The sequence below is a fragment of the Chanodichthys erythropterus genome, chromosome 19 (assembly GCF_024489055.1).
Source record: "Chanodichthys erythropterus isolate Z2021 chromosome 19, ASM2448905v1, whole genome shotgun sequence".
Taxonomy (NCBI): domain Eukaryota; kingdom Metazoa; phylum Chordata; class Actinopteri; order Cypriniformes; family Xenocyprididae; genus Chanodichthys; species Chanodichthys erythropterus.
The window spans coordinates 10,025,697-10,289,656 of record NC_090239.1 but is presented as its reverse complement, the minus strand read 5'-3'; the positions used below and the strand labels follow the sequence as shown (position 1 = coordinate 10,289,656).

General features: G+C 36.8%; 13 protein-coding genes across 21 annotated transcripts in view; 4 read left to right on the top strand and 9 right to left on the bottom strand.

Annotated features, from left to right (window-relative positions):
• Positions 1-15,925, top strand: part of fasn (fatty acid synthase) — a 26,382-nt gene extending 10,457 nt beyond the window's left edge. The window contains exons 11-42 of the mRNA XM_067370325.1: positions 297-486; positions 650-744; positions 1,524-1,658; positions 1,763-1,966; positions 2,282-2,397; positions 2,495-2,670; positions 2,756-2,947; positions 3,541-3,621; positions 3,763-3,948; positions 4,076-4,255; positions 4,337-4,540; positions 4,649-4,962; positions 5,047-5,433; positions 5,646-5,816; positions 6,222-6,337; positions 6,553-6,707; positions 7,096-7,299; positions 7,387-7,537; positions 7,623-7,801; positions 8,620-8,739; positions 8,824-8,946; positions 9,043-9,266; positions 9,354-9,555; positions 9,882-10,033; positions 10,122-10,213; positions 10,313-10,710; positions 10,801-10,989; positions 11,232-11,459; positions 12,073-12,284; positions 12,374-12,472; positions 12,640-12,891; positions 14,056-15,925. Coding sequence (XP_067226426.1) covers positions 297-486; positions 650-744; positions 1,524-1,658; positions 1,763-1,966; positions 2,282-2,397; positions 2,495-2,670; positions 2,756-2,947; positions 3,541-3,621; positions 3,763-3,948; positions 4,076-4,255; positions 4,337-4,540; positions 4,649-4,962; positions 5,047-5,433; positions 5,646-5,816; positions 6,222-6,337; positions 6,553-6,707; positions 7,096-7,299; positions 7,387-7,537; positions 7,623-7,801; positions 8,620-8,739; positions 8,824-8,946; positions 9,043-9,266; positions 9,354-9,555; positions 9,882-10,033; positions 10,122-10,213; positions 10,313-10,710; positions 10,801-10,989; positions 11,232-11,459; positions 12,073-12,284; positions 12,374-12,472; positions 12,640-12,891; positions 14,056-14,193 — 5,865 coding nt within the window. The 3' untranslated portion in view covers positions 14,194-15,925. The remainder of the gene's footprint in view (positions 1-296; positions 487-649; positions 745-1,523; positions 1,659-1,762; positions 1,967-2,281; positions 2,398-2,494; positions 2,671-2,755; positions 2,948-3,540; positions 3,622-3,762; positions 3,949-4,075; positions 4,256-4,336; positions 4,541-4,648; positions 4,963-5,046; positions 5,434-5,645; positions 5,817-6,221; positions 6,338-6,552; positions 6,708-7,095; positions 7,300-7,386; positions 7,538-7,622; positions 7,802-8,619; positions 8,740-8,823; positions 8,947-9,042; positions 9,267-9,353; positions 9,556-9,881; positions 10,034-10,121; positions 10,214-10,312; positions 10,711-10,800; positions 10,990-11,231; positions 11,460-12,072; positions 12,285-12,373; positions 12,473-12,639; positions 12,892-14,055) is intronic.
• A 49-nt stretch (positions 15,926-15,974) lies between these two features.
• Positions 15,975-19,146, bottom strand: cybc1 (cytochrome b-245 chaperone 1). Of its 2 annotated transcripts, none has more exons than XM_067370327.1 (7): positions 18,998-19,146; positions 18,556-18,643; positions 18,425-18,466; positions 18,251-18,320; positions 18,065-18,161; positions 17,830-17,974; positions 15,975-16,581 (listed from the first exon to the last, which is right to left on the bottom strand). In XM_067370327.1, exons 2-7 carry the CDS (start codon positions 18,570-18,572, stop codon positions 16,428-16,430), a joined length of 525 nt encoding a protein of 174 aa, XP_067226428.1. In that variant the 5' UTR covers positions 18,573-18,643; positions 18,998-19,146; the 3' UTR covers positions 15,975-16,427. The 2 variants fall into 2 exon arrangements, with proteins under 2 accessions (XP_067226428.1, XP_067226427.1); XM_067370326.1 differs by having other exon boundaries at positions 15,982-16,581; positions 18,251-18,324.
• Positions 19,147-21,521: 2,375 nt separating this feature from the next.
• On the top strand, positions 21,522-31,931 carry narf (nuclear prelamin A recognition factor). Its single transcript, XM_067368870.1, has 12 exons — positions 21,522-21,795; positions 22,276-22,374; positions 22,532-22,597; positions 22,771-22,908; positions 22,993-23,125; positions 23,686-23,820; positions 25,745-25,863; positions 26,246-26,375; positions 26,601-26,673; positions 26,812-26,949; positions 27,062-27,219; positions 29,696-31,931. The coding sequence occupies exons 2-12, from the start codon at positions 22,285-22,287 to the stop codon at positions 29,944-29,946; spliced, it is 1,431 nt and encodes a 476-aa protein (XP_067224971.1). The 5' UTR covers positions 21,522-21,795; positions 22,276-22,284; the 3' UTR covers positions 29,947-31,931.
• Positions 31,932-32,165: 234 nt separating this feature from the next.
• On the top strand, positions 32,166-60,702 carry nherf1a (NHERF family PDZ scaffold protein 1a). The gene is made up of 6 exons (XM_067368871.1): positions 32,166-32,832; positions 46,487-46,657; positions 53,408-53,561; positions 55,436-55,479; positions 59,254-59,373; positions 59,452-60,702. The coding sequence occupies exons 1-6, from the start codon at positions 32,377-32,379 to the stop codon at positions 59,605-59,607; spliced, it is 1,101 nt and encodes a 366-aa protein (XP_067224972.1). The 5' UTR covers positions 32,166-32,376; the 3' UTR covers positions 59,608-60,702.
• A 420-nt stretch (positions 60,703-61,122) lies between these two features.
• mbtd1 (mbt domain containing 1) lies at positions 61,123-73,282 on the bottom strand. 2 transcript variants are annotated; one of them, XM_067369046.1, is made up of 17 exons: positions 73,113-73,282; positions 71,856-72,057; positions 71,452-71,585; positions 71,223-71,337; positions 71,027-71,109; positions 70,804-70,921; positions 70,580-70,714; positions 70,364-70,452; positions 69,213-69,447; positions 69,069-69,124; positions 68,884-68,988; positions 67,797-67,944; positions 67,639-67,721; positions 67,264-67,498; positions 66,430-66,501; positions 65,774-65,941; positions 61,123-64,377 (listed from the first exon to the last, which is right to left on the bottom strand). In XM_067369046.1, exons 1-17 carry the CDS (start codon positions 73,131-73,133, stop codon positions 64,259-64,261), a joined length of 2,118 nt encoding a protein of 705 aa, XP_067225147.1. In that variant the 5' UTR covers positions 73,134-73,282; the 3' UTR covers positions 61,123-64,258. The 2 variants fall into 2 exon arrangements, with proteins under 2 accessions (XP_067225147.1, XP_067225148.1); XM_067369047.1 differs by lacking the exon at positions 65,774-65,941.
• A 1,409-nt stretch (positions 73,283-74,691) lies between these two features.
• On the bottom strand, positions 74,692-88,972 carry tdrkh (tudor and KH domain containing). 2 transcript variants are annotated; one of them, XM_067369320.1, is made up of 14 exons: positions 88,846-88,972; positions 84,595-84,752; positions 84,341-84,432; positions 82,471-82,663; positions 82,253-82,392; positions 81,832-82,138; positions 80,619-80,785; positions 80,321-80,496; positions 80,115-80,179; positions 79,871-80,022; positions 79,040-79,153; positions 78,906-78,960; positions 75,383-75,471; positions 74,692-75,264 (listed from the first exon to the last, which is right to left on the bottom strand). In XM_067369320.1, exons 2-13 carry the CDS (start codon positions 84,719-84,721, stop codon positions 75,416-75,418), a joined length of 1,644 nt encoding a protein of 547 aa, XP_067225421.1. In that variant the 5' UTR covers positions 84,722-84,752; positions 88,846-88,972; the 3' UTR covers positions 74,692-75,264; positions 75,383-75,415. The 2 variants fall into 2 exon arrangements, with proteins under 2 accessions (XP_067225421.1, XP_067225420.1); XM_067369319.1 differs by lacking the exons at positions 74,692-75,264; positions 75,383-75,471 and adding an exon at positions 76,760-78,063.
• A 2,370-nt stretch (positions 88,973-91,342) lies between these two features.
• On the bottom strand, positions 91,343-123,150 carry tmem94 (transmembrane protein 94). Of its 2 annotated transcripts, XM_067369214.1 has the most exons (32): positions 123,012-123,150; positions 121,036-121,297; positions 115,012-115,131; positions 114,788-114,915; positions 114,530-114,666; positions 114,043-114,251; positions 112,644-112,795; positions 112,421-112,523; positions 111,978-112,064; positions 110,164-110,280; positions 109,762-109,818; positions 107,738-107,842; positions 105,718-105,891; positions 105,322-105,534; positions 104,928-105,240; positions 103,491-103,664; positions 103,301-103,403; positions 102,987-103,195; positions 102,629-102,810; positions 102,403-102,538; positions 102,195-102,304; positions 101,751-101,850; positions 101,168-101,276; positions 100,038-100,227; positions 97,192-97,269; positions 96,997-97,082; positions 96,806-96,887; positions 96,540-96,703; positions 96,367-96,458; positions 96,150-96,243; positions 95,831-96,001; positions 91,343-94,253 (listed from the first exon to the last, which is right to left on the bottom strand). In XM_067369214.1, the coding sequence occupies exons 2-32, from the start codon at positions 121,057-121,059 to the stop codon at positions 94,181-94,183; spliced, it is 4,092 nt and encodes a 1,363-aa protein (XP_067225315.1). In that variant the 5' UTR covers positions 121,060-121,297; positions 123,012-123,150; the 3' UTR covers positions 91,343-94,180. The 2 variants fall into 2 exon arrangements, with proteins under 2 accessions (XP_067225315.1, XP_067225316.1); XM_067369215.1 differs by lacking the exon at positions 109,762-109,818.
• A 1,158-nt stretch (positions 123,151-124,308) lies between these two features.
• myo15b (myosin XVB) lies at positions 124,309-163,958 on the bottom strand. The gene is made up of 66 exons (XM_067370291.1): positions 161,532-163,958; positions 161,228-161,292; positions 161,014-161,077; positions 160,822-160,931; positions 160,604-160,678; positions 159,136-159,229; positions 158,948-159,051; positions 158,807-158,870; positions 158,616-158,729; positions 158,368-158,529; positions 158,142-158,255; positions 156,579-156,637; positions 156,376-156,499; positions 156,088-156,183; positions 155,711-155,842; positions 155,309-155,434; positions 155,133-155,210; positions 154,724-154,869; positions 154,531-154,576; positions 154,301-154,425; positions 151,759-151,873; positions 151,472-151,647; positions 151,275-151,365; positions 150,535-150,587; positions 147,904-147,913; positions 147,713-147,775; positions 147,495-147,552; positions 146,589-146,713; positions 146,346-146,441; positions 145,311-145,546; positions 143,526-143,695; positions 143,277-143,349; positions 142,596-142,769; positions 142,376-142,497; positions 142,105-142,175; positions 141,530-141,608; positions 140,214-140,309; positions 140,009-140,124; positions 139,387-139,647; positions 139,205-139,289; positions 139,000-139,107; positions 137,273-137,429; positions 136,842-136,932; positions 136,506-136,719; positions 135,468-135,583; positions 135,300-135,359; positions 135,097-135,172; positions 134,869-134,984; positions 133,380-133,495; positions 132,665-132,806; positions 132,350-132,461; positions 130,686-131,079; positions 130,541-130,589; positions 130,375-130,447; positions 129,907-129,983; positions 129,743-129,819; positions 129,183-129,313; positions 128,895-128,989; positions 128,730-128,807; positions 128,551-128,647; positions 128,299-128,447; positions 126,680-126,804; positions 126,406-126,539; positions 126,187-126,320; positions 125,946-126,083; positions 124,309-125,837 (listed from the first exon to the last, which is right to left on the bottom strand). The coding sequence occupies exons 1-66, from the start codon at positions 163,956-163,958 to the stop codon at positions 125,742-125,744; spliced, it is 9,750 nt and encodes a 3,249-aa protein (XP_067226392.1). The 3' UTR covers positions 124,309-125,741.
• A 2,969-nt stretch (positions 163,959-166,927) lies between these two features.
• llgl2 (LLGL scribble cell polarity complex component 2) lies at positions 166,928-198,127 on the bottom strand. 3 transcript variants are annotated; one of them, XM_067369216.1, is made up of 26 exons: positions 197,940-198,127; positions 185,806-185,938; positions 184,348-184,445; positions 182,871-182,952; positions 182,217-182,332; positions 181,601-181,759; positions 180,955-181,117; positions 180,710-180,842; positions 180,255-180,309; positions 179,733-179,887; positions 179,377-179,588; positions 179,070-179,137; positions 178,151-178,304; positions 177,927-178,031; positions 176,343-176,635; positions 175,162-175,309; positions 174,842-174,992; positions 174,591-174,707; positions 173,008-173,174; positions 172,665-172,926; positions 172,412-172,574; positions 172,279-172,307; positions 171,055-171,102; positions 170,602-170,644; positions 170,446-170,507; positions 166,928-167,934 (listed from the first exon to the last, which is right to left on the bottom strand). In XM_067369216.1, the coding sequence occupies exons 2-26, from the start codon at positions 185,878-185,880 to the stop codon at positions 167,930-167,932; spliced, it is 3,063 nt and encodes a 1,020-aa protein (XP_067225317.1). In that variant the 5' UTR covers positions 185,881-185,938; positions 197,940-198,127; the 3' UTR covers positions 166,928-167,929. The 3 variants fall into 3 exon arrangements, with proteins under 3 accessions (XP_067225317.1, XP_067225318.1, XP_067225319.1); XM_067369217.1 differs by lacking the exon at positions 171,055-171,102; XM_067369218.1 differs by lacking the exons at positions 166,928-167,934; positions 170,446-170,507; positions 170,602-170,644; ... (3 more) ...; positions 172,665-172,926; positions 173,008-173,174 and adding an exon at positions 173,196-174,061.
• A 420-nt stretch (positions 198,128-198,547) lies between these two features.
• On the bottom strand, positions 198,548-202,576 carry galk1 (galactokinase 1). Its single transcript, XM_067369434.1, has 8 exons — positions 202,208-202,576; positions 201,605-201,794; positions 201,043-201,162; positions 200,733-200,868; positions 200,436-200,617; positions 200,180-200,330; positions 199,813-199,975; positions 198,548-199,689 (listed from the first exon to the last, which is right to left on the bottom strand). Exons 1-8 carry the CDS (start codon positions 202,376-202,378, stop codon positions 199,618-199,620), a joined length of 1,185 nt encoding a protein of 394 aa, XP_067225535.1. The 5' UTR covers positions 202,379-202,576; the 3' UTR covers positions 198,548-199,617.
• Positions 202,577-203,055: 479 nt separating this feature from the next.
• On the bottom strand, positions 203,056-209,039 carry twnk (twinkle mtDNA helicase). Its single transcript, XM_067369199.1, has 6 exons — positions 208,812-209,039; positions 206,696-208,059; positions 206,215-206,455; positions 205,930-206,037; positions 204,423-204,564; positions 203,056-204,026 (listed from the first exon to the last, which is right to left on the bottom strand). Exons 2-6 carry the CDS (start codon positions 208,032-208,034, stop codon positions 203,697-203,699), a joined length of 2,160 nt encoding a protein of 719 aa, XP_067225300.1. The 5' UTR covers positions 208,035-208,059; positions 208,812-209,039; the 3' UTR covers positions 203,056-203,696.
• Positions 209,040-209,101: 62 nt separating this feature from the next.
• On the top strand, positions 209,102-210,562 carry mrpl43 (mitochondrial ribosomal protein L43). Its single transcript, XM_067369200.1, has 3 exons — positions 209,102-209,368; positions 209,771-209,877; positions 210,047-210,562. Exons 1-3 carry the CDS (start codon positions 209,238-209,240, stop codon positions 210,253-210,255), a joined length of 447 nt encoding a protein of 148 aa, XP_067225301.1. The 5' UTR covers positions 209,102-209,237; the 3' UTR covers positions 210,256-210,562.
• Positions 210,563-219,400: 8,838 nt separating this feature from the next.
• Positions 219,401-260,941, bottom strand: sema4gb (sema domain, immunoglobulin domain (Ig), transmembrane domain (TM) and short cytoplasmic domain, (semaphorin) 4Gb). Of its 3 annotated transcripts, XR_010892761.1 has the most exons (16): positions 260,847-260,941; positions 257,570-257,867; positions 239,301-239,452; positions 239,153-239,215; positions 236,502-236,600; positions 236,310-236,400; positions 236,114-236,227; positions 235,500-235,654; positions 231,676-231,851; positions 229,200-229,338; positions 228,813-229,035; positions 228,355-228,470; positions 228,089-228,243; positions 226,060-226,121; positions 221,871-225,437; positions 219,401-219,503 (listed from the first exon to the last, which is right to left on the bottom strand). XR_010892761.1 is itself a non-coding variant. In XM_067370002.1 (15 exons), the coding sequence occupies exons 2-15, from the start codon at positions 257,826-257,828 to the stop codon at positions 224,458-224,460; spliced, it is 2,784 nt and encodes a 927-aa protein (XP_067226103.1). In that variant the 5' UTR covers positions 257,829-257,867; positions 260,847-260,941; the 3' UTR covers positions 221,377-224,457. The 3 variants fall into 3 exon arrangements, 2 of the variants coding, with proteins under 2 accessions (XP_067226103.1, XP_067226104.1); XM_067370002.1 differs by lacking the exon at positions 219,401-219,503 and having other exon boundaries at positions 221,377-225,437; XM_067370003.1 differs by lacking the exon at positions 219,401-219,503 and having other exon boundaries at positions 221,377-225,437; positions 257,570-257,757; positions 260,847-260,932.
• Positions 260,942-263,960: the final 3,019 nt, after the last annotated feature.

Below are 263,960 nucleotides of genomic sequence, written 5' to 3'. Positions count from 1 at the left end.
AAATATTGCAATACAGTGGCACAATCAGTCATGATTTCAAAAGTCACTGCAAGAGATAGTTCATCCAAACGTCATAATTTTCTCAGCCTGCATGTCCAAACCTGTATAGCTCAAACAAACTGCTTTTCCTGTTGAACTGGCACACTTGCATATATATTCATACTTGTCACTTAGTTACAAGACAAAAAAAAAAAAGTCATTTTTGATATCAAACCTAGTAGACTTGCTAGTTGTAGTCTCAGTTTTATGGCTGAATATTTTCCTCTTACCTGAATGCATTCCTTTCAATTTTCCAGGTCGCCCAGATTGACATGTTGCAGAAGATGGGTCTACAGCCTGATGGGATTGTGGGCCATTCTGTGGGAGAGCTGGCATGTGGTTACGCCGACGGCTCCCTGAGCCACAGCGAGGCAGTTCTAGCCGCTTACTGGAGAGGACGCTGTATTAAAGAGGCCAACCTGCCCCCGGGGGGCATGGCTGCAGTGGGTTAGTGTGACAACAGATTCTTCCACAGGCTTTGCTTCATTAATCGGACGTACAGCCCAAAGCGTCCCTCCATGGGGGATTTGCCTAGTCTTTTGTTCAGCAATGTATGCTGTAGATTTTTTTTTTTTTAGCAAGCTAAATGCTTATCATATCCCCCCTTTAGGCCTAACGTGGGAAGAATGCAAAGCTCAATGTCCACAGGGTGTCGTTCCTGCATGTCACAATGCTGAGGACACTGTCACCATCTCAGGCCCTCAGGTACATGCACTCAAGGAAATAAAAAATATTATGTAAATGTATCTTAAGATCATCAAGGCTGCATTTATTTGCTCAAAAATACAATAAAAACTGTAATATTGTAAAATATTATTAGAATTCAAAAGATGTGCATAAAAGATTTTATATATATATATATATATATATATAACAATTATAGAGTTTTTCATTCAAGTTTTTCGATGTATCAATGTTATTTTTCAGCAATTGAGCATGACGGTTCATTTTTTTAGAAGTCTCTCTCCAAATTATTTCTGAAACCACTCATCTATCGTCATGCAGCCTAATAGATTAAAATTTAATTTAATTTGACTTTAAACTAGTGTTGCCAAATTGGTACTGAAATTTTAAAAATGTGATGATACCAGCATTTCCCTGTAGCATTTTGAGCACTGTTGTGTGGATTATTAAACATTTCTGATTGGCCATTGTGTTCACATGCTCAACAGATATGTCTGTGATTGGCTACAATGATCAACACTTCAAAAACATGTTGTAAATAGCTGTAAAAGATTTATATAATATATATAATATTTTCAATCTATCTTAAAATATAAATAAAGTTGTATTTATTTATATATATATATATATATATATATATATATATATATAATATATATATATATAATATATATATAATATATATATATATAATATATATATATATATATATAATATATATAACAATTTATATAGTGTTTAGAATATATATAATGACAGTATACATGCTAGTACCTAATAGTATGTGTTTGGTTATTTAGGACTCTGTCAGCAAGTTTGTTGCCCAGCTGAAAGAGAATGGTGTGTTTGCCAAAGAAGTGCGCAGTGCCGGTGTGGCTTTTCACTCGTATTATATGGCCTCTATTGCTCCAGCCCTCCTGTCTGCACTGCAGAAGGTGAGTTGGTGAAGCATTGCAGTGTCCCAGTGCCCTCTGGTGGCCATTTAAACCTCACAACCTCAGCTCAGATAAACACTGACCACCTGTGTGTGTTTTTATAGGTAATAAAGAACCCAAGACCTCGCTCGGCACGCTGGATCAGTACGTCCATCCCGCAGCCGGACTGGGAGAGCCCACTGGCACTCTACTCTTCTGCAGAATACCACGTCAATAACTTGGTCAGCCCTGTGCTCTTCCAGGAGGGACTCAACCATATGCCAGATAATGCTGTGGTAGTAGAAATTGCCCCACATGCTTTGCTGCAGGTAACAGTTGAATTTAATTAGAGTTTATTTGTATATACACCTAAGATAATAAAAGTCACATGGTTAGTAAACATCATGTATTCAGTTAAGCAAACACATGAACATGTTAGGCGATGATTATAGCTTATGAATCATAATGATTTTAATAAGAAATAATATTTGACTGTTTTGTAGGGAATTATTATTTTATTAGTATCTATTTTAATTATTTTGCACCACATAAATCAGTGTGTCAGTGTATAAACCCAATTCATATGCATTGAAGATTCAAATGTAGATCCATTATTATTAACATACCTAATGATTCACCTTCAGGCCATCCTGAAGCGAAGCCTAAAACCAACCTGCTCCATCCTCCCCCTAATGAAAAGGGGACATGTCAACAATCTGGAGTTCTTCCTCTCTCATGTGGGCAAGATCTACATGAATGGGTTGGTTTCTATACTCTTCTCTCCCAAACTGTCTTGACGTGACATTGTCTGCGATTCAAATGTTAAATGACTGATGCTGACTCTTTTGTATTTGTAGGATTAACGTGGACAGTAATAATTTATATCCAGCTGTGGAATACCCTGTTCCAACAGGGACTCCCCTCATCTCCCCTCACATTCAGTGGGATCACTCCCAGATCTGGGATGTGCCCAAGGTGGAGGACTTCCCTGCTGGCTCAGGGGGATCCACCTCTGCCACCGTGTACAATATCGGTGGGTAGATGTGAAGTTGAAATCGGTCATTTTCTCATTTTTGATGTGGTACTTATTTTTGAATGCCTGGCTCTGTTTTGTGCAGACATGAACCCAGAGTCTCCTGATTACTACATGATTGGTCATTGTATTGATGGCCGGGTGCTGTACCCAGCCACAGGATATCTGGTTCTGGCCTGGAGGACTCTGATGAGATCACTAGGCACAGTCATGGATCACACGCCTGTTACATTTGAAGACGTCACCATCCATAGAGCCACCATCCTACCCAAGACAGGTAAAAGATTTGCTTTCATTATACTGTAAGTCTGGAATTCTTTGGTATTGAAGCCTGTTTCCACTGCAAAATAAAAAATAAAAAGGTAATTGCAATTGTTTCACACAGTTGTCACTCTTTAACTCACAATGATGACTTTCTTGTAATTGCAACTTTATAATTGTGCACTTTTATCTCACTAATGCACCTTTTATAGTTCACAATGTGAATTATTTTTTATTCTAAGGTGGAAAAATATATTTTATTACTAAATGTTCATTATCATCCAAAAGTATTTCTTTTTTTAAAGAAATTAATACTTTTATTCAGCAAGGTATTAAAGTATTAAATTGATCAAAAGTGACAGTTTTGTAAAAGTCACAGAGAATCTTGAGTTCCATCTTAGTGATTTGTTTAAAATGAATGCTGCAAATCTTTTAATCACAACAGTCATTTCGCTGCCCATTGGGTTTGCTGCACTGTATTTTTTCATTCATTCAAGTTTTCTCGATGTGTCAATGTTATTTTTCAGCAAAATTTAAACCGTAGTCTACTACTACTAGTCTATGTGGCTTAGAGGTAACTGGATTGTTTTTGTGTACACTGCATTACAGGGTCTGTCCAGCTGGAGGTGCGACTCATGCCCGCCACTAACCGTTTTGAGGTGTCCGAGAATGGAAATCTGGCTGTCAGTGGTGAGTTTCCAGACTGTTTTCAAAATCAAAATGAGATTCACAACTGCTTTTAATGTATGCCTTTAAAACAGGATGTTGTGAATTGACAAGACACTGTATTTAAGACTCATGGTCACACTCTTATACCCTTTCTGGTTCAAGGTAAAGTGAGTGTCTTGGAAGACGCTGGACTTGATACTTTCCATGCTGAGCTGAATAAACCAATGCCTGCAGACAAGGAAGATCCCAAACTGCTTTTAAAAGCCGGGGACATCTACAAAGAGCTGCGTCTGCGTGGATATGACTATGGCAAGACCTTCCAGGGGATACTGGAATCTAACAACGCAGGTAATTCCCCTCAAATGCACCTCAAACTTACATTGTGGAGATAATATTGGCTAAAACGTAGATTGTGAAGATCAAAAAACCAAATTTGGCCAATCCTAAACTCTTTATATTCTGGTTCTTCTCACAGGTGACTGTGGAAAACTTCACTGGACGGGGAACTGGGTGACATTTTTAGACACCATGCTGCAGATGATTGTTGTGGGGCTGCCTGGTCGCAGCTTGAGACTGCCCACTCGCATCCGCTCTGTGTGTGTCGACCCTAAACTTCATGAAGAGAGGGTGAACGAGTATGCAGAAGACCAGAAAGGTATCAGACACACCAACTAGCGGAAGTCTAACTTAACCTGACCTAACTGAAACTTATCTGACCAAAATATCTCATCCTCAGCTGTGGACGTTCATGTTAATCGTTGTCTGGACAACATAACAGCGGGAGGAGTTCAGATCTGTGGGCTTCATGCTACTGTAGCACCCCGTCGCCAACAGCAGCAGACTCCGCCCACATTGGAGGAATTTGTCTTTGTTCCCTATGTGGACTCAGATTGCCTCAGAACCAGTGAGAAACTTGGAGACCAACTAAGACATTGCAAAGGTATGTTCTGATTTTTACTTCACTGAGAAATGCAACATGGCAATTTTACATGAAGCTTCTTATGCTCACAAAGGAAGCATGTATTTGATTTTTGTTTTTTATGCACAGGTCTAGTACAGCGTCTGCAGAGGAAGCTGGCCAATCAGGGAGTGAAGATCTCCATCCCTGGGTTAGAAGATGCGACCGAAGGCCAGCTGATTGGAGCAGAGGCGGAAAAAGGTCTTTTGCGGCTGCTCTCTGTGTTGTGCGGACTGGAGCTGAACGGGAACCTGCGCTCTGAGCTGGAACAGACTGTGGAGAAGGAGAGAGACTGTCTGGTGCAGGACCCTCTGCTCAACGGCCTGCTGGACTCCCAGGCGTTACGCCACTGCTTGGACACAGCCCTCGAGAACAGCACTCCTGGAAAACTCAAAGTCCTGGAGGTATGGTGAATCTTTTATTTAGGATTAAGAAGGGCATATTATGACATGGTGTTGAAGTTCTCAATATATATTCTTCTCCTTCAGGCTCTAGCTGCCAACGGCCGTGTGTTTTCTCGAGCTGTTGGTCTCCTCAATATCCAGCCGATGTTGCGTCTCGACTACACCGCTTCAGATGTCTCCACTGACCAGCTTTCTGCTCACCAGGGCTCCCTGGAGGAGCAGGGCATCTCATCCGCTCAGTGGGACCCTCTTCAGGGCCCAGCAACAGGTGGTCTGAATGGGGCTGACCTGGTTGTGTGTAACTGTGCAGTAGGACCAACAACCAATCCTGCACTTCTGATTGAAAACCTGACTTCAGCTGTGAAAGAAGATGGTTTTGTTTTGCTCCACACCCTACTCAGAGGAGACACTATAGGGGAGACGGTAGCTTTCCTCACATCTCAAAACAACCAGGAGGGTTTCTTGACTCAGGTGTGTACTTAAAAAAAACAAAAAAAACACTTTATCTTGTTATATCAGTCAGATCCACAATATAAATGAAAGTGATGTATTTGAATAACAATGCTTTACTTAAATAATAACATTTAAAGAAAAAATTAAACCATGGCAAGTGTCATTTTGTTTTGTCTTGCTTATTGTACTGTTCTCAGATTCTAAACTGCATTTTTTGTTTTTGTTTTCAGACTGAATGGGAGGAGCTTTTCCATAAGTCCTCTTTAAATGTGGTCACGCTGAGAAAATCCTTCTACGGCTCCGCTCTGTTCCTTTGTCGCCGTCGCCAACAGTCCTCTCATAAACAGCCCATCCTTATTTTCGTGGACCCTACTGACTACAAATGGGTGGAGACTCTAAAGGTTAGTGTTACAGTCTGCCCATCTGCTTTGTAAGTGCGTGTTTTAATTTTGACCTCGTAATGTTTATTTAAAATGTCATAATTTTTTGTTGAAAATGACTTCTCTGGTGATGTATGCAAGACTTCTCAAATCATTTAGATCATTTAGTCTGGTTAAACCCTGCCCATCCACAATTAACTGCAAGCTTGCATTCATTGTGAGTGCAACACTCTCATCTTAAAATCCAATCCTTTGTCACAATATGGAAGAAAAGATCTGTCGCTACTTTTGTTTCATCACAAATTTATTCATGCAGACTTATTAGTGGTGTTGCCAAGGCCACCAAGAGACCTTGCCAATTACCCAGCAACATGCTTAAACCAAATGCATGCTTCTAACCCTTTCCGTCTCCCTCTTTCACATTAGAGCACTTTAGCTGAGTCATCTGATATCCCAGTCTGGCTCATTGCCACTAAGGGTCATAATGGAGTGGTGGGAATGGTGAACTGCCTCAGACAGGAGCCTGGAGGCAACCGTATACGGTCCGTCCATTTACTGTGCACATATGCTACTGTTATGCATATTTTTTGTTGTTAAGATTATGTACTTGACTGTTTTTTAGTGTGTGTGTGTGTGTGTGTGTGTGTGTGTGTGTGTGTGTGTGTGTGTGTGTGTGTGTGTGTGTGTGTGTGTGTGTTTGTGTGTGTGTTTATATACCATGTATTAATTTACATGGTCTTGTTCTCCTCCCCAATAGGTGTGCATTTGTTTCTAATTTAAGTAAGGGCGCTGCAGTCCCCTCGCTTGTTCCTACTGAAAAGAGCATGAAGGCATTACTGAACAAGGATCTGGTCATGAACGTGTACCGGGATGGGCTGTGGGGTGTATTCAGACACCAGTTGTTAACACAAGGTGAAATAGAAAGTCATGTAAGACTTGAGTGACATATGACCCGTCCAATGTAAAATGATGTAGAGGATTTATTGCTTTTTCATTATACTTTTTTAAGTGTGTATTACATTGAATAAATTCAGTTTATTTTATCATTTTGTCATATGCAAAAAAGTTGAGCAGTTTAAATATATGCAAATGTACAGTGACTACCAGTAGAATTGCAAACAGTGAAGCTCACATGATTCATCTGTATAGTAGTCGCATATTAACAACAGTACAGTAACTTGTCGACCTTGAGCGATTTAATGGCTGTCAATGTGAATGCCTCTTTAGATTTGTAACTGATTGGATTGAGTCTTGTGTCTTGAGCATGTGACCATCTTCTTTTCTGTGTGTTTATGTTTAGATCTTAGTGAGGAGTTGACAGAGCAGGCGTACGTGAACGTCCTGACCCGTGGTGACCTCTCATCGCTGCGCTGGATCGCTTCCCCGCTGCGTCACTTCGTTCCTTCCAATCCCAACGTGCAGCTCTGTCGCGTTTACTACTCCTCCCTCAACTTCAGAGATATCATGCTGGCCACTGGCAAACTGCCTCCAGATGCCATCCCTGGTTTGTAACCCATCCTGTTTTTGACTATAAGTGAGATCTTGCATGCAAGCTTACTCTAAAAAGACTCTTCTCATTTTGTCCATGTAGGAGACATAGCGCTGCAGCAATGCATGCTAGGAATGGAATTTTCAGGGCGAGACCCCAGTGGGCGACGTGTAATGGGTTTGCTGCCAGCTAAAGGCCTGGCCACCTGTGTGGATGCAGACAAGCGTTTCCTTTGGGATGTTCCATCCAGCTGGTGAGACCCTCAGCACCTATGAATCTGAATTGGGGCATCTTCTCCCAATGCTCTCAATTCTAAGTGAAGCTGTGTTTATGTGCAGGACACTAGAGCAGGCTGCCTCCGTTCCAGTGGTGTATGCCACCGCCTATTATTCCCTAGTGGTGCGAGGGCGTCTGAGGCCCGGAGAGAGTGTGTTGATCCATTCAGGCTCTGGAGGGGTGGGACAGGCCGCTATTGCTATTGCACTTAGTATGCGCTGTCGAGTCTTTACAACTGTGGGTAAGTGACACACTTTTACTTCCTTAATGGGTTAGTTCACCCAAAAATGAAAATTCTTTCATTAATTACTCACCCTCATGTTGTTCCAAACCCGTAAGTCTTTCGTTCATGATGAAATCTGAGAGATTTCGATCCCTCCTTAGACAGCTATGTGACTACAACCTTGATGCTTCAGAAAGAAATCGTAAAATTAATCCATATGAATTGAGCAGTATAGTCCAAATTTTCTGAAGAGACATGATCGCTTTATATGATAAACAGTTTGAATTTAGGCTTTTATTTGCATATAAACGTTCATCAACGCACACATCAGTTGTGGCAAACGAAAGCTCAAGCATGTTTGCTTATTGTGTGCGAGAACCAATGAGGTTCATTCTCATGTTATGCAGCATGTTTGATCTTCCGGAAGAGGTTTATTCTCATGCATGTAGCAGGTTCAGTTGAGCTTTTGTTTATGTTCACTGATCAATGTTTATATGTGAATAAAAGCTTAAATTAAATCTGTTCATCATAAAAAGCGATTGAGTCAATCAGTCGAGCGATTGAGTGTCATTAAAAATATCTTCATTTATGTTCCGAAGTTGAACGAAAGTCTTTGGAACAACATAAGGGTGAGTAATTAATGACAGAATTTTCATTTTTGGGTGAACTAACCCTTTAAGAGTTTAACCCTGAACATAAAACAGAGGTGATTTGTCTACGGCGTGCTTTGACTATTTCCGTGTCTATTTCGCACACAAACTATTGACTAAATTTAAAGGATATTTTCCAAAAACTATGAAAATAAACATTAAAAATGATCTCGCTTTGATTCACAGGTTCTGGAGAGAAGAAGCAGTACCTGCAGGAAAGATTCCCTCAGCTTACAGCAGAATCCTTTGCTAATTCTAGAGATGCCTCGTTTGAACAGCATGTAATGCTCCACACTCAGGGCAAAGGTGAATAGACTACACAACAGCATTGAATCTAATATTGTTGTTGATTGAAGTTTTAAACAACTGTTTGTATGTGTCTATTTTTAGGAGTTGATTTGGTACTAAACTCCCTAGCTGAAGAGAAGCTGCAGGCCAGCTTGCGTTGTTTGGCCAGACATGGTCGTTTCCTGGAGATCGGCAAATATGACCTTTCCAACAACACACCGCTAGGTGTGTCCCAGATCCTAGATCTGCTATTCTCATACTTTTACACTTGAAATGCATTCCATGTTTTAAATGTAATTGTCCATGATGTTCCTGGTTCAGGTATGGCTCTGTTCCTAAAGAACGTGGCCTTCCACGGCATTCTGCTGGACGCTTTGTTTGAGGAAGGCAACAGGGAATGGGAGGAGGTATCTGAGCTGTTGAAGAAGGGAATCGCCAGTGGGGTCGTTCAGCCATTACGTACCACAGTCTTCGAGAGGAATCAGGTGGAGGACGCCTTCCGCTACATGGCTCAGGGCAAACACATCGGCAAAGTCCTTTTGCAGGTAAGGACGGTGGTTAATGTTGAAGAAAATTAGATATTGGATGTTAGATTTCTTATACTTTCCTTTGCTAATTGCTTTACGCTTTAGGTACGTTCAGAGGAAACGAGCAGCACTGTTCCTGCAGTTTCTCCTCTTTCTATCCCCGCTATCTGCCGTACCTTCTGCCCTGCCTCTCTCTCGTACATCATCACTGGAGGCCTGGGTGGTTTCGGGTTGGAGCTGGCCCACTGGCTCACTGAGAGAGGTGCTCGTAAACTGGTCCTGACGTCACGGTCTGGCATCCGCAACGGTAAATATGCCCTAGGATTTGATCAGTTTTCCTGTCAATGTTGGTATTGTTAACTAAAACTTACTAAAATTACTAATACTGAAATAAATATAAATGAAAGCTAATAGAAATAACAAAAACACAACAAAATTACTAAAACTTAAAAAATATTTTTTTATTAATTGATATAATACTGAATATTTGATAACAAAAGCACAGAATAAATTACTAAAGCAAACTAAAAAATAAAAATAAGCTTATTCTACTATAAAGGTATGTAAATAATACTAAAATAACAGTGATGTTGGTCAGGGCAGCACTCTGAAGCGTGTTTGTTGTCTTGACAGGTTATCAGGCCAAACGTATTCGAGAGTGGCAGGCCATGGGCATTCAGGTCCTCGTGTCCACTAGTGATGTCAGCACAATGGAAGGGACGGAGCGTCTCATCACTGAGGCCTGCCGCTTGGGTCCAGTTGGTGGCATCTTCCACCTTGCCATGGTAACGTTCAATTTTTTCTTTCAGTTCACCTTCCTTTGTAGTCAATGTAAGGACGACTTTATAACTGAATTTTTTCTCCATATTGTAGGTCCTTAAAGATGGCATGCTGGAGAATCTGACCCCACAGCAGTTCATTGATGTCAATAGACCCAAATATGGTGGAACCATCAATCTTGACAAGTAAGGAAAGATTTGACACTGTGACGCAGACTGAATATCTTCTTCCATCCTTTACTAGTGGCTGTGATGAATTTAAATAACTGACTCCTTTTTCCACAGCGTGACTAGGCAGAAGTGCCCACAGCTTCAGCAGTTTGTGGTCTTCTCCTCGGTCAGCTGTGGCCGTGGAAACGCTGGCCAGAGCAACTACGGGTTCGCCAACTCCACAATGGAGCGAGTGTGTGAGCAGCGCCGCCACGACAGCCTGCCCGGCCTGGCCATACAGTGGGGTGCCATTGGAGATGTGGGTGTCGTCTTGGAGACTATGGGTGGCAATGATGCAGTGATTGGTGGCACGTTGCCCCAGCGCATGTCTTCCTGTTTGGAGGTGCTGGATAGGTTTCTGTGCCAGCAGAAGCCTGTAATGTCCAGCTTTGTGTTAGCAGAGAAAGTAGTGGTCGCTAAAGGAGAAGGAAGCGGAAAGAGGGACCTGGTGGAGGCAGTGGCTCATATTCTGGGTAAAAGCACAGACCTGAAATGTTCAAAGCCTGATAAGTTGCACTTTTTCCTCATGCTTTCAAAGTAACGGTGTAACCTCTTCTGCTCAGGTGTGCGCGACGTGAACAGTTTGAATGCTGATGCCTCATTGGCTGATCTGGGTCTCGATTCACTGATGGGTGTTGAGGTTAGGCAAACACTAGAGAGGGACTACGACATCGTCATGGCAATGAGGGAAATCCGACAGCTAACCATTAACAAGCTGCGGGAGCTTTCCAGCCAATCAGGAGGGAAAGAGGGTGAGCATGTGATTTGTGTTCTTGAAAAGTAAAGTGCAGCCACGGCTAATATTAATACCCTTACATTTCTGAATAACATGTTTTGTTATCCACAGTATCTTTATAATAAGCAGTCAGGAAGTTGTTAAAAGATCGAAAATAACTTAAAGAGATGTAATTTCATGTTTTGGAAGAAATGTGGCATTACTTGGAGAAACAAAATGCATCAATATAATAACTTTTCCTCATTCCTTTTCTCCCAGAATCCCGAGCTTCTCCTGCGAAGCGCTCTGGTGCTCAAGCTCTGCTGGAGTCAGATCTCAGCCGGATGCTAGTGAACCCTGATGGCCCTACAGTGGCCCCGCTCAATGAGGTTCAGAGTGCCGAGAGGCCTTTGTTCCTCATCCACCCCATTGAGGGATCCATTGCCGCCTTCCGCACTCTCACCGGAAAGCTTAGCGTGCCGTGCTATGGCCTGCAGTGCACCAAAGGTACAAACACAAGCTCAGTGATCTGTGATCACAGTGATCATTTTTCACTGTTACACAGGTGAAAGGCAGTTTACTCGCTTAACATGACATTTACCAAGCGCCCGAACTAATGCTTAAGTATTTTATTTTATTTATTTATTTATTTATTATTATTATTTTTTTTTTTTATTATGCATTTATTTATTCTATTTTATTTTATTTTTGCTTTGCTGTTTTTGCTTTGCTTTAGTTTGTTTGCTGTGTTTTGGTTTGCTTTGGTTCTTGTTTTGTTGTGTTTTTTTGTTTGTGTGGGTTTTTTTTTGTTTTTTGTTTTTTGTTTGTTTTTGTTTTTTGCTTGGGTTTTGTTTTGTTTTTTGCTTTGCTTTGCTTTATGCTTTGATAGTAAATATATAGACTCCACATTTTGTGGAGACAGAAAGCAATTGTAAAATTGCAGAATGCACCAAATCTACCTGCCATCTTTTGGTATAAAAGATAAAACTAGATCAGTATTACAAAAAATATTAATATTGAGAAACTAGATCTTAATATTGAATTTATTAAGTCGGAGTGGTTAAGTAAAATCAAAACATGTTCAGTCCTGTAATATTTTTTCTGTCACATGTGTTTGCAGCCGCGCCTCTAGACAGTATCCAGAGTCTTGCTGCTTACTACGTGGAGTGCTTGAGGCAGGTTCAGCCAGAGGGGCCATATCGCATCGCTGGCTACTCGTTCGGTGCATGTGTGGCTTTTGAGATGTGCTCACAGCTGCAGGCAGCCAAACGCCCTGTGGAATACCTCTTCCTGTTTGATGGGTCGCACTCTTACGTGGCAGCTTATACACAGGTGAAATAAAAGAGCTCCGAAAACACAAAAACAGAAAAATATTGTGTGCCAGGTCACATGGTCATTATTTTTTGTTTTTTCTCTAACAGAGTTACAGAGCCAAACTGACCCCTGGCAAAGAGTCTGAGGCAGAGACGGAAGCTCTGTGTGCTTTTATCCAACAGTTCACTGGCATTGAGTATAACAAGGTACATGAACAACTATTACTTTGTGGTTTATTCTTCAAAAGATTGTTGATCCTGTAATCTGCTTATTTTTTTAAAATGGTCCCTTTCTAATCTGACAAATCAGACACTTGCCTCATCACAGTTCAGTCGCATTAATTCGATGCTAAATCTAATGCTTCTTCACACAGCTGTTGGAGACATTGTTACCTCTGTCTGACCTGGAGGCTCGTGTGAACAAGGCTGTGGATCTCATCACATCCAGCCATAAGAATGTCAGCCGAGATATGCTCCATTTTGCTGCTTCTACTTTTTACCACAAACTAAAGGCTGCCGACCGCTACGTTCCAACTTCCAAGTATCACGGCAATGTCACCCTGCTGAGAGCCAAGGCCAGCAGCGAGTATGGTGATGGTTTAGGATCTGACTACAAGCTGCATGAGGTAAATATATGGACTGCACATTTAGGGGAGACTGAACGCATTTGTAATATTGCACATTGTGTTTGCTGTTAACAGATATTTTTCAAATAAGAACACATGATAAAGAAACAATTTATTTTATTTTTAAAATATTACTTTTAGTAATATTAGAGTATTTTTTGCCTTTTTATATGGTTCAAATTCTTTAAGCCTCAGGAATATTTGCTTGAGGGAAACATCTTAAGTGTATGGAAGAGGATTAGGGCCAAGCAATAATAAAAAAATAAAACCATCTCGAGATTAAAGTTGTTAAATTACGAGAAAAAATGTGTTAAATTTCAAGAAAAAAGTTGAGATAAAATGTTGAGAATAAACTTGTTAAATGGCGAGAAAAAAGTCGTTAAATTACGAGAAAAAAATTAATCAAATTATGAGAAATGATGTTAAATTTCGAGAAAAAAGTCGAGATAAAATGTTGAGAATAAATTCATTAAATTACGAGAAAAAATTCGTTAAATTTCAAGAAAGTTGAGATAAAATGTTGAGAATAAACTCGTCAAATTACGAGAAAAAAGTCGTTAAATTATGAGAACAAATTCATTAAATTATGAGAAAGTTGAGATAAAATGTTGAGAATAAAATCATTAAATTAACAAATTTATTCTCGTAATTTAACGAAGTTGTTCTCGTAATTTAATGACTTTACTCTCGTAATTTAATTACTTTTATTCTCAACATTTTATCTCGACCTTTTTCTCGAAATTTAACAACTTTAATCTCGAGATGGTTTATTTTTTTTATTATTGCTTGGCCCTAATCCTTTTCCGTATAAGTGAACCTATTATTATTATTATTATTATTTAATTTTTTTTGGTAGCTCAAGAACAGGCTTCAACTAGATAAATTTAATGAAAAAATATTTTATATATTTCATATGTTGAAAAGACACAATTGTTATTTTGATAACTCACAACCATAATAAAATCATTAATAGAACAGTGATAACAGTATTTTAGCTATAAGCAACAGTGTTTTTGCTGGTCTTTGCTATGGAATGCTGTTTTAAGGTAATTGCACAGGAAGTACTTCTGAATCTGGGAATGAGATCATGCTGAAAGGAAGACTTTTAAGTTCAATGTTGTGCATCCCTGCAGTGTTAACATTTGGATTGTGTTACGTCTGCAGGTGTGTGACGGGAAGTTGTCCGTTCATGTGATCGAGGGAGACCACCGGTCCTTCCTTGAGGGAGAGGGTGTGGAGTCCATCTCAGGCATCATCCACAGCTCACTGGCTGAGCCCAGAGTCAGCACCAGAGAGGGCTGAACCTTCCGGCAAACGTCTTTTACTTCTTTTTTTCACCCTTTTCTCTGTTACTTTCACCTGACAAACCAAAACACTGTCTTGGCGTATTAAAGCATGCATGTCTGTGATTTCTTCGTACCTCTCAGCCACACAGCAGCCTTTTCCTTCTCATCCTTCTCATTCTCTTGATATCTTAGTTGCATATCACTACTTACTTCTCACTAAAAGTTTATATTCCACTCTGGGAACAAAAACACACATGTTGTTTGCTTGCTTTATCGGTTAAGAATCAATCAGCTGCTTGTTCATTGTCTTCTTTAAATCATTATACATTACTGTGAAATATAAAATGTCACTGATTTCTAGTATGTGAGTGTAGTTAAGTGCCATCACTGACACTGTCTAACCTGTACAAGTCTGCTAAAGGTTCTGTCAAACCTGCGTATTCATGTTCATACATCTTTTCATATCCAACCTAATGATGCAGACTGCAAGTCAAGGCTGTATTCAAATCCACAAATTAGCCGTTGGGAATTTAGTTACGCACATAGCTGAGATTGCTGTTTACCAATTTTGAGTGGCTACTGATGCTTCAGCAGTACTAGTTGATAGCTCACCTGTTTCGCTTATGTTTACTGTAGCAGTGTTTTTCTTTTCTGAATGAGATTTGCTGGTTCTCTTGTTGTTGCTGAGCATCTAAAAGTATGCTGCAATAATTGTGTAATTGATGTGTATTTAAAAGGGAAAATATGTATGAAAAAAAAACCATTCCTGGATGAAAGTAACAATCAAGAGAGCTGGTTAATTGACTTCTGGTTATGTTTACATTGAAGTTAGGGGTTAATTATTGAACATTTGTTACTTTAAGTAAAAAAATGTGTCTCACTATTGCACTAGCGAAAAGCAAAATGCATTAATGAAACTGATGTGAAATTCTTGGCAATCCAGAGGGAATCATCTCGGCTTGTACTTAAAAGTTGCTTCGCTGCTTAACTGTAGACCTGTAACTGGAGTATTAATCTTGTATTGACGTTCCTAATCCTCTTTTTGAGGACAGCTACAACATTCCTTATTCCAGGTGTCTCGCGGATGTATAGCCTACGTTCTCCCAAAATGCTCTGTAATTAATTGACTGCTTAGGTACTTCAGATGTTAGTTGTAGCAAATTCTCGTGGCCAGGTCCACATTAAACACAAGCTCAGTTCATAGTGCAAATCACATAATTTATCCTAAATCTTGTCAGAATGAAGCGTTGTTTGGTATAGGAGTGAATTTTGGGATGTATGAGTATTTTCTTGGCAGTGACATGTTTACTGATTTTCTCTTTCTGTCACGGCAGAGGAAAGTCTTCTTTTAGAAAGCAAATCGCACTTCTGAGACTAATTGTTCAAGTCAGTGACGAACTGTAATTTCTTTCGATGTTAAGAGCAAAGCTGAAAGAGCTAGAGCGTTCCATTTTTCTATTATTGAAATATTTTTTTCCTTTGGTGTAATTTTTCCAGTATTTATTGTACTAGTCAAAATAAAAAGCTATTACTAACATACACATCCAGAGTGTACTGGTTTGTTTTTCCATGAACTGATATTCTGAAGCTGTGTTGTTAGTTTAAGGTTATGGATATTTGGTCCTGGAGATTTGATTATGCAACTAAGCGTAAAGTATAATAATCCAGTTTGAATCAATGTTATCAAATAATTTTATTAAAAAAAAAAAAAAAGAAGTGAAATCTGTAACAAAGTATACTCATGTTAACCCAATAAAAAAGTGGCAACACCAATTTAAAAAAGCATCCCCTTGGAAGACAATTGACTTCTCAGCAGCTGCAATGTATTTTATATTCTTTTTCAGGATTTAGAAGTAAAAAAATATATTAACCTATTTACAAAAAGAAACCACTAAGAGTTTAATATATAAGCAGTGTTAAATCCATCCGTTCTACTCTCACAGTGCGATCTGAATGTGCATGCATAGAATATTTGAAATCATGACCAATGGAAGAGAATTCTTCATGCAGTTATTTCACAAACTGACAAAATATTTATGCATGTAGCAAAGTATACAGAGACATTTTTCAAAAGTACTGAATTATCACCTGGTACTGCCTCTTTAAAGATGCAAGTAAAAATGCAATATAACCATAACAGATTATGCTTTGAGATGGTCATCAGGATGTTTATAAGACTGGAATGTTTGGTTGTTTCCTTTAAGGCTTGATACAGTGTTTTCCACCATTTTCTAACTCTCCCCGAGGTTTTTAAAGTTCATCTTCCTCTTTTGAATCACTGCTATCGCCCAATCCCAAATCTTCATTGTCATCATCATCAGGAAAATCGTCTTCTGCCAAACGCTGCTGTAACTCCTCGAGACCCAAAAAGCGCTTCAGAAGTGCAGCAAGTGCCTCCACATCACTGAACAAAAGCAAAAAAAACAAAACATTTGAGCTTAATTGTAAGGCAATAATATCATATCTCCATACATACATATACACACACACGTTATATACAGTACCAGTCAACTTTTAGACACATTACTGTTTTTAATGTTTTTAATGTTTTCGAAATAAGTCTCTTATGCTCATCAAGCCTGCATTTATTTAAATGTTTTTATTATTATTTTAATATACTTAGAAATAAATTATATTTTAGTGATGCAAATCTGAGTTTCAAGAATCATTACTCCAGTCTTCAGTGACACATGATCCATGTTAGAATGATTTCTGAAGGATCATGTGACACTGAAGATTGGAGTAATGATTCTTGAAACTCAGATTTGCATCACAGAAATAATTTATATTATTTTACTTTTTTTTTTTTTTTTTACATTATTACTGTTTTTTTTCTGTATTTGATCAAATAACAACTAAAACATAAAAAAAATAGTAATAATGTAAAAAATAATGTAAAATAATATAAATTATTTCTGTGATGCAAATCTGAGTTGCAAGAATCATTACTCCTTTTGATTGATTTAATGTATTTGTATACATATATATATATATATATATATATATATATATATATATATATATATATATATATATATATATATATATATATATATATATATATACACATACAGACACACACATTAAATCAATCAAAAGTGTCAGTAAAGACATTTATAATGTTACAAAAGATTAGATTTCAGATAAACACTGTTCTTTTGAACTTTCTATTCATCAAATAATCCTGAAAAAAAATATTGTACACATATTTACATTAAATGTTTCTTGAGAAACAGATCAGCATATTAGAATGATTTCTGAAGGATCATGTGACACTGAAGACTGGAGTAATGATGCTGAAAATTCAGCTTTGCATCACAGGAATAAATTACTTTGTGAAATATATTCAAATAGAAAACAGTTATTTTAAATTGTAATAATGTTTCACAATATTACTGTTTTTTACTGTATTTTTAATTAAATAAATGTAGCCTTGGTGAGCAGACGAAACTTATTTTAAAAACATTAAAAATCTTAGTGGTTCCAAACTTTTGGACTGTACTGTATATAAATAAATAAATAAATAAATAAATATACACACACACCCACATATTTCTAATATAAAATACATGCATTTCATTATTAATGAATATACTGATGTACTTTTTGTTTAACATAACCACAGGACTCTAAAAGGACATCTTTTAAGTACCTGCGTGACCCCAGTGTGGCACTCTGTGTAAGCGGGTGAGAGAAGCCCGTCGCTAGACGCAGCACTAACAGGTAACCCTTCCCAAGATACCTCACTCTCTCCTCCTGAACACTCACGTCTCGCAGGTGCCGCAGATCTAACACCACTGAGTTGGACAAAAGAGCATTTTCTTCTGGTTATTTGACCAGCCATTTAGTGCAAAAAAAAAAAAAAAGACAGATAACACCAAGCTCACCTCTCTCATGCCCTCTTCTCCACAGAGTCAGTATCATGGTGTAAAGACTAAACGTCTTTAGTTCTATCTCACTCTTAGATTTATCAAACACGGCCTCCTAAAGACAAAGCGAAACAGGTTGTTAGTCAGGACAGCTGAATACATTGACTAAAAGATGGATGAAATGTGTGTAAAACATCTCCCCACCTCCCATTCCTCCATATTCTGTAGGGCTACAAAAAAACAACCGGTCACATAGAACATCTTCCATAATATGCTGTCTACAACAAAGGGAAAGAGCAAAATGAGGAACACTGATCACTTCCTTGTACTGTTTTATTCACTTCCAGGGTTATTATACACATTTAGGAACCATCTCACCAGAGCTGTAATAGGCTGCTGCTACTCCAACTGAAGCAATTCCTGTAAAAAGAGGAAGAAGGAAGACATTTAAAGATATTTCTCACGTTAGACTACACGCGTCTAGATGCTAAGTTCCCCTGATCTCATACCAACAAGGAGGGACCATGATCTAATCCCAGGAGACCTCTTCAAATGGAGAAGATCAGATGTATGTTTTTCCACGACCATATACCCCATCTGTTAGAGGAAGAAGAAGAAAAACGTTAAAATATATTTCAAATGTTTTGTGAACACAATAATGTCTAGTTTAGTCCATCTAAAAGGTATTTTTGAAGATTTCCAGTTATGTGTGTATCATCACTATAATCATAACATGCCAGAATATTGAGGCTTTGTAGAAAGGAAAGCACACTTTTAAGTCTTAATACTGCAAAAAGTTGTTTTTATGAACAGTATATTAAATATAAAAATAATAAACCTGATCAGTTTCGTATATTTGTGAAACTGCACAGGGACAACACCCTCATTAATGTGATCTCAGATTCTGCCATTAACTGTCATGATAGCATGTGAAGGAATCTGCCATCTTACCTTTATAAGTCGCTTTCCTCTTGCAGGCAAATAAATCTAAATATATCAAATCTAAATGTTGGGCATTTGCAATAGGAAACTGTAAGAAAACAAATCAAGGAAATAAAATGTGTAGCTCATGCCATACACATAAACCCGCCTTCGGATGACGTTGATTTCCGCTAAGCAGATTCCATTCTGATTGGATAAAACCTTTTAAGGGACCCGCCCTCGACATTATGACGCCTCCTTCCTGTATGATTCTAAGAATCAAAGAGAGCTCGAGTCGTGGCTTGTTTAATAATCTGAAACATTTTATGTATGAAAGAATAAGTTCGTGATTACTTGAATACAGTTGAATACATGGTCGAAAATGGTTATAAATCTAAACCGTTTTAGCAATGGGTTCAATATCCTCATTAAAATGTCAAATATGTTCTCTTATATACAATTAAAGTGATTATTTTCAGCAAGACGAGCGTTGTTTAATCGGTCCAGGGGAAGTTGACACCAGTGTTGCTGAATCACGCATGCGTGTCCATCCACGCAAGGAGTCATTCTAGCGAATCGGTTCGATCAAACAGTTCGGTTCTATGAACCGGTTCGAAAACAATTCATTCATTTTACGTAATGATGTAACACGCTATCACGTAACGTTAGTCCCTGACATCTAAAATGCCCTGATAAAACCACATGTAGGCATGTTCTAATTTTTCTATTAATTTGTCTTAGTTGATAAGGATGCATTCTTATGTTAATATGTTGCAGCCATGATTCGGCTCATACAAAAAGTAATTTATAACATACATATAATTTGCATTTACATAAACAATACCAAAATGCGAATAATTCCGAAGCAGACATGGTTCTGTGTGAGTTTGTTAAAGGATTAGTACACTTTCAAATTAAAATTTCCTGATAATTTATTCACCCCCATGTCATCCAAGATGTCTTTCTTTCTTCAGTCGAAAAGAAATTAAGGTTTTTGATTAAAACATTCCAGGATTTTTCTCCATATAGTGGACTTCAATGGCCTCAAAACGATTGAAGGTCAAAAAAAGCTTCAAAGCGTTCTACAAGATCCCAGACGAGAAATAAGGGTCTTATCTAGAGAAACCATAACCATCACAACAAAAATGTAAATTTTATACATTTTAACCATAAATGCTCATCTTGAACTAGCTCTTTTCTTCTTCTTCTCTATTTGAATTCCGGCAGTATATACACTGCTAAGTGAATTACTGCCCTCCACAGGTCAAAGTTTGAATTAAATTGTCATATACAATATGCTAGTGCAAGTATATGGCTGTTTCTCAATATGTGTTCTTCGGCGATCTTGCCTCCGTGTGTTCTTGCTCTACTTCATTATCAACCGTCGAAGTTCAGTTCCAATACTCAAGAACAGAGGATGCATGAAAGTACCCGGATGTGTTCTTGATATCGAGGATGCATCGAACCGTTAAAAATCCCAGAAGACGCTGCGGGCGGTCGACATACGGAAGCCTGTAAGCTTTAAAGTTCTCGTTCTCACTTATGAGATTCCCGCTACAAGCTCTCAAATACCTGAAGGCTCCTGAAAGTTAACAGTTTGTTTTGCTTAATTTTAATAAAGTGATAACCTGAAGAAAGCCTGCAGTATTTGTATTGGAATATAAAAAATAATCTTAACATTGACAAAGCATGTGTAGCACAAAGACTGCTCACTTTCATAAATACACGTGGTGAAATAAAAAGATATAAAATTATATGAAAACAATGTCTTTAATAATGTGATATAAGTCTTTTAATAGGTTATGACAATTGTTTGCGATGTTATGTTATTTATTGTGCATTAGCCACTTATAATATGCTGGGACGGTCAGTTGAGCAACAAGATCGCAGCACATCTCAATTCTCGATGCATTCTGTGTCCTCGCATCCTTCCGAGTTTGTTCTTTGAAGGTCGCCTGGCAAGACCGGACTCCACGAGAACGCAAGTCCGTTCTCTGCGTTCTTGGAATTGAGAAACAGCCTATTACAATTAGTTCAAACTTTGACCTGTGGAGGGCAGTAATACACTTAGCAGTATGTACACTGTCGGAATTCAAATAGAGAAGAAGAAGAAGAGAGCTAGTTCAAGATGAGCATTTATGGTTAAACGTATAGAATATTTCATTAGAAAATGAGTGATGGTTTCTCTAGATAAGACCCTTATTCCTCATCTGGGATCATGTAGAATGCTTTGAAGCTGCATTGAAACTAATTTTGACCTTTAACCGTTTGGAGGCCGTTGAAGTCACTATATGGAGAATAATCCTGGAATGTTTTCATCAAAAACCTTAATTTCTTTTCGACTGAAGAAGGAAGGACATGAACATATTGGATGACATGGGGGTAAGTAAATTATCAGGAAATTTTAATTAGAAAGTGAACTAATCCTTTAACCGCGAGTCGATAATATCTGACAGACATGTCCGAAAGAATCAAAAGAGAAGATTCGGTGACTCGAGAACGGCTCAACGATTCAACTGATTCATTGAAATGATCCGACTCAAAAGCACGATTCATTCACGAATCGGACACTACTAAAGGACAATGGAGTCGGATACGCCGAAGCCAAGACGAGCCGAGATCCTTCTACAGCGAATGTGTCCCATTTGGATTAGTCAGGGTTGTGGAAGGGATGACTGGATAAACATCAGTGTTGTATGACCGCAGCGCGCGGTTTCTGATGATCAGCTCGCGCTTTCAAGTGTCATTAGGAGAAGTTCCCGCTGTAGTTCCACTGCTGCGTCTCCTGGGTTTCCCCCAGGACAATAAGGACTTCATTGTGGTTTTATGTGAGTCGTTTGGCCTTTTTGTGTGTTTTTTTTTTTTTTTTAGTTTATGATTTATTTTAGTACTCAGGCATTCGGCAGCGTTAGGTAATGGGGGCAGGTTGTTGACTAAATGTCACAGGTTATCTAAGGAAAGCGAAGTCTTCAGAGCTTTTGTCCTCTGTCATTTATTTATTACTCTATTATATGCTGAGAAAATGAATGTGAACAAACTGCTTAACCAGTTATTATGTACCAAAGCATGAAAGATCCTCAAAACAGCAATCAGGTGAAACTGAATAGAGCACATTATGGGAACCTGAAATTATCACATTTCCCTTAAACTGGTGCTTATATGAATGTTTGAGGTTAATGACGGGCTTTATTGTGACTGTGTTTTATTTCTAACCCATTCTTTATGTTAAATATGCGTTTTTGTTGTCATAACACCCAGAATGTGCTATAAATGCAGAGAGCTTTTATTTTCAATCTTCCATTTTACAGGAATTATTTATGGCACTGAACATTTCAGGAGCTCCTAATACAATGTCTGAAGTCAAAATTGGACGTAAAAAAGAAAAGTGTGAGAATTGCACAAAACAGGTAATATATTGATTTAATACTGACGTATATTTTACCAAAATACATCAATATTCACACTTTATTTTGTTTGTCAATGTCTGAATCAGAGTCTGTTCTCGTGCTTTATTTTATTGCTTAGGAACTCATTTGTGCTTATTTTCTCTATTCCACCTTTTAGTGCAACAAGAAACAGAGTGATGAAAGTATAAACTCGCTGCAAGAGAAAGGTGTTGCCAGCGGAGAGGTATTTTCATTGTTCTTTTTATGTGTGTCAAACACACTGACTGAGTTGTAATCTGATAAACTGTGGTTTGCATCTGTTGTTTTGTTTGTTTGGTTTGGGGGAGGATGAATGAACAAACACTCATTTGTATTGGATCTGTGGATGTGGATAATCTGATACATGGTTTTCCTCAGGTGAAAGAGACTACCTCAGTTCAGCAGGTGTTGCTGAGTGCGTGTCTGTCCTGCGATGGCTGTGTATCGGAAGATGAAGGCCAGAGAATATCTCAGCAGAATCTGGATGATATCAACCATGTGCTTGCTATTAATAAGGTACTTTAAGCCTGACAAATTCAGACTTTGGAAAGATGATCTGTGTGGATGTATCTCACATTGTTGTTTTTGTATTTTTGGCAGAAATGCGACACTTCGAAGCACAAAATTCTCGTGGTGTCCGTGTGTCCCCAGTCGCTGCCGTTTTTTGCTGTTAAATTTCAGTTGGACGTTCCAGCAGCTGCACAGAAACTCTGTGGATTCCTCAAGAGTGTGGGTACGTCTGGACGCCACATTTGCCTTGAAGTCACTTTGCCTGCCTCTTGTTTTTCTGCTTTTCATTGAATCAAGATGTATCGCAAATATCTGACACATGAAATCTTAGTTAAAACCATCCTAAACATTTGTATCAGTGTAACATCAGTGTTATTTTAGTGTTATTTATATATTCCTATAGTTTTTATTAATCTTTTGAATTCACTTTTATTTGAGCATTTTCAGTTTTCATTTTAGTTTTTTTTTTGTAATGTCATTTTTATTTTTTAATATTATTATTATTATTATTATTTAGGTTTAATTTATTTTTATTTGAGTTATTAGTTCAGTTTTAGTTATTTATTTATTCCCAGTTACTAATTTTAGTGCCATGGCAACATTTCTATTTTTCATTTAGTTTAAATTTAAAAAAAAAAAAAAAAAATCTATTTTCAAAATTTATATTTCAGCTTTATTTTAATTAACAAAATTGTTTTTAATAGTTTTAGTAAACAATAATAACCCTGTTATACATTAGTTTTTTCAAACTGTTTTAAAGGCCTCTTTCATCTGTCTCCTCAGGGGTTCATTATGTCTTTGAAACTACAGTAGCTGCAAGTTTTAGCATTTTAGAAAGCCAGAGAGAATTTGTTCAACGTTACCGCCGAAAACATCACGATGCTAATGCCATGCCGATGTTCACTTCCTCATGCCCAGGTAAGACCATCCTGATAACCACTTAAAGGCACAGTATGTAATTTTCACCGCTAGAGGTCACATATTCAAAACAATAACAAAGGCGTAGCTTGATGATTCTGTGAAGCAGCATGGAATAATGGGAGTTGTCATCTTCACCTCCACTGCTGATGGAAATCAATCTTTTGGGACTCACAAATCATGTTGATGGATGAGGAAATCAAATTAAGTTTTATAACAGTTACGGAAATCGTGGATAACGCAGACATGACACCATTGACAGGCGATTCAGTTAGGAGGGACGTTACGCTGGTTAAAATTGCGAATTTCTCTGGATTTAAACACTGTTGTAAACATTTTTGAATAGTCTAGGTGAGCAAAATATATTACACTGTGCTAATGGCTTTTGGATATTTTAATGCAAAAATCATATTGTGCATTTAAGCTCATTTCCATCTCTTAAAACGCATTGTTCCATTCCACCAGAAAGCACCTTTAAATATACTATAAACCTATAAATATACCTATAAATACTTCTATAAAGGTTTCAAAATGGCAGTGTGCAAGTAGGTCCACAGAATCTCTGCAGGTTTTCACCGCATTGCATGTTCATTTATGAAATCTTTATTAATCTGTATTTGATTGTTATCAGCTGAAAAGTCCACCTGGTTGTCTTTGTATATTTTCTTTTTAAATCAAGTTTAAAACTCTTGAAAAAGGTTGTGGATTGTTGTGCAATTATAGGAGAAATGGTTGCCAACTGACATCCATCCTGCAACACACATAAGCACCTCTAGCCAGAGCTTTCAAGAAAAAGATCAAGTTTTCTGCTTCTCTTAACTCTTTGTCTGAACCTCAAGCCTTTATGTGTTTCTCAAACATTTTGTCTCTTAAAGTAGATAAGAGCCAAATGTTGTGAAATGGTGTGTAAATGTGGGTTGTGTGTGATTGGGTGGGACTGTTAGATAGCCATAGCATTCTGCAGCTGTGAGATAGATGGCCACCTCACACACCCTTCCTGCACTTTTCACAACTTCTTACTCTTAGTGGCCATTATTTAATTTTCATCATGGCTGATTATTAACTCACTAACCTGCTGTGTTTAACCAATGTGACTTCCAGTACATTTAGTTCAATGACCGTTCCTCCGGAGCAACCCAGGGTTACGTGTCTTGGTCAAACCAGTAGTGGTGGACATCAGCAGAGAGCTGACGATACAATATTTTGTTGATTATTCAAAAGTTTGGGGTCAATATTTATTTATTTATTTATTTATTTTTTTTTTTTAAACGTTTATAATGTTACAAAAGATTTCAGTTTGAAGTAAATGCTGAATTTTCTATTCATAAAAAGAAACTTTTTTTTACAAAAATTTTCAGCACTGAATAAGAAATGTTTCTTCAGCACCAAATCAGCATATTAGAATGATTTCTGAATGATCATGTGACACTGAAGACTGGAGTAATGATTAGCTTTGCCTTAAATGTATTAAAACAAGTTATTTTAAATTGTCATAATAATTTACAATATTACTGTTTTTACTGTATTTTTGATCAAAGAAATGCAGCCTTCGTGAGAATAGAAGAATTCTTTTAAAAACATCTTTGGAACTGTAATGTATATGGGTTCAAGATTCAATATATATATATATATATATATATATATATATATATATATATATTTATAATTTTTTTTTTTTTTTTTTTTCAGTTATTGAAACCTTTACTCACAAAAACTGTAGTGTATTGTAGTTTTGTTTTTGTTTTGTTTTTTGTTTTTTGGGGGGGGTAGGGGTTATGAGAATATCAATAGAGTTTTGTCAGGTCAAATATCGATCCCCCCGCTGCTTAGAGCTAATAGTCCTACTACTGCTACATTTCCACTAGTTGCTATGTGTAGTACATATATAAAGATTAAATTTGTGATTTCGTTTGTTTGTACTCAGGATGGATTCGCTATGCAGAGCGTGTTCTTGGTAGTCTGGTCACGCCACACATCTGCAACGCCAGATCACCTCAACAGATCATGGGCTCCTTGGTCAAAGACTTTTTTGGCAGACAACAGGTACGAAGTGGGCACTTGTCAGGGCTTCCTGGAAAACCTGGTAATATCAGGGAATTTTCAGATTGTTATTGTCAGGCATAGAGAAGTCATGGAAAATGGTAAAATAGACATTTAAATGACTTATGTCATTTATATCTAAAATGTTTTATTTGTACACTTATCCTCAGAAGTGTAGTTATATTCCAACGAGTACTACAGGATTCTCTATGAAGTGATTATTTTTTTTAAAAAGCATTATCCGGAACTCTGGAAAGGTCATGGAAATGTACTGGTCAAAAACATGGACATGTACCACCTGTATCACAATCATGTAAAAATGGTCCATTTCATATTAGTATTGACTGAATGAGGCATGTATCTGTTTTGTGTTATGTCTTCATAGAAACTGACCCCGGATCAGGTTTTCCATGTGGTGGTGGCTCCCTGCTTTGATAAGAAGCTTGAAGCTGTGAGAGAAGAATTCTACAACAGCATCCTAGAGACCAGAGACGTAGACTGTGTGCTTACGTCAGGTACGATGTAATTCTCCTTTATTCTCCTGTTACCTTTTCAGATTAATTTGAAATTTGAAAACTCAGCTCTTTCGTAAGCACCTTTGCGTGTAGTGTATGTATAAAATTGATCAAAATTGCCTAACGCATGTTATTGTATAGAAGCAGATTGTGCAGATTTCAATGGAGGCTGTTTTTGTGATCTTTGTACTCCTGAAATGACACTAAATGACTGTTTTGGTTTAGGAGAGATTCTCCACTTGATGGAACAAAGCAAAGTTACTGTAGAGGAAGTGGACTCTGCTCCTTTGGATCATGTGTAAGTTAAATTGGGGTTTGAAGAAACAGTCACAATTCTTCACATTTAACCTATTAAAGCAAAGGCAATCACAGTCTAGGTGAACTGCAGAAAATAATATTAGATAATAATCCTAAAGTGTGTGTGTTTTTGTTTTAGATTTGGTGAGACCAGTGACCCAGGTGTGACCAGGCATGAAGGTCGTGGATCTGAAGGCTTCCTGGAGCACATTTTCAAACATGCAGCCAAAGAGCTGTTTGGCCTAGACGTCCAAGAGATTGTGTACAAGACACTCAGGTGAGAGATAGATCTGTTTTTGATGGCTGTCATGGATAATCTATATGTCTATAAGTTATGAATAAGTAATCACAGCTAACTGATAATCCTTACATTGCCTTATTCATGTTAGGAATCGAGACTTTCAGGAGGTGGCGCTAGAGCGTGATGGAGAGACTCTCCTGCAGTTTGCTGCAGTCTATGGCTTCCGGAACATTCAGACTTTAGTGCACAGAATGAGGAAAGGCAAAGTGCCCTACCAGCTAGTAGAGGTGCTTTCCTGCCCTGGAGGTATGAAATATTTATAAAAACAAACATGTTACAAATATTACATGAATTTTGCTTTGGTTATTACCTAACATAATGCAGGTGCTGTCATTGATAAAATAACCTTGAGGATATTATTGCTAGGGATGTGCACCACAACTGATTTAATTAATATTTAAACTGAAATTCTGTTAAAGGCTTGTTGACTAGTCTTAACAAACCAACCGAGGATAGTCAAAAAAACTCTGTATATGAATATCCATTTGAAATAGCCTACTTAATCTATGAATCCTCTGAAAAAAAATGTCACCGGACCAATAAGTACAAACTAAAAAGTCTATTACAAACAGAATTACTCAAATAAAAATTAGACAAATGCCAGTCTGCACGTTAAGATTTTGTTCGTTAACAAGGCATTCTCTTGCACATCTGGGTTTGAAAGCACTCTAGTGAAAAAAGAAAGAAAGAAAGAAAAAAACTTTACCTACCAAAATGTATTTAAAATATATGTATTTCATACTAAGTTTACAAATCCATTAACATCTTTACTGACATATTGCTTGAGACTTACTGATATAAATATTATAATTAAGCTTTATTTGGAGTACTTTAATGCACAATCCACATTTCTTAAATTTAAGCCTAAAATGTGTTTTAATATCACTATTAGTAAGGATAGTATGATCTCTCTATAATATCATTCTTTAAATGCCAAAAGTGTAAAGTTTAAATACCTAAAGTATACTGGCAATAGTTTCAGTTTAGCACAATCAAATACACTTAAGTATAATACACTTTAGTTGGACTTTAGCATTATTTCCGAATAACTAAAGTGCTTTAAAAGGGTTAGTTCACCCAAAAATGAAAATAATGTCATTTATTACTCGCCCTCATGTCATTCTACACCCGTTAGACCTTCGTTCATCTTCAGAACACAAATGAAGATATTTTTTATGAAATCCGATGGCTCAGTGAGAGCTCTATAGTCAGCAAGTTAATTTACACTTTCAGTGCCCAGGTACTAAAAATGTACAAAATACATATTTAAAATAGTTCATGTGACTACAGTGGTCCAACCTTAATATTATAAAGCTACAAGAATACTTTTTGTGCGCCAAAAAAACAAAATAACGACTTTTCAACAATATCTAGTGATGGCCAATTTCAAAACACTTTCGAATCTTTTGTTTCGAATCAGTGATTCTGAGTGCCAAAGTCACATGATTTCAGCAGTTTGGCACGCGATCCGAACCGCTGTATCCGAAACAAAAGATTCGAAGCAGTGTTTTGAAATATCAGATATATTATTAAATACATTTGTGATATTAAATATAAAAAAGTTCACTAGCGCTCAAAAGTTTGGGATCGGTAAGATTTTTAATGTTTTTAAAAAGTTTCGTCTGCTCACCAAGGGTGCATTTACTTAATTAAAAATACAGTAAAAAAACAGTAATATTGTGAAATATTACAATTTAAAATGACTGTTTTCTATTTGAAAATATTTTAAATTGTAATTTATTCTTGTGTTGGCAAAGCTGAACTTTCAGCATCGTTAATCCAGTCTTCAGTGTCACATGATCCTTCAGAATTCATTCTAATATGTAAATTTGCTGCTCAAGAAACATTTATTGTTTACAATTGTACAAAATATTTGTGTACAATATTTTTTTTCAGGATTATTTGATGAATAGAAAGTTCAAAAGAACAGTGTTTATCTGAAATCTAATCTTTTGTAACATTATAAATGTCTTTACTGCCACTTTTGATTGATTTCATGCATCCTTGCTGAATAAAAGTATTCATTTCTTTAATTTCTTAAAAAAAAAAAAAAAAAAAAAAAAAAAATTCTTACTGACCCCAAACTTTTGAACGGTAGTGTAAAATGCTACAGAAGCTTTGTATTTCAGATAAATGCTGTTCTTTTGAACTTTCTATTCATCAAGGAATCCTGAAAAAAAAATACTGTTTTCAACATTGATAATAATAACAAATATTTCTTGAGGAACTAATCATCATATTAGAATGATTTCTGAAGGATCATGTGACACTGAAGACTGGAGTAATGATGCTGAAAATTCAGCTTTGCCAACACGAGAATAAATTACTTTGTAAAATATGTTCAAATCGAAAACAGTTATTTTAAATTGTAATAATTTTTCACAATATTACTATTTTTACTTAGTCTGGGTAAACCCAGCCTGATCTGCCGGCGATTTGATTTCGCTCTTGGTCTGGTGACAGCCAGACTAATTTTTACTGTATTTTTAATTAAATAAGCCCTGGTGAGCAGACACAACTTTTTTTAAAAACATTAAAAAATCTTACCAATCTCAAACTTTTGAGCGGTAGTGTATATTACATTTATAACAAAATAATAGTTCATAATAAAATATTAAAACACATTAGTATTATCAATTATTTGTACATTGATAAATGTTTCATCTCTAAACTTAAAAGTGCTGTTTCTTTCCTTTATCTCTCCTTCTCTTTGGCTTTTCAGGCTGTTTAAGTGGGCGAGGACAAGCTGAGGGAGAGGGAGGTCGACCTGACCGACCTTTGGTCCTGCAAATGGAAGAACATTACAGCAGCTTACCTGTCCGACTGCCTGAAACCAACCCAGAGGTCCAGCGCCTCTACCAGGACTGGCTGGATGGCCACGACTCCCCACATGCGCAGCAGTGCCTCCACACTCAGTACAAGAACCACACGCAGCCGCCCTCTCACATAGTAAATCCTGACATTCAGTGGTGATTGGAAATGATCATTACTTTCCCACATACTTGGAACCAAGCTCGGCTTTAAAAGCATCAATCAAGACGGACTGCTTGATGCTATCTTGGGCTCACACAAACTGCACTGATCCTGCAGTAAAAGAAAAGTTGAACAGAGGACCAAACAGGCTTCTTGTTCCATGCAGTGAATCAGATGCTGCTTTACTAATGAGAAGATTTGCATTCGTTTACTAGTTTTCTGGAACATTTACTCCCATTGCACCTAAATGATGTCATGCATGGTTGGGCAACCAGCTGTTATAGATGAGTAAAAGTGTTATTAAAAGGACAATAGACAAAAAAAAACCTGACTTATCAAAACAGATTACTGGACCCTGTTCATATGCACTGAAGATAAGGTTAAAGGTGGTTTGTGTATGGCTATCGCTCAGATCCAGCTGTAGAAAGTGCAAACTAATACATATTGGTGCTATGAATGAATTAAAAAAACAACAACAATCAATTAAAGCGTCATTACTTTGATTGCTATAAAAACACGGACTAACAAACCTGGCAGTGATTATGTAATTTTGCTCAGATGCATTAAGAAATTGTTAGAACCATAATCCACACCAGTAGATTTCTGCAAAATTGGGATGTCCGCAATTCACAAAGTCCTACATTTCCTGTGATCCTTGCTTATTTGTTCATTAAATTGACCATTTTGAATATGCTTTCAGCTACCAAAAACAGTACTACAGCACAAATGCATCTATTTGATCTGTCCATGGATGTGGTTATAACTAATTGATGATTTATGTGTTCGTAAATGTATTACATTTACCTGAACACAAATCTTTCTGTATTAAGTGGTAAAGAATGTGGACAGATTACAGGTTTTTCTTTTTTAGGTGCAGTTTTGTAAATAGACAGTAGAGGGCAGAATGCATCACTATATGGGTGAACCTGGCAGATGTGGCCTCAAATCCCTTCTAGTTGTCACTGTATGCCCAGTATCAGCTGCTGTAATATCCTGTTTGAGAGGAGTTGAGTTACAACTGTGAGTTCTGTCACAATATGTTTCTTTTCTTAAAAAGAAGAAAAAAAAAACCTCATACTTGCTACCTTATGTGCCAAACTTCAGTCATTGCAATACAGCATGGCGTTTGAGTGGTAAGGTGATTTTTCTTCTTGATTTAATTGACATGAGGACTAATATGATGCTAAAGTAAATTTAATTTGGTAGAGTAGATAAACATTGATGATTAATCAAATCCCTTATATGGAGCAATATTGCCTCGTTGCACAAACATACATGTCCTTCCTTGCTTGAACAATTTTGATCCATTAACCAGTATAGAAAACTCAGACATATGTGAAACCAAGCACAGCAGCATATTGATAGTACTGGTTTTAATACTGAATCTCTTGCTATTCACACATGAATTTAAAAAGCACATGCTACAGAGATTTTCTTTGAACTTTCAGTGCATTTAAGTTTGACATTTAAAAGAGTGAATCACATTTGCGATTAAACAGTAACAATATTTAGGGTGTGATTCTCATAACTTGGCTTAAGCATGTCGACAGGCAGATAACCTGTGAAGGGGAATCAGCGGGTCTTTATCTTTTTTTATTGCACACCCTAGTATGGAAGAAAGCAAAAGTTTGCCACAGTAACAAGATATGATTATATAGTGTGAGGAGAAGGGAAAACTTTTATTATTGGAATACATATCAAAGCTAGTATATTCAAAAATTAGAACATAAAAATGTTACTTTATAATTTGAATTACTTTTTTGGACAGTCTCAGAGGTGTGGTGTATTAGGAAAATGTAAATACATGGCAAAAAAAAAGTTACCATTTTATGCAGCCTTGAATTGCAGAAGCTTGCCATGGAATTCCAACTATTTTCCATGTCCTCTTACATTCCTGAATTCATCACAGAACTAATTTGAAGAAACTTTGTATGTATTTTATAGAGAAACTAAGACTTTTCAAACAAAAAATGTTTATCATAGTACTAAGTGTCCATATTTCACACTTGAACAAATTAGGTTTGATAATAAATATAACACATCATAAACATTTTTACAAAGTTCAACTAAATAAAATTTCTACATGAAATAAAATGAGTTTTTCATTATCTAAATTTTGCTTGCATTTGGTATTTACCCATAGTGCCTTTTAAACTAAGATACAGCATTCGCGCAATGACGTTCTTGTGATTGACAGGTGAACGGTCCAATCAGCGAGAGTTACAGACAGAGGCGGGCCCGTGAATCGCTGACTGGCTACACTTCAAAGAAAACTGCGATTTCACTTAGAGTGTGTTGCAACACAGTGAAGACACAGAGTGGGCGGCGCAGAGTTTTTCTCTTCTCGTATCTATTTTTCGTTGTTGCCTCCTACTTTCATTTTAGCCAGACTGCTGGTTTACTGTATCCATACGTCTTAAGAGTTTCAAAATGTCCAGCGACCTCAGGCCAAAGTTGTGCGTCTTAGAAAAAGGGGACACTGGCTACGGTTTTCATCTCCACGGCGAAAAGAACAAACCCGGTCAGTACATCCGGCATGTGGAGCCCGACTCTCCGGCCGCCGCCGCGGGTCTGATGGCCGGGGACAAACTGGCGATCGTGAACGGAGAGAATGTGGAGGACGAGAAGCATCAACAGGTGGTGTCCCGCATACGAGGCATCACGGACAAACTGGAGCTCGTCGTGGTGGATGCAGAGACAGCAGAACTGCTGCAGAAGCACAATTTGAAGTGCCAGAAAGAGTATGTGACTGCTGGGATACCAATACCGAGCAGCGCTGGATCAGACCATGAAGATGAGATGAAGAACGGGACACCAAGGGAAAGCACCCCCGTCCCGGAGACAAACGGGGACATACGCATGGATAGACTGAGCGTGAGCTCCAAGGTAAGTTCAGCTAAATGAACAGCTTTCATGAGCAAATTTCCAACACTTAAAATGTTATTGTGGAAAATTTAACTTCTCTGAGCACGTGCGTCAAGTTTGACAGATGTCCCAGTACACTTGAGGGTGTGTGTTGGGTGTATATTCCAAGTTGGTTGGGACACTTTTTGGCATTGAGATGACAGGGCCCAATAAACCCAATCAAATTCTCTCAAGTGGTGTATCTATTAAGTAAAAAAACAACAACACTAAACTACTTTAATTGCAATACCGTTGCTTTAATGTACAGTTTCTTCATTTTAGTTAGACTTTTTTGTCTCTGGCTGGAAAGTTACACAATCTTTGATTTTTTTTTTCTTTCTTGCTTTAAATTCAGAAATTGAAAACATAGAGTGAATTCAGGTTGATTGGGACACGTTTTGCCATTGAGATGACTGGGAAAATGTGTCCCAATCAACCTGAATACTCCATATTAATTGTAGAAGAGGTATTCTCAAGTCATTTTTGTATAAATTCCATTTTGTATTGGATGTTTTGAATAACTTAACAGATGCAGACAAACATTGAACCATAGGCTATTCTATATTATATTTATATTATATTTATTATATTCCCAGCAGAGCATAAGAGGACATGCCGTCCAGAGAAAAGCTAATTTGCTATAAAATGCATTAATTTTTCTATTGTGGATGTGCTTCTGAAATGTTGGAGGACTTGTTTTAAATCAGATATTCTTTGTGTAGCGTCACAGGTCTCTCTGGTTTTCGCATTGCTTCCAGTTTGACCCGTCGGGCATGACGACATGTTTTCCAGCTTTTTGATAAAGATAAATGTCATTCGCTCCATCAACCAAATTATGTCACATCATAGCTACTAAAGGCCTGATTACTTAACACTCATAGCTATAATCATGCATAGTAAATGAGCAGTACAATGTTATTTTATGCTGGATTGTTAATTACCAGTAAATTATAACTGGGAGGTTTCTGACAAAAGCTTTGTGTAGCAGAAAGGAGTGGACAGTGTGGCCAAAATCTTCTCATGGATCAGATACGCATCATATCAAGTGTCATAAATGGACTCTCTGATCATTTACCACTGTTGAAATTTTAAGATTACATAATCATGTAGAGTGTATAGGTCATTTGCATAGCTCTAAAGTGATATATTTATGTAACGCAGTACAAGGTCTGTAAGTGATTTGCACCACTTGTGCAATAAGAACATAAAAAGCTTTATCTTCATTCCTGTGATGTTAATCTAAAGTCCTTTCAGTGGACAACATTATAATCTCTTTCATTGTGTATATATATATATATATATATATAATATACAGTACAGTCCAAAAGTTTGGAACCACTAAGATTTTTAATGTTATTAAAAGAAGTTTCGTCTGCTCACCAAGGCTACATTTATTTAATTAAAAATACATTAAAAACAGTAATATTGTTAAATATTATTACAATTTAAAATAACTGTTTTCTATTTGAATATATTTCACAAAGTAATTTATTCCTGTGATGCAAAGCTGAATTTTCAGCATCATTACTCCAGTCTTCAGTGTCACATGATCCTTCAGAAATCATTCTAATATGCTGATCTGCTTCTCAAGAAACATTTAATGTGTACAATTGTACAAAATATTTGTGTACAATATTTTTTTTCAGGATTATTTGATGAATAGAAAGTTCAAAAGAACAGTGTTTATCTGAAATCTAATCTTTTGTAACATTATAAATGTCTTTACTGACACTTTTGATTGATTTAATGCATCCTTGCTGAATAAAATTATTCATTTCTTTAATTTCTTTTCCAAAAAATAAAAATAAAAATTCTTACTGACCCCAAACTTTTGAACGGTAGTGTATAATGCTACAGAAGCTTTGTATTTCAGATAAATGCTGTTCTTTTGAACTTTCTATTCATCAAGGAATCCTGAAAAAAAAAAGTACACAACTGTTTTCAACATTGAAAATAATCATAATTGTTTATTGAGCAGCAAATCAGCATATTAGAATGATTTCTGAAGGATCATGTGACACTGAAGACTGGAGTGTTGAAAATTCAGCTTTGCATCACAGGAATAAATTACTTTGTCAAATACATTTAAATAGTACACAGTTATTTTAAATTGCAATAATATTTCACAATATTACAGTTTTTTACTGTATTTTTAATTAAATAAATGTAGCCTTGGTGAGCAGACGAAACTTCTTTTAAAAAAATTTAAAATCTTAGTGGTTCCAAACTTTTGAACTGTACTAATATATATATATATAAGTACAGTTCAAAAGTTTGGAACCACTAAGATTTTGCAGGATAATTTTATATATATATATATATATATATATATATATATATATATATATATATATATATATATATATATATATATATATATATATATAATATAATTATCCTGCATTTAAAGGGATATTCCACCCAAAAATGACAATTCTGTCATCATTTACTTCCATCATGTTGTTCCAAACCTGTATGACTTTCTTTTGTGGAAATCAAACAACTTTGGAACCTCTTGACTCCCACTGTATGGACAAAAGAACACTGAGACATTTCTCAGATATCTCATAGGTATTTGGAACAACGTGATGGTAAGTAAATGATGACGGAATTTTCATTTTTAGGTAGGGTGAGCAGATTTCTCACAGTGGAATACGGGACCCCCACGCCGCACACATATCTATACATTAAATGTTAGGCCTAGGAAAATTGACGTCTTTGCCCATTATTCAAACATTTTATTAAAGATTTTGTAAGGATATAGTTGAGCTTGGAGTGTAAAACGAATGGGTACGCTCAATTGTTACATTTGTAATAATGCACAAATAAAATTTGAAATTTGAAACAAATTGTGTTATACCAAAAGAAAAAAATTATGCACGCCACATGTGCAAAACTCAGTGAGAATTGTGTGTTTATTTCCTCCCAATATATTTGTAGGGTCATTAAAAGCAAATACTGAGAAAAATCCTCTCCGGCCATCACTTTTGGCCATTACTGTAGATAAGAAATTGATGTAGTCTTACAAAAACAAAAAGCCGAGTCAAGATTTTTCAGCTGTCCATGATGCATTCATTAACGAGAACACACGCTCCACGGATGTAGATGAACCTGGTAATCATAAAACAAACTCCACGGCCAGAGATAAGACTCCAGTGTTGAGTGACTTGCTCCACATCAACATATTTAATTATGTTTCTACTCCGATTCGCTGTTGAAATATAAATATTTAAATGGTGGCTGTCATATCAGATTTATTCATATATACTGTACAATAAATGAGACATCACTAACAAGACTGGTCACTAACAAAAATATAAAATATATAGTGCATATATTTATCAAAATGCTCCTCTGTAGAGTTATTTTATTGAGTAGAGTAGTTTATTGACACTGAATGTCTTTCCTGAAGTAAATGTAAAGTGTCACGTGACATTATTTACAAGCTGTTTTATTTGCGACACATGATGCATGATACTTTTCAGTTGTACTGTTTCTTTATACATACCTTCTGATCATTTGTTTTTTTCATGCTATAACTAGTAGTTACCGTGTCTTCGCGTCGTAAATCCGCGCTCTCTATCACTGATACTGACGTTGGATCCTGTCTTCATCAAATGCAAGTTAATTGATAGAGAATTGTGATTGGATGGTTATTTTGTTCTACAAAATATACTACGACATCATTAGCTACTTTTGATTAGGCTATTTTTGCGTGACAGAATGATTTTTTCATAATAAGTCGGGGCACACTAAAAATAGAGCTGAAATATGGGACTGTCCCAGGAAAAACAGGACGTCTAGTCACCTTATTTTTGGGTGGAGTATCCCTTTAAGAGGATAACCTATCATCCCCATTAATTTAGTTTCCATTCATTAAGCACTGATTCATTAGAGGTATTTCAGTGATTTCTCCTTTTTAGTTTTGATGGAGCTCTTTTAGTAAATAAAACATTGTGCCAAATATATTTCATGGTTTTCTTGAATTGTAATTGTTCAGGTTGAAGACAAAAGCCAGCAGGGTAAGTTGACCCCAATAAAGTCTCAATCCCTTGCCTTGGAGATCCTTGAGAAGTGAAGGGGGTTACTGTGGAAAGTTACTCTTTGTTTGGGTGCAGGCTTAAGATTAGAGAGAAAGGAGCCACAAAGTAGAACTGAGATCCTTTTATTCTATAAAACAGATTCTGATGTGTCTTGAAGAAGTTACTAAAGATCTCTATTACTATTGCTCATTCTTGGGGTTAGAGGTTCATTAAAATCTTTAAATATTAAAAGTTGGTGCATCACTTGTGCTGCATCCTTTGTGCTAAGGACATGAATGATTGCTCAAATAATGTGGATTATTTTGAGAGGATCATAGACATTTGAGCCCCTAGCAATACCTTAGCAACCACCTACAACATTCTGCCACTGTGGCAGTGAGTGAGTTTTTGCACAGGTAAGCATCACTTAGATTTTCTTTAGAAAATCGAAATCTAGTTATTAGTTACTTGGTTATAAGTTAGTGTTACTATAGAAGGCATGTCAGTTAGGTTTTGGAAAGTGCCGGCACAGCAAAAGAAAACTTCAAATGTGCAGTTTTGATGCTTGTTATGCATTTACATAATGGCATACAGGCCAATGTTTATCAGTCCTTTTTCTGATTATGTGGCATGAGCCAGAAATAACTTTAATCAACATAACCCTGGCGGCCCAGAGAAGTCAATAACAGTTATTTAGAGTCTCTGGAACAATACGGATTGTAATCACATTTCTTTCCAGCAATTATCAAAGTGTATTTGAAGCCCTCAGTCAACCATGAATGGCCCTTCTGTTGTGTCGTTTTCCCCTCGCCCTCCTGCATCCCATCCTTCCTGTCTGTGATCATTCAGAAGTAAAATGCTGCTGGAGGGAACATCTCTGGATCAGCTGTCAGTTTAACCCGGACTTAGCTTTGTTCTTGATGGCAGTGCCCTGCGGGATGCTGTTTACTTACTGAGATGAGTTTTCAGAGCAGATTACACACAGACAGCTTGCTTGCATTGTGTTAAATGATAAATGATGGAAAAGAGGCAGAATAGACGATTTATGAAAATTAGATCAATGTCTGAGTCTGGAATATTTCCTGACATTCCAAACATATGAATCATTCTCTGATAGCGATTCCTTCACATAATTCTTCAGAAATGCAGGTGTGTTTGGGAGGAAAGAAAGGGTGTGTTTCTTGGAACAATCTTCAGTAGTGTTCTTTGATTCATGTGATGTTGATATATCAGTCAGTACATTGTGTGCTTGTCATTGGCGTTTTAGTTCTGCGTTGTTGCACTAAAGGAACTATGCTGTTCATTCAGTGCTTTATTTTTTAATCAGGTTATTAGATTATTTTGAAAAGGACGATGAAAATATATGGAAGTGGCCAACTTCCTGACTTCACTAATATTAAAACTTACTAATTCATTTATAAAGATATAATGTTACAGACTGGTGGTTGTAATTATTCTTAGCTTGTAATTATTATTAGCCTTGATATTCTTCCAGCTAATTTTCTGTCTTTTTAAATTATATTTATGTTAGGTATTTGAAATAAATTTATTATAAAATTATTATTAAAAATTAAATTTTCCATTTTTGCCACAGACATACATGTTTTCTCAGATTGTTTAGAAAATTAATAGGATACCTCTCATCAATAATCGGTACAATCTCTTGCAATTTTAGCCTGATGGTCAATAGAATGAACAGAAAATCCTATAAACTTTTACTATTCCCGTTTACATAAACCACTGTGGGACAATATATAGGACCATAGATAGGAATATCATAGGATGGGCTAGGGCTGCACGATTATGACAAAATAATAAATGTTGATTATTCACTTGAAATTGTAATTGCGATTATTAATAATGCTATAATCACTATTTACATTGAATGATGTTTTGAATAGCTTTATACCATTGTTTGAAGCAACTGCATGTTTTATAGAAATAAAAAAACAAGCTGAAAACACTCTTCTACAATTTTGTATTGCTTTTCTATAGCATTAAGCCTCAGATGTCAACTATACATTGGTTTGGTTTCTTCTTTAAATGAAATAAAAGGGGCTTAATAATAATATAATATAATAGGGGCTTTCACACCGGGTTGTTCTAGGAACTTAGTTATAGGAACTAGCCACCAAGGTTATTCCCTGAGAACTAATGTTTTTTTTTTTGTTTGTTTGCTTTTTTTTAATAAAACTTGGGTCTGTAAGCAACCACCTAGCAATTAAAGCACCATCGCAACACCATGGGAACATGGTGTTAAAAAACCTTCCAAATACCTTAGCAACAGCATAGCAATGCCTTGAGAGCCACTCATAGGACTCTAGTGTCATTGAAGCACAAAACGAAAATAATAACCAGTTTTGACAACAATACATTTCAGCAGACACAATATAGCATCTACGAATGTGTTTGGCAGCCACACACTCTCAAGATGTTCACCACTAAAAATTTCAAAAGTAAACACTCAAGCTGAATGCGTAACTCTGTGAGATGGGGAGGGATGCTCACACATTTGAATAAACCACTTCCTTGGTTACAAGTTCGCTGTTTTCCTGCTGTGGTCTGTTGCAATTTGAGATGACACGAGCAGTTATACCAATCGTATCAGTCGTCACCTCACTGCTCCTGGTACCTGTCTATGTATTTTGCTGTCGGTTGGCAGTTTTCAAATCTCTATGGGTTAATTATTGGCTGTCAAGTTTTGCAAGTACACATCTTGGATCCAAAACCTCCGGCCTGTAAATATATTTATGGCACCTTTGCCAACTCTGCTCATCTCCACATTTATGCAATCAATCTTGCGTCATACTATTTAAAAAAAAAAAAAAAAAAAACTTCTAAAATGGCTTTTGCTTAACCAAAATGCCAGTATACCACATGACGTAGTAGGAGGGGTTGAAATAAAGCTTGTTTACTTGGAAACCTAGGTTATGGTTTGGGATAATTATTGTTTTCAGTCATCAGTTTATGTTTCACCAACCCTACCTCAGTCCTTCAAGAGTTGAGAAAACCAAGGACAAGATTATGAGTTACTAAAGTGAGCTATAAAGTCATTAACCTTTGTATTATTGAACTGTAGTATCTTTATAGGGTTGGTGGAGGATTTACTGAAGCCTGCCATGAGCTGGAGACAGGTTGGGTTAGGGCCTTTCAATGAGACAAACAGGTTTACTTGCTGATATGCAGCAGTTTCCAAAAATACAATTCTGTCATCATTTACTCATTCTCATGTTGGTCGAAACCTCTCTCTCCTCTGTTGAACACAAAAGAAAATTGTCAAAGTCACATGGTCTAGTGCTATTTTGAACCCCGCTGACTTTGTATTGTCCAAAAAAATGCTGTTTGTGTTGTCCAAAATTTTTTGAGGGTGAGTAAATGTCAACAGAATGTCAGTTATTGTGAAAGCATATCTATGCACACTTTTAATAAATGTTAAATTATGTGTGTTGTTCGGATGTGGTGTGAGACTGTCCTCATTGTGGTGACAAATGGTTGGGGAAATATCATGAGTTTGCATACTGTAATACTGGTCATAATAATCTGATGTTATGATGCATAGTGACTTAAATTTCAGTGTGTTCCTCGCACAAACATATTTCTTAATCTTAAATGATTCTTTTATGCTTTTGCATCCTGTTTGGCTGGGAAAAAAGTGAGCTTTGCAATTTTTCAGGTTCTCTTGTTTTTGAACTTAGTTAAAGAGTTCTTGATGATCTCACTGTATGTGAGCATTCAAGTAAAAATTCAACCTCTAAAATTTCAATTTTAAAGGCATAGTTCACCCAAAAATGAAAATTTGATGTTTATCTGCTTACCCCCAGCGCATCCAAGATGTAGGTGACTTTGTTTCTTCAGTAGAACACAAATGATGATTTTTAACTTGCGGTCTGTCAGTCGTATAATGCGTGTCAGTGGGACCTTCATCTATAAGAGTTAAAAAAACATGCACAGACAAATCCAAATTAAACCCTGCGGCTCGTGGCGACACATTGATGTCCTAAGACACAAAACGATCGGTTTGTGTGAGAAACCGAACAGTGTTTATATCATTTTTTACCTCTAAAACACCCACCATGTCCAGCTGCCCTGCACATCTGGTTAGTGAGGTCTGATCGCGCTCTGACAATGGAAGTGATCACTCGCACTCATTGAAGCAAAGCGCGAGACATCACTCCCGTCATCAGAACGCATTCAGACCTCACTAACCGGATTCTGAACGCAGTTGGACATGGTGGTGTTTTAGAGGTAAAAAATTATATAAATACTGTTCAATTTCTCACACAAACCGATCGTTTTTGTGTCTTAGGACATCAATGTGTCATCACGAGCCGCAGGGTTTAATTTGGATTTGTCTGTGCATGTTTTTTTAACTCTTATAGATGAAGGTCCCACTGACACGCATTATACGACTGACAGACCGCAAGTTAAAAATCATCATTTGTGTTCTACTGAAGAAACAAAGTCACCTACATCTTGGATGCCCTGAGGGTAAGCAGATAAACATCCAATTTTCATTTTTGGGTGAACTATCCCTTTAAATTCAACCCTGTTCTGTGGTTGATCTCTTTGCTAATAGTCACTTTGAAGGCCACAGGTGCTACAGGTTCATATTATGCCACACAGACCGTCTTCATCTCGGGAGGATTGGCAGTGAATGAAGGTCTTTGTCAGACAATGTAGTTTTAAAATAACTCTCCCCCACATCTACTGTGGACAGGGGGAATGATTTCCTCTGCTGACTTCAGCTTCCTATATTGAATATCCCAAAGGGAAATGGAGGGCCAGAGGGAGACTATCTAGTAATGGGAATTTCTTTCAAAGATGATATTCCATAAAGGAACTGTACACCTCTGAAAAGTTATATGCATAACAACACCCAGTTTATATGTTTTGGAGATCACAGGCTCTCATCACAAATGTCATGGTTTAATGCTAGTTTATTGTTAGAAGTTCTAATGCTTCATGAAATATAAAGAATAGGCTTATTATTCCCTTTCATGTCATTTCAGTTTTTGCTGAGGATGTTCTGCTCCACTCCTGCTCTTTTGAGTAGTTAGATACAGATCTATATTAAGCCCATATCAAGTGTATAAGTATCTTCTGTCAAGAACCCAAATGTTTTTTTTTTTACTAATTAAACTTGTGTAAGATAAACAGTAGTTTTACCATTGTGTAATAACCGTTCTGTAACCAAACGTACGTGATGAACACGCTATCATGCCCACAACACATTTTACCACCCACACACACAAATGAGAAATTATATTTTGCCTATGAAGCCAATAACGGCATTAATTTTTTGAATTGACATTTTCATCAACAACAAAAAAAGCACTGTAAAAAAAGTTAGTACAAATAAAAATACATATAAAAGAAACTATATTTTCTTTTAAGTATTGAGAATGTTTTAGTGATAAATATGGTTTTTAAATGGACTTAACTGTCATTAAAATAGTCACAATGCAAAAGAAGATCATAATAGTTCTAAACATAGGCTTCATTCTTTATTCAAATATAATTTCTTCTCTCTTTTTTAATGTAAAACATGGCCCAGACGTGTTCTTGAGGTTTTGTGAAATTCATCTCATCGTATCATTGATCACATGCATAATAATCCTCAGTTGAGTGTCCTTCTCTTCTTATGGTTTGGATAAGATTTCTTTCATAAAGTCAGAGTGCAGCGTTCCAGGGATCTTATCAAAGCGGATGAAGTCATCTTTGCATTGTGAATGTGTGGGCCCCTGCCAAACCCCTCTCAAAGATAGCAGTCCACACCCAAGTCCTTTCCCAAACTCCCACAATTCTCCCCTTACTTACACCCGACACAACCAAACAGTGATGCTTCAGAGCCATCAGCTCACACAGTGCTTTCATACAGTGACAATGCAGCAAGTATGATTTTCATATCATCTCATCTGCTCAGTTCATAATTTCCACTCCGTATTTGCCTTTGGCAGAAGAGTTTTTAGAAGTTGCATGATGTAATTAGTAATGAAGACACAAGAAGAACTAATACAGTGATAGCAACCTATGGCTTTATCAGATAGCTTTGTATATCTTATCACAGGGTGTTGATGGATCTTTTAGTACATGTTAAGTTATCCTGTATGTCTACTTGTGTGCGTAATATCACAGGCATTTAAATAACATTGTGACTGTTTTACAGAAGACCCACCCAGAGAGTGAATGACGTTGTATAATTTTTCTGACCAGTCCTCTCAGGACATTGTGATCCTTCTGTCAAACACAGTTGGTTGTGGCTACAGCACTTTGGCAGGAAAGTTAAAGTTTTGCAGGGTGAAATAAAACCTAAACTTAGTCTGTTGCCAATTTGGTCAGTGCTTAAAGCCAACTCTTAAAGCTAACTCGTCCTGCATGTTTTTGCTACAAAAATTAATAATACCTCAAATTGTACAGGTTGTTGAGTAAAGGCGTAATACTACTTTTCTAAGCTATCAGACTTATGATTTTCACCTGATGGGCGAAAAAATGAGGGCAGCAAATCCTATAGATTTAGAACCAAGTGATATCTATGGACCAGAATATCATAAGCTATGTTTACACCTTTTGTTTTAATCTGAATGAATTCTGAACGTAGTGTTCACATGAACGCCAAATAATGTGTTGATGTGCATGTTCATATGTCACAAGATTCAAATCAGAATTGATTTTTTTTTATGTGCACACTGCACAAATATGCAGATAATGTTACCTGCTTATTGCGCAAACTATTCTCTTAAATTGCTTATTTTCTTTGTTTTAAAGAGCAGACTTGATATTTATCTATTTTCAGTCCTAATTAGGAGACGATGAGCACATGAAGCTTTCTGCTGGGCTGCTTATATTAATCAAGCAGTAAAACCGTTCATTCCTGCACCCAAAACAAGGCATCTGTGGATGAAAGTCTAAAAACAAGGACTGGAGGGATGTTGCTCCACTTCATAGATGATGAGTGGAAGGAGAATTTTAGAATGACACGACAACAACAACAGCTCGATCCTTGCGTTTTATGTCATTACGCCATTTCTGCATCATTGCACACGCGCAGTACTTTCCAGTTTCGGTTTTCAATCTTCTCGATCGGATTAGAAAAGGTTTAAACCACCCATTACAATCTGAATGAAACTTTAATCGGATTTGGACAATTCATTCCGATTGACGTGGTTACATGTGATTTTATTTATTCCGACTATGCTAGTAGTCTGATTACGGTCAGATTATTAGGGTCCATGTAAACTAAGATATAGAGACTTTGGTCTAAAACACCTAGCAACACTGCATAGCATTTTTGGGATACCCCATAGTGAGTCATAAGTGTTTTAGATGGCACTTTTATCCAAAGTCTTACAGTACACTTATTACAGGGACAATCCCTCCAGGGCAGTCTGGGGTTAAGTGCTTTGATCAAGGGAACTATTGGCAATAGCTCATGGCTCTGATTACCAGCCCTGTGCTGTAACCACTACACCACTCACCGCCCACAAACCATCCAAAACAGAACTCTTTAGTTGCTGCCTTGTGTTCAGCAGGTGGGATTAAACTCTTAGCGTAACATATGGCCTCTGCTGGTTAAGCCTATGCTAATCAGAGCTCAGATAGGTCTTGTATTTGCATAGTCACCTGTTAGAAGAGTTCTTTCTTTAATTAGTAGCTACATTCAGGCACATTTTCTTTGGGGATAGTAATGAGGATACCTTTGTATTGTCAGGTCTGTCTGTGACCTGTGGTTAACCCCCAGCTAGAACAGGTATTGTTAATCGTGTCAAGCACATTCAGTGACCCTAGTGTTGCAAACCCCTTCAGTCTGCACTGCTATCCAGTTTCCCAGAAGAGCAGCCCTCCCGGGAAGTGTGTAGTCTGTACACTGCAGCTTTGTACGGCTGCCTTTGGTGTTATCAGTGTTAGCATATCATGATGAGCAACTTGGACACACTTTCCCTCTGTGTTGAATTGGTTTGCAGTTGGTTTTTGTCAGTGATTCTCAACCTGAAGTACATATACCCTATATAGGGTACTTGTAATGATTTTGAGTCGGCTTTAAACATGTAACACAGGTTAAAGGTGCTAAAGAGGATAATTTCGTCGACTGAGAAACCAAAGACTGTTAGTGAGTTTTTGAAATGAGCGCATGCGTACGAACAACCCCCCCCTCCTTCACAGTTCATTTCGAGGGAACGCCTCCCAAAACTCGTGCACGAGTATTGGAACACAAGTGTTTACCACCGGCATTCTCTGTGTCGTGTTAGTGGATTCATTATGTCGGACTCACCGCAGGTAACTCATAATCTGCAGTTGTTACTCCTGTCTCCTGACAAAACCATTGCATGCGGCGCCTGTGGAGTGTGGAAAGTTACTGGAGCCGCACTCGTCTCTCACAAGGAACCTCATGGCAGTGATTGACAAGCCAGAGGGCCAATCGTTTACACCATGATCGCGTAAACTATTGGTTGATGTTTGTAAGGCCTTACTCGTGCACAGATGATGTATATTAATATTATTACTTTCAGTGCACCTAATGAATAGTCTTTTAATTTTAATTACTATTATTATTATAAATGTTTGTTATATAGAATTATATTATTAATAAATAAATATATTATTATTATTATTATTATTATACTTCAGCATTATTTATGGGGCTGTGGGGATGGATAAGACAAAACTTTTGCCTATATCAGCTATAACTATATAATTAATAATAATAATAAAAATAATAACAACAACAAGTGTTGAGCATTATTGGTGGGACTCGGGGGGGGGTTACATAAGACGTAACATTAAACTGTATCAACTTCACAAAAACTATATTATAACAATGATTTTCATTTTATGTTTTATAAAAAAACTAATGATAAAATGTTACAATAAGAACAAACTTCCTTTGTTTTCATACTTTGCTGGCTCATGTGTCTTTCCTTTGACTCATCTGTAGATCAATATGTGCATGTGTACAGCATGTAGATGTTTGATTGTCTTATCTGTTTGTATAATTTCAGCCATATATCACAGACTGGTTTGCTAAAGAGGGAAGTACATAGATGACTGGTCAGTTTCATTACTTCTACTTTTCAGTGCTTCATCTCGGGATGTTGATGGTACTGAGTGCTTTTGAAATGGTATACAAGTTATTTTCTCTTTTAAAAAATGTCTTTGTGTATTATTTCATTTACTGTGGTTTTATTTAGAAAGTGTTGCTCAGTGTATTGAGGAAGCTTAAATGTTCCAGGAAGCAGGTGATTTGTTTGTTCAGTTATTGTGTATCGATTAGGGTGGGTGGCTTTGCTTTGGAAGATCTTCTGTAGGTTGTGATTTTCTCATGCACATTTGTGATGTGAAAGAATATTCTGGTGTGTGGTGACGGTTTGATTGATTTGAGCCATACAGTTTTTGTTTTTGGAAAATGTGGTTGCAGTGGAGGGAATCAGGATGGTTGCCTGTGTACAACATTCTTAGCTATAGTTTACATTTGCATTTTACATTTACAGATTAAGACTTGATGTGATATGTAACTGATATCATTAAATTTTTTCCTTATATGTTTTGCTTTGTGTGTTTGTGTAACATATCAGAGTATCAGTTTTTTTCATAGTTTCCTGTTGGTTTTCGCTTTGTAGGATTCAAAGAATGAGCTGCGTCCACGTCTCTGTCACATGAAGAAGGGTGCCACCGGATATGGCTTTAATCTGCACACAGAAAAGACAAAACCTGGCCAGTACATCAGGGCGGTGGATGAAGACTCCCCAGCAGAGAAATCTGGACTTCGGCCCCAAGATAAAATAGTGCAGGTATAATACACCATATTTAATCAGCAATTTAAACAACTGTGTGTGTGTGTACTTCAGGAATGTGTAGTAATCAAGTAATACAACTTTTTTTCTCTCTTTCGTGCACTGATAGATGCATTAAAGGTGCCATCGAATGTTTTTTTTACAAGATGTAATTTAAGTCTAAGGTGTCCCCTGAATGTGTCTGTGATGTTTCAGCTCAAAATACCCCATAGATTTTTTTTAATTAATTTTTTTAACTGCCTTTTTTGGGGCATATTTAGAAATGCGCAGCATGCATGCGTCGGATTATGTGAGTATTGTATTTATTTGGAAGTTTACATTTGATTTTAAAGGAGTTTGAGGCTATGCTCCGTGGCTAACGGCTAACGCTACACTGTTGGAGAGATTTATAAAGAATGAAGTTGTGTTTATGAATTATACAGACTGCAAGTGTTTAATAATGAAAATAGCGACGGCTCTTGTCTCCGTGAATACAGTAAGAAACAGTGGTAACTTTAACCACATTTAACAGTACATTAGCAACATGCTAACGAAACATTTAGAAAGACAATTTACAAATATCACTAAAAATATCACAATATCATGGATCATGTCAGTTATTATCGCTCCATCTGCCATTTTTCACTATTATCCTTGCTTGCTTACCTAGTCTGATTCAGCTGTGCAGGTCCAGACGTTAATACTGGCTGCCCTTGTCTAATGCCTTGAACATGGGCTGGCATATGCAAATATTGGGGGCGTACATATTAATGATCCTGACTGTTGCGTAACAGTCGGTGCCTGTTCTTCGGAGGTCTTTTAAACAAATGAGATTTATATAAGAAAGAGGAAACAATGGAGTTTGAGACTCACTGTATGTCATTTCCATGTGCTGAATTTTTGTTATTTGTCTATGCCAAGATAAATTCATTTTTTAATTCTAGGGCACCTTTAAATTGTGACAGTAAAGACATTTCTAATGTCACAAAGTGTTTCTATTTCAAATAAAAAATAAAAAAAAAGTATCTTGGTTTCAACAAAAATATTAAGCAGCACACATGGTTTCAACACTGATATTAAGATTGTAATACTGAAGACTAGTGTTGTCAGAAATATCGATATTTTGCTATGTATCGATACTGAAATATCTGAAACTGTTATATAATAACAGAAATAACTCCTTTTCTGCAGTATCGATACACCGATTCTTGCTCTCTTTTCTCTCATACTGTGAATTTACAGTTTGACACACACCCACCTCCTGTTACTCACTCGCCTCATTCGCTTCGATTGAACGGTGCTTATTGTGCATAATTTTACTCATTCCCACAGGTTTCGTGCTCACACCAAAAGTGCACGCATCACTGATCTATATAAGTGGCTTGCACATAAAGTAGCCTCTCAAACAGCTTGCAATTTACCAAAATTAGTTGTTTTTCGTGTCGTATTTTGCTTAAACGCTCAATTTCACACAACTTTATGTCAAAATGCCTGTCTTGGTGAGTAGTCAGGTAAACACAGTCAGTTTGGGAACGTAAGTTGAGAAAGACAGCACATGTTGTGTAATCGTAAATTGGATCAATGCATAAGCTCTTAAAGTGACAGCTGCCTAATAAACCTGCTGCTGTCTGTCAGGTTACTTAAAGAACAAAAGACAAAAATCACTCACTGCTCTTGTAACTTTAATTGTAAGCATTAATTTTTATTTTTTACAATGAAGACTATCCAGTGTTATTTTTTACATTTAATTACTTTAATTTCTGCAGTGTTTCTTAGCCTGCTGTTAGACGCACCTCAAAAATTTAAAGCCATGTTGATTTAATTTGTCTCTTTATCCTAATCTATTAATTTGTGCTATCGTTCGCAGTTTTGTTTATTTGTTCTTATTTTATTACTCTGTTGTTGTAAATTTAGTTCAGTGTCAAATAAAGCTTTCCTGTGTTGTGAAAGCTATTGCAGCAAAATTACCAAATTATCAAAAAAATTAAGTAAATAAGTGTTTCAATTAATTTCTACACCTCAGTTTCTGTCATAAAATTGTATTATGTGTGTAGTGACATTATATCAGCCAGCAGACATCCTGCTCTCTAAATATTGACATTGGCATCAGGCACTAAAAAACATATGGTTCGACCACTATTAGTTATAATCTCAATTAACCTTCTCCCACCATATGAAGTAGTTCATTGGAACAATCAAAGATCAAATCTTAGAGCAACAGCGTTATTTTACACATATAATTTTAAACAGAGTGATAACGTTAAATGCCTGAGCGGTTTGGACTCTGTTTGCAGAGCGTTAATCTCATTAGCTATCAGTGAAGGAGTGGCCAGTGTAATTATTGTCTCTCTGGGAGTGCTGGGATTACTGAACACCTGAGGAGAGGTCAGGGCCACGTATGGTTTCAAGCCACCCGCCCCCTCGCTGCTGATATCAGGCCGGCCTCAATCCACTTATTACGGCTGTGTGATAGAGGTTCCAAACACCCCAAAGAAAATTCAGGAAAGGCCGAAAGGGAGAAAAATGCCCCGTTTATGTTGTGTTTATGATTGACCCATTTCAAACACATTGCACAAAATTAATGTTAATACTTAGTGTAAATGTGGAAAGAGAGAGATATGAAGAAAGTCAGACGAATAAATGTAAATAAAATACCTATTTTTGTGTTTAATTCTGTAGGCTACACATTTTTGTTACTAGTGTGAACTGTGTTTTACAACAGAATCCTTTCCCAGAAAATTCAGGTAGTGACAACAGTGTGTTGTGTTAACAGCTAATTATTAATGATGTCATATGCGTCACTTTTTTTCCAACCAAATGCCAAGTGGCCTTATTAAAAGTATGTCAGAATATGCAGTGTTATCAGGGTCATGGTGGCCTTAGCTGACTTGTAACTCGTGTCTGTGGCCATGTGGTTTTTCACAGTTTTAGAAATTTCACACTTTTGAAGAAATCCTGCCCCGTCACTGTATAAAGACTGGCATAGTTGTTCACCCCGACTGCAAATCTGGGGCCGTATTCACAAAACATTTTATCTTACCACTAAGAGTTCTCCTAAATAGCAGTAAAAGTTCTTAGCTAAGAGTTTTCTCTTAAAACCCATTCACAAAGCTGCTGAGACAAACTTTTACTAAGGAATAGACTGAAGTCTTAAGCTAAAAGTAAGGGCGGGGTTGACCTTGTTGCTATGGAGTAAACACACAGTGATTGGCTGATGGGGGAGGAGTCAGCGATTTAATCATAGAAATACTGTAGAATGAGGTGTCGTGTTTCTATATTAAAATACAAATGTTGCCGTATTCAAATAAATGTTTTTTAATAAAAATGTTGCCATAGTCAAAATAAAATGTTGTCATATTGTTGCCATAAAGGTTTTAAAAAGTGTCACTAATTAAACTAGTATATACAGTTAATTGTCCACCTCTTACATGTCTTCATCTCAAGAGAATGCACAATTTAAGCGACAAATTATGTTTTATAAACATAGTTTATAAAATTGTATATATTTATATTTTATATTTAATTTTATATAATTTCATATATTTTTATATATATATATATATATATTATAATATATATAATTTTTTTTTTTTTACTCTATTGAATCATTTGTAAATGTGAACTCATGAAAACCCCTGCCACAGGTAATCAGACAATATTATTTATTTGTTAAAGATTTTTTTGGCGTCTCATCATAGATTCAAATCTATAAGTCAAAATGTATTGCATTTATGAAGGAAAGGTTCAGCACCCAAGGCTGTATCCTCTATTGCCTCATGGTGTACAGTGTCTTTAGGTGGATTAGGACTGTTTGTGATTTGGTCTTAGTGATTTAGGAGTCCTCTGGACTACTCCTAACGTTTCACAGATTTAGGAGCTAGTTTTAGCGCTAAAATGCTTTGTGAAAAACTCTTAGAGCCAAAATTTAGGAGTCCTAAAATTAGGACTGACACTCCCATTATTTTTAAGAGTTTCTCCTAAATTGGCAAGTTAGGAGCTACTTTTAGCCTTAAGATGTTTTGTGAATACGGCCCCTGGTCTTCTTTGGCCAGACTGAGAATATTTTTCATTTTAAAGACTTGTCTCATTTCCTTCAGAATGCCACCGACCCCTTTTCTTTGAACGCTGGCTTCATTCAGCAGCCGTGCTTGAAAGCTCTGAGTGTTTTCACACTCTAAGGATCCCTGTTCTTAGTTTCACTCCCATTTCCCGCATCTCATCTCAGATTCCGGAGAGCTGAGACATTTAAATGTCAGGCATCATGTGGAGTCACATGGCTTTACCTGAAAATGATGATAAAAACATGGCTGTGTGCCTCTCACACTCGCTGAGATGAATTCTCCTTTTTGCTTCCTCTGTTCTGTTCTGTTATGTGTGTGTGTATGTGTGTCACAGGGCTGTGTTTAAGGGACAAATAAGGGGGCTGTTGTTTGTCCGCTGTGTTTTAATTGCCTGCAGAACGGGAGAGTGGGATCAGCATTCCTAAGGGCCCACTCCTGCCCTGAATCTCCCACACAGATTCCTTAGCCTCTGGCATTATAAGATTCAGTCTTTCAGGTGCCTCCTCTCTGAGAACAAGTCATGGTCATGGGATTAGTCTTTCTATTGACCCATAAGTACTTCAGTTGAACACTGTCAGAGAAAGGAGATTTGCTTTGTCTTCCTGGTATATACTATATTATAGTACAGTATGTATAAAGTGACAAAAACTCTTTGTGCCTTGCCAAAGTTAGTCCAGCGCTGTGTTGATGTGAATAGTGCAAATGGATTACAGTAGTTTTATTTACAAGTTAAGTTATCTTTTTTAATAAATTTTAATGTTTACAATAATTAATTTAATTATGTTTATATTTAAATTACATTAAAATGAAGGTTACATTAAAATTAAATTACTTTAAAGCAATAAATTAAATTGACTAAGAAATCACAAATGAACAAAGTGTAATAGACAAAGTAAATAATATTTATTAATACAAACTTAGTTATTTTTTAAAAGTAGATCCACCCACCTTTGATGAATGGATTGAAATTGTCTAAGAAATTTATGTTATGGAAAAGATATCCTTTTCCCTCAAAGTTGAAAAAGAAAAATTCTATAAGATTTGGACTAAATGGACTGAGTATGTAAAACCAATTAGATCTGATTTCATTTGACTGTATTTGTGATCTGTGTAGACCTGCCCTCTTTTTATGTGATGTTTTAATTACTTGAAGTGGTGCGCATCCCGGTTCTGTTCTGCTTTGTTAAGGTTCCCAACTGAAATAAGTAGTGGTCCGTAAAAGAAAATATCAGAAAGGCAATATGGACAATCTCATCTAAAATATCTGTATTCATCTCCATCTATGTACTTAAATAACTAAAGTTGTAACTAATGTATGTGATGGGAATTTGCCTTTCCAGGAAATTATCTTTTTATTATAAAAAGATAATAAAAAAAAAAAAAAACGTAGTTATTTTTTAATGCAATTTATATTTTTTAAATGTTATATTAAAATGAAATTTCATAGAATAACACAATAATAAACAAGTAATTCTAAAGTATAAAATATATACTCCTATACATTATCTTACACAGATTATTTTCTGTAATAAATAAAATTATTAACAAATTAAAATAGACTTTTAATGAAATGTCCACTGAAGATCACTACAAAACCGCTTCATCCACACGCTTTGAATGTTCCAGGGAAACTACTGTTCATTTAAATATTCAGACATGCCAGAATGAATGGGGACTTCCTTATCACTATTTAAAGGTGCCCTAGAATTAAATATTGAATTTATATTGGCATAGTTAAATAACAAGAGTTCAGTACATGGAAATGACATACAGTGAGTCTCAAACTCCATTGTTTCCTCTTTATATAAATCTCATTTGTTTAAAAGACCTCTGACGAACAGGCGAATCTCAACATAACACCGACTGTTACGTAACAGTCGGGGTGCACGCCCCAATATTTGCATATGCCAGCCCATGTTCAAGGCATTAGACAAGGGCAGCCAGTATTAACGTCTGGATGTGCACAGCTGAATCATCAGACTAGGTAAGCACGCAAGAACAATAGCGAAAAATGGCAAATGGAGCAATAATAACTGACATGATTCATGATAACATGATATTTTTAGTGATATTTGTAAATTGTCTTTCTAAATGTTTCATTAGCATGTTGCTAATGTACTGTTAAATGTGGTTAAAGTTACCATCGTTTCTTACTGTATTCACGGAGACAAGAGCCGTCGCTATTTTCATTTTCAAAACACTTGCAGTCTGTATAATTCATAAACACAACTTCATTCTTTATAAATCTCTCCAACAGTGTGTAATGTTAGCTTTAGCCACGGAGCACAGCCTCAAATTCATTCAGAATCAATGTAAACATCCAAATAAATACTGTACTCACATGATCCGATGTATGCATGCAGCATGCATGACGAACATCTTGTAAAGATCCATTTGAGGGTTATATTAGCTGTGTGAACTTTGTTTATGTGGTTCAAGGCAAGCGTGAGCTCTGGGGGCGGGGGAGCACAAGAATTAAAGGGGCCACAACCTATATATCGGTGCATAGTTAATGATGCCCCAAAAAAGGCAGTTAAAAAAATAAATAAAAAAAAATCTATGGTGTATTTTGAGCTGAAACTTCACAGACACATTCAGGGGACACCTTAGACTTATATTACATCTTTTAAAAAGAAGTTCTAGGGCATCTTTAATTGTCTCTCACTGTTTCAAAGTGTATGAATTTAATGTTCGGTTGTTTCTGCAGGTGAATGGCGTTCCAGTGCACACGATGCAGCATTCAGAAGTGGTGGCGGCCATTAAGGCAGGAGGAGATGAGACCAGAATGCTGGTGGTGGATCCAGAGACAGACGCCTTCTTCATAAGCTGTGATGTCCTCCCAACCGAGAAACATCTCACAGGTACCAGCGTAACAAATTAACCCACTGTAGCATGTTTTTGCATGTGCAAAGTGGGTTTCTGTCCATCTCACCCTTGACCTTTAGTGTGGTTTTGCTGATCAAGAATAACTTTTGTTCACTTTGCAAACGTTTAAGCACACGCATCCACATAGTAACAGACTGCTGGTTAAACATCAACTCGAGGCCTGCAGTGACACTGTCTGTACATGAGAGAATTAGCCAAAGTCAATAACGCACTGCCAGCATGTCGTCATGGTGACCAGGGCCATGGCAAGAGTATGAGAAATGGGGGAAGTCAATCACCCCCACCCTAAATATGCCAGACAGGCAAACGACTCCTGTTGACAACCCAGCCACCCCACAGATACGAGGTAGCATAACATGATATATTAACATCGAGATCAGGCTTTTTGAAGGTGATTGAGCAACAGGTGAAATAGTAAGTGAAAAAATGGATGATTTATGAGAAAATTATTACCCAGTCTACATTGTTATTATGAGCTCGCCAGTGGGCTGTTGGACTTTCTCCATTTTTCACTGAAAGGATGTTGACAGCTGCTTCCACACATCTTTATTCATCTTTTATTATTTCAACCACAATAGCCATGTTTCCCTATTCTCATTCAATTCTTAAAAGGCTTTTCGCCTGTTTCCTGTTTCTTTTTCCCAGAATGAAACACAAAGTCCAGACATTGTGCTGTGAATCTAAACCCTTTGGCCCAATGGCATTTTAGTTAAAGTAGTGATGGGCAGTATGACCAAAATTTTACATTAGAGTAAATCACACTATATATCACAAAGTATAGACTAGTTAATTTTGCTGGTAGTTCAACCCCCAAATGTTTTGCATGTTACATAACCATGTCGTAAATAATTTAGTTTGTGAATGAAATATTTTACAAATGCAATTTTTTTTCTGCATAATCTATCATTCAAATGTATGGAGTCTGTAATTTTTTTGAAAGAAGTCTGTTATTCTCATCATTTCTGCATTTATTTGATACAAAAATACAGTAAAACTTAATTTCTTCTTGCCCCAAAGTACTGAACAATAGTAATATAATAATGCAGTGGCAGTCAATTGTATATGTAGCTTGACCTGACAGAAACAAATACATAACATTCATAACATGAGTAAAATCTCTCACTTCAATTATAATTAATGAAACTGTCTTTACTGAAAGTGGCCAACTGCAGATTAAGTGCTTGTTTTATTTTTTTAAATTATGCATGTACATTAAGCACTAGGTAAAATTTGTTCTTTTTGGGGGGTTATTAATTGAATTTATTTGGTATATTACAGATTTATTGACCTCAGTCAGACTTATTCACAAAATTCACCTTTTACCATGACAAAGCTTTACTGATAATCTTAAAATCACCTTGAAATCACCTTTTTTTTTTTACTGAATGATGAAGTACATTCACGTCCTGTGAAATTACTGTCCTGTCACAATAAAAAGGCAAAAAAAATAAAATAAAAAAATGTGCATCTACTATTTTCATGTCATATGTCTCTGCGGAGAGTGGGACTAAACATCATCCGCAACCGACTACAAACTGGCATTCAGATCTGCCTCCATTTAGTTAGTAACGCCCAACTTCCTACAATCCATTCAGTTCCCGAGGACAAATTTGTTCTTATTCCAGAAGCCATTTTATTCAGATATATGTCATAACAGGCAAGAAAAGATTATCGCAACTTCTGTTTCATGTAGGCTTAAAGGAGTCTCATAACTTTCTTTTTCCCCAGGTTACATTTGAACTGTGAGACAAATATATCTGATCACTAAAGCTTTAATATGCATCTGCAGACACTTGTTTTTATAGGAGGTCTAATGAATGTATCATTCTCTGTCCCTCTCTGTTCTCAGGTCCACTCCCAGAGCCCGTTCCCAGTCATGATGCAGAAGATCAGGTGAGCAACTTCTGGCACGCGTGTTGCTCTTGGATAAATGAAGCAGAGTTTCAAAGGCTACATGCATGCGTTCAGATCACCTATCTTCATTTGTGTCAAGCGAACATGCGTGTGACCCTTTACATTTCTCGTAAAGTGGTCGTGTGATGCGTTTCAGTTATTTGCGCTTGCTAAATCACATTTATTGGCTGTTAAAGTGTAGTGGTGTCCGAGCGTCAGTGATGGGATTAGACAGGCAGCTTTAGGACCGGGTAAATCTGTGGTGTCTGATAACCAGATTTCAGGACACTTTTAATGCAGTGTCCTGGTTTCTCTCTACCAGCTCTTCTCTATCACTTTTCCCACTGCTAGATTAGACTAGCTGTGAGAGAATGATAACCTGGACCAGATAATCGCTGCTTCCTTCGAGTTAATGGAAGCTCTCTGTCCAGGTATCTGCTGGTAGATAAAACATCTCAAGGGTGTGCGGGAGAGTTTTTGCTCTTTTTCTTCACACAACACAGAAACATGTACGTTTATCAAGCTCTAAACCTGGTACCACTGGCGTTTCTCAGATACTCTTTAACCCTCTGGTGTTTCTCTGGCTCTGAATTCTGGCTCTTGCGCAGCTTTAGACAGCAGAGAGTTTGAGTCTTGTAAATCCATCTTTACTTTTGAGATTTGCGGGTCATGTGGTTTACATCAAATGTTCTGAAGTGGGAGCCATGAACTAAGAGGATGTCAGTAAATTCACAGGGAGATGGTAAGATGACTGAGTAAAAAAATATTTTTAAATTCCTTAATTTACATCATAGGGCTATGAAACATTAGAAATGTTACATACCAGAAAAGCTCAAGGACCGTTTTTATTATATTGAGAACTACATCTTGGCAAAGCAAGCACATTTTAATTTCCTGATACAGTGCAACAAAACTAAAAAAAATGTATCAAGGTTTCTACAACAATATTAACACTTTCCCTACCAACATCTTTTTGAAAAGTTGCTAGTCAATGTGTCACTGCTATTATTTGACTGACAGACGGCAGCGGTTGCAGTTAAAAATCATAATTTGCGTTCGACTGAAGAAAAAAAGTCCTCTACATCTTGGATGCGCAGATAAACATCAAATTTTCATTTTTGGGTGAACTATCCCTTTAAAATGATCTTTTAACCCTCACAAACAACTTGAAAATGATAGGAATTTCAAATCTCTGGATACCCTGAGCTTTATTCAGGTTAGTCTGACTATGTTCTGTTGAAACGACTCGTTTCATCTGCATTACATCAGGTTCCCATGCTGACTGACCAAAGTTGTTTGTGTTAGGATAAAAACTATGATGTGTAGGCCTGAATTGAGGATCTAGTATTTTCTAAGAGTTTTCAGTTCATTGGTATCTGAGTGTTTCAGCCTTCTGACTTGCTAATTATTCTTTGTTCATTTTGATATAATCAAACTTTGTTCAAACATAAACAAAAATATAACCGTTGATAATTTCTTTGTTGACCCCACTTACAGATGTAATGAGTCGTTTCTACTGAACACAGTGCCTGTTAACCCACACTTGCGTTGTTTAGACTTGACCATTTGCCTACTTACATGACGTATTTCCTGTTTTTGGCCCAAGTGTTTAAGTGGGTGTGGAGACCACAAGTGTGTGTGTGTAGAATTTTTAATTACCTGATGGATCACACATACAACATAGTGTTGTAAAAATGCAAGTACAAAGCTTTATTTACACATTTTAATTTTTAATATGTTACACTTTTAAGATAAACTTTTAAATATCTATTCAGTAGTCCGTATTTAACAGATAACACAATTTGTGGTGCTTCTAAATAAAAAGGAACATTTTACAAAATGCATTCACTAATTCACATTCACTCATCTACACCTAATGTTCTACTGCAAAATTATCTCTCATTAATTTTAACATATGCTGTAAATTTTTTTGCATCTCGTGAATCCGGGCACATAAAGCATCCCATCATTCATCATGTTCAGGAACTTGTGTATTATATAGCTTCACATACCTTAGAGATGGAGTGTGGATTTAAGCTTTGACTTTTGTCAGATCTGGGTTAGTCATGCACACACTCTCAAAAGGCCAAGACCACAAGTGTGGGTATGTGGACCGGCCAATAGTCAGATTGTGAACTGAATGAAACTCAGAGTCCATCTAGTGGTTTGTTTTTCGTACTGCACTTAGAAAGATAGTCTCTACAGCACAAAAAGTTTTGTAAATTTGTTTAGTAAATTTTTCTTTAAATTATTACAACCAATTAGAAAGTCGAGAAAGTACCAAAGAACAGTTGTGGGAGTCACTATCAAGCACCATTTAAAGGTGGGACATCCTGTTCTGACACATGGTCACAGGAGCACAATGTGTGAGAAGGCGGCAAGATTATTTGCTTTAGTAATCTTATATAAAATGACATGAACTGTACATACAAAATATGTGTGTGTGTGAAGATGTAGATAAGCCTTTTGTCAGGTTTTATAAAAATATATATATATATTTTGCATGTTCAGAAATTCAGTTTTTCTTTTTGTTGCCTCAGGGCAACCTTGTGCGATAAGGGATAATTTTTGAGGATGTTTTGGACAATACCTCACATTGGCAATAATGTATTATAAGAAGGGAAGATGCAGGGTTCCTGGTTGCACGGGAACACCCAAAGTGATGTGAAAAAATTGTAACATACACCTCTATTTCACAGCAGAGAAGAACTGCTTTTTACGGAAGAGGATTAGGGCCAAGCAATAATAAAAAAATAAAACCATCTCGAGATTAAAGTCAGATAAAATGTTCAGAGAAAAAAATCGAGATAAAATGTTGAGAATAAAGTCATTAAATTATGTGGAAAAAAGTAATTAAATTATGAGAACAAATTCGTTAAAAATTGTCAGAAAAATGCTGTTAAATTTCAAGAAAAGAGTCTAAATAAAATGTTGAGAATAAAGTCATTAAATTATGAGAAAAAAGTTAAATTACGGATTTGTTCTCATAATTTAACGTCTTTATTCTCGTAATTTAATGAGTTTATTCTCAACATTTTATCTCAACTTTTTTTCTTGAAATTTAACGAGTTTTTTCTCGTAATTTAACACGTTTATTCTCAACATTTTATTTGGACTTTTTTCTCGAAATTTAACAACTTTAATCTCGAGATGGTTTTATTTTTTTTATCATTGCTTGGCCCTAATCCTCTTCCGTAGCTTTTAGAAGTTTTGTACGCAGTGAAATCTTATTACATGAAGTACATTTTATGGCATGACACACTGCATGATACAGACCTATGCATGTTATCAAATTCAATATATCAATGTCTTTCAAGTGTCTTTCCCTTTTTACTTGACATTTTTAAAACATTTTTTTGATTTTGATGATAATTTTCTCTGATTCTGTACCATTGTTGCACAACATTGCCTTGAGGCAACGAAAAAATATTTTGGGGTGGGGGGCCAAAAAAGGTTTTTATCAATAAAATGTTCCCAAATGAACCAAAAAGTGATGCGGAATATTTTTTTTTTCATGTGCCATCAACATGTGTGCAGTAGAAGGTTAATAAAAAATATTTTGAAGAATATTGGCAGCTCATCAGTTTCGGTTCCCATTGACACATTGTACGGACAAAAAATGGAATGGAGGTCAGTAGGAACCAGTACTGTTTGGTTACCAACATTCTTCAAAATATCTTCTTTTGTGTTCAAGAAATGCATACAATGAATTATCCATTTAATTGTGTTTTTTTATGTTAATGTTTATATTAATGTCTTCTATTTCCTTTTTAGCAGGTGAATGGAAAAGCAACCCAGGAGGAAAAGCCTAAAGTCGCTATGAGTCTGTCGACCTCTAGCACCTCCTCCAACACCTCCACTTCTGCAGCTCCAGCCAGCACCTCAGCACCAGAGGTTTGTGTCCACACACACTTGAGTATATGGAGACCATACGGTCTAGAATGTTGATTTTTCATAATAATACGTTTGCAGAAAAAACCAAAAGAGAAGGCTTCAAGTGATGGTGCAGGACTATCTCTGAACATGTCGCTGCAACAGGCCAAGGAACTAGCTCACCAGAAACGCTCCAACAAGAGAGCCCCGCAGATGGACTGGAGCAAAAGAAACGAGCTCTTCAGCAACCTCTGAGCCTCCTTTGTGCCTCCCCTTGTCCTCTCACCCATTTCTTTTCTTACTTCCTCTCCCCCTCTATAATTGTCCGTCCCATCATGCCTCTCTGCTCCTTTTCTCAGTCTTTCAATTCTCTTGCACACAATTAGAAACCCTTTCACATGTATATTTTTAAACCAGTGTTATTTCGCCTGTATGATTTCTGAATCTGTTGATTTTTAACGTTTGATAAACTTGTCGACTTGATTTACCTCTATATCACTGATATAAGATGAAATATACGATTTAACATTACTGTATAATGTACAGTCTAGAATATAATTTTTTAAAAGAAGAAAGCTGAAATAATATCTGAAACATATCTGTATATTTTCTGGCTTTGCTGCAGTATTGATGGCCCTTTGAGAGCGCTGTATAGTATCTAATGAGTTTCTGCAACGGAGATTGAAAGTAACTTTCAGAGCAGCGGCAGTCCATTGCGTTTTCATTTTGTGGTTATGATCAGTTCATACTGAAGTGTAGAAACTACAGCCTTTTAATTTTGTAAATGTGAGCTGTTTTTGGTTTGGGACCCATTAACCACTGAAAAATGATACTGTTTGACTGAATTATTGACATGTTGGCTGATAAACCTTCTTATTAAAGGTTTTATTTAAAGTGCTTGTTTAGTGGCTGTACTATGCTTTTTAAACCGCACATGGATGTTTAAGCACAAAATATGTGACGTAAGTTTACTTGTAAATCTTCCACAGTATTTCATTTCTTCTGCAAATGCTCACTTCACTCCATATGACTTTTAAATTTTAATTAAAATATTTAAATGTACCTGCTTTAAATAACCATGCAAGTCTCTGTTCTACACCAAAAACAAGATTTTATAATGAACATTATTAAAAATGTCCGGTCTGTTATTACTGTATTTAAAAAAATAACATAAAAAAATCACTCATTCTACTTTAGTAGCTTTAATAAGGATAAATGTATATGTAATTCATACAGTGAAGACTATACAGTGTTTTATTTTTACACGTTACTATTCAGTTTCTGTAGTTATTTTTAATTCTACTCAGTCTGTACCTGAAAAAAATTAAAGCACTGTTTATTTCATTGGTATCATTTTTATATTGTATTTTTTTCCTTTTTTTTTTTTGTAATTTGCATCTTTGTTCTTAATAACAAAGTTAAAAAATTTTACTGAGTTGGTCTAACTTAATTTAATTGAGTTGGTCCAACTTAAGAGTTTTGGGCCAATTAAATTGAGTTTAAACTTTCAAGTGTCAAAAAGAGATGAATTTCTTTTACAAAGTCTTTTACTTTTTTTTTTAAATAGGAAATTTTTGGTTTTGTGGACTTTCAATGGATTCAGTGAGAGAATATTAAAAATCTTCATTTGTGTTACGAGTATGAACAGAAGCGTTATGGGTTTAGGACAACACAATGGTGAGTAAACAATGATAGAATATATCTTTAGGTGAATTATCCCTTTAAATACCAAGAACGCAACAGATAAATGTTTAGTATCCTTTTTAATTCAGTGTAAAAATTTCTTTTTTTTTTTCAAATTCAACAGATACATTTTCACAGCCATGCGGAAACAGTTCGAAATGCTTGTAAACAAATTAACATAAAATTTGACCAACAAAAGCTTTCCCCCCACAGTTGAACTATATACATATAAGCTATCAAACCCTATATCACAGCACACATCATCATCATCATCATTAGAAATAAAGCAAAGACCAAATACAGACTCTATCAAAAAAGTTACAAACCCACCACCCTCACCTCCTATGTACTATGAGGGTCAATGTTAGTTCTTATTTTTTTTTTTTTCATCGTTATAACAAAGGATTTCGGCTACTTGTATCCAAAATACAGATCTGAAGTTATAATCGCCAGCTCTCCAACTTATAATTACAGACTTAATTCTCCTTTAATAGACCTAATGAATGAGTTATCAAATATATATATATAGCACCATGATGTGATTACTGAGGACAGAGGGAACATCACAAAAACCCGTGTTAGTATCGAGACCAGAACAACACTGGCCCTCATAAGATTCTCACATTGCTGCATGCACTGATAATCACTCTACTGGACAACATATTTTTCTTTATATTTCGTATTCTGCTTCTCTATTTTTGACTCAATAGATTTACTTATGTCGAAAAACACAACACAGAGGATAAGGCATCAATTCTGCTGACGAGAGAGAGCGTTTACTTAAAGGTGAAGTTGTGCGTTTGGATTTAAATTCATTTGAGGGTAGCAGCTAAATTTGCCTCAACAGTCATATTTTAATTGCAAAAATGATTGAAATTTTGGTTTTATAATTATATATATAAAAAAAATTAATAAATTTAGCTGACATGTATGATCATAACCAGTGTGTACCTAAATCCTGATGAAATGGATGGGGTTTATGAGGGAAAAAAAAATGACATTGGAAAAAATTGAAAAGAAAAAAATGTATGAACATGACAACATTGATGTGGTTTGCTGCAGCTGATACAAAATGTGGCCATAAAGTCCCAGTTTGACATTTACAAATTAAATACATGACAGTGCCTTACATTTGTAAAACTAGACATGCATACAACACAACAGCTACTGAAGAAACCCCCCAAAAATGACAATAAAAAAAACAAAAATGAACCAATTCGTAATGATTCAATACAAACATCTGCTAAAACTCATGAAGGATGAAAAGAGAGAAAAACAACAGCTGTTAAAAAAATACACTGGATCTTTATACAATGAACCATAATTTAACATGGATCTAACTACAACATGTGGGTGACCATTTATAAAAATTTAGTCAGCATTTGATGAATGCAAGCAAAGATGAACCAAAGAAAAACAATGACATGGTCACATTTTTCAGGAGCTTAAAATATCGCAAACGAACAAAACGGTGGTTTCGTAAGTCGAATCGGGTGATCTTAGAAGCGCTTAGCCACAAACCTTCAAATAAAGCAGAAGTCAATGAGATACATTTCCTGAGAGTTCACCAACAACCTTACTGGTACTGAATAGAGCTTATAGTTATACTAAGATAAACCACTATGCAAATGTAATATCGGTTGATTCTATAGGATGTTATAAAGGTTATTTACACTCAGAATGATCTATAACAGGGAAAGCTCAAGTCTAGCTCTTAGAAAATTGTCACAGTTTTGCAATATATTGTAAGAATATTTCATTTGAAGTCTATAGAATGTATCTAGTTTATATATTTATGAGCTGTAATTTTTTGTTTTCAGAGTAAGACATCATAAAACAACACAGACATTATTATTGCATAACATTCTTTTCCATTTCAAGAACTCTGTCAATAACATGCTATGATACAAATATAAATGACGTGTAGACTTTTAAAGTGAAATAAGCCATGTGTCCAAGTGTGGATATTTGCCTTTTGCATAAAATAGAATGAATATACCCTTTCAAATGGAGCATGAAAACTACCCTATTGCAACCTTAGCAAGGCTGAAGAACCACATGAATCTTCATCCTGTGTATTTCAAAATCACGCTTTCTTTTAGAGGTAGTAAAAATGTTTTTATTCTGGAATGAATGCTGTGAGTTATGGAAAATGCATGGGATGCGATGCGATTCCTTGCTGATGTACGAGCAGAGAGGCTGGCGCTGTATTGTTCAGTGACTCGCAAAAGTCTTCCAGAAGAATCCTCTGTTGTGCCGTCAACATCAAAGATGACATTAAGGTAGTGTTCAGGTAGCAGTGATTGCTTACGTTTTATTCTACGGCTCACAAAATACCTCGACCGCCTGTATAAAAATGGCTCTTGAGAACGAAATCAAAAACAACCATAAACATTGGTGTCAAATTTCGAATAATAACTTTTTTTTTTTGCATATCATAATCCTCACTTTGACTTGAGCACATCCCACTAAGTTTGCTAAATCACATAATACAATAAAGCTGCAGGTTTTTACTATCGTTTTACAGGCCAATGCATCTCTTTTTTTTTTTCTTTTTTTTTTATCCCTGTAGTGCAAATTGTGAGTGTTTTCCATTAGTCTACTCTTCATACCAGTAAGGTTTGATTTCAATACCATCATCCCTCAATCAACTACTATATGTGTATGTTTAAATATTTATATATGTGTGTTTAATATGAATGTCATACATATATGAATATACTGTCTCAATATAGATTTTTACTACTCTTACCAAATGCACACCCACCCAAAACAAATGAAACAGCGCAAGAAACACACAAGGTACTGAAATCTTACCCCCCCCCCCTCCCTCCCTCCCTCCCAAAAAAACTTTTTTTTTCTTTTCACCAAAAAGGGGAAATAAAGACAGAAAAAAAAGAGAAGAAAACTTCAAGTACAATGAACACTGAGGAGAAAAAGTCCGTCGGGCAAACTGTTTAAACAAAACATCAGGACAAACAACAGTATCCCCATTTCAAACAAAATCCACCATTTATACACACCCTTCTCTCTAGGATCAAAGACTGAGAAGTCCTTTCTTCAAGCTGTTCGAACCTGAAAAGGAACAAAAAATTGAAAAGAGAGAGACCTGGTGTGAGAGAAAGTCACTGTCTTTTCTTCCAGGCCTCGTGTGCATCGCTCAGAGTGGGATTTTTCCAGTGCTGTTGGCAGTGAGGTGAGACTCTGTGATGGCGGATGCTGCTCAGGGCTCCTGTCGGATGTAGTAACTGCCCGAGCCGTTGCTCTCCTGGTCTGAGATGCCCTGCGAGAAGGTGAACTCATCGATCTCGGGAGTCTCTTCTTTTAACTGCAGCGAGGCTTCTGGCAAACAACAACGAGACACAAGAACAACAGTTCATAAAATGAAACATGCCGGTGAGAGAAAACAACTCAATGCAACACAGAAGATGGAAAAAAAAAAAATCAGCTGTGAAGGACACCTGAGGACCTTACACTCAGATAAGAAAGGGTGGAAAGGAGAAGTAACACTATGCTTAAAAGAAAAGAAAAGAAAAGGAAAAAAAAACTCCTCAACATTTGCAATAACCTAAAGAAACTAATCTTTTCAATTTTAGTTGCCAGAAGCAGAAGCATGTTGCTGCATTCATATAATGAAATCAACCAGGCAGAGATACACAAGGTTTAAGTATTTTAGTAGGCTAATAAACTTACCTGCAATATTTAAAGGGACAGTTCACTCAAAAATTTAACCAACTCTCATGTCATCCCGTACGACTTTCTTTTTTCCGTGGAACACAAAAGGACAATTTTTCCTCATAACGAAGGTGAAAGGACTCTATTCACTTAAAATCCTCCCCTTTAGTGCTTACATTTATTATGGCACCATTAAATGACATTTGGCATAATTAAGATTTTAGTCTGTCCCACACAAATGGCTTTAAAAGACTGAGAAAATATAGAATATAGAAAATATTTAATAGAAAAAGACTGAATACATAAAACCTATACTATCAGACTTTCATCGTCTGCATTATATTTCATTTAAGAGTTATAAGGAATTGGCTTCCAATGTTACACTGATTGTTGTTTAAAAAAAATAAAAAATAAAATAAAAATTACAAAACATTTGTAAAATTAAGGAACTTTTGTTACCAGATATGTATGCCATCAATCCTGGAAACATTCTGTTCAATTCATATTAATACTAATGTTCTAGTTTTATTGTAAAAAATAAAGGCTCTTCATCATTGTATGGGCTTTTCTAGTATATTGAAAACATAAAAAGACTCATAATGAGTTAATTCGAAGCTTGACACCATTTTATTGTTAAATGGACAAAAGTAGGTAGGATATTCTAAATTATATTCTATATTATAAATAAATAAATCTCCTTTTGCATTCAAAATGAAGTCATACAGGTTGGAAAAAACATGAGGGCAAGTCAAAAACAGAATTGTAATTTTTGGTGAGCTATTTCTTTAAAATCCAAAAGATATTAATTCACGCCATCCTTAAGTAAAAAAAAAAATAAATAAAAAAAAAATAATGAATCAGGTGTGGGATGAAACTGACCACGCACACACTTCTTCTGAGTCAAACTACCCTTCTTTATCATGCAACTGTTGTTAATGGTGTATGCGGCACAAATTACGCAGTCACCTGATGACGTGCAACTCATCACGACGGCCAACCTGAAAAGTTCTACAGGAATGAGCTCAGTGGCCCCCTCTCCCTGAGTGATGGAGAATTGAGTTACCTGAGTTGAGAGAGCGATCATGCTCTACACCTGAGGTGGGAGGTCGCCCGGACCCAGAGAAGTGGGACAGGTAATGGGGTGGAGTCTGCTCTTCATCACCCGAGAAGCTCCTCCTCCTCAGAGGCCCACCCAAACCGATTGGCCTCCTCCCAACTGGAATCTTCCTCTCTAAACACCAAGCCAGACTGTGGTTACCGAAGTTACTGGGTTAGTGTTACCCAGGCTACCGAGCTCAACTCCACAACACTGCAGGCCATCCTCAAGCTGAGCCCAAATTTCAACTGATCTGAACCTTAATTTGATTTCTACATCAAAGAAGGGTGATTGTGATTGAGAGACTGAGGCCCTGGGAATGTGGAACCCAACATCATGACTGCAAACCTGACCTCTCCCAAAGATTTGCTCAGATTCTCTCACCCTGAGGAAGTGTGCCACTCTGTCTCACCCGGGTATGAAGATGATGGCTACAGTTGTCTGTAATTATCCATGACCCCACTGAATCATGACAACTGCCACTGACTATCAAGCAGAACCAGACCAGACCCAAGCCAGAGAAAAACCAGTGGAAACAGCTCCTGGACCAATTTTGCACCCAAAATCAGTGTTCGGTGAGAGGAGAGAGAGAAGAGGGGAAGATTGAAGGAGACTGTACTCACTTTTCTTTTGTCCTTTATACTGTGCAGTCTTCTTTTTCTGTTTTGAGACATTTGGCGGTGCTTCTCTTGTGGCTGAGGACAAAAGGGACATGCTGTTATTCTATGCAGCCAATCATTAAAACATCACACAAATAGATTAGAAATACAGCCAAAAATGAAAGCAGCAGATTTTTATTTGCTCTGAATTAAAAAATAATAATATGCAGACAAAGCATAAAGCTACAAAAATTGCTCATTCAGAAAATGTCATATGACTTTATTTAACATGTATACAATTTTATCAGATATTATTATATTGTGATTATTATTTCATATTATATAATACATAGTTGTTATAATCAAATTGATTAGCCTATTCTTATTTATTCCTCGCATAATACATAAGTCATGTTATGTTATCCTCATGTTACCCTTTATGTGTCCTGTTAAAGGACACTCGATTGGTTGCATCCAGTAATTATTAGTAATAACATAATAGTAATTATTATATACAACTCTAAAACATATGATGGCCATACATATAAAATACACGTTTTTCATGTCAATGCGTCTACTCAGTATTCAGCAACTTTATCAGCCCAATGTGAACTATGCTGTTATTACAGAGGTCAGCCAATCAAATAGAGGCCATTCACATTTTCAATTAAGTTTAAATCTAAGGAGTAGAAAATGGTTGTGTTAAATTAAATTCAAAACAAACTAAAAAACTAAAAAGACCATTTTAAAAAGTGCCGAAGGAACTAATCTATAAAAAAAACTTAATGTGAGAATACAGTGTTGCTAAGAAACTATTTGAACCTTCTAGAATCCGAATGTTCTGGAGTGTTCACTCACTCTGTGCGGCGGGTGGCTGCAGCTGATAGCCAGTCAGTTGGCACCAGCCTACAGGGTAGAGATCTGGAGACTCACAGTCCACCCACTGATCGTACTCATCCTCCCAACCGTCAAAATGAATGCGCAGGAGTCTGTGTACGATCCTGGTCACTGTGGCCACACACACCAGACGTGGCTCCATCAAATCCACTGCCTCCAGCTTCATTCCTGTACGGAAACCGTGATTCGGTACATCCTGGGAGCAAGAGAGGACATGGACATTCAATGGCATGCACCACAATGCATAATTCAAGACAAAACACAATGCATAATTTGAAACAAACAAAATTAAAACAAAAAATATTTGCCCCCCACAGTCTACGCATGAAAACTTACTTTGTTAAAGAGCTTCACAGGGGCTGCAATTGAACCCGTTTCTCTGAGGTAGTCAAACCATTTAAAAGGGAGTTTGGTGTACCCTGTGGAGCAGTTTCAGATTCATTCAGTTATTATGTCAGATCAGATCACTCTGCAAAAAGAGAGAGGAAACACACCTCTTGGGGGTGTGAGCTCAATGTTGTTGATTTCACAGAAGCCGACTGGGAAGATGGAGGGAGAGGTTGAGTGGTAGCAGAACCAGTCTGACCCATCAGCAGCCTCAGAACCATCAATCCCGATCATTAGGTACCCGTCTGCCAACACCTGAGAGAAGGTTACATGATCAATTCAAAAGTTTAAAATACTTGAAATACCTGCATTTCATCATTTCCATTCTGTATTTTATCATCTACCCGTGCAACGACACAAAGTCTGAATTACAAATCATTACTTCATGCATTTTTGTGTGCTTGGACAAAAGAAATCATAACACTGCAGTTCTAAAAATCAACATTTACATCATTGAGCGCGTTTACATGCACACCAGTACGGCGAATATTCACAAAAATCAGTTTATTGAAATAACCTGTTGTCCGGGTTTACATGCAAACCAATAACCTGATAACGCAATTAAACTTACATGACATTATTAATAAAATCAGGTTATTTCCTGGTAGTGATGTCAAAACTTAATAATTTGCGTATCTAACTCAACTAAGTATTTCATTTGTTATGTCGCTTGTGATGTTAAATAAAGCATTAAAAACCAAACAGAATAGTATTGCAACATGTCAGTGGGAAACTTACGGCTCATATATTATCCTCTCATGCAGTTGCATCTTGCAGCATTTTGACTGTACCACTTCTACTTATTCTGCATGAGATGAGAACACATTTTCATAATTTTTTGGGTCAAGAAAGAGTCTGAGTTTGCGATATATTTCCAGAGTAAACGTTTAGTCTGTCTGGATGCGCTTAAATCCGCAGTAAGGACGCGTTCCTGTCACATATCACACATGCGCACTTCAATAAACGGACAGAAAGCAGGTTAATATGTTTACATGCTGGGCGAAATCGGTGTAAAGGGCAAAATTCTAGCTGTGGTAATCGGTTTATGCTTAAGCCATTTATGACCTTACTCCGATAAAGAAAAAAGGGTAAACACGTTTACATGACCACGTGCATTGTCGGCTTATTAAGCACGATCAGGATTAGAATGTGCATGTAAACGCACTCAATCAGAGAAAAACGGCAAAACTTTACCTTTCTTACAGTAGCAACACATATAGCAGAGAGATTTAGAGGGTCTATTGCCTCCAACTTCATTCCATCTTTAAACCATTCCCCACTCTGATCCACATCCTTAACCTGTGGGTTTAAAAGATGACACGCATGAGCAGGTGACTGCCAACACACCGTGGAATTAAAAAAAGCAATTATTAATGTACCTTAAAAAACAACTGTGAAGGAGCATCCATCTGACCCTCCATTTTCTTCATCACCTCTGCAGAGGGCAACATTAGAGACATTTAGATCCATAAGCCACAACAAGATCATCAAATTTTATGTTCGCTGAATAAACTTTGACGGACCGGATCTTTTGAAACGATGCCCAATGCTTCGTGACCAGCCAATGGAGTGGATGAGTGGGCTGAACATGTGACACCAGAAGTCGTCAGTGCCGTCCTGGCTCTCCTCATACACCAGACGCAGACGCCCGCCGATCACCTGTTCCACCAAGGCCACGCGAGTACGACACAGGTGGGTCTTATCCACAACTTCCACACGCATCAGTTTCTTAAATGGGTACTGCATGTTCTCATGAACCTTCAAGTTAAACATTTAAACAAACAGTTCAAATGAGACTAGTACACCACCGTTCAAAAGTTGGGGTTCGTAAGATTTTTAAAAATGTTTTTGAAAGACTTATGCTCACCAAGGCTGCATTATTTTGATTAAAAAAAAACACAGTAAAAACAGTAATTTTGTGAAATAATGTTGCAATTAACAAGCTTTCTTTTTAATACATTTTAAAATGTAATTTATTCCCATGATGGCAAAGCTGAATTTTCAGCATCATTACTCCAGTCTTCAGCGTCACATGATCCTTCAGAAATCATTCTAATATGCCGATTTGCTGCTCAGGAAGAATCAATCTTATCATCATCAATGCTGAAACTAGTTGTGCTGCAGGTTATTTTTGTAGAAACTGTGATAAAATTTAAATTTTCAATAGAAAATTCAAAAGAACAGCATTTATTTGAAATCTTTGGCAGCAACGTATAAATGTCTTTACTGTCGCTTTTTGATCAACTTAATGCGCCCTTGCTGAATAAAAGTATTAAATTTCTTTCAAATAAAGAAATTGTAATGGAAAATTCATTATATACCTGCATGTGTCCAAATAAAATTAATTATGGGTGCTACTTGCAAAAAGTCAAACAATAGAAGAAATAGAAGAAACAAACAAAAAAAAAAAAGACCTTTTTTCACAAAAATGACATAAAATAGATACGCTCTATTTATTGCACGCTTATCTCAAAGACAAACGATGTGTATGTAAACATGGTCAGTGAGGTCTGCTTCTTTTATTACAGTAAGGCAGTCTGACACCTTTACCACATGTTAATCCGTTTGTGACTATTTCCTGGTGTATTTGCTCATCATAGCAGGAAGATCTTGATCTACAGGTTTTTCCAGAGTCTCTCTATGCTTTATAGTCACTGCTGGGATACAGTCTTACCTTTGTGGCAAAATCCGGTGGAAGAGTTTTGGCTCCAGTGAGTCGTTTCACAAGAAACGCTTTCCAGTTAGAATACTTATGCTGGATGGCTATGAAGTTGAAAATATATTTTTAAAAATGTATAATTACTCCTATTCAGCAATGGCAAGTTAACACTATTTTAACATCAAAAAACAACTAACTACGTAGTTTTGAATAGCTTAATGTTTTACATACATTTAGGAGGCACCAGTGGCTTTCCACTAGAGGCACACCATCCAACAGGGTGGACTTCTGGGATACACAGATTACACCAGAAGTCTCTGCTTGAGTCATTATCAAAACCCTCATAGCGCAGAAGAGCTTTAAAACCTGAGAAGTTATTAAAATAAATCATTTAATTATAATACATCAAACATTCTTAAAAGCAAAAGAGTTGGCAGTTATTACTACAACATTACCTGCCAGTTTGACAATCCCTGCTACCCAGTAAACTTTTGTGGAGAGGTTTGTGTCAGAATTGAGGACCTCCACCCTCACCCCCTCTGCTATGTCACCCCAGCACATACCCATGGGCACCTGGAGAGTTATCATGTCACAAGCAGAGTATTTATAAAAAAATATATATAAGCCAAAAGTTTATAAGAAAAACAATTATGATGATAATTCTCTGCCTATACTCACATGTTTGAAACAGCTGACTGGTGCCCCAACTAGATTATTGCTACAAATGTACCGGCCCCAGTCAAAGCCTTCAACAGGAACCACTTCATGAGAAAAAGAACAAAAAGTTAATGTTAAATATTGTGATTTTTTTTTTTAATCAATTAGGCAGACAATTACACAATGAAACTTTAAACTTAGTTGAAAAGCCATTTACCTGATTTTGATTTAGCTTGGTTCTGTTGATTTGCTTGATACTGTGCGTAAGCTGCCAACTTTGCCATTAATGGCTGTTTTTGTAAGACTTTAGCCTTTTTTGTTGGTGGTTTACCCTTGATAGAATAAAAGAACAAATACAATATGTCAGTTATGGAAAGAGGAAAAAATAAACAACAACAGAGGTAGTAATTTGATTTGGAGTGCTTCTTAAGTCCATGAGTAGTTACCTGAAGTCTTGCCAGTATACTGGCCTTTTTAGAATTGGAGGAATAGCTTCTGGAGCAGGATACACTGCAGAATCTCTTTGTTTTAGAGTAGAAAGCATCTCGTACACCAACCATACCACACATCTCACAGGTTGCTGCATGGGGAAAAAAAAAAAAACAATCATCAATCACACTATTTAACATATTTATCCAAGATGAAAAGCAAACCATAAAGATGATTTTTGTTAGGTAGGGGGTAAATGGGATAATAAATACAATTTTTCATTAGAAATGATATTGTAACCATGGACAAATTATACAAATGAGTGAAATATATACTACTTTATTTTTATTTCCAGGTTTCAATGAAAAATAAAATGTGTGTTCTCACAAGGACCCCACTATATATGGACATGATGACTAACCCATTCCAGCTTTTCCATCAGGATAGGTGTAGACCTGGCCGTTGTTTTTGATGATAGGCAGGCTGGCGGGGATGCTGGGGACTTCATCTTCACTGTCCTCTGAGCTGGAGCTGCTACTGCTGTCTTCACTGCAGCTGTCATACCCGTCAAACATCCCGAACGAATCTCTCCTCTTCCGCTCTGAGCGGGGAGTGTGCTCAGCCTACGTGTGATGAGGCAAGAAGAGGGAAAAAATGTGGAGAAAATAGAGAAGAAAAGAGCAATGGACAAATTAATGAAAGGGCAATGAAAGACAAGGATTAAAGCTCACTTATACAGCCATAATACTTAAATAATTATATTTGACATTATATAGCATGATTAATATTATGGTCAGTGATAACCATAATCTTTATACTAGTTCATCAATGCTTTAATGAGCCGGGAATTAGGAAGCAGAGCAAATCACATGAATAAAACTGAAGGTTCTCAGGGGTCACAAAAAAAGAGAAATACCATGAACAAAGGGTCAATATCATCAGCACCCAATATCCCCACAGGGCATTTCAAGAAAAGGAGATAGCCAAAGCAAAGGAATCTCATTTTACATTTTCAATGATATCTGCTGTATTTTCAAGATCTACATATTTATATTTTTCAATATTTAAGTACTAGAGTGGTGCATCAGATAAGGATTTGCCAAAACCACTGTGACCTGAATTCAAAATGAATAATTTCAGACTTTGTCTTAATCTGATATAATATAATTTCCCTTTACACCTGCTAAAATACCATTTCACCAAAATCTACATATTTAATATTCTCATAACCCACCTTTAAATGATATTTAGGTCATTACACAAGCAAACATACACATATGCTGTACCTCAGAACCTAGTGAGCTGCCTACATAAACAGAACATTTTATGAAAACGTCCTTAATGCAGTTATGATCCCCATAAAAACTGTCGACAAACTATGTTATGATATACGACCATAAACACAAACATACACACATTCATGGGCCTGCGGGTATATTTCAGCTGCAGAAAACACATACATAACCAGTTGTTTTTGCACCATTTAGTGAGACAGCTGGTTTGAATGAGCGATTACATAGCATATAAAGTATTACGAGTTATTTGAATAAGGTAAATGCTGTAGTTTGTGTGACTAGCAGGATCTGTTTCTGACAACCAAAACAAAGAGGACGGCTAACACTGCTAGCCGCTAACTGCGCTAAATCAAGGAAGCGGGCTCAAATAAACTCTTTCTTACCATATCCCTTGGGTTTTCCATTAGCCCTTCATACAAGTCGGTATCTTAAGTTCGTTGTGGTATGGTCCGAGAGCCCCCCGGAGGGAAAGGGCCTGGCTTGAAATTATTTTACTCTAAAGCAAAAAATAACTCCAGTTGATTATCAACAATTGTCATGGCTCGAGTGCGCGTGCGCGTGGATCTAGAATGATTGACGTGGGTATTAGCCAATAACGGTTAACCTGTTAAGCACTTTTACACCATATAAGGTAATAGGAAATGTTTTAGTGAGGTAAATAATTACAGATCAAATAAATACGGACTTTGTGTTGCCATAGCAGATTTATTGACCATAACTATAAAATATAATATGTCTACGGTCATAACGTCATGGTAATAGAATATGACAGGATGAAATAATGGATGGGGTGATAAATGTCTAGATGTGTGGCCAGCTCAGTAGATGGGGATAGTGTTTTATGCCAGCAGTTCAGGTGTGTGCGCTGTAGCCTTACTATAGGTATCAGAGTCTGGACCCCTGACGCCAAAAATCTATAACTTATACAAATTATACTCATATAAAATTTTGTTTGACATTTTGAGGTAGACAATCAACATTTTCTGAGCCAAGGCATATCCTTTCACTGGTCGTTTGTTGAAAAAAACAACAACATTCAAATATGAGTTACAAACATGTACAACCATTTTACAGTAATCCTCTATTGATGCACAGCCTCACAAACAACATTTTTTACCTCATAACATTCAAATTTTTGTAGTATACTCAAAAGCAACATACATTTTGAACATACATGCTAAAAGGTCAGTAACTTACAGCTCCTTTAAAGAATTTCAATCAGAAATATTGTATATCAAATCGACTGCTTTATAATTTATGGGTTAGGTAGGTATTGAATTATTTGCCGTTTCTTACAATTGTATTGTTTAGTCTATGCTATCTGTAAATATAATAGAAGCTACAGTCAAACCAAAAAATATTCTTTTTTTTTTTAAATTTAATTAAAAAAAAAAAAAAAAAACTAATTTTTTACTAGTGGGTGCAGGACACTATAGTTCATTTATGTAAGTGAGGATAGCAAAATAAAGTAAACTGTGACATATTATACCCTAAAATTCTTCATAAAGTTATTGAAAATTGATAAAAATTACCAAAAATTCAGACACTTTGATCTGACCATGTTTTGCTTAAGTGTTATCTGACTCTAATTAAGATTAATTTCTGACACAATTTAACTCTGAGATCATATTTTATTACCATTTTTAAGCTATAGTGAATAAACTGTATTAATGAATGAAATGTTCAAGGTGTCTGAATAAATTTTAGTTTGACTGTATATTATCTATTACTACGTTTTCTGCCATTGTCATTAGCTCCTGTTTTTTAATCACATAACATCTTGCATATTTTATAACATCTTTTGTATTATTCTACAATTACATAATAAACAGTGTGCATCTATTGCATCCAATTCCCCCCACCCCCCACCCAAGCATTTTCTGCAGTACAATAACCCAAATACAATAAAAGGACCATGTTCACTCAACTTGCACAAAAAAGCTATTTAAATTAATATGGGGTATAATAATAGACTTTATTTGATTTTATACACATATATACCATAGAATTCCATGTAATAAATCTCAATTCACAACATAAATAATTTTGACACAGAAAATGAGAAATGGTACAAAAACCAAAAATGATCCATCAACAAAAGCTGAACCATCTTATCACTTGGAAACAAACCAAAAGGAACCTTGGTGCTACACTGCAACAATACTGAGGTTTCTGACTCAAACATGAGTTCCCTGAGCTCTGCTCTTCAGCTGTCTGTTATCTGTTCTTCAGACCAAAAAAATATGCAACATTTTATATGTAAATGAGATGAACACAATGAGAACAAGTGCAAACCATTAAAAAACAAACAAAACAAACAAACAAACAAACAAACAAACAAACAAACAAACAAACAAACCAAACAAACGCCTTCAAGATGTCCTGAAAAGTTTAGACAAGATACAAACATTGAAAACCATTGCTTATATGAGTGAACTTATGCAGTAAATACAGTCAGGTGGCGTAGTCAAGTAAGGCTGTTTCTCAGAGACGGGAAGCGTGTGCTGAATGCTAAATGAAGATAACGACTGGTCTCTGGGAAGGAGAAGGACAGGAGGATACAGGCAGAGTGACAGCATTAGCACAATCAGCTGGTCTTAAATGGAATATTATACACAGATAATTATATGAGATTATAGTGATTCTTGCTTACCAATATCAAGGCATACATTTCTTTGGTCTCTTGTCAGTTAAATTCCTCATCAATAGTGTCATCCACACTTCCAGAAATTGAGGCAACTTCTGAAAGATGAACAGGGGAGAAAAAAAACATTAAACAGGACAAAACTATAAAAGCTAATATATACATTTGATGAAAATTTAACTACAAATATTGCCTTGGTAATTAGCTGAAATAAAAGATGAAGTACTATAGAGCCCCTAAAGCAGGGGTGCCCAATCCTGTTCCCTTCAGAGTTCAGATCCAACACATCTTAATTAGCTGGTTCAGTTGTGTTTGATCAGGGTTGAAGCTGAACTTTGCAGTAAGTTCAACAAAGGATTGGGCAATTCCCCTCAAAGGACATGGTGATGGAAAAAAAAAAAAAAAAAAAAAAGAGATGAGAGGAAAAATTGTGTCCATTCTTTTGCATTCTCTGGCAAATGTTTTGTGTTCGCTTGCAAACCTTGAGGTTTTTTTTTTTTTGCGAGCGAACGCAAAGTTTCTCGGGGGAATGCAAACATTTTGCAAAGGAACATAAAAGCATTGAATATAATTTTTTCCTCCCATCTCATATTTTTTCCATCATTATGTCCCTTTTTGGGGCTATGTAAAGTACTAAATTTACTAAAACTGAAAAACCAGCTTAAATAAATATTTAAAAAAAAAAAAAAACTAAAAAAATGACAAGCATATGAGTCAAACTTTAATGAAATTAAAGTTGAAAATATAAAAAAAGCTAATTTAAAAAAAAAAACAACTACTATAATAGTATAAATATACTACCACTACTACCACTAACACTACTTTTTTCATAAAACTATTTTCAAGACAGAAATAGGAAGAAAAAGCAATAAGCAAAACAATTATAAATAGAAAAAAAAATTACTACAGAGATTTTTTTTAAATGTGAATGTGTGGATCTTATGGAAGAGGATTAGGGCCAAGCAATAATAAAAAAATAAAACCATCTCGAGATTAAAAAATTTCGAGAAAAAAGTCGAAATAAAATGTTGAGAATAAAGTAATTAAATTACGAGAAAAAACTCATTAAATTTTGAAAAAGTCGAGATTAAATGTTGACAAAATCATTAAATTAGGAGAAAAAAAATCATTAGATTATGAGAACAAATTCATTAAATTAACTTTTTCTAGAAATTTAATGACATTTTTCTCAATTTAATGAATATGTTCTCGTAATTTAACGACTTTTTTCTTGTAATTTAATGACTATTCTCAACATTTTATCTAGACTTTTTTTCTCGAAATTTAACAAGTTTTTTTCTCGTAATTTAACAAGTTTATTCTCAACATTCTCGAAATTTAACAAGTTTTTTCTCGAAAAATTTAACAACTTTAATCTCAAGATGGTTTTATTTTTTATTATTGCTTGGCCCTAATCCTCTTCCGTAGGATCTTGTCTATTTTCAATTGGTAAAAGTTTCCAGAATCTTGAGGCATAATTACAGATGTCCTTGGCTTACAGCACCTTTAATACTTTGAGATATAGATTTTGAAAACTCTTCACCTTAACAAGCACCACAAATTAAAAAGGTATGTGCTATGCAGCTCTCCCATTGAAGCCCAAACCCATGTGCAGTGTAAATAAAGCCTCAGTTGTGCTGTATGGCATATTCAGTGTGGTAAGGTGAATTAAAGCCCTTAATTGAAAACCAGTCACATCCCATAGAGATCCAAAGTGCTCCAGTATAAAAGTGTCACTAAGTTATGTATAAAAGTAACACCTCTTGTTGAATTGTCTTCAACACTGATCCCCTTTTCACTTTTGAAATCCATTTTCTTTGGTTCCTGAAGGTCTTGTTTACTTCCTCTTCCTCCAGTTACACTTTCATCATTCAAGCTTGGCATCTGGCATTTCACATCACTTTTTAGCAGGTTTGGTTCATCTAAATTTCCTTCTGTAAATGACTCGTGTTTATGCTCTTTAGAAGTGCTAATTAAGTCACTTCCACAGCTGCTACTGTCACTCAGAGCAATAACCTCTGGATTTGGGTGTGGATGAGTCAGATTAGCTGGATTGAGTGACACTTCAACACTCCTGGATGAGCCTGAGCTCAATTCAATCACAGAGTCAGAGGAAGCAGTGGTCCCGTCACAAGATTCGGTCAAATACGAAGATGATGCAGTGGACGACTGAGGCATGGTGGTGCTGAGAGATGCCTCTGACGAGTCCCTAGAGGAAGTAAGGTAATACCACACTCCTCTGATGCCATCACTGCTGTTACTGCTCTCTGTATTTTCACTGTAACTGTCCACTGTACAAGATGAGCCCGTCTCTTCTGACATAGTAGATGTCATCTTCTTGCCGTAACAATGTGTGCCAAGGAAAACGTCATCACTAACAGTGAAGGAATCCAGAGCTGATGTCACAGCCTCCACACAGGAAGGAGGTGTGGACGAGATTTCCTGAACTGACAGGACATCTGGGGTTAAGTTGTTGGACTGGATTGGAGGGTCTAGCGCGGAGGAAGACGACTCAAGTATTTGGCTGACTAGATCACTCAGGTTCTGAGATGGAGTGGAGTGGATCAGGGAAGAGGAAGACACGAGTCCAAAACACGGACTCTGGTCCACGTCAGCTCGCTCCACCTCCAAAGAGCTTGAGAGACATGAAGACCATTCCAGCTGCTTGCTTACCCATGGATATGCTGTACCTTCACACACGCCAGCCCAAGAACTGGTTAAACACTGCTGAACTGAAATACACTACTGTTCAAAAGTCTGGGTCAGGTAAATTCTAATTTAATATATTTAGAAATGTAATTTATTCCTGTGATGGCAAAGCTGAATTTTCAGCATCCTTACTCCAGTCTTTAGTGTCACATGAGCCTTAAGAAATCATTCTTATATGCTGATTTGGTGCTTAAAGGGATAGTTCACCCAAAAATGAAAATTCTATCATCATTTACTCACCCTCAAGTTGTTCCAAATTTGTAGAAATTCCTTTGTTCTGTTGAACACAAAGGAAGATATTTTGAAGAGAGTTTGTAACCAGGCTACTTTGGGGCACCACTGACTTCCATAGTAGGAAAAAAACTACTATGGAAGTCAATGGTACCCCAAAACTGTTCGATTTAACACATTCTTCAAAATATCTTCCTTTGTGTTCAACAAAGAAAATTATACAGATTTTGAACAACTTAAGGGTGAGTAAATTATGATAGAATTTTCATTTTTGGATGAACTATCCCTTTAAGAAACATTTAACGTCAGTATTTTTGTGGAAACCGTAATACATTGATGAACAAAGTTCAAAAGAACAGAACAAAGAAATTTTGTAAAATTATAAATGTCTTATTGGCCACTTTTGATCAATTTAATGCATACTTGGAGTATTACTTTCTTTCCCAAAAAAAAAAAAAAAAAAGAAAACTGACCCCAAACTTTTGAACGGTAGTGTATCTGGAGGAATACAAGCACGCATGTAAAAGGAAGTTGCACAGGAAGGTTGAAGTGTCTCATTCCATTTCTTCCACAAAGCTGAAAGAAAACATACCTGACAAACTGATGCAGGACATACTGAATTCAGAGGTTGCTCCAGTCATGTCATCCTGTGAAAATCCAAACAGAGATTCTCTTATTGCTGCTTCCACCTCCAATACACTGTATAACACAATCCATATATCTTACCAGTATCTTCTGTAATGATCTGGACTCATCCCAGTCTCCCCTCAACCCAATCCCCTCATCCTCGGAGCTTACAGCATGACCGAGACTAATCAACTCCTTACCCAGATCCACAGCCTGAGGATTTAAAAACAAAAACTATTACAATTTAATCTTAACTTAATCTGATGCCTGTCCATGTAAATCACACCACTGCAACGTCAGTATTTGTTAGGGCGATTTGGATGGGTCCTAGACTGTAGGTGGATGAGTAGATGCTACAGCATTGCTAGGTGGTAGCAATTCTATTAAAGAGCGCATGAATGTGTGGATTAAGTTTAAGATTAAGCAGGTTTCAGAACGTTGTTGTTATTGTTACTTAAAACTAGATCTACTAAAATATCTTATTAAAATTGTAAAAAAAATAATAATAAAATAGATAAAAACCTATGAGTTCCACACTACATTACTATAGTATAGCCCTATGCTGGCAATGCCAAGGTCATGGGTTGATACCCAGAGAATGCATGAACTGATAACCTCTATACCTTTAAGTAGCTTTGCATAAAAGCATCAGCCAAATGCAATAATTTATATGTAATATGCTATAATATAAAATATTCCAGTTTGAAGTGCCAGTATATATTATATATATATATATTATATATATTATATATATTATATATATTATATATATTATATATATATTATATATATATATATATATATATATATATATATATATATATATATATATATATATATATATATATATATATATATTTATTAAGAGCAGCCTTTATTGTTAAACATCAAACAGATTCAGTAAAGAGAGCTGTGATGTTGACCTCTAACCTTTCCCTGGCTGTTGTCATAGAGTTTCACACTGGGCCAGGATGAGATCTCAGAATGAGAATAGCTGTACAGTTTGGCTAGTAAAGGTTTCCATTCAGCACAGTATGTCATGCGTTCAAAGTCATCCAGGGCTGCCTCAGTCCAAACCTCTCCTAAAAACAAAATAGAGATAAGTTTCATTAACAGAATAAAGTAAAAAATTATATATTATTTCACTGATAAACACCTGAACATCACTTTTTACCTGCAGGACGAACCCCCGCTAGGCTGCACTCAATGGCTTGAAAGGGCAGGCTCAGGAAGTCACTTCTGAACACCACAAAATAATATACCATCAGTATGAGTAAAAATGTCACTCTGTGCCGATTCAGAAATGGGAAAATAATAAAATTCAAGAGACAAAGAAGAATAAGCATAACAGCTGATTCCGCATTCTCCATCTCTTGTTACCTCATGCTTCGTAAATGTTCCCGTGGAAGCTCCCCATTGTCCCCAAAGTCCACATAATACAAATCCACCAGGCCAGAGCCCAGAATTCCTAACACTCGAGCACGATTCCATGTGCCATGGTCCCTGTACGGAGCAGCCACTATGTCTCCAACAATAATGGTCTCCACTCTGTGCTCCTGGGATAAGAGAAGTAGTAATTATTCACTAATAATATAAAAGAAATTAAAATAAAGGAGAAGTAATTTACTAATATATCATGGTCATGGAGCCCAAGTCAAGTGAGGACAAGCAAACTTACTTGTGAGGTATCACTGTTGTAGAAACGGCTCATTTCAGCAGTCAGTTTATCCAGCTGTAGAGATCGGACCCCCAGGATCTGGATCCAAAAGTGTTGAGGATTCTCAGAGGCAGACACGTACACCTCCAGATGCTCATCGGGCTGGAAGCTCAGGTCTGGACTAGGAACTGGTAAGAAAAGACTAATTAGTGATTTGATCTTCTACAGGAGTCTAAGGGCCCGTTTACACAATACTCAAAATATGATTTCTGGGTAGGGCTGAACAATTTTGTGAAAAAAAAAGAAAAAAAAAAAGTAATTTTTCTGAAGAAAAATTCCGATACAGATTGTAATTTAAAATATACAAAAAGTTTCCCTAAAAATCATAGTGTTTTATAGCAGTATGACAAAATTATGTAATTAAAAAATTATAATATAACAGCAACAAATATATTTTACAAATTTCTAAAACATGTTCTTAAAGGGATAGTTCACCCAAAAATGAAAATTTGATGTTTATCTGCTTACCCCCAGTACATCCAAGATGTAGGAGAGTTTGTTTCTTCAGTAGAACACAAATGATGACCGCGTTCAGCACTCGTTAGTAAGGTCTGATCGCGCTCTGACAGCGGCAGTGATGTCTCGCTCTCATTGAAGTGTATGCGCGAGACATCACTGCCGTTGTCAGAGCGCGATCAGAACAAATGAATTGAGTGATGAATGCAGTTGGACATAGTGGTGTATTAGAGGTAAAAAATGATATAAATACTGTTCGGTTTCTGACACAAACCGATCGTTTCGTGTCTTAGGACATCAGTGTGCCGTCACGAGCCGCAGGGTTTAATTTGGATTTGTCTATGCAAGTTTTATTTACTCTTATAGAAGTTCCCATCCACTAGCATTATTTGACTGACAGACGGCAATGGTTGGAGTTAAAAATCATCAATTGTGTTCTACTGAAGAAACAAAGTCACCTACATCTTGGATGCGCTGGGGGTAAGCAGATAAACATAAAATTTTCATTTTTGGGTGAACTGTCCCTTTAAAAGGAATGGTTCACCCAAAATTAAAATTCTGTCATTTATTCACCTTCCTCTTCTGTGGAACACAAATAGAGATTGCATAGAATCTAATACAGGTTTGGAACGACATGAATGTATGTAAATGATGACAGAATTGCAATTTTTTTGTGATTCCAATAATTCACTGGTTTTGTGGGTTTGGTTAATCTTACTTTCAAATTTGGAGATCTCCAAAGGCGATACTGGAGAGAGAATCTCCTCCTCCTCTGATTTAAGGGAGTTTTCAGCAGTATCACTGCCGTCTGTAAAGCCGTTGACCGTAGCAGGCTCCTCTTGCTTAAGCTCAATCACTGGGGACGGTAAATCTTTTCCATTAAGCTTTAATAATTCATCCTCTGGTCCTTTGGCCTTGTTAAATTGCTCAGTTTCTGGCGGTTTCCTCTTCTGACGCAGTGCAGAAGCTTGACTTATCCGTTTCCGTACGGTTTCATTCTCTATGACCTTCTCCATGATCATCTCCTGTGAGGAAAAACCATAACCAAACACTAGGTTTCACTCACTACATGTGAGCAATAAAATCTGTGTGAGCGCAGAAAGCTATTTTTCTAAGCCACACATATGCTAAAATCTCACCTTTGCACTCTGAACTTCCTTGCGTGTGCCGGTTATTGTGATCTTGCCCTTCTCCTCTAAGCCATGTCCACGATCTTTGGAGCAGTTTACCCTTGCCCCTGAGACTCTGTTTATGAACTTTAATGTCTCACCACCACGACCTGGAGCAAACAACATGTTGACAGAATGATGCGAAGAAAATACAACAACAGATACTTTTACTTCAAGTGTACACCAACCTATAATTCGTCCAAATGCCGTCTGAGGCACGTCTATAACATCAGTGATGACCTCACAGTCAGTGGCCAGTTTCTCCAGCGCACACTGTGCCACCAGAATCTGCTCGGGTGAGCCTTGGATCAGAAAATTCACCATGCTCTGCTCTTCAGTGTTCGGCAGCACATTTATCTGGGCACCAGACTTCTGATTCACCTACACAAATGTGAGAGTTAGAGAATCACAAAACAAACCATAAAACATCTACTCAAGTACTTTCAATGTTTTTCAAATTCTAATTACGACTTTGTTCTTTTAAAGGCTTGTAAATAACAAATATTATAAAACTTAAAGGGTTGGTTTACCCAAAAATGAAAATAATGTCATTAATGACTCACCCTCATGTCGTTCCAAACCTGTAAGACCTCCGTTCATCTTCTGAACACAGTTTAAGATATTTTAGATTTAGTCCAAGGGCTTTCTGTCCCTCCATTGATCCAAATGTATGTACGGTATACTGTCCATGTCCAGAAAGGTAATAAAACCATCATCAGAGTAGTCCATGTGACATCAGTGGGTTAGTTAGAATTTTTTGAATCATTGAAAATACATTTTGGTCCAAAAATAACAAACTACGACTTTATTCAGCATTGTCTTCTCTTCCGGGTCTGTTGTCAATCCGCGTTCACTGACGTAAGACGCTGCGGACGTGTTATCTAGTGCGCCCGAGCTTCGTTCACAGTCTGAGGGAGACGCACGCTGTATTCAAGCTATTCTACATTGTTTGTATTTTGGTATGGTTATATTTCTTATATATACCAGATATATGACGTCAGCAGTGTCACTGCGGAGTCGTGAACGCGAATTGACAACAGACCCGGAAGAGAAGACATGGCTGAATAAAGTCGTAGTTTTTGTTATTTTTGGACCAAAATGTATTTTCGATGCTTCAAAAAATTCTAACTGACCCTCTGATGTCACATGGACTACTTTGATGATGTTTTTATTACCTTTCTGGACATGGACAGTATACCGTACATACATTTTCAATGGAGGGACAGAAAGCTCTCGGACTAAATCTAAAATATCTTAAACTGTGTTCTGAAGATGAACGGAGGTCGTAAAGGGTTTGGAACGACATGAGGGTGAGTCATTAATGACATCATTTTCATTTTTGGGTGAACTAACCCTTTAATATAACATTTACATTTATTGAAGTAGAAACCTTTTCCAAAGTAGCTTACAAAATGAGGAACAAAAGTGACTAATCACAGAGACAAATATTCATAGCATACAATAATACACACACATACACTATCATTCAAAAGTTTGGGGTCAGTAGGATTTTTTCTTTTAATAATTAATACTTATTTAGCAAGGACGCATTAATTTGACTAAAAGTAACAAAAATCTATAATGTTACATCATTATTTATAATGTTCTATTTCAAATAAATGCGGTTCATTCTAACTTTATACATTAAAGTATCCAAAACAACGTATTATATTATATTATGTATTATAAATTATGTTTCGCAACTGTTTTCAACATTAATAATAAGAAGAAATGTTTCTTGAGCACCAAATCAGCATATTAGAATATATTCTGAAGGATCATGTGACACTGAAGACTGGAATTAATGATGCTGAAAATTCAGCTTTGTCATCACAGGAATTTGAATATACAGTGTATATTATTTTACAACATTATAATATTTCACAATATCACTATTTTTTTAATTAAATGCAGCCTTGGTGAACATAAGAGACTTCCTTCAAAAACATTAAAAAGTCTCACATGCCCCAAACTTTTGAACAGTATATTGTTTATCCTGTATAGTTCAAAGATCAGATAACATACAAGTGACATAAAAAAGAAAGAATAAACACTCACTAGGTCTAGAAAGGCGCTTTGATATCTTGCAATAGATCGGTACACGTTAAGGGGAACAGATATTCTGGACTCCTCTTTGCTTTGGCATTGCACTACAAAACCAAACGATGGAATGAACAATATTAAAACTATATTATCATTGTTAAAATTCCAAACAATATCATTTAGACCATCAATGAGTGAAAACTGATGCCAGAACATGGCAACTGTTACAGTAAGAGCATGAAAAGGGCTTGCTAAGGTCCACAACTTACCACTGCTGCTTCGAATGTGACGGTAAACAAGGTATCCCACCGTGGCGCCCACAGAGAGGCCGGCAGCTAAAGCTACTTTCTTCCCCGAGCTCAGGCTCTTCCACGGCCCATCTTGCACCGCGGCCATCACTTGAGTCGGTCCAACCGGTAAACTCCACCTAGAGATGTAGAACAAGCTGTAAGGTCCATGAACAGACCCGAACTTTAATCCGCACCATGTACGACTTTACATGGGCCTTCTCAGTAGCGCCATGCAACACGAATTAATTGTTGATGACAACGGCAAAGATTTCAAACTTAGAACAAAACTTTAAATCCAACAAGAAAATCTGCAGAATTCCAATCAAATGTTACTATTTGAGCACTCATTTATGAGATTAGTTAGCCTAATTTTTGTTACCTAATTGGCTTAATAAAGAGAACAAAGATCACTTTTCACAAACACTGAGACTTTAATGCCCCTATAATTGGGTTTTGAACATTAAAGCCTGTGGAAACCTTTTCTGGAACATGTCAGATCTTTCAAACACAGCATATTTAACAACACAGTCCTTGTTTTATTAAATTAGATTTTAAAGTTCAAGCACACAGCAAAAGCAGTGCATTGGACAAGGCTGCAATGACACACTTTGCCATCTTGTAGTAATGGCAAAAATTCAAATCTCCCAAACCAAATGAAAGCTCTAATCAAATCATTTGCATTTTCATGAGGTATTTCTGCAACAACTGCATCAGCTGAAGGACAAAGCCGAGCTTCAGCACAGTACTGATGCATAAAGCGGTGGGCGACACACAGATGTCGCAGACACACACAAGGAGCAACACCATGCAGAATGATTCTCACTGTGAAAACAGGGCAGTGGGGCTGTAGCTCAGAAACACACGGGGTTTAGGGACATCCACGTCCATCTTGTTCCCTCAAACCTCCTGTTCTGCCTCTCTTCAGCAGGAGGAACAGGCAAAAGAGTGAAATATGATTAAACACCAGCTGAAATATTCGTCCTGAGCATGACAGGACAGGACCTCCTCACTTGGGGTACCCCAATTACCCCATTGGACCCTTTTTAAAGACTGTGTTGACGTGTTGCCATTAAATTACAGAAAACTGCTTAATGCTGTGGCACGAGTTGTTTCTAATACAGCTTCTGAGGGAGTGACTGTAAATTTGATGTCCTTCTCTCTTCTGACCAACATAATCCAACTCTATATATTTTACCTCTTTTAGAAAGTCAGAAACACGATCATGGATTTTTTTTTTTTTTTTTTGCTTTTGCAATTGGGTCATGTTTTCATCAAAAACCTTAATTTCTTTTCGACTGAAGAAAGAAGGACATAGACAGTGAACTAATCCTTTAATGATATGATTTTTACAATTACAAGATTAACCAGTTATATGCAATCAGATTGGTTATTAAAACTAAAACTGTTAAAATGTTGGGTAACTGAAATGAAGTTTAAATAAAATAATTAAATTATTAGAAGAAAAACTTTAAAATTAAAATGTTACCTAGGCAACTAACATTAACCCTTATAGGGTCTTTGGGGTCTTTTTAGACCCCAACGACATTTGCTCAAAAAAAAAAAAAAAAAAAAAAAAAAAAAATTCTCTTAGTCCAAATGACATGAATCTTTGTACAGTTGTTAACACTTTCTAGATCTACAAAGAATTTTTGGAGTGATAGCTTGTTTTTATGTTAGTGTATAAAAATAAAAAAAGGCACACTCAGGGTCTTCGGGGCCTCCCAGGCAACAAAATGTAATTTTGTTATAAAATAATTGTTTTTTAAAAAGCAAATGTAATTTTACTCTGTTTGTTAATGTTTTTACTTCATAATTGTGCAGTTTTTGGAGGATTTCTCATATATTTTAAGTTGATATAAATCATAAATAAATTAATAAATAAATTAGTATTTTTATACAAAAACAGCTTTTTATGTAAAATTCACTTTATAAAAGACCCACATTTCTAACTTTCATTCATGGGGATAACATGGATAATTTGACATGGTTTAGTGTAAGATTTTTGCCCATCTTTTGGAAAATGCAGTTTTAGAAGTAAAAAAAAAAAAATATCACTTTAACCAGGCTGCAGAGCTTTTTTTTTTTTGTTGGATTCATATCTAAATGTTATGAAATCACAATTATAACAATAAAAATTACTTTTTGTTCAAGTTTAGCATTTTTTTGTACTGAAAAAAAAAAAAGTTTTTCAAAAATGTTGATTTTGAGGATGAATTTTGTCCAATTTCTAAGTGGAGTCTCATCATAATGTAACAATATTGAAAAACAGATTTTTTTCATTACAAAAACATACTAAACTTTGACAAAAAGAAGCCTTTATTGTTATAATTGTGATTTCATAATATTTAGATATGAATCCAACAAAAAAAAAAAAAACTTGTGAAGAGATGTCTTTCAGTCAGTCAAATAACACATAGCAAATAGTGGAGCTCTGCAGCCATCTAATGGTAAAAATGATTTTTTTTACTTTTAAAACTGCATTTTCCAAAAGATGGGCAAAAATCTTTATTTATATAAATTTTAAAAATATGACAAATCCTCCAAAAACTGTACAAACATGGAGTAAAAACATTAATAAACAGAGTAAAATTACATTACAGTATTTTGTTACAAAATTTAACCCCCCGCACAAGGGTTAAAAAGTTAAAATATTAAATGACAAACAAAAACTTAAGTAAAAATAACTTAAAGCTATATAGAAATATAATAAAAATGCCAGTGTTGTCAAAAGTACTGACCACGGTATCAAGCCGGTACTGAAATTTCAAAAAAGTAATGCTTTGAGAACGGTTGAGCAGATTCGTAAACACCTCAGATTGGCCTTTGTGTTAAAGCACTCATCAGATACGTCTGTGATTGGCTACAATGATCAATGCACAAGAGTGTTTGAAAGCACGCATAAGTATTCAAATTTGAAAGCGTTTTGAAAGCTCGAGCGAAGCCTGCTTTGAAACGCTCCCGTGTGTATCTGTGTAAGCGCTTGGTGAAGAGCATGATGTCCATTTACAACATGTTTTTGAAGTGCTGATCATTACAGCCAATCAGACATATCTCATTAGCATGCGAACACAATTGCCAGTCAGAGGTGTTTACGAATCCGCTCAACAGCGCTCAAGGAGTCACATTTTTAAAATTTCAGTACCGACTTTGACAACACCAGAATACACATAGAATTTCTACAACTTAAAAGTGCAATATGTAAGAATTTTGCAGTAAAATATCCAAAAACCACTAGGCCAGTGTTATATATTTTGTTCACTTGAGTAGTTACAATATCCCAGAAAATATTACAATACAGAAAATATTACATATTGCACCTTTAAACTAAAATGAAAATTTAAACTATTCAAAAATATTTTATTTAAAATATAAATACTTTATTAGTATATAAATACTAAAATAACACTATGTAATCTAATGTGATGCATTTTCTTGGTATTTAAAAGCAATATTGGGCATTTGAAAAGATGCAAATCTGAATGATGCTCACAAAGATAGATTTGGCAGAACAACCAAAATTAATAAAAAGTGTTGACAGACATATTAAAAGAATGACATTTTAGAAGCTTCTTGCACTATAATTATAATCCAAAAAAATAACTTTTTGTCAAGTGGTCCCAAAAAGAACAATTTTAATATCTATATATCATAAATTAATCAGATTATTTATAAGCAAATATGTAAAACTCAGATTTGGGTGGGGGTAAGTAGAGTCACTACCCATAGATGTGGGTCAAACCAGACTTTATTTGAATGTAGGTCTGATTTACTTCACTTTTCCCCCCTGCAAACCTCAATATGGGTTTAGCATGTGCAAAATAAACAATAAGGCATCGGCTACATTTACCTTTACTGTTTTCTTTTGCTCAGTGAAGCTGTAAGTTGCATTGTCATCAGATATTTGCACATAAAAGCATTAAAACAGGACCTGCTGTGCATCATGCACGTGAATATGGGTGTGCAATTATTAATGCAGCGCCTGTTAGCACGTGATGGATGTCATATCACACGGGATGCAGTGTATTTCTTTTACAACAATCTATCCGTTTCATAGCCATAAAAGTATTTTACAAATCGTATCTCTGACAAAGGATTGTTTGGCTGGATTATGCCTTTGCAACATATACTGCAGGTCGTTTGGATTTTCAACAGGACATCTTCACCTAACGGCTAATGCACTGAACACCAGAACCAGATAAAGCACTAAAACACACATTCCGACATATTTACCTCTAAAACGGTATAAAATGTGAGGGAACCCTCGTAGCGAGTCCTTCAAATGATCTTATGACACCCGTCAGCGTGTTGCTGATCCACCGGCGCTGCCGTGCTTCATTCTGTAGTACGCAGTACGCACAGTTAACCTTTTAGCAATGATTGGCTACCATCCCGCATGTCAACCGCTAGATCCAATCACCACCTCTGATGTTGCGGCACCTCTTTATTTGGGGCAACGCCCTCTATTGGACGATTATAGCAACACAACACACAGTGGGCGCAACGATTTCCCATCAACCTTGATGGTTGAATGAGGCATTTAAAAAGTCGTAGTTTTTTTTTTATTATTGTTATTATTTTATTGCAATATTACACTCTAAAAAAATGCTGGGTTAAAAATAACCCAAGTTAGGTTGAAAATGGAGAAACCCAGCGATTGGGTTGTTTTAACCCAACCTGCTGGGTAGTTTTATTTAACCCAACTATTGTTTGAAAATGACTATATGGCTGACTTAAAATGAATCTAAAATGAAATTAAAATGGTCACTTATTAAGCATATTAAAAAATGTTAATTTTCAAGATATTTTGGTTTCATTTTAAGTAAGCAATACTGTAATTTTTAAACAATAGTTGAGTTAAGTAAAACTACCCAGCAGGTTGGGCAAACATTTAACCCTGGGTTAAAACAACCCAATGGCTGGGTTTGTCCATTTTCAACCCAACTTGGGTTATTTTTAACCCAGCATTTTTTTAGAGTGTAATATTGCAATAAAATAATAACAATAATAATAAAAAAAAAACTACGACTTTTTAAATGCCTCATTCAACCATCAAGGTTGATGGGAAATCGTTGCGCCCACTGTGTGTTGTGTTGCATTTTTTAGAGTGTAACAAACAGAACAAGTCGGTACATACAAAAATATAAACAATATTTCAAACAAAAAGAAATTATGGTTCAGTAGTAGACAGAAACTTAAATCTACTGAACAATAATCCTAAAAATTAGAGAAGAGAGAAGAGAAAAAATAGAAGAGGGCAAATAAATAAACAAATATATTAGGGAAGAATATTAAACATGGCACAAATTCTGGATGTTTTCATTGTTTTCTTGTTAACAGAAGTTGAAATTGTATTTAAATACATCTTTAATTCTTGTTTGAAAAAGTTAAAGTGGGGTTTACTTTTCATATATTTACATTTATGGATATAAAACATTCCAATAAATAAAAGAAGGTTCATACAAAAACTTTATTTTTTAGCTTTCTTGTCTTTAACATGAAACCCAAAAAGAATGTGTCTATAAAGAAAAATTACAGAAAACATTTTGGACAATCAGAACATCAATATTATTCCAGTAAGACCAAGTAAAGGGACATTCCCAAAACAAATGATCAACAGTTTCAGAAGAGGCTTCACAAAAACAACAGGGTGTATCAATGTCACTTCTAAATTTCTGTAAAAAGTCATAGTGATCAGCCCATAATTAATGTAATTTTTTCGTATTTATTATTCCATTTAATAAACAAGTAAAACTGAATGGTAAAAATTCTGAATAGTACTGAAAGATTTTAAATGGTTAGTTCACCCAAAAAGACCTTCGTTAATCTTCGGAACACAAATTAAGATATTTTAGTTTAAATCTGATGGCTCCGTGAGGCCTCCATAGGAAACAATGTAATTTCCTCTCTCAAGATCAGTGGCTCAATATTAATATTATAAAGCGACGCGAATATTTTTGGAGCGCCAAACATAACAAAATAACGACTTATTTAGTGATGGCCGATTTCAAAACACTGCTTCAGGAAGCATCGGAGCACAAATGAATCAGTGTGTCGAATCTTCTGTTCGGAGCGCCAAAGTCATGTGATTTCAGCCGTTGGCAGTTTGATACGCGATCTGAATCATGATTCGACAAACTGGTTCATTTATGCTCCGATGCTTCATGAAGCAGTGTTTTGAAATCGGCCATCAATAAATAAGTCGTTATTTTGTTTTTTTGGCGCTCCAAAAATATTCTCGTCGCTTTATAATATTAATATTGAACCACTGTGCTCACATGAACCGAGTGTCATTGCTCCCTATGGAGGCCTCACGGAGACATCGGATTTCAACTAAGATTAATTTGTGTTCCGAAGATAAACGAAGTCTGCGGGTGTGGAATGGCAAGAGGGTAAGTAATAAATGACAGAATTTTCATTTTTGGGTGAACTAACCCTTTAAGCACGGTTTATAGACCAATATTAAAATAGCCTAATTTTTTAGTCAATATTTCATCACAATTGACTTTTTTTCAGTTGTTCTAGTAACATAATAAGGACTTAATTTCATATAACGCTCTCACAAAGAGTATAATGTCTGGCTAAAATATTACAGAGCTATAACCATAATTTCTACGGCCCTCTAATAATGTCCGTTTATAGAAGACATTTTGAAATGTCAAGAATCTTGTATCACAAGAGACATTTTAAAAAATAAATGAAACAGCATATTTGCTTTAAAATGAACATATTTATTAACATAACATTGGTTCACAAATAATCTGTGGGGAAGGGGAGAAATCAATGTTAGAGACATCTTAAAAAAATACAAACTGTACAACATTTATAAATCTTTTGAACATTCATAAATAGCAAATATCTCTGTATATTGAGTCAATCAGTGTAGGTTGTAGCCCAGGCATGTATTTTGCAGAGGTTCTGATTCACACTCCTGGCTTAAAGATTACAGCCTCTCTGACTGATGGAAAAAGCATCAGCATCATTTTTAATACATGCATGACCGAGTCAACATATTCAATATTCAGCAGATGAGTTAAGAAATCAAGAAAATCTTGCATTCTTATGGTCTTTATCATGCATACATCAGGAAATAAGAGAACATTTCAAAAACAATTACAAAAAAGCCAACTGTACAAAAACGCTGCTCACAAGCCCACATCCCAAAACTATTTTTCCTGTTACCACAACAGTTTGTATATAACAGATCAGTGCTTATACTGAAACTAATTTCTCTCTCAATTGTACATTGTTATACCACTAATTCAGCACCAATTCAGAGCCTCTGGACTACTTTTTGATTTCTCTGATATGTATGCATTAGGGTTGTTTAATTACACAGCCGTGGTGCTGAGCAGCCTTGTGGCGTAAACATCGAACCACAACAACACATCATAAGACCTGCCTTCCTGTTGAATGAGCAGGAAAAGTAGAAGAAAGCATGTAACATGCATTGCAAAAATGCACTACGTTCTCTCATGAATATTCAGTGCCTATGACGATCTCTAGATGCGTTATGGAAAAGGCGGTTAGGTTGCAATCATTTGCTGTTAAGATGTACAGAAATGTGTAATCGTTTCAAAATAAATACATTAGAGGTTACAGTATGTATTTGCGATTTAAACATAAATATAACAGTGACACGGGAACAAAAAGGAAATCAGTAAGTTAAGACATCTTTCGGTTCATTACGTAGAAAAGGGGATTGACTGTGGCTCATAGGAAAGGCAGCTTCTTCAGAAAATGCTAACTGAGTTTTGACTATAGGTTCTAAAGGTCCCATGAAACCTGTACACATCAGTCATTACAAAATCTGCCACTTACGCAGGACTTAGCAGCAACTTAAAGGGACAGTTCACCTAAGAATTAAAATTCAATGAAAATCAATTATTCACCCTCATGTCATTCCAAACATGAATGATTCTCTTTCTTCTGTGGAGCATTTTTTTTTTTTTTTTTTTTTTTTAAACGGTTGGCACATTCTAGAAAATATCTCCTTTAATGAATTAAAGTCTGGAACGACATGAGGGTATGTAATTGATGACAATTTTAATTTTTGGGTGAACTATCCATTTAAATTCTCCATTTGATGAGTCTATGGTAAGTCAGAGGTTTCAGGTTATATGTTGGAGAATTGCACTAGTATTGAAAAAAAAAAGAAAAAAAATGCTGGTAATTTGAACATTAGCTGGTCACTATCCGAAAAATCTGCACATCTGGTGACAGATCTGTGAGCGAGCCCCTTATACTCCATAGCTGCAGTCCAACTGGATCAATTAAAATAATAAAACTTCATGAAGTTGCCTAGAATTATTTATAGCGAGGCAATCAGCTAGAGGTAGAACACAATAAAAACTGAATATCCCTCTTGACCAGTAAACACTGAATTCTCTACATAAAAGTTAAAATAAAATTAAAATTAAAATTAAAATGAGCCCGACCACATCCAGAGTTAGATTATATTCTTTACAGAACTTCAGAAATAATTATCTTGAAAAAGTGATTTTGTCATCTGGCATGCAAAAAATCAGTGCATTCTGGCTGACGATCACATGTAAAAACATTTCAAATGTTTCTGTAGACAGAATGAGATCAGTTCGAGTTGGAATATTCTTCCTTCAGCTGGAAAGCTTTTGCTTTGCCTGATTAAAAGTCTTTGCATTTTGATTGAACTCAAGAACTTTGCAGTAAAAATAGTTTAAAAGAAGACTAAAAAAAGATTCCAGCTATTCATGCCTTTCATCCGATATCAGTTTGTAAAAGAAATTTCAAGCCTGACTGATTCTAGGTTAGCAAGTAAATGAGTTTTCACACATTGTCTGGCTGCATTTGATTTTGGAAGCAAAGCTTCTCCGCAAAGTTGCACTGGCTGATGTATTCACTTGTACATTATGAATCGCAAAATAAAACAGAATGAAATATTCCCCCTCTGAATATGAGGTAAGTTGAGGCGATGACATTCACATTATAACCTGTTAAAACAGGCTTCTTATGAAGTAGTAAATGAACTGCACGAAACCTCTCAGCAGAGTGACGGCTAAAACACGAACACAGAGAACCTACAGCTAAAGCTCATCTCATGAGCGGTCAATTGTCTCGTGTTTGAAACAATAAAATCCCCTTTTCACAACAGCTAGTAAAAATGCTAAAAATAGAGAAGAAAAAAAATCATGCTAATTTAGCCCTCCGTTGTACATTTTGGTATATATTTGCTATATCGTGCATTAGTTTGAGGTTTCGAGGGGGTAAAGGAATGGCCTCATTGGAAAATAATCCCTCTACTAAATGACCCTGTCCAAACCAAAGCAGCATGCAGGTGAACATCCCTCAAACAACACTGATTTAGGCTTTACTCAAAGTAAAGTTAGATTTCATCTAAGATAGTTCAGGATCTCACTGATTAAAAACGCAGCCCTCAGTGGCGTTCATGGCAGAAATAAGGTTCTGCCTATTGGAGGTGTGGCAGGAAGAGCTCTGCTGAAGGGAATCCAAAAGGAGCCTTGGTCTTCTCGACCATGGAAATGAACATGACGCTGAAGAGTAAGACCGTGCTGTCCTGTACAGACGCAGGTCAGAAGGGAGAGTTCATTCCCAGCTTAGTCTCAAACTGAAGCTTCTGCCTCTTCTGGTAACGCACTCGTACCCTGAAATCAGAGCCATATTTTTCTGGTTATCAAAATCTAGCTGTGGGTTAAATGAGTAATGCTTTAATTAGACTAAATTTACAATCATTTAAAGTTTAAATGAGATGCACGTTCATAAATTAATATGGAATCAAATTTATTGTATAAAAACTGAATGAAGACTTTGCGTCCAGTCATGTGACTCCAGTCACAAGCTAAATGTCGGTGACTGCCAGTACACATGAAGTTTAGTAATTTAATAAAAGAGCAACAGTGGCTTTCTCAGTAGTTACAACATTAAAGTGGCGATTTTATTTCCACATGATGAGAAGCACTATTTTATTCACATATTGTTTGCCATATGCTGATTTTTGACAAATTAAATTTGCAACTTGCAAACTGAACATGACACGGCAAGTTTGAATGAGAACAAAATGAGATTTCAGAGCAATGGTGAAGGAGAATAACACTTTCAGTGTCACATGATTCTTCAGAAACCATTCTAATGTGTTGTTTTTGTTCTTATCAGTGTTTAAAACAGCTGTGCTGCCAAAATATATTTGTGGAAACTTTTTTTTTTTTTTTTCCAGGATTCTTTGATGAATAGAAAGTTCAAAAGAACAGCATTTATTTGAAATAGAAATCTCTGATAACATTATAAATGTTATATTTGCTGTCACTTTTGATCAATTTAAAGGGTTAGTTCACCCAAAAATGAAATTTCTGTCATTAATTACTCACCCTCACTTTGTTCCAAAACCCTAAAGGTCTTTATTCATCTTTGGAACACAAATTAAGATATTTTGATGAAATCCGAGAGGTTTTTTTTAAACCCCCATAGAAAGCAACATAATTACCACATTCAAGGTCCAGAAAAGTAGTATAGACATTGTTAAAATAGTCAACATGACTGCAGTGGTTCAACCTTACTGTTACGAAGTGACGAGAATAGTTTTTTTGTGCAAAAACAAAACAAAAATAACGACTTTATTCAACAATTTCTTCTCAACCCAGTCAGTCTCCTATGCAGTTGCGCAGTGAATGCAGTGCAGAGCTTGCATGTTTATGTCCGAAAGCTGGCTCATTATTCATAACAGTAAGGTTGAACCACTGTAGTCACGTTGACTATTTTAATGATGTCTTTACTACTTTTCTGGACACTGAATGTGGCAATTACATTGCGTTCTATGGGGGATAAAAAAAACTAAAAAAAAAAACTCATAATTTCATCAAAAATATCTTAGTTTGAGAATGAAGGTTGCACTTACAGGTTTGGAACTACATTAGGGTGAGTAATTAATGACTGTCACACATTAACCCTTTAATGTGTCCTTACTGAAAATGACCTCAAACTTTTAAATGACTACATTTTAGTCAACTACTGACATAAAGATAACTTGGAGATCTTTAAATGAATCATATGGACTAATTTTATGTGTTTATTTTTTGTTTTTAGAAAATTTGATTGCCTCTGGTCACAATATGCATTCATGGTCTGAAAAAGCACAGTCATACAGGTTTGGGATGACATAAATATGAGTAAATGATGTCTGAATTATCATTGGTACCCTCTACATTAAATAGATTTCTCCTCTTACCTGATTTCATGCAGTTTTACTGCTTCATTGATTAGCACCACAAGTACGATGGACAGAGAGACTAACAGCCAGACCAACAGGGGAATGTGCTGTAGAGTGAAGACCACTTCTGCACTCCTGTCCTGCCACAAATGATAATCTATCACAGCCTGTACCACCTGTCCCAACAACCTGCGAGGGGGAAAGAGGAAAATCCATTAGTGGATTTAAATGACCCCAGGCAAGCAAAAATAGTTTTCAAAAACATTTTACTTTCACAAATTGCTTTTAACATGTGACTCTGTTTAATATAGAGAATATTATTATTATTTGCACTCACACCACAGGCACTGTGAGACACCACCATGTGTTACTGAACGGGTTCCTCCGCCACAGGGGTGATGAACGGTGCACATAACTCAGAGAGATGACCACTGCAGAATAGAGTGAGAGAAATAATAATTAACATGACTATAAACAGATCATGTTTTTTTTTCCATCCAAATCCATCTAGATAAACCATATTCAAACGAGGCAATGCATTTTATTGAAATCACCTGTGTGCAAAGCTAGAAACCCAGCCATGATCTTCTGAATTAGAAGCAGCCCATTTGACAATTCACCAAACCACTGCGGGGCTTCCTGGGAGCTGTATATATTAATTATTGATTAAAACTCATAACTAATTCATATAATCTAAACATATAAGTGTGTGTGTGTGTGTGTTTACCTGGATGCGAGTATGTGGGAGCAGGTGATGGTGCTGTTATCAGTTTTTGTGAGGTTAGCTGCTATAGAACACACTTCCTGTAGAGAAAACCCAAAGCCGACTAAGTAGGCCAACATCGTCAGACCGAACTTCAACAGGAACCAGCCCAGGAAGTACTGCTGGGTCTGTGGGAGGGAGTCAAAAATAACATGAATGCACATGTGTGTCAAGATTGTTTAAATAGTTTGCAGTTTAAATCGGGTGTATTGTGTGGTCTCATGACTGACCTTGCGTGGTATGGAGTCAAGATTCTTTCCAGTAGCGACTGTCATCACCGAACTGTCAGGAGGTTTTCCCAGGAATGACACGCTGTGAATGCCAAAATATATTTATATATAGGTCACAAATATGTCACAGTGAACAAGTTTTACTAAAATGCAACATGTGGGTATCTTTTTTGTCATTTCCTCTCTAATACCTTAGCAGAGGGTAACAGAAGCAGGAAAGCCACAGTATGTCTGTGATGTTCATGGGAGGAGGCAGCTGAAGAACACAGGCCAGGAACTACAAAATCCAAGTACATCAAGGGTACAAATATGAATAATTAATATTATAATAAATAATTATCCTGTACATAACATGCTGTTCTGTTTTGGAAACAAACTTTTCTCACCTGAATGATAACCAGTGTCAGTTGACACTGCAGTAGGAAGAGGAAGCACTTGCGAATGCCGTAGGTAGTGTGTCTCGCCTGAAGATACATCAAAAACATCACTTAGATTCAATCATTTTCTTTTTTTAAGACCATTTTATTAGGCATATTCTAATTATGATGGAGGAATGGGACTTAGTCCTAATCATATTCCTTTTCAGTACATTGACATTTTTTCTGCTTGCGCTGTGATGCAGTGGTTAGCATGTGGGTGATACAGGTTTGAGTCTGGCCTGCAACCACTCTCCTTCCCCTAATAATTTAATGCCCACTCTTTATGATATCTGTCTAATAAAGTAACAAAAATCCCTAAATATTATATTATATATATATATATATATATATATATATATATATATATATATATATATATATATATATATATATATATATATATATATACACACAGTTGTGGCCAGAATTATTAGACCCCTTCATAAATATGATCAAAGATGACTCTAAAAATAAATCTGCATTGTTTATCCTTTGATCTTTAATTCATAAAATTAGCAAAAATCTAACCTTTTATTGAAGGAAAAGAATTGAAAGTGGGGGGAAATAACATTATGAAATAAATGTTTTTCTCCAAAACACATTGCCCACAATTATTAACACCCCTAGAATTTTTTATGAGTAAAATATCTCTGAAGTATATTCCCATTCTTATTTAAAATTTTTTAGCTCACCGGGGTGATCATGAACATGAAATTGGCCAGCCATGACTTCCTGTTCCACAGGAGTATAAACATGAGGAAACATAAAGGCCAAATTCCCTTAATCATTCATCACAATGAGAAAAAACAAAGAATATAGTTCTGATGTGTAGCAAATGATTGTCGAGCTTCACAAAATAGAAAGTGGCTGTAAGAAAATACCTAAAACATTGAAAATCCCCATTTCCACTATCAGGGCAATAATTGAGAAGTTCCAATCAACTAAAGATGTTACAAATCTGACTGAAAGAGGACATGTGTCTAAATCGTCCTAATGTGAAGTGAGGAGGAGAGTTTGAGTGGACAAAGACTCTAAGGATCACAGCTGGAGAATTGCAGAGATTAGTTGAGTCTTGAATCTCAGAAAGCCTAAAAAAAATTTATCAAAAGCACCTACATCCCCACAAGTTGTTCTGGAGGGTTTCAAGAAAAATCTTCTGCTCTCATCCAGAAACAATCTCCAGCATATTCAGTTGTCAGACAAGACTGGAACTTCAAACGGGACAAGCTTCTATGGTCAGATGAAACTAAAAAAAGAGCTTTTTGGCAGCAAACCCACCAGATGGTTTTGGTGCACACATGGATAAAAAGTGCCCCATGCCCACGGTCAAATATACTGCTGGATCTTTAATGTTGTGGGCCTATTTTTGTGCTGGAGGTCCTGGACATCTTGTTCAGATATATCATATCATGGATTCTACCAAATATCAACAGATAAAAAATCAAAACCTGACCAACTGTGCTAGAAATCTTATAATGGGCTGTGGTTGGATCATCCGTCGGGACAATGATCCAATACAAACATCAAAACCAGCACAAAAATGGGTCACTGAGCACAAAATGAAGCTTCTGCCATGGTCTTCCCAGTTCCCTGACCTGAACCCTAAAGAAATGAGTGGAGTGAACTAAAGAGAAGAAGCATCTGGAGAGATTCTGTATGGAGGAATTGTCTCTGATCTCTTCTCAGGTGTTCCCAAACTCATCAGGCATTATAGAAGAAGACTCAGTGCTGTTATCTTGGCAAAAGGAGGTTGCAAAAAGAATTGAATAAAAGGGTGTTAATAATTGTGGGCAACGTGTTTTGGAGAAAAACATTTATTTCATAATGTTATTTCCCCCCACTTTCAATTCTTTTCCTTCAATGAAAGGTTTGATTTTTGCTAATTTTATGAATTAAAGATCAAAAGGATAAACAAAGCAGATTTATTTTTAGAGTCATCTTTGATCATATTTATGAAGGGGTCTAATAATTCTGGCCACAACTATATATATATATATATATATATATATATATATATATATATATACTGCCATTCTGAAGTGTAGGGTCAGAAAGATTTTTTTTGTTTTTGAAAGAAATTAATACTTTTATTCAGGAAGGATGAATTAAATTAATCAAAAGAAGACAGTAAAGACATTTATAATGTTACAAAAGTTTTCTTTTTCAAATTAAAGTTGTTCTTTTGAAGTTTCTACTCAAAATGTGTTTTTTTAACAAAAAATATTAAGCAGCACAACTGTTTTCAACATTGATAATAATGAGAAATGTTTTTTTGAGCAGCAAATCAGCATATTGGAATGATTTCTGAATGATCATGTGATAGTGAATACTGGAGTAATGATGCTAAAAATTCACCTTTGCCATCACAGGAATGAATTACATTTTAAAATAAATTAAAATAGAAAACAGTTATTTTAAATTGCAACAATATTACTGTTTTTTTTTTTTTTTTTACCATATTTTGATCAAATAAATGCAGTTTTGGTGAGAGACTAAGAAACATTTTTCAAAAGCATAAAAAAAAAAAAAAAACCTTTGTTTTGCCCAATCCTGTTCCTGGAGATCTACATACCTGCAGAGTTCAGATCCAACCCTGATCAAACACACCTGTCTGTGATTACCAAGTGCTCCTGAAGATCTTAATTAGCTGATTCATTTGTGATTGATCAGTGTTGGAGCTGAACATCGGAGGAAGGTAGCTTTACCAGGAACAGGATTGTGCATCCCTGGTGTAGAAAAATGCACTGAATGAGCTTGCTCTTATGTGATCAACAGCATTCCAGAGAGAGTGTTTATGTGAGAGCTCTCCAAACCTGCTCTATGAGTTTGACCATGCTGACACTCTCGCCCTGATGGAAGGACACGGAGCAGGCAAGGCTGTTGAGTTGAGCACTGAGCCCCAGTGGAGACAGCTCATCACAGTCTTTATTCAGCCCGCAGCCTGCAGCGTATCCAAATGTCTCCCAAGAGCACCGGGACGGGTACAGCGGATCCAGGGAGATACTATAACACACAGAGTGAGGAATTCCAAAACCTTATGATCACTTAAAATTCAGATGGATTTAATTCATTTAAACACGCCTACTCTCAAAAATGTAGGATAATAGTAAAGTCATCAAAAATATGAAATAATAGGAATTATGCAGTGATAAAAACTCACAGCTTTTTTTAGCTTCTTGAAAATTGCAAGTCTTTAGACTGCAGCTTTGCATAAGATTATAGGTCACATTTAACTATGGTGTACAGCACGGGCATTTCCTCAGATGCGGCAAGGAAGGCAGTCTTCTCAAAAAAAAAAAAACGGACAAGAAAATAATTGATATTACAAAAATAAAACAATGCAAATACTACAAATGTGAAATTAAATGATGGTGCCATTAATGGGAGGAATAATTAAAAGTAAGTAAACAACTTTCACTTAAATATCACCGCTTTATGTCACATCAAAATGAAACTTGATATGGCCTGAAAACATGATTACTGTGGGGTTTTTTATTGCGTAGTCAGCTTGGTGAAATTAAAGCTTCATGTCTGTGTCCAGTGTGTACAAGCTTGATGACTGCTGAAAATAAGTTGCTTATTAAGAAGAAAAGCTGAGCATTAGTTCACAAATAATATATATTGTTTAAATTGTTACTGCCTTTGGTTATTATTTCAGAATAAATGTAAAAATGCATAAAAATACTAACTTGATGAAATTTATACTTGGTTTTAATAAATAGAATATTATATAGTGTAAAAATACAAAACAGAATTGTATTTGGTCTCTTTTTTTTATGTAATGTTTATTTAAATGGTAAAATTAAGTTTAACTGGGACAAATGTACATTTGATATATATTTTAAAAGAATTTGAGGACTTTGGCTCCTCATTTTAAAACACCACCGCACACCACTGGTGTACAGTGATGTAGGTGCAGTCCAATGATGTGTGTGCTACCCACCTGATGTTGCTCTGCAGGAAAAGACAGCTGTTACGGAAGTTTGCGGAGCTCCCCAAACAACACGTCACCTCTCTGTTCTCCTGCATGATCTTCATCATTTCACACATTGCTGTGAGACACAAACATTGGAGGGCTCAACAAAAGTACACTAGCATATAACACATGGATTAAAAGTCACAAAACTTTAATTTTCAATTTAAATTCACCATAAAATCTAAATTTGTATCGAATATTGCAGCATTTATTATAAATGATTTATCCATGCACGTCATTATTTTTTGAAATTCATGTGCCTTCTTAATCTTTAATCAAAATAATGTCCCCACACCCTCACAACAACATCTCTTCTCTGACGGGGCAATAATCCCTCCTCTCCAGCAACCTGTCACTCACATGAGACTGCAGCAATTAGCAAACGACAATGATCCAATCGATTCCCCATGGACAAAATCAAGTACCATCCTACATCTTTTCCCAGTCGAGAAGCTGTTTCGCTCGGATATGTGTCACAATAAGAAAGAAAAAAAATGATCGCAACTTCTGTTTCATGTTGACTTGAAAGCTGGTCTTGAGGCTGACTCACTTTCAGGGGTGCAGTCTGTGAACAGGGGCACCAGTAGAGGCACATTGTCTATGTTCTTCAAATGAGGACGAACCTGATGGATGCCACGAGGCAGTTTGGCCTACAGAAAAACAGAGGAAACCGCACCAATTACTCTTTTCGCAACTGCAACACATAAATCATAACAAAGGCTGCTCTGTGCCTGTTCAAAATTCAATGTAAAGTTACAATTCCACATAAAAGCCAGACTAAATTATCCCTGCTCTGACCCACTTCAGCCCTTAGCATCATATTATACAGTTGTAATTGAAGTATAAGTACATTTATGCCACCTCTGAGCAACATTAAACAGTCTGTGTGAAGACACCTAAATGCCACTTCAGAGGCACTTCTGTGCCACCTTTGCACTGTCAATTTGGCACTAGAGTCTGATGTGAAAACATGGTATTAGAGTAGACTGCTTACTCTGTTGCAGTCTTCTAAGAAACTGGGCACATCACTGTCAGTAGGCTGGAAGCTGGCAAGATCTGATTGGTCCTCAGGCAGTAGTGGGCCCTCTGCATCATCACGAGAATCTAAGAACAGAGAGATGATGGTTCATTTTAATAAATTCCTCACTGGATAACAATGCACTTGATGTAAACTTTGTGTGCAGGCAGAAAGACACTCTTACCCTGCAGAAGGTCGTCATGTAGGGATCCTGCTTGACTAGGGCTGGACGGAGCACCATCACAGTGACCATCTCCGTTTGGGGTCAGAGAGATGTGACAGTTCCAGCCCGTCTCCAATCCCATCTTCTCTGCAAACACCTACAGGCAGACAAAATTTAGAGGTGATAAAATAGAAAATCCCAAATACACCATGTCTTCATGGAATTGGTTTTCCCATCAGTGTCATACTTTGCTGCGCAGCTCATCCTCCATGGAGAAGTACACAAAGCGGATACAGGCTCCCACCAGGTTCTCAATGAGCCGAACAGTGTCCAGTCGGGCCTGGAACTGGGATGACACCATTCCCATGAAGATTTGGCCACTCAGTGCTTGAACACAGTCCTCCTTCTCCAAACCTTCTCCAATACCCTCTGAAATATATACAGTACATATCTATGTTAGAGTTGGTCAGTTTGCTCTATGTAAGTTTGATCTATCTATCTATCAATTGATAAATGGATCAATAGCTTGACAAACAATCATATCAAGATATATATTTTTTCACTCTACTTTCCAGATTGTGAGCTGAACAGACCATGTCTCTCACCATCAGAGCTCCAGCTGTTCCTGCGGCTGCCGTGCTTGATGGGGGTGGTACTGGGAAGCTCCACCCCAGAAAAGAGTGTGGGGCCTGGAGCCAGCTCCACACACTTTCCATTCAGCTGGTCAGACAATGCCACCTGCATAGGCTTATAGGCAAATGCAGAACAATATCCTGACAGACAGGCACGTTGGTAGAAATCTAGAACCTTTTTCCTATGGGGCATAACACCAGTACTTCAGTACAGACATAAAATTCTCCACTCTGCATATTAAGAAAACTGAATGACTAGTGTCAGTATTTTAATTGTTGTCTCTGACCTATCAGAGCCAGACAGCGGATAGATGTCCGCCCCATCCCAGAAATCCGTGCAGGCTTCCAGGATGAGGTCGGCTGAGCCGTGGGAGAGCATCTGTACATTATCTAAAGAGAGTTCAAAGGACAAAGGTCAGTGACTAAACAAACCACCAAGAATAAACAGGAAGTGGAAGAGAAAAAAACTGGCTGTACTGGTAGTGCTGTCCCTAACAAACAGACTGATGAGGTGACTGATGGGGGGCTGGCGTTTAGTGAAGTGATGGAGGCGTCTAGGGGCAGATTCTTTGGCCTTCTCTCCTGAAGGGAGCTGGTACAGAGCCAGATGATTCTCATGCTTAAACAGTTCCCTCGCTCCCGGAGTGAAACCTGACATATAACAGAACAGGAGAGAACAATCCAGTTATCTTAAAGGTGCCCTAGAATCAAAAATTTAATTTACCTTGGCATAACTAAATAACAAGAGTTCAGTACATGGAAATGACATACAGTGAGTCTCAAACTCCATTGTTTCCTCCTTCTTGTGTAAATCTCATTTGTTTAAAAGACCTCCGAAGAACAGGCGAATCTCAACATAACATCGACTGTTACGTAACAGTAAGGCTCATTAATATGCATGCCCCAAATATTTGCATATGCCAGCTCATGTTCAAGGCATTACACAAGGGCAGGCAGTATTAACGTCTGGATCTGTGCACAGCTGAATCATCAGACTAGGTAAGCAAGCAAGGACAACAGCGAAAAATGGCAGATGGAGCAATAATAACTGACATGATCCATGATATTTGTGAATTGTCTTTCTAAATGTTTCTTTAGCATGTTATATTAGCTGTGTGAACTTTGTAAATGCACTGTATTATAGTCGAGAGCTCTGGGGGGCAGGGAGTGCGTGATTTAAAGGGGCCGCAGCCTGAATCGGTGCATAGTTAATGATGCCCCAAAATAGGCAGTTAAAAAAAAAATCTATGCGGTATTTTGAGAAACTTCAGACACATTCAGGTGACACCTTAGACTTATATTACATCTTATAAAAACAAGATGTTTCTAGGGCACCTTTCTAGAAGGGTCTAATTAAAGTATGTGAAGATACAACAATGAATCTAACATTACTATTGACTAGAAGCACTGCCAGACTAGATGTTGATCAATAATTTTTCATACAGTACATTATAATATAATGGCCTATAGTATATTCATGTGTAGCAATTAAAGTGACTGATTTTAGCTTTTAATTTAATTTAATTTTAATGTATTTGGACAAAAATAATATAAGCCACTATACTGCATGCATATGATTACAGATTTTGCCAACTGATTGCCAATTATTTGGCCAATTGATTTTAAAAACTCTATATTGAATGTGTTCAGAAATGTCATTTGTGTTATATCGTTGGATTCTTCGGACAGGGTGACCCATAGAGAGACTACAGGAGTAAAAAATGAATTAAGTCCCAAGTTCAGATTATTGTGCAACCAAAACAATAATATAATAATTAGAAAAAAGACTGCTTTGTATGCTTTTTGCCAAAAAACAATTGTTCTAAAAACAATCATTTGTACTAATTAATCCACGAAAAAATATAAATCCTGACAATGTATGTTTATTAACAATACTCTAACATAAGGTCTTACCTATAAGACGAGATAGTTCGCAGAGGCCCCAGGGAACATGAATGGGTAGAACCGCCCCGTGGCATTCCTGCAGTGCCAGGTTGGACAGGTGATCCGAGAATCGGCAGAGCTGCTGGGTGACGGTGACATTACACAGATTCAACAGGATGTTCAGGCCAAGGGGCTTCAAAGAGGGCAGGTGATTCTGCCAACCGGAGTCATCAAACAGGATGCTGACGGGATTCTGCTGATCCTGGGACAAACTCAACATCTCCAGATGATAGTCGCACACAAAATCTTCTGCTTCACACAGATCATCACCCACACCACATGGCTGGAAATAGAGACATATACAAAACACATGAACACAAATACATAGTCATAATCTAAACTAGCTCTGCAGGTGTAGACCTACCTGAGGAATGTCATCTCCACCCTCAGTGTCATGGCTGAAACTGACGTTGGAACCCGATGGGTGTTTGGAACGGGTGGTTTGGGGTCCTCGTCGCTGGCGTTGAGTGTCCGAGGAACGGGCGGTGTCATGTGATGTCTCACTGGGTTCCTGCTCAGCCATGTGAAGGGAGGGTTCAAATGCTGGTAAACACAGCAGTGCTTCACCTTCCTGAGGCTACACAGGAAAAAAAACACACACACTGACTGAAGGGAGACAAAACACAGACTCTAAAATAACAACTTAATTAAGTCCAACCCTGTCCAGTATAGTTATATATTTTCAAAAGTTCTGAAGTCATTTAATTTAAATGATCATAATTAAAAGAAACTGTAATTTCAGTCTAGTGATCAGTAATACCTCGTCTCGTTCCTCCTCGCCCTCTGTCCTGCAGAGGGAGTTGACTGACAGGTCGTCTCTGAGGTCATCCTGGCTGTCATGAGGAGGTTCTACTCGTCCGCTGAAGAACAGCACAGTCTCGGGACTGGGGTTGGGCCAGGACAGAATGCCCTGCTTATCCACGCAGCACAGCACCTATGTACAGGTCAGGACATATGATAAAACAAGATACTTAATTATCACTTAATAAAGCTTATGATTCTTTGCATTTAAATTAATTTTAGGGTAATTATTTTAAACTACATTTCCTATCAAGCATGAGAATGATAACATACTTAAAGTATCTTTTAATAACTAATGTATGTCATTTGATAGTCTTGTCATGCAACGTAACATACGCAATGTTTATGTTATTAGGGTCACACTTCTAAATGCATTTCAAACTGATTTAAAATGCATTCCATATACACTCACTGGCCACTTTATTAGGTACACCTATTCAACTGCTTGTTAACTCATATCTAATCAATGCCTTTGTGCATGTAGACCTGGACAAGACAATCTGCCTGTTCAAATGGAGCATCAGAATGAGGAAGAAAGGTGATTTAAGTGACTTTGAAAGTGGCAAGGCTGTTGGTGCCAGACGGGCTGGTCTGAGTATTTCAGAAACTGCTGATCCACTGGGATTTTCATGCATCTCTATGGTTTACAGTGAGCAGCAGTTCTGTGGGCGAAAATGGCTTGTTGATTCCAGAGATCAGAGGAGAATGGCCAGACTGGTTTGAACTGATAGAAAGGCAACAGTAACTCAAATAACCACTTGTTACAACGGAGGTATCTCTGAACGCACACCACGTCAAACCTTGAAGCAGAAGCGCTACAGCTGCAGAAGATCACATGGGGTGCTACTCTTGTCAGCTAAGAAGAGGAAACAATTTGCAACAAGAGGCTACAATTTGTATGGGCTCACCTAAATTGGACAATAGAAGATTGGAAAAAATGTTGCCTGGTCCATCCAGCCTCGTATCAATGGTTCAGGCTTGTGGTGTAATGGTGTGGGGAATATTTTCTTGGCACACTTTGGGCCCCCTAGTACCAACTAAGCATCATTTAAACACCACAGCCTACCTGAGTATTATTACTGACCATGTCCATTCCTTTATGACCACAGTGTACCCATCTTTTGATGGCTACTTACAGCAGGATAACGTGCCAAGTCAGAAAGCTCAAATCATCTCAAACTGGTTTCTTGAACATGACATTGAGTTCACTATACTCAAATGGCTTCCACAGTCACCAGATCTCAATCCAATAGAGCACATTTGGGATGTAGTGGAATGGGAGATTCGCATCATGGATGTGCAGACGATAAATCTGCAGCAACTGCGTGATGCTATCATGTCAATATGAACCAAAATCTCTGAGCAATTTTTCCAGCACCTTCTTAAATTTATGCCACGAAGAATTAAAGCAGCAAGGTGTACCTAATAAAGTAGCCAGTGAGTGTATGTTGCATGTTTTAATGTGTAAACGCATTTAAGATAATGCATATTTCAAATACGTTTATATTTTTGAACATTTAGCCTATTTGTGGTATTGCATGAATACCCTCTTGCATTATAAGCACATTTATTTACTGTAAATACCTTTTGACATTTGTTTATACATACTGAGGAATGTGTCGTAATTATTGTTTGTGGTAGTAAAAAGCATGATACAGGTGCAGTATCTCAAAGATGTAAAGAAACGTTAAAAAAAAAAAGAAGAAAAAAAAAACAGGGGAAGGAACCAAATTCATAGAATGTTCCTGCTATTAAAAAGACGTATTGATTGACCACCATTTTAAATATTGGAGGAAAACTGCCCTCCTATAGCAGTTACAGCAATGCTATAATTTGATAATTAGATTGAAAACAGCCCAGATTGGTCTTTTAATTACTATTAATTTTTAAAGTGAAAATTAATCAATGTTTTTTTTTTTTCATCAAATTGCAAGTAGGAAGTGTAATATGTCTAATGTGACACAAGGGGGAGCACTCACAGTGACGGAACCCAACGAGTGCAGCAGACTGGAGGTATAACAGAGGGTCTGGGACTCTCCTTTCAGCACACTGACCAGGTGTCTCCACACACAGCGTAGTATCTCCTGCACACAATCGCGCACACACACACACACACACACAAACATGGTGTGAGTCGCATCACCTGCCCTGACAGAAATTGAAATCCATGCATCAGCAGCTCTGGGTTTCGAATGGCTCTGCAAAAGTGTCAGAATTTATGAAACCTGAAACCTGGTTCTGGATGTTATCCACTTACAAACAGACACACAGACATCCAGACACACACACACACACAAAAAGTTCTATAAGACAAGGCCTGGGAGAGTTAGGCAGGAAAAAAGCAGCAGTAGCATATCCAGTCTTAGGTTTGTCCTAGTGCATTCAGAGGTTTAGAGGTGTTGCATAAAAATAAATGCAACTTGCAATAGTAAAAGGGAGAGAGAAATTGAACTGACTGAATCACAGAAGATTTGAAACTGAAGCAAACAAATGAAAGCTTGAGGCAGCATCTACAGGAGAGCAGCACTGCAGAGCAAGAACTGAAAACAGTTAGTTGGAGGTGAATCTATCTGACTCACATCAGATGTCCATGAATCCACCTTTAAAGTCAACATGAAATCAAAAAATGTTCCCGGTCTCACTGTAAATGAGTCATCAGTGCACATAATTCTAAAGAAAAGCTGGATGTCTTTTATTAAAACAATGACACACACTGTCTTTGTGTCTGTGTCAGTGTGTTTCTTTTATCAAAGCAAGTCGGCATATTAGAATGATTTCTGAAGGATCATGTGACACTGAAGAATGGAGTAATTGCTCCAAAATTCATCTTTGCCATCACAGGAATATATTACATTTTAAAATATATCAAAATATAAAACAGTTAATTTTAAACTCTAATAGTATTTCACAATATTACAGTTTTTACTGTATTTTTGATCAAATACATGCAGCCTTGGTGGTGATCATTAGAGACTTCTTTCAAATACACACACACACACACACACACACACACAAAATCTCACCAACCCCAAACTTTTGAACATTAGTGCATTTATAAAAAAATATCTAAATACACTATATGTGCTAAAAAGTTAATTATGTAAACTGTAAGGAGTACAGTAGTATACAGATGACTCAACAGACATGGAAACTTCACAAAAAGCCACAAAATCTAATTTTGATTTCATAAGGTCTTTAAAGATTCACATCATCAGACAAACACACACGCACACTCACACACAAACACACACACACACACACACACAGACTTTGAGTGCACAGCTGTTCAATAAACCAGTGTGAATGTTTATGAAGAGCAAACTTCTTAAAACCCTTCTGATTTGTATTATAAAGTCTTTGAAATAAGAAATTAAACAGCAAAACACAGCAGCAGATTTAAATACTTTCAGCCTGCCTATATGTCTGATCTGTCCATGCAGACAAATACTTACCATACTTTGGAAATTTTAAAGTGGAAAAAAAGAGTCTTGTTCATGCAGAAGTTCTCCAAAAGTACATTAAAATTTTGAAAAATGTAGTCCAGACAAGCACCACCACTATAGAGAGAGCTTATACTCTATCATGCAAACCTCAGGCAGGCAGAAGGTGGGCAGGCAAAGGCCAAGGTGTCACAGGTCAGCGTGGGGGGGTGCCAAACTAACCGGCAGCACAAGAAGCGAAAAAGATGCAAAATAAATAATAAAGATCGCGGGAGTATTGGCTGATTTTGCAAACTTGATCGAACGAAGTGAGATGAAGTGGCCGTGTTTTTTTTAAAGAAACAAAATGAGAACAAATGTAAATAAACGGTGGTGAAGCAAATAAATAAATAAAATAACAGGCTCTTTTCATAGTGATCCTTTGATATAGACAAGTTGACATGAGTAAAAATCAGAAAAGAAAAAGATGACGGTTGTGGGAGGGTCCAGAGCAAGGGAGAAGGATCACAAGAAGCGTGTGGTGAACGGGTGGGAGAGGTGGAGGAGGAATACAGAGGTTATACCTGGGAGGACACCACTTCCGTGTAGCTGCTTAGAGTGTCCTCAGAGAATTTAGCAAGCTGGGACAAGAAAAAAGTCTGATTAAACACCCGAGCAGACGATCAGCCCTCCGCTTCAACTCTGGCCTGATCGCTTCTCCTCGGCTCCGCAATCCCTCCCTAAGCCTCCCTACTACTCGTGTGAGCTTGGCCTATAAGCTTTATTTCCTCATGCAGCGTTATGACTGCAAATCAAAGTTAATTCACACAGTAATCATACACAGAGCAAGTTACAATTTAGCAGCAATATCTGTTGGTGTAGGATTTGGTTTTGGTTTTGTAAGTTTTGTCTACATGTGTGTGTGTGTACTGTTAATGAACAGCAAAAAGCGAGTGAGTGAATGTGCGGTGTTCTGTCTGTCTTACCAGGCCAGTGGGAGAGTTATGGCTGGACTCGGCTAACACACGGGCCTCTCCATACGCATTGACCAGAACCCACATGACAGGAAACAGAAGAGGTAAAATGGGCAATACACCCATCATCTATTGATCAGAGAGAGCGAGAGAGAGAGAGAAAGAGAGATGGAAATTCACTATTAATACCAACATTGTTGTGCATCAAATGTCATCTCTTTGTGACTTTAATTCTACTTATTATGTCTCTCTGTGCAGTCAAGAAACAAACATGCAAAATATTGAAATATGTACGGATTCGGAATATTTACCAATAATAGTCCTTAGATACATTAGAACAGCGATTCTCAACCTTTTTGATTCCAAGGCCCCCCACTGGGCACAAAATTATTCCATGGCCTCATGGCACTGGATAAGGATTAAGAATAAGGATTTTTAAAGGGTTAGTTCACCCAAAAATGAAAATTGTGTTATTTACTCACTCTCATGTCGTTCCAAACACTTAACACATTCGTTCATCTTCGGAACACAAATGAAGATCTTTTTAACGAAATCTGAGAGTTGAACTACCACTACCGCAACTACCACTTTCAAGCCCCAGAAAGGTACTAAACACACTATAAAAGTGGTTTAACCTCAATTTTATGAAGTGACATACGTTTTTTTTGTTTGGGCAAAAAAACAATTTACCACAAAATATTAATTCACACAAAAACATCTGCTTTCACGTCATCACAACCCGCATATGTCGTGGTGTTCTTAACGCATTGGAGATTAATATTTTAAAAATAAAGAGGTAAATAATGTTTTTTTGCACAAACAAAGCACTCGCATCGTTTCATAAAATTGAGGTTAAACCACTGGAATCACATGGATTACTTTTATGATGTCTTTACTACCTTTCTGGGGCTTGAATGTGGTAGTTGCGTAGGCTGTCAATGGAGGGAAAGAAAGCTCTCAGATTTCATTAAAAAGATCTTTTTTTGCTTTTGGGTGAACTAACCTTTTAACTCTAGTTTTAACTCACAATTTCTAGCTGATACAATTTTTTTAGAGCTTTTCATAAAATGTAAATGAATAAAACCTTATAATTCCATGGGCATTTTTATAATGAATATACATGACATAGTCTAGAAATCACACCTTTTAAAATAAGGCTACCTCGTATGGGAGAAATTAAGACAAAAAAAAAAAAAAAAAAAAGTGTAAAAACAAAAAAGAAAAAAGAAAAAAAGGGTGAAATAGCATGAGAAATATCTTGATTTTCAGTTGCTTTGGCTTGTTTTGATTTTGAGGCCTTTGGAAATTTGCTGAAGCCCCTAGAGGGCCCCGGCCTTGTAGTTGATAACTAATGTTTGAGTGATGGTTTAAAAAAACAAAACAATCATAAATAAAATACCTCAGGTTTCATAACATAACACAAGGATGTGCTACCCAGGATCTTGTAGTCATAACAACAGAACTGCTTTCTTAAATTGACAATTATATGAAGATTTCACTAAGAGCCTTGTAGAAATAAATTTTGCTGCTTGATTTTGTTTGGAACGATCATATGAGCAGTGTCCCTTTCCCACAATGCCATTCAAGGGTTTGACCAATCACTATAATGGCCTAATTATATATATATATATATATATATATATATATTATATATATATATATATATATATATATTTTTTTTTTTTTTTTTTTAAATGAAGAAGAGAATAGTTATGATGGACTTACCCTAACATTTACTATTGTCAGAGAGTGAAAGCAGTTCTGAATTTAAAAATAAAAAATGAAAATAAAAAGAAACATTTGCATTGTGATGAACTATTATCAACCTGCAACTGAAGGAAGTTGAAGGGTCCAGGGGTAAGACCAGGAGTGTCAAAGAAGTACCGGATCGTGTTAATAGAGAAAAAGGCCACCTATAAATAAAAAAAAAATGTTGACCAAAGATCATCATCAGCAAACGAACACACATTTTTTTTACACTAATTATTAAATGTTATGAACATTAGGCCCATTTCACACATTTTGCATCTGGAGCATGTGAGTGTTGCTAGCTTTCACACTGACAGCGTTTCTGCTGTGAACAGTTCACTCCATGATTCTCTGTTTCACCTTATTTTCTGCTGAGTTCAGCATTCAGCAGTACTTGTGAAAACAGAAAACTGTTAATATGGGTGTCAAAATGGATGTTGCTTACAGGCTGCAGACACAACATGTGTGAAACTTTGAGACGCATTTTGAAAACTTAAAGTGTCCATGTGTTTAAGCATACCAATACAGCAGGACAGGCAAATTTGGCAATAATGGACTGCACTGTGAACCGTTCGTTATCGAGGGCTGTGATTGGACGGGAGAGAGCCAGGTCAAGGCTGTTCCTATTGGCCAGAAAAAGGTGATTAGTTACTAGTGTGAGAAAACAAAATGTTCACATATCACAAATGAAAAAGGTGGCATGAAAAAATTGTCTAGCTGTTTGAGTCCACTGAGGTATTAACCTGACACTGTCGAGTATAGGTGTGCGCACCACCCTGAAGAGGCGGTACTGCTGAGGACTGTGGGGGCCCCGCCGCTCATTCACGCGTGGGGAGGGAGGAGGGGAAAACGGTGGAAAAAGGTCTCCTGGCTCCAGCACGATGTGTTCGTCGTCCTGGTAACAGTAGATTCAGTGATTCAGAAGAACAGAGTGAGAGAGCCACAGAACCCGAGAGAAACACTCATTAATGAAGCAAGTATTCTCCAAGGTTTTCTTTTGTACCGTTTCAGATTCCAGTACAAAATACCAGTATATAGTTCATACTGTTACTGCTGCTGTAAAGCAGCTCTTAAAAGACAATAGTAAATAGTCATCACTCAGTTGAAATCAGTTCAGTGTTGATTCAATTTGGTTTAATAACTGTCATCATCCAGCTCAGTTTAGTTCTCATCCAATAGTGTCAGTGCAGTCAAGTAATTAATAATGCTGAATATTAAGTGTCCCCAACTAAGCAAGCCAGAGGCAACAGTTGGCAAGGACATCACAAGTCAGCCGACTGAAATCTAATTGGCCCAACATCCCACTCCACAAATAAAGTTGTATAATAAATATCAAATACTTCCTGATTGGCTGTGATTGTGTCACAGTAGTAACAATACCTGTAATAACTATGGTCCTTTGGCAGAAACAATAGGGCTTTCGCACCGAATAGTTCTAGGAACTCAGTTATAGGAACTAGCCACTAGGATAGTTCCCCGGGAACTAATTTCTACCCCAGGCCATGTTCTTGCATTCACACTGGGAATAAGAACTCCGGCCGAGAGCGGCGTCTTTAAGCGCAGCATTTATGGAGGATGCCGTGATCGGAGCTGTATTTGTTGTGTGTCGTGGGTTTTGTGATAACGGAGATGGACTGTAAAAAGAGCAAAAAGTGGGGCTAAGAGATGAAATCTCCTATGACAACATTCAGTATTGCATATCATCGAGGCGGAGAAAAAAACACAACCCTGCAGACAGCAGGTATATGCCGTTATCGCTGTTTTCCATGTTCGTGAAGTAAATATGCTTTTTAAAAATGTCGGGTGCCGGTATTTTATATACGTTTGACCAATCAATGTACACTTATGTCATTGATAGTTCCTATAGTGCTGGTTTACACCCTACTCTAAAGTAGGAGCTAATTTAGTTCCCCCAAAAGTAGTTCCTAGAGCTAAACTCTTTCCTAGTTCCTGCGGTGTGAACAAGGTGCTGTTATTGTTAACTAAAATTACAACTATTAAAAATAATTTTCATTAATTGAAATAAAGTTGAAATAAAATTTAATATAAATATTAGAAGAAAAAATTGTTATGCATATTGTGATCCATAAATATACACAATACACAAAAAAAAAAAAAAAAAAAATGTAATTCAGACATTACCTTGATGCCTCTGAGAGATGCAAAGGCTTCCTGGCCTGGTCTAAGAGCGATGATATCACCTTCCACCAGTAGACTGACGGGTAGATTGACCAGTCGCTCGTCTCTGAATGTCCAATGCAGTGACCAGGAAGGGGAGGTGGGAGTGTAGAGGTCAGGGTACAGAGAGGGGGCCCATCTGATTGGATGTCCAGCACTTCTCTCCAAATAATCTGGCAACCCATGAGGAAAAAGTGAAAGAGTTAAGTGAACATTTACTTATTAAAACTTGGAATGACAAGTCTAGAGACATGGATCAACATGAAAGTGCATAAATAATGACAGAATGAACTATACTATAATTCCAGTTATATAAAAGCATATGTAACATTGCGTTGAAATGTAAATGTGTAAATGAATGGAATGGATACCATAGCATAACCATTACTGTTACTTCCTGAAGCATGACTGAATACTTGAAACATTCATATACTCGCTGCTCTCTCCTCACCGTTCAGCTGTGAAATGATGGACTTGAGCCTCCGCACCATCTCGCTGGTCCGTAACCTCTGCTGCCGTCTGATGAGGAAGAGGTTCAGCAGCAGCAGGAGGAAGAGCGCACCCGCGTTCACCAGCTCTATGCCTTGACTGAGATAAAAAGGAAAGCAGCTTACATAAAACAAAATAACATTAAGTGCTAAACCCAACTATTTGATAATGTCCATTGAAAATGCCAATCAAAAGATTTTTTGCATCAAGCCCTGCCCACCTGCCCTCCGGCTGGCTGCCATGACAACACAACAGCCCAACCACCACAACCAGAGTGAGAACAGCTCCTGGCCAATGGAAGCACGAATGCCGGTTGTCGTGATGAAGGAAGCTCTTGGCCCATTGCTCCTGCAAAACAAAAAGTAAAACCTGATTTCTCAATCTCTGACAAAACTAATTTAACTGTGAAGATAACAAGCAAAGCACCCTTAATCCAGAACAGACCTGTACAGTGGATCTTCGTGGGATGAATTTCTGGTGTTGCCCCAGTAAGTTGGACAGCTGGTCCCGTAGGGTGCACAGAGCCTGAGCCGTGGACAGTCCCAGTGGAGTCACCTCCTCCTCCTACAACACAACCAAACCAATCAATCTATGCATGCCACTTTGTTTTTAAAAATGCTGGGGACAGGTGTGATAAAATGGATTGGCTCATGAATATTAATTAGTTTATGCACAACTAACTGGATGTTTAAGAATCTGAAATGTGAAAAATGTTTCGAAATGGAAGAAAATCAGAAAACTGAGTTTCAACTTTCAACATCACTGTTGCTGACTAAAGGTGCGGTCAAATTACCAAAATATCAGCAAAATTTTACAGGCAAAAAAAGTTCCATTGTCTATTTTCAATAGTGTAGCGTTGTATGAAGCACAGCTCACACTTAAATCAAACCAAGCAGCTTCCTATTTGTCAACGGGGCAAAATCTGCCTGAACATCATGTACCAGTTGAGGAAATCTTTCGCAGATACACCAAATTCCAGACCGTGTGAATTAAAGTGCTCAAATGAACTTTTTATTTAAAGCTGCAGTCTGCCAGTTTTTCCTCTTTGTCACTATCTCTGTTCAATCAAACTGCAATTGTAGTTATTTGCGGAATTATCATCTTTATGCCGGTTGTGCATCAATGCGAGAGCATGTGTGGCTGTCAGTCACCGCAACGTACTTCAGAATCACAGACTTTAGTCTTGGAAGTATGACCAAAATAATAATTTTCACGGAAAATGTCATTTGAACAAGTAACAAATCTGCCACTTTTGTTCTGACCAACTGAGAAAAAAAAAGCATTACAATAAATCACTCTACCAATGGTGATTAAATCCAACAATCGCTTAGCTCATATCACATCAAACCATGCAAATTATTATCGCTAGACTTTGTTCTCAAATTGTTCAAGTAAACAACATCAGCATTGCATGACTAGATGTATTTATTTAGTGTGTATTAGTGGTTTTAATTTCTGTACAGTCTAATTTCTAACTCTCCATTTGTCCATTCCATATAATCCGCCATCAAATTGATATGTTTAATTACTCCAGCTGCTGTGAAAAAAGGCTATGAATGATCCATCACCTGCAACATCCACACATACGATATAGCCTACTAGCTGGGACTTGTTCTTTATGTAAACAGATGTGACGTAATGAGGCAAAGACAAACGGTGGCATGCTAGAAATTTCCCGCACAAACCTACCAGTACCACTCAAATTAGAAAACATTACTACAAGCTTACCGTTATGAATCGGGCCAAGGTAAGGAGATAGTTTTGAACATTGGCTGATTATGTACCTGCTCAAATTGTTTTTTGGATCATTTTTAAAGGTGCCCCCGAATGAAAAATTTAATTTATATTGGCATAGTTAAATAACAAGAGTTCAGTACATGGAAATCACATACAGTGAGTCTCAAACACTGTTGTTTCCTCCTTCTTATATAAATCTCATTTGTTTAAAAGACCTCAATATCAGGTCTCAACATAACACCGACTGTTACGTAACAGTTGGGGTGTACGCCCCCAATATTTACATATGCCAGCTCATGTTCAAGCATTAGACAAGGACAAGATGTCAGGATGTGCACAGCTGAATCATCAGACTAGGTAAGCAAGCAAGGACAACAGCGAAAAATGGCAGATGGAGCAATAATAACTGACATGATACATGATATTGTCTTTCTAAATGTTTCTTTAGCATGTTGCTAATGTACTGTTAAATGTGGTTAAAGTTACCATCGTTTCTTACTGTATTCACGGAGACAAGAGCCGTCGTTATTTTCATTTTTTAAACACTTGCAGTCTGTATAATGCATAAACAAAACTTCATTCTTTATAAATCTCTCCAACAGTGTGTAATGTTAGCTTTAGCCACGGAGCACTATCAAACTCATTCAGAATCAAATGTAAACATCCAAATAAATACCATACTTACACGATTAGACATGCTGTATGATGAACACTTTGTAAAGAACAATTTTGGGGGTTATATTAGCTGTGTGAACTTTGTTTATGCTGTTAAAGGTAAACACGAGCTCCGTGGGCGTGGAGCGTGAGCATTTAAAGGGGCCGCAGCCTAAATTGGCTCATATTTAATGATGCCCCAAAATAGGCAGTTAAAAAAAAATAATTAAAAAAAAAACTATGGGGGATTTTGAGCTGAGACTTCAGACACATTCAGGGGACACCTTAGACTTATATTACATCTTTTAAAAAGACGTTCTACGGCACCTTTAAACAACAGCAACAACAAAAAAGTTTTATACTGCAGCTTTAAATCTGACAATGTTGGTCCTTGGATATTTAAAGTCATTGGATAAATGGTACTAGTCTACACACATACACTGTTTAGGTCGTGGTGGTGGCTATACCTTATAAATAATCACTAGTGCAAAACTTAGTTGCACTAAAATGATCTGAGAAACAAGCTAATATAAACTTTGTAGAAATTGACAATTTTCAAAAAGTTTTATTTAATCTGTAACATTCCATAAAACACAGTCAATCATGACATTATTAGGAAGTCACCATCAGCTGTTTTTTTATTAGCTTTATTTACCAGTTCAAAAGCACAGAAGGAAAACTATTAAGGGAATGCAGACACACTAACTCAAACCTATTTATTTAGAAACTTTTATTGCTCAACATGCCAAGTATGGTCACAAAAGAAAAGTATCTCTCTCCTCTGACGCATTTCGGCTATCCCACCAGTATTTAATGAGTAGATTTCTGGAGTCCTGTAGTAGCAAACGAGGGCCCCACCACTATAAATAAACACACACTTTCCCACAGCCAGAGACTGAGTGCCTGCGCTAAATCCATTCATGAGCATCTCTCACACATCAACGAGCAGGGATTCACCACCAGCTCGTACACGGACATATGCGGTCACACACGGTGACACATTACGGGTAAAAACCACTCAAGACCTTGAAAAATACACCACACAATCACAGCTGAGAAAAGTGCACACCTGGCATGGCACTTTCACCTGTTCACGGTACTCAAGATTAATCACACAAACAAACAGAATTAAGTCTTAGCACACAACACCTAAATGTTGGATCCCGGACAGTCGGATTCACACAGATCACAAACAACTGAGTTTGTTAGAGGAAGTGTACACAGATCCACTCACTTTATTCTTCCAGAACCAGGTCCCATTTTTCAGGATCATGGCTGCGACTAGTCCCTCTGCTGCCGACAGACTAATGTGTGACTGGTGCGTGTGTGGGTTGAACAGGAGTGTGCCGGGGTGCTACGGGATAATGTATGCTGCTGTTTCAGCACCAGTCGCACGGTCTGGACAGACAGTCTCTGCCTCTGCGCATTCAGAGGCTCTGTTTTGGGCACGTCCCAGCCACCCCTTGTGTAGTCTGCCAGCTAAAAAAGCAGTGCACATTAAAATCAGTGCAACTAACCAGACAGGATGAACACAACTGTTCTTTTCAGCCGGTGACAGTCTCTTAAAAACAGTTAAGCTGAAGGAGAATGAATAGAAAAGAAAGAAGTTTTTTTAGTTCTAGCATTAATTAGTCTGAGAGCTCTGCAGAGGCAGCTGCAGCACTCCGCCTGAAGAGAAACAGACAAAAAGGGTGTAAAATGACAATGAAAAGCTGTAGGGAATGAGAAGGTATCAGGGTTGGGGAGCTTTTGAGAGAAAGAATTAGAGAATAACATGAGGAAGAGGGGCTTGTCAGACAAGCAAAAGCATGGTGTGCCCTCGCTGCCCTGTCCAGGCATTCATCCATTCCAGCTAACACAGCAATTTACGGTCCTAGCGGTGATGGGGCGTGGCAGGACAAAGAGCATCCTCAATGAACCTCACAACCTTAATGAAGTAGGGATGTGCATTTTTTTTAAATAGTGACAGACTGATATATATTTAATATATTTCAAATATTTTTAGGTGAAAAAATGACATTATTTTGACATTAAAAAATTAAATATGACCCCCTTCTGGTCTATGTATCCCTGCCTCTGCTATTGTCACAACATGACAATACAAAACAACAATAAAATCAAAAATCGACGCTCCTGCTGACCGACCGTGATCCTGGTTATATATATAGATCCACCTGTTCCTGTCCCATGACAACAACTATCCCAGCACACTTTCATTACCTCAGCAAAATCAATAAAGGTAAGACAAGAACCAAATAGGGGATCTCAGCAACATCATTACTGTCAAATTACACAGCCATACAGTGTTACAAAGTCATACTGCCAATGATGCTGTCCAACACAAGCAATGTTAAAAGATAAATTCAGGTAAATTTTGATGTTTATGGTACTTGAGTTTAATTGATTGAGGATAAATCTGTCATTCTCTCAATAAATTCAATCACAGAAATACACATATATGAGCTGGTGAAATAAATGATGTGACTACTGACAAATGTACAGTATTTTTAACATGATAATACATGAAAAAAGCACCTGCTTTCACTAGATATAGGTAAAGTCACTGGCCCAAATTCACAACATATCAGCCTTTCTTCATGTCCAAAGTCAAAAAGACGATATGGCTTACACAACCTCTGCAACTTTCATCTCCATTAAAAAGTATCTGATGTGGTTCAAGTTGAACTGTTAATTATTACAGGACACTTCAGAGCAAAATTACTGGAAAAGAAGAACGAAACTCCCCCTGTAAATAAACATGTAGTAAGAAAGTTTCTCTTTTAGAATCTTGTGTCACTGAGTTTGATGATTGATGGTGAAAAAAACTAGGGTGGTCAAGCGATTAAAATTTTTTATCCAATTAATTACATCAAATTTGTTTGAGAAATGACCCCCAAAGGGGGTAAAAGGTCATTTAAAGTCATTATTGTGTTAAATGAGAAAAGCATCAAATAGACATTACAAAAAGTAGCTTTAGAAAGAAATATTTTATTTGATTCAAATTTACTACTCAAACTTTTAGGCTACAGTGGCCATGATTTATTTTTTTTTTTTAGAACCGGCAACTGAATTTGTATTTAGATATATTTACAGACCAACAGTTGGGTTTGGTTACCAAATTTCTTCAAAACATCTTCTTATATGTTCCGCAAAAGAAAGAAAGTCATACAGGTTTTAAACGACGAGGATGAGTAAATCTAAATAAACAATTTTTAGGCAAACTATTTCCAAAGTATGAAATCATTTTTTTTAATGAAATGATACTCTAAGGCCTGGTTTCACAGACAGGGCTTAGATTAAACCAGGATTAGGCCTTAGTTCAATTAGGACATTTTAATAGCTTTTATAATATGCATCTTGAGACAAAACAATAGCATTGACATATTTTAAGATATGTCAGTGCAAGTTGCTTTCAGTTAAAACAGCTTAAACATACATTTTAGTCTGGGACTAGTCTTAAGCCTTGTCTGTGAAACCACTGAATCAGTGGTTCACCTGACTGATTCGCTAAAACGTGGATTCATTCAGAAATGAAACACCGCAGTGTATAACAAAAAATATAAACACAATATTAACTTCTTATTTATTGAACTGTTAATAACTGTTACTGTTAATAACTGTTGGTATAAAATCAATATCACATTTTCACTTTTGCTATTCAGGAAAAAAAAACAGCACTCGTTTGATATTGCGCTCGTTTTTCGTGTGATATTGTTTTACTCTATCATATATATATATATATATATATATATATAAATATATATATATATATATAAAAATGTTTCATACATAATGTTAATGATATAAATAAAATTTATATCTAATATATTTAATTATTTATTAAACATTATATATTATTAACATACAGAGTAGTGTGATAAAATTCCTTTATCTATGTATACTGTAAAGTTATACCCAAAAATCTAACTCCGGTTGCATTTCTTTAAATGTGATTTTTGTTTGTATTTACAAACGGAGGGGTGGGTCCAAATTATTTTCAGTGGTAATCAACAGTCTGAGCACTTCAAGACTAGCGAACCCACTCATCTATAGGAGGAAAACATTTCAAGAACTTACCTGTTTCTTATCCTGTAGCTCCATTGCGACCGCTGTCTCTCACCATGCTCTGTCGAGCCGCCCAGAGCTGGTAGTTACGGTCCACAATTGTCCCGATCCCAGCCCTGCTGGCAGAGGTAGGCAGTTGTGGGCCCCCAGCTCCAAGACGCTGCACCTGCGGGCACTGCCAGTCTGAGGGACGGCTGTCAGGGCTGTAGTCGTTGCCCAGGAAGCAGTAATCAATGAGAGGCTGTGGCTTCTCTATTCTTACATTCAAAGGGATCTGATTGGGGTAGAAAGCATTACAAAGGGAATTATTAAAAAGAGTCAATGACCACATTAACATTACACAAGTCAGGTTTACACGCTGCAGACAATTACTGAAAAATTTCTGTATGGCAATCAGCATATTCCAAAATGAACACATGAACATGTTTACCGTTATTTTCACCAGAAGTAAAGAAGTCAGTAACACTAGGCCTTTGCTCATGTCAATGACAACAGCACACAAGAGTGCAAAAATGAGCAGTAACGTATTTGACACACAACATGTTTTTTAAATGAACATCAAGATTTTTGATTAAAATTAAAGTAAGTCTATAAGGCAAAGAGAATACATTTTAATGTATTTTAATTTTTATATGGTCCTACAGTGTGACAAGTTTACAAGTATTTCATATACTCTCTAAAAACTGCATGCATAATAATTATAAAAGCAAAATTAGCAAAATTCTGTCTAAAAAGTTTAGAATAGCATGTCGTTTTGCAGCACATATTTACTTCCCAAAAGTATTTTTATGTCAGCTACCCAGATATTGATTTTATATTCATTATGTTTCCTTTCATGTTTGTAAAAAAAAATCTCTCTATCTGTTACTTGTACTACTGCTTACAACTGCACCCAAAGTTACATTAATTTGGACATAAAACAAATTTCACAAATATTCCATTAGGCTACACCTTATTTCAGATTAGTACATGCTTACACCCATATGCCACCTTATGCCAACCTGACATAATCCGGTTATAGCAAATTGGCAGTCACAACAGATGCATTTTACACATTTCGTTTTATATGGGAATATTCTTGTGGATATAAATATGGTGAGCTTCTCTATTTCCCTCGTTGTCATTGTAAACATGACAAATTAGATAATGATAATCTAAAATTAAACAAGATAAATTATATAAGAGTACCAGTAATCTAATGTGCCATTTAATCATTGGCTTTAGGTAAGACACTACTTTATAGCTGACAAACAAATCACTAAGAGTTTGGCTTATTCTTTAGAGAGACAAGCAAACTACGCAATGTACTGTAACTTACTCTTACTGCCTTTGAATGTCTAAATTGGCTCAAAAAGCTGTAATTAAGCATCACTGCTGAAAAAAAAGCAAATAAATCACTGACATAATCTCTTAAATTCAACATATTCAGAGAAAGTAGTGTTGACCGGTTTATAAGGTGACGGTATTAGACAAATGCTAGTCACTAGACTAGAGATTTTAATATTTGACTACAGAGACTGTAATAATGATGCAGGATTCATCTGAACAACTACAGTCTAAGTAAATGGCAGTTCTGCAGAGACATTTGTTTAGTAATATTTAACGTTATATTACTACAGAGATACACTAAATAAACAGTGGTATTGCATAAAATTATTAAACACAGAAGTAACAGCTTGCATTTACACTTACATATTATAATAAAGTATTATATTTCAGAGTTTTTACGATATTATTATTAAACCTATGCTAATGTGAAAGACAGCTCCCATGTTGATCGTTTGATCGAGGCTTGCGACAAGGCATGTTAAGAAACCCTGTTTTATATCTCTGTTAAAATGAGTTGTCGTTACAATCATTTCTATATAAACTTCATTAAACCATTTATAAATAATCCAAACAGCTGGTTTTCAGTTTATTAGAGGTGGCCTAGGGGTTAAATGATACTAGCTACATGTTCAAATCACAATAAATAAATGTAAACTTACGTTATAGAGCTGTAACATCAACGACGCGCAAGTAGTATCGTCAATCATCAAGAGTGTTTAAGCAGAATCAAATAATATTCGTCTCAAAATCCTTGGACTCACTCCCTGGTGACGGCCATGTTAGTGACTCGAAGGGCGGGGTCTGTTTGTGCACGGACGATGAAGTGGAATCTGATTGGTCAGTGTTATCTGAGAGGCGGGAGTTGTTTTGTTTAGTCCTTTGTGATTGGTCAGTACTACGGGGCAGTCAAATGATGTCCAGTTCCCCCTCTCTGGACGTAATGGGTGGAACTTCTTGACCTAGTCCAGCTCCACCTCTGTGGACCTAATGGATTATGTTATGTTTATGTTATAGTTAGGTTTAGATATAGGGCTATGGGTAGGGTTAAAGGATTAGTTCACTTTCAAATTAAAAACAGCTTCAAAACGTTCTACATGATCCCAGACGAGGAATAAGGGACATATCTAGAGAAACCATTGTTCATTTTCTAAAAAAAATTAAATAAAAAAAAAAATAATAATAATCTAAGTTTTAATGTTTTAACAATAAATGCTCATCTTGAACTAGCTCTCTTCTTCTTCTTCTCTATTTGAATTCCGGCAGTGTAGACATTGCTAAGTGTATTACTGCCCTCCTCAGGTCAAAGTTTGAATTAATTTTTATATACTTGCACTAACATATTGTATATGACAATTTAGTTCAAACTTTGACCTGTGGAGGGCAGTAATACACTTAGCAGTGTCTACACTGCTGGAATTCAAATAGAGAAGAAGAAGAGAGCTAGTTCAAGATGAGCATTTATTGTTAAAACATATAAAATAAAAAATAAAAATTAGAAAATGAGCGATGGTTTCTCTAGATAAGACCCTTATTTCTCGTCTGGGATCGCTATAAACTGTAATTTTGACCTTCAACCGTTTGGGCTCCATTGAAGTCCACTATACGGAGAAAAATCCTGGAATGTTTTCATCAAAAACCTTAATTTCTTTTCGACTGAAGAAAGAAGGACATAAACATCTTGGTTGACATGGGGGTGAGTAAATTATCAGGAAATTTTAATTTGAAAGTGAACTAATCCTTTAAGGTGTGGTTGGATCGTCTAGTTCCACCCATTACGAGGGGGAGCTATCTAGCTTAAATGAGGAGACTCTGTATCGCGTAGTTACCTTGAATATCAAGGCTTTGATGTCATGTGTGGTTTATAATAAATGAATATTGATAAATATTGCTCTTTAAATGCATATCTGCACACAAAACAGAATGATAAAGCTTTCTCGTTTTTCTGAAGAGGACAGATATCAGTGATTTTTTATTGAAAAATAATGAAAAATACACTTCAAAAGACATTTTACACTTTAATAGTTTAAATAGATTAATTCCTATACTAATACATTTTCTTTTATCTGGACGCAGAAAAATTAAACATGATTTTAACACATATACAAAACAGGCAAGCTTTATAATAAATATATAATCTAAAAATCACCCCCATTTCGTATAAATTCATAATGATATTAAATTAAACATTTTTGTAAAAAAAAAAAAAAAAAATTAAACATTAAATAATGCTTATCAAATCATTACGGAAGAGGATTAGGGCCAAGCAATAATAAAAAAATAAAACCATCTCAAGATTAAAGTTGTTAAATTTTGAGAAAAAACTTACGAGAAAAAAGTCGTTAAATTACGAGAACAAATTCGTTAAATTATGAAAAAAATGTCCTTAAATTTCGAGAAAAAAGTCAAGATAAAATGTTGAGAATAAACTCATATAAACAAATTAAGTCGTTAAATTACGACTTTTTTCTCATACTTTAATGAGTTTATTCTCAACATTTTATCTCGAATTTTTTCTCATAATTTAACGTCATTTTTCTCAAAATTTAACGAATTTGTTCTTGTAATTTAACAACTTTTTTCTCATAATTTAACGAATTTGTTCTCGTAATTTAACGACTTTTTTCTCATAATTTAATGACTTTATTCTCAACATTTTATCTAGACTTTTTTCTCAAAATTTAACAAGTTTTTTCTCGTAATTTAATGACTTTATTCTCAACATTTTATCTCGACTTTTTTCTCGAAATGTAACGAGTTTTTTCTCGAAATTTAACATCTTTAAACTCGAGATGGTTTTATTTTTTCATTATTGCTTGGCCCTAATCCTCTTCCGTAAATCATTAATGTTCATTCCAAAGAGTTTAAATTTTTCTTTGCTGTATACATCTTCTCTGCAAACCCTCAGTCCCCTTGTTGAAAACCCTGGATATAATGAATTAGTGACGTGACGGCCAAATATGGTAACTCATACTATTCGTCCTCTGCATTTAACCAATCCAAGTTAGTGCACACAAATTAAGGGCAGTGAGTCGTGAGCACACACACTGCTATTCGCTGTGGCGCCTGGGGAGTGATTGGGGGGGTTAGGTGCCTCAGTCGTGGGTACTGAGGTTGGAAGAGAGAGCTGTTCGTTTACTCCCCACCTATATTTTTGTGCCGTTTTTGAGAATCGAATCTGCAACCTTCGGTTACAAATCTGACTCTGTAACCATCAGGCCACGACTGCCCCAAACACTAATACTTAAACACTTGGTAAATACTAGCCTTGATCTGATGTAAACTTTTCTACATGTTTATGAAATACAATGTCTGTAATGATTTATGGCAGGAGACATATTTGAACTCAGGGTAAGTCATGGGATATTAGGTGGTTTGCATATGTTGGTTGTTTAATGAGGGGTTCCGGCCCGACTGGACATGGAGCTGTAGGAGGGTTTCACCACCTCTTCCATAATCACAGCAATGGTGTGGCATAGTTCTTTTGCCTGAGAGAAATGACAGATCAAAAAAAGAGCAATCTCATTAATTAAAAACTCCCTGCTCTTTGAAAATGACAACAAGTATATATCCATGACCTTTAGCTACATGCGTACCTGCTTTAGATGGATGCTGAGAGTCCTGGGTTGAGTTTGGCCACTAAAACTGATCTCAACTGATTGCAGCTTGTCCTTCTTGGGACGGATCGAGCGCAAGGACTGCACGTCCTCTAGAGACACTGTCAAACATGCGTTCTGTGAAGTTTGTGATAGGTTAGTTGTGGTTGAGCATGGTTAAAACACACAATGATGATGAAAGCATCATCAGAATATTGAATCCTATTGGAGTGTCAGATACCTGTGATTTGGGATCAAGGACCGAGATAATTTCATGGTTGACTGCGATCAGCGAGGGAGAGGGGCAGCCGTGATGACTAACTTTCTGAGCAGTGAATATATCAAATCCAAAGAGAGGAAGCGAACTGACACTTTCTGGAAAGTTAAAAGAGTTTGTTTGGAAGATATGGAATACAGATGTAAATGGAATGGGAACATTTAGACAGGTTTTCTCACTTACTGATAAAGTAAGCTTTGGCATCAAGATGGCTGAGGGGGCCAAAGGTAGAAAACTGTGCCCGTATAGTAGCAAGAAGCCTTTCATCACTGGACTTGAGCCGATCATTCAGGGGAAGGTACTGCTTTACCTCAGCGCTGATGTTTGAACATAAATGTGTGTCAGAATGTCAGGTTTAAAACAATGATTTGATTGTTTTGGGTCAGGTGAAATGACTGTAAGTTTCATTAATTAGTTAGGTATAAGACATTACATCGCTTGAGATGTATATAATTACTTGGATGGCAGATCAGTCAGTCCAAGCGCAAGGTGTTGGAGAGCGGTCAACTCTGCCACCTGCTGGTAGACTGTAGCGCTGTCCATGGGCAGCAATAGCCTGCCTTGCAGATAATTAGCCAGAAGCTGAAAAACATTCATAAGACTGGCATCCATCAAACATGAAAATGAGAGATATTTGAACTTAGGGTTCATTTATTTGATCAGTACAAATAATAATATTGTGAAATATTATTACTATTTAAAATACCTGTTCTTTATTTAAATATTTTTTTAAATTAATTTATTTCTGTAATGGCAAAGCTGAATTTTCAGCATCATTACTCCAGTCTTCATTGTCACATGATCCTTCAGAAATCACTCTAAAATGCTAAATGGTGCTCAAGAAACATTTCTTGCATTTCTTAATAATTTGTTTCAGTATTATTTGATGAATAGACAATTCAAAAGTTCAGCATATAGAAAACTTTTGTTAAATTATAAATATATTTACTGTCACTTTCAATCAATTTAATGCATCCTTGCTTAATAAAAGTATTAGCTTCTTTGAAAAGCCCCTCACTGACCCCAAATTTTTGAATGGTAGCATATATTTTATTTTCATTTTATATATATGTACACTACCAGTCAAAAGTTTGGAAACATTACTATTTTTAATGTTTTGAACGAAGTCTCTTGTGCTCATTAAGGCTGCATTTATTTCATAATAAATACAGAAAAAACAATAATACTGTGAATTGTGTTTTGTATTTCATTTTAGATTGTATTATTACAATTCTAAATTATGGTTTTCTACTTTAATATACTTTAAAATATAATTTATTTCTGTGATGCAAGGCTGAATTTTCAGCATCATTACTCCAGTCTTCAGTGTCACATGATCCTTCAGAAATCATTGTAATATGCTGATTTATTATCAATGTTGGAAACAGTTGTGCTGCTTAATATTATTTTATAACCTGCAATACTTTTTCAGGATTCTCTGATGAATAAAAAGTAAAAAAAAATGTCAGCATTTATTTAAAATAGAAATCTTTTGTAACAATATACATTACCGTTCAAAAGTTTGGGGTCAGTCATTTTTTTTCTTTCTTTTTTTTGAAAGAAATTAATACTTTTATTCAGCATGGATGTGTTCAATTGATAAAAAGTGTTAGTAAAGATTTATATTGTCAGAAAAGATTTATATTTTGAATAAATGCTGTTCTTTTTAACCTTTTATTCATCAATGAATCCTGAAAAAAGTATCACGGGTTCCAAAAAAATATTAAGCAACACAACTGTTTTCAACATTGACAATAACTGAGTATCAAATCAGCATTTAAGAATGACTTCTGAAGGATCATGTGAAGACTGGCGTTATGATGCTGAAAATTCAGCTTTGCATCACAGAAATAAATTCTATTTTAAGTATTTTAAAATAGAAAACCATAATATTTCACAATATTATTGCTTTTTCTGTATTTATTATGAAATAAATGCAGCCTTAATGAGTTCAAAAACATTAAAAATTAGTAATGTTTCCAAACTTTTGACTGGTAGTGTATATGTGTCATTAATGTAAAACAGGAAAACTTGTATATTTCACATAAAATTGAACTCAAATGACAGTTTTTGTACCAGCTGGTAGTGGAACTCCAGGTAAAGATCATTGCTGAATTGGAGTGGCTGTTTCCAGATTAATCGATGGAAGGAGAGGGAGATCGAGCCATCATCCAGCAGGAAGTCAAACAGATACTCATCGAAGTGAATTGGGCGTGTAACATCACCTAAAGAGAGTGATTCATTGTGAGAACAGTATGAAAGCATAAATTGATTGATATGTGAATGCGTGTTCATGTGTACATAAGAGTGTGACAGAGGACATCTTACCCCCTTTTTTAGTGGCATGGATGGAAAATTCCTTCACTTCTGCTGGATTCATGACGCCCATCTCAACGCAAAAGTCTTGTACCACCTCAAATGCAACCTATAGAAAAGCATTAAAGCACTACATGTAGACAACACATCATCTTAAAAGAATAAAAAAGGAAAGAGCGGCCCTCACTTACACTAAAGCTGTGAATCTTGCAGGTAAAATTGGTTCCACTAGGCAGCATGACGGGCAGCCGTCGAGAGTTCCTCCCAGCCTGCATGCGATTTAGATATTATGTTAAAGAAAACAATTTCTCATGTTTTGACCTTCTCTGCTCATCATCTAATGTGTCTTCACTTACCAAAATGGCCTCCATCTCTGAATGTGAAGGGATGTGCCTGCGGCCTCCAAAATTGAGTGATCGTCTGAGATTCATTGTGCACACATTTGCCAGTTCTATATGCAAATATTATATTCACACAATCACAATCACTGCTATTGTTGTACATACAAACAGGTTACTTTCTAATCAGATTGTATGGCAAAATCCATACAATGTCATGCAAACTTGGATCATATTGGTGGGGTTATTGAAGCAAGTTATATGCACTATAAATACAGAATAAGATGTTAGAAGTGAGTACTGTACCTTGAAAAGGGTGGTTGGCATCCTGAATGATGGTCTCCAGGTGGCGGGTACAATATGGAAAGAGAGTGTTGGAACAGGGGAAGAATCCAGTCACCAGACTGAACAAACGCCAGCCACGGGTGCAGTTCTCCCTACAAAATCAGCAAACAATGTACCATTCAAAAGTTTGGGGTCGGTGAGATTTTTTTAATGTTCTTGAAAGAAGTCTCATAAGCTAATAGGTGTTTAAAAATAAGTGTTTATATATTAATATATTTAAAAATGTAATTTATTCCTGTGATGATGTGATAATCCAGTCTTCAGGGTCATATGATCCTTCAGAAATTTTATTATAAATGTTGAAAACATTTGCTAAATAGTTTTTGTGGAAACTGTGATAAAGTATTCAGGATTCTTTCTTGAATATAAGGCATTTATTTAAAATAGAAACCTTTTGTAACATTATAACACCTTTATTGTCACTTTTGGTTAATTTAATATGTCCTTGCAAGAATTAAAAGAAAAACACAACTTACTGCCCGCAAAAATTTGAACGATAGTGTACACACATTATCACTCACCTGACTGGGTGTTTGGTGGTCTGCTTGATGACCTGACAGTAGATCTCATCCCTGAGGAACTCCTTCTCTTTTCCCAGCTAAACCAAAACAAGTTGTCATGTTACAGATGTACAAATTCACAATACTGAAAATGAATATGCTCTAAATTTGGAGGGAAAGTTCACCTGCAAAATGGAGTTAACGCAGTCGCTTTCTGTCTGATTTTTCTTCATAGGCTGATCCATCATAAACTGCATCAAATCTACAAAGAGATCATTGTGTAAAATATTTGCTCTCTGGAATACTTGATTCCGATTGGTCAATCTGCAATCAAATATTTTGGTATAATAACAAAATATAATGCAGGTAACCAATTTTTATTTATATATATATATATATATATATATATATATATATATATATATATATTTATTTTATTTTATATATAGTTACTAATTTAAGAAGTGGGATAATGCACAGTTAGTAGGTCATTATCGCAAAAAACAACCCCCTACAGGGTGTTATAAGACCTTTTTGCTCTTCATTGGGGTCCAGTGACTTTGGGTTCAGTGACTTTGACAAAATGTATGTTAACAATGTATGACAAAATTTATGCGTTTACAGTATGTCTATGATAACATTTGTCCACTTACACATGAAGTTTTGAGCACCCAGACGATTGAGATCATTGTCTGAGAAAAGGATCAGTGATTCCTGAATGGGATTCTAATGAAAGTAAACACAGCAAGCAAAAAGAATCAAACAAACACATAAAATCCCAGCATATACCGAGTGAGAGACTAAGAGATGCATACTTACTGGAGTGTATTCCACCATCACATTGAGACTTTTGTCTTTCATCTGTGGTCTGATAAAAAAGAGAAAAAGATCAGTGTTCAGTGGAGTTTGATGCAAAATAAGGTTAATTTCATTTGGTTGAAGTTTGATTTCCAGAGGTCTTTACCTGGTGATAGAATCTGTGAAGAACTTCCTGGCAAACTCAGTCATGGTATGCTGCTGATGTTCTGATTCAGATCTGTGGATGGACGCCACCTCCACACTGTATTCACTGCTGGCAGCCACGGAGCGGGGAATCGGAGTGTTGGTGACAGAGCCATGGACAAGTTTGTTGGAGACGATGCCATTGGCTGGTATGTTGGTCACAGTTCCATTCACAAGTTTGTTGGTGATGGAGCCATTGGCAGGTATGTTGGGGGAAGAGCTGGTGAGTCTCATACTCTTTTTTCGTTCAAGCTGCCGCTCCATGTTGTTACTATGGTAGTCTGGTTGGGCACAAGGCTGAGTGACATCCACCGGGAAGAGTCCAGAACGGCCCCCACTGGAACCAAACATCCATCCTGCAAAACAAAAAAACAGCAAACAACTTTTAGGTTTTATGCTGTATTACTTAATCAATCATATACAAGTGATATTCAATATCCCAACTAACAAAAATGTGTTCTATAAAAGTTTTTCTGATGTTTTTATTGTTACATTCTTAGAACGTTCAAAACGTCCAGTTTTTTTAAATGTTTTAAAAACATTTTTTCTTGGTTAAGTGAATGTTAGAGAAAACATAAAGGTAATATTTTCTCTATTTTATCATTTTGCAAGTATTAGGGGAACATTACTTTTGAATGTTCACTGAACCATTTGAAAAAAATTGGTTAGTAACATTTTAAAAACTTCAAATTAACGTTAGGGCTGTTAAATGATTAATCGCGATTAATCGCATACAAAATAAAAGTTTGAGTTTGCATAATATATGTGTGAGTACTGTGTTTAATTAATATGTATATATAAATACACAAATTAATGTATATATTTAAGAGAAATATGTTATTTATGTACAAAATATTTATATAATAATTATATAAAAATATAAATAAATACATATACTTGTAAATATTTCTCAAATATATAGATGAATGTGTTTGTATTTATATATAAATAATAATACACACAGTACACCCACATATATTATGCAAACTCAAACTTTTATTTTGTATGCGATTAATCGCGATTAATTGTTTGATAGCCCTTATTAACGTCCAACTGAATTGTTTCATAAAAATGTTCCATGGATGATGTATAAACATTTTTGTGCTAATATTTTGATAGCATTATTAAAGACCAGATAACTATGAATGAATGTTCTATTAACATTACTGGAAGAACCCTGCCAGAACATTAGCCAAAGTTCTGAGAGCTTTCCCTGTTTGCTGGGATATTTTTCTTTTGTTCTTCTTTTTGGAATATCATGCATAAAATATTCCTACTTCCAAACAGATATCAATGAAATATGTGTCCTGGAAAATAACATGTGTCTTGACACTTATGACAGGCCTAAGCAATGTAACCTGCAGAAGTTAATCTGATTGAATCCTTAGTGTGTTAACAAATTAGAAAACTTGTTTTAAAATGTTTGGCTCATCTAATGATATGCGTTTGGGCTGGGAATATTTGTTTTACCGAACAATGTAAGACAGGGGGTGAAATCTTGTTTTTAAACAATATTTTTAATGTTTTTGCTAATCTGTTTGGTGTTGCTAACAGAGTAGAAATGACATGGTTGAATGGCATATGGACATCCACATTCCAAATGGTTTTCTCAGGTTCTCTTCTCACCATCCTTGAGTCCATCCATGTTCAACAGTTTGATGACATCACCTCTGTGAAAGCTCAGCAAGCTCCGGTCATCTGTTACATAGCTCTTCACAGCGATCACATAGTCTGAGTTCTGCAAAATGGAGAATCAGAGAACTTTATTCAAGATATCCACGTGATCAAAATTTCTGTGTGTGTGCTTCATAGATGGCTACACTATTGACAATATAAGATGGACCTTTTTTGCTAGTGAAAATTCCATTTTGATTTTATGTTGACTTTAAGTGGAAAACTAAAGCTACATCAGTGTTGAGGCTAGTATGACTAACTGAGCACCTTAATCAGCTCCATGAGGAAGAGATGAATCACAGCAGCGATCTGTGGAGCCTGTTGGGAGTGAAGTTCCAATTCTTCATTACTCAAAGTGATCACAACTTTTCCAGCGCCTTGCTGCTGTACCGACAACACCTGTGAGTAACTGAACAGTAACAATATATGGTTATATAAACGGTAACACTTGACTTGGGGTCAGTACGATTTTTTAATCAAGAAATTGATACTTTTATTCAGCAAAAACACATTAATCTGATCAAAATGACAGTAAAGACATTTATACTGTTAGATGCTTATACTGTTAATGCTTTTCTTTTGAACTTTTTATTTATCAAAGAATGCTGAAAAAAATGTATCACGGTTTCCACAAATATGCCACGCAACTATTTTCAGCATTGTTAATAATACGAAATGTTTTTTTGAGCACCAAATCAGCATATTAGACTGGAAGTAATGATCTTTAAAATTTTGTTTTAAATTACATTTTAAAATATAATAAAATAGAAAACAGTTATTTTAAATTGTAAGTATATTTCACAATATTACTGTTTTTACTGTATTTTTGATCAAATAAATGCAGTCTTGGTGAGCATAAACGACTTCTTTCACATTAAAAAATCTCACCGACCCCAAACTTTTGAACAACAGCGTAAATAAATCATTGAGGAATGCTTTGGGATGTTTAACAAGACTTTCCATCTCCTCGTATGTTTTGTACCTGTAGCTGTGGAGCAGTTTGAGGTGTTTGGGATTTATGCCTGAAGCTCTGGCCACCTTCAGCAGTCTGATTCCTCTATGAGACACTCCCAGAATCTGAGCATCTCCATTCCCCTGCTGTTAAAGCACACATGCAAAAACATTTCAGACAGCTTGACAAATTTCTTTTATGTGCATTAGAGCTTAGATTCTCTGCCCGAGCCCGGGCCGGGTCGGGCCGATATTTCCCGCCAACGTCCTCGGGCCCTTGATAAAGCACAGCGTCTCGTCCACTTGCACTCTCAGTCTCGCAAGCGTGACGCATCACACCTGCTGTGCAGCTTAAGAGCAAAATGGAGCTTGAAGAAGCAAAGAAAAAAAATTAAAACAGGAGAATTAACTTTGAGCAAGTCTGGAGGAAAATCGGAGTAATTGGAAACATTTTAAACTAGTCGTGGGGAGTGACAACATATGTGTTGGCTTTGTCTCATGCATTAAATGCGGCACGCTGCTCGCCTATGACAGCAGAAAAAAAGAAAAAAAAAAACGGGGACTTTTGAATAAACAAGCGCAGTTTACATGCTTCTTCCTTTTCCTATTATTCATTAAGATAATAATTAATAAATGCACGCACAATTATGAACTTGATAAATGTTACAGATGTTTTACTATGCACAAACAAATGCCTTTCAACTTATATGTGCAAAATTCAGAATTAAATGAATGTGCTGCAATTTGTACAAAAAGAGAGTCTACGTGTTTTAGCCATTAACATTGAGTTTCAAGTTTGTTAAGTTTTGTTTTGAAGAAAGATTTTTTTTTTAAAGTGAATTTCGTTTAGTATAAATTGTATCTTAATTTTAATACATTTTTCATCAACCAATTGCCTGGATTTAATACATAAAAGCAATATAGTAGACAATATAATGATGAAAGGAGGCGCTGGCGCACTGCGGTCACACTTACACCATTTGAAACTCGCAACACACGCTGTCACCGAATTTACAAATGCACATCTTGCTTGTTGCTCACACACATATTATGTTGAAATAACAATATGTTGAAGTAACGTTATGTATAATAATTAATCTTTAAGAATATTTGATTGAATGCTGAATGTTGTGCTTGTTCAATTTAATACAATTAAAACTTTAATTATGATAATTAAAATAATTGAATATTTAATATTGAGTGGCCAATTTTTGCTCATTTATTAACAGTATTTATATAATATATATATATATATATAACTGCGCAGCTCCCCCCTGTAGCCTAAATGATCTAGCACAGCAGCACGTGCGTTAAAAAAATCTGGCGCCGCCTCTGGTTATAACGGCCCACATATTAAAAATGGTTGGGTTTAAATCGGGCTCGGGCTCATATTAAAGTGGATGTGTCGGCCGGGCCGGGCTCGGACACAACGTGCTCGGGCTCGGGTAGGGTTGGGCTTGATTTGTTGGGCCCGATCTAAGCTCTAATGTGAATCATGTAAGAAAAGCCAAGTATTTCACCTTCACATTAAAGAGACGTGAAAAGTAATTGGACCAGTTGTCTCTTGCTGCCATGACGATTCTTTTCTTCATGGCATCATCTATAGAACTGACATTGGATCCGATATGGAAGCTCGCTGGTGATAAAGCAGAAAGAAACACAAATAAATCATGTTGAATTATTCATATAATAGCTTATGTGAATTATTATTACAGTGGTGTGGCTTTAATATTATGCATCTGTCATACCCAACAGGTCTTTCATTTTACGCCGTTCCTCACGTGAAATCCTCAGACAAGAATCCGAGTAAGTGTCCCGCATGATCTATAGTTCATAAAAACAGTGTGGCCCAGAATTTGAAAATATCTCACATTTTGAATTCTATACACAACAAAAACGAACCTGCTGCTTGTATTGCAGATTAAAACAAGCAGCAATGTTTGCAACTGACCTGCTCACAGAGCAAATTAAGGATGTATGGATGGTTGAATTTTTCTCTGGGATAAAATAGCTGTGTACAAGAGAGCAGAATACAATGAATACATGTAAGTAAGGCAGAAACATCTGTGATAATTGTGTAGGAGCCATCAGTCTCATAAAACTGTCTTGATTTAATTACCTCCTTGCGCAGGAAGAGTTTGCCATGCATATTGGGATAGGAGAAGTAGACGCTAGCAGAGAATCTGTGCAATTGGGACCGAACGTTCTCCTCCTCTGTCATCCGGCTGAACTGATCTTTAGAAACACATAGAGGGTGAGAAATTAGTGCATAAGATTATATGGGCAAATGCATTCTGTTTACCTTCACATTTGCACAACTTGTCTCAAATGTGCATATATGTCATTCCTGATATGCAGTACCTTCTGAACTCAAGAACTTTCAAAATACGCATATGTTTGTTGCAAATAGTATTTCTATGCAAGTGTACGCCACTGTATTTTACAAAAGACTAACAGGATGAAAAGATAAAATCAGCATATAAGAAAATCTATATAAATATTCCCAAAACACACATTTAGTTTGAAATGTTTCAACTGAAGAAAGACCTGGAATATGCTATACATTTTAATACATTTTCTTAAACGCTTAATAAATTACTAATTTATCAAAACAAATATTTTGATTGCAGAAAAATTATTTCTTAATAAATATCCAGTTTTTCCAACACCTGTAATGTTAGTAATGTAAGTTAGACAAGGGAAAAGAAAGACCTGGAATATTTTTTATATCTATGTTTAAAATTTCTTAAAACCTGGAATATTTCAAATACAGAAAGGAAAAAATGAAGAAACACCTGGAATGTTTAATACATTTTCTTAAACTCTTAATAAATTATTAGTTTTTCAACACCTAAAATATTTTGATCTCAGAAATGAATAAAATAAGAAATGACTAGATTATTTCTTAATCATTTTTTAAATGATTTATTTTTTTAAGTTGCAAGTTTTTGTACACCTGGAATACTGGGGGCAAAACTTGGAAGCACTGGGGACAAAAAAAAAAAAATTCAAAATCGGTTTAAACTATGTTTAGTTAATTGTGCTAATTGTGATTATAGAAAAACTAAATAGTATGATTTCAATCTTTTAAAACTGTAAATGTAATATTTTATCCAATATATATAATTACCCATATAGAATATGTGACATCACTTACTAAGTCCAGGTGCAGGCGCCGGTGGCGGGTCAGGGATGCTGGGAGGTGGTGGAGGAAGGATGGGGTCACGAACTCGAGGCAGAGCCTGTGAGCGCTGCGAGCCGAAGAGATCAGCTAGTGAACGCTGCTTCTGTTTCATATCATTGGAGATGGGGCGACGGCTATGGGACTCAGGGCGCGGAGGGGGTGGAGGAGGCATGTCTACCCACTGTTTCTACAGCATAAATGATTCATGGTGAACTTCTGCATCCTTGACACTGAACTCAAGCTCAAAAAGGTCAGAAATTAAAGACAAAAACACTGCATGATGGCTTGTCACTTGTCAGTATCATCTACCTTTTGTTGAGTGACAGGTCCCTGAGATTTGAGAATGGCCAGTGCCTCTTCTTTGGGGTCATTTTTCTTTACAAAGTGCTTGGCTGAAACCCTGTGAAGATCAAAGTTCACATTATTCCAGCTCTTACAGTCTGGGAATCACTCCAAGTGATCAAAGCAGCATAATATTATGCAAGCGTTCAGTAACAGCAGAGGTTCAGTCAATGAGTCAATGTGAATCACTGTTTGCACTGCAGCCCATTTTACTTCTATAATGCAACATATTTCAGATAGAAACTGGATACACAATGAGAACTTGACGACTTGATTTTAACCATTGTGAAATTATTAGATCGTGAAAAGTGGTCTCTAGGTGGAGCAAGTTATTGCTTCACAATAACGTGACAAGGAACATGAATAAGGAAAGTAATCAGAGTAATTTTTTGGCCAACCTGACAGGCTCGTAGGCTTTAGGTTCTGGAGCGGGCCGGCTTTGGTACCGCTTGATGATCTCTCTAATGTTGCTGGTAGGTTCTGGTTTAGGAGATGTGGGTTCTGGAGATTCTGGTTCAGGTTCTTGGTTTTTAGGAGGTTCTGGCAATGGTTTCACTGTGTAAAGAAGAGTTTATGAGCTTCCAGATACATTATTTTGGATGATGACCATAAAAAATTAGATGATCGATAATTATCACAATAAATGTCAAGTCTTTATTTCTTTCAAGTTTAAAGGCAGATTTACAACCTAATTTTTATAGGGTAAAATTTGTTCTTCCATAGTATTTGGATCATGTTAACTCCGGGTAAAACCACGCATTGCACCTCTCTATCATGGTAAAAAGTCTTGTTTCTGTGGTATTTGTTATGAAAACAATAGCCTAAAGACATTTAGTATAATACAAATGCATAAAAACTGCTATAGCTTAAAAACAAAAAATACTGTAATTATATTCCATTACTCTTTTAATAAATGTTGGCATTAGTAAGATAATACAATTCTATATGAATATCCCACATTTCTGCCATGGTTTCAGTTAGTGTTAATAAAGTAAATCATGGTAAATGTTGGGGACTTGTGGATTGAAACGCCTTCTAACTGGATAGTTATGGCTCAATGTTTCTCCTGTTTTCTGCGTCATTATTGTTGAGAACATCAGTGCTGTTTCATCCGGCTTTAAACTAGTTTAAATCTCAAGGCATTTCCTTTTTGATTTGTATGGGAGAACTTTGCATTGAATTGGAACACTTTTCACAGGATCTCACAGTACTGTGTAGTGGTCACGTGATTGAGACAGTCAGCGAGTAAACACATTTGCTCTAAGCTTGCACTGCAGTGTGTTTTGAGCCGAACTGATGAATGTTACATTCAAATTAGCAGCTTTGTTTAGTTCCACTTTTGGCACATTTGCCGTTTAAAGACAAATTGTTTTATGAACACTGAAACTGTCTTAACATCCTGATAGCAATCAATAATAGAAGTAGTGTAAATATTAAAACATGTACATATATCTTCTCTGGAAGTCTCAGGAACAAAAAATGTTCGTCCAATCATTGCATTGCATTCAATTGTATACAATGTCCTACCTGCCTGTCAATACTTAGGACCATGTGATATTTCAGTTTTTCTTTTTTAATAAATCTGCAAAACTGTCAACAATTCTGTGTTTTTCTGTCAATATGGGGTGCTGTGTGTACATTAATGAGGAAAAAAAATGAACTTAAATGATTTTAGCAAATGGCTGCAATATAAGAAAGAGTGAAACATTTAAGGGGGTCTAAATACTTTCCGTACCCACTGTATGCATTTCCATACCTCCACGCACCCTGTTAGCGCAGACAACAATCAACTTTTACTTTTACAGTTCCTTCTGTGGCTTTGAAAGAGAACTCTGAAAGTAGGGTGGGATCTCATGCTTCTTTCAAAGCTAGCTTACTATTGCTAGCCTCTCCAAAATTACCTACCCTACCTTTATTGTTTGTCATACGCAACAGAAATTTGTTATCATTTTATCTAGGAAAATTATATTGCGATAATTAGCATTATCCTTTTAACACCCAGTCCTTATATATATTAAAAAAGACATTATAATGACGTAAATGTGAATTCAAATAAAAAATGAACCACTTGTCCTAGGTATTGTGAGCGAAAAATAGAGGAAAAAAGCACAAAACAAACATCAACCTTCAGTCTTTACTGGAGGAGGTGATTTGGGATGGGTCACCGGTGGAGTGGCGTATATCAGTGGCTTAGCAACCTTTGGCGCAGATTTTGGGCGTGCTTCTGACGTACCTGAGATGCATAAAGATAGTGGAAATCTTATCTCTTATGCAATTTTGCTACTTATTTGAGCCATTTTAACGATTTTGATTTGACAGCGTCCACTCACCAATCTTTTGAAAAAAATCCCTCTTCTCTTTAAAGGACCCTTGATCTTCCGGTGCCTTAAGATCCACCTCTGTCTCAGGCTGTGCCTTAAAGAAAACATTAATATGTAAGAATCTGAAGCAATTAATTACTATACTGTAAAGTACTAGTAAACACAGGCACTGGTCAAAACCGTTCCTTTACCTCAGGGCTGCGGGGCTTTGGAGGGGCCTCTGGGGCTTTTTTCGGGGTCTGAGGGGTGGTTCTTTCTGCATGGGGGCGGCCTCTGGGTTTAGGTGGGGGTGAGGGTGAGGGTGAGCGTGAGTGTGAAGGTGAACGTGCACGCGGAGGAGAGTGCCGCCGCTGGTGTGGTGACCTTCTCTGTGACTCCTTCTCACGCTTTCTCATCTCTTCCTGCTGTTGGTTCTGGGACAGTGTCATTGCCTGCATGGTCATCTGCTGAGCCTGTAAGGGAAAAAATACTTTTTTTTATTTTGAAAGCACTGATATGATATGTGAGATACAATATATATATATATATATATATATATATATATATATATATATATATATATATATATATATATATATATATATATATATATATACATATATGATAAATAGATTTATTTAATATTATATATAGTAGTATATATAATTTATTAAATATATAAAATATGAAATAAATAATATTTTATATTATTTATATAATATTTTATGATATTATTGTGTGCGTTTATATACATAATATATGTAAAATTATTATTTATTTTTTTTATTGACATTTCCTTGATTTCACCTGCTCTAAATGTGTTTTGTGACTTACCAGAAGCTGAGCCTGTTGATTGATAAAGGCCTGCTGTTGAGCAGCCATTTGCTGTGTGTTGACAGCCGGTGTGGCAGCAGGCATGGCTTGTGGCATGGCAGTTGGCATCATCATAGCTACGTCCAAAACAAGCATTAGGAAGAGGGTAAGCATTTAACAGATCATGCTATTAGAAAAGCACAACATGAGCAGCAGGGATGCTTACATGGCATGGGCTGCATCATGGGCATGGTAGCGGGCATCATGTTTGGCATCATTGGAGTGGCACCATAGCCAGCCATAGCAGGATTCATTGGCATTCCTAAATGATGGGTAACAGGATACATATATATATATATATATATATATGTTTTTAAAAGAAGTTTCGTCTGCTCACCAAGGCTACATTTATTTAATTAAAAATACAGTAAAAACAGTAATATTGTGAAATATTACTACAATTTAAAATGACAAATGTTTTCTATTTGAATATATTTCACAAAGTAATTTATTCCTGTGATGCAAAGCTGAATTTTCAGCATCATTACTCCAGTCTTCAGTGTCACATGATCCTTCAGAAATCATTATAATATGCTGATCTGCTGCTCAAGAAACATTTAATGTGTACAATTGTACAAAATATTTGTGTACAATATTTTTTTTCAGGATTATTTGATGAATAGAAAGTTCAAAAGAACAGTGTTTTTCTGAAATCTAATCTTTTGTAACATTATAAATGTCTTTAATGCCACTTTTGATTTATTTAATGCATCCTTGCTGAATAAAAGTATTCATCGCAGACGGTACGTGTCGCGTTCCCGACCTCTCCCTCCCATCATTAGGGGAGAGGCCTCCGTCTTCCCTTCGGGGGAGGGCGGCACCTCGTTTTGAATTTTTGAATTTCTTTTCAAAAAAATAAAAATAAAAATTCTTACTGACCCCAAACTTTTGAACGGTAGTGTATAATGCTACAGAAGCTTTGTATTTCAGATAAATGCTGTTCTTTTGAACTTTCTATTCATCAAGGAATCCTGAAAAAAAAAGTACACAACTGTTTTCAACATTGAAAATAATCATAAATGTTTCTTGAGCAGCAAATCAGCACATTAGAATGATTTCTGAAGGATCATGTGACACTGAAGACTGGAGTAACGATGCTGAAAATTCAGCTTTGCATCACAGGAATAAATTACTTTGTCAAATATATTTAAATAGTACACAGTTATTTTAAATTGTAATAATATTTCACAATATTAATGTTTTTTACTGTATTTTTAATTAAAAAAAGCCTTGGTGAGCAGACGAAACTTCTTTACAAAAAATTAAAAATCTTAGTGGTTCCAAACTTTTGGACTGTACTGTATATATATATATATATATATATATATAATAAAATAATAATAAAATTTATAATAAAAATAGAATAGAAGTGAATAAAAAATAAAAATATTTAAAAATATAAAATATCATAAATATCATAAAATATCAGCATGACTATTGGTTGACCACTACACACGGATCAAACACATATACAAACTATACCTGCTCCGGTGTACATGCTGGGCATCATACCTCCCCCTCCTCTCATTCTGCGATTCAGCATGGCCATCCGTTCAAAGTCCTATCAATAAAAAACAATAAAAATGCAGATGATAAGTCCTCAGGCCAGATAAAAGGCAATACAAGCAGATCTCAGAGTTAATAAGTGCCAAAGCTATGCAATCTTTGCTGGCTTAATGAATGTTAACAATATATCTACAGTATGTAGCCTAGTGGTAAGCACATGTGCTCTGACATGTTGATCTACAGTGCTCACGCAGGTGACATGAGTTTGAGCTTTCATGCCTCCCTCTATAAATAATGTAAAAAGAATATGTTAAAAAAAAACATTAAATAATCTACAGCGGCATTTATTTTAAAGAAAGACAGCACAAACACAAGTTTCATTTATAATTCACTACAAGAAGTGTTTAATGGGTTTTAAATTATAAATAAATAGAACAGTGTTCAGTTACTATTAAATAATGATATTTTTATTAATGTGAATTCAAAGTAGCTGTGAGTATGACTAAGAACTGCACAATAATATTTATGTTTTTTAACTGGACGATACTGACCGGAGGTCCTTGATCAAACACTGGATCAAAGAGGTCATCGACGTAAGCATCCATTGGCCGACCTCGAGATCCTAAAAGAAAGATTGTTGCAGGAGAGTCCTTTTTAAAAGTCACAGTGAAACTGTCATTTTATTTACTCTAGAGGGTGAGACAGTTCCCAACCCTCATACTGCAGCTTTCATCCACTTTGATTTCTTTGATCGTCCCTCTGCAAAGCTATGTAACATGACTCAGAATTTACTCTGTTTCCTAGTAATGGTTGAACACTCACCTTGGGATGTGGAAGAGGGTTCATAGGTGGTGTTCCATGGAGATGCTTCAAATGAGGGGAGACCAGGGGCCTGCATAGAGGGAGCAGGTGGTATAAAGTCATCCAGGTCTGTGGTTGCCATCCTAACAACAAGAGAAAATGGATTAATAGAAGGAGTTAATCTATTATTTTACAGTCTCCTTTGATTGAACTGTCAGCTTCAAGTCCCACAGAGGTGTACCTGTTGCCTGTGTCACTAAAGAGGTAATCGTTTTGAGCAGCTGGGTGACCCAGGGGTGCATCAGCCTCCACTCCAGCCAAGAGATCCATAACAAAGTCACTGCCAGCCAGGTCCGTCCAGCCCTCCCCAGCCAATAAAGACACAGACCATCCCCGTGTAGCTTCAGTCAGACCTCTGAGAGAAAAAAATATGACATTAATATTTTGTTGTATGAATATCTGAAAGTGCAATATATTAAAAGAATAGATGTAAAATGACACTGTTCACTGTATAAATTTAATATAGATTAATCTTTGTTAAAGCTTTCACTCTATTGTGGTTAAACTTGCAATTCACATCACATGCATGCCAAACCGCAGGGCTTGGTCCGTACGGATTACGGATCAACAACGATCTGTTTAACCACTAGACATTATATATTATATATATATATATATATATATATATATATATATATATATATTTACATTTTTATTACAATGTTATAATATATTAACATTATAATATGTTAATTAATTAATTAATTAATTAATTAATATTATAATATATTAATTAATTAACATATTATAAAGAAAACAACATAGGCCTTGTTTTCTTTGTTTAAAATATTTGGGGAGAAATATGACCTGGTTATTTTATTTATTTATTTTTACACCCACAAAAACAGACATATTTATCTACCTGTAGCCAAGAAGCCAAGAAGCCAGTTGTTCCCCTGTAGTCCAAGACTCCACCTCCACAGTTAACCTTTCCTCTAAAAAATAAAAACAGTCAACATTAAGTGAACTCAATACGCTCACAAATCATTTACATTACAACATATTTAATATCATTCACTCTCTTGGAATGAGAAGTGCAACTGGGAATCCGGTATTTTTTTTTTTGCTGAAGTTACTCTAGTTATCAAGTACAAAAAATTGCAATCCTCACCAATGAAAGTGTTGACCTCCACCACCATCTTTCCCTTTCTCTGATTGGCTGTCCACTCAAGTTGACTCGGAGGGTGCTGCCTGCAGGCAGGAAAGGGGAGCTGGAGGGATGTGAGGAGCTTGTGCTGGCACAGAGAGCGGTACTCCCCTGGACCCCGGTCCGACACATACCTGACAATCATAAAACACACTGTTTTTCATTTTGAAGAAAAGACTGGTTTCTGTCTGCTACTATTTATCTATTGATCAATATGGACATAATTTCTAATTCCATCATATTTCAAAGGGACATAACGTCTAGTTTTAGGAAATGTTCATTTGAATAATAAATCAATGGCAATGTTGTATCAGTCTGCTGTGATTAAAGTCAATAATCTTGCACTTTAGTAGATATAGTTGTAAATGCAAGCAAATGTAAGCGTGCAGATTTTAGTTTAATACAGGATAAAAGTGTTAGTGCTTTAGCTTTTAAAAGTACTTGGAGATCTTCCTTCTCTAAGTGGAACAAAGAAATGTCTTGTAAAAACTGACATATATACAGTGCTCAGCGTAAATGAGTACACCCCCTTTGAAAAGTAACAATATCTCAATGAACACAAAAACAATTTCCAAGATGTTGACAAGACTTAGTTTAATATAACATCTGTTTAACTTATAACATGGAAGTAAGGTTAATAATATAACTTAGATTACACATTTTTCAGTTTTACTCAAATTAGTGTGATGCAAAAATGAGTACACCCCACAACAAAAACTACTACATCTAGTACTTTGTATGGCCTCCATGATTTTTAATGAATTCATGATGCCATCAATGAAATGCAGCTCTCCGACACCAGCAGCACTCATGCAGCCCCACATAAGGACACTGCCACCACCATGTTTCACTGTAGGCGCCATGCATTTTTCTTTGTATTCCTCACCTTTGTGACGCCATACAGTTTTGAAACCATCAGTTCCAAAAACATTTATCTTGGTCTCATCACTCCAGAGTATAGAGTCCCAGTAGTCTTCATCTTTGTCAGCATGGGCCCTGGCAAACTCTAGGTGGGCTTTTTTGTGCCTGGGCTTTAGGAAAGGCTTCTTTCGTGGACGGCACCCATGCATGCCTTTCCTCTGCAGTGTACGCCATACTGTGTCACGGGAAATAGTCACCTCAGTTTGGCTTTCTACTTCTTTAGATAACTGCAGTGAACTTGCATGCCAATTTGCTGATCTTCTTGTAGCTTCACCTTTCTGGTGAAATTATTTTCTTCCTCAGGTCTTGTGACATTTGTCTTCCATGTGGTGCCATTGCTGACAGCATGAAATAGGAAGGGGTTTTAACACCCTTTTTTTATACTCAACTGTCTGCTGGACACCTGTGTAATGAATAATTAGACTCACCTGTGGTTGAATTCTTGTTGAATTAGACATTTGTAGTCTAAAATCTAGCTTTGCTCCAGAGACTTTCAGTGGAGTGTACTCATTTTTGCATCACCCTAATTTGAGTAAAACTGAAAATTTTGTTCTCTTAGTTATATTATTAACCTTACTTTCATGTTATAAGTTAAACAGATGTTATATTAAACCCAACATTTTGGAAATTGTTTTTGTGTTCATTGAGATATTGTTTAAAATGTTACTTTTCAAAGGGGGTGTACTCATTTACACTGAGCACTGTAATTACAGGAAAAGTAGATGCATTTAAATATGTTATTTTTAATATATATTTTTTAAAATAATACAAATTTAACTGAAAAAAGACCACTCTTTTGGGTTTGTGACACTGTAACTGAAGACATACTTGAGCAAGGGTTTCTCCAGGGCAGGAGATGGTGTGAAGGCACTCAAACAGCAGGCCAGGAGCAACCAGCCCCGCAGGGTGCTCTCCATAATATCCTCGTCCCAAGTGAGGTAGACCAGTTGGGCTAGAATCTCATCTCGCATGCTGGGCCGAATCTGGCTCTTCTCCACAATGTAGTTCCCCAACATCTGCTCTTGCCAGCCTGTCAGATCCGAGTCACCAGTGAAACGCAGGATCTAAAGAGGAGAATAGATGAGGAAGGATTCATTTAAATTCCAACATTTCATACCCGGTTAAAGGTTTATGTTGAATTTCTGTGGTAAAATATCTATTTAAAATACCAATGCAAAACACATATTGTTATATGTGTCAAAGAGTCTCATTCATGAAACATTCGTAAATATATGAGTAAATATGTGAGTGATTTGCGTGTAAAGAGACCTTCCCGAAAACTCTTCTCCTGATTCACAAATACTTCGTAAACGTCAGAAGTGATAGTGAAATGTGTGTGTGTGTTAATGAATTCCAATCAGTCGTAAATAGGACGCGCGTGCACGCTCATTCTCAATTACCATAAATCCCGCCCATTAAATCCGACTGACAACTATATATGGGCATCATATTATGACACCAAACGAAGGATTTTGGCCATTTGGGGCCATTAGTTTGCCCAGCCCTATTGAAATCAATTAATTATTTGATTAAAGTGCTCCGTTTGCAGATGCTATTACTGGCTCTCACAATACAAGTAAAAAGAAAAAACGTATGTGATTACTATACATAATATTTTTTCAAAATGCTGTGTAAATATAAGCCTTATTAATGAGAAAAACGTTCGGATGTTAAACGCACTATTTACACGTGGCTGGGAGCAGGTGTAGATTTCTTTCGTACCAACTAACATTTGGAAAATACGAACATTTTAATGAATCCGAAAATTTACGCCAGAACCACTTTACACACGATTTACACAAAAATTTGTTCTGCTCTTGTTTCATGAATGAGACCCAATGTGTTTTCAGGCATTGTACTGACCAGTTTATAGATTTCTAGAGCTGTACGGGCATCCTCAGGGTCCAGAGATGTCAAAGGCTTCTGAAGCGGGTAACCCTGCGGTTGGCACCATCCGTCCTAATGGAGAGAAAAAAAGATAACTGATGTAACAAATGCATTAAACAGATTCACATGTATGACGATTGTATATGAAGTGGAAGACCCAAAACTATGAAGGAAGCTTGCATGTTTTTCAAGTTCTATACAGATGAAACTATATCTTACCTTCAGGACTGTGTTGGCATATTGGGTGAAAGGGTGTCTATCAATATCTAGGGGCAATGAAAGGTTGTGTTCTGCTTTGACCTTTGGCAGAGCTACTTCAGTCACCCCTGATCCTTGAGGACGCCCTGAAAGGCATCATTGTTAAACGTAAAAAACAAAACAAAAAAACAAAGGATGACTTCATTTATGTAGATCATCAGTCACTAAAACAGTATTTGATCAAAAGCAATGCATTTTAATTATATCCATTACTTAAGACACATAAATTTGATTTGAACAAGGACACTGATTAGTCTAAAATAGGCTACTGTTGAACCGTTGTGGGTCAGTAAGATTTTTTTAAAAGAAATTAATGCTTTTATTCAGTAAGGATGTATTATATTAATCAAAATGAAAGTTAAGACATTTATAATTGGACAAAAGATTTCTGTTTCAAATAAATGCTGTTATTTCTATTTATTAAAGAATCCTGAGTTATTATAATATAATTAATTATTATTATAAACTGTATTAAATATTATAGTTTTTACTGCATTTTTGATCAATTAAATGCAGCTTTGGTGAGCATAAGAGACTTCTTTCAAAAACATTAAAAAATCTTACCGACCCCAAACTTTTGATTTCTAGTGTATATTTAAATTTAAACAAAATCAGATGATGATTAAGTCGGGAAACACCATTCAGTTTAACATACAGAGTTTTACATGGTTAAACAATTGAGAAAATTGTGAACAGGTTGCTTTATATCAGTAAATTTTAGTCACATTTATACAAATGGAAACCTTTTTACAGTTATCTAATTACTTTTAACTGAGCAAAATTAAACAGCACCTATACTTCAACTTAATCAATACTTCAATAATCAAGTTTTTATAAGCAGTTTTAATTACTTATCAAGGATCTCACCTGCTGCACTGCGTAATCTGGCCGACAGTTCTGCCGGGATCTCCAATATTCCCACATCCTTTAGAAAAAATATAGTATTTTATTTGTTTATGGTGTTCAAAATTAACTTTTATCTCTGTGACTGGTTAAAGTATGTACAGTTCCATCATAAAAACCAGGTGCTCAGAGATCTTGTGCACAGAATTCAAAACAAAACAAAATTGAAAAGAGTATCTCACCATCTCTGAAGAGATAGATGAAGGTTTTGCTGCTTCCTTCACTCTGGTTCTATCACTATGTTCCTGAATCAAAATACAAACAAAATCACAGTCATTAAGTTACCCTCTGTCCATTTGCGTGTTTCATTCCTTCTTGACTGAACAACGACACATTTATTTTGTAAAGCTATTCCACTCATTGGTTCTATTACCTGTCCACAGCTTCATATGAAAAGGTAAATAGAACTATTCTTAGCAGCTGGACTCCTTATATATACCCTCCCTTGACTGGCTCCTCCCCAAACAAAAGAATTACATGAAATATGACTCACCCAACCCATTTTTATCTTATCATTTAGTATTATCATTCTGTTTGATTGGCCTTTTCTGTTTTATGTATCAATGTTGCCATTGGTGCAGAAAACAACTTTAAAAAAGGCCTGATTTCCACATATTTTAGAAATAAATCAGGGAGTATTGTGGGGTGTTGACAAAAGATATGCTCTGCCTTTTCCAGTGAACCTTTTTTATCTTAAATGAACTTCTATTGGACAAGCAAAAATATAACCACACAATGCTGCTTAACCCACTGAATGAGGATCACATCTCAAACCAGTCTTACCACTCACCAAGTGCAAAACAATTACTACAAAGTGATTTGACAGCAGAGTACATGACAGCTCAGAAGGACATAGTCCAAACTGTATAAAATATGATGGGTAACAAGGAAACAGAACCGAAAGTAGCAGGTTATGTAACTTAGTGGATCATTTAAATATAATTCACTACCAGCCTACCAAGGTTTGAACTGAAATTGCTTAAATGCTTGAAATTAGTTTTGTAGATAAATATACACTGAATTTCTTTAAAAGCATCCCATTAAGTGCACTTCATGAAGGCTGAGAGAGTGTCCAGAGTGTGGAGAGCTGTCATCTAGAAATTGAGAAATCTTAGAAACATTTTGACATAATTACTTCAATTTGTGTTGTTTAATAGTTTTAATAACTTTACTATTATTCTACAATTTTGAAAATTATACACGGCAAAAATCATTTTTGTCTTGTTTTCCAGTACAAATATCTAAAAATTCTTAATCAAGATGTATTTACACTGTATTTGAGAAGCAAAATGACAACCTTTGTGCATCAATTTAAAAGATACTCTGAGGTCTTTAAAGGACAAAAATGTCTGTGTCAAAAAATTGTCATAAACATTTGAAGTTTGGGAGCATGGACTTATGTTTGGTCCCATTTTAAAGATGACCCTTGGCAGATTATTGTTGAAGTAAAATAAGTTTACAAAGTGAAACAAACAAAAAAAAGTTATAGAGGTTTAAGTTCATGAAAATTACTTATGAACAATATTGTATATAAAATAAATGTTTTATGTTGAACTCAAAAATAAATAGAAAATCAAAGCCATAATTCTGAATAAGTTGTGTTCCAAATTTGAGGTTGATATCTCAAAAAATGAGCTTTCAGTAAGATTTTGTTTGGGCGCAGTACCAAATTTTTCCCATTAGATGCCTAAAGCTCCAGTGGTATAGACAGCGGTGGGATTTGTGATTTGCAGCACAGTAGAATTTTTCTCTCTCAAATATTACACACACACATTTTTACACACATACAAACCACACTCTGACATCCATACCAACACACCCACACAATTATAGCAGCATAATTTATTCAATTGTCTCTATAATACACAGAAGCAGAAAACAGGAAAAAAGCGAGTATTTGCTTTATAGAACAAACCTGAGAAAATGGCTCAATCTGGTAAAAAAAAAAAAAAAAAAAAAAAAAAAACTGTAATAGTAACAGAAGATTTAATTTTGAAGCCTTGCCAACAGAATGAAAGCCTATTAACAAACACTGCATAATTTTATAGTTAAATGCCCCTGGGATTAAAAATCCCAGCTTTAATGGGTTTCAATGGGGACATTTTTGTCCTTAAGGTCCTGAATGAAACTATTTTGTGTTACAAGTGTAAAATAGATTTTATGGAAATGAGGGTGAAATAGTATAATTTCAATAAAAATACACACCTCTGCCAAAATGTATGCAGTTGGCATTAACACAGGCAAAAATATATAAAAAAAAAAAAAAATGAGAAAGAAAAAAATGTCCTTAAGAACGCACAAGGGTTAAGATGTTTGAATACTTAAAAATTAAGTTTATGCTTAAAACAAGATAAAATATCTGCCAACTGGCTCAGAAAAATAACCTTTTCCCTTTGAATTAAGTTGACTTTTCTAACACCAATGGCATTTTTTTTTCTTATTTTAAGCATAAAATCACTTAATTTTGATGATTTGCTTTTTCTGAAAACAAGACTTAGTATCTTAAGTCATGTATCTTGTATCTTGATTTAAGAATGTTTAGATATTTGTACCTGAAAACAAGACAAAAATCATTTTTATGGTGTAATTATAAAGAATGGGAAAGTAAATCTAACATTTTTGACTGATAGTGTAAAGCCACTGAACCTTGCAGATGTACATTTAAAAGATTCCAGCATTCCAACATTTTTGAATACATTAAACAAATCCTAAAGTCTTACATGTCTATTAGTACCGATGTAATCTCTTGGTTATTTTCCACCCTGAATTCTCTCTGTATCATTAATCTTTCTGTTTGCTATTAGTATGTGTAATATGGATAAATATTAAACAGTACCTACCTAGGGTGATATTAAAACAAACGCAGCAGTTCCCATGTAAAGTGCTCTTTAACTTATAAAATTAGTTGGAAAAGGAAAGTGAGGGAAAAAGAGAGAGAAAATCTGGGATCAAAGATGAAAGGGCAGGTAGGCGGGTGGAGCTCACCCCTCTGAGCTCACCTCACCTAACTGTGACAGTTGTTACACGTGTTAGCACTCTTAAACGACCCATGATGCACTAGAGAGATCATAGATGCTACATGAATCGGAGTATAAAGATAACTCTTTTCATTTTTTTTTCTTTTGCATTGTATATTATTAGTTGTTGTTGTTTTTTACAAGACTGTGGAAATCACAATTATTTTTTTATACTCTATTTTAAATGAAATTTGAATTATTTTCCTATAAAGATTGTGCAATAGAAAACTATGGGTGCCATTTCAAAAGCAATAAACTGAATTTCACCAGCTCATAAATTTACTCAGTACACAAACGGGTTCAAAGTCCTTTCAAAGAGTCAAATATATTATAAGACTCATGATTCATAAGTTCACACTCTGACCTTATATGTAATTTAAGGAATAAGCCCAGTCGCATTAATCAATGAGACACTTGAGACACTTATGACTAACTTAGAAATGCATTTGACGGTCATAACAAAATATAAAACCGGTTGGCATTAATTATATTAATATAACAATTCATTATCTTGAATGGGATGAGTAAGGCTGATATTTATTGCATCATATTAGCTGTCACATTATCATAGTGGTTTTGGTTGTCTAGCAATGGCCATTTAGGTAAACAGCTGAGTGTATGTATTTGTTTGTATGTGTGCAAATTAAGCCAAGAAGAAGCCAAGGACACACAGGGAGAAGAATAGAAAGAGCTAGAGATAGATAGAGTGAAAGATAAAAGCTCTCACTCTCCAATGACGTCTCTTAATGGTGTCTCGGGTGATCATCATAGCTGCCCAGAACTGAGTGAAGGACTGTTTCAGTTTCTTGTAGTACTTCCTGTAACAGAAAGAGGGTGCCATTGTTTCACATTCAGCGCCATATTAACTTCTATTTTATAATGCTCTTTATTGCAATTTATCAAATATGAAATCTCTGCACATACCGGGCCTGGTGGCCCCTGATGTGGGACTGGATGACAATAGCCTTTTGTTTAAAGAAACGGAAGTTTCTTCGGCAGATGAAGCCACGAATGTTCCTCTGGATGGTGACTGCTGCCCATGTTTGGGTGCTACTCCATTTTTCCTCCACCCGCTGGTACAGAGTCTCCTTCATAAACACCTGTTTGTGTTCACATTAAGGGGAATCATTTGAGGGTGGGATCTTTAGTGTCATGATAGTCAATGAAAGAGTCAGAATAAGACAGGCTGAGGGAGAGTTACGTTACTGTACCTTAGTGAGTCCTAACTGGTACTGGCCTTCATCTGCTCCTATAGTCTCCAGTAAAGTCACTACTTGCTCTTCACAAGACTGGTTTTCTGGTCTCTGGGCTAATAACACACCATACCTGAAATTAGACAAAGAGACCCATTAAAGAGGAGAATATTATAAAGAGGAAGAAAAGGTATAGTTTTGCATAATTTTTTACTCAATTCTGATGGATGTATCTATAGGGTTCGCACACATTTTGACCAATGAAATATGAAATTATATGATGTTTCTATGACTTTTACAGCTGTAACTTGTCTTTTTATATTATAACAATATAAAGCAGGACATAACTACTTAAAAATAATTACTTAATATATATTTTTAAAATATATATATAATATATTCTAAATATTTTCCATGATTTTTAAGATTTTATAAATTACAATTACTTAAAAAAAATGTAGTGGCTAAAAATTCAGCTTTGTCATCACAGAAATAAATGACATATTACCAAACCAAAACATTAAAAAAAATTCCAAACTATACACTCCCACTCAAAAGTTTGGGATCGGTAAGATTTTTAATGTTTTTAAAAGAAGTTTCGTCTGCTCACCAAGGGTGCATTAACTTAATTAAAAATACAGTAAAAACAGTAATATTGTGAAATACTATTACAATTTAAAATTACTGTTTTCTATTTGAAAATATTTTAAAATGTCATTTATTCTCGTGTTGGCAAAGCTGATTTTTCAGCATTGTTAATCCAGTCTTCAGTGTCACATGATCCTTCAGAAATCATTCTAATATGTCAATTTGCTGCTCAAGAAACATTTATTGTTTACAATTGTACAAAATATTTGTGTACAATATTTTTTTCAGGATTCTTTGATGAATAGAAAGTTCAAAAGAACAGTGTTTATTTGAAATCTAATCTTTTGTAACATTATAAATGTCTTTACTGTCACTTGTGATTGATTTAATGCATCCTTGCTGAATAAAATTATTCATTTCTTTAATTTCTTAAAAAAATAAAAATAAAAATTCTTACTGACCCCAAACTTTTGAACAGTAGTGTAAAATGTTACAAAAGCTTTGTTTTTAGATAAATGCTGTTCTTTTGCACATTCTATTCATCAAGGAATATTGAAAAAAAGTACACAACTGTTTTCAACATTGATAATAATAACAAATATTTCTTGAGGAACTAATCATCATATTAGAATGATTTCTGAAGTATCATGTGACACTGAAGACTGGATTAATGATGCTGAAAATTCAGCTTTGCCAACACAAGAATAAATTACTTTGTAAAATATATTCAAATAGAAAACAGTTATTTTAAATTGTAATAATTTTTCACAATATTACTGTTTTTACTGTATTTTTAGTTAAATAAATTAAGCCTTGGTGAGCAGACAAAACTTCTTTTAAAAACATTAAAAATCTTACCGATCCCAAACTTTTTAGCGTTAGTATATATATAATTATAATCAAATAATAATTATTTAAAAATATTAAGGATGTTTACTGCTGAAACCCTGTATACTGTATTCACAGAGTAAGCTTTATTTAAAAAAAAAAAAATTAATACTCACTGCACGGGTGTTCTGGGTGGTTGCTAGGGCATTGATATGCTGTTGCTAAGGTGTTCTGGGTTATGTTGCTGTGCGGCTGCTAGATGATCACTAGGCTGTTTTGGGTACCGAGCTGAATCATTTATAAAAGTTATAGAAGTCCTCTGCTCAATAATAACCTCCACAATATAAGTTATCATTATGTCCATATACTTGCAAAAATTAAACATTTCCTCACTGATAAGACTCTGGAGATGGCGGTGTATGCTTTTATTACGTCACGTCTCGATTACTGTAACTCATTATACTGTGGCATTTCTAAAGCTCAAATTGCCCGTCTTCAACTGGTCCAAAATGCTGCCTCTAGATTTCTTTTAAAAAAGAAAAATAGGGATCACACCACTCCGCTTTTAAAGGCTCTTCTTTGGTTGCCTTTTCAATTTAGAATATTTTTTTTGTTTTTAAATCTTTACACAATCAAACACCTGACAACCTATCTGAATTGCTGCATCAGTACATCCCCTCGAGAAGCCTAAGATCTGGTCACCAGAAGCTTCTTTTAATCCCACATTCCAGACTTAAGCGTAGAGGTGACCGTGCCTTCTGGGTAACTGGTCCTTGCCTGTGGAATGACTTGCCAGTGGAGATCCGAATGGCCCCTAGTCTGACCATTTTTAAGTTCTTGTAAAAACCCATCTGTTTTCATTGGCCTATTAGGTTTTATATTCCTTCCTATTATATTTTCTATTTGTGTTTTATTTTATTCTGGTTCTTTGTTTTAGTCTGTTTTGTGTGCTCTTATTACTCTTATGATGCTGTTTCTTTTGTGAAGCACTTTGGTAAGCCTTGTGGCTGTTTTAAATGTGCTATATAAATAAAGTAAACGACTTGAAAAAAAAAAAAAAAAAAAAAAAACATACAAACAAAAATGGTGATATATCCCACCAATAATGTATTTTAATGTCATAGATTCTGCCATAGTGTGCTACCTCTCCATGAACAGAGCAAAGGGGATGCGAATCGGAAATCCTTCTTTTCGTATGTGAATGGTCTCCAGTATCCCTCCATGCCTCAGCTGTGTGGTTATGTAGTCTACATCAAATATGCCTGGAAGCTGAAACCACCCAAAATCACCAAACCAAAGTCCACCAATACAGTTGTGCTTGCTAACTCATATGCAGAATAATATGTAAATCATTATTTTGTCAACTTAAATTACCTTAACATAGTTGGGTTTAAAGCATCGTATAAATGTAGTTTTACACCTAAAAAAACAGATAGAGTAAACAGACAGAATCAAATCATCATCAGTACATATTCTCACATTGGACCACTACATAACTGAATGACAGTACCAAATGTTCTGTGTACAACAATATTGCAGAATGAATCATATAGTGACATTTGCCGACCTCTCTAAACGAGTGACGAGCTCTAGAAGTGACTGCTGGAAGTGAGCAGCTACGGTTGACATCGGTGTCCTGTAACCTCTTGCTCTTCCCAGCTCTTTCTGTTGGATGTGACGCTCCTGAACCTTCCGGAAGAGACCCGACACCATCTACACAGACAAGAAAACACACTCAAATTACCTGTTACAGGTTTTTGTTACCAAACATTGGTCCTTTAAAACTTAATGAAACCTAAAGCTTGCATAAATGATATCAGTTGTTGCTAACTCTTTTGTTTTGTTTGGGCATGTTGACAGTCTCATGAATATATAATAGTGGACACATTACTGAGTTTCTTGCAATCTTGACACATCACAAATCACTGAGGACGGTGCGAGGTGACCTTCCATGAATACAAATGAGATTAATTTACCTGTAAACGACTGCGGGCAAAAAGCTCTAATACTTCAGGCCGAAACTGGTCGTGATTTTTATTTAGAAAGTTGTGCACCTGGTGTGGAAAAACAAAAATAGCAATTCTTAGGTAAAATGTCAGGACAATCACGTTGCATGAATACAGAATTTTGTGAATGCTCAGATCAGATTTGCCTGGTACGTAACAGCTCCGGCATAGTGATATATTGTGAACACTGGCAGAGGAATTTTGGGCTTGGTGTAGTAGGGATTGTTGCCATGGTGATAGTGACATTTCTGCAAGAATGTGTGGTCTGTAGCCTGGGACAAAAAAAAAAGAGGGTGAGAGAGCCAAAGAAGAGAGAACGATGACAAAGACGGCCCATAAATCCATTGTAGTATAAAACTAATTTGCATTTGAATCAACACAGGGTCATTTTGGTGCAAAATCAAGTTTTATGATATTTAAACACCACATTAGACACCTATGAGTAGAAGAAAACTTCTAAATCCATGACTGAGCTGTAGAATAAGAATATTCAAAAGTATATTGACTGAAATGTCTCTGGCTTAAAGCTGAAATGTGTGAAAAGTTACTTGAGGAAGGCAAGTCTGGTCATCCAGGATGCGAAGGATACCATAAGGCCGTGCTGAGATCAGATCCAGACAGCCATTAGAGTCTTCCAGAACTATTGGATACCATTGGATCTGTTCTGAATTGTATTCCTCCTAACACAAACACACCCCGCAAATCATTTGTTTTATTTTGCTCAGTCCCCTCAAGTATTCATTATTTCCATTCTGGCAAGCCGTATCTAAATTGGTATATACATATCAAAACTTGTTCCCTTCAAATCCAATTTGTTCAGAGTCTCCTCCTCAGAGTATTGAGGAGCATTTACATACTTGGCCTCTTCTAAAGGTGGAAAAAAGTGAGAATAAATTGCCCATATGATTGCTGAAGACAAACTGACCTGCTCTTGGGCCACCAGGGCTTTGTTCACAAACTGTTGCAGCTGCTCGTTGGCAAAGTTTATGCACAGCTGCTCGAAACTGTTCACACTCAAGTCCTGTAACACACATTTGTTCAGTTCTCTCCCACAGACTTCATAAGAGGCTTGCTATATTTATTTAAGAGGCGTAACAGTTGGTAATTCAATGCCACTATGGCACATATGCTTCAGCTATAAATGTGAAAAAGACAATAAACAAGAAATATAAGAGTAAAATTTTCACTGAGGTAATAACGAGGGACAGGATACCTCAAAGCCGTATATATCCACAATGCCAACGGTGCTGTCCATCTCTGTGGGGATCAACCAGTCATTGATGCGTTCAAGAATCCAGTCAAACAGCACAGAATACAGCGTCTTGGCAATGGCATCTCTGAATCAATAGCAATCTGTCAATATTCCTCGGCTACATCACGTATCTTAATCATTTTAATAGCATTTCATCGTCTAACCTTGATTCAATGGCACTTTCCACAGATAGAGGGCAGTAGATCCTATCATAAGTTGTTTCCTGTGGAAACAAATGACTGTTCTTAGGAGATATTTCTATTGTGTTGAAAGGGTTAGTTCACCCAAAAAATGAAAATTCTGTCATTTATTACTCACCCTCATGCCGTTCCACACCCGTAAGACCTTCGTTAATCTTCAGAACACAAATTAAGATATTTTAGTTGAAATCCGATGGCTCCGTGAGGCCTCCATAGGGAGCAATGAACACTTCCTCTCTCAAGATCCATAAAGGTACTAAAATCATATTTAAATCGGTTCATGTGAGTACAGTGGTTCAATATAAATATTATAAAGCGACGAGAATATTTTTGGAGTGCCAAAAAACACTAAATAGCTACTTATTTAGTGATGGCCAATTTCAAAACAATGCTTCAGGAAGCATCGAAGCGTTATGAATCAGTGTGTCGAATCAATTTGACACGCGATCTGAATCATGATTCCACACACTGATTAATTTATGCTCTGATGCTTCATGAAGCATTGTTTTGAAATCGGCCATCACTAAATAAGTCGTTATTTCGTTATTTTGGCGCTCCAAAAATATTCTCGACACTTTATAATATTAATATTGAACCACCGTACTCACATGAACCGATTTAAATATGATTTTAATACATTAATGGATCTTGAGAGAGGAAGTGTCATTGCTCCCTATGGAGGCCTCACGGAGCTATCGGATTTCAACTAAAATATCTTAATTCGTGTTCTGAAGATGAACGAAGGTCTTACGGGTGTGGAACGGCATGAGGGTGAGTAATAAATCAATGACAGAATTTTCATTTTTGGGTGAACTAACCCTTGAAGGAATATTCTGGGTTGAAAATACATTGTGGCATAAATCTGAGGCTTATAATTATAAAAGCACTTACTCTACAGTTCAAAATTATGCTCAAAATAGACTGCATTTATTTGATCAAAATACAGTAAAAACAGTAATATTGTTATAATTTTAAATAACTGTTTTCTATTTTAACATATTTTAACATGTAATTTATTACTTTGAATCCAAAGCTGAATCATTTTAATATGCTGATTTGGTGCTCAGGATTTCTTATTATCAAAATTGAAAACAGTTGTGCTGCTTAATATTTTTGTGTAAACCATGATACATTTTTTTTCAGTATTCTTTGATGAATAGAAAGTTCAAAAGAAAAGCATTTATTTTAAAAAGTAACAATGTAACAGTCTTTTTTACTGTCATTTTTTATTTGTTTAATGCATTCTAACTGAACAGAAAAATTATATTATTTCTTTTAATCATACTGACTCCAAACAATTAATGTTTTAACATTAATTCTTGTTAAAACTTGTTGACAACAAAGTTTACACTGAAAATTTTGTAAGACATTTTTCACACTAAACATCACATGTTAACATGCATTGCTTATGTGGTATTGCTATATTATTGACACAAGGAATATTTTACTATGGAATAAACCCAGAATATTCCTTTAAGTCTGAGGACATGAGAAGTGTATTTGGATGAGAGTATGTGAGTTGCTTACAGTCACTCTGTGTGTGATGACCGTCTGTAAGGCCTCTGCCGACACCTGCAAGAGGTTTCCCACTCTCCGAGCCTCAGCTTCACTAAAAATACGGGCGACTTCAAACGATTCACTCTAATTTTGTGAAGAGACAAACACACACACACACACACACACACACAGCTTATTGTATACATATTTTAAAGGGTTCAACGTGCTAAAACTGTCCTTGAAAGGGCATCCACACCTCATAAGAGCTGAAGCAAATGTTGCCCAGCTGCAGGATTGATGACAGAATAGCCCAAATGGTTGCAAGTTGATCTGCATGTAAACCAATTGTCTCCAAGCAGTGAACCAAGAGCAGAAAGTCTTGTTTGTCATGCTTCCCTTGTAACTCACAAGCCCTGCCCTTCAAAAAAACATTTAAATCAGGAATATTTAGAAATATTAGAAAAAAATACAAAGACGAGGGCTATTCACGGGCGTTTCTTTTACCTGGTTGAGATAGAAGTACGTTTCAGCTCCTTGCAGGTAAAGATCCTGCTTGTCCCAGTCATTCATCCCAGCCAATAGCTCATAAAACACATGGTAGTTCCTCTCCTCCTTAGCCTAAAGGAAACACAGTTCCAGTCAATTCAATTTATTTCAGATGTCCTAAAGTGCAAGCTAATGAATAAACATCTAACCTGGAAGACAATTCGTGATTTTTCAAGGAGATATTTTGACAAAGATGTCCCGACAACAACACCACTGAAAAGGGAAAGGAATATCATATTTGTGCTTAACACTGCCACTTAAATCAGACCAACAACATGCAGTACACTTACTGGCGTATGTGGATGTGTAGGTACTTTCCAAATCGGCTAGAGTTGTTGTTCAGTATAGTCTTGGCATTACCAAAGCTCTCAAGAATGGGCAAAACATCCATTGGCTGATGAGAGGAAGAAATTTCTTTGAGTTTTCTATCTTATTATTGAAAAACGTATGATTCATATGGATTAGTAAATTGCTTTACCTGGCGTAATTTATCATTTCTGCCTTGATACATGGAACTCAGGTAGTGGACAATGAGCTTGGCAGCCTCTGTCTTGCCTGATCCACTTTGCCCACTGTTGAGACATTCACATTCATTCAAATGTAAGGGAGAGTGGGGTAAGATGAGCCAGTGGGTAAGTTGACCCACTCCCTGTATCTTGGCAACTATACCATTTTATTGTCATGTGACCAAATATTTTAGAACCACCTATCATTTCTGCCAGACTGTGAAAAGGAGAAGCACATTGGAGGAGTGGAAGTCGCTTATTAACTTCAAAAACAGTTTTTGGCTTGTCAAAGTAAAGATTTAACATGACAGATGTAATGGCTTTTTCATCAAAGCAAATTTTTTCAGGTCTAAAACTATTTGTGATGCATATTGGTGATTTAGCAATGTATAAAACCATGCAAGTCATTTAGCTAAATATTATTCTGAATTGGTAAGCTAGCTAGCTTTTCCTAAAATGGCAGCTATGGGGCAAAGTGAGCCACATGCTGTGGGGTAAATTGAACCAGCGTTTTAACTTACCCCACCATAAGGCAATGAATTTAAGTTAAATCTGAAGTATAAACTGGTGTCATTTCAATGTAATATTACACTGGTTTAGTTTATCTTTATTTTTGAGTTTATTTGATAGCAATAGTGTACAAGTACACCAAATCCTTCCCTGATATGAACCAGAAGATGTTTAATTATTTAAATCTTTCTACCTGTAATCTCTAATGGCCTAACATGGTCAACATTGCAGAAAAACTACCATGTCAAGAACCTTTTGACTAAAATTTTTATTAGTTGACATTTATTCATTCTTATTTAATTTTACTCAAACTCATTTTGGTGTTCAACATATTGTTTCAGAAATGCAAACAATTAAAGATACTGAAATTTCAACTTCATTTGGTTGTTTTATGTTGTTTAATTTAGCTTTAAAAAAGAAATACTTGTAAAATATTTTTACAAAGAATATTTGTAAAAGGAAATTTGATTATTAAATTAGTTTTTAAAATAGGTACATTATCTTTAAAATTTCACATGGGTTTGATTCTGATTCAGTTAGATGGTCAGTTTACACTTTTTTTTATAAGAAGCCATATTTTTATAACCCTTTGTCATAGATGTATTCTGATCATTTAAAATGATAGGAAACATCCTGAAATTACTTTAAATGCTTTCATTGTACTTCTGCCTCATTTTCCCTTATCTTGAGGACCACATAAGAAAAAATGGCTCATCTTACCCCACTCTCCCCTATAATATAGAAATATGTATACATATACTTTTATACATATATGTAATGAATAATGTACAGTCAGCTGGTCATTATATATGTATATTGCTTGCTATGTATGTGTACGTATATATGTGTATGTACATGCATATGTTTGTGTATATGTATGTAAATGTATAAATGTATATGCATATGAATCATACCCATAATCCTCCTCACCTTATGATAATGCAGTTCTCCTGGGTTGTATTCTGAGATTGGCAAAAGGCGGCATCTGCTATGGCATATATATGACTGCAGGGACAGTGAAAATCTGTCTTTCATTATCATTGCTAATTTCTTATAAAAAGAAAAACATTAATTGCCTACAGCTAATATGTCAAAAAAATACATCTATAGCTAAACAATGCTTGAGTCCTCATAGTGAAAGCACTCACGGTGGATTATTGTGCTTCTCTTTACCCTGGTACTGCTGTCTCAGATCCTCAGTGTAGATGTTGAGAGGCTTGAAGGGGTTGATGGACAGAAGCATATTGCCAATATACGTCTGTTGGTTTAATAAATGTTTTAATAAAGTTGAATTTAAGAAAGAAGAACATATTTGATTTTATAGAAAAGGTAATGCATACATAAATGGAATCCCGATGAAATCGCTTCTTCAGGTTCAGCAGAACAGAACTCTCACATACCTCTCTGAAAAAAGTTTTCATTTTTTACAACAATTCTAACAGACTCATGTCATCTGACATGCAAATTAATGTTTTGTTCATATAATTCACTCTTTATTAGTGTGACTTTTGTTGCAGTTTACATGAGGAAATGTGCATCAGATGAGTGACTCACTCCAACTGTGCCAAATCTTCCACTTCATCCACCTCCACAGCTTGGCTGCTTCCTGGCATCATTACCTGAGACACAAAGTAAAGGAAACAGAGCAGATCTGTCACTGAGAACCCCCTAGTGGGCAGACATGTGGATAACACCCACACTTTTTCCCAGCTAGGACTTCCTGCTCTGATTCAAATACCAAACATTGTATATGTCACTGCATCACTTATAACATCTCAAATATACACAGATATTATTTGCACAATTACAAAAGAGTTCAACACCAAGAATTATGTAAATTATTCTGCATATATCATACCTGAGTGCTGTTAAGTCTTTCCTCTAGCATGTTTTGGGTCGGATCTTCGGATTCCCATGGGCCTCTGCCATTATGGACTGGAATGATGTGGGCATGTTCATCATCTTGATACACCGTCCATTTAGTGAGCTTCTCCACCGTTTGATGGGGCAGGAGGTTCTCTGAACGCAGCCAGTCTTGAGGATCACCACACATCTGCTGAGTCTGAGCCCAGTGTAGCTCCATAGCGGAGGGCAAAAGACCCTCACCCATCAGCTCCGCCACCTCTCGATCTGCATCTTCCTCAAAAGAAGGTTGCTTCACTACATTCCTCCACGTCTCGGGTTCTGCTGATATATCTGCCTTCCTTATATTCCTCTCCACTTCTTTGCTCTGTCCCGCACTTACACCATTAATCAAAGGTTTTGAGATAGACAACTTGGTGATGTTTACTTGCGATCCCCCAAGTTTTCCCTTGGCCGCTTGTAATATACTTGTACCACCTTTGATGCCTAATATTGGCTCTTTGTTGTCTGCTTTGACCTCTGGCTGCCCCTCAATCACTCGAGAGTTAGGGCTGCTATTCTTATCACTTTCACTCTCCTGAGTGTTTTTCTTGATGGACCTTAGTAGGCTAAGGTCAGGCTTGACTGGAAGAACCAGACGAGCACCAGGCTTTGGTGGTTTTCGCTCTGTGGTGACTCCATCGCCTGTGCTGGTGCTAGTAGATGGACCGGTGGTTTCCTTTGCCTTGTCAATTTTGTTCATCCTCGGGAACACAATTGCATATTTGGCATCTCCTGCATTGGCCTTTTCTTCTACGTCTTGTGGAGATGAACAAGGGTCATCAGAAGAATCACCCTGGGGAACAGCAGTAGTACCCTCATCTGTCTTGGAATCCATTGAGGATGATACTTCCTTTTTTGATTTTCCACCACTTGCCATTTTCATAACCATCTTGTGTCGGATAAGACTCTTCTTTGATTTGGTGCTGCTACTCCTCTTCTTCAATACCAAAGCAGAGAGCCATTTTGAGATCCCAATCGCTTGGGTGACTGCCGATAATTTTCTTCGAACGTGGATACTCTTTGGCATATTCTTTTGAATCCATCCTGAGACACGCCGCAATGTCGTCATGCCTCTTTTCCGGGCCAATAAACGCTCTGTTGACTTTGAGGGCATCTCTACTTCAGGCTCAGCTGCATCTGGCACTATTTTCTCACATGCATCTTGTTTTGGTTCTTCAACAGCATCTACAGTGTCTTTTGGAGTTTCTTCTTTGGCGTTCTTGCTTTTGTCATCTTTCCCTTTGCCTTTCATTGAAAATAGCATACGAGACTGTCTGTTCAACAATCCTTTTGGAACTTTTGTTGGGGTTTCTTCTTGTTGATCTGCTTCCTCTGTCTTGGCCATTGCCTTTGTTTTACTTGCCAACTGTAGAATTTGAGACTTACCCTTAGTGGCGCCACCTTTGGAGAGTGCCAATCCTTTAATTTTGACTCCTTTTGAAGACACGGAAGCTTCTTTAGCCTCCTCTCCTTTAGAAGGTCCCTTCTTTTGTAATATCTTGGATTTTAGCATCTTTTTCTGCCCCTGGAGGTGGACTGTCAGGTTTAGTGGTCCTGGTTTTGTTGATGAGTGTGCCGTCTCCTCCTGTGTGTTCTCTTGCCCTGTATCACTCAGTACCTCCTCAGAGTCAATTTCTTCTTCACTGCTAACAGGTTCCTTTTCGGGTTCTTTGACTTCACTTTCAGTAGGCACATCAAAGTTGTCCTCTCTCACACTTTTCTTCTCCTCTTCTTCTTCTTCTTCTTCCTCCTTTTCTGTTTTTTTGTCTACATCTGACAGCTCTTCTTCACCACTTAATACACTTGCGTCTGTCCCAGCAGTGTCCTCGACGCAATCTGACTCCTCCTTCTTGTCATCCTTACCTTCTTCTTCACTCTCTTGCTCCGAGCTCTCTGCTTTCTCGCTCTCTGATTTGTCCTCATCTGTATCTACTACTTTAGCACCTCTCCTTCTTGCACCTTTTGCAGGAGTTTTGGCTGGATTTTTTTTCTGGTCAGGTTTTGATTTGACAGCTTTCCCAGCTCTCCCTCTTCCCGTATTGCCATTAGTCACCTTAGCAGGTAAGATTTTGCCATTTTGCTTTCTCGCTTTGGCTATTTGCCTAGAGGTCTCTATCTCTTCCTGTTGTGGTGCCTTGGTTTGGTCACTCTTCCCAGTTTTCTTCTCTTCATGTTTTTTGTTCTTCCCTTTCCCAGCTATGGCTTCCTTCTTTACAGATTTATCACCTTTTCCTTTCCCACTTTCATTATTATTAGAGAGGATTTGAGATTCAGTCTTTCCTCCTTTTTTCAGAGGAATTGATTCTTTTTTGTCTGCCTTTCCTGCCATAGCTTTCTGCTTCCCTCCTCTAGCCCTGGTAGGGGATTTGGCTGGAGGCATGATTCTCGGTCAAAGTAACCTCACAGGTCCTCTTTCTGACTTTTACCCCCAACGTCAAGACATTGCTTCAACAACCTAAGAATACTAAAATATTTTCAAAGATTAATAGATCTGTATCAGGAAGATTCTCCAACCTTAATATCATTATGCTAATCCTTCTGTCTGCAAAACTTTCACTAAATTTGTAACTTTTGTGCAGGTCTAGTGAAACTGATGCATATCAGCAACCTAAACTACCATGGGTAGAGATCATGTGTCATGTCTTTCAACTAAAGTGCAAGGTGTACCTGACCTAATGGTCATCATTAAGACTGGGTTTCAGGTATTTAGCTCTTCACTCTCAATAATGCCAATTGAATTAAAGATGTGACTTTAGATATAGACAGCTATAGCAACATGATACTTCTAAGCACTCAATTACCATATAAATTCCATATCCATTTCTTTAAAATTATAAACAGACATTGATTCTTAAATCAAATGACCATTAACAACCAGTACAAAACAAAAAAAGCTTACTGCAAGCTTACATCTGCGTATTACCGAATGACCTACCTGTCTTCTCAAGTACATATGAGGCATTGAGGGGGTCTGGTGAGTATTTCTGCTAGTCCCAAACACTCCATAGATCGATCCTGTGACTGGACTCAAAACACCTACACAGTCTCTCTGACAAACACAGACACACACACACACACACACAAGCATGCACAAACATTCAAGGGCTCTAGTGAATAATTTATATTTGACGGCACACCATATAGTTATGCACCCATTCATATCAGCAGCTGCTGAACAGACGGTGGAAAGGTGAGAGGCTTCACTGCAAGGGTGACAAAAGGTGTTGATACATGAGAGAGCAAGTGAAAGACACAATTACAGATGCTTACACATTTACAAAGAAATTCCAGAAGACATTCCTTCTTAAACTTTTCAGAAAAGTCTTTTAAGTTTTCTTTCTCCATCGAGATCTAGATTAGAATGTAGAATTAAAAAAATAAGGGACAACACACACACACACACACGGATGCATGCATGCACACAAACAAACAACCTATGTATCAGGATGTACAAATATTTAAGGAAAAATTATATCAAAGACAGTAAATTTTAAACATTAAAGTGCATCTGGGTGGATAAAGTACATTGTCTTTTAATATGATTCAATATTTAAGTTTTAAATTAATATTACTTCACATTGATGGTCTAATTAAAAAAAGAAAAAAAGTCTACTAAAAAAATAATAAATTTTAATCAATTACAGTCAATTTGTTTTGACCTGTCCTTAAAGCAGTTTGATCTTTGTTACTTACATCATTGCCATAGCAGGGAAATACAGGTATTATTATGTTATTAGTTGTTTTTAATTATTTGAATCTCATTCATATTCAGAAGCTACTTACTTGACCATACTAATACAAGAACTCTACCTTTTAATTATCTTGCTTGTGCTATGTGACAACATCATAAATAGCTATTCTCCAGGATTCTTTAAGAGATGGTGTCCAATATCAGGTAAACATTTGAGCTACTGCGATTAGGGAACAAAGCATCTCTCAATAATAGATGATCAAAACTCTTGGCTGAATGTGTATGACGACTGATCTGACCAAAGGAACATTTCTTTTCAAATGTTTTCAGAAGCTACAACCACCTTATAAGCAGCCATAAATTACTAGACAGATACAGTTATAGTTCACTTAGAAAATAGGGATATGGATTTAAAGGGTTAGTTCACCTAAAAATGAAGATTATGTTATTAATGACTCACCCTCATGTCGTTCCAAACCTGTAAGACCTCCTTTCATCTTCGGAACACAGTTTAAGTATTTTAGATTTAGTCCAAGAGCTTTCTGTCCCTCCATTGAAAATGTATGTACGGTATACTGTCCATGTCCAGAAAGGTAATAAAAACATCATCAAAGTAGTCCATGTGACATCAGTGGGTTAGGTAGAAGTTTTTGAAGCATCGAAAATACATTTTGGTCCAAAAATAACAAAAACTACAACTTTATTCAGCATTGTCTTCTCTTCCGGGTCTGTTGTATATCCGCTTTCAATCCACAGTGACGCTGCTTCTTCTTTCCTGTTTTACAGCGGTTGGCATCCAGCTTATTGGTGCATTACCACTCCCTTCTGCTCCGGACAATGACGCTGCTGACGTGTTATCTGGTGCGCCCGAGCTTTGTTTACAGTCTGAGGGAGACGCACGCTGTATTCAAGCTATTCTACATTGTTTGTATTTTGGTATTGCTATATTTTTTTAAATGGTGCGTAGGTGTGCATGTCGCGGATGTCCTAATCGCGTCACTGTCCGGAGCAGAAGGGGGCGGTAATGCACCAATAAGCTGGATGCCAACTGCCGTAAAACAGGAAAGAAGAAGAAGCGTCACTGTGGAGTGAAAGCGGATATACAACAGACCCAGAAGAGAAGACAATGCTGAATAAAGTTGTAGTTTTTGTTATTTTTGGACCAAAATGTATTTTAGATGCTTCAAAAAACTTCTAACTAACCCACTGATGTCACATGGACTACTTTGATGATGGTTTTATTACCTTTCTGGACATGGACAGTATACCGTACATACATTTTCAATGGAGGGACAGAAAGCTCTCGGACTAAATCTAAAATATCTTAAACTGTGTTCAGAAGATGAACGGAGGTCTTACGGGTTTGGAACGACATGAGGGTGAGTCATTAATGACACAATTTTCATTTTTGGGTGAAAACCAAACCCTTTAATGAACCAATTTTGCTCTAGCTTTCCAAGTGTAATTTTAGGCCATTTTTAGTATTTAAAACTAGATTGGTGTGGACTTGATCAAAATGCATGTTAAATTCTTTATATTTTAAAAAGACAGAGCAAAATGTTCTACCCGCACCTCTACAGCACTGTTGTATTTAATAACCTCTGGTATTGGAATTCCCTAAACTGAAACTGAAAATGATGAAAAAGACAGATTGTGTGAAAAATCTTTACTGAGAAGACTGTAGTGTGAAGTTACAAAGAATAATAATTAGTGTTCTCATACATAATCATGTTTCTACAAAAATATATTCTAGACCCCCCCCAAAGAAAACGCTAATTGCATTTCAGGAGACAGTACCAAAATATTTCCTCAGATCAGAAAATACAGCCCTCCGTAAAAGGAACCCACCGTCAAAACAGGTACGGATTTTCATATACACATATATTAAAACATTTGACTACAATATTTTAAAATTACATTCCTAAATTACATCATTCATTATTGGCATAACAAAAAAGTTTTACATTAAAAAAAAAAAAAGAAATTAAAAACCTAGCCCCTCAGAAAGCTGTACACCCTAGAAACTACAGCATATGTACTACACAGTAGTGTACGAGTACCTATAAGAACTTTTATCTACCCACTGTTCTCATTGGTGTGGACGGGGGAAAGGCAACACTACCTGTGGAATACTCAGTAGGGTTTTAAATGTGTATGTAGGTTAAATGCAACAGTGTATTAGCATCTAGTGCCAACATTGCCTTGTAGTCCTACCCTAATTCGTCAGCAACGGCTTATGGCATCTTCACCCAGGTATTATACACCATCTATGCAAATTCTGAGGTTCTTAATTTGGTATAAAAGAAATATCATGCATTTAAAATTAAGTTAAAAAACAAAAATTGTCAGTCTTTCAAATGCCACTGCTTTTGCTCAGGTTGCTGCACTGGTGGACGCTGGTGGTGTGAAGAGCGGTCAGTCAGCATGTAATGGATTCAGTGGAGATACAGTGATTGGTCTTAGCAGGCACAGAAGGTGGTCCCTCGCTCTCTTCTCTCTGTCGTCTCCCTGGGTGTAGAAGCTCTTGAGTGGGAGGTTCCTCTCTCCAGGGCAAGGCTTTCTCAAGGTTCAGTAGTGGTACTAGCAGTAGTGTTCAGATCATAAGCAAGTCTGGAATTAAGAGCGGATCCAGAATAGTTCAGGCACTGGGAATAAAAGGCTCAGTCTGTGGACACAGCAGAGAGAAAAGAAGAGTAATGAACATAAAGCTCAAAGTTGTTTCTAACACAGATCAAGGTTCAATTAGAACTGTTGTGATAATGACATTTTGGCTGACAAATAAACTGAATATAAGCAAAGTCCCTTTCAAGAAAAGTCTGTTCATTCGACGGCCATATTTGCAAAGCCTCCAAGCAGCTATTTCGGGCATCCAAGTCCTATCTATTTGAATGGGGGAATCCTGAAATCTCAAAAACTTCTTGGCAAACTCACAATTAAATAACATATTTCAAATCAGCAACAAAATCTGACATGAACTGTCCCATAAATGTTGTTTCTTATGCTCGAATAGCGTTTAAAAAAAGCTTATTTTTCAGGATAGACGAGCCAATGCGCACGTGCAGTCCTAAGCGAGAGTCTCAGGTTTCTATGGGAACCGGAGCCTCTTACGGCAGCTGCAGTGATGCAATGACTTTATCAATCAGCGATTGGCTCTTTTACTTAGAAGGCGGGATGTATTCCGCCATATTGCGCGTTGCTGTTTCTCCCATTCATAACTAATAGGACCGTCTTTCTATATCTATAGTCTTTGATATAAGATATCATTATGACAGGTCATGTGACAATTACAAGAGATTAATTCACTTTGAATTTAAATAAATAAATAACTGATTTCCTCATACATTTATGTACAGTATGTTGTAGAATGTCATTAACAATACTGTAAATAATAAATAAATAGCAATAATAAATAGTAATAAATAAATAATCTTAAAATGAGACCAAAATATAAAATTTTAAAGACAGAAGATGAGAAAATTTATCCACATTTAATAATAATAAAATTGTTATTATTATTATTATTATTATTATTATTATTATTGAGAGCAGTTGCTAAGAGAAATACTAAAAATATCTAGATAAATATTCTCATCTCCTCTGTCTTTACAAAATATCCTTTTGGTCTTAGACCATTTTAACCTCACAATGTACTGTGTGTAACCCATCCTTCCTGAATATATAATAACAATAACAACTAGATAAAAAAGTTCGTCGAGACGAACTTTAAGTTGGCTTGAAAAAGACAGTCCAGAAAGTTTGAAGTTTAAAAGTTTGTTTTAATTTAGTAGTTTTGAAATAGATAGATAGATAGATAGATAGATAGATAGATAGATAGATAGATAGATAGATAGATAGATAGATAGATAGATAGATAGATAGATAGATAGATAGATAGTCAGGGTACTCAAGGCAGTTGCTAAGGTGTTATGTGGTTGCTAGGGTACTCAGCAACTGCATAGCAACACCTTAGCAACCATCCTAAGGTACTCGGGGTGGTTGCTAGAGTGTTGCTATGTGGTTGCTAAGGTACCCAGGGTGGTTGCTAAGGTTTTGCTATGCAGTTGCTAGGGTACTCTAGGTGGTTGCTAAGGTGTTGCTATGCAGTTGCTAAGGTACCCGGGGTGGTTGCTAAGGTGATGCTATGCGGTTGCTAGGGTAATCAGGGTGGTTGCTAGGGTGTTGCTATGCGGTTGCTAGGGTACTCTGGGTGGTTGCTAAGGTGTTGCTATGCGGTTGCTAGGGTACTCGAGGTGGTTGCTAAGGTGTTGCTATGCAGTTGCTAGGGTACTCGGGGTGGTTGCTAAGGTGTTGCTATGCGGTTGCTAGCGGGGTGATTGCTAGGCTGTTATTAGAGTGATTTATGTGGTTGCTATGCAGTTTCTACGGTACTCTGGGTGGTTGCTAGGATGTTGCCAGGGTGATTTATGTGGTTGCTATGCAGTTGCCATGATGGTTTGGTTGCTATGTGGTTGCTTAGTTGTTCTGGGTGGTTGCAATAGATAGATTATTATTATTGAGAGTAGTCGCTAAGAGAAATTCTAGAAATATCTAGATAAATATTCTCATCTCCTGTCTTTACAAAATATCCTTTTGGTCTTAGACCATTTTAACCTCACACTGTACTTTGTGTAACCCAGCCTTCCTGAATATATATTATAACAATAATAAATGTTATTATTATTATAAATATTATTAGTATTATTATTATTCAAGTTGTCTCTAACTGAAATTCTAGATAAATCTGCATATATTCTCTTATCTCCTCTTTCTTTGCATGTCATTAACAATTTTAAATTGTTAATGACATGCAAAGAAAGTTTCCAAATTTCTTTGGTTGGTACAGGTCATTTTCATAAATTTTATGAAAATGACCTGTATCAACCAAAGAAATTTGGAATTACTCAAATATGAAAAAGTGAACCTAAAGTACATTGTGATTATGCAAAATATGCAAACCTGACCCACTTTTAAATGAACAGCACTCTGAGCACCTCTAAACATTTGGAGCACTTACATAACACACTACTGCACCGGAGCACATACATTAAGATCTGCATTTCAAATACTGAGGAAAAAAGGCAATAATCACTGTTCTCTCAAATTCTTGTAATAGGGCTAGTTACAATATAGCTATTGGAATAACAATTTATGCTAATTAGGAATAGAAAATAATTACCTCCATTGCTCAGCATATTGCCTGCTTTTGGCTTAGTCTTCAAACTGTTCTCTAGGAACGTCCTATAAACAAGAAATTGGCAGATTATTCAAACCTTACGGGCATTAATGAATATTAATAAAGTAATAAAATCTACATTAAGCTAAACTTCCTTACGTTTGATCTCCTTCTAGAGACTTCTGGATCTCCTGAAGCACACCTGTGTGAGAGCAAGATGTGATTCAAACAAATACTCAAATTCTTTCCCATAAATCACTAAGACACTAAATACTACGAGTCCAGCAAACACCATCCTCCCTGGAACTGCTTGTAAAGTACTGAGCTGTTCTGTTTATAAACAACAAATCAAAATTTCTTTTGCATAGATATTAATATGACAATATTATTATGCAGGCAGATGGAAGTGTTACAGATCATGCGCACACATGAATGCACAGACCAGGCCACGATTAATCATACAGCACGTTTAGATTATTGTTTTAGGCCAATTGCATGTCACAAAACATACACAGCAAGCAAGATACAAACAATCTGATAATGCTCTGAGGTGTTTTACATCTAAACTACTTCAGAATATCCTGTCTAACTGCTGATTCCTCATGTACTCACTCTCATCGTTGAGCAAAGCATGCTCCATTACTTGTTTAGCAGAATTCTCTGGAACACACAAGCACACTGATCAGTCGGGCAAAAGCTTGCAAATGCTTTAAAGAGGAGTTATAAATACAATCCGTAGTTGTTGCAACTTGAAGGCCACAACAGTGTCGTTTTAGTATTGTTTATATACTATAATAGTATTTATTAATATTTTAAATGAGCTTTTATTTGAATATTTTTAGTTTTCACTTTAATTGTAGTTTAGGTTTCAGTAATTTTGTTTTGTGATTTTGTCACTTTTTGTTATAATTTGTTACAAATATTTCTTACAATATTTATTTTTCAGTTTTAGTCATTTTAGTACTTCAACAAAATTTTATTTCAGTTACTTGCCAAGACAACAGTTCTAATTTTCATTTACATTTTCATTTATTTAATATCTATAATTTACATTTTACAATTTTTACATACAATTTTTAATAGTTTTAGTTACCAATAACTTTTAATGACAGGCAAATTATCTAATAAAATATATCTAAATAACAGGTCTCATTCACTAACCATGCATAAGCACGGATTTTGTACGTGAAATCTGCATATGAACGCTTAAAAGAACACATCATGATTTGTATTCTAACTTTTTAAAAAATTAAGGTACAACTGAAATCACACATATGTATAAAGAGTATGTGATTTTTGTGATTTTTTTGTGTGAATATATTTTATCATTTTATCTAATATATATATATATATATATATATATATATATATATTCATTCAAAGTGAATAAATCACTTGTGATTGTCACATGACCTGTCACAATAATATCTTGTATCCATTTTAATATAAAGACTTGATCTTCATTGGTCAGTTGCTGTTTGTCTAATAACATGTGCAACTTGAAATTATGATATTTCTGAGAGTACATGAAGTCTGTACTATATAATATAATATAATATAATATAATATACCGTATATATACCAGTATATACGCTTGGTGCTTATATGGTGTGTTAAAATACAAACTTTTGCTTTTAGCAATATTTCAAGTATTAATGTGGCACAGTTTCATCAACTACAGATTGTCCGTAAGCATGGACAGAAGTCTTTTGCATGAGTGACATGGGAATAACATGGGGAAGCATTCAACAAAGCACTGAGAACATGCGTGTTTTAGGATTGGATGCTTAGTTTGCACAATTCACACAGATCTAGAAAAAGCACACTGAATCTCACCATATCCGTCACTCTCCCTTTTGAAATTTCTGGAAAGACATAACAAAAAAACATTAATATAAAAATGCTTTTGTTAATCCTTGACAACAGGAAAAGAATAATGAATTCTGAACTATTAAAAAACTACACACACCTGTGTTCAGTAGGTACTCCATCTGGCTGGTCCCTGTAGACGGGACTTGATGGGGTCTTGGACCTCATCTGTAGGGGCGCCTCAACCAGACAGCGCGGTTCCACCACCCAGCGGGTGGAGAGAGAAAACCGCTCAAACTCAGATGGGGAGATCAGGTAGAAACCTAAAAGATAACCAGACAGTTTCAGAGTAGATTCATGCTTTTACATAAGTGAGTAAATGGACTGTGTGTGTAAAAGTGAACATTTCCTACCTTGGCCATATTTGGTGAAAACACAAGATGCGATTCCACTGACGTCTTCTCTTCGTATGCAAGGATAGTGGACCAGCATTTTGATGGAGGGCAGAGAGATGACATGTAGCTCACCCTGATTGGTTAGCACCACCAGGCTGCTCTCCAACTGTTCATCAGTCCGAGAGCCAAACCAAGCTATGCCCACTCGGCGCACACGAGAGCCGTCGACCGCTGTCAGCTTCAGCTTTGACTTACTGCTCACTTTAGGCAGGGTAAACAGCTGTAAACATACAAATATGGTAAGACACACAATCTATGTTGGCAACTGGGGAAAAATATGTTGTGTAGAGCAAATTCTCACCTTAAGTTGCTCCTCTGACACAACCAATAGATGATGCGAACCGTGCATTTCAGGACTGCGTGCCAGATCATGGGCCACCTCCAGGGGCTCAGGCAGAGGGGAACCCTTGCCATCCAAGACCACCAAACCAACCACTGGAGCACGATGCATCAACTGAATCTCTTTAGCTGGGGATGGAGAAGCACTTTTTATAGAAGATCCGTTTATGCAAGCTGGGTTTTGTGCACACTACTGTTCAAAACTTTGGGGTCAGTAAGATTTTATAAGTTATGCTCAAAGGCTGCATTTATTTAAACAAAAACACAGTAAAAGCAGTAATATTTAAAAAATATTGTTAAAATTATTACTACAATACAATCAATGTTGAAAATAGTTTAATTTTTTTTGTGGAAACGATGATTTTCTTCAGGATTCCTTGATAAAGATAAAAGTTCAAAAAGAACAGCATTTTTTGAAATATAAATCTTTTGTAACACTGAAAATGTCTTTGACTGTAGCTTTTGGTCAAGTTTTGGATAGGGATGTCCCGATCAGGTTTTCTGTGCACCTGATTTGATCCGAGTCATTGAATATTGAGTATCTGCTGATGCCTAGTCCCAATCTGATACTTGTATTTTCCTAGAGCTTGGTGCACACTTAAAGTACATTAAAGTTGTTAAAATAAATCCAATGTATACAGGGATGTACAGAGTTTCTAAGGGGCTCAAATGTATTAAAAAAACAAAAACATCTATCACTACAGAGTAATTCCAATATAGCAATTAATACAGTAATTATATTTATTGGCATAAAGACATTTGTAGATGTAAACATCTATTATAATGGTGGACATTGCAAACAGACTGTGTGGTCACAGTTATAAATATAGGACTACTGATATAAACCTCTTATATTTTAATGTACAATAAGCAGAATAATTTCAACAAAAAGAAAAAAGTGGATTTAAGGTTAGAAAGCATGAAGCTCACGGCGTCAGAATGCCGATCTGTCAGTCAAGTCCGAAGCAAGACGCAACCCATAGCAATGCTTTATGGCAATGACGTCTCAGACGTCTCTGACGGCAGATAAAAATACAGTAAATAAATTACTTTCGAGTGATTCGTTATGGCTGACAAACCCACTTGAAGGTGCATACCGCCACCTACTGCATGACACTTGCATGACAGCTGACGTAAAATAAAGGATTGGGCTTAGGATAGCTGATGCCGATCAGTTATATAAAAAAAAAAAAAAAAAAAAAATTGGCCTGATACTGATCTTTGAGATTAGCTCAGGACATCCCTGGTTCTTGCCCAATAAAAACAACAACAACAACAACAACAAAAAACAAAACACACCCTTTACGGTGATTTTACCACATTTAAATGTATTGTTAAGTGAAGTAGAGTGCCAAAAATGCCCTTAAATGTGGTGAAATCACAAACACAAAACCTTGTTTATTACTTTTATTAAACAGCAACAATATTATTCTAAAAGACACCAATGTTCAGTAAATTCATTTATTAAATGATTAATATGTCTGTTCATCTGCTTCAGAGTTGAAGAGCTCTTAAAATGTAATTTAAATACCATTTTTTGTTTACCTGCATGAGCCACTACTGCATCCTCCGCCCTTCGTTCCAGTGATGGCACACGGAGGATGTACGCAAAGACGGCTCCGCCATTGGTTCCTGCCCACAATGAGGGTGTACTGTGAGAACCTGAGGAAGAGAGAGGCAGATGATGAAGGTCTTCTGCTAGTCATAAACACGCCATCTGAGAGAATACGTTGGGACGAAGAATGATGCTAACCCTAAATTTAATAATCAACGATTAGAAACAGTGCGGTACTCACTATCACTGACAAACGTATCTGCGAAGTAAAGTGTTCTGACGAGGCCCGTGAAGGAGTCGTCAGAAGAACGGGCTTCGATCTTTCTCTGTACAGGAGCCAACTCCATCTCCTGCAGAGCTTCGGCCCCCAGCCTGGCATTGATCTCCTGCAGCTGCAGAAACATTCCTAATATTCACTATCAAGCCAGAACCTCAATTTCAACAACTCCAAAGTATGCAACGCTAATCGCTACTTAAAATAACTTCATGCATGATGCCTAGTCACATGTTCGTTTGACTGTTGAACAACTGAAGCACTAGAGAAAAAGAGCCAATATGCACCTTGGCTGCATTGTTAGTGTGGTGTTTTCGCATGGAGACCCGGCTGCGGCGAATCCTGCGGAATGACTGTCGCAGGGACTTTTTGATGGACTTCACGCGTGACAGCGGCCCCTCCAAGGCCAGCTGATCACTGGGGTTTAAGGTGCACCTGCAAACGGACAGCAAACAACTATTAGCATTCTATGCAAGAGGGAAAAAGAAAAAAAAAAAAATGTATGATTGTAATGACATTAAACAATCTTGATCTTAACAGTTTAATCTAAAAGTCTTGAAATTACTTTAACTGACAATTATAAATTGTAGCAACTAACAAGTGTAACTTTTTTTTTGCCACATATCAAGTCAAAAGGGAGGCAATTTTGAAAACCAAAAATATATATGACTAAGATTTTTTTTTTTTTACAAATAATTCATACTTTCACTCGGCAAGGGCAGATTAAATTGATCAAAAGTAACAGTTAAGACATTTATAAATTTTACAAAAGAGTTCTATTTCAAATAAAAGCTGCTCTTTTAAACTTTCTATTCATAAAAGAATACTGAAAAAAATTATCACGGTTTCCACAAAAATATTAAGCTGCAAAACTGTTTTCAACATTAATATTAGAATTATGTCTGAAGGATTATGTGACACTGAAGACTGGAGTAATGGCTGCTGAAAACCATCACAGTAATGAACTACATTTAAAAAAAAATATTAAAAATAAAATAATAATAATAATAATTAAAAAAACTTATTTTAAATTGTAATATTTCACAAAATTATTGTTTTTAGGGTATTTTAATAAAAATAAATGCAGCTTTGGTGAAAAAGAAAATATTAAATAATTTTTCAGACTATCATATGATTAGTGAATCAGACTAGGAGCTGCTTTTCCACTGACGCATTTATCATGATAAAAGTACACCATGGTGACAAACACTGTAGCTATAATAAAGACTTCCCTTTTTGAAGGGAAAATTTCTTTAGACAATTGTGGTGATCACATCAGAACATGTATTCTCACACATCCTCAATCTGAACCAGCTCAGATGTGTTTTAAATTTCAGGTTATTTTTAAGGATATTCCTTAATGTTAATTTGTATCCTTTGACAGTCACTTGTTTTAACAGTGACAGGTCAACATTTTGTACTAATAAATCTGAAATGCTATTTAAAATTTTTATTTTTTTTTCCTCACTTGACCATGACGTTATTCCTCTGATGGTAGTCATATAGACCAAAGCCATGGCTGGTACCGAAGGCCACCAGTTTCCACTCTGAGTGCAGAGCGATTGCCGTGACCACAGCGGGCGGTTGGCACTGCACCAGTGCGAAAGGCTGGAAGCCTGGAGGGAACAGCACCGGATCCTCCCGCACGTCTAGACGCGCCTGGCCCTTCCAGCGGAAGCCTTCCTGACCCTGCAGCAGGTCCACTACTGTAGCCTCAACCATCTGCTCGGCAGCCTCATCGTTCAGCTCCAAAACCAGAATCTGAGTGGGAGGAGGAAGACAAAGAGAGAAATGACATTTATTCAGAACCTTTTGATAGGAGCAGATGAAAAAACGGCAATATCTCACTTCTGCAAATAAATTTCCTCTAACCAAACCTGTAAAACAGAGTACACTTTTTTTTTTTTTTATCTTTATAGCACAATTAATATAGCGTGATAAGAGCTATGGGTAGTGTTCTGTCAGCACATCAGTCTAACTGTACTGAAACCCATCAGTAGTTCAGTGAAAGGGCAAAGCTATTGATCCTGAAGAGTGTTTTTTCACCAAGCTCATCTCATTTCCTAATGGCAGACATGATGTGTAATGGACTGTTAATAAGCTGCTAAATCAGAGAGCTTTAGTCAAGTTCTTTCTCATGATTAATTATCAGCAGCGACTAAGAAGTATGAGAAATCAGATGACAAATGGGTGAACTGGAGGTCAAGGTTTAAGGTCAGTATTTTTTTTTATTTTTTTTTACTAAGGAAGGATGCATTAAATTGATCAAAAGTGACAGTTAAGACATTTATTATGTTACAAAAGATTTCCATTTTAAATCAATGCTGTTCTTTTGAACTTAAATCAAATAATCTTTGTGGAAACATGGTTTCCTTTCATAATATTAAGAAGCACTACTATTTTCAATATTGATAATAGGAAGAAATGTTTTTTTAAGCACCAAATCAGCATATCTGAATGATTTCTGAAAGATCATGTTTATTCTGAAGACTGGAGTAAATATGTACGGAAGAGGATTAGGGCCAAGCAGTAATAAAAAAATAAAACCATCTCGAGATTAAAGTTGTTCAATTTTGAGAAAAAAGTTGAGATAAAATGTTGAGAATAAACTCATAATTTAAGGAGTTTATTCTCAACATTTTATCTCGACTTTTTTCTCGAAATTTAACGACATTTTTCTCATAATTTAACGAGTTTATTCAACATTTTATCTCGACTTTTTTCTCGAAATTTAACGACATTTTTCTCATAATTTAACGAGTTTATTCTCAACATTTTATCTCGACTTTTTCCTCGAAATTTAACAACTTTAATCTTGAGATGGTTTTATTTTTTTATTATTGCTTGGCCTTAATCCTCTTCCGTAAATATGCTCTTTCAAAAAATAAATAAATAAATAAATAAAATCAGCTTTGCCATCACAGGAATAAATGAAATTTTAAAATATATTGAAACAGAACATTTTAAATTGTAATAATATTTCACAATATTAATGTTTTTACTGTATTTTTCATCAAATAAATGCAGCTTAAACTCCCAGATGTGAACTCACTTGTCCTGCAGTTCCGGCCACTGTCAGATATCCGCTGTATTTACACAGATGGATCTTCTGAATACCAAGCCGAGGGTCGTCACTATATGGGTCAAAGCAGCCCACCTGATATATTGAAAAATAATAAATACACTGAATCAAATGTTTGATGAAATCAGTAAACAGCTGTGCTAATAAGAAGATGTTGAGTGTGAGTGAAAATACATGTTTTAGGCGAGACAGACCTTGCGGAACGGAGGCCACTCTCCCTCACTGCCCTGGTTCATGTTGTCATTTGGGTCGGCATCTGTGTGGAAGACTCCCGATGTGCTGAGCTTGTACATGGGGTAAAGACAGACCCCTGATGCGTCCCAGAAACGCACCGTGCCATCTTCGTGCCTTTTAAGAGGAAAAGGGATAAACATGAAAGGTAAGATTCATTTTAATAATCGGTTCCTCATTGCCTACAGGTGAAACTATTAAAGCATTTTTCCTTGTTATTCACATGGTTGCCATGAGAAGGGAAAAACCCAAATGTATTGAGCAAACATTTTAAACAGGGACCAAGTTCCAACAGGATTTTCAAGTAACAAATGAGAGTAACAATTAGTTTTAAATAAACAAAACTTAATTACTGTACTAATTCTCAAATTTTAGGAACAGTAAAATAATCTATGATACAAAGTATGAACAAGAACCTGATATTTCCTGATTTTATTATCTGATGAAAGTTATGCGAGCGAAACGAAACAGACCCATACAGGCAAAAAGAAAAGCTCTATTAATCTATTATTGTGCATCTACTAACAAAATCTCATTTGAAAGATGTATACTTTTATTTAGTAAGGAAGCATTAAATTAATAAAGTTGTTAAAAAATATTCCAATTTCAAATAAATGCTGTTCTTTTGAACGTTCTATTCAACAAAGAATCCTGGGGAAAATGTTTACACAAAAATATTAAGCAGCACAACCATTTTCAACATTGATAAAATAATACATGACCCCCAAATATGTTTGATAATTCTTCATTTTCACATTTTTATAATTATAAACAAGAACAGTTCTGCATATTTTAAAGGTTGAAACTTTACAGGGAAACCAGTAATAGTGACTGTAAGATCACAACAAGACCGTCAAAATTAGATCACACACGTCTACTCACCCTGTGAGGAGAAGGTCTCTCTGGGGAGGGTCTGGGGCAAGATTCTGACCTCCATTTATAGGCCAAGGCTACAAAAAGACAGATTTGAAAACAAGAACTGAATAGTTGTCCAAGGTTCTGCTAAACAGAAACCATCACAACCACATTTGGCGCACTTGTGGGCGCCAACAGCAGCTAACATTTACCCCAGAAAACTTCAGTTCAAAGCACTTCATTTGAGTATTCTCTTCCTGGTGAGTCGTTTAATTCAGTAACATGCTTTCTGAGCTTAATATTTCTGTATTTGTGCATGCATATTCTTGCGTACCTTCTTGGAGTAGTGTGTGTTTTGCTGGGCTCCTGCAGCTTGCACTCTTTCCCATAGTTTGAGTGGGATGGAGGAGACGTGGTGCGAGCAGGTGATGGCTGAACAGTGTAATGGCACCAGGTAAGGCGTCTGGATGACGGGCCACCCCTCAGTTTGTAGATCAACCACCACAAGTTCCTCCTCCACCAAAACCACGAGAGCACTTGGCTCACCTGCAACACATTTAGATCACTAAGAGGAAGTGCACTGACTGCAGCTCAGCTAATATGATATAGAAGAAAGCATGTAAAGGAACCAAAACAGTGACATATTTAAGAGAGGAAAAGACCAATGAGTCTCTCAGTGTCAATCTCTACCTCTGTGGTTCTCTCCATCGCGAATAACGAAGAAGTCGATAATACGTGAGGTGAAGTCCAGGGCCTCGTGGGTTTTACTGTGGATGACGGAGATGCAGTGTCTGTCCCCGTAACTGGCCCTCGGCATCCCTCCGCTAAAGATAAGGAATGGGGGACTGGGAAGAGAGAACAGAAGACACATTATTTTGGATAAGAATGTGTTTACTAGATGACAAATTCCCCTTGGATCTTCCAGAACTTTCCAAATATTTTAATGAAAAAGAAGAAACAATAAAGCAATATGAAATGAAAGGACAATATGATAAAATGGGCTAGAGATTAGTGGTAAAAGAAAAATCAGATGGAGGATCTAAATGTGGAGTGGAACATATTAACGTCTATGGAAGGTTTAAATATTAAACCAGACGTTGTGAGTCATGGTGAAGCACTCTGGGTTAATGACACCACAAGCAAACACACCTGTCTCAGCTTCAGTTAGTGAACACTCACTGTACTGTATGATAAACAATATACAAGACTCACCCTTGTTTTGATGGCAGCTGTATAATTTTGGATATGGCCTTGCAGGGGAAGGCACCTGTGTGGAGATATAGTTCATTTAAAGACGTAAAGACAGATTGCTTAATATATGAATACATTTTACCAGTCAAAGACACAGGGCTTTGTTCCAAAAGCGATTAATCGATTTGACAGCCCTAGAATATTCCTGTTTTTACTGCATTTCGATCAAAGAAATTCAGCTTTTAAAAATCATACCGACCCCAAATCGTTGAAATGTACATACGGACTGTATTCACACTACAAAAATGAATATTTATAGAACATACCTTCTTAACGGTCAAGAGTTTTTTTTTTATTAAATATAGTACATATGCAGAAATCTCACAATTTCAGACAGTGTAAGTTTTCGAACAGAAGTACATTGTCCATGTTTAAATTGTAACTAAAAACAAGTACTTTCTTTAATGCAGTCTCACCATACGGAATCTCCTGTTTCTCGGGCTCCATTTGCGGATCTTCACCGGTGACTGTCCACTGGCAGTAGCTCCCATCACTATGAGAACTGAGAATGTTCCCCCCATCCTCCATCCAGCAAACACTCTCTAGTTGCTGAAGAGAACACAACATGAGAAAATTACAAGCCACTTCTTAGAACATTCTTAGAATGATTGATAAGAGTTGAGTTTCAGAGTTTAAACGACAACATTGCAGTATTTGCTACCTGTGTGCTGAGGAAGTGTTGGATGGGACGCTGCCGATCCAGATCCCACAGAACCATCAGACCTCGGCCGTAGCCAATCAGCACCTGCCGTGGGTTGAGCGGGTTCTCGTGCAGCGCTTCTACACACTCCAGATTCCTGCGGCCGGCATAATCCTCTGGAACTCTGGGAAAAGTAGAGATGAGCAGATCAGCGATCACAAAGAGTAACTGTAACAGTTGTCTCAGGCATGCGAAAGTGTTGCATAATATCATTCCAGAGAAACTATTTGAAGAATGCATGTGGCGTGTGTATATAGGCAAAATTAATTGAGAGATTATAGAACTGCAGGTCACAGGGTCTCAGAACAAAGAAAAGTATGTAAAATAAGCTAATTTTAGTTCTTGCCTTTAAATACAGTGTTCATATGTAAAGTGACCAAACATTTATTTAACACTATTTTGCAAAAGATAAAAGACTGAAACATTAAATATTATCATGATTATTATTTTATCAGACACCTTTAGGATAAATATGCACTTTAGTATGCACAACCCAACATTTGCTTCATCATTGTGTTATTTATAAAGAATAGTATATACACTACTGAATAAAATGGTCCTTTTGGCTTTACATGAATTCATAAGTTTGACCAATGTGATGTCTGACCTGTTCTGTACATCATCCACACTAATGTTGTTCTCCTCTAGTTCTCTGAAGCCTGGCACTTCCACAACAAACACGTGTCCTCCCTCCGTGCCCAGCAGCAGCAGCTCACCCGATGAGTGTGCCAGGACGGCCGTGACCCGCGTCACGCTGGGAGGGGCACTGTCACATCACAAGGGGGTTAAAATGAAAGCGCTAGTGATTTGTTTTCTACCCCAGTTACGCTTAGATGAGACACTGGATAGACAGTTAGATTAGACTGCTGGGTTATTTTTTTAGGTCATATACACTTTTTTAATTTTTTTTCTTACAATGTGTTATAAATGCATTTCCTTTTTATAATAAACATCAAAATACATCTTTTCTATATTATATATACACATATAATAAATACAGAGAATTAGAATAATCATTCATGGATGGATAGAATATGACATCACAGATTGCAAAAAACAGCTACTTTGAATCATGGAAGTCTCCTGACAGCATGTGTACATTATATATAGATTTGGAGCAAAAGTTAGTATCAGTAGCATCTGGATCAGCATGAGTCAGTGCTCGTGTCTCATTCTTTGGGTGTGTGTGCATGAGCATCCATAGGTGTGGGTTCTTGACTCACCCAGGTGGACCAGAGAGAGTGAAACGTCCTATCTCAAGCAGCTCGGATATGCTGCTATGGGCCCTAAGTGTCCACATGTGCAGACTGTTGTCATCCAGTAATGTGACAAACTCCACCTGGAAAAAAATTATAAATAAATTAAATACAGACATCAATCAGTCAATCCATCAATATTTTTGTTAAAATAATATATACAGTTAATGTGATTTCTCATAACATGGTATAATATTTTGCTGATATGACCTCCTTAACATCTTAATGACATGCATGGATTAAAATTGTTTTCTGTGTAACTTATTGAAATAGCAACCTCTCCAAAAACCACTAATGATTCATTGGAAACCAAATCCCAAAGACTGGAATGAAATCCAAATTAAAGGGATAGTTCACCCAAAAATAAAAATTATCCCATGATTTACTCACCCTCAAGCCATCCTAGGTGTATATCACCTGTATCTTCTTTCAGACGAACACAATCAGAGATACATTTAAAAATATCCTTTGTCCTCCAAGGTTTATAATGGTTGTGAATGGGGGGGGGACAATCATGGGATAATTTTCATTTTTGGGTGAACTACCCCTTTAACATGCAAAAAAAAAAAAAAAATTCTATGTGAAATCAAAAGGTGTCAGGATTAAATTTCTAAACTGTACCTGGTTTGGCAGGAAGTGCACCTGTGTAACTGCTGCATTCTCTTCGTGAAGTCCCATGAACTCCACACCTGGAGCTCCGTACCTGAGAACTGGTTAAGGAAACACATGGCAAACACAGCACAGAAGACTTATTTTTGTGGGGTTCGAAAGTCAGACAGAAGTAATCCATTAGGGGTTCAAGCGCATAGAGTTTAGGATTTTCAAAGATTAACATTCTGCCATAAAAGTGATCGGGCAGACCAAACCGTAAGTGGTAAAGACTTAAAACTTTGAGGGATGGTAGTACCCACCTCATCTACAACGTCAACAATGCTTGCCCCAATTTGCCTAATGGTGGCGCTACAGGGATCAAAAGTAAAAAATTGCTCACAACTCCTAAAATGTTTGTTGCAGACTCAAGTCATTGCAATCCTTGGCTCAAGATGGACAAAACACTCACATACATTTTTAAACACGTAATTGATGTGTATATATATATATTATATATATATATATATATATATATATATATTTAGAAAACAGCCGTGGCCTAGTGTACCCAAAATCCAGAAATCAGTCCTAAATGAAAACTCAGAACTTTACGAAATTAGGTGAGCACATGCGACGTATGATTCTAAAGAAGTATGCATAGTTTTATGGAGATTGGGCCATATGTGGTGCTATAACTGTTAAAAAGATGTAAAATGCTTTATTTCTATGGCAAATCAAATCACGATATGTCTGAAAATTTATGTAGAACTTCACAAAATTAGGTAGTACATAGTATAGTTATAGTATAGTCATAGTTATAGTAGTATAACTTTTATGGAGATTGTTCCATAGGTGGTGCTATAATTGTTAAAAAGCTTTAAAAACTATATATTTCTTTAGAAATTACCTGTATTGGCTGTAAATGGTCTTTTCCATCTCTGATCTAGATGGTTACAGGCTTGCTAAATAAAACATAATACCTTTTTATGCATGTGCTCAAAGGCCTTAAAGCGCTTGAACCCTGTTAATTGCAGCTTGTAGCTAATTTTTTTTTTTTTTTTTTTTTAGTAAAACCAAAATAAATCAAATATATTAAAAACATAATAATTAAATAAAGTAAGTAAATAAAATAAAATACCAGGGATGTAATGTTGGCCAAACATCAGTTACTCATTTCTATTTCCTCAGTAAATGACTAACAGAGAAAATTACGCAACAGTATGGGAAAAAAATGTTACATGAACATGAGTTCTCAGCTCTGCGCACTAATATAAACTGTTCCGCCTTTCAAAATACCTGCATGATGGGTGTGTACAATTGAGCCACTAGAACAACCACACTATGAACTACCGGAAATCTCACTTCATCATATCACACTGTAGTCACTCTGCCCTCAGGATTCAGAGACAGGGGAATGGAATGTGACAGTGGTATAGGTCACGAGTAGCTTTACAAACAGATCAAATAATCCAAAGTGTGGAAATATCTTCTGGTTGTTGAAGGATACAGTTTGATTGCTCCTGATCTGGTACCGATGGCCAGGAGCTCCAGGCTGGGGCTGAAACCCAGTGCACTGGGCTGATGAGGGAAACCATGTTCTACAGTCTAAAGACAGGACAGAAATGAGACATCACACATATAGAGCTGGACACACTGAGCTCTGGTATTAGCGAACTACATGTGCAGCTTACATTTTAAGACATCATAGTCATATATAGTCTGTTCTAAAACGGAACATATTTAGGGAGCACAATTGCACTGCCTTTTAATAGGTCTCATTCTGGGAGAATTATATAGCAGCATCGCATGTATCCTCCGCAGAGAAAGCACTGCTTTACAAATTGAGCTTAGGGGGAAAAATCCATCCAAAATGTAGGGCTGCATGATTGATTGGAAAAACAACAAAATTGCAATATGGCTCAGTGTGATTATTAAATTGTAAAGGCTGTGATTTATTTAAATATGCGGTGCATGTTTGAGAGTGAAACACTGCACTGTTTTCAGTATCCCTGAGCAGCTCGGTTCACAGTAAATGGTGCTCCACATGAACTCATTTCTGCATCTGCTCTGAGTTTGGGTCACTTATAACATGCACTTAGGAATGTAACTTGCGCCAACCATCTTCCTAAACTTATAATGAGAAGCCCTTATAAACTGGCTATGGTCAAGGGAAGAAAAGCTTTAAAGTCTCATTGAGGTTTTCTGTAAAACAAGGAGGTTGATGATTTAACATTTGAAAACGAAGAAATGAAGACAACTGTTAGTATTGTAATTTTAGAGTTACAATACATTATTTTTATAACTCATTTTTTATTTTACAGTAAAATTGCAATATTTCTTATTTCTTATATTTTCTTATTGTTTTACATTTGAATTTGGTAATAATAATAATTTTTTATTTTATTTTATATCAGTAAAATTATTATTGTTATTATTATTATTATTATTATTATTATTATTATTATTTCATACTCATATTGATATATAAAATAAAAAAAATAAAAAAAACATAGGCCAAACTGCACAGCCCTTCAAACAAGCACAGTAAACCTGGAGCTTTAAATTTAAAAATAAAAAATAAAAAAACAATGCATTTTAAAATTGCAATTAAACAGGGAAAAAAAATTATTTCCCCCAAATCGTGCAGCCCTAACAAAATGGCAGACAAATAAACTTAAAATACATTAAAATGCCAAACAAATAACAAAAAAATGTTAATTATAATAAAAAAGGATGGATAGCTACACCCCAATATTTGTGTATGCGTAACTGAATTTCCCACAAGCTTCATGTGAGGAAAACTATTTGTATGACATACAGAGTTTCCCACCTATATAGACAGAAGACTTTGTCACTTACGAATCAACAGACAGCAAGAAATATATAAAATACCAAAAAACTGCTGAAATATAGTGTATGTGTAACAGCAAAACAAACTTTCTACAGAAGATGTGGGCTTGATTACCTTGTTGAATTGATAGAGGTCTTGTTTGTGCTTGTCCCTTTGAGACTCATGCCCATGACGCCTGAACCTCTTCATCGTCCCTGAACGAGCAGGGACCTCACGCTGCCCTCTCTCACGGTTTCTCCTCAGCCACCTGGCAAGAAAGGAGAGATACAGAGTTAGTCAAAAATAAAACATAATGCTTATGAACAGCGATGATGACGACAACAAAAAGGAATAATCAAGACTTAAAGCGAAAGTTCACCGAAAAAATACAAAAAAATTCTTTGAAGGATTAGTTCAATTCAGAATTAATTTCCTGATAGTTTACTCAACCCCATGTCATCCAAGATGTTAATGTCTTTCTTTCTTCAGTTGAAAAGAAATTCAGGTTTAAGGTTTTTGAGGAAAACATTCCAGGATTTCTCTCAATATTGTGGACTTCAACAGTTACCAACGGGTTGAAGGTCCAAATTGCAGTTTCAATGCAGCTTTAAAGGGCTCTACGATCTCAGCTGAGGAATAAGGGTCTAGCAAAACAATTGGTCATTTTCAAAAAAAATAACAAATAAATTTACCCGCAAATGCTCATCTTGCACTAGCTCTGCGAAGCACCACACATTACGTAATCACATTGGAAAGGTCACGCATGACGTAGGCGGAAGCACTGAACAAGTGTTTACAAAGCAATCGTGCAAAGACCAAGTCAAACGGCCTTTACAAAAAAAAAAAAAAAAAAAAAAAAAAACGATGCCGGACAATTTTAAAGTTGGAGGAGAAAATGAGATGGAGTTTTTCACCCTACCGCAGTACTTCTGCTTACATCACACGTGACCATTCCAACATGATTACATAATTCATGGCGCATTTAGGGCTCATATCGCAGATGAATCGCCTTCGATAATGAACGTGATATTGCGTGGTTTGTCAGTGAACTATGGCTCTGTCTATTAAATGCCGCTTCATTTGAAAGCAAGTGATGGCGATTTAGCGGTAATCAGGGAATCGGCTTTACTGACGAAATGCGCGTGACAATCACATGCGATATATCCCCCAGTCCTAGGCGCATTGCTGAACTAGTGCAAGATGGGCATTTGTGGTTAAGACGTATTTAACTTATTTAATTTTTTTTAGAAAGTGACAGATCATTTCGCTAGATAAGACCCTTATTTCTTGTAGAGCCCTTTGAAGCTGCATTTAAACTACAATTTGGACCTTCAACTCGTTGGTAAATGAAGTCCACTATATGGAGAAAAATCCAGGAATGTTTTCATCAAAAACCTTAATTTCTTTTCGACTGAAGAAAAAAGACAAACATCTAGGGTGACATGGGGTGAGTAAATTATCAGGAAATTTTAATTCAGAAGTGAACTAATCCTTTAAAGCCCATTCACGTACGCAAAAGAGCATTTTGCTGATCATCATCTTTTGTGTTTAGGGCAACAAATTCAGTCATACAGGTTAGGAATGACATGAGGAAGAGTACATTATGATTTTTTTTTATTTTTGAGTATTTGTATTTTATGATCCCTTTAAAAAAAAAACACACACACACACACACACACAAACTGAAGCATCACAATGGGTGCACAACTCAAACAGACCTTCCAAAGGATTATGTGTGTATTCCACTGAAATACAATGGATCTGATAGGATCTGATAGAATCAGGAATTTCAAGGAAAGGGTTGTGGGTTGTTTAGCTGAAACTTCACCCCCCCCTCACCACCCCGATTTCTGTCTTTCGCTCTCTCTGCCCAGCCCCCGCAGGGAGATCGCAGATCTCTGCAGTCCTGACTGAAGCAGCTTTTGTTCGGAGCTGAACGCTATTACAATCCCTCCCCTCATCTGAGCAAAACACCTGATGAAAACACCTGTTGCTCTGGGAAAGCCGAATCAGAATGAGCCTCTTTCAAATGGACAGAAAAAGGAGGGGTGCTACCTGCTTTCCATTAAACAGACCACTCAGACTAAAGCAATACACAATAACCTGGGAATGGACAGAAGTTTCTCTCACCTGGAGCTTGAAACCATTTGTATTTGTTGTGGGTGAAAACAGAAAGACGGCATTGGCTATTTTGCTCATTTTGCAGACCCTTACGAACATCTTCCATAACCAACGCAAGCATCATTATTACTATTTTAACTACATCAACAATGCCTTACCATTGTGGTGGAAAATTTGGCACATCACACGTTTCCTTCAGGTTTGATCTCTTTAAAGAAATTAGGGGCTAATATCAAGTTACCACAACTTTAGGGCATAATACACAACTTAATACAAGTTTAAAATACAACTTTTTTCAGCATTGATAATAAGAAATGTTTCTCGAGCACCAAATCAGCATATTAGAATGATTTCTGAAGGATCATGTGACACTAAAGACTGGAGTAATGATGCTGAAAATTCAGCTTTGCCATCACAGGAATAAATTACATTTTGAAATAGGTAGATATTACCGTTTTACTTTTCAAATGTAGTGTGCCTGTACAATACCCACAGTAACTACAGAAATTTGGCAGACATCATGTATACATTTTAATAAGGGGAAGAAGTGCTAACATTCTCTATGCAAACGCGTGTAGTGTGTACACACAAAACACACACACACACATCAGCAATTCTGAAGGGAAAAAGTAAGGCTACCAGGATACAGTCAAGGAAAACAAGAAGAAAACAAACACAAAGTCAGAGTCTATAACAATGATCATTGACAGTAAAATTCAGAGTGACATATTCAGGTAATTTTTACGTCACATCACACTAGAACTCCGCTGAGAGCGTGTCTAGACACAAATGATCTCGTAATTTATCACACTTTCTGGAGGGTGATTATATCAGCAAAATCAACAGGAAGAGGGACCTCCCCCCTCCCAAATCAATCCAATCACAACCAAACATAACCTTCTCAGTGAGTCAGTTGCCCCGCTCAGCTCAGACACATATTTCTATGATTATCGCCATTATTAGCCAAGAACATTTAGTCATCAACATGTGGCTACAAATTCTTCCAGAGAAGGGAAAGAGCTCAGATTTCCTTATTTTTAGAACCTGAAACCCTAGGGTTACAGGACCCAGAAGAAACCAGCCAAGAAACTAAAAAAAAAAGTCTGTAAAGCTTAGCTTAAGGGACAATGGTAAAGTGGGAGGTCTTCTACTTAAGAGTAAGCTAGGCTTTATGAGGGAAAACTCTCAGCAGGAGAGCTGGAATGGAGTGAAGGAGGGAAAAAGCAGCGATTCATTCAGAAATAAAGAGGCCAGAGAGTCTAAAACAATCTCTGAGCACCACATTGATCATTAGGACTCCTTCATGAAGCAGCTTCAGAGAATTTGGCTCTCTGAGATCAATATTACACCTCCATCTATCTAATCCTCAGTTAATTAACGGTAGAAAAAAATAAACTGGTTTGTTTTGAATCCTGCTGGGAGGAATTATGGCGGAGGGGCATGTGAGGGCATTGATGTGGGAGTAGTGGCTCTAGCTAAAGTCTAAATTAGATGTAGAAGGCCTGTGTGGAGAGTTCATAGACGTTAAGGAGAATTGGTATGTGGAACTAAGTAGCCAACAAAGAAACACTGTAATCAGCTCAAACATACAGACGACAGATTCATAACAGTGGAATATAAAATGATGAGGTATATTAGCAGAGGAAATAAGTATTGATGATTAAACTGGCATTAGAGGCATTCATTTGATGCATTAGAAAGAACCAACTTAAATGGGTTATGACACCGATTATTTTAATATGTTGAGATTCACTTATAATGTTAATAAAGTTTTTTGCACAAAGAAAACGCTAAAAAAACTTTCTAATACTTTCATTCTGAACCTCTGTCTCCTTTAAGGCTTGTCAGTAAACACCTAAACGTTCACTATTATGATTGGCTAACATTGCATAGGAAACGGTATCAACGGCCACTCACTATTGTACGCGAGTAAGTGTTTTGAAAACATTAACCATATAAAACCATTATTTACAGACAAAGCATTATGAACTCATTTACTTACGGTTTGTGATGCAGCTGTTGTAAGATCCAATACAGCTGGCTGCTTCATCTTTCAACAAAAGTTTCTTTGTGAACTCTCCATTACGCCTCGTTTACAAAACGAAATGCTCTGAACAAACATATAATCCTCCAACGTGAACAAGGATGGCATTAAATTAAACCATTCACTTGTTTCCGACTCTAGGATCCTTCTGAAGTCTGTACAGAGACGCAAACGAGCATTTGTCCTGTTGTCGACAGACTGTAGTATGTGTACTATGTTAAAAACTAAATGAGCATCTGTATACTGTATCCAGTGTAGACAGCATCAGTGATTATAATGGGTTCTATTTACTTTTGACACGACGCTCACATCCAGCGCAGGCAAACGTCAGCCGTTAAGCAACTGAATGATAGTGGGCGGGGCCTATGGTGCGATGATGTATAACTATTCATCGATGTCTTGCTCTGGAGGCAGTCATATGCAAATGTATTTGCCTGTGTAACTTCACAGGACATAAATGCCTTGTTTATAATGAAGCCATAAAAGGATGTTTTAATGGTACAAAGACATGTCAAAAGATCAAGGAAAATTTGATTTCTCAATTTATGTCCCTTTTAAGGCAGAATTATGTTTTATTTACTACTCCAATTAAAGTATGACCTGTTTTATCATCTGTCAGGTGAAAATAATCATTCAAATTGCTTAGAAAAATGAAAGCACACTTCTCCTTTAAAGGTGCCCTAGAACGTTCTTTCACAAGATGTAATAAAAGTCTAAGGTGTCCCCTGAATGTGTCTGAAGTTTCAGCTCAAAATACCCCATAGATTTTTTAAATTTTTTTTAACTGCCTATTTTGAGGCATCATTAACTATGCACAGATTCAGGCTGCGGCCCCTTTAAATCTTGCGCTCCCTGCCCCCCGAGCTCTCGACTATAAAACAGTGCATAAACAAAGTTCACACAGCTAATATAACCCTCAAATGGATCTTTACAAAATGTTTGTCATACATACATACATCGGATCATGTGAGTACAGTATTTATTTGGAAGTTTATATTTGATTCTGATTGAGTTTGATAGTGCTCCGTGGCTAACGGCTAATGCTACACTGTTGGAGAGATTTATAAAGAATGAAGTTGTGTTTATGAATTATACAGACTGCAAGTGTTTAAAAATGAAAATAGCAACGGCTCTTTTCTCCGTGAATACAGTAAGAAACGATGGTAACTTTAACCACATTTAACAGTACATTAGCGACATGCTAACGAAACATTTAGAAAGACAATTTACAAACATCACTAAAAATATCATATCATGGATCATGTCAGTTATTATTGCTCCATCTGCCATTTTTCGCTATTGTTCTTGCTTGCTTACCTAGTCTGATGATTCGGCTGTGCACATCCAGACGTTAATACTGGCTGCCCTTGTTTAATGCCTTGAACATGGGCTGGCATATGCAAATATTGGGGTCATACATATTAATGACCCGACTGTTACATAACAGTCCGTGTTATGTTGAGATTCGCCTGTTTTCCGGAGGTCTTTTAAACAAATTAGATTTACATAAGGAGGAAGCAATGGAGTTTGAAACTCTATGTCTTTTCCTTGTTATTCAACTATGCCAATGTAAATCTAATTTTTGATTCTAGGGCACCTTTAGGTCACATGATTTGAGGCATCGTTCATGTCAGTAATGCAAAAAGTATAAGAAAAGTTATGCCCAGTCCTATATGTAGGGTTACGGGTTTGTTTAAATATCCATTGAGAGAAAACAAAAAACATTTTAAACTAAACTCAAGACCTTGTATGGTTGTAAGGAAGCTGAATTTCTAAAAGTACAAATAAACCCTCAATGCTTTTTTTAGAGAGAAAAAAAAAGCCCTGCGGTAAACAGTGACACTATTGAAGAATCGATACACTTAGAGATTCCTCTGTTTAAGGTCATGGTGTGGGGTGACATGATATTACGCAAGCATGTCAACATGTTTGACGACTACCTCATTGAAGTGTTACTAGCCTAGGACAGCCTCAGGACAGCAGCCAGAAAATAGCACCCTATGGTCAGGAGAGGTCAACTGCTTTTTAGTTTAAAAACAGCCTACGTACGCCCACAGTAAATTCGAGACCTACAACACACTCTCATTTCATGACACAGCACAACACAAACTGAGGCAAGTTTTCAGATCCAAAACGTCCCACCCAGCTTGACGGTTGTTATTACAGTAGGCTACATATACTACTCATATAGCTTACTTCTATTACTAGTTGCACAAAGCAATCGTTAAAAAGAGAAGCAACAATTCAGATGTAATTTCAGGTGTTAAAGCTACAGTTTCTGATGGCCAGTTTCAGTAGAGCAGGTTCCACTTCTCCATGACTTCACCCCTTTACAGAGGTGCCTCTGTTAAAGAACAATAGTCTAAGAGGACAAGCGCTCACAGCAACAGACCTGCACCTGAAACCAGCAAAAACTTAAAGACATTCAAATTAAAATTAAAGCAGCTTACGTGTTTTATTTTGAAAGAAATTAATACTTTTAATTAGCAAGGATGCACTAAATTGATAAAAAATTGTCAGTAAAGACTTTAACATTTTTATAAAAATGTTATATTATATTATATTATATTATATTATATTATATTATATTATATTATATTATATTATATTATATTATATTATATATACACACATGTATATTTTTTTAATAAATACTGTTTTTTTTTTTTTTATTCTATTCAGAGAATCCTGACAAAAATCCATCACGGTTTTCACACCAAAATATTAAGCAACACAACTTTTTTTTAACTATGATAATAATAAGAAGAAATGTTTCTTGTTATTATAAAGATTTTTGAAGGATCATGTGACACTGAAGACATGAAAAAATAATATTTTAAAATATTACTATTATTACTGTATTTTTGATAAAATATACAGCCTTGGTAAGCATATGATTCTTTCATAAAAAATATAATAAATAAATAAATCTTATTGGCCCTAAACTTTTGAATGGTACATATATACATAAATAATACAAATAAAATAAATTAAATTAAATCTATCTGACGACTGCTTTAAAAAAATAAAAGTACTCTATATGAGCAATAGTAATAGTGCAGCCTCAGCAAGTACGAATAATGAATAAAGCAAGTTAGATTTCAAAATACTTTGTCTTTTGTACCCGAAATACTTCTCATTGCATCAGATAAGGAGTTTCAGCTAATGCATTACTAGTGACATCACTACATTCTCAGCATAGCATCCCACAGGAAACAAAGATCAGAGGAGAAGGCAAGATTGGAGAACCTGTCCTGACATGAGCTTGGAACTGTCAGTGAACTCTCTCACCATAGACGTTCTCCCTCAGCTGCATAACCTGGTTTCACACGGCACGTTAAATATGTCATGCCGGTCATTCTGGGAAATCGAGGAACTGCATATCCCATTTTAGATTCAATATGGGTAAAAGGGCGCTAACAAATTAACTAAATGATATTTAAGGTCAGGAGAAAGTCAGTCAAGTACAAATAGGTCAAGCTGCAATAAACACCAGCTACACCCTGATTGAGGGAAAAAACAGCATGCAAACACAATGAAAACCAGTTCAACTGCCACAAGATAATATGGATGGAGAGAATATACTTTTGGAAAAATCTTTGTTTTAGGACACTAGGAGTCTGCGGGTTCTTTGTTTTTAAATAAACACTTACACTCATAACTCAGGGCTCAACAATTAGAAATCCTCCTTCAGAAATCATTCTAATATGCTGATTTGCTGCTCAAGAAAGGCAGCAAATAAGCTTTTTCAGGATTTCTTGATTAACAGAACCTTCCTTGGAACGTTGTGTTTAAAAACACAATCTCACTAACCCCAAACTTTTTAATGGAAGTATGTAAATTACATATTTACATTTTGATCAAATGTTAACAATTATTTACAAAACATTTTATTATGAACATTTTTTAAAATATCAACAAACAAAGTATTTTATTATGGAATTATATGACATAATGCAGTGGTATACCTGTACTAAAAATCACAACAATTAAACCCACAGAAAAAAAAAAAGACAGACATAAAAACACATTTAGGGGCCGTTCACATATCACGCAGGTCAGTTATTTCAAATGCAGGCGCGCTCATAATGGAAGCGACACGGTCATGACGCACATACAGTGCGTTTTCCAGGAACTTTTCAGAATGTGCAAGCGCTCCGCAGGTCATGTGACAAGAACCAACCGATCAGCTTCTGCCTTTCCATAACAAATAAATGTATCATAAATAAATATTATATTATATTATATTATATTATATTATATATTTATTAATATTATATTATATTATATATATTAGGGCTGTCAAACGATTAATCACGATTAATCGCATACAAAATAAAAGTTTGAGTTTGCCTAATATATGTGGGTGTACTGTGTGTAATTATGTATATATAAATACAAACACATCCATGTATATATATTTGAGAAATATTTACAAGTATATTTATTTATTTATATTTTTATATAATTTATATTATATATAAATAATTTTTTTGTACATAAATAACATATTTCTCTTAAATATATACATTAATTTGTGTGTATTTATATATACATATTATTTACACACATTACTCACACATATATTATGCAAACTCAAACTTTTATTTTGTATGCGATTAATCGCGATTAATCGTTTGACAGCCCTAATTACTAATTACTAATATTATATATATATATATATTTTTTACACACACATATTTTATACGTGTGATCGGCCCCTTATTTGATCTACAAATAGAGTCCAAAAAAAAAAAAGTTGATGGTACCAGCATTTCTGCAGTAACGGTAGTACGGAGTACTGGGCATATTCGTTACCCGCTGATAGACGCTACTTTCAAGCGCTCTCGTTCGTGTTTGAGTGCTCTCAGAGCGTCAAAGGTTTCTATCTACAGTGTGCTTTTACAAGCGTTGAGTACTGTAGCCAATCACAATCATATCTGTTGAGCACATGAACGCAAACGCCTATCAGAGGTGCTAGTCAGTAAGTTAGTCAGAATCAGCTGAACACCGCTGAAAATGCACAAGGTTTTGTTCAACGCGAGTCGCACACTCGAGAATACTTTCAAAGTGTAAGCAAGACGTGAATGAGAGATACATTGAATAATTAAGACAGCTTTTTTAATTATAAAAATAAATCATTTTCACGAGAGTGCAGAATTCAGTGAGCTTGTGCTTTAGAGACTGACAGCTCTTCTCTTGCTTTCTTTTTATTACCCATTTACAGTCTGAATACGCATTTGCTGATACATACACTGCGAAGTTTCTGGATTAACAACCATATTTAAATGCGCAATTTAATTTAAAAAAAAAGTGTCAGTGATAACCAATAGATGAGACATATTTTAAACAATTTAATTCAACAGTTTTTGCTCTGGTACTGAAATTGTTACAGAGAACCACAAAATTTTACTGGTACTGGTACCGACTACTGAAATTTTGTTACCGTGAGAACCCTATATACAAATATCATGCATAATGACAACAGAGCACTGGCCACAGGCCTGTGTATTCTGAGGAAGTCAATACTGTCATAAAAGATATCGCAGCCAGCTACTCAATATAACAAAGTCCATAATAAGTAACTTATGACCAGCGGTAAGATCATTTTTATTTGTTCAAAAATGTCCATCCAAGTTAGACATCCAGAAGACAAAAGTTCATAGCGCTTAAAAAAAGAACAGCTGAAGAGGATGAGGAAGTGTTGGATGAACTTCCTCTCATTCTTATTGGTCATTGTAAAGCTGATCTCTCCCTGCATGCTATCACCCACGCCAAACGTTTGTTGCTGTGGAAGTGAGAAGCCCTGTTTACCTTCTCTTCCTCTCTGTAAAAACGCAAAAATAAGATCTTGTCTATGGCTGCAGGGTGTGGCCCACCACAGGATGTCAGTCCCCAGACTCAAGCCTTTCCTGTCTTCTCTGAGAAGGGCCATGAAGAAGAAGCATAAAACCACATTTACACCCAAACGTCTCAAACTGATAAATCTGTTGCAGTTGATACAGGACATGAGCTGCTCGGGTATCAAGTCAGGTAAATACAGAGACATAGTACTTTATGTAAACAGTCAACAACTATTTGTAGCTCTTCATTAACCGACTGCAACAAGTTCAAGCTCTCTGGAGCACAAATACTTAAAATATGAAACTTTGGACATGCGAATGAGCAAGAACATTAGCGTTCTTCTTATAAAATTGTGGCCTCTTAGGGCAGCATTGGCTTCGAACCAAACAGGTATCAAACAAGTCAATTTCTACACTTCTGATAAAAAGTTTGGGGTTGGTATGATTTTTAAATGATACTGAAAGAAGTCTCTTATGCTCACCATTAAGGCTGCATTTATTTTATCAAAAATACAGTAAAAACAGTAGTATTGTAAAATATTTAAATTGAAAATGACTGTTTTCTTTATATTTTAAAAAGTAATTTATTCCTGTGATGGCAAAGCTGAATTTTCAGCATCATTAGGCCAGTCTTCAGTGTCACATGATCCTTCAGAAATCATTCTAATATGCTGATTTGGTGCTCAAGAAACATTTACTATCAATATATAAAACAGTTGTGCTGCTTAATATTTTTCTGGAAATTGATTTATATTTTGTTGAATGAATAGAACAGCATTAATTTTAAATAGAAATCATCAGTAACATTATAAAGGACTTTACTGTCTCTTTTGATCAATTTAATTTTAATGCATCCTTAATAAAAGTTTTAATTTTTCAAAAAGAAAAAAAAAAAATCTTATTTGGTACTTATTTAGATGGTAATGCGATTGACACTTTTCTCTAAAATGTGCTTTGTTCTCCATTTCACACAGTATCCGTCTCCGACGTGTATTTCAGGTCTATCCTTGTGTCAACACAAGCATGACGGGTTTGAAACGAAGTCTAGTTTGTCAGGTGCATTAACACAATTTTATATGTGTTATCTGAGGTCACACTGCACAAGTACTTTGCATTGGCTCTCCTAAAGGGCCAAAGCTCAATAAAGCCATACATTACAAGCGGCTTCTGAAAGAAATGACCCAAGATTAATTACATGTGACGCCAGCAGTTCAAAATCAACCTACTGTGTATGGCACAATTGCTAGTGAACAATATGTTTAATACACAAATTAACCATGAAGGTAAGTGACTCAACTTTAGTCGCTTTGCAAATGAGAGAAACAGGACATCGGGAACATGGCTGTGTGTGAAGCAACATGAGAGGCGGAGGCTTTATCACTCTCGATTCTCAACCTGTCAGACCGGTGGGACAGCCTGCCATTCACCAATCTATGCCAAGGACAACCAATCTTTGCCAAAGCACTTTAACTTTACACTCAAACCCAGGTGTAGCACCATAGCCTCTGATCTGAAATAGACAAATAATGATGCTACCCAGAACCGAATGTATTTCTACAAAACCCACACCTTTTAATTGGTTCTTTATTGTCCAGCCTACCTAATAATAGCACCCTTTAGTGGGTCTCACAGCAGGTCAAGTAACATAAAGCACTGTTTAACAATCACTTAACGTGTTTTAATAAAAAGTTAGAAATATGAATACTCTTATTATACCTAAAAAAAGTTCTCACTAACAAAATAAATGGTCAAATCCATTGAAACACTTGTAAGCCATTGAAAATATACTAACAGTACAGGAGAGATAGTAACCAGAGACCTAACAATACATTCTCTGTTCTCTCTTTCACAAGGATGCCGTTTCATGATAATAAAGGACAACAGTCCTGAACACGGTCAGGAATAGGTGTTGGTTTCGGTTTTAGACTGAAGGTTATTTATTAGTTACCTGAATGACACTCAAAATACAAAATAAGAGATTACACTACGGATTAAATAAGAGGTGTGTAAACAGACAGTGTAAGCAGTCTATTCCATTATAATAACATATGTTAAGTTCATACAGAGCTGGAAGTTAGAATTCACTGACTTTATCATAAAACCTAGTGAGCTTCTTGTCTAGATAGCATGTCTAGGTAGCACATGAATATCTGTGCATTCGCAATCTAGGCAGCCTAGTACGTTTTGAAACACATCCATACAGTCGGTTAGTGGAAACACCTGTGGCCGGACAGCAGTCGACGGGCCCGGGCAGGACTCACCTGATTCACCGCGGCCTGATGTCCCGGCACTGTCCACGATTCAAGCGGGTTTACTCAATTATCCTGAGGTGAAGAGAGAAAACCACACCGTGCGGTGAAGGAGAGCAGCCTCGAATTATGTTTACCTCGGCTTCGAGGTCTGTGTATGGACACAGTGTTGGAGGATTATCAGTGAAGTGTTTCCTGCTGCGCTTACTGCTGATTTGCGCTCTGGCTCCTCCCTGAACAACGCTTTCCGGGACAGTTCAGTATGCGGCCAGCAGGGGGCGCACACGCTATAGAACTCATTAGAGCACAATCTATATGACCCACTAACACTGTTTACAATAAAAACAATGCATCATAAAATGCTGTTTAAGTGTATTTTAAAAACCTGAGCTCCACATATAAGAAATATATAAGTAAATAAAAAAGATAATATAGCTGCACACCCCCACCCAATTCACATTACTGCAATGCAACAGAAAAGTATCTACACATAAGTACATATACATATTGCTTGATATACTAATTCAACTTTCACATTTTTGAGTATAATCAAATTATTTAAAATCTTGTTAAATTGAATAATTCAAACACAATTCCTTTTAATTACATAATTGCTTTATTACATAAATCATCTTTGTTTTAAACATTAATCATTGTGGGAATTGGGCTTCTGAATGCAAGACTGTAAAGAATACACAGATGCAAGACAAATGTATGTACTGATAATATTCATAACATTTGTGGCATTGATTGGAGAGAACTGATTCTGATTAGTACAGTGTTGGGGAAAGTTACTTTTAAAAGTAATGCATTACAATATTGCATTACTCCCTAAAAAGTAACTAATTGTGTTATTTAGTTACTTTTTATGAAAAGTAATGCATTACTTTTGCATTACTTTTTCTCTCCTGGGCTTGTTTGTGTTGTTTGTGTTTTTTTTTGGCAAATGTTAAAGCCCTTTCACACCAAAAGTTAAATGAATAAGCCTCAGGCTGAAGGAAATGCATATTTATGCCTGTACAGTAGAGGGCGCAGCTCAAATAGACCTTTTAGCTGTGATGCCATTCTGGATTAAAGAAGAATAGGATACAGGAGAAGGATGTTCAACACTCTTATTTCTAAATCTAATCTAAAGTAATTTCTGCTTAATAGTATGGTTGAATTAGATCATTGAAGGTCAGAACCAAAGACATTGGTTAATAAAGTGAGATTAAATACATAAAGTATTTTTGTGTAATTTACTATAGTTAATTATTACAGGTTTGCATAAATTCTGAGACTGAATTTGATTTTATTGATTTTGAGGAATACTAAATGATTTTATGCAAGTGAGATAAGTAAATGCATGTTCACATTTAGTCTAGAACTACAATAACCGTCATGTTTACACACAGCGCACACAATGCCTCTGGTCTTTAAGTCTCTCAACATGGGTGCAGGAAAGCTGCCAGTCAATAAATGTGAAAACGTACCTTGCGTTATTTATTTCAAAAAGTAACTTTGATATGTTGTTGTAAATTGAAAAAGTAAAAGTAAAAAAGTACTAGTTACTTGAAAAAGTAATCTGATTACATAACTCGTTACTTTTAATGCGTCACCCTCAACACTGGATTAGTATAAGATGATTAGTGATAAAAATGTAAATTACAGTGAAAATCAAGAACTTAAAAAAAAAATCAGTGGTTAAAAATCATAGACTGAGAGCATGAGCTCCTTCTGATGGTTTAGTTATGAAGAAAGTTGGAGATCCATGATATTTCTCCTGTAAAACAGAGAAAAAGAAAAGCACTAAGTTGCGAATAATAATATATATCTTAAAATATCCAGTCATTTCTTTGAATGAAATTGTCAAAAGATTCACAGAGGATCTTAAACTTGTAAAAACCTGAATGTGTTTCACTGCTCTCTCTGTGGCATGAGCCCGAAGCAAAGTAACTGTGCATCCACCGAACCCTCCCCCTGTCATCCGACTCCCGAACACCCCATCCACCTCCAGTGCTGCCGACACCAGCTCGTCCAATTCTAGACAACTGACCTCGTAATTATCCCTAAGACAAACAATATAAACCCCAGTCAAAGAATGCATCATTAAAAGCCATTTAATCGGCAGTTACCCCCACCTATCAAACAATTGGGTTAAGCAAACAACATTTCAGTCACTGAAAAGCACTTCTAATCTTGGGATGTTTTCAAGGAGTTGACTTCTGTTAGTCTTCCAACATGATAATCTTGCTTCGACTGTAGATGTTTACCTAAGAGAATTGTGGCTCTCCACCATCAGCCTCCCAAACTCTCTGTAATCGCCTCTCTTGAGTGCCTCGGCAGCTTGCGCTGTGCGTTCGATCTCCTCAATCACATGACGTGCCCGTTGGTACGTCACACTGTCCAGCCGATCCTTGGCAGCTATGAATAAATTCAGATTTTTACAAAATATGTATATTTTATTATAAAATGACCTCAATTAAAGACATACATATGGTTCCTGAATAAAATCTTTCTTTTTCTTACCCTCCAAATCTTGCAAAGTAGCCTCTCTCAGACTTTTCTTGCCCAAAATGGCTGCTGCGTCCTCACATTGTTTTCGTCTGGTGGGATACTCGCTGCCTGTGAGCGTATGTCTAACGTTTGAATTAGTGATCAGGATTACAAGTCCAGGGTCAGCTAAAGGAACAGCAGTGGCTTCCAAAGATCTGAAAAGATTGCATTCAATTTTGGTAATAAATGTTTTGACAAATTATTTTTGAACTAAATACAACTGATTCATTCTAATCTGACAGAAGAACATTGACTGGCAAATCTACTTACCTGCAGTCAATGAGTAATGCATTGCCCTCTTTACCCAAAACAGACACAAACTGGTCCATGATGCCGCAGGGCACAGCAGCATGAGTGTGTTCAGCCTGCTGACAGGCCACTGCCTTTGCTACCTGATTCCCATCATCTGTGGACGGGGAGAAAAGATATTCAACATGCTTACATTTATTTGATCAAAAATACAGTAAAAAAACTAATATTGTCAAATATAATATTGTAAAAATTTGTGTTCCGAAGATGAATGAAGGTCTAGTGGAACGACATGAGGGTGAGTAATTGTGTGACAGACAGAAGTGATTACCTGGACACAGCTGCTGCAGGAAGGTGTACACAGCCACTTCAAGTGAGGCTGAGCTGGAGAGTCCACCTCCTAGTGGCACACTACTGGCTATTACAGCTCTAAAGCCAGGGATGGGCCGTGCTATGTCAAGAGAAGACATGACAGCAATACTATTAGGCTGGATCAGGTTCAGTTTAGAAATATAGTAGTCAACATTTGAAGTGGATCAAAAACCTTTCATTAAGTTGTCCTAAAACCTTCTTTTTGGGACAAATGAATTCTTAGGACAACTTTGATTAACTTTTTTGATCCACTTCAAATGTTGACTACTGTACATGCATACTCCATTCTGCAATAAGTATATATTCAATCTTTGGTTACTTTCAATGTAAGACAACAGTGTGCTCAGCAACTATTCTGCAAGTATTGGAAACATTGCATTAAAAAGTTAGTCCAAAGATGAATTCTCAGCATGGGCCCCTAGGGTCACATTTCCTGCTAGAGACAGACTAAATGCACACGTCCTCATTACTTCCCTTTTTTTTTTTTTGCCAGATAGACAAAAATGATTGCAAAAGATTACCTCTGTAGTGCTGTATAACTCCCTTTACATAATTGGCCCAGTTTGGCTGCCCTCTTAAAAGTGGGGTCAGTTCATTTGGGAGATCAAAGTCCACCATCCTGGGCTCATCAGCAGCTTCAGTCAGAGTTAAAACAGAGCACTTCTGGCCAGAAGTTTTGCTGCCCACCATAACGGTCACCATAGGCAAGGCCTGCAACCATTCAAACTAACATCAGAAAACATGTTTGTTCTGTTCCTATCACTAATTCCTATTAATGAGGAGAGTATAAATTGACCACGTTTGTCAATCTTTTAGCTACAATAGAAAGTATCATCAAGGATGTAAAAGGACAATCCATCATTTCCATTGTTCAGATATCAGTTGTGCAGGATAACGTACTTTGCATATCAAACAAAGAAACAACACGTCATAAATTTGACGCTTCAGTGCTGAGGATTCTGATTCATTTCCGCCAATCGGTTCTTTCGAACAGTTTGATTTAAATGATCCGATCAAATCAACGCTGTAAAACGTCATCACAAGATTCATCAAAGGCTCAATTTATTATTATACTTTACCAACACTTGCTGTTAAATATGATTTAGTCATGAAAGTGTCATTACCATTGGGAGGACAAATCCTTCATTATAATCTGTGTGTTCTCCGATTAAATTCACACGTCCTGGGGCGCAAACTGCAACATTTGCATCATCCCCGTCAAATGTTTCCCGGTACACACGACGAGCTTCAGAAACTAAATCTGCAACGTTTTTAATTGGACAGATGTTTGCCATTGTGGCGCAATTTACTTCACGTGAAAAACAAATTCTATGTTTTTGAGATTTCCGATAGCTGAAGCCATGCAATTTAAATCACGGAGCAACTCATTTACAGCAGACAATAAGCGACATAAGGTGAGTAAAACTGAATTAATCCATAAACTTCATGTAAAAGAACAGAAACCAGCAAGTCAGGTTCAGATACTTCCTAGAAGTGTGCTGATTGGTTCAAAAAGTCATATGACACGTTTCCCAACACGCTGCAGAGGTGAGGTGCTGTTGGTTCAAACACTGTAAGAAAAAGGCCTATCAGTATCAGACTCTTTAAACAAGAAAACTTTAAGAACTTTGATAGCTTGTGAACTTTATAATACTAATAATATATTATATATAATATAATATATTATATATGCATATTTTATATCTTTGCTTTGAACTTTTATATTTACTTCCCCCTGGCATTCTGTTTTATTTGTTGTAATTTATTCTTTTTTTCTTTTCCATTTTGTTATTGTTTCTTGACATACTGTATGAAAAACTGTAAGTAAGAAAAACTGTAAAAGGCAAATATCCTTGAAATTTAATTACAGACCAAGATAGAACTATAATAACATGTGCTTGGATATTCAAATAAAAGGTTTTAGTTTATATTTTATGAAACCACATTGAAAGATACAAGTTATTGCCTTTACATTAATTAAAGCTCCATTTTAAAGACATTCATTGAGGGTTATGTTTTCATATCTACTGTATATATTATATATATATATATATATATAAACATTCAACTGTCAGAACTATCTACAAAACACTTTATTAACAATTTTCACAGGCTCCTTTAAATAACTTATTATTTGTGACACTTTTCTCCTACAGTAACTGTTACAACGAAACAGAAATAGATCACATTACATTTTTGGACATAATCCATAAAATGGATTTACATTAATGAAACGTATGGCACGATCCCTACAAATGCAGCTTTAGGGTCTTGTATCATATTTTAAGAGCTTTAACCCTTATGTAAGCCATCAAATATTTTTGAAAACAAAAATGTGTTTTTCATTTTGGTGCATATAAAACATCAGTGTATGTATAAAACATTGCATAATCTTTAAGAGGATCTAAAAATACTAACATTCATTGAGTGTCATTTACTCCTTTATACAGTGAGACAACAGGACGTATTGCTTACACAAATCCATCCAGAACCACCTTTATAAACAAACAATGAAGTTTGTTAACATTAAAACATTACATTTTCATGTATTACACATGTTTAATTTGAATTCATGAAAATAATGAATTCTCTGAGCCACTGATTATTTTCTTCTCAATCTGTGGAACCCTTTCCTGCTGCTGAGCCCTTAACTGTCTTTGAGGTCTTGGCTTTGGCAGGCTTGACAGGTTTCTCACTTGTTTCTTTGAGTTCAAACTCCTCGGTTTCCTCCATGCTGTTATTCTTGTCCACTTTCACCTTTCGAATTTTCTGCTTTCCCTTCACAGGAGGAGAGAAGGTAAGCGAGGCTTTATTAAATTCTAAGGGAAAGATCCCCACGTCCCCATCAAAGCGGTTCTTGGCCACCTGAAGGGACCTTCGGCCAGGACAGGTCACCAATTTCTTCTCCTGAAGGATGAGCACGTTATCTGCCTCTTGACTGGCCTGACATGAGGAAAACTATACATTAGACCTGGTAGATGTTCTTATAATAGTAGTAGTTTAGATTTTAAAGACACGTCATAATTTAAGGCTATCTTCATTGCAAAAAATACAAGAGTTGCATTAATACAATAAAAAGAAAACCAAACAAAAAGAAAAATACAGCAGTTAAAATTATATAAGATATTTTATATTAACATATCATAAAAATTCTAAAACCTTTTCTGGTAAAATCTTACTAAACAAGTCCTTAAGTTAGTTTACTACATAAAAAGTATATTTATATAAATGGAATATATATAAATGGAAACTAAGCATATATATGTGAAAATCTGTATACGTTTACTCAACTAAAGTTGCAGAGGAATAAACATGCAAACATGGCCTTTATCTACCAACCTTGGCTGTGCCAAAAATGGATGCTGTCTGCAGTTCTTTATCATCCTCTTCTTTCCGAGGGTGGATAATTAAAGTCACGTGACAGCAGCTGTTTGTGGCAAACTTCCTGAAGGCTCCAATTATGTGGTCTTGTACTGCAAATCTGAGGAAAAAAAAAAACATACGTAAGAATACATTATTAGTAGTAGTAATCCATGTGTGTATATATATATATATATATATATATATATATATATATATATATATATATATATATATATACACACAGTACAGTCCAAAAGTTTGGAACCACTAAGATTTTTAATGTTTTTAAAAGAATTTTCGTCTGTTCACCAAGGCTACATTTATTTAATTAAAAATACAGTAAAAACAGTAATATTGTGAAATATTATTACAATTTAAAATAGCTGTTTTCTATTTAAATATATTTGACAAAGTAATTTATTCCTGTGATGCAAAGCTTAATTTTCAGCATCATTACTCCAGTCTTCAGTGTCACATGATCCTTCAGAAATCATTCTAATATGCTGATTTGCTGCTCAAGAAACTTTTATGATTATTTTCAATGCTGAAAACAGTTGTGTACTTTTTTTTTCAGGATTCCTTGATGAATAGAAAGTTCAAAAGAACAGCATTTATCTGAAATACAAAGCTTCTGTAGCATTATACACTACCGTTCAAAAGTTTGGGGTCAGTAAGAATTAAGAATTTCAGTAAGAATTAAAGAAATTAATACTTTTATTCAGCAAGGATGCATTAAATCAATCAAAAGTGGCAGTAAAGACATTTATAATGTTACAAAAGATTAGATTTCAGATAAACACTGTTCTTTTGAACTTTCTATTCATCAAATAATCCTGAAAAAAAATATTGTACACAAATATTTTGTACAATTGTACACATTAAATGTTTCTTGAGCAGCAGATCAGCATATTATAATGATTTCTGAAGGATCATGTGACACTGAAGACTGGAGTAATGATGCTGAAAATTCAGCTTTCCATCACAGGAATAAATTACTTTGTGAAATATATTCAAATAGAAAACAGTTATTTTAAATTGTAATAATATTTCACAATATTACTGTTTTTACTGTATTTTTAATTAAATAAATGTAGCCTTGGTGAGCAGACGAAACTTCTTTTAAAAACTTTAAAAATCTTAGTGGTTCCAAACTTTTGGACTGTACTGTATATATATATATATAAATTATGAATAAATGTTCCCACATATTTGGGGAAATTGTAATTAGTGGTAAGGAGGATTAAAAAAAATCATTTTATAGAAATCTGACTCAGAAAGAAAAAAATCAAGCTGCATAAATATATAATATGATAACGGAGTATAACTAGAAAAATGAATAATGAATATAGAATTTCCATAACTATTCAAGATTTAATTAATTTCCATGACTTTTCCAAGCATGGTAATCACACTTTTGAAATTCCTCTATATTTCAGGACCATGGGAGCTCTGAATAAATAGCATATTAAAATTGCTGCCTCACTTGTCTAGGGACAGGTTCTCTTGGCCCATCATAAACTGCAGGTTGTCAATGATCACATGACTGATGTCATACAGGTAAACAGCATGCTGCATGGTATCCAAAACAGCCCTGCACAGGGACAAAAACAGCAGCTCATATTTAAAGATCATGATAAGAAGCTGCTCCTCTACAAAAGAAAAATATCAAAATCATTCCAGTGTTTTTTAATGTAACAGCCTATATAAAAAATCCTTAAGACTTGCAATACAATACTTATTTACAATCAAACGTATGGCAATGATTTACTTGATGTTCTGTTGTCCATGAAAGGTCATAAAGTAGAGAGGCAGGTCCTCAAACTTATCAGCCCACATGTCATATTGGTCCAGGTTCTCCTCCAGCCTTTGCTTGGCAAACTGGGTCAGCATAATTTTGGCCAGGCGCACATTGTTGATTTCAAAGCTGCCCCATAATGTGTTGACACCCTGCATGCACAGATCTAGAGCACACTCGCTGATGAAGGTGGTTTTTCCACTGCCTGTGGGACCTACATATACAAATATACACATAAAAAAAATACAAAAATTATATGTGTCAATTTATTGTTTAGAATATTTATGCACATATTTTTTTTTGTTTATTTTCTATTTTACACATTTATATAATAATGAAAATAATAATTATTATAAATATTTTTATATTTATTTAATAATTAAATAATACATTTTTGAAGAAAAATTATTAGAGTGCAATTAAGAAATACAAAGCAATCCTGTGTTGACTGTACCTGTAAAAACCGTCAGCTCCCCCTTGCGATGACCTTTAAGGATTCGATTGAGCTCAAGGAATCGAGACCACTGTATCCCAGCCACCTGCTCCACATTAGCCAGTTCCCCGTACACATCCTCCCGTAACTGTTTGAAGGACACAATGGACTTGTGGGCAGCAGGGATGGAAGCCTTGACAATTCGCACCAAGTTCTTGGCCTGGGCCAAAGCCTCACTGGGGCACGGCTGAAACTCCCCTGGCCGAATCAGAGAGCAGCGTTTCAGTCCAAGTTTCCTGGAAAATATTTTTGAGGCTTCCCAGGAGCGCATATCTCCCCCCAGCCACAGTGTGACTTTCTTGAATTGCTCCAGATAAGGCAGGAGGATGGGGGGCAGACAGCTTACACCCCGTGGCAAGGCCAAAGACGGAAGACCGGTAGCCTGACTCACTGCCATGCTGTCCACCTCACGTCCCGTTAGCACAACCTCACCATCTTTCCGTCCTATTAAAGGCAGGCCGAAGAGGTTGTGGTACCTGGAGACTTTTGGAACCATGGCTTCAGTGTAGACCACCTGTTTGTCATCTTTCATGGCAGCAGAAAGCAATTTAACACCACGGAGGCTCGAGTCACGTCCACTAAACCAGGGGAACACCAAACTCTTGGTGGGTTTGAAGAACCTGACCCCAAATTTCTTCAGTGTGGCATTGGTGAGTTTACCGATCTGGAACATGGTTTTAACAAGCTGCACTTCCTCCTCCAGGAGGTCAGAAAAAGGCACAGAGCTGCTCCATATTCTTTGCACCTCCTTCATCTCCATCTCTCTTTCTTCTTGCTCCTCCAAGCTCTCAGGAAACCCCAGTAGCACATTAGGGCTGATGGACGTCTGACCCTCATTCAACATCACCTCAATGCAATCCTGGAGGTCCTCCCAGCTCCCTTCCACTAAAGTCTCTTTACACAGAAACTGTCCGGTGGTTTTATCGATAAATAGCGAGTAGTTCTCTCTTCCAGATCCCTCAGGTGCTTGTTCCAGAAAAATACTAGGAGCATGTAAGCAGCTGTAGCCATCATGGAAAGGGATATCTTTAGAACGAAGATACTGCTTGATATCAGTCACTGTTAGGGGCTGGACAGGGAAATCGATGATAGACTTTGCATCTTTTCTCAATGTTCTGCAGAAATATAAGGCAACATGGGGTCTTAATCGCTTTTCAAAAGAGTTCTGCAGGACTGGCTTAAAGCATGGCTGGTAAAAAGATAGATATCTCCAGGGAGGAAGATGAGAGGGTTTACAAGGACTACAGCCCGTCCCAAGCAAGAGACAGCCTGCCCCCCTGAGAAACCTGCTCCTCCACATTTGCTGTTAATTCAGGACATCAGACCTGCATTGATTATAGAAAATTTACAATATGCAGTTTAAAAAATGTGGCTGAAACAAAACAAGAAAAAACTTTCCTGTGAAATTGTGATAAAAAGATTTCAATATTTGAAGACTTCAGAGGCAAAAGCCTCTAAGTGCCATCTGAAATTTTCTTCTAAAATGAGCATTTTTATCATGCTCGTATGTTTAGGTTCAGTAATTTGACTTTAATGGCAATTAATAGGTCCTTTTCATTGCCATTAAAGTGAAATAACTGAACATAAACATACAAGCTTGGCACTTAGAGGCTTTTGCATCTGAAGTCTTCATTAAAACTGAGAATATCAAAATATTAAGATATTTAGATGGGATCATGAAAATGTATTACATAACAGCAATTATATATATATATATATATATATATATATATATATATATATATATATATACAAACATATCATTAATGCATTATTGCAAATGTCATGAAACTCTAATTCGTATATATTTTCATATATGAATGCACATGCACAATATATGATCATATATGAATGCACAACTATTCTAATGCTTACTACGGGATTTATTCATTAGATTTATTCATAAAGCGTCACCAAAAAATAACTGTATAACGTATATGCATGACCCCTAACGTTAATGCTCAACAATTATGTACGTTATGTGTATCCATAAAATTAATGATGCCAGTGAAAAGAAACATTGGCGGGAAATATGTATAAGAAACGCATATACCGTAAACATTTGACATAAACTTACAAAACAGTAAGAAGGGCGCCAAACTGTTATCATGTGTCTGCATGTCCCACTAAACACGAGGTCCGAACTCCAAAATACTTCCGTGTGAAACATGAAACTCTTGTCGTAGTGTGTCAAAACAAAGCGAATTACACTGTGAAGCTTCAAATCGTAATAAACATGTCTTTATAAATAAGTAAGCTGTCACGGTCAAATAATTTGTTATAAAGTTGCTGGGAACTTTCTGTTTGATACAAAGGTATATTTCAGTCACATCTGATGCGCAGCTTCTATTTCCACCCGGACGACAATTTGTAACGTACCTGACATTACACATGTCTTCTGTAGGCTGTCCTCTAAATCTAATCATTTAAAATTACTCTAACCAATTCTGACAGCAATCAGAGAGTAAGTTGAACTGAATGTAGGAACTCTGAAGAGGTGGACATGACTGCTCGAGGAACACCGAGTCGTTTTTTACAAAGCGTTCTTCACAATGGAGTGGGTCGCTATGTTTGTCAGCTAAAGCGAATATCTCTGATCTTCTCAAAGAAAGGACAGGGCTCTTTAGGAGTCAGGTGGGTTTATCATGTATAATAACAGTGTACATAAACTACCCATAGAATATTCACGTTGTATGGACAGTGAATATCTGATTATTTGTTGTATTTTTTTAGTATGTCCGAGATAATATAATGGATCATATATCGTCTTAATATTCAAAAATAAAATGTAAATTGTCTGGGGCTTAATAATAGAAAAATGTGAATATTCATATTTATTTAAGTATGTGATATTTATTTTTTAATTTGAAATCTTACTTCTTTTTTTTAAATTAATGTTAAATGTTGTTTAGTAATGCAGTTCATGTTACAAATATTACAAAAAAGTACCACGTTTCAGTGGGATCATTTGACATTGTGCATAATTTGTGTTGCTTATTCTAAATTATTTATTTCTAATGATATATATTCCTCCAGGGATTTCATTGAGGAAGGTGTGGTGGATTTTGCCAAAAATAACCCAGGAACTGTGATTTACATTTCTCCTCAGTCCTGCAGAATTCCTAAAATAGTAGCCGAATATTGTAAGTCTGACCTTCTGTCATGTTTTATTAAAATGTTTTAATCTGCAGGCTTACAGGTTCACCATATTGTTGTTTCCTGCAGTATTGACTACATGTTTATACAGTTTGAAGTTGTAAAATATTTATATTAAATACCAGTGTACTCACTGTTTTAATTTGATCTGTGTAGTGAACGGTAATGTGAAGGAGGAGACGGTCACCAACAAAACATCACAGCAAATTACCGAACTTATAACCAAGATGTCTAACCAGTCAGGACTGGACATTATCCGCATTCGAAAACCCTTCCACACAGACAGTCCCAGTATCCAGGGCCAGTGGCACCCCTTTACAAATCGACCCCCCAGCATCGAGCCAGTGGGCCAACAAACAAAATAAGGACTTTGCTTTGTATTTATTTCCTGATTGCTGTGCTGACCTGATGGATGAGCTGTGAACTTCCTCTGCCACTGCATAAAAATCAACACAAATTCAACAGTACTATGATAATTTAGATGTTTTAAGCAGTGAACTGTTATTGGACTGTTAAAGATATTTTCTGTTTGATGAATTACAAAAGATTATTATGGCTTGATAAATTTTATACAGAAATTAAATTCCTTATAAGATGCCCATCCACTGAGAAATATAACCGTTGCCATTGGGAAATAAAGTTTTGAACCTAAAATGCTTTTTTCCTTATTTATTTTGACATTATTACGCAAGCTTTTTTTTCAAAATGTCCCCCCCCCCCAAAAAAAAAACTTTAAGTGAAAAGTTCTTAAAAGAACAATCTTTTTTTCTTTATGTACAGTTTAATCCTTTCACACAGGTCATTACAGTGCATAGCTAATTAAAAGCCATTTTCTTGCGTAAGCATTGGCATAGTTGCATATCAAACGCTAGAGTGGATTCTAGTGGATCGTCCTATACACTGCCACTAAGTGGAAGCAAAATAACTTTAGTGATGGCCGATTTCAAAACACTGCTTCAGGAAGCTTCGGAGCACAAATCAGTGTGTCGAATCATGATTCGGATTGTGTGTCAAACTGCCAAGGGCTGAAATCACGTGACTTTGGCGCTCCGAGCAGCAGATTCGACACACTGATTCATTTATGCTCCGAAGCTTCCTGAAGCATTGTTTTGAAATCAGCCATCACTAAATAAGTCGTTATTTTGGTTTTTTTATTCTCGTCGCTTTATAATATTAATATTGAACCACTGTGCTCACATGAACCGATTTAAATATGTTTTTAGTACCTTTATGGATCTTGAGAGAGGAAGTGTCATTGCTGGCTATGCAGGCCTCACGGAGCCTTCGGATTTCAACTAAAATATCTTAATTTGTGTTCCAAAGATGAACGAAGGTCTTACGTGTGCCGTACTGCATGAGGGTAAGTAATAAATGACAGAATTTTCATTTTTGGGTGAACAAACCCTTTAAGGGACAATATTTGCCCCCTAAATTGATTTTCCATTGTGTATTTTTACCTTTATGAATAACTTTATACAATAAATAATGTTTTAAATAAAATCTATTCAATAGAGAAATATGCACTGATGGTAAAACGAAGCGATACTTTTAAATATTAAACTAAAACCGCCAGTATATCACTGTTTTTATGAGTGAGTCATCGAGTCATTCATTCAGTAACAAAGCAAGAGGCTGAGAATGAATCATTGAATCATTGATTCTCTCTCACGATTCGTTCAAAGCCGCAGCCGCATTCGTGTTGTAGTGGTTCTGCTGTGGTTTTCGTTAGAAATATATTTTTCGTAGCAAAATAGCGTAAAAGCGTAAAAAACTGACAGTACTGTGTTTAAAATTTACGTTTAGTTTTTTTGACCTGTTGTATAATAGTGTCACGTTTGCAGTCGTGGATATTTGGGAACAGTATTGCATTCTTGCTCGTTATCAACACTAAACAAGAACTCACAAAAGGTATGTTTTTGTATCGAAGAAATTTGCGTCTTAAATCGATATCAATCTATATTTTTTTCTTCATGCGAGTAAGTGCTAAATCCCCACTTTGACAAAGATGCATTGTCGAGAACGACAGTAATTTAGCGCGATTTATCATATGCATGCTGCTTCTGTGGATGCAGTCAGTTTTGACTGCAAAAGATGAGGTAATTTGATTAAATGTAATGGATTTACGGCATTTTGCCAGTTAGAAATACATGCTCGGTTATAATATTATTTTAAGGTATGGTAGAGTTAAATGAACTACTCAGCATTTTGTTCGCGTACCCCCTTTTGTCACCTCACGTCCCCCCAGGGGTAGGCCTAAGCGTACCCCAGTTTAAGAACCACTGTCCTAGTTGACTCTTTCATGGGAAAAAAAAAATGTAACATCAAATAACATCTAAGGAGTCATATCATTGGTAAATTTTCCAAGTATTGATTTTAGATTGAGATTTTGATTAATAATCTCTCCGCTAAATTGGACATTATGCATCATATTTTAGCTACATTTCATACTATTACTGTGACTGTTGTTCTTGAAAATACACCCAAAATTCACCCAAAAATGAAAATTCTGTCATTAATTACTCACCCTCATGTCGTTCCACACCCGTAAAACCTTCATTCGTCTTCGATAATTAAAGTGCTGTTAATAAGGGAGTCAGCCAGCCATTTGATTTCATCAAAAACATCTTAATTTGTGTCCAAAGATGAACGAAGGTCTTACAGGTTTGGAACAACATGAGGGTGAGTAATTAATGACAGAATTTTCATTTTTGGGTGAACTTACCCTTTAATATGCAGTGACTTTTTTGGCTGTAAATAAATTTATTTGTATTGTGTATTTGTAATGTATTTGTGCTATTAGATTGTAATTTGCAATTACAGAAAAAAAGTAATTTGATTGCATAAAGCATGTTACTTGAAATGCATTACTTTACTAGTTACATCAAAAAGCAATTTTACTGTGCTATTACTGTATTATGTTTAATACAGTATCTCTTTAGGTAAAACAAAATGGACATCTGAAAATCTCTTTGTAAATTGGAAATCAAATCTGGTTTTTCATGCCCTACGAGCAATAAAAACATGTAGGGAAAAAATCCTGACCATGGTTATCATAATCCATGCATGAAAGGGTTAATAAACTAAGAACCATTTTCCACTATAAAAGTTTGCTTGGATACAAAAGGTTCTTCATGGAACCATTAATGCCAATAAAGAAACAGAAAATTTTTCTTGACAGAATAAGTCTTTGTCAGTACTTAGTAATAAGTCAAGGTATCTCATCATTGTTAAAAAATAAATAAATAAAATTATAAATTTTTGAATGATTTTGCAGGCCCATTACAATGGTGACAACTGGCATCTGTTACACAGAACAGACATTTGGGGTCAGAAAGTACAGGAAATCATACTATTGCAAGGCCGTAACCACATATTTCTGATTTTGTGGCGCATGAATGTAATCATTTTAGAATTAACCATTGAAATAAGTCTTATTGGTTGATTATTAATCAGAATATTAGGGAAGAAGTGTTTCCCCCCCAATATCTATGTTGGTTATAGTCATGTTGATTGCGGAAGCTGAGAAACCGACATGCATTGTGTGCGTTTAATCTGCTGTGACAGTGACACAAAGCTTAAGGACATGGCAGAAATGCTTTTCTCACTCCCACGTATTACTGGCAAAAAAGCAGTAAACACAGTATGCCACAGACCTTGATCAGCTTGGGGGTGGGAACATTAGAATATGTTGGCTGTAATCAGTATCAACAGTTTTGGCACGTTTTTAACAAAACGTTACGGACCACTACGGGCAACATTTAGTGCACAATATGACTTCTGTAAGTTTAGTTGTTTTCTTGCGGCTGCAGCTCGAACAACTGAACAGCAAGGTAGAACAACCAATCCATCTTCGTTTCCACGGAGATGGATTGGTTGCTGGGTAGTAACCTAGCAGGATAACCCGAGGCTGGGCATCTAATCAATGTAAGCCATGTTTTAATGAATCAGTTCACAAGAGAGAAGTATATTTATTATGTCCCATTTATTACAACCAGATGAGATAGGGCTCTGATCACATCTTTTCTCCCCAGTGAAAACCAGCTTGACCTATTATGTGGATTAAAGAAAGTTCTAAATTAAGAGCTGTGTTGCTAAGTAACGGATACAAGGGGGACATACCAACAGGCCCGATACAGATGGGGATCTGGTTAAAATCTCCTACTGTGACAGTTAGTCAGAGGTTTCTTTCTTGCATGCAGAATGATCTTTAACCTTAGGGCTGTACAAGATACAGAAGCAGTAATAATGATTATAAATGCTTTAATAGGATGTACACATCAGATCTCATTTTGTAAGTATAAGCTCTAAAACATTGAACCAATATGCACACCGTGACTGACATGTAAGCATTGCAAAAACTTTGGGAAAATATTAAGTGCAAATCGTTCTGTGCGATTATAGGGAAGGCAGTGGATATTCACAAACACAAAGACAGCTAATATTTCATGATGAATCACAGTTTATGACTATAAGTACACCATAGGCATACAGCACTTCAATACAAGTTAATATTGTGAACAATTCATCAGTGCACGCTATTCCACAAAAAAAAAATGTTTATCTTCGTATCTTTCTACACCTTTTCATCTGACGTCCCTAATGCTCTTATGCTCACATTGCATTTATTTGATAAACAATACAGTAAAACAGTAATATTGTGAAATTGTATTACATTTTAAAATAGCTGTTTGCTATTTTAATGTTTTGAAATGTAATTTGTTCCCAAAGCTGAATTTTCAGCATCGTTACTCTTGTCTTCAGTGTCACACGATCCTTCAGAAATCATTCTAATATGCAGATTTGGTGCTCATGAAACATTTCTCATTATTAGCAGTGTTGTAAACAATTGTGCTGCTTAATATGTTTCTGTGTAAACTGTGATACATTTTTTAAGGATTCGTCCTTGTAATAAAAGTATTAATTTCTTTAAATTACTGACCCTAAACGTCTGAACAATAGTGTAAACACCCTGTTTTACCCTGGTATAATGACTTAATGTATTTATATCAGTGAAATGCATTTTTGATGTAACATCAACGTACTGACTCATATATGCAACAGAAATGAGTCTTAACAGAGACTTTTAAAATGTTACTTAGTTTTTACATGACAACGATGTACAAAAAAGTTTTTTCTTTGTACAGATGACAATGGATCAAAACCATCCCATTCAAACGAATCCGCTAGAATAACTAAAAACGCTGTATTACGCATACCAGACAAGTAGTTTGCGATGTCACATAGTAAAGAAACATTACACACCTACGCATATGCATTCTTTTTACAGCGCACTCGCACCAAACACGCATGCCTATCCACCTTACTTTATAGTTTACTGCACTTTGATATTCTAATTATTAAAGTCCCTTTAAAGGAACACTCCACTTTTTTTGAAAATAGGCTCATTTTCCAACTCCCCTAGAGTTAAACAGTTGAGTTTTACCGTTTTCGAATCCATTCAGCCGATCTCCGGTTCTGGCGGTACCACTTTTAGCATAGCTTAGCATAGTTCATTGAATCTGATTAGACCGTTAGCATCGCGCTTAAAAATGACCAAAGAGTTTTGATATTTTTCATATTTAAAACTTGACTCTTCTGTAGTTAAATCGTGTACTAAGACCGACGGAAAATAAAAAGTTGTGATTTTCTAGGCTGATATGGCTAGGAACTATACTCTCATTCAGGCGTAATAATCAAGGAACTTTGCTGCCGTTCCATGGCTGCAGCAGTGCAAGGATATTACGCAGCGCCTGTGAGCCCCTGCTTGCACAGGGAACGTGCCTTGCAACCATGGAGACGTTTGTGAGAGACGCTGCATAATATCATTGCGCCTGATGCAGCCATGGTACGGCAGGAAAGTTCCTTGATTATTACGCCTGAATGAGAGTATAGTTCCTAGCCATATCAGCCTAGAAAATCACAACTTTTCGTTTTCTGTCGGTCTTAGTACACGATTTAACTACAGAAGAATCAAGTTTAAAATAGGAAAAATATCAAAACTCTTTGGTCATTTTTAAGCGCGATGCTAACGGTCTAATCAGATTCAATGAACTATGCTAAGCTATGCTAAAAGTGGTACCGCCAGAACCGGAGATCGGCTGAATGGATTCGAAAACGGTAAAACTCAACTGTTTAACTCTAGGGGAGTTGGAAAATGAGCCTATTTTCAAAAAAAGTGGAGTGTTCCTTTAAGATCAGAATCAGAATCAGAAAGAGCTTTATTGCCAGGTATGTTGTTTACACATACTAGGAATTTGTTTTAGTGACAGAAGCTCCACAGTGCAACAGAGTGACAGCGACAAGACAAGACACATAATAAAAAGAATAAAATAATAATATACAAATTTACAAGATAGACAAAGTGCAAAAAAAAAAGCAAAAGACAATATATATTATAGACAATTGTATGTACAATTATGTGTGCAAATTGAGATATAAATAAGTGTTTTAAGTAAATAATGTGTAATAGTGTTATGTGTTCCGTGTTTGTTAAGTGTTCATGAGATGGATTGCTTGAGGGAAGAAACTGTTCCTGTGTCTGGTCGTTCTGGTGCTCAGGGCTCTGTAGCGTCGACCGGATGGCAACAGTTCAAAGAGGGAGTGTGCTGGATGTGAGGGGTCCAGAGTGATCTTCTTTGCCCTTTTTCTCACTCTGGATAAGTACAGTTCTTGGAGAGTGGGGAGGGTTGTGCCAATGATTCGCTCAGCAGACCGGACTACCCTCTGTAGTCTTCTGAGGTCAGATTTGTCGTTTCACTCGGCGGCCATCTTTGAAACGCCTCTCAGGCATGCAAGTGCAGCTCCTATCTCTTTGAATTTCTGTTCGCCAACCTTTCAATTAAATTTCATGATTTCATCACCAATGAAATCTAACAACAACTGTCTCATTTTGTTTCTAAACGCTTGAATCATGACAAAAAACGGCATTTTTCAGGCTGGTTCAAGCTAACGCGCATTACTAAGCACATCTGACTGTTTTTATAGGGTATCAGTGCGTTTACGACACCTCGTAATTCCTGTAATTACGAGATTCTGGCTTGTAAAAAGTGTTCATGTCCTCGTAGAGCTTGTAATTACAGCTTGTAGGCAGGGACTTTTCTGAAAGCTCCCATGCATGTTGCCGCTGTACCACCTGACTGCTGTAGATTCATTTAGGCGTTGATAGTGGTGCCATAGAAACGCATAATCCCCAGTCAGAGGACGTGAACAGCTCTGAATATAATGTCAATATAATGTGTTGTCATCACAAGATTCCGGTTAATACGGTGTGATGTGAATGCAGCATATATGTCGAACGTCACATGACCAAACTAAAAAAATTGGTCTCATTGCATCCGCTTATCAGAGAAAGTGTTAACAGCAGTATGAACTGATGGCATATCTATGGACTTTAAATGTAATCAGCGAAACTACCTAGTTCACATTGTTATAGGTGTTTTATTCAATTAAATATCTAAACGTTAGTGTGAAGAAGAAAAATTAAAAAAGCTTTTAAATATCAATTTGCATATGCGGGGGACATCAGTTGTGTTCATCTTTGCGTGCTCTTTTTAAATTATCTTGAATAAAACAAGATAATGAAGCACATACAAAAGACCTAAACCGGAAGTGGTCTGATCTGTTTTACAGAATACGGAAGTCAGATTGTTCCTAGAGGAAGTGGAGCTTCTAACGGCCACTGCAGTGACGCGATGACTTTACCAATCGGCGGTTGGCTCTTATTTAGAAGTGGGACTTATTCTGCCATATTGTGCGTTGCACTTTCTCCCATTCATAATAATACAAGTGCACCATCTTTGTATTTATAAAGTATTATTTCCCTGTAGCGGCTAATAAATTTGAAGTCTCGCACATTCACAGAAATACTTTAATTCCACATTGACAAATAAGGTGGATAGACTAAACATGTAGCTAATACGCATGTGCCTGCCGTCACCGTTTTCACACCGTTTTTGTAGTTTACATGGACACGATAACGGTATCGTTTTCAAAAACTTGCACATTGAAACCGGTTTTCAAAAGTTTGCATTTTCAGGCCACCAAAACACCGTTGTCGTGTGAATGAACAGCCAAAACACATAAAAAGTGATCCGTTTTTAGTTGAAAATGGTGTAAACAGCCCCTTTGATCAGACAAGTGGTTGAAGTTTGTGGATGCAACATAACATCTGAATGAGAAGGAAAAAGTAAGAGGGTGAGGAAGAGACAAGCTGAAGCACATTGAGTCAGTGTGATGGTGCTCATGTTAGCATCACGACTTTCTGGCCAAAACAAGCACATCATGCTTCTCTCCCTCCTCTTTCTGCTGTAAAGATAAGATGCCACTGCTCTCTCTGCATCTTGATGGAGTCCTTGCAAAGCAGTGCTGTTCCTGTCAGCAATACTGACTAACAGAGCAGCACGAACTGGGAAAGCCGCTAGGGAGAGACGACAAGAGCTGACACAACATCTCTGTGTAACATTGTTTACAAACCAGCGAAAACCAGGGTCACAATACAGCTAGATATCAGGCCTGTCTATTTAAATGTAATCAAATGAATTACGATATGCTGAATCAAATTAATCTCAATTACTCACAAATGAAAATAGTTCAGTCATTATAGTAGTAAATTAACAAATATACATAACAAAAGGTCAATATGTTGTTTAATTTGCAAGTCAAATTAAACTTTACTTTTTATTTTTGGACCAGGGGTTAAAATTTGTATTAGTATTAATAGATGCAAACTCCTCACCTTTTGGTGAGAATTCACGTTTTTGAGATCAAAATGGGTCACCCACGAGATTCGCGTAGATCTGATGAGAAAGTGTTTCGGGCGACAGCTGCATTTTTTGCTTTTGGATTCCGTCCCACATACTCAATATGAATATTAAATATAACCGAACTGAGCAGCACCTGTGCATTTCTGGCTTACTTCAACACAATCGTCATTCATCACTAAGCAACAAATAAAGGAGCACTAGTTTGTTTGCTTTGAAGGGAATAGCATAGATCCACAAAACAAAATAATGTTGGGTAAATAACCCCAGTGTAAAATAAAAAGAACCACCTCGCAACAATGATTTTAGCTGAATTTTAGCAGACCCTGGCCAGATATAAACACTGATTTTGCAGCAGCGATCAAATTGAGTAAATGACCTCTGAAACTAATGTTACGCTTCAAATAAAGATTGTATTACATTGTTATACCAGTAAGTGGTGACCAGTGACTTTTAAAATGTACTTATTAGAGATTTGTTAAAAAACTCTGGACGAAACAAGTCTTCATTCATTAGTTTCAAACTAATTTTTTTACACAATTAATTCACTTAAAATAAATATTTTTAATAACATTTTAGACATTCATAAATAGATTTATAACATTGAATAGAACATTTTGTCAGAATCTAAAATAAATTACATGTTTGTATTTTTAATACAGATCACGATTCTGACTCTGAAAACAAAGCATTAGACAACTAAACAAAATAACATGTAATAACAGTTCCCAATAGCCTTGTGGACAGTGTGCTGTCATCTGGTGCTGCTATGCACCATGCAGGAATCCTGAGTTCGAGTCCTGCCTTGTGGACTTTCCCAGAACCCGTCTGCCTTCTCTCTCCAATTTTGTTTCCTGTCAACATATTTCATAATATAATGAATGGCAGAAAGGCAAAAATGAACATTTAAGATTTCGACAGCTGTATATTTTGCCGTTGGATTCCGTTCAACTCTGTTACAATTCCTCTGTGTAAAGAAGGCGAGGGATGCAAGATACGAAGCATATACGAGTTTACTGGAAGAATAACAGGTAGCATACAGCGTAACACATACAATAACCGACACAGGATGAACAGAACGGGGAGTACAAATACACAGAGCAATCAGGGAGATAAACGGGCACAGGAGGAGGAAGTTAACTAATCAGGGACTAACGAAAACAGGTGCAGACAATACAGGACATATTGGTGACATTACGGATAGGCGCGTCCTCGCGCTGTGATGACGACAGAAGAGGGTGTGGAGAAGAGGTGGAGGCTTAGGTGGGGGGCGTGTAGCTGGTGATGGCATGGAGGCGTCGGCGAAATGATGAAGGTGGGAGGAGCCAGAACGGAAACCTGAGTGACAGGTAGAACGGAATCCAGGGTCCGGACAAAGGAGGCGGAACCGTGGTGCAAGTAGGAACCGGCTTAGTAGAGAGGGTGACGGACCAGGATGAACCCGAAGTGCTGGAAGCCTTTGGCATTGATGGGGATCTGGCTGACAGGTTTTCCGACGATGTGGCGAGAGAGGGCGATGGGGAAGCCAGAGGAAGGGAGGAGTCCAATGATGACGTAGGGGTGCAGGTTGTAGGCTTCGCCAGAACACCAGAAGTCCGTGACAGCAGCTGGGCGTCGACCGCTGAAGGCCGACCTAGAGTCCCGATGGAGCCCAGCGGAGTCTCCTACAGACGAGCCGTGGCAGTGACAAGGCAAGGTGCAGGTGACGGGTTGACAGGCTGAGGGGAAGGCGTGGCCCCGGAGGTCCGATGTGTGGCCGGAGACTCTCTTTCACACCGTGCTGGTGTTGGAGAGGACCGAGGCGAGGCAAGTAAGCCGCACGGAGCTAGCGGCGGTGGCAGAGCCAAGGAGCATGATGACACCAGGGGAGCCGACGGATCCATGAGACTGGCCGAAACCAGCGAAGGAGGTGGGGTCAGGATGTTAGGACTGGAAGAGGGCAGAAGAACGTCTCCGGATGGAACCGGTGAAGAGACTGAAGAAACAAGGGTGGGAATAGGATCCTCCGACCACAGATCTATAAGGTCAATGTCCGCTCCTGGCTCTGCGATGGACTGACCTGCCTGCCGAAGCTCCGGCGCTTTGATCTTCTCCGTACTGGAATGGCGTATGCCTCGGGCTCTTGAGTGATGACAGAGAGCCCACCACTCCGGAGCAACAAAGCTAGATACTCCAGCCACCGTTGATTTTCCGGGCGAAGAAGCGTAACATACAATAACTGACACAGGATGAACAAAACGGGGAGTACAAATACACAGAGCAATCAGGGAGATAAACCGGCACAAGAGGAGGAGGTTAACTAATCAGGGACTAACGAGAACAGGTGCAGACAATACAGGACATATTGGTGACAAACCCCATGAGGTTCTAATATTTATCAAACTGGCTAAGCCTTCCAGAATTCGATGGCAAATATACGGCTGTCAAAATCCCCCCAAATGATGAGAGATGTTGATGCACTCACTTAAAAGATGCTGATTCTATCCTGTGTGAGGATGAAGTTTAACCAGCATCAGTTTAAATGATAATTTTTTGCCTTTCTGACATTTATTATGAAATAATACGAGTAATAATACGAAATCCGTCTGCCACGAATGCCACAAATGTAGTGTTTTAGGACTAGCCTCACACGAGGGCACCACAAATTTAGTTATTTATGTTGTTAAATATTAATATTTTGTATTAATATTAATATTGAGTAAGATGATTCCTTCCAATATTTTGGGGCACCAGTCAAGGAGTCTTACCTTGACAATAAAGAACAATCATGGAAGATTGTTGACTGAATTACAATTATATAAATTAGAGGAAGTTCATCATCTGACCAATCTGAAAGATTTGTTAGATATCATTAACACCTCTCTTACTGTATTATCAACACATGGAAGACACAAGTGTAATAAATGGATTTTATTAACAAAGGGATAGACAAGAGTCACTAACAACTACTGAATGGATAAAGTGCAAAAAGACTGATAAATGCAAGTAAATGAGTAGGATGTTATTATGGCAGTTACAAGTTAATCTTATAGAAAGATAAACTGTAGTTTCTCTAGAAGAAATAAGGTAAACCTTATTCTGAATTCAACAAATAAACCGAGAGATTATTTGTTATTAACTGATATCAGCTATGCAAAATCTAATGCAATTAGATATTCATATACTGACAAAATACACTAACGCCAAGGTGTCTGGGAAGAGGTTTGGTAAGTGATATTTACGTCTGCCTGGTCGTGCTGAATTCGAGCGGTGATGTCTTCCACTTGTTGAGCTGGGCAGCACTGCAGTGGGAAGAAAGGACTTGGAATCCGTTTCACAGCCTTGAACCTAAGTACTTTTGAACTCCTGGAGCACAGAGAAGGTCTTTTTCCTGGAACACGCAGAAGAAGCCTTAAAGGTTCTGATGTCTGTGCAGATTATCCTTATTCTCTGGAACATGCAGACGGAAGGATCTTTAGATTCTGAAGTCAGTGCAGATCCGGGCCATCTGGAACACGCAGATCTGTAGGATCTCTGATGAGAGGATATTGAAGTTGGTGCAGAAGATATTTTGAAGATGGGGGGCTAATCTTGTTGTCGTTGTCTCTGTTACAGTTTTCAAACTCCCCAAATTCACCACTTGCAGAACTTCCTTATTTCTTTCTTTAGAGCTTCAGAGTCTTGAGAGAGCAACTCCACAGAGCACATATTGGGACCGGAACCTTGAACTGGGACTGGAACAGGAACTGCAGCAACCCAACTGGAACAATTCTTTGTCTCAGAGACAAGCCTTTTAATCTGTCCCAAGAAGGAGGGAAATGCAAATTGGCACCTTTCAGATCCAGTGTTTTGATTGGATGATGCTGTCAGAGGTTGTAACGTTCATGTTTAGAACAATGTCTTTAAGGTTTTTCCTATGCATAATTCACTTTCCAAACCAATTGCAGATTAACCTAGGCATTGTGCTGAAATCAAAGTCCAAACATCATTGGGTATTGTTGAGATATCTATGCATTCATGTATACCTTAATAGGTAAGTTTGTATATTTCCATGTACACAAACAACACTCATTAAGTATATACAGTTATGTTAATAGAAATGGAGGATCTTCTCCATTTTGTCCACTGTGTGTCGTTTTGTGTCCTTTGTGACTTCAAGCCATGTGGCAAACCTGATTGGTGAGTGGAGTTCAGTTCACACCTCAGATCTTAGGACTGAGGGACAGTCTATAGGGCACAATATGGCAAAATGGTGATAGGATTAGTCTGCTCAATGACATGCTAATGTCATCATTCTTCCTTTGCACAAAATGGTCAGGGTGATTGTCTTTGCAGGCTGATCTACTAGTCCATCTATTTCTTTGTTTATGGATCTTCTCTTGAAGGTGCGAGTTTGGGGGTCCTGTGCTTTTCATTTTGGCAGATGAAAGGGGACTATTGATGTAATGGGGGGGTGTCTTCCCTCATGTCTGCCTGCTGATCACTACATTATCAACACTGATAATAATAGGAAATGTTTCTTGAGCATCAAATTACAATGATTTCTGAAGGATTGTGACACTGAAGACTGAAGTAATGGTTTCTTTGCCACCACAAGAATAAATTACATTTTAAAATACATTAAAATAGAAAACAGTTATTTTAAATTGCAATAATACTTTACAATATTACTGTTTTACTGTATTTTTTGATCAAATAAATGCAGCCTTGATGAGCATTAGAGACTTCTTTCAAAACCATTAAAAAAAATGACTGAAACTTTTGAATGACAGTGTATCAGATACACTATTCAATTAATTGTTCTAAATTACAACAAATAATTTTTTGACAGCCCTAATAAAAATACATCTATGTCTGAAATTTTAAATTAATGAATTAACCAGGCACATATTATCATGCTAAATGCAGCAAATTAATTGAATGCAAACTCATTATCTTCCAACTAAACTTCAAAGGTCCTGCATTTGTGTAGGCATCTCTTGCTTCACTAAAACATAAAAAAATCATATGCTGTCAAGGCTAAACAGTGTTTGACAAGGAAATCATGCATCAGACATAGTGATTCTTCCATTCTGAGATCCATTCACTCCATCTGACACACTGCCAAAGAGAAACAAAACTCATCCCTGAAAGAGGCGTCGAGCCCTACAGCTGAGTGACTCTGAAAATGACCACCTCTGTATCTGTAGATCTCAATGATGCATGTGCTAACACTCCCTGCTCCTGCAATCTAGTGTGAAATTGTGTTGTTGAAAAGTCCAAAACTCAAGAACATGTGCCCTCACACTCATGAAATGTTGCCAAAAGTCTCAAAACCCAAACTTCTTCTGTTATTTAGGGTCAGTGTTATTTACATCAGGTGCAATTAGGCAAAAACAAAAAAAATCTGTAAACGTCTGCATTTGAGCAATGTTGATTATGTACAAATATGCATTGCTTTACTGAGAAAGTCTTTGGACAGTGTTCTGAAGACTCTTAATTCTCCTTTTAAAATGAAACTTTATCAAACTTAACCAAATTCAGTCTTGCGTGAAGTTTCTCTTGTGTTTTTTTACACTCCGAGGTCCACAGTCTAGGAGTCTTTAGCTACAGTTGACGTCTACTAAATTTAATCAGTAGGCTTAAGTAATGAATTCGAAAAAAAAAACTCATATTTTCACGAATGTACTTTCAAAAAAATCATGAGAGGATTCTCAAAGGTGCCAAAAAGCCAGTAATTTGTATATCAAGATACTAAGAAGAACTTCATAACACAGCTCTCTTAGGTCTTATACAAAATGTAAGCCTCCACACCACAAGGGGGTGATATAGTAATGGTTTAATCTCATGCTACACTGAGCTCTCATCTGGTTGGATGTCCAGCTGTGTGTGTTTCCTCTTTTCTAGAATCTTGTTGAGCTCCTCGGTGAAGGAGTGGTAAAGTGGAGACGTCATTTCTGAGTCCGTCTGCCTCAGGAGCACATAGCTGTTCCCGTTCATCTTTCTTAGCATGCTGGGCAACGTTGCCGACAGTCCGTTGGCGTATTCCGAGTCAGGCAGAGGCGGTGGCATAGGAAGTGGTGGCGCAGGCGGAGGCTCTTCACTCGGTGTGGTCTGGATGTCCGCTGGAACGATCTGCAGAAACTCTCCGTCTCTTGACGTCGCTCTGCTACGCCCCTCCGTTCGGCCATTGCAGTGGCTAGAGATGGTTTTGAGCTCAAAGTGTGAGCTCCTCTTTCTTTCGGTTGCTGTGGGTATGGACAGAGCTTGCTGGGAGTACTTCCTGGCATCGGGAGAGTTGTGTGCACAGAAGCTAACGTACAGCAGGACCACCGTTAGTACCAGACAAAGCCCACCGAGTACAGCCACCAGAGAGATATACATGGCCTCCATGTGCCTGTAGGTCTGGAACTCCGGCCCAGAAGGCAACAGGGCCGGTGGGGGTGACAGGATCTGCTCAACAGGTCCACTGGAAGGACTCGGAGTTGGTGCAGTTGTGGTGGTGAAGAAACTTTCGGGTAGAGCCGTCGGGCTTGATGAGAGATGTGATGCAGGAGGCGGAACGGGTTGCACTCTAACCACGTAACTGCGAACGGGAACCCAGACACCATTCTCTACTGCGTAACAGCGGTAATGTCCACTCTGCTGATTTTGAGTACCAATGATGAGAAGGCCATCATTGCCCGTGCGGTAGCCGAAGTCTACGCCGTAACCCTGTAGCTGCTGACCATTCAGGGTCCAGTGAGGGGTGGCCAGGTTAGAACGAATCTCGCACTGTAACAGCACATCATCTCCTGCCATCACTGCACGTGTCCGGTGCAAGACGAAACCTAGCAAAGCGTAAGATACATTATTAATCTACTCTTATGGAGCTTTTCCACTGCATGGTACAGTTCGGTACAGCTCAGTACAGCTCACTTTTTGGCTTTTTTCCACTGCGTGGTACGGCATGGTACGGCTTGCTTAAATAGTACTACCTTGGTGGAGGTTCCAAGCGTGCCGTACTGATACTAAATGTGATGTGTAAACACTGCAGATCACTGATTTGGTCTGAGAGAATCGTCACTACCAGTGTCATGGGATTTGAAACATGAGACACCAAACCCGCTAGATTTAAATAGTCAGTAAACGCAACCGCAGTATCATTTGTTTGTGTGACTTTTTTTTTAACAACTTGCTTTAAACGACCGTCGTGGCTGTATCATGGTCAGTAGACGAGGTGCAGACTTGTTGGTAGCCGAGGAGCGGATCCATGGCAGTAGAGGCGGCGCAACTATATGATCAGTCTATAATCCCACCCAATTTGAAGCGGTGGACTGCAGTGGAAAAGCAAACAGAAAGTAAAGCGAGCTGTGCTGCACCGAGCCCAGCCGAGTCGCACTACGCAGTGGAAATGCGCCATTAAATGTCACCTGTCTAGGCTGCTCAGAAATAATTCACATGCAAACACACCATCACTTGTAATATTAGTACAGCCTCTGCTTCCCATCTGGATGTCCTGGATGAGACTGGACCTACAAGAAACACATATCAAAGCCATTAATCGAAGCATGCATAACATACTGCAAATGTGTTAAGAGGGGACGGTTGCAACATTCATTAAAATGTAATTAAAATCATTCTTTAAAGGTGCTAAAGAGGATGTTTTGTTTTATACATTTTTGCAATATTACTTGAAACTGTCTTTACTAACTGAAAAAAGACTATTTATTAGGTGCAATGAATGTAATAATATTAATATACATCATCTGTGCATGAGGTAGGGCCTTAAAAACATCAGCCAATCGATGATTGCGTAAACAATTGGCCCTCTGGCTTGTCAATCACTGCCGTGACGTTCCTTGTGAGAGACGAGCGCGCTCCAGTAACTTTCCACACTCCACAGGCGCCACATGCAATGTTTTTGTCAGGAGACAGGAGTAACAAGTGCAGATTATGAGTTACCTGCCTTGTGTCCGACATAATGAATCCAAAAAACACGACACAGAGAATGCCGGTGGTAAACACTCTTGTTCCAATACTCGTGCATGAGTTTTGGGAGGCGTTCCTTTGGGGGTTGTTCTTACACATGCGCTCATTTCAAAAACTCAGTAACAGTCTTTGGATTCTCAGTCGACGAAAAGATCCTCTTTAACACTTTTAACATCATTTTGCAATTTTTTTATTTTATTTGTGCACAGACAGTCTTCACTTCACAAGTTAAATTAACTGTATAAAGACAAAGACTAGTAAAAGGAAAAAAAAAAGTAACAAATAACAACCATGTTTTGGTTAATTGTTATAATAAATTATACTACAAAATATTTTAATCGTAAATCAAGAATTTGAAATTCACTGAAAAACTATAGTTTGCAGTTTACAAGTATGTTTGGACACTGGGTCCAAAAATTAACACTCACCAAGAGCCAAATGGGAGTTAAAATTGGTTTAAGCCAGAAAATAAAATGCGTTACTCCACAGTTGGCTGGTAACTTAATAGGAACTGTAATATTACATGGTGTAAATCGCATTATAAGAGCAATAATCTGACCCATTTCTAACCACTTTTATATTAGAGGAAAATTTACCATCAGAAGTTTATCTGAGACACCCAAAGCTGTTTATTTCTCAATATTCCTCATTTGTGACTTGTGCATTTTGATTAAGAGATGGAGACTGACCTGCAATGTTTATCATACATATGCAACACATTAGCAGCTAAATCCATAGTCACAAGAACATAAATATTTTTAATACATTTGAGTGTGTTGAAAATGATGTTATAACATTACTCTGTGCGTTCACTCTTTGGCTGCTATGAGACACTTGTCGCACATTATTTTAATATATTAAAACATATGACAGAGAATGCTGTATTACTGTTAAGACTAAACCTGTTCAGCTAAATCACAATGATTAGCTATTAATATATTAAATGTTATATATAAATATGTTTTCATGGTTTCTACAAAATAAAAGCGGAAATCGAGGGTAACGCGGGTATGATGTCATTGATAGGTGACACACGGACGTGGTCCATGTTCTGGTTAAAATGGATTATTTCTCTGAATTTGAAACATCTGGGATAATGTACGTACACAAGTCAACAAAATATATAACACTGTTCCAGTGGTTTTTGGATATTTTAATCCAAAAATCTTACATGATGTGCCTTTAATTTAGGCATAACAACATACAGCATAAAATCCAATAATATCCAATAAAGATAAATATTCATTTTTAAAATCTGCTATAGAGAAATGGATACTGTTTGAATTATAATCTTAAGCAGAGACAATTATATATCCAATATCAACCTATACAAATCCAGTAAGTACTGGTGATATAAAAAAGGCTGGTATCTGATATGGTGCCGTTATACTGTGCATCTCTAGTAATATTTCTAAAATCACCTGCCATTGACGATTATAGCAAAAAATTACTTTTGGACTCTGGTACATAGTACATTGTGTTATTGATAACACAAGATGTCTGATTTTACCTGTTAGCGTAAGATGCTATCTCAGCACATGTTCTTCCATCCCAACCACAGAGTGGATCTCGTGCAAACACACAGTCATAACAGGAGGTGTAGCGCTCACAGGATGACAGGGGTACTTGCACCAGTCCAGAGGGGGCGCTCACATAGATACTGTTCTGTTGAACAAAAGTGCACATCCGGAGATTTTTTTGGGATACACAAGTGTTTGTATTGTACGCTTGGATTTAATGCTGATTTTAACAGTTGCTAGGTGTATAATGGGTTACCTGTTTTTGTGATATCACCATGTTATTGATCGGTTGCTTCTCTTCAAACAGTTGAAGCTCCTCAATGATGTGCACACGGTCTCTGATCTTTACAGCCCTGTGTAACCAGCCTTCATCTGGAAAAAAAGTTTCAAGTAAAGAACCCAAACATACAAACCATTTAAAAGTTTGGGGTCAGTAACATTTTTAAAAAAGAAAATGATGCTTTTATTCAGTAAGCATGATAGTAAAGACAAAAAAAGTTTTCTATTTCAAACAAATACTGTTTTTCATCACAGAAATAAATTACATGTTAAAATACAAAAAAAAGATTACATATTTTACAATATTTTTTATCAAATAAATACAGCCTTTTTACCAACCTCATCATTTTATAATCTTAATATCAAAATCAAAAATATATTTTTAATCTTCATATCAAAACAATGCCTAATAAAGAAAAATCGACCCTTAGGCACCTGTTCCAATGAAGAGCATGTCATAAATGAGTCCATCCAAACCCACAACCTGTTGTACAGCCATCTTGGTGTAGTCCGCACTCCTCTGGAGCAACAGAGGACGTCCTCCCACTGGCTGGATTTGTCTGGACATTAAAGGGTGTTTCCGAACAAAATTCAGTATGTTGTCAGGGAGATCCCGGGAGGAATTTATGAGCAGGGCACGATGCTGATCAGTTATACACTAAAGAGAAAGAATGGCACTGTTATATAACAGTCCACAAAAGAGTGAAAACAGAAACGATGCAAGACTTCAATTCAATTCCCAAAGAGCTGTCCTACAGTTTTTGAACAACAGATATTAGAAGGAGGGGGTTTATGGGGCTATTTTGATTTAGTGCATCTCACCGAGCCAGGCCTCGGATCCGGAACTTTCCCAGTGTACTCCCTCCATTTGGAGTCCTGCAGTTCCATGTAAGGCCCATCAAAAGCTGCCTGTACATCTCTGAGAGAATACTGACACACTGCAGACATCTTAACATTTCTCCTGGCAATGAGAAAGAATAAGAAAGAGGGAGAGATTGAAGGAATTTTGGTTTATTTCTTTGTACTTCTTATGAATCACTAATGTATTCCTCATTTGTAAGTCACTTTGGATAAAAGCATCTGCTGAATATATAAATGTAAAGTAAATGTAAATTACCAGAATTTTTTTTTTTGATTTGTTCCTCAATTTATACATTTTTTATTATATTATCATTTTAAAAATATTTACAGTCGTACACTTACAATGGAAGTACAATATATCGAAGAGTTAAAAGCAGAAATGTATGGAAGAGGATTAGGGCCAAGCAATAATAAAAAAATAAAACCATCTCGAGATTAAGTTGTTAAATTTCAAGAAAAAAGTCGAGATAAAATGTTGAGCATAAACTCGTTAAATTACGAAACAAAACATTTGTTCTCGTAATTTAACGACTTTTTACTCGTAATTTAATTACTTTATTCTCAACATTTTATCTCGACCTTTTTCTCAAAATTTAACAAGTTTTTTCTTGTAATTTAACAAGTTTATTCTCAACATTTTTTTTCGATTTTTTTTCTCGAAATTTAACGATTTTTTTCTCAAAATTTAACAACTTTAATCTCGAGATGGTTTTATTTTTTTATTATTGCTTGGCCCTAATCCTCTTCCATAGAAATGTGAAGCTCATATATTTATTAAAGTTTTTATATTATCCCTGAAAAATTAAATTATAGTAAGAAAAAAAAAAAAAAAAAAAAAAAAATAAAAAATATATATATATATATATATATATATATATATATATATATATATATATTTTTTTAATTTTTTTTTTAAATTCTTTCTAACTTGATACGTCATGTACATGTATTTTTAATGTAAAGTTTCCACTGCATTTATAATCTTTGAATGATTTCTGAATTATTTCATTTTTGTTTGAAGGAACGGTTTAATTTAACCTGTGATAATCAAAAACAATGCCAACAAAGAAGGAAACCAGGTTATAAATACATAATTTTATATTACTATTCAATTTGATCACATTAGTAACACATATTTAATGTTAAGTGTCTAGAATTTAAAAACAATGTGTATTTTAATGTGTATTTCTAGTCTAATGGCTTGCCCAATTTACTTCCATTGTATGAACATTACTGTATGCAATGTTTTAAGTCAAAATTGTTTTCAGCATTTCGCAGATATTTCTTTAATAATTCTACTGTAAATAAACACTAAGGTTGTTATCCTGAGTTCCAGTGACACCATCATTGCAAACTTTGCTAAAAGACCAAATCAAAGACCAATTCTACATGCTGCTGGGCAAATTGAGTGAATTATTTACTAAGTTGTTTGTGTGTAAAGGATGAAGAAGAAATCAACCTGTCACATTTCTAGCAATGTTGTCTAAACGTACAAATGACAGTCCCTGAACTTCTATATTTATGGAGAAAGGCAGAGCCTCTAAAGCACAAAAGCACAGAAACAAACCTGTTGCATTATTTCTTTTCACCTGTGGGACATAACACTAGAAAACCTCAGAATGAGATACTGATGTTATTACTCCCTTCAGGACGATAAAGGGTTTGCCACTCAGTGCTCTGTCCTGTTTACTACCTGGAAACGGGTTTGATGGGAGAATTTGGTTCCCACCTAGTCTGTAGAAATTTAAAGGACAATTTAATATAGCATGACTCTGCATACACCCTCTCTCTCTTTTGATTCTGCCAATTCAAATACTGGCCCAGTGCCCTGTGTCCTATCGTCAGTGTTCCTTCTATAGCGAGGAAAGCTCATGGGAATATTTAGAGATGGGCTCTCGTGCTAAAATCCTTCAGTCAAAAAACCTCTGAGTATGAAGATAACAGGGTCACATGCTAGAGGATTAATGCTGCTTCTGTTCACATCACATTTAATGAGACTGCAGCACCCTCTCACACACTGTAAAACATTTCAGCCCATTAAAACTGAAGGCTTATGTTTAACTGCAGCCTTAAATTTGATATAAAATCAATGTGGTGCCAAAGTTATTGATGTAGAAAACCAAGTTGAAACTACAAAATGCACAAAACTTCTTTCCACTCTATCTATCTATCTATCTATCTATCTATCTATCTATCTATCTATCTATCTATCTATCTATCTATCTATCTATCTATCTATCTATCTATCTATCTATCTATCTATCTATCTATCTATCTATCTATCTATCTATCTATCTATCTATCTATCTATCTATCTATCTATCTATCTATCTATCTATCTATCTATCTATCTATCATTTCAAGGGTTTTGAATGACCCACAACCTGCTACAGGTTCACAATCAAATCTTATATTCTGCCTAAGTGAATTTTCTCACCACTCAAGTCCAAAAATTCCATAAAAGACACTGTCATGTACGTCGCTTCCCTCTGCGACAAAAACACTGCGCAGGACGTTGAATTGAAGCTCATAATCAGGGATGGCGCACACCAGCCTGGCCTTGAGAAAGGACGTCCACTTCCTCTGAAGAGTCCTCTGCCCTCCAATGTCCCCCTGGGAACAAGAGACAAAAAACAACTGATATAAAAATCATAAATTACATATAAAAGTATTGCTCATTTTTATTAACTCAATAGAGCAGTAAGAATGTCACAATATGCATATGTATTATGCATAGTCTGTAGTTCTTTGAAAGCAGTCTCCTCGGGGGCATGAGTCACACTAATGTAGCTGTAAAAATATTAACAAATAACAAACGTATTATCACCCCATCTTACTATCTAATGGGATGTGACATAATTGAGTTTAAATGACAAATTATGATTATGTGGCTCTGCATCACACACCAAATGTCAAATCAGAGGTACACTGAGATGGGAAAATCATATTTTCATAATCTAGTTGATTTCTATCAACACAGCCCATGGCTTTTTGCATAATTCACATATCCACTTGAGAGTAGTTCACAGCTAAATGCACCAAGCTCTGTGTTAAACTCTCCTGAATTAAACATTCAGCTTGAAATGACACTGTTGTGGGCACAAAAAGCTGTCCTAAATGTGCTAACAGCATTCTGCTCCGAAACAGGCTCCATCAGGCTCTAGTAGTAACACGAGGACCTTCAGGCTAATTGTGGTGTCAGTTCACATTCATTCAAGAGGAAGAAAGACCAGAACTGAGATGGCTCAAATAAACAGCAGAGAGGAAAGCAAATAGATCCTTTTTTTATGGTTTCTCCATAACAAAGGTTATCAGCAATGCTGTCACATGATACACGTATCAGATTTATGTGTCACTGAAAATGGCAATTTTTCCCATAAGATCCAAATAAACAGCAATACAGTCATGGTATTGAACATTTCAACTTTTATTCTTTTTATTTCTAATGGACTTATGTTTTAAAAACTACTGAAGTTGAAATGTAGAGAAACAACAGAGAGAATGTACAATGTTAAGTTTGCTCATGAAGGCTACTGAGCATGCTCAGTCCTGAGGAAATCATCTGGGGCAGAATAATTCCCCCCTGCTCATTATTGCCATTATCACAGAAAAGCATGGCTTGTTAATTTGATGGGAAATATTTTCTTAATTAATATGAAATGTATTTATGATGTATAAACACTGTAAAGCAATGTTAACTTTATCTTATAAGTGGTATTTGAACCTTTGTGGACAACATGTACTTTTGCAAATATTAATTTTGTGAATTTTCTCTGGCACTATAAACTTCATGCATCTGCTACTGTGGTTTGTGGCTGATGAATCATCCATAATCCCTTGCAACTTAACATTTTAAGTTAGTATTTTTTTTCACAGCATGATGACTTATGGTGACACTACTTAGTTTGCAGAAGGAATTTGTGCTTTTGATTAACTTTTATTGTTGTTTTGTACAAAATCACTGTTAGGATGATCAGGTTAGGGCAAACTTAGATGCTGCTTAATTAAAATAATTTCTCACCCACTAAACGAAATGCAAAAGATTTTTATAGTATAATAAGTAAGAGTTGTCTACACTTACAAAGACAAATTGGACTAATATTAAACAACATCTAGAAAAAATTGGTGAACTTACACCAAAACGTTTATTGGGGCTGAGTTGGAGTTTTTAACCCAAAGTAACTCATCTATTTAAAGTTTAGAGTAAGAACATGAATTTTATTGAGTTGCTTAAAAACTAGGAACTAGTTACTAAAACATTATGAGAATGTTATCGACATTTTATCGACATTACGACATTTTTCTCATAATATAACAAGTTTATTCTCAACATTTTATCTTGACTTTTTTCTCGTAATTTAACGACTTTTTTCTCATAATTTAACGAATTTGTTCTCGTAATTTAACTACTTTTTTCTCGTAATTTAACGACTTTATTCTCAACATTTTATCTCGACTTTTTTCTCGAAATTTAACTACATTTTTCTCATAATTTAACGAATTTGTTCTCGTAATTTAACGACTTTTTTCTCGTAATTTAACGACTTTATTCTCAACATTTTATCTCGACTTTTTTCTTGAAATTTAACAAGTTTTTTTCTCATAATTTAACAAGTTTATTCTCAACATTTTATCTCGACCTTTTTCTCGAAATTTAATTAGTTTTTTCTCGTAATTTAATGAGTTTATTCTCAACATTTTATTTCAACTTTTTTCTCGAAATTTAACGATTTTTTTCTCAAAATTGAATTTTTTTTTATTATTGCTTGGCCCTAATCCTCTTCCGTAGAAATGTGAAGCTCATATATTTATTAAAGTTTTTATATTATCTCTGAAAAATAAAATTATAGTAATATATATATATATATATATATATATATTTTTTTTTTTTTTTTTTTTTTAATTCTTTCTAACATGTGATACGTCATGTATGTACATGTATTTTTAATGTAAAGTTTCCACTGCATTTATAATCTTTGAATGATTTCTGAATTATTTCATTTTTGTTAGAAGGAACGGTTTAATTTAACCTGTGATAATCAAAAACAATGCCAACAAAGAAGGAAACCAGGTTATAAATACATAATTTTATATTACTATTCAATTTGATCACATTAGTAACACATATTTAATGTTTAAGTGTCTAGAATTTCAAAACAATGTGTATTTCTAGTCTAATGCCTTGCCCCATTTACTTCCATTGTATGAACATTACTGTATGCAATGTTTTAAGTCAAAATTGTATTAAGACTTTTTTTTTTAAATAAATTAATATTTCTATTTATTGACACAGTAAAAGTGACAGTAAAGACATTCATAATGTTCCAAAAGAATTATATTTAAAATAAATGCTGTTCTTTTGAACTTTCTATTCATCAAAGAATCCTGGAAAAAAAATGTATCACAGTTTCCACAAAAATGTTTTCAATATCGATAACAATAACTTTCTTGAGCACAAAATCAGCATATTAGAATGATTTCTGAATGATCATGTGACACTGAAGACAGTAATGATGCTGAGAATTCAGCTTTGCCATCACAGGATTAAATTCCTCTTTAAATTATATTAAAATAGAAAACAGTTATTTTAAATTGTAATAACATTTCACAATATTACTGTTTTTACTGTATCTCTAATCAAATAAATGCAGCCTTTGTAAGCATAAGAGACTTCATTCAAAAAAATCTTACCAACCCCAAACTTTTGAACTGTAGTGTATAAACATGTATGTGTACAAGTACATGTGTGTAATCGTGCATATGAATGTGTGTGTGTGTACTGTGTAGTGTGGCCTACTTTGGACTGGAGCTTCTTTCCCTCCTACCTCAGTAAGTCAAACAGTAAGGGACCTGACCTGCTTCCCAGAGCTGTGAAGTTTTAGCTGCAGAGTGAATGCAGGCGTGAAATAAATGAAGATATAACGGTGAGGGGAAACTGTAGGGTGGTTTATCTGAGCACAATGAAGAAGCTAAATGACATGAGAGTAATGCAGGTGGGAGAGCATGTGTGGGAGAAAGAAAGCGAGCGAGAGAGCTAGTTCGGGTAGTGGGGCTTTATCTGCCCGGCAACAGTGGCAAAACCACAGAACCTCCAGATACGTGTGGAGAGATGAGGTCAGGCTGGTGGTGTTATGGACTGTACTTAGGAGTCTGTACATAGGAGTGAAAATGTTTGGTTAATGTAAGTTTGAAAACCAGTTTTGAAAAATACAGTTCAACAGTTGAGCTCAACTCAAGATAAATCCCGAACCCGGCTCTTACTTTACACACACGGGCCACCCTGGCCACTTTGGTCTGGCTGGAGTAAGCCGTCGGTTCTGTGTTCCTCTCCGTGAAGAAGAAGTAGAGTTTGTCATCATCCCCGATGGAGCTGTTGATGCTCTCTCTGAGTAAAGCTGAGCCGACAAAATCTGACTCTACCAGAAAAAAACATCAGCATTAGCTGCTGCCCACACCACAGTGGACCAATTATGAGCCTTATAGATCTTATTGTGTCTGTGAAAGTTTCAAAGTACAGTCTTTATCGATTAAAAAATAAATCTTTTGGGATCTACTGTTCCTTTTAATCATATTTCTTACTTTTTATTGAATAGAAATTGCCTTAAAGTATTGAATTATTAGTGATGCTTTCTAAGGGAAGCGTGATATTACCTTTCTAAGCAATCAGACCTTTTGATCTTTGCCTGGCGATGATACAGTGAGTTATTTTATCATTAACGGATTTGACTTAGACCAGTAAACAACCATCCAGAATACCCTAGCAACCAAATAGCAAGGTGCGACCACTCAGTCAGAACACCTTAGCAACGCCCTGCAACATGATTGCACAGGCAAACTCCATTCACATTCTATTTTTGTAAAAATGTTCAACTAACCCAGCAGCCATCTTGTCGGGGAATCGTCAATCCGCAAATTTGGGAAAGGAAAGTTGCGTCGTATATCAGGGATGTTACGAAACTCATACTGAGATGCAGAATACATCTCACCATCTGTAAAGGCAAATTATAGTCAACTGAAATAATATACACAAGAAGAAACATGCAAATAAAGTTATGAATCCAAATCATGTACCCATCATAAATCCGGTGTAGCCCTTTGTAGGGTCGTAAGGACATTTCTCCTTTCCCTCCTCAAAACGCACAAAGGTGAAGCGTGCCACATCCTGACAAAAACAGGGAGATATATTATAACAGAACATAAAACATTCACAATAATATTTCCTTTGCAATATGATGGACAGAATGAGAGCAGTAAACATCTCACTATGTAAGCACAGCGTGGTCTGAAGGCATGCGTCCCGCAGGTGTACAGATGTGTGTCGTTGTATCTGTCCAGGAATCGCACGTGATTGTAGCATTCAGTCTTTGATGGCACAAACAAGAAATTTTTGTAAAACACTTACGATTTTACCAAGAACACAGGTACATTATGCGGTACAATAAGCAGACTTAAGATAAAAAAATAAAAAAGTCAGTCAAATTATAAATTAAATATTCATTAAAACCATAACTATATTTCAATAATACTGAAATGTCATTCAAATACTATAATGATAAAAAAAAAATTCTGTTTTTTTTTTTTTTTACATTCCAGCTTACATTTTTAAACAGCATTTTTCAATTATATTCATGCCACCATAATCTATACATCAGAACCACCATTCATTTTGACTTTTTCATGAAAATCAATGTGAATCTTATTTTGTATTGTCTGCACACAAGAATTAACAATCAACTTTTGAACATGTGATACATGGTTTCCTACACTCTTAAAAGGATTAGTTCACTTTAAAATGAAAATTACCCCAATATTTACTCACCCTCAAGCCATCCAAGGTGTATATGACTTTCTTCTTTCTGATGAACACAATCGGAGTTATATTAATAAATATCCTGACGAATCTGAGCTTTATAGTGGCAGTGAACGGGACCAACGAGTATGAAGCTCAAGAAAGTGCATCCATCCATCAAAAACGTACTTCACACAGCTCTGAGGGGTTAATAAAGGCTTTATTACAAGTTATGAAGTAAAATATCTAGCTTCTGCCAGACTGCCTTTAGTATTCAAATAAATAAACAGCAATACATTTTTATTACTTAAAGCTTATGCAACGTTCTACGCCTTCTGTATTCAAATTACGAAAAAAGTTCATAAATTAAATATGGAAGGCGGTCCGGCAGAAGCTAGATATTTTACTTCATCACTTATTAAATATGGATATTTTACTTACACAAATGCATCGCTTTGCTTCAGAAGGCCTTTATTAACCCCCCTGGAGTTGTTTTTGATGGATGGATGAACTTTTTTTGAGCTTCATACTCGTTGGTGCAGTTCACTGCCATTATAAAGCTTGTACATGTCAGGACATCAATTAATATAACTCCGATTGTGTTTATCAGAAAGAATAAAGTCAGATACACCTAGAATTTCTTGAGGGTGAGTAAAGCTTGGGGTCATTTTCATAAAGTCAACTAAGCAGGAAAACAATTCTGAAAGTGATTCCAACGATATCGTTTCTTGGTGTAGATATAGCTATAGTTGTGGTGTGAACTCTGCTATTCTTTAATATTGAGAATGATTTTTTAAAACTATATCTTAATCGTTATCTTTATAGTTAAAGAGTTTTGAAGAAGTTAACTCCATTTTTATCAATTCTCACAAATCATGTTTTTTTATTGTGCATTCCAAGTAATATCAGTCAAACTGCAGTTGGATTGTTTTGATTAAGTAATAATAACTCTAAAAAATACAGGTAAATTTAAAAATTAAAGTTCATTGAAAGTATGTTTTTTATATATATTAAAATTTTGTTTTTTAGCAAAAGCAGATAACTCCAACAGTCGTTTTTTGGCAAAAGCAAATAACTCCACATTTCATGTTTCAGAGTTAAACAAAACACAAACGCGCGCACACACACACACATATCCACTCACTGTGCGCACACACACACGCAAAAGAACAGCCAATTTTTCAGCATGTAAGTCGTGTATGGTGTACAAGGACTTACAGGAGTCGAAATTATAAATCCTCGATCACTTTTAGTCAACTTTGACAAAACTTCCCTCAGCTAGCGCGTCTTTTTGAAGTGACGAGAAGCCTTGTCACCTGACCTGAATACTGTGCGCTGATTCGCTAAAACGGACTTATCGGTTTCTGTACACAAACAACAATGGCGCTTGTCGGCTTCAGCTGTAAAACGTGAATTTGCGATACCTGACGGTGGACAATACCGGCTTTTCTGACAAAATGGATTTAGGGTACGGGCCTTTATACCTGTATATCACAAAAAAGTACAAATGTTCATGATATACAGCACTTCAGATGTGGTTTTCCATTTATAAACTACACATTTTAGGGATGCACCAATTACAATTTTGGCCGATACCAATAACCGATTATATTTGAAAGCTGATAACTGATATATTGGCCAATAAATCTAAATCAAAATGTATATATAATTTTTGAGAGCCTGATTACAAAAACAAAATGCTCACCATTAAAAGCCATGTCCCAAGCACACAATTATAACGTTCTCATTATATTATGTAGCCTATATGACAGACTTGCACTGTACATTGTACTGTATATTCCTTTTTGAAGTGATTTCAATCATATTTTAAGCAATTCAAAACCATCATGGCGAACAGTGCGCATCTGAACTGTCTCAGCTTAAGGAAATAATCCACTTTTTGTCAGCTTTAATATATCGGCCAAATGTTCTTATCGGACAGATAACAATAACATTAAAAATGAACATAAATCAGCCGATACCGATGTGGTGGTCCCTAATACATTTGGAAGAAAGTTTCATCCAAAGCAACTAAAACATTATATTTTACCAGTGTTTTTTCCCTGACTTGAGTTGAGCTGCGGGATTTAGGGGAGGATATTCTACACATCAAGACTGGCAATACCTGATTGTTCTTTCCTTTGCTCAGGCACTGCCTCTTCTGTTCAGCAGATGCTGCCCATTCCAGCTGTTATACAGACATGGACAACAACTATTAGAAGCCCAGCTGCATTAGGTAGAATGAAACATATTCTAGCAGAGGCAGAACTCACAGAAAGAGAGATATTGGTGTCAGAGATGTTGGCCGTGTCCAGTTTGTAAATGGCCTCTCTGGCCCCAACATACAGCAACCCAGGCCCATCCTCCAGTAACAGAGAGCTATAGTTCACTGCAGCTCCATGGAAATGATTACAACCCAGCAGCCCTGCCAACACAGAGAGAGACCCAGTTAGAAAAACAGGGACAAACATGACCAAATTGTGTCAACATCATAGAGACTCACTTATAGCTCCATATACTCTTCTGTCAATTATTGGAAATCTTTTAACTGAAATGAATGGAGAGCTGAATTCTCAATATAACCGATGAATAACTAAAAAGCAACAAAGAAAACATGACCATGGAAACAGAATAATGAAACAAAGCTTTGTGGGTGAAAGAAGTAGAGGAGCATGAGAATATATTGCATGATTTGCATCAATGTGGCAAAACTGTCACATTAATCTAAGATCTAATTTCACTGTAAAAAAGAAATGTTGGCACAATAAAAAGAGTTAGGGAAAGAGAAATCAAAATAGGTGTTCTAAAAGAATAGTGCATTTAGCACTTTCTGTTTTTATGTACAGTGATTTAGTAAATATTAAAACTTATTTGGGTGGTCTGCCTCCTCGAATTAAGGGCATAAAGTAGCCCAGGCACATTCTGAAAAGAAAAGGATTTGTTTTGCCCATCTACAACACTGCGTGCTGAGATTTCCTGCCCCATACTGAGAGACGGGTGGGCTCTACTGATGAGACTTGGCAGTATTAGGCCACATATCAACCGTGGTACCCCTCAAATGCCCTTCCCCTGCCTCGCAAACCACCCAGCCCCCATACACATGCTAAAAGTCTACATCAGCAACAATATACGGTACATCCAGGATCCAGTGTCCAAGCATGGAATATAAAGGATTTGGAATCAGAACTTAAAGGCTTAGTTCACCCAACAATGAAAATTTTGTCATTATTACTCACCCTCAAGTCGTTTTACACCCTTAAGACCTTCGTTCATCTTCGGAACATAAATTAAGATATTTTCCATAAAATCCGATGGCTCATTGAGGCCATTTTTAGAACGACTCTTATGAAGCAGTTCTTTTTAGTGAACTAAAAGCAAAAAGCACAACCAGTGTAGTCTGATTCCTGAATGAATGACTCTTATGAGCCAGTTCTTTTTGGTGGATCAAAAGCAGACATAGCAATTGGAGTAGTCAAATTCCAGAGAGAATGACTCTTATGAAGCAGTTCTTTTTAGAGAACTAAAAGCAAACATGTCCGATTCAGAACAAATGACTCTTGTGAGTTAGTTCTTTTTAGCAAATCAAAAACATATAGCATAACCAGTGTAGTCTAATTCCTGAATGAATGACTTTGAGTCGGTTCTTTTCAGTGAACCAAAATTATACAGCGGAACCAGTGTAGTTTGATTCTCTCTTGTGGGCTGGTTCTTTTTAGTTAATCAAAAGCATCCAGTGTAGTCCAATTCCTAAACAAGTGACTCTTGTGATCTTTTTTTTAGTGAATCAAATGCATACAGCATAACAGGTGTAATACGATTCCAGAACAAATGCCTCTTGTGAGCCATCAAAAACATACAGCATACAACCAGTGTAGTCTGATTCCTGAATGAATGACTGAGTCGATTATTTTTAATGAATCAAAATCATACAGTGCAACCAATGGAGTCTGATTCCTGAATGAATGACTCATATGAGCCAGTTCTTTTTGGTGAATCAAAAGCAGACAGAGTAATCAGTTTAGTCAAATTCCTGAGAGAATGACTCTTATGAAGCAGTTATTTTTTAGAACTAAAAGCAAACAGAATTCTGAAATCGTAGTCCGATTTCAGAACAAATGACTCGTGTGAGTCGGTTCTTTTTGGCGAATCAAAAGCATACAGTGCAACAAGTATAGTCTGATTCCCAAATGAGTGAGTCTTGAGATCTGACTCTTTTTAGCAAATCAAAAACATATAGCACAACCAGTGTAGTCTAATTCCTGAATGAATGACTTTGAGTCGGTTCTTTTCAGTGAACCAAAATTATACAGCGGAACCAGTGTAGTTTGATTCTCTAATAAATGACTCTTGTGGGCTGGTTCTTTTTAGTGAATCAAAAGCATCCAGTGCATCCAGTTTAGTCCAATTCCTAAACAAGTGACTCTTGTGATCTGTTTTTTTTATTTTTTAGTGAATCAAATGCATACAGCATAACCAGTGTAATACGATTCCAGAACAAATGCCTCTGGTGAGCCATTTCTTTATAGTGAATCAAAAACATACAGCACAACCAGTGTAGTCTGATTCCTCAATGAATGACTGAGTCAATTATTTTTAATGAATCAAAATCATACAGTGCAACCAATGGAGTCTGATTCCCGAATTAATGACTCTTATGAGCCAGTTCTTTTTGGTGAATCAAAAGCATACAGAGCAATCAGTTTGGTCAAATTCCTGAGCGAATGACTCTTATGAAGCAGTTCTTTTTTAGAACTAAAAGCAAACAGAGCAAACGGTGTAGTCCGCTTTCCTAACGAATGAATCTTGTGAGCCGGTTCTTTTTAGCAAAACAAACACATACAAACAAGCAGTACAGGTCTAGTGTTTTGAGCTAGTGTGAGAATGAGTGGCAGTATAAACCTAAAAGTCAAGGCCATGAGGATCTAAACTGTCAATCAAAGAAAGGTCGGAACAGACCTACGGGCTGCTGTGCGCGTGAGAGGACCAGAGGCTAATATTACTCATAACAGGAAAGAAACTATTAAGTTATGCAAACACGATTTAAGACCTCGGGCAAAGTGACGACATTCTGTGTGTGTAGTTAATCCTTGTGTCTCATTGTGTAGATAGAGAAAGATAGTGGCTGTAACACACAGTGATGAGTGCAGAGCTGATGATAAACTGAGAGATCACACAAAAGCCTTTGAGCTCAAAGCACATTGTGTGTCCTTGGACCATGTACGCACACAGACACTCATACACACATCCGTAGCCATACCAGTATTGCACTTTAATAACAACATATCAGGATTTACAGGAAAAGGGAAGGCCAGAGTATTAATTTGGACGTACATGCCTGGCAAAGCCTTTATGCTATGTACATCTGACACATTTGTCTCTTGAATGCTTGATTCTAATTAGTCAATCGTGGCACTGAGTAGTCAAATAATTTTGTATAATGACAGCTTAACCTAGCGTTACTTTCAAGTCTCTCATTTGACTTCATGATCTTTTTTTCATATTAATGCAAGTTAGAATACACTCAAAAAAAATGAACTTTCACTGTTGTTAGTTTCACTCAAACCACCTTTGTTCACATTACTTAAAAACTCATGTAACTACATGAATGTAATTTAACTGCGTTCTTTCTACTAAAATTGAGTATTGTCTGCTTTACTTAGTAAGTGTTTGTTCAGTCAACTTAACATTGCTGTGTGAAACGCACACATTATTGTTGACATAACTAACTGTGCAGGGGATCCGTAGTTCCCAGCATGCTTTGCAAGGAACTGCATTAGGAGAGTAAATTTAGGGATTAAAGTGTTATTTTATGTATTTTTCAATAAAGGGAAAGATGTTTTTAGTTTATGTTAGTGTTTAATGTTCAGTTATGTTGGATATTTAGAGTTGTTTCTGTAATGTTTTTGAATTTTGTGGTTACCATCATGCAGAAGAGTGTCGCCTGTGTTTAGGCTGTGTGCACTTATATACGCATGTTTGTAGGATGAAATTCCTGCTCTCAATTCAATTGAGTTTGTTCAATTAGTTATTTTTGAGTGCATTTTGGGGTGAGGGGCTGCATTCTGATATGTTGTATCCTTTTAATTTAAATGATTATTCAAAGAAAAAAAAAATTTCACCTTATGTAATCAACATAACATTATTAAGTAAACTGCACATATAAACGTTATGTAACAGTGACATTCAAATGATTTGTATTTAAATGTTGTCAGCTTTACTTTAATTTCTTTTGTTCATTCAACTAAATAGTTTTTTTGTACAAATTACTCAATATTGTTGCATGGAACCACTTGACGCTTATTTTTTTAAGTAAATCCAACAATTCATTTTTTTGAGTATAGCAGTAAAAATGGCCTTGTATTAATTTTATCATATGGTGAGTATAAAAATGTAAAAAAAAAAAAGGGTTAAAGGGATAGTTCACCCAAAAATGAAAATTATCCCATGATTTACCCAAGCCATCCTAGGTGTAGTCTTCTTTCAGATGAACACAATCAGAGATATATTTAAAAATATCCTTAGTCCTCCAATGGTGATGAATAGAAGGCTGCATTTTGAAGTAAAAAATAATGCATCCATCCATAAAAATTAATCCATACAACTCCGGGTGGTTAATAAAGGCCTTCTGAAGCGAAGAAATGCGTTTTTGTAAGGAAAATATCCATATTTAAATTTAAATTCCATATTCTGTGCAATAAATTTAAGCTCCTCTTTTCTTATATCAAAGTCCTCTGAAATTTCTCTTATAATCCATGACTGGTGATTTGTTTTGCTCTATCCTCTGTGCCTCTGTGTTCGTCATTACGTTGTGCGTCAAGTCAAAGGATACTCTTCCCCCACAAATTGACTTCCGGTCATGCGCCGGAAGCTAGTTATTGACTTTATAAAGTTTTTTCTTACAAAAACGCATCACTTCGCTTCAGAAGCCCTTTATTAACACACTGGATTCATATTGATTACTTTTTTATGGATGAATGCATTATATTTTTACTTCAAAATGCGTCTCTCCATTCACAACCATTATGAACCTTGGAGGACTAAGGATATTTTTAAATATATCTCTGATTGTGTTTGTCTGAAAGAAGATAGTCATATATACACATAGGATGGCTTAAGGGTGAGTAAATCATGGGAAACGTTCATTTTTGGGTGAACTATCCCTTTAACAATTGGAGAAAAAAAAATGAAGGGATGTCGCCTTTGTCAATTATGGCCCAAAGTTATGGAGCACATTAACAATAGATAATAAGAAAGCCAGCTTGCTAAATATTTTTAAAAGAAAGCTAATTTTACTTTAACTTTAAACTAGCAAATGAATTTTCTGGCATTCTTTGTATTGTTTACTTTTATTATTGGTTTTCATTTCCATTTTTTGTTATGCATATTACATTCATTATGGTATTTTAAGTTGTTTTCATGCTTATTGTAATGTTTTTTTATTGTAAAGCACTTTAAGCTGCATTTATTGTATAAATGTGCTGCATAACCTGATATTGCTGAGTTCAACATGTTCCTGGGTCAACATTTTTGTTGATCCTGGAACAACATTCAAATCAACCAATCAGATTTGAGGGACAAGTTTACAGATTATGTTAAGTTTAGGCTTAAAATCATGAACTGATGCTTTTATATCAGTGTTATTCATCTATCATTTCTCTCTGATTTTTGGCATAACTTATGGGTAGGGTTAGGTTTAGGGGTAGGAATGGGGTTAAGACTAAATTTTCAGACTAGAATGTTGTTGTTAAGGATGCTGGTGTAGAGATGAGGCTGATACGGATTTCCACAATCAAACAATACTTTAATGAACACAAAGGCAGAGTACATCCAACATACGGTAACATAAACAGAGAACGGACAAGGAGTGAAGGGAGTGAGTGCAATATATAGGAGTGCTAACAATAGAGTCCAGGTGCAGGTGATCCGTGATGATGAGGAACTGACGAGGGAAGTGTGTGCAGGTGAGGAGAACAGGAGGATTCTGGGAAATGGAGTCCAGGGAAACAAGGGATCTGTAACAGTACCTCCCCCTCCCGGTAGGCGCGTCCTCGCGCCGTAGATGTAACAACCAGGAGGGGGGCGGGCGCCCTGGAGACCTCAAACCGGAGCAGGGGGAGGAGTAGACTGGAGTGGAGGTCTCCAGGGCAGGTCCAAAAACCATGGCAGGTCAGGAGCCGTGGGCAGCCATGGTGGATCAGGAGCCGAAGGCGGCCATGGGGGGTCAGGAGCCGTGGGCAGCCATGGTGGATCAGGAGCCGAAGGCGGCCATGGGGGGTCAGGAGCCGTGGGCAGCCATGGGGGGTCAGGAGCCGTGGGCAGCCATGGCGGGTCAGGTGCAGCGGGCAGCCATGGCGGGTCAGGTGCAGCGGGCAGACATGCAGCGGGAAGACATGGCGGGTCAGGTGCAGCGGGCAGACATGGCGGGTCAGGTGCAGCAGGCCGCCATGGCGGGTCAGGTGCAGCAGGCCGCCATGGCGGGTCAGGGACCGAAGGCTTCATGCCGTAGTGCCCAGGCGGCGCTGAAGGACCGGCGGGAGATGGCGGAATCCATGGCTCCGCCGACCGAAGCGCAGCCGGGGCTCCAGAAGGCCGCAGTTGAACACAGACGACAGACAACAAAGTGAACACCAGGGGGAGTGAGGAAGCCAACTGGAAACGAGGGATGGAGGGACGGAGCGGAGACGGAGGAGTGCAGTCCAGAGGGGAGGGCAGGCTGACGAGGGACCAAGGTGTGAACGGGGGCAGGATGGAGACTTGTGAGGCTGGAGGACTGATGGGCAACGGTGGAGCAGAGGGAGGTTGGAGCCAGGGTGTAGGTAATCGCCCAGAGGTCCGAGGTGGAGATCTGGGCGAGGGGGCTTGAGGTGGAGGTTCAGTACAAACACAAATGGATGGAGGTGGGAGAGGGAGGCAGGGAGGGTAAACAGTCTTAGGGCTGTATGTTGTTTCAACCACAAAGTTCATAATAGGGGCTGGCTCGGCGGCGGCTGGAGCTGAGGGCTCGGCGGCGGCTGAGACTGGAGCTGAGGTCTCGGCGGCGGCTGAGACTGGCGCCGCCGCTTGCTCGGAGGCGGAGACTGGCGCCGCCGCTTGCTCGGAGGCGGAGACTGGCGCCGCCGCTTGCTCGGAGGCGGAGACTGGCGCCGCCGCTTGCTCGGAGGCGGAGACTGGCGCCGCCGCTTGCTCGGAGGCGGAGACTGGCGCCGCCGCTTGCTCGGAGGCGGAGACTGGCGCCGCCGCTTGCTCGGAGGCGGAGACTGGCGCCGCCGCTTGCTCGGAGGCGGAGACTGGCGCCGCCGCTTGCTCGGAGGCGGAGACTGGCGCCGCCGCTTGCTCGGAGGCGGAGACTGGCGCCGCCGCTTGCTCGGAGGCGGAGACTGGCGCCGCCGCTTGCTCGGAGGCGGAGACTGGCGCCGCCGCTTGCTCGGAGGCGGAGACTGGCGCCGCCGCTTGCTCGGAGGCGGAGACTGGCGCCGCCGCTTGCTCGGAGGCGGAGACTGGCGCCGCCGCTTGCTCGGAGGCGGAGACTGGCGCCGCCGCTTGCTCGGAGGCGGAGACTGGCGCCGCCGCTTGCTCGGAGGCGGAGACTGGCGCCGCCGCTTGCTCGGAGGCGGAGACTGGCGCCGCCGCTTGCTCGGAGGCGGAGACTGGCGCCGCCGCTTGCTCGGAGGCGGAGACTGGCGCCGCCGCTTGCTCGGAGGCGGAGACTGGCGCCGCCGCTTGCTCGGAGGCGGAGACTGGCGCCGCCGCTTGCTCGGAGGCGGAGACTGGCGCCGCCGCTTGCTCGGAGGCGGAGACTGGCGCCGCCGCTTGCTCGGCGGCGGAGACTGGCGCCGCCGCTTGCTCGGCGGCGGAGACTGGCGCCGCCGCTTGCTCGGCGGCGGAGACCGGGGAACTTGGCGCCGGCGGAGACTGGGGAACTTGCTCGGCGGCGGAGACTGGCGCCGCCGCTTGCTCGGCGGCGGAGACTGGGGAACTTGGCTCGGCGGCGGAGACTGGGGAACTTGGCTCGGCGGCGGAGACTGGGGAACTTGGCTCGGCGGCGGAGACTGGCGCCGCCGCTTGGCTCGGCGGCGGAGACTGGCGCCGCCGCTTGCTCGGCGGCGGAGACTGGGGAACTTGGCTCGGCGGCGGAGACTGGGGAACTTGGCTCGGCGGCGGAGACTGGGGAACTTGGCTCGGCGGCGGAGACTGGGGAACTTGGCTCGGCGGCGGAGACTGGGGAACTTGGCTCGGCGGCGGAGACTGGGGAACTTGGCTCGGCGGCGGAGACTGGGGAACTTGGCTCGGCGGCGGAGACTGGGGAACTTGGCTCGGCGGCGGAGACTGGGGAACTTGGCTCGGCGGCGGAGACTGGGGAACTTGGCTCGGCGGCGGAGACTGGGGAACTTGGCTCGGCGGCGGAGACTGGGGAACTTGGCTCGGCGGCGGAGACTGGGGAACTTGGCTCGGCGGCGGAGACTGGGGAACTTGGCTCGGCGGCGGAGACTGGGGAACTTGGCTCGGCGGCGGAGACTGGGGAACTTGGCTCGGCGGCGGAGACTGGGGAACTTGGCTCGGCGGCGGAGACTGGGGAACTTGGCTCGGCGGCGGAGACTGGGGAACTTGGCTCGGCGGCGGAGACTGGGGAACTTGGCTCGGCGGCGGAGACTGGGGAACTTGGCTCGGCGGCGGAGACTGGGGAACTTGGCTCGGCGGCGGAGACTGGGGAACTTGGCTCGGCGGCGGAGACTGGGGAACTTGGCTCGGCGGCGGAGACTGGGGAACTTGGCTCGGCGGCGGAGACTGGGGAACTTGGCTCGGCGGCGGAGACTGGGGAACTTGGCTCGGCGGAGACTGGAGAACTTGGCTCGGAGGAGACTGGGGTTGAGGGCCATTTCATCCCCTCAAATACAATTAAAATCCCCACAGGCACTGGAGCTGGCTCTGTGGGGACTGGAGCTGGCTCTGGAGACACTGGAGCGGGCTCTGGAGACACTGGAGCGGGCTCTGGAGACACTGGAGCGGGCTCTGGAGACACTGGAGCGGGCTCTGGAGACACTGGAGCGGGCTCTGGAGACACTGGAGCGGGCTCTGGAGACACTGGAGCGGGCTCTGGAGACACTGGAGCGGGCTCTGGAGACACTGGAGCGGGCTCTGGAGACACTGGAGCGGGCTCTGGAGACACTGGAGCGGGCTCTGGAGACACTGGAGCGGGCTCTGGAGACACTGGAGCGGGCTCTGGAGACACTGGAGCGGGCTCTGGAGACATTGGGGCCGCTTTCTTCCTCCTCCTCCGCTTACTGGGCCCAGTAGCGGAATATGGGTCCAGCCTGGGGCAGGCAGGGAGATCGCTGGAAAGGTGTGCGGAGGAAGCCGGAGGTTGACTGACTGGCCCGGCCAACCGTGTTTCTGGATGGACCGGACGACAACACTGATCCTGAACCTCTTCCACAAAGAATTTGGAGCCATTTAACCACAAAATTAAATTGATAGTTTCGCTTAAGGAGAAACAAAAAACAGGTTCATCAAAACGGATAGTGTCGTCATCCAATCCATCCAAAAACAGGGAGATCAAAACTGCTTCAGGCCAGTCAGACAAATAAGCAAGCTCAACGAACTCCTCCACATACCTCTCCAGCGAACGTCCTACCTGCAGGAGCCCAATAAGGCGATCGCTGGCTGTCAGGGTGAGAGGCGTTGGAGGAGCTGGATCCAGGGAGCTGGGGAAAGTCTCCATTTTTTTTCCCTGTGAAAATCCAACGTTTTTGGTCCGTTCTTCTGTTACGGTATGCTGGTGTAGAGATGAGGCTGATACGGATTTCCACAATCAAACAATACTTTAATGAACACAAAGGCAGAGTACATCCAACATACGGTAACATAAACAGAGAACGGACAAGGAGTGAAGGGAGTGAGTGCAATATATAGGAGTGCTAACAATAGAGTCCAGGTGCAGGTGATCCGTGATGATGAGGAACTGACGAGGGAAGTGTGTGCAGGTGAGGAGAACAGGAGGATTCTGGGAAATGGAGTCCAGGGAAACAAGGGATCTGTAACAGTTGTTCCAGGATCAACAAAATATGTTGACCCAGGAACGCATGTCATTCCATTGTTTTCATATTGTTTTCTATGACAACAACAGCTTGCTACTGCTTTGCATGCTTTAACTTTGTATTTTCATATGCACAATAAGATGTGATGGTTTATTGCTGTCATTATTATATTGTGTATTAAGAACTACATTTATTTTAATGCATAAATCTCAAAACTTAAATAAACAATACATTTATGTTATTTATTTTAGGCTATTTGCATTTATATCTGTTTAAAATGTGAGGACCGGGAAGAGAGTTCACACATAGGCTTAAACAAAAGAAATTACAATAATATGACATGATAAAATACATTTTCATCAAATTATTTGTAACACAATATGAACGCAATTTCTAATAAACACTTTCTTTTGGAACGGTTACGGCGTAACATAACATTATGGCAAACATGGGACTCACGAAAAAAAAGAAAAAAAAAACAGCCTGTGGGCTGCTAGATAGGTACACTAACTGCCCTATTGCACCAGTCTATAAAAACAAGCGGACTCTGTGCATCACTGGGGGAACAAATCCATGAGCAGAGTCAACACAGCGCCCAAGGCCTCCTGTTGTGTTCTAGCAGTGTGTTTATGTGGTTTGTTTACTGTTCCCTATAAGACTTGAACCAAGTTTCAACCACAAAACCTTTGTGCCAAGCCGGTAATATGCAAATTGTGCACAATGGATGTGTTTGTCTGTATGAACTTGAAATAGGAGCATATTCTTCTTATATTAGAGTATATGTGTGTATGAATATATGACATGAAAATATGACAGTGTGTGGGTGGGTGTGTATATGGCCCAAGGACACACTACAATGGGTAAGTATTGTAGCTCTCACCTAATGCTACAAACCGATGCATTTTTGTGCATCTGTCTGTGTGTGACTTGACTGTTGACTCACGCCACCCCTGGACCAAACAAACTTGGCCGAGCAGCCACAGTGGTCCTGTGTCCAATCAGAATCGTGTTTGCTAGGGAGCAAGCACTGACTAAATAAATACTGACACTGCCGGGTGAGAACAGTCAGCTGCAGACGTGATCAACATTACACAACCATGGTCCAGCTTTACCAGGACTACAAAATATACTCAATCCCATTAATAGGACATCTCACAGTACTGCTTTAATAATTCACACACTAACACTAATCGGGATCTGTATTTTATTATGTACCAAAACCATGTAATATGAGCCCAGGAAGTTTGCACAGGCTGTTAAATTGACATTTATCTAAGTTTTATATTTGAAAACATTAAGTGTAACTATACAAACATGATTAAATGGAACTTGACATTTAATAGATGTTTTTCATTTCAAATCATTGACTTACTGTGAACTTACTGCAGTTCTGCTTCAGCAACCTTTTGATAAATATCTTGCCCAAAAAGCAATAATGGTCATTGATTGGTTCCAGTTCTTGGCATTGAACTGATCATCAACCATGTGGCAACCACTGAGAGTTCAGAGTCCAAATCAAGCTCGAACCAGGTTCCCAGAGATTAGTAATTTGTCTGTCTGAACTGGAAGTGAAAATGCTGTCAATCACAGGCAATCTGGAATTCTGGACCAATGAGCTTTCACAGTGGGTGGAGCTACCAAATAAGATGCAACAGAAATAAAAAATAAGATAATAATAACAACAGAATCCAGGAGTCTGGAGATGAGTTTTAAAAATAACTTGACAGTGTCTTAAAAGGATAACATTTTTTGTTAGATTACAAACAAAACAAATGGAACTAAAAAATATATAAGAAAAAAATTAGCTGAGCATTGTGATTTCATAGTTACGACACAATGTAAAATACAAAAAGAATTTGAAAAGAGTCATAAGTTTTAAATATTGTTTCTTGGCAGGGAAATTTAGTTTTTGGTTGGAGAGGAAAGCAAAAACTGGTTTTATAGGGGATCTATAATGCCACCTTTTTTCCCCAGATGTAATTTAAGTCTCTGGTGTCCCCAGAATGTGTCTGAAAAGTTTCAGCTCAAAATACCTCACAGATCATTAATTATACAATGTTGTAAATACCCATTTTGTGTGTGTGTCTTTAAATGCAAATGAGCTACTCCTTGGATTAGCACTTCCTTCAACAGCTCCTGCCTGCATCAGATACTCTGCCAAATACTAACAAACCATCTATTTGGTTTTGATTATCATCTATATTGCGATCACGGTCATTCTTCATCCTGAAAGTTTATTATCTGCATGCGTTTTAAAGCTTTATCAGTTTAAACCTTCTAATTTATCATTTTCTGAGCACACATTTGAAGCACGTGCACAGAAAGCTGGCTGTCAGATGGCACGTCTCGTGAGTATTAAACTAACTTCTCTTTCATGCTTTATTGTGCTTAAACTGTCAAATACACACAGGGTTACGTCAAAAACACAAAGTTCACAATGTGATGTCACATTGTACAGAAAATGAAATCGGCTTGTTCTATGAGACTGTTGAGGTTTTATGGGGATTTAAGAGGTCCTTGATTATGATTTCACATTTTTAACTTTAGTTAGTGTGTAATGTTGCTGTTTGAGCATAAATAACATCTGAAAAGTTACGATGCTCAAAGTTCAATGTAAAGGGTGATTTTTTCTTTTACAGAAAGCGCTTTTTAAAGGTGCCATCAAATTGAAAATATAGTTAAATAACAAGAGTTCAGTACATGGAAATGACATTCAGTGAGTCTCAAACTCCATTGTTTCCTCCTCCTCATATAAATCTCATTTGTTTAAAAGACCTCCGAAGAACAGGCAAATCTCAACATAACACTGACTGTTACGTAACAGTCGGGGTGTACGCCCCCAATATTTGCATATGCCAGCCCATGATCGAGGCATTACACAAGGGCAGAACGTCTGGATCTGTGCAGAGCTGAATCATCAGACTAGGTAAGCAAGCAAGGACAACAGCGAAAAATGTCAGATGGAGCAATAATAACTGACATGATCCATGATAACATGATATTTTTAGTGATATTTGTAAATTGTCTAAGTGTTTCGTTATCATGTTGCTAATGTACTGTTAAATGTGGTTAAAGTTACCATCGTTTCTTACTGTATTCACGGAGACAAGAGCCGTCGCTATTTTCACTTTTAAACACTTGCAGTCTGTATAATTCATAAACACAACTTCATTCTTTATAAATCTCTCCAACAGTGTAGCATTAGTCGTTAGCCATGGAGCACTATCAAACTCATTCAGAATCAAATATAAACATCCAAATAAGTACTATACTTACGCAATTAGACATGCTGCATGACGAACACTTTGTAAAGATCCATTTTGAGGGTTATATTAGCTGTGTGAACTTTGTTTATGCAGTGATAGAGTCGAGAGCTCGGGAGGGGGCGGAGAGCGTGAGCAATTAAAGGGGCCGCAGCCCTGAATCGGTGCATTTCTAATTATGCCTCAAAATAGGCAGTTAAAAAAGCTGCAACTTCACAGACACATTCAGGGGACACCTTAGACTTATATTACATCTTGTAAAAAACATTCAATGGCACCTTTAAGGACTATAACAAACAGCTGGTAGGGACTACAATGAGCTTCTTCCTAGGTTGGTGACATCACAAACCCCAAAATTTACATCAACCCTGCCCCTGGGAACATGCAACAAAGAGTGTGAGGCCATGTTAGGCCGCTTTAGAAGAGAAGAAGAGTTGTAGAACAGTGTTGTTGCCATGCCGTCATTTTACGCCAGACTGCTTCACAAACGAGGGTCAATTCAACACTGGATTTGCACAAAAGTTTAACATGACGACACATGCTAGTCGATGAGTTGAATCAACTCCACAGAAACTCCATAAATTTATCCACTAGCCATTCAGAAATGTCCAGATGCATTCTAAAGTTGTAACTTATTCCTGAGTCTCTCCAATCGTAATTTTGGCTGCGTGAGATTCTCCAGCTTTGTTGTTGTTGAGCAACCGAAGCACAAGCTGTTACAGCTCCACCCTCTTCTGGAAATGGGGAGCAGCAGCTCATTTGCATTTAAAGGGACACACAAAAACAGCATGTTTTTGCTCACACACAAATAAGGGCAAATTTGTCAAGCTATAATAAATTATATTTTGAGCTGAAACTTCACAGACACATTCTGGGGACACCAGAGACTTGTATTACATATTGTAAACGGGTCATAATAGGTCCCCTAAAAAAAAAGTGGGTGGCTTTTTATCATTATAAGGTAGTTGTGTACACTCACTTATGTTCAAACAACATGTAAAAGTTAATTTTGCATAATAGGTCCCCTTTTAAAATGGACCCAAAGTCCAGGAAGCAAATGTAGGGAAAAACAAACACAAGCAATTCTCTATTAGAACAATAAAATAAATCTCAGACACACTTTTTTGCATAATGCAAGATATAATTTGTAGCATAATGCAATGTAAACAAATGTGTTTTTATTATTGATGTTATTTCTGTACTAAAAGAAGGAAGTAGATGCCACCGCTCAAATCCTGTCACCAAGACAACAGCAACCCCCACGCAGCTAAAACCCCCTCCATCTGAGGGCTGGATTCTGTGGGTTTGGATTATCAAGCCTACCTTTTTATTAGTCTCAGAGGAGAGCTATAACTCTTGTTTACAACAAAAAGTGAATGTTAGATGTGTATTTTAAATGCCTTTTCTGTGATCCTCAGTGTTTTCAAGAAATGTTACCTTGCTTGCCGAACAGTTATACAGATATAGCTCTTTTCTACAAACCTCCTGACCTTACACGATAACTCTCATACTGTGATTCTTTTTATCAGACGTTCAGCAGAAACTACCCACACCTTTTGACCAATGAATTTCCATGACTTTTTCCATGTCTTTAGCGATAGCTGGATAAGGATATATATTTATACAAACGCACATTACATTTCCATGACTAAAATTATTTCTACAAAATTACAAGGTCTCAAGGTCTTTAGACATCAATAGACAGACATACAAAGTCAGAGATAGACTTTATCTCTAAAGACCCCAGATGCACTTTTCCCCTTGTCCTACTACCCCAGACGAATTACACATGTATACATATTTCATTTCAGCATTACTTCAGGTCTGCTAAGCACTACAAAAACCAGACAACCAAGAACCCAATGACCTGAAGATAAAAAGAAAACACTCAATCTACTCAAAACCACTACAGCAAACCATTAAAGCAAGTTAGCACCTTTTGTTACACCCTCATTGTGCTCATTTTTAATTTAAAATTTTAACATTCTCCCTGTATAGACATATTGTGAGACACAAATTTGATTTAACAGAGAAAATACGCTCCTACATTTATGTGTACACTCTCCCTTCTCATTCTGTATGCTCTAGCTCTACCTCTCATCCCAAGAGAGACCAAATATAGGTCAAGGACTTGAGTCAACCAGGGCAAGGAGAAAAATACAATAATGGAGACAAAATTACATGAACAAAATCTGCAGTGTGTGAGCACAAATGGATTGAGCTATTATGCAGCAGAAATCTTTAGCAACACTTCAGTTTAAGTAGCTGAGTGAGTGGGTAAAGATGTATGAAAGATGTCAAAACATGCTTAATCATTTTACAAGTATGTCAATTTTCTTACATGCAATAAAGTAAAAAACTGACGTATATATCATTTTAAGATGGTTAAAAAGGCTTTATATTCAGCTTTTCAGAGTCATTCATAGACTGATTCCACCTAAAATGTAAACACTGGCTCTGTAAGCACTATCAAAACATCAATCTATTTGTTCAAGCACCCCGACCAGCCAGAAATAGGAAAATTGGCTTAAACGATGGAGTGAGTCTGTGGTGATAAATACACATTTATCTTAATCAGTGCAGTCAGATGGCAAATCTACTCCGAGAGAACATTCAGCTATAGAAAAAGCTTGGGCTTTATTCCAAATTGTAGGCATTATTCATCAATAACAGCTATTAACGTTCACCTACATTTATTGGAAACCCATTTGGTGCAAAAACATAAAGACAACAAGCTGTGGCAGATTTAAGAGCATCAGTGAGGCCCTGCGCTGAGAGGCCTGGCTCACAATCACTTTGTCTAGGCCTCTTAAAGGTGCCATTGAATGTTTTTTTACAAGATGTAATATAAGTCTAAGGTGTCCCCTGAATGTGTCTGTGAAGTTTCAGCTCAATTTTTTTTTATAAATTTTTTTAACTGCCTATTTTGGGGCATCATTAAATATGAGCCGATTCGTGCTTTGCGGCCCCTTTAATTCTCGTGCTCTCCGCCCACGGAGCTCGTGCTTGCCTTGAACAGCAAGTTGACACAGCTAATATAACCCTCAAAATGGATCTTTACAAAGTGGTTGTCATGCAGCATGTCTAATCGCGTAAGTATAGTATCTATTTGGATGTTTAAATTGATTCTGAATGAGTTTGATAGTGCTCCGTGGCTAACGGCTAATGCTACACTGTTGGAGAGATTTATAAAGAATGAAGTTGTGTTTATGAATTATACAGACTGCAAGTGTTTAAAAAATGAAAATAGCGACGGCTCTCTTGAAACAATGGTTACTTCAACCACATTTAACAGTACATTAGCAACATGCTAACGAAACATTTAGAAAGACAGTTTACAAATATCACTAAAAATATCATGATATCATGGATCATGTCAGTTATTATTGCTCCATCTGCCATTTTTCACTATTGTCCTTGCTTGCTTAACTAGTCTGATGATTCGGCTGTGCTGCTCCAGACGTTAATGCCTGCCCTTGTGTAATGCCTTTCATAATGTTGGGAACATGGGCTGGCATATGCAAATACTGGGGCGTACACCCCGACTGTTAGGTAACAGTCGGTGTTATGTTGAGATTCGCCTGTTCTTCGGAGGTCTTTTAAACAAATGAGATTTACATAAGAAGGAGGAAACAATGGAGTTTGAGACTCACTGTATTGACCTTACTTACTGACCTCTTTGGTAAACACTTTGGTATGTAATGGCCACTATATGTGCAGTATACTCTATAGTTCAAAGGTTTAGGGTTGGTAAGATTTTGTAATGTTTATGAAAGAAGTCTCTTATGTTCACCAAGACTGCATTAATTTGATCAAAAAATACAGTAATATTGTGTCATATTATTACAATTTAAAATATCTGCTTTCTATTTTAATACATTTTACAATGTAATTTATTCCTAAGATGACAAAGCTGAATTTTCATCATCATTACTCCAGTCTTCAGTCATGATCCTTCAGAAATCATTCTAATATGCTGATCTGCTGCTCAAGAAACATTTCTTATTATCATCAATGTTGAAAACAGTTGTGCTGCTTAATATTTTTTCAGAATTCTTTGATAATTAGTTTAATTTTTTTTTTTTTGATAGTTTAGTTGATAAAAACTAGTTAGATGCATTTTTTTCTATTTATTTCCTTTGTTTGGTGCTCGCCTTCCCAACTGGTCTGATTTGTATTGTTGTGATTTGTTGTTATTGATTTTTTCCCTTTTTTTATTTGGCACTGTACACTTTGAAAAATACATTTTTCAAATTGAATCAATAGTACGGTCTATATCCTTCTCTTTTACTGCCATTCCATCATTTTGAAACACACACACATTTTCTTTTTAATATTACACTCCCTTTTACGCCTATCCAATATTTCTCCAACATCTAAGGGACATAACAAATAGAAAGTTCAAAAGATCAGCATTTATTTGAAGTATAATTTTGTAACACAGTCTTTACGGTCTATTTAGATTTTTAATGCATCCTTGCTGAATAAAAGTATTAATTTCTTTCTTTCAAAAAAAAAAAAAAATATATATTACTGACCCCAAAATTTTGAAAGGTGGTGTATATAAATGGGATACATTTACTATAGCAGGGTATGTACACTACATGATAACTAACCTCACAGGAGTGAGTGTGACCTAATCTCACTTTATATTCTCACAGCATCTGCTGTGTGAATCTCATGAACTGGGCCAGGACAAGTGAGAAGGGCCGTTTAATAATATCCAGAAACTGACATAGCCTCCAGCACTTCAGGCAAAACAATGTCAAACATATTCAGCACAGCCCATGAATGAAGCAAAACACACCTGTTACCTTTATTGACAATGGAAACTAAGTAAATGACTAAGTAAATGGCCTCATGATGTATAATTCAAGGTTTAATATTTATTCAAATCTTTTTTAATAAGAATATAAGCTATTGAAACATACCAAGTGCATGCTATGTAACACTACAATCTGATATTGAGGTAATTGCATCAAGCAAAATTCAGAAATGAAGAATTGGCTTTCTTTAATTTTGGAATTTGGAGTGACAAGAAGAGAAATTTACTGAATTGCAATTCAAAGAACTTCAACACACATAATGCATTGTGTTGTTTCACCCTGGTTTATTTATTTTTCATGAACTATTTATTTATTTTTACTATACAAAAATGTCAATTCAATGAAGGCCAATGTTCTAGGCAATCTCAATTCTGTTCTTAATGGTGCACAAAACAGAATTACATGTAAAGAGCCTTACCATTGACATGTACAGTTGTTCTGGGGGTGACATCCACATCAAGGACTGGTCCAAATGGAAAACCCCAAATGACGGATATTAGGTGTCCGAGCCCCACTAGCATGGAGGTTAGCAGTTTGGTCTGCCCCATGATCAAAAGGATGCACTTAGGTTCTGCTAGGATCCAGGCAGGTCCTTCCAGCAACACTCTGCTGAAGATAATGTGGTGTAATTGATGCTGATTCACTAGAACAGGCTCCCCTTCCAGCAGTGCAGTCATGGGCTGCTAACTCATCCTTGCTCTGTCAAAGGTTTCCCGCTGCATTGGCAAGATAAAATGAGTAAGACTTTTCCTTCCTGAGATGCATATCAAGAGCAGATGGGTTGATGAGAAAGCACATCATAAACAAATGCATCCACTAAACATTTCATAGTGCAATGCATGTCTGCTGAATTATTATCAAACTCTACAGAGATGTTAAAAAGTCTCCGGGTATCACATAAAAAATGTGCAACACAATTCACATTCCTGTAGCTGGTACAGCATTGTGCTCAGAAAAAGCTCATGGATTTGTTTCTCAGGGAACACACATCTTGATGAAATGCACTTATAAATGTGGATTGAAGCAACATCATGATCACTGATGCATTTGATGCACTTTAGAGCAGCATAACCATTTTCTTCACTTTCCAAGTACATCATGCATATAAGATGGCAATAAAATGGTTAATATTGAAGGGACGACAATAAAACAATACAAAGCTTTTTCTTGGACACACTGCGTCCAGGCAGTCATTTTAAAATATTTTTCTGGCATGGACTCTGGATGTGGAGGATGCACAATTTTTGGCTTTGGAGAACTGCATCAAAAGCAAATTTTGTAGCTTTTGATTCAATTTAGAGTCAGTAAACTTCATTTCAAAACACTTAGTCTCACAAAAATGCTTTGTATATTATGAGGTATCGCTTAAATGTGTTTGTTGTCTAGAAGCACCATTATGTGACAGTGAAATGGATATGGATGCAGTGGATATAGATACAATATATGCAGCCAGTACAGAGCACACTGAAGTCTATATAAATGGCTTTGCTTTGCTCCAGTTTCTTGTACCTTGCTGGAAAGCTGCTGGGTTAATGCAAATCACACAGTTCCATCTATACACTGTAAACACATGCGTTAACACCTCTCCTGTTACAATAAGCACCCTTCTCAGGGTAGCATTGAATAGCAAGACATCCCCCCTAAACATGTTACATGCTGGAAATGTACATTTGCCTAAGGTCTGCAAAAAAAACTACTCCAATGGCCAATCAAAAATAGTCCAAAAGTAGCCAAATGACCACATCCCACATATCAAAACTCAAAATTTGCCATCCACATGCCTAAAATACATATTTAACAGTCACTGTTATGCAAATTAAAAAACACCATATCGCAGTGATCATAAACACAAATCATATAGGCTCCCTACCAGTGGCCTTCCTCCACAAAACTAAATATCTATCACAGTTTTATCATTGGTAGAATGAAGCATTTCAGTCAAATATAACTGATGCAATGTCATACCTTTAAAAAAATCAACCCACGGCAACAGTTTACACATGGCCCAGACATGGCAACCCTGATTTGTCTGTCTGCATCTACACTATCCCCCAGGTTCACATCACAGACAAGGCTTAAGCCTAGTCCCAGACTAAAATGCATGTTTGAGCTGTTTTAACTGAAAGCAGCTTGCACCAACGTATCTTAAAATATGTCGTTGTTTTGTTTCAAGATGCGCACCAGTAATGTTTTTTTTTATAAAAGCTAAATGTCCTAATTTAACTAAGGCCTAATCCTGGCTTAATCAAAGCCCTGTCTGTGAAACCAGGCCTTTATTCTGTAATTAGTGCATACAGAAGCATCAAGCATAGAAGGTCATGAAATAAGAAATCATTTCTGATATAGCCATCTGTCAGGCGAACAATATAAATACTATATTTCGAGTCTGACATTTCCACAGATGGTGAAGAAATACCTCCAATCACCCAAATGTGGGATTTTATGGCATATCTCACTAATTCGCCATCTGCACTTAATCTAGTTTAGCTGCACTGAAAGAGTCAAAAGATTTTCAAGTCTTATTTCAATATCTCTCATAAATATTGATTACTGCATGCCGAAATGCATTGCATTTGTTTTCATTTATAATTTATTGTTAGTTATAATTATGTATGTCAAAATAGTTCAAGCTTGCATTCCATCAGACATTATCACTAATTCTCCTATGAAAGCAGTTTTGATGTAAATAAATAACATGTTTGATTTGATGTAATGGAAAGAATGAACTATTCAAGAATGCACTAGACAAGATTAACAGACAAAGTTACTTTGATGCCATTAATGAGTGCATTATCTGTCTACTTAATGAGTTAATTAAATCAAAAGACAAGGGCACTGTTTCTGAAGATGTTTTCATGGCTTGGTTGCCAAAAAAATGTCATGCACCAGCTTAGGACGGTTTTGTGCCAACATCCCTTAACTGGATTGAGGTGAGCTCTGTGAAAGCCCATGAGAGTTGAGACATTCCCCATTAGAACAAAACAATCAAAATGGGGGATGTTATTTGGTTTCACTGAATTCATTATCTGAAATTTCTAAACACATCTTTTAAATAATCTGATCCACTCTTTCTGTCATCCTCTGGCACAGAGATGCAATTTTACTTATTTCTGAATTATTAGAAAAATTATTAAAAATATTAATTTATTCCAGCACAGAAAAAAGGACATAAACACTAAACTCTGGCCCTAATAAATACTGCACAGATCGAAAGCATGCTAATAATTTAGTAGGTCTACATTTTATTAATAATCAATATTAGTTGAGCAAGGTAGAAGTAATTATGAATAGACTTGAAATGCTAAATTGAAGCAATTTTGATTTACACATGTATTTTTCAATTCCTGGTCAACTTTCAGAATAAAAAGGAGCTCACAATAACTGACATCTCTGATACGTCTGATAAATCCCTCAGTGTCAAATAGATACTCGACTTTTATGACCATTATGAAAAAAAGTGTTTTAGTTTGTTACGGCGTGTGGTCTACATCAGATTGCACACCACTGCGGTATTTTTAAGGACACTTCTGGCACTCATTCCCAGTCACCTTCACCTGCGTGTAGACACCCCAGCAGGCTCCGCATACATTACAACAGATTATGCGCAACGATACAAACCAATAACTACACAAATGTAATAAAAAAAGCACATGAAAAATGTCAGAGATGTATCATAAACACTGTAGTTACATTACCTCAGTGTTTCAGAAAAAGTAAGCGTCAGTCACCCTGTGTTTCCATAGGATTCCCCGTTGTGCTGCTAATGATGCCTCTGCTCTGGAGATCTGACTGTACTGCGCTGCACGCACATGCGGTTCCTCAGAACAGACTCAGGTGAAGCCAAGCCACGCCTCTTGGGTAATATTAATGAGAGGCCACGCCTCCTCTACTTTGTGTCGCAGTGTCACTTCTCTGATGCATATGTAGGTTTAAAGCAATTTAGATTTATTCCTTTTTTTTTTTTTGAGAATGCAATGGACTTGCGTGCATTCACAGGGAATAGAGGGTTAAATGTGCGACCGTTGTGACACGGATCCAGTCGCTTCATTTGTATTGGTTGCCACCTAGAGGTTGGTATTAAAAATGCAACATGTAGAGGACGCCGGGGCTAGTTGTCACATGGAAAGTGGGTAAGCTGTTATTTCAGCAACTATAAGGTTACGAAATTCCATTGACATAAATGCTTGTTTTTTTAGAAATGGTTTCCGAATGTTGGTTTTAAACACCTCTTAAATTAAACTTTTTTTGTCTTCCAAAATAAAATTCCAATATCATATTTGAGCTAGGCCTATATCTTCACATAAACAAACAAACACAATAGATCATTTTTAAACAAAAAATTGATCTTTTTAAACAAACCCAGCAAGCAATTTTATGTCTAAAAGACGTCTAATAGCCGTCAAAACACAGCCCTGACATTTAGGCTAAAACGAGGCAAAATTTGGGCAGTCCGTGAAAATCTAATAGACGTCTAACCATAACCCAAGAGTAGTCATCAATTAGACCGCTATTGAATGACTATATATTTATGTCTAATATACAGTGAATATTGTTCTAGGCTAAAACAAGGCTGAATTTGGGCTGTCAGTGAAAATTTAATAGCAGCCTAAAGAATAACCTAATGTAACCGCAGCCCAAGAATAGACTAGTCATCAAATATACAGCTAATGAATGACTACATATATACATGTTATAAACAACCAAAATAATGTCTAAAGGATACTTTTCACTTAAAGGTGATAGAGGATTTTTTCGTCGACTGAGAAACCAAAGACTGTTAGTGAGTTTTTGAAATGAGCGCATGCGTAAGAACAACCCCCCTCCTTCACAGCTAATTTCAAAGGAACGCCTGACAAAACTCGTGCACGAGTATTGGAACACGAGTGTTTACCACCGGCATTCGCTGTATCATGTTTTTTGGATTCATTATGTCGGACTCACCGCAGGTAACTCATAATCTGCACTTGTTATTCCTGTCTCCTGACAAAAACATTGCATGCGGCGCAGTGGAGTGTGGAAAGTTACTGGAGCGCGCTCGTCTCTCACAAGGAACGTCACGGCAGTGATTGACAAGCCAGAGGGCCAATCGTTTACGCGGTGATCGCGTAAATGATTGGCTAATGTTTTTAAGGCCCTACCTCGTGCACAGATGATGTATATTAATATTATTCCTTTCAGTACACCTAATAAATAGTCTTTTATCAGTTAGTAAAGACAGTTTCAAGTAATATTGCAAAAATGTATAAAACAAAACATCCTCTTTAGCACCTTTAAATATAACAGGTTCTCATAAATGACAATCCATTCAAACAAATTAAATACAAAAATGTTTTATTTAGAAAAAGAACTCAAGATAATACAAAATGAAAAATAAATAATAAATAAAATTTTACAAATACAATACAATTTTATATATATATATATATATATATATATATATATATATATATATATATATATATATATATATATATATATATATATATTACTACTTTACAAAATATTACAAAAAAAAGGGCTAGGACACTAGGGCTGGCCAATATAGTTTTTAGAAATATATGAATATATTTTTCAAAGCAATATAGATTGAGACTATATCATTTAATATAGCCTGATATCACATTCAAAGAATTTATTGAACCACTTCTTTAAAAAAAAGATAAACATTGTGTATCACCATTCAGCCTAAAAACAGAGATAATTTGACTGGTCAATGTTTGCACGCACACACATACCTCTAATGACCGAAAACAATGCAGTGTTCTCAAAAGCCTCCTTCAGCAGACCACCCCCCTTCAAATTGAATTTTGACATGAAGGAATTTTTTAAAACCCTAAAATATAATACAATTTAAGGTGGTTAACAGTTGCAGATAAAGACTGAAACTTAATCTTTTTTTAAATTTCTGATTTGCGTTGTGACCATATGAAAGTACATTTCTGATCTTTTGCTACGTTATGAACCATCCAGACCTCTCAGGTAATCTGGGGCAGGTCTGCTTTCTGTCCAAACTATGGTGAAGCAGCATTCAGTCTTTATGTACCATATATCTGGAACAATCTCCCAGAAAACTGCAGGTCTGTTAGCAACTAGAGCTGTAGTCAAGTCCACCTTTGTTGAGTCCAAGACAAGTCCAAGTCCAGGACTAGTGGATGATCCGCCTAGGAGTCTCCTGCTGTGTGGGCAGTCTTCAAATACATGAGTAGCACTTGCCTTAGCAGTGCAGCACGCTTTCAGAAACCCTCCACCTTGCCGACCTCCAGCTGTATAGATCTGCTACGGGTAATTCTTGTACGCTGTATTGTACAGCAGCAATTTGACATCAAATTGACGTCAGTCAATTTCATGTACGCTATATTGTACAGCAGCAGTATATATATATATATATATATATATATATATATATATATCAAATTGACGTCAGTTTTTTTACATCAATTTGACGTCAAATATTTCAAATTGACATCCGTTTTTTGACATCAAATTGACGTCAGTTTTTGACATCAAATTGACGTCAGTGTTTGACATCAAATTGACGTCAATATTTTGACATCAAATTGACGTCAGTTTTTGTCATCAAATTGACGTCAGTTTTTGACATCAAATTGACGTCAGTTTTTGACATCAAATTGACGTCAATATTTTGACATCAAATTGACGTCAGTTTTTGACATCAAATTGACATCAGTTTTTGACATCAAATTGACGTCAGTTTTTGACATCAAATTGACGTCAGTTTTTGACATCAAATTGACATCAGTTTTTGACATCAAATTGACGTCAATATTTTGACATCAAATTGACGTAAG

What these genes read in the sequence shown, in the direction of transcription:
- tdrkh (XM_067369319.1), bottom strand. Translation starts at nt 84,721, where the DNA reads ATGGCCGCGGTGCAAGATGGGCCGTGGAAGAGCCTGAGCTCGGGGAAG. An exon ending in AGGAAGTTCAGAGTGCAAAG is followed by an intron (nt 82,139 to 82,252) that starts GTGAGATTTTAG and finishes TTTTCCTCACAG; the next exon opens with GAGATGATCATGGAGAAGGT. An exon ending in AGCGGGGGTTCGTCCTGCAG is followed by an intron (nt 80,023 to 80,114) that starts GTAAAAAGTGAT and finishes TTTTGTTTTTAG; the next exon opens with GAGAGGTTTGGACTGAGGCA.
- galk1 (XM_067369434.1), bottom strand. Translation starts at nt 202,378, where the DNA reads ATGGCAAACATCTGTCCAATTAAAAACGTTGCAGATTTAGTTTCTGAA. An exon ending in AAGGATTTGTCCTCCCAATG is followed by an intron (nt 201,795 to 202,207) that starts GTAATGACACTT and finishes GAATGGTTGCAG; the next exon opens with GCCTTGCCTATGGTGACCGT. An exon ending in CCTGCAGCAGCTGTGTCCAG is followed by an intron (nt 200,869 to 201,042) that starts GTAATCACTTCT and finishes CCCCGTCCACAG; the next exon opens with ATGATGGGAATCAGGTAGCA.
- tmem94 (XM_067369214.1), bottom strand. Translation starts at nt 121,059, where the DNA reads ATGGAGCTACAGGATAAGAAACAG. An exon ending in TGTTAGGGACAGCACTACCA is followed by an intron (nt 103,404 to 103,490) that starts GTACAGCCAGTT and finishes AACTCTCTTTAG; the next exon opens with ATAATGTACAGATGCTCTCC. An exon ending in AGGATGAGCTGCGCAGCAAA is followed by an intron (nt 102,539 to 102,628) that starts GTATGACACTGA and finishes GTCTGCCTGTAG; the next exon opens with GTGTTTGCAGAGAAGATGGG.
- cybc1 (XM_067370326.1), bottom strand. Translation starts at nt 18,643, where the DNA reads ATGGGGTATATGGTCGTGGAAAAACATACATCTGATCTTCTCCATTTG. An exon ending in AGCAGCCTATTACAGCTCTG is followed by an intron (nt 18,325 to 18,424) that starts GTGAGATGGTTC and finishes CCTTTGTTGTAG; the next exon opens with ACAGCATATTATGGAAGATG. An exon ending in AGAATATGGAGGAATGGGAG is followed by an intron (nt 18,162 to 18,250) that starts GTGGGGAGATGT and finishes CTTTGTCTTTAG; the next exon opens with GAGGCCGTGTTTGATAAATC.
- sema4gb (XM_067370002.1), bottom strand. Translation starts at nt 257,828, where the DNA reads ATGACTGCACTGCTGGAAGGGGAGCCTGTTCTAGTGAATCAGCATCAA. An exon ending in CCCGACAAGATGGCTGCTGG is followed by an intron (nt 235,655 to 236,113) that starts GTTAGTTGAACA and finishes TTTTTCTGGTAG; the next exon opens with AGTCAGATTTTGTCGGCTCA. An exon ending in GGGTGGCCCGTGTGTGTAAA is followed by an intron (nt 231,852 to 235,499) that starts GTAAGAGCCGGG and finishes TCTTGTTCCCAG; the next exon opens with GGGGACATTGGAGGGCAGAG.
- narf (XM_067368870.1), top strand. Translation starts at nt 22,285, where the DNA reads ATGGCACTGAACATTTCAGGAGCTCCTAATACAATGTCTGAAGTCAAA. An exon ending in AAGGTGTTGCCAGCGGAGAG is followed by an intron (nt 22,598 to 22,770) that starts GTATTTTCATTG and finishes GGTTTTCCTCAG; the next exon opens with GTGAAAGAGACTACCTCAGT. An exon ending in TCTGCTCCTTTGGATCATGT is followed by an intron (nt 26,674 to 26,811) that starts GTAAGTTAAATT and finishes TTTTTGTTTTAG; the next exon opens with ATTTGGTGAGACCAGTGACC.
- llgl2 (XM_067369216.1), bottom strand. Translation starts at nt 185,880, where the DNA reads ATGAAGAGGTTCAGGCGTCATGGGCATGAGTCTCAAAGGGACAAGCAC. An exon ending in ACCTCTATCAATTCAACAAG is followed by an intron (nt 184,446 to 185,805) that starts GTAATCAAGCCC and finishes TCCTGTCTTTAG; the next exon opens with ACTGTAGAACATGGTTTCCC. An exon ending in CAGCTGCCATCAAAACAAGG is followed by an intron (nt 179,888 to 180,254) that starts GTGAGTCTTGTA and finishes CTCTCTTCCCAG; the next exon opens with TCCCCCATTCCTTATCTTTA.
- myo15b (XM_067370291.1), bottom strand. Translation starts at nt 163,958, where the DNA reads ATGCCTCCAGCCAAATCCCCTACCAGGGCTAGAGGAGGGAAGCAGAAA. An exon ending in ATCAGGGGCCACCAGGCCCG is followed by an intron (nt 151,366 to 151,471) that starts GTATGTGCAGAG and finishes TTTCTGTTACAG; the next exon opens with GAAGTACTACAAGAAACTGA. An exon ending in TGGAGTTCCACTACCAGCTG is followed by an intron (nt 126,805 to 128,298) that starts GTACAAAAACTG and finishes AATGTTTTTCAG; the next exon opens with CTTCTGGCTAATTATCTGCA.
- twnk (XM_067369199.1), bottom strand. Translation starts at nt 208,034, where the DNA reads ATGTGGAGGAGCAGGTTTCTCAGGGGGGCAGGCTGTCTCTTGCTTGGG. An exon ending in CATGGACAACAGAACATCAA is followed by an intron (nt 206,038 to 206,214) that starts GTAAATCATTGC and finishes GTCCCTGTGCAG; the next exon opens with GGCTGTTTTGGATACCATGC. An exon ending in CCATTTTTGGCACAGCCAAG is followed by an intron (nt 204,027 to 204,422) that starts GTTGGTAGATAA and finishes TCCTCATGTCAG; the next exon opens with GCCAGTCAAGAGGCAGATAA.
- nherf1a (XM_067368871.1), top strand. Translation starts at nt 32,377, where the DNA reads ATGTCCAGCGACCTCAGGCCAAAGTTGTGCGTCTTAGAAAAAGGGGAC. An exon ending in CCCAAGATAAAATAGTGCAG is followed by an intron (nt 46,658 to 53,407) that starts GTATAATACACC and finishes TTGTTTCTGCAG; the next exon opens with GTGAATGGCGTTCCAGTGCA. An exon ending in CCAGCACCTCAGCACCAGAG is followed by an intron (nt 59,374 to 59,451) that starts GTTTGTGTCCAC and finishes ATACGTTTGCAG; the next exon opens with AAAAAACCAAAAGAGAAGGC.
- mrpl43 (XM_067369200.1), top strand. Translation starts at nt 209,238, where the DNA reads ATGACTGCTCGAGGAACACCGAGTCGTTTTTTACAAAGCGTTCTTCAC. An exon ending in CAGGGCTCTTTAGGAGTCAG is followed by an intron (nt 209,369 to 209,770) that starts GTGGGTTTATCA and finishes ATATTCCTCCAG; the next exon opens with GGATTTCATTGAGGAAGGTG. An exon ending in TAAAATAGTAGCCGAATATT is followed by an intron (nt 209,878 to 210,046) that starts GTAAGTCTGACC and finishes TGATCTGTGTAG; the next exon opens with TGAACGGTAATGTGAAGGAG.
- mbtd1 (XM_067369046.1), bottom strand. Translation starts at nt 73,133, where the DNA reads ATGGAAAACCCAAGGGATATG. An exon ending in GTATACTGGCAAGACTTCAG is followed by an intron (nt 71,338 to 71,451) that starts GTAACTACTCAT and finishes TATTCTATCAAG; the next exon opens with GGTAAACCACCAACAAAAAA. An exon ending in AGGGATTGTCAAACTGGCAG is followed by an intron (nt 70,715 to 70,803) that starts GTAATGTTGTAG and finishes ATAACTTCTCAG; the next exon opens with GTTTTAAAGCTCTTCTGCGC.